A 288358-nucleotide genomic window follows, 5' to 3' on the forward strand; every position below is an offset into this window, starting at 1 on the left:
GGACAGAAATGACCTCTGAGCGAAGAAGGTGACAGCAGTAAAGGATGGATGGTTGAAATGAGGAATGGACGGAGGCTGGCATAGATGGATGGAGAGACTGAATGGTCCGAGGAAAATAAGAAGGGAGGGATGAAATAATGGACGGGGGAGCGCGGAAGTGCTAAAGGCACAGAGGGAGTAAATGCACTGATGGATGGGGGGAGACAAGTGGATGGATGAGTGGCAGGAGAAGTGTTGAGAGGGGAGCGTGAGGACTTGTTGATGGGATAGAGAGGTGGTAGATGAGCGAGTATGTACGGGTAGGCAGAGATGCACGGAGATTCGGGAATAATGGAAAGATTGGGATTTACAGCTCTCCAAGGAAAATTTGTGTCACAATTAAAATGTGCGACTTTCTCCTCGAATGCATTAAGTTAAGACAGATCTATTTCCCTTTTCCTTCTGCTTTCTTTCTCCTCGCGTGAACCAAACCTGAGGCTGCCGAGTGAAAGGACGTCTGTATGCAGACAGACGGAGGTGCAGAGGTCTGCGTGGAGTAGATGGAGGCTATGTCCAGAGGCTTAATGTAGCCTGAAAGCAACAGGACATTACCGACGTGAGCGGCTTGATCCAAATTGCACCCCCCGGGACCACAGGGAGCGCGGCACCCCTGGAAGACCCCGTGGCTCATTGAAAGGGGTCAGAAGCGAGGCGCTCTGCTCCATTTAGCAGCCCGCTGATGATGGATGAATGGAGGGACGAAGTGATGGAGAGGAGAAGCTGAACCCTCCCCCCCCGGAGTGCACCGCGAGAACACGCTGCCACCAGGGACCTCCTCTCAGAGCCGTGAATGGTGGTAATGGGATGTAATGGGAGCGGACACAGGTGGGGTCAAAGGTGATCCCGCTGCTTTAGGTCGGCATTCCCCAAAGCTTTTAGTGGAAGAATGAGAGAAGGCACAGTGCATAGGATTTTAAATAATGTGCTTTTATTTCTGAATATGGTTTAAAGAGAAAAATATCTGTGCATTAAAATATAGAACTGCTCTGAGACTGGAGTTCAGTGGGTTTGTGTCATTTAAAGGAGGTCAACGAATCTGCAGTCTCTGCCTTCGGCGCACAGGTGTAGGCGTGGCCTCGGGGAGATTATCCAATTAATGTTCTAGTTTGGGGAGCCTGACCAAAAGGCAATGATTGAATATGTTTCAGTCAACTCGTCGTGATGCGTGCTCAATCATCCAGGTGAGGAAATCTCAAAACGCTGATCATCTGGATGTCAGTGGGAGAAACATCATCATCATCATCCAGGTGACGTCTTCAGTCTCAGAGGCTGAGAGGAGGTCTGTCTGTCTGTACCACCAGAGTCTGTAGGAACTTTGGTCTTATTTTAAATTATTTAATCATCTCAGCTACAAGGACAGCTAATGGAGCCTGATGGGGCCTGGCAGAAAGCAGTGCCTCCCCTCCTACAGGTAAGCCCAGGTAACACCCAAAGACTGCAGCACCTCCACCCAAAAAGGACTAACCCCACCTAATGATGTACCTGCGCCCAGTGTTGGGGAGTAACGAAATACATGTACCGCCGTTACGTATTTAAAATACAAAATATGAGTAACTGTATTCCGTTACAGTTACTGATTTAAAAGGTGGTATTTAGAATACAGTTACTTTGTTGAAATAAATGGATTACACGGCGGTACTTTCCTGTTTCATATTGTCGCGGGTCAGGACTGTTTGGGTTTCGTTTGTTCTGTTGTTCCAGGCGGCAGCATTACGGTTGCCATGGTTACAGGGTGACGCGCTCTGGGACTGTGTGTTTCCTGGGTGAGAGAGCGCCTTTTTGTTGTTGTTGTTGTTGTTGTGCTAAGCCAGGGGTGCTCACACTTTTTCCGCATGTGAGCTACTTATAAAATGACCAAGTCAACATGATCTACCCACTACAAAAATCCAAAACATATACTCATTTATAAATATATTGAGGATTCTTTATATCTACAATGTATATACATGCATAACCGCAATATCCAATATTTCACAACACAATTAACAATGTAAATTTTTTGTCATTACCTGAGTTTACTCTGATGACTTGCACTGAATTGAATCAGCCAGGGATGCATAGTCCGGACAGTAGCTGCTGACGGCCAGCCTCAAACACACTTCCAAATGTTCATCAGTCATGGTGGAACGGTACTTGGACTTAATGATGTTCATGTGGGAAAATGATGACTCACATAAATAAGTGGAGCCGAATAATGCAGTCAAAGAGGCAGCACATTTCCTCATGTTGGGGTACTTTACTTCTGTGAGTAAGTTCCAGAACTGTCCATGATCTCTGGACTTCAGCTCAATGTCGGCTTGTAGTGTCAAAATCTCATCTTCCACTCCAGAAGAGTTCAGGTGAAATAGTTTTGCAATTTTTGATGCGAGTGAATCGACATCAGCATCTTCCCGAAAAGGATAGCACATGAAGGTAGCGACTGGCTCGAGCAAAGAAAAGTCTTGAAAGCGTTTGTCAAACTCTGACAGACAATTGTCAATCTGCTCTGTGTAGCGTGCACTGTCAAGTTGCAAACAGGCCATCCCCTGCATCTCCAGCTCTGACGCCAGGTTTTGAAAGTTTATCAAATCATGGCGCTGCAGCTTTAAAGAGAGATGTTGCATCTTTCGTTTGAAAGCATTAACTGAGCTGATCATGTTGATCACTGTTTTGTCTTTTCCTTGCAGCTGTAGATTAAGGTCATTCAACATGTTTGTCAGATCGGTTAAAAATGCCAAGTCTAACAGCCACTGACCGTCATTAAGTTGCATGTATTCTGCTTGTCCAGCTACACGGAAAAACTCCTTAATCTCCGGACAGAGCTCTCGAAATCTTTGCAGGAATTTCCCTCGACTAAGCCACCTCACGTCAGTGTGTAGCAACACCTCAGAGTGGTCGCAGTCAGCCTTCTCCAGATGTGCATGAAATAACCGTCTTTGAAGAGATCTGGCGCGAATAGAACAGGCGATCTTCGTTGCAACATTCATGATCTCCTTCATGTTGAGCATTTTAGCGCATAACGCTTGTTGGTGGATTATGCAATGGTAATTTAGGAAGTCCGGGAAAGCATCGTCCTGCCTGCACTTGGCAATAAATCCATTCAAGCGGCCAACCATTGCGGGTGCTCCATCTGTGGTAATAGACACCAATTTGTACACTGGGAGCTGGGTTTTCTCGATAAAGTTTTTGAACGACTGAAATATGTCCTCTCCTCGCGTCTGTTCTTTCATGGGCAGGACTGTTAATAGCTCTTCTTTTGCAGTGATATCAGTAAACACCATACGAATGAAAATGCACACCTGGGCTGTGTCACTCACGTCCGTAGATTCGTCCAACTGCAGTGAGAAACACTGGCAATCTCCGATGTCCTTCCAAAGTTGCTGGGTTAAATCCTCCGCCATGGCTTCACAGCGCCGTGTAACTGTACTTCTTGACAGCTGGAGAGCTTTGATCGAAGATGTTATTTCTGCCTTATTTTTAAAGTCTCGGAACAATGAGTCAGCTGCTTCAACGAATGCCTCTTTTACCATCTCTCCATCTTGAAAAGACTTCTTGTTTTTAACGATGATGTGACTCACCCGGAACGATGCTTCGGTGGCGGCTTTCGCTTTTGAAGTTTGTTGTGTGAAAAATGACTGCTGTCCGGACAACTGGGATTTTAGTTCCTTCACCTTTTTCTTTCTTAGCTCGCTTTTCGGCGGGAATGTAGTGTCGTATTTTCCGTGAACAGTTCGAAAATGCCGCTCCACATTTCCCTTCTTTGGCATTGCGATGGCAGCCTGGCAGATGAGGCAAACGCACTTCGAAAATGACATCGTGAAAAAAAAGTCTTCCTCCCATTCCGTATGAAAGTGATACGTTTTTGTCTTCTTACTTGGTCCAGCTCCCTCACTCATTTTTAACCCTTTCTTAGGTTTAGAAAAAACCGAGAGCTAAAAATTGGAGTTAACTCGCTGACTAGCTTGTCAGTTTTACTACACTTCGCGCCGCTGTTTGCACATGCGCAGCGACCTAAGCGTCAGAAAAAATCCGATGTCATCTGACTGGCTTCCCTGTATCAATCAAGTGACGGGATGGATGATAGGCTGGCATCTATTTTTTTAATGCCATGCGATCTACCAATACTACCTTTGCGATCGACTGGTCGATCGCGATCGACGTATTGAGCACCCCTGTGCTAAGCTAACAGGCAGAATGCTACAAGCATAGCTCTAAAGAATGTAGCCTCATGGGCAGTGTAGTCCGTGTTGCAGGGAGAATGGACTGCCATACCCGTTATGTGTCTGTGAGCGAGGAGGGAGAAAAAGGAAAAGTACGAGCTGTCACTGAGCAGAAACGGGAGCTGGAAGCATGTAAATATAATAATAACCACTGCAGCCAAGAAGAGTGCCTGACGAGCCCAGCTATAAGTAAGCTACTAAGACTCGACTGTACACCGTGTTCGTGTTTTCCTCTGAAACAATAAGCTCCGTTGCAGCAGCCTTTCAACGCCTCTCTCTGTCTCTCTCTAGCAAAGTTGACCCAGACAACAAAGTAAAGCTAATTTTCAGCTACGAGCCCGACACGAACCCGACGTATTAGCCAGAGGTCCCTTTACTACGGTTCGGAGCCGTGGACCTTCAGTAATAGTAATAAATCACATTCATGTAGTTGTAAAAACCATGATAATATATTAAGTAATCCAAAGTATTCAGAATACGTTACTCTCATTAAGTAACGTAACCAAATACGTTACAAAATACATTTTGGGGCATGTAATCTGTAATCTGTAGTAGGTTACATTTTTAAAGTAACCTTCCCAACACTGCCTGTGACCCTCGATTTGTGTTTTAACCCTAACTACATGATCTTAACATGTAATTTTGACCCTGAGAGCTCTGTTATGTATAACAGAAGAAAGGACTCAGGGTGGGAATCTAACTCCAGCCATCACAGACGTCTGGCTCCCTGCAGCCGCTCCTCAGCTCTGATCAATGGTCACCACATTTTGCATAGTAACAGTCATGGAAGTAAACTCTTTGGGTCATTGTGTAAACATACTGTTTATAAGGTTGGAGAAACCAGCATTGAGCCTAGCCAGCCTCGCCTACACTGCTGCACCAGGTTTGAGTCAGCTTTAAACGCTGAACTCGTGAGCTGGCAGCATCGCCAAACAGAACAGATGGAAACAGGAGGTAATTATGGAGATGGAACACAGCTGGAAAATAACAAGACACAGGTGAACTACGTCACTGATGACAGGGAAAACAAAACTGAATGTGACGCAGACAGGAGACTATCAAAATAAAACAGGAAACTAACACTGAGAATGAGACATACAGACAGAAAAACAGACACGACTGGGAAACAAAGAAGACACAGAAAACAAACTTCAAACTTACAAAAACCAAAAATAAGAATACAAAAGAAAGAATATTCTAAACTAAGAATAAGAGATCACAACTCAAACACTGGCTGGAAAACCCAAGGCCAGGGGCCCGTTCTTCGTACCTCGCTAAGTAAGTTAGCTGGATTTGATTGTTGACGATTTCGCGTGATCCTGGATCGTTCGGTTCCCCGAAGCTCATCCGGGACTTGCTGTCATAGCAACAGAGCCGTAAGCGTAAACCTGCTTGGGAGCAGGTTTACTTCATGTAAACAGGATTAGATCGCGGCCACTCAGGTATGTCCGCTTCATTTATACGAAAGCAACAGCGATATTCCACCACTGTTTCACCATAAATAAATAACATCAATGTAACTAAAGATAATGCAGCACTTGATCCTTTTATTGATTTCACACAGATACATACAAGTCATTTCCTAAAAAAGGGAAATGTACTATTAACATTCTATCACATGTATGTGATTATTACAGATGTAATTCATATTTTAGAGTAGTAATTGTAAATTACTTCGTGTAATCAAGATGGGAGACCACGGCTATAAAAGCGAAGGTGGATTTGGGAAGTCTGTCGCAGCCATGTCCTGTCCGTATACGCGAGCCACCCATTGCGGAAGGTGCAAGATTGATAAGGAGAGTTTTCAGAATTCAGCGCATATTGCGGGACAGACAGGATCCTTTAGCTCAGCGCGACAGTGTGCTCATTGAGAGATATCGATATTCCCGTGAGGGTATTATTTACTTAACCAACTTGTGCAGGACCACCACCTGTCTTTTTTTGCTCTGCCCTTTTCTTGGTTGCTGTTATAAACAAACAAACAGATTATTCCAGGGTCTCTTTCCAAGAGACGAAAAGCAATATAAGTGATAAATATTACCATTCTGTAGAATATTCTTATATTTCACTTTTACTTGTTCCCATGTTCTAGTGGGTCCTGTTGTGGCTCTAATGTGAAAGAGGATATAATGTAATATAATAAATCTACCCTACCGCCTACTGGTGTTGGCCAGAGGGGCCGATGGCGCGATATGGCAGCCTGGCTTCTGTCAGTCTGCCCCAGGGCAGCTGTGGCTACAACCGTAGCTGCCTCCACCAGTGTGTGAATGTGAGAGTGACTGAATAGTGGCACTGTAAAGCGCTTTGGGTGCCTTGAAAAGCGCTATGTAAATCCACTCCATTATTATTGTTATTATTAAATTACTTACGAGTTTGATTTGTCAGCAACTTTCTGCCAGCCCTCTCTCCTTGCTTTGCAGCCTTTGCAGTGTTCCCTTGCGTTCTGATTAAACTCCTGAAATCCCTCACTCAAGGGTTCTTGCTCTGCTGCCGAAAAATACCGAGCGCGCTCCTTCGACATTTTCGCCGACCAATCAGAGGGTTGCCGATCAATGTTTCTACTATGGATGCGTAGCCCCTTTTACGACACCCAGTGATCTCACATTACTTCATCCAGCTGTACTAATCATCAACAGCAGGTGTGTTCGGAGAACCGGATTAGCGAGCTCACGGTTAGCGCGATGATTTGGTCTTGGATGTGTCATTTGATCTTGGATGTAGTAAGCGACGTACGAAGAACGGGCCCCTGGACATAATGCTACCATCAGCCAGCCTCTGATGACGTGTCCACAAACTGTCCCAAAGATCCCAGACGAGCCCCCACATATCACAGCAAGGCAGAAGATGAGTTTAGATATAAATTGAGTGTAGAAAATAAATTCTGGTGTGATTTGGAGGCTCCGTGTCCTCATACAGATGGTTTTACAGGGAAAGTGGTTACACAAGAGTTTAAACCTGGCTCATGATAAATAAATGTTTTAAAAAGCGCTGAAAGAATTTAGAGTAGAGAATTTAAAGTACTCATGACCAGTGTTGGGACTAACACGTTATTAAGTAACGCGTTACAGTAACTACATTATTATTGTGGTAACGAGCATGGTAAGTAGTTATTATACCAAAACTAGGAACTCGTTACTGGGATTTAGATTTAGGCTCGTTATTCGTTACTGACCTCGGAAATCAGAACACGGACCTGGGAATGATGTCACACTCGAGTAAACGGCGTTCTGGTTAGCCTCGTCAGAGAAGTTGGGATTCCAATATGACGACGCCCTCGAAAACGGTTGTTTTGCTAGCTCTCTACAAAAAACAATTACTACTAAACACACATGCAGCCATAGCTGGACTCAGTGGGCCGATGGTGATTTTTCGTTTTGATGGGCCAGTGTTTTCTTTTTCTTCTTTTTTCCCGTAACGGTATAAACACTGAGAGGTGGTGGATTAGCCAGATGCTGGCAGATGTGTAAAAATAACTCAGTTGTTTGGTGGTGGCTATGGCGGAGCTTCCGCAAGTGGTGGAGGCCAGCAGGTGGATGAGAGAAAGGGGAGGCAGGAGCAGAGACCCGAGGCGGCCGCCGGTCCGAGTGTCAGGTGGACTGAACTTCAGGTAAGAAGTTATGACCTGCAGTCTATCTGGGTCAGATATAAACCAAGTTTAGGTGGAGTTTATTTTAGCTGTGCTGACTTTTTACAGTCATTTACAATAACTTGTACTGCGTTCTAGCTAGTGAGTAAAGGCTCCCACGCTCTACCCACCTATGTTTTTAAGGATTCTGTTCCTGTTTATGATAGGAAGGAGATTATGAATTGCTTTAACAAGCACTTTATATCTTCTGGCTCTTTGTTTGACTCTCTGAACCCAGTCTCTGTAAAATCTGGCACAAACCTTCCGGTGTACACTGGTCAGCCATTTAACTTTGTTCCTTTCTCTGTGCAGGAGGTCTGTAAAGCTCTTAAACTGTTAGATCCTAGAATATCTCCAGGGCCAGACTTACTACATCCTTACTTCTTGAAACTGGCAGCTGATTTTGTGGCAGAGCCTCTCACAACACTTTTCAACCTCACACTGGATACGAATAAAATTCCCTCAGTATGGAAATCAGCTTTTGTTATTCCACTATTAAAAGGGGGTGACCCAGCAGTGTTAACTAATTACAGACCAATATCTAATCTGTGCTGGCTAAAGTTCTTGAAGCTCTTGTGTGTGAGCAGTTAAAGGAGTTTTTACACACCAATGCCATTTTATCTGAATATCAGTAAGGCTTTAGGAAGAATCACAGTACTATCACAGCTGCAATTAGTGGTAAATGATATTACTATTGCACTTGATAAAAAAACAACACTGTGCATCCCTTTTTATTGATTTGTCAAAAGCATTTGACGCTGTTGATCATTGCATTTTAAAACGTAGACTCTTCCAGTCAGGACTCTCTGAGAGAGCAGTGGCATGGTTCTCAAACTACCTCAGTAACAGGACTCAGTGCATTAAATCTGACGGTCTATGTTCTGACTTTGTTACAGTGCACAACGGAGTGCCACAGGGTTCGGTATTAGGTCCCCTTCTATTTATCATTTACAGTGGGGCAAAAAAGTATTTAGTCAGCCACCGATTGTGCAAGTTCCCCCACTTAAAATGATGACAGAGGTCAGTAATTTGCACCAGAGGTACACTTCAACTGTGAGAGACAGAATGTGAAAAAAAAAATCCATGAATTCACATGGTAGGATTTGTAAAGAATTTATTCGTAAATCAGGGTGGAAAATAAGTATTTGGTCACCTCAAACAAGGAAAATCTCTGGCTCTCACAGACCTGTAACGTCTTCTGTAAGAAGCTTTTCTGTCCCCCACTCGTTACCTGTATGAATGGCACCTGTTTGAACTCATCATCTGTATAAAAGACACCTGTCCACAGCCTCAAACAGTCAGACTCCAAACTCCGCCATGGCCAAGACCAAAGAGCTTTCGAAGGATACCAGGAAAAGTATTGTAGACCTGCACCAGACTGGGAAGAGTGAATCTACAATAGGCAAGCAGCTTGGTGTGAAAAAATCAACTGTGGGAGCAATCATCAGAAAATGGAAGACATACAAGACCACTGATAATCTCCCTCGATCTGGGGCTCCACGCAAGATCTCATCCCGTGGGGTCAAAATGATCATGAGAACGGTGAGCAAAGATCCCAGAACCACACGGGGGGACCTGGTGAATGATCTGCAGAGAGCTGGGACCAAAGTAACAAAGGTCACCATCAGTAACACACTACAACGGCAGGGAATCAAATCCCGCAGTGCCAGACGTGTCCCGCTGCTGAAGCCAGTGCATGTCCAGGCCCGTCTGAAGTTTGCCAGAGAGCACATGGATGATACAGCAGAGGATTGGGAGAATGTCATGTGGTCAGATGAAACCAAAGTAGAACTTTTTGGTATAAACTCAACTCGTCGTGTTTGGAGGAAGAAGAATACTGAGTTGCATCCCAAGAACACCATACCTACTGTGAAGCATGGGGGTGGAAACATCATGCTATGGGGCTGTTTTTCTGCCAAGGGGACAGGACGACTGATCCGTGTTAAGGACAGAATGAATGGGGCCATGTATCGTGAGATTTTGAGCCAAAACCTCCTTCCATCAGTGAGAACTTTGAAGATGAAACGAGGCTGGGTCTTCCAAGTTCCAAGTTCCAAGTTCAACTTTATTGTCACTTCAACCATATACAGTTTAAAAATACACAGTGAGGCGAAACAACGTTCCTCCAGGAACCAAGGTGCTACAAGACAAGTTAGTGCAAAAAAAAATATATATATATAATATATCTAGTAATAATATTGTGCAAAAGAGCATTTACAGGTTGGTGTGTGCAATGGTTTGGTGGTGTAGGTCAGTGTGTTTGCGCTTTGTGTTGGTTAGTCAGTCCAGTCTCAATGTTTTGAGGTATTTGAGTTAAGCTGAGTGATAATGTTAGTGTATGTGTGTGTGTGCGTGTTTATCAGTCAGTCCCTTTTTGCTGAGGAGATGGATGGCTTGTGGAAAAAAGCTGTTGCACAGTCTGGATGTGTGTGCCCGAATGCTTCGGTACCTTTTTCCAGATGGCAGGAGTGTAAAGAGTGTGTGAGAGGGGTGTGTCCGATCAGCCACAATGCTGGTGGCTTTGCGAATGCAGCGTGTGGTGTAGATGTCCTCAATAGAGGGTAGAGAGACCCCGATGATCTTCTCTGCTGTTCCCACTATCCGCTGTAGGGTCTTGCGGTCTGATATGGCACAGCTCCCAAACCAGACAGTGATGCAGCCGCTCAGGATGCTCTCAATAGTTCCTCTATAGAAGGTGGTCAGGATCGGTGGTGGAAGCCGGGCCTTTCTCAGTCTTCTCAGAAAGAAGAGACGCTGTTGGGCTTTCTTGTGCAGGGAGCTGGTGTTGAGGGACCAGCCGAGGTCCTTCTCCAGGTGTACACCCAGGAATTTGGTGCTGTCAACGATCTCCACAGAGGAGCCGTTGATGCTCAGCGGTGAGTGGTCGCCTCGTGTCCTCCTAAAGTCAACAACCATCTCTTTTGTCTTGTCAACATTCAGAGACAGGTTGTTGTCCTTACACCAGTCCGTTAGTCTCTGCACTTCCTCTCTGTACGCTGACTCGTCGTTCTTGCTAATGAGACCCACCACGGTCGTGTCATCAGCGAATTTAATGATGTGATTTGAACTGTGTGTTGCTACACAGTCATGAGTCAGCAGTGTGAACAGCAGAGGACTGAGCACACAGCCTTGTGCGGCCCCAGTGCTCAGTGTGGTGGTGCTGGAGGTGCAGTTCCCGATCCGTACTGACTGAGGCCTTCCGGTCAGAAAGTCCAGGATCCAGTTGCAGAGGGAGGTGTTCAGGCCTAACAGGCTCAGCTTTCCGATCAGTTGTTGGGGGATGATCGTGTTAAATGCTGAGCTGAAATCTATGTACAGCATTCGGACGTGTGAGTCCTTCTTGTCCAAGTGTGTCAGGGCAAGATGGAGTGCAGTGGAGATGGCGTCGTCCGTTGAGCGGTTATGGCGGTATGCAAATTGCATTGGGTCCAGTGAGGGGGGCAGCAGGGTCTTGATGTGTCTCATGACGAGCCGTTCGAAGCACTTCATGATGGTGGGTGTAAGTGCGATAGGGCGGTAGTCATTGAGACAGGACACAGAAGACTTCTTGGGCACGGGGACGATGGTGGTGGCCTTGAAGCACGTGGGGACAACGGCACTGCTCAGAGAGATGTTGAAGATGTCGGTGAGAACATTTGCCAGCTGATCAGCACATTCTCTGAGCACTCTGCCTGGGATGTTGTCTGGTCCAGCAGCTTTACGTGGATTGACTCTGCGTAGAGTTTTCCTCACCTCAGCTGTAGTGAGACACAGGACCTGGTTGTTCGGAGGAGGGGTGGTCTTCCTCGCCGCCACGTCGTTCTGCCTGTCGAACCGAGCATAGAAGTTGTTAAGCACATCTGGGAGGGAGCCGTCACTGTCACAGGCAGGTGGTGTCGTCCTGTAGTTAGCGATGGCTTGTAAGCCTTGCCACATGCGTCGTGTGTCGCCGGTGTCCTTAAAGTGGTTGTGGATTCTCTGGGCGTGTGCGCGCTTCGCCTCTCTGATGGCCCGAGAAAGTTCAGCCCTCGCTCTTCTAAGCGCCACCTTATCTCCCTCTTTGAAGGCAGAGTCTCGGGTCCTTAGAAGTGCACGCACTTCCGCAGTAATCCACGGTTTCTGGTTGGGTCGTGAGATGATGATCTTGGAGACAGTGACGTCATCGGTGCACTTGTTGATATAGCTGGACACTGATGATGTGTACTCCTCCAAGTCAGTGAAGTCGCCGTAAGTTGCAGCCTCTCTAAACATGTTCCAGTCAGTGCTCTCAAAACAGTCCTGAAGAGCAGAGATGGCTCCTGCTGGCCAGGTTTTCACCTGCTTCAGAACCGGTTTTGATCGCCTGACGAGTGGTCTGTATGCTGGAATTAGCATAACAGAGATGTGGTCTGAGTAGCCGAGGTGGGGGCGGGGCTCTGCCCGATATGCGCCGGGGATGTTTGTGTAAACAAGATCCAGCGTGTTTTCTCCCCTCGTTGCAAAGTCCACATACTGATGGAATCTAGGAAGCACTGACTTGAGATTTGCATGGTTGAAGTCCCCAGCAACAATAAACAGTCCATCCGGGTGTGTATTTTGCAGTTCACTGATCTTTGTATACAATTCCCATAGCGCTTCCTTAGCATTAGCGCTAGGTGGAATGTACACTCCGATAATGAAAACAGTGGTGAATTCCCGTGGTAAGTAAAAAGGTCTGCATCTAACAGTCACAAACTCCACCAGCGATGAGCAATAACTAGAGACTAGCACAGAGTTCTTGCACCATTTCTCGTTGATGTAACATGACAATGATCCAAAACACACCGCCCGGGCAACAAAGGAGTGGCTCCATAAGAAGCATTTGAAAGTCCTGGAGTGGCCTAGCCAGTCTCCAGACCTCAACCCCATAGAAAATCTGTGGCGGGAGTTGAAAGTCCGTGTTGCTCGGCGACAGCCCCAAAACATCACTGCTCTCGAGAAGATCTGCATGGAGGAATGGGCCAAAATACCAGCTACTGTGTGTGCAAACCTGGTAAAGACCTATAGAAAACGTTTGACCTCTGTTATTGCCAACAAAGGTTATGTTACAAAGTATTGAGTTGTATTTTTGTTATTGACCAAATACTTATTTTCCACCCTGATTTACAAATAAATTCTTTACAAATCCTACCATGTGGATTCATGGATTTTTTTTTTCACATTCTGTCTCTCACAGTTGAAGTGTACCTCTGGTGCAAATTACTGACCTCTGTCATCATTTTAGGTGGGGGAACTTGCACAATCGGTGGCTGACTAAATACTTTTTTGCCCCACTGTACGTAAACAATCTTAGTCTACATGTGCCAGATGCAAACTTGTACTTCTATGCTGATGATACAGTTATTTACAGCTGTGGTTCAACTCTTGTCCAAGCCATTGACTCCTTGCAGAAAGCCTTTTTTGCTGTCCAGCACTCATTACTTCAGCTTAAACTTGTTCTCAATGCAGACAAAACAAAACTCATGTTGTTTTCTAAATCAAGGAGACGATGTTATGTGTAGGCTGTGTGCAGACAGGAATAGGACCCAAGGTGCAGACTCCGGTGTGTGTCTGCAGATGTGAACTCAAAACAGCTTTAATGTTAAACTCAAATATAACATAACTGGAAAAAATCAAAATAAACTTACACCGGAGGACTGACAGAACACACAGCTAGGTAAACGGTGGATCGCAACACAGCCACAAAGAAACACAGGGCTCAAATACACAGAGGGAGCAATCAGGGAATGGGTAACAGGAGGGAAACACAGCTGGGGCAAATCAGGCCTAACGAGACAAGGGGAAGCAAAACCAGACACATTAACATCAGACATGGACTTTCAAAGTAAAACAGGAAACCCATAACACAGACTGAACAAAAGACACAGACTCACATGCACGCACTACAACAGAGGGAACAGAGACGTAGGACCAGGGCAAACACAGACACTGACTGGACACGGGGATATAGCAACTAAGGATACACAGAGACGGGAACTAGACAAGGGGATACAGCTGACAGGGGAGACAGAGCAACTAGAGAAGACAGAGACATAAACCATAAGACAGAATTCAAAGAAACCAAAGACTAGAAATAATAAATAATAAACTCAAAAACCCTGGGTCAACGAACCAGGCATCCTAACAGACGAGCCCAAACAATCCCATCAGTAACCACTCTTGAAGGTAATGAAATAGAGTTGGTTCACACCTATAAATATCTGGGAATCTTAATTGATGACTCGCTTACCTTCAAACCACATGTAGAGAATCTTGTAAAAAACCTGAAGTTAAAACTGAGATTTTATTTTCAAAATAAGTTGTGTGTTGATACAAAGAAGCAGCTTGTTGCTGCAACATTCTTGCCTGTGCTGGATTATGGTGATATTCTATATATGAATGCTTCTGCTCAGTGTCTTCAAATGGTTGATTCTGTGTATCATGCTTCTCTGAGGTTCATCACTAACTGTAAATTTCAGACTCACCACTGTGAGTTATACTCTCAGGTAGGACGGCCTGCTTTGGTAAGTCGGAGGAACTCTCATCTATACAGTTTTATATATAAGGCGATACTTGGGTTGCTGCCTTCTTATTTATGCTCCCTGCTTGTAATGAAACATGCTGGTCGGTATTCTCTTCGTCCGCATGGCTACTTGTTGCTTTCTGTTCCATTTGCCCGAACTGAACTTGGTAAAAGAGCTTTTGTCCATTTAGCACCCTCGGCTTGGAACAAACTGCAGAAGGAAAATGACTGAATTCATTTCATTAAGTGCTTTTAAATCTAAACTACGGATCCTTGAGGCCAAGTCCATAACATGCAACTGTTTCAATTAGATTGTCATTTTAACTGACCTTTTTATTTATTTATTTATTTTATTAGAATTTTATTGAATTTTATTTTATTTGTATTCTTTCACTTATTGTTGCATGTGTGTTGTTGCTGCCTGTGTTTCAGTAATTTCTGTAACTGTGAGACATCTGCTGCTGCCTATCTTGGCCAGGTCTCCCTTGAAAAAGAGGTTTTTAATCTCAATGGGATCTTCCTGGTTAAATAAAGGTTAATAATAATAATAAATGACGGAGTTTCTATACAGCTGGGTGGGTGCTATGATGTTACTGATAGTGAACTTTATTTTATTCATAAGGTTCGTTAGTAGAGTTGCCAACCATCCTGTAAAAAACGGAATCGTCTGGTATTCAGAGAAAATATTACACGTTTCCTGTTGAGGTGAAAAGAAACACAGTTTGTCCCGGACTTCAGCTACAATGAAAAAGATACAAAGCTGGAGTTATTCTGTGTCTTTGCTGCACAGCTGCCTCTTCTTCTCTCATTCTCTCCCCTCCCTCTCCCGTTTCTACTTCAATCATGAAACTGATCAATGATCAGCTGATCGGCTTTTCTCTCTTGTGTGTTTATCGCTCACTTTGCGCCAGAAAGAGGAAACCAGCGGATGTCGCGCTAAACAACAGCAGCATGTTTAAGCTTGATCAGCTGTTGTTAGAATTTATTTAATATTAATTTCTAGTATCAGCTGATGTTTGCTGGAGCCACAGCTGTAAACCTGCTGGTCATGATATCGGTTTGGTTATGTGGTGAGAGGGAAACATGAAGATGAAACCAGGAGATGTCCTTACTGGATCATCAGAGCTGAGCAGGTGATGGAGAAACAGGTTTACCTTTTAGGTGACATGAATGAGTTGAAGGGAAGTTATGAACTGTTTCTGAGAGACAAATAACACCAGGATCCTTTTTTATGTAGCTGACAGCTGGTAACTGTGCAGGGGCGGGTCTAGCAAAGTGTTGCCAGGGGGCATGTAGGGCATTAACAGGGAGAGGGGGGCACAAAGAAATACTTTCTTATTCTCATTTAAAATGTCTCGCTCTTAATAAATAATTATCTGAGTCTTACAACAAACGATTTATAGATTGATGCATATATACCATCAGAACAGTGTACATCACTGTCACAACAGTGTTTATGTTCATTCAAAGGCTTTATGATTTTTCCTATAATGGCGGCCGGTCTCTAGTCAAAACGCCCGGGACTATTTTTTGTCCCAGTCCAGCCCTGTATGCAGCTCATCTGCAGTCTGGTGTTGCCTACATCTTCCTATTCAGAAGGCAGAATTTCCGAGTTCTGAGTACAATCAAAAGCACCACGACTGCAGTTTTTGTGTTGGATGTAAAAAGCGCACATGACGCTGTGACGTAGGCTAGAATCTTGGCGGTGGTCAGCGACGGTACAGGCGTGGGATTTCTCTCGTGGAAATATGAACATTATCTTTTCCTTTCTGTTGGCAGGTGGCACAGTGCACTGTGGCAAGTAAGCAAGCTAGAAGACTGGCAATCTGGCTGGGTATCCAGTTACAGAAGCAACACATTAACAAGATAATTCTGAGTAAAACCAAAGCTACTTTCCCTAGTAACTAGTTACTTTGAAAGTAACGAGTAACTTGAAGTAACTGAGTTACTTTTGATGGAAGTAACTAGTAATGTAACTAAGTTACTAATTTAAAGTAACTTACCCAACACTGCTCATAACTAGAGATGGCACGATACCACTTTTTTATGTCCGATACCGATTCCGATATCATAAATTTGGATATCTGCCGATACCGATATGAATCCGATATAGTGTTTTTTAATCAACAAAACTGTTTTTTAAAATATCTTGCTGCATTTTGCAAGTCTGCAAGTTCATACTCAAGTTTAAAACAACAACTACACTAAAGCTATTCTGTTATACCTGTATACAAAAAAAAGATTTCATAGTTCAGCAATACTGATCAATCTAATAAACTTAGACCTACACCATCCTCCCTATTCTGGTATTTTAAAGAGTACTTAGCGTAAATATTAAGCAACCTAACTAATAGGGTTCCAACTCCCAGCAACAACAAAAATAAATAAATAAAAAATAGGGAACCACCCCTCACGCTCCACCTCATGATGCTTAATCGACGTAATCAACCTTAATTTGATGCAGTGTGAAAAAAAATGCACAGAAATCAATTATTTTTCAAGAAATATTAAATAGATTCAACATCTTTCTTCAACAAAATTGCAGACTGCACAGATGGTACCTTCCCAAAGGAAAAAGTACTATAGCTTACTAGGGTATATATATTAGACTTAATAGTCACTATGTACAGTAATTGACTTCTATTCATTTTACATCAAATTAAAACTTTGGGTGTCAGATAATTATTTATTAAAAGCTAGACATTTTAAATGAGAATAAGAAAGAAAAGTATGTCTTTGTGCCCCCTTTTCCCAGTTAATGCCCTATCGGCCCCCCTGGCTAAACTTTGCTAGATCCGCCCCTGCACAGTTACCAGCCGTCAGCTATGTAGAAAAAGATCCTGGTGTAGAAATTAATATTAAATAAATTCTAACAACAGCTTATCAAGCTTAAACGTGCTGCTGTTGTTCAGCCGCTGGTTTGCTCTTTCTGGCGCAAAGTGGACCAAAAACAAACAAGAGAGACGGACTCGCGACAGAAAAGCCGATCAGCTGATTTAAGCAGTTTCACGATTGAAGTAGCAGCCGGAGAGCGAGAGGCAGTCGCTTGTTAAGCTTAACGTGGGAATGCTTTACAAACATTCAGAGATGGACTTACACACTTGCTTTACTTCTCTCGGGGATAACTTTGTCGGAGATGAAATGCCAGGTTGCTAGCGAAGCTCCACATGCTATCCAGACCACCGACAGGTCCCGCATGCCACAGCCGCTCTATCACGTGATGCATACGTTCTGAGGTGAGTTACGGCGTGTTGCAAGTTTTGTGAGGTGCTTTCGTGATATTTAATGGATCGGATTACATTTTTTATTTTTCTCCGATATCCGATCCAGTAATTTAGGTCAGTATCGGACCGATACCGATACGTAATATCGGATCGGTCCATCTCTACTCATAACACAATTTATTCTTAATTTATTAGTTACTTTAATGTTGCTGACAGGAATCCATTTAATGACAGATGTAAAATCACAATCGTCTCCACAGCGCCCCCTGCAGGACGCAGTGGGCAGCTCTGGGATGTTCGCTGAGGTGATGGTAGGCTGTTTTTATTCTTATTGACTGCTGTTTTTAAGGTTGTGGCCTTGAAGTTTAAATAGAAGTGGACTTCCTGTTTCTGCAGAGTGTATTAGCTTCGCTCGGGCAATTAAACGTCCGTTTTATTCATCGGCTGTGAATGAGGAAACAAGAGAAGAAGTCCTACTCTGCATAACCGCCAAATGAAGTTCAAACATGGCTCGCGCTCAGTCTCGGTGACACCGCTGCGAGGAACAGCTTGGCTCTCTGCCCAGACTTTCACTACATCCAATTTGTTGCTTCTCATCCAGGTCCCGGTGCCACTCCAACGTCCCCGAAACATATAATTTACTGTCTTCTCCTGCTCCAAGATGCAGCAGAGAGTAATCAGATAAATGGGAATTATCTCAGAGGAGAGCCGGCAACATGGCCGACTGGATCAAAGTCCCATCCTCACCGTGGCGTGACGCTTATCTCGCCTAGCTTCGCCGCCACATAGATTGCTAATTTGTTGAGCCAGTGGCGAATCAGAAGGTGTCTCTTTGCTCGTGTCGTTTGAGGGAAAATCGACTCCAACATCTGTCAGACGCAGAAGAAGCAGTTAATCATGAGAGATGTGACTGCAGCGCGCAGCTAGCAGTTAGCCGTACGTGATAGCAGAGCTAATGGCGCTGCTGCGGCTCGGTTAATGTGAGACACAGAGGAGTGTGTGTGTGTGTGTGAGGCTGAGGAAGAGGGTGGCGGTGTGGGAGGAGGCAGCCATGCGAGCTCCTCAGAGAGGCTGGGAGGGCGAAGGGTCATTATTGACTGAATGAATTTTTAAAGAGGGCCCTCGGTGGGGGGGTAGCGCGCCTCTCCGTGTGACTGTGTAACGCCATACTGAGCACCATCCCACAACACTGCACTCCTGCTTTTCTCTTTCCATCAACAGAAATGCTCCCCACACCTGAGCCTCATTTCCATCATCCTGTCTCCACAGTACGGCTGTCAAACATGTGGCGTGTGGACTAAAAGCTGGCCACCGAAGGGTCCGATCCGGCCTGCTGGATGGCTCTGCTCATAGTGAGAACTGCAGAGAAGGATAGCTTTACTCTCAGACCGTTTACTGCAGTAGGACTGAAGTTTAAATAAGGAAAATATCACATCACAAAATCTTTATTAACACACAGACAGCTAAGAGAGCCGGCGACTCACCTGTCCTTGTTGTCAGTGTGCTTCATTTCATTGATACCATAAATCAGCTCATAAAAACAGGAAAGAAGTGTCTGACTCCCAAAGTGTCCTGGTAGCATCTTTCAGACCCTCCTCCATGCTCAAACCAAATCTACCCCCATGTTTGTGACAGAAAAAGTGAAATGTGACACATCAGAAATCTCCAACTTCAAACTTAAAGCGTCAGAACAGGAACATTTAATCCGTCCATCCTTTTGTGGGTGGGCTGCAGGGGCAGTGCTCGGACTTTCCCTGTTCCACGAGCCTGAAACACCTCGTCCAGGATTCATCCTGGTCACATGCTGAACTACCTCAGCCATGTGGAGAAGTAACAGCTCCTCCCCGTCTCTAAGGGAAAGCCCAGCCTGTTTCAGCCTCTGCGCACAGCTCAAGGTCACGAGTGAGGATGGGAGCTTTGACCTTCAGGCTCAGCTTCCTTTTTACCGAAACAAACCGCTACAGCATCCACATCATTCATCCTCAGGAAAGCTGCACAGGTGAGACCCCGTCATAGAGCCGGAGGGAGTCAGCTGCAACTGCTCACAATCCTTCAACAGGTTCATCTGCAGAACCTTTAGGACTTTTGTTTCTGCTGCAACGACCTCACCAACCAGAGACGGAGCCTCCAGAGAGGGGAGAAGAAACCCTGCGGCAAGGGAGAGGAAGGTGCTGACTTCTAACCCGAGAGAAGAAACGAGATCCAGATCTTGTTTTTTAGAGTTCATGGAAGCCAGACACCTCTGAAAGCACCAAAAATAAACCCATAGCTGCTCATCTCAGATGTGTCATTGTGTTATGGATGTGAGTGTGTTCAGAAGAAAAAAGTGTTTTAAGCAGTGAGATCAAATCTGTGGCCCGGGATCTAAAGTCAGTTTGACCTGGCCCCCGTCTCCGTGCTCACCGAGGCGGCCTCGTTGCCCTTTGACACCTTTAACCAATCAATGATGGACGTGGTTTCAGGGAACTGGAGGAGGCTGATGAGGAAACCATCTCAAGTGAGAAGCTGCTTTTCTCCCCCGGAGGAGGTGAAAGAGGCGGGAGTGACTCAAGGCCACAACCTCTAACTCCTCGGATGTTGGGAGCGAGGCCAGCCGAGCTGCAAGAAGCGCCCAGAGGCAGTGCCTGCTTTGTGGGGAGAGAGATAGCAAGAGATGGGTGGTGGGTTTGGAGAAGCTGTGCATGCACACTGACCCTGGCAGATAGCAGACGAGAGAGGGAGGGGGGCATTCAATCATACTAATGAGCGAGGGGGGGGGGGGGGGGGGTGCAGAAACAAGGATTGAAGTGGTGGAGGTGGTTGGCAGTGCCAGGCTTCTCCACCAACTCCTCCTCCCCACCCTCACAACACACACATGCAGCAGCCACACTCATTAGTGCCGGGCAGACCTGCTGTTGGATGGAGCTGAAACGCCAGCTCAAACAGCCTCTCTCTCTTCCCTTCTCCTCCATTCTCCCCTGGTGTCTCTCGCCCGCCTCTCCTCCTCTCGCCTGTCTCTCCCCGCTCCATCCTTCTCAGCCAAATTGGCCCTCTGTTGTTTTCCCGTTCCTCCTTTCACTTCTCCCCGCTCTCGTCCCTCCATCCTTTATCTTTTCCCTCCACTTCTTCCCATGTTTCATCCTCCCCTCGTTCCTTACTTCCTCTCCCCTTCGCAGTCCTCCCCTCCAATCCTTGCTCGTCTCTGCTCCCGTGGTGGAGGGCTGATTTGGAGGATTAGGCCCGTGGCAGGGTTGTTGCTGTGTCAGTCTAACAGGCAGGGATCTGGACCAGAGCTCATTCCAAATCCCTTCCTCCACGCCTGCCTGCCTGGCCACCGAATTAGCGGCTTCCTCTCCCTCGCTCCCTCTTCCTCCTTTCATCTCGCTCATCCTTTTCTTTTTCCATGCCTGTCTTCCCCTCCTCCTCTATGTTCTTCATCACCGTCTGGTGTCCGCGGCATATTTCCATCCTGCTTTTTCTCATTATTTATGGCTCTCTTCTGTCCTGTATCCTTAAAAAAAGCACTGCGAGCCTGCTTACCGAGAGCATTACATCCTGATATCTCAACCAAGAAATATGATCACATCACCTCACTGTGTTAGCTCTTTTTTTTTTTACCACCAGCTGTCACTTTTTCATTTTAAATCTGGTCCTTTCCTGCCTGCTTACCGTTTAACCTCAAAATCACAACCAGAAATTGTCATTTTTTTATTAAAAAGTCCACGTTTAAACCAGAAAATCGTGCCTGATGCTGTTTGCTCTCTTTGTATGCTGAGAAAACACCTTAAAAAAAACAAAAAACCCTTAGCTGGCTTAAAAAATGTCAGTCTTCCTCATAACCCAATCCTTCTTAAAATATCAGGGGGCCAAATGCTCTTTTTTAATTGCAGCTCAAGGCGAGTATACAGTCAATCTGCTCGGATAAGTGAGTTCTTCCTGCAGCCTCGGGGAGCAAATAGAAGCAGGTTAGCGCCGCTTTACTGAGGTTTTTTACATGCAGGTCACAAAGTAGAAGCTCGGCAGATGTCAGCGATATTTCTGTAAAAAAGAAATTAGAAAGGCACAAGCAGCTGATCGCTAGTTGGACTTACAATCTGCATTATTAGGGGCGTGGCCTCTTTGACTGACAGGTGAATGACACAGGTGGCTGTAGCTGCTAGCTGTGTGCTAAGCTTCACCTGAGCTAATTGTAGCTAACACTGAGGACCAAATATAGGCAGACATGTTGACCCTGTGTGAGCAGCCTTTGAGTTTACAGCCGACCTTTACCTCAGCTGTATGTTTGGTGACATGGTGACTTCCACAGAGCTGAGAATGTGTTCTGCATCAGACCAAAGTACTGCAGAGGAATTTCCTTTGAATGACTGCTGATGCAAAGTGATCTCAAAGGTAAGTCAGTCATGTGACACAAAACAATGTGGAGAAGCAAAATATTCTTTTCATTTATTTGTTGGCGGTCTCCTTTGCTTCTCCTCAGCATGTGGAGAGGTGTGCGTACATATATTGGCACATTTGGCCTTTTGTGCCTCAGTAGTTTCCTCCGACTTCTTAGTGCTCAGGGAACAAACTGGATAAAAGTGGTGACTAAAAACGACTTTAAAGGCTCTGACGGTGGAGCTGGTGTCTGGGCATGTATGCTGCTGTAGCGTGGGGGGAGGGCGCTCTGCAGGTGAGCTACAGGTGGTAGTAACACTGCAGGTGACGGAGAAAAGAAGTCCCATCACCTCTGCAGCTCTTCTCCAAAATCATCTTTGCAAATGATTTATGAGGAAGGACAAGCTGCTTAAGGATGCGCACACATGTTCTGCAGGAACATGCTGCAGAGTGCATCGGTGTGCCAGCACATCCTCAGCAGCATCAATCAGCCTGATGAGAGCCGCTGTCAGAAATCGCTGTCTGAGCAGGTCGCCTCGTCGAGATCAACAGAAAAGCTCCAGAACGACGTTCATAACAGCATCCAGCTCATTTCTAAGATCTTATCTCACGGAGAAGCTGCGCGCTGGTGTCCGCATGTTGGCGTGCCGGCTGTGGAAGAACGGGCTGCAAAGAGATACCGGCGCTACAGCAGGATGCTGAGGGGCGCCAGTCTGCTGTGTTACACCCAGGTTTAGGTGAGGACAGTGGGGAGGGGTAGCAGTAACCCTCGCACGGCGCACAGCTGATGGCGTTGTACGCACAGATAACGCGCCTGATCGGGGATTTCTTAATACATCTGTGAGGTACGGCACAGACTGAGAGTACCGATCTTACTCAAGCCCAACCTGCTCATCAGTTACCATGGCGATGATCCCCAGAAACAGGTGAGGTGACCTGGTTAATCTGTGAAACACAGCTCAGCACTGTAGCTCGACTGCTTGCTGAGGAGGTTAAGAAGATCCAGATAAGTGAAAGTTATCCCGGCGTGTTAAACAGCTTCCCCGACTGAACCCGAGCCGCCGCACTCCCATGAGCCTTTGCTCTTCCTCTAATGAGTACGAGACACATTTCATGTGAATCTTTTTGAGCTTTTTGCAGCTTCCAGGCTGAAAAGCTGCCCTAATATAATGAGTGCAGGCTTTTTGTGTGTTTGTGACCTCCCGCCATGCGAAACCTGAACAGAACCCACTCAATACAAACGTGATCAAACCTTTCTTTAATAACAGATTCAGCACCAAGTTCAGTGGGTTGGTGTTTGTTGGCGGTGCTGCTGTTGCTGAGCCGAGTGTCTCGCTGTGCTCCACAGTGGAAACGCTCTCATTTCATGGTGCTCTGTTACTGTCTTTGCCTGAGCAGGCCGGGCCCAGGGGAGGGGAGCAGGTTACAGCGATGCTGTCTGAAGGACACGAGGACACTGAAACTGTGAGTCACAGAGAGGGATGGAGGAGGTAAACACGGGACGACGGCGAGCTGGGAAAGCTGAGCGCACAGCTCATCTACGAGCCGGCGTGAAGCTGAGGATCAGGATTTCTCACGGCAGCAGTGACTGAACTGGTGCTGCGGACGCATCAACTCAGATTCTCTGTGTTCAGACATTTGTCTCCCCAAAAACCTTTAATAAGAGCAGTTTAACCTCAGTTCCCCATCCTCCTGTGATCGTGTTTCATCAGCACAGTATCAGCGAGGACGTCACCAGCACTCCAAACATTGCTGCTCTTTAGTTTTTGGCTTCATTCACATCTAAACTTCTGGCATTTGAATAATTTTGGAAATTTATTCAAATTCTTCAGATTAATAAAATCCCACCGATGACGCAGAGGTCTCACAAACCTCATGTCAGATATGAAACTCTTAGTGTTAAAGGGTTAAAGCGTCGCTCTCGACTGTGTCTCTGGAAAAGCAGTGAAGCAGCTTCAGTACGGAGCATCTATGTGGTCTGACTCATAGTAGCTGCACACTTCGTTGTGCAGTGAGAGACGCATGCAGTGTGCACAGGTGAGTTTGCAACTTGGGGAACATGAATGTCAAGTTATTCATCAATAACTTTTTCAGGACAAACATGGGCGCAGAAACATGTTCTGGTTTCTCTGGAGAATTTCCCCCTTCATGAAAACTGTTGTTGTTAAAAGTTAAAAGTTTGCATTACTGGGAGCGTGGCCTCTTTGACTGACAGGTGGATGATGTCACAGGTGGCCACAGCAGCTAGCTGACCAATGACATGGCTGCTGTGAGGTCACTGTACTAACAAAGCGTCCAATCGTTGATCTGTGAAGCTAGAAGGAGACTTGTTTTTATTCCTGTACTAGATCAGCTTTGCATGATTCACAGTTCATAATAATCCTTTTGTCCTTGGCAGTTCATCCTGTCTGAAACAAGCCCTCTTAGCTCCGCCCTATTTGATAGGTTTGTAGCTTGAACCTATTCGTTGGAACGTTGAAGGCAATATAATTACACAGCAAGCAAGACCCGAAGTAGGCAAAGTTCTTCATGTTACTCATGCATGAGGGAGTCCTGCCTGGAGCCAAGTGTCGTTCCACCACTTGACCTCCGTCAGACTCTCAGCCAGGTTCCCCATAGCACTCCTTTTATTGTGGTTACATGAATATAGGGTCATTAACATATAACATCTTACATAGGTATACATGTGAACAAAGAATACTGTGTGTGTGTGTGTGTGTGTGTGTGTGTGTGTGTGTGTGTGTGTGTGTGTGTGTGTGTGTGTGTGTGATTTGTGTGAGGTCAAGATGTGACCCTGTGTCTAGCGGGTCCATCTGAACAAAAGGCTCTTATACTTAGACAGATATACGTGTGTTTGCTATGCCATATATCAACAAGAGAAGATACGGATCTATGCCAGAACACTCTGTAGAGGAGTGAACGCACTCCCCTCTTCATGCTACACAGAGTTGTTACAGACCTCCTAGGATGAGACATTCTTTCAATCTTCAAATGATTATACACCTCTAAGCATATATGGTTAAATATTTCTAAGCATAAATTACAATGAACAATACAAAACTTAACACTATTAAACCAATTCTTTTCTGATTGGCTGCTCCTTGTAAACGGGTGGGTGGGGCTTCCACTATGCTTGACATAAAAAAAGAAACGCGTGTTTAGAGCATGGATTTCTGCGCAGACGCTGGGGGCACAGGAACTGCAGAAATGTGACAGGAAGTGAGGAGCGCCAGCCTGCTGACGGACAACCTCATTTCTGTAAATTTGATCTTGAATAATTAGAATTAAGACTGTTTCCTGTGGTCTGGGACGCAGAAGTGAAGTTGAGGAATCGCTGACGTGTGTGGTTGCAGTCCCAGCGGGGTGTTTGTTAAAGGGCGGGGGGCGGCGAGCCTGGCATTTACTCACACGGCCGGCAGCCGTGCTAGATATACAGGAAGAGTCGGCAGATCAGAGGGACGGCGGGCGCAGAGCGGCGTCAAACAGACATGAAAGACGATGTTGACTTTTCTCACACACACACACACACACATACTCGCGTTCCTTTCACCTGCGTGCCAACTGTTGTTTGATCAGAGCTCACTGGCGATGAAATGTGCTCCGGGTGCGTTTGTGCTCCAGCGGAAAGCCAAAAAAACGAACACGGGAGCGTGTCAAAGCCCACGGGCTGCATGAAAGAGAGTGCTGACGGTGACAGAAACGCAGCCCGGCGGTAGCTCGGGTCTACTGGGATCACATGTACAGAATTAGACCTGGAAGTTGCTGGAGGTGAGGAATGATGTCACCATTGCCGGTAACAAGACATCGACATCGCTGCGTGCTTGTTTGCTCGCATGGTACGTCTGCTAAACGAGCGCAGGTCACGAAGCTGCGGCGAGGAGCTCGAGCTGAGCAGAGCTTTCTCCAGATCATTTAACCATCGAGTGTCTGAGAAGATTCAGCATCCACGGTCACCGACAGGCTGCTGCTGTCACTGGAAGCAGCACCAAACATGGACACACATCGTAGCATCACCTGGTAATCAGTGATGAACCCTCAGCATGAGCGTGTTCATGGTCACATAACAGCCACGCCTCCTTTCTCACTCCAGAACTGACCAAAATTTACAAACAGCTTCTTATCTTATTCAGCACGACCTGAAAGCTGCGGCCGAGATCATAAACTCATCAGGAGAGAGTTGGCTGAGGTCACAGAAAAAGGGGAGGGGCCTTTTGTAGCCAGATGTCTTTGTGCAACCTTGAGGATCTCCTCAGTCACACTCGGAAAACCGTGGACTGGACTGGAGACGGGGAGCACTCGCAGTCTGCTGTCTGCAACTGAATGGAGGCGAGTCAGGAGTTAGCTGCAATCTGTTTGTGATAAATCAGTGAAAGGTTGCTTACAGTCAGAGTCCCAGATATGAAACACAAATTGATAAATCACACCAAAAACAGTGACGTAGCTGCTGCAGGACGGCGCTCTGACTGCAAAGTGCTGCTGTGATCTGCATCATGGCTTCTTTTCACTACATTTATATTCTGCACTGTTATTTGAGGATCTCTCTTTCATCCTGCTGTACAGCAATAATTCAGCATAAAACATGGTTTAACTCTCGTGCAGACACTTTCATGAAACACACTGGTCAACCATGGACCTCATAATCAAATCCAGTGTTTCAGCACCAAATCTGTTCCTGATAAAAGCTTTGATTTCCTGCACGCCTCTTTAAACTCCTGAAAACGTCGTGTAGCGACGTGAAGGGAGGCCGAGGGTGAATCAGGACTGCAAAACATTTGAACGTTTTTGCTGCAGTTAGGAGCAAACTGCCCACCAGCTTCATGAAAGATGTACACAGGATCTGAGGGGGAAGTGATTTAAACCACTCAGAGTTTTAACCACAGACCGTCGGCTCACCTTTAGCAGCAACACATCGGGGGCCGGAGTGGAAAAGGTGCAGATGCACTGCTGCAAACTTGCACGAAGACAGAAATGCAAAAGCACGTCTTTGATATGTTGCAGCTGTGTCTGTTAAACTTTTCATATACAACAGTAACTTTATAACTTTATATGTCAAGGACTCTTATTGTGAAAGGAACTGGAGGAAATGGGATTTTGATATGTGACATTGGTGATTTAATCACACCCTTCACAGCAACCTTCCTCTGATTGGCTGCTCTTCATAAACCGAATTTGAACATTAGACAGGTGGGCGGGGCTTCTGTGGTCACGGTGCTGCGTTCATGAGGAGGTCGTGTTAGAGACGTGTGTCCTGGTCTGTGAGCTAAACCTCACTTATCTCTGCCACAGATCACCGTACACACACACACACACACACACGTATTCATGCGTATTTGGTCACGTTTCTGCATGGATGGACTTCAGCTAACACACTCATATAGTGCAGCAGCCTGTTTACATGTCAGTGCGCTGATGCTGTTGCGCTGCATCACAGAGGCAGCTGTGGCTGACGCGACCTCTCATTCCCGTCCATTGGTCTGTAAACAGCTCGTAAACTCTGCATGCAAATGATCCCGTGCTCACGATAACGTTTTCTAAAGGACAACACCTGCAGCTGGGAGGGACGGCGGGTCTCTGCAGCAGACTGTCCAATGCTGCACTGAGACTGGCCTTTGTGGTCCAGCCAGCCCAGTGACGTATTTATTGGATTTTGTTTGATTATAGATATTGAAACAGGTTTTAATCAGGTTTTTACGGTTGTTTGTTGGGTTCGTAGCAGCAATAATTAAATAATTAATGATTAGAATAATTAAAGGCTAAACTTTAGCTGTTAGCAGCGGCTCATGCTCAACGCTGCCATTCATCTGGCCTGAATTTTAATGGCAGTGTACTCCCCAGTGTACGAGGATACCGCCACCTGCTGACTGAGCGAATGAACCCTACTGTAAACTGAATTAGCGTCATTACAAACGTGTGTTAAATGTGATTTAGTGATAGTCGAGTGTGTTTATGCTTGTCTGTGTGGAGAGGATTGTTGGAAAAGTGATGATAATGTCTGCTGTCACTGTCAATTGCCAGTAAACACTTAATCTGGCTGCTGAATCTTCGTGTGACATATTATAAAGTCTGTATTATTAACTCTGTCATTAGGCACCATTCTTCTTATTTTACGGCGCTGTTGTTCAATCGGGGAACGCTCTCTCTTGAGGAGAAAAGCAAAAATTTGTTGCGGATACGGATTATCCATTGTTTAAATGTCCCGGTAGTCGAAAAGGAGGCAGAGCTGTTGAGAAATGCTGGGAGCTAACTGGGCGCTAACCGTATCATTCAAATATATTGAATGTCGCAATGTTGGCAAAGAGAGGAAGTGACGTAAGATTTGCGCATGCAGGGTACGGATCGGGTATTGACAACCCCCTCCCTTCCTGTGTTGAATCGTAAGCGTAAGCAAATCACTCAGGACTCACTAACCCCCTCCCTCCTGGCTCACAGCTTCTTCTTCTTGGTTGGCAATCAATGTTAAGGCGCATTACCGCCCCCGGCTCACAGGTCAGTGGACATTTAGATGAGAAAATATATATTTAACACATTTAAGGAAAATACTAATAAAATAAAAATAAACAAAATAAATGTTTATTAAGCAATTCTGATAGGAAATTGCTTAATTTTAGAAATGTTTTTGCTCTTTTTTGCTCTATAAAATAGTTGGGGGTTTTTAGAATCATTCATCTTAGCAGTGGGATTTACATGAAAAGAGAAACAAATTAAGTTTGAGTGAAAATGTAAACTTTTTGCACTCTCTGGTCAACTGACTCAGTGGATCAAATGACTCAAAAAACCCGATTCACTTTGGTGAGTGACTCATTAAAACTCGATTCAGTAAAAAGAATCAAATTTACCATCACTATTCCACACTAAACCTACGAGCTGCGTGAGAGCATAGCAAAGGTAGGGGAGGGGCCGGTGACATTGAGAGATCTGATTGGACAATCCGGTGTCAGTAATTAATGAGCTGCTGTCAGTGCTTGTGTGTCAGCCCACCGGGAAAATGTCCGCTATGCCAGATTAGCGGTCCAGCCCTACGTAAGTCACTGTCTTGGATCGGGTTAGCTGGTGACATCATTTCCTTTTATTTTTACTGTGATTAATGTCAGTGTGGATTCACACTGACGATGGTAAATAAGATGGTTAATCACCTGCGTTCATTAAAACATCTAAAAAAATATTTATAGGCCCTTTAACAAGATGTTTGGCTAGAAAAGGATCATTAAGGAGAAATAAGTTTGAAAGCTTGCTGTAAACACAGGACTGATCTGCTCAATGTTCTGATCATTAATGAAAGGCTGTGATACGGAGCGGTGTGCGGCTTTACTGAATCAATAAACTTTATAACGTACAGAGCTCACTGAACAAAAGACAAACAGGTCAGATGTTCAAGTTATTTTCTTTTTATTCTACGAGTCTTCTTTTAACAAACAGCTGGTGTTTAGAATACAGCTGAATAAATATTAAAACACATCATTTGTTCATTTCTGGAGATCCGTCAACATGCTGGTTCACATGTTTCTGCATCTTCCTCCCAAATTTAAACTTTAATTCCAGTTCTTAAAACAGCTATAACACGTTTATTTATCAGGGAGTAAAGATTCACTCTGCCTTTAACCTTCACTCAGAGGTCAGAGAAAGTTTGAGAACAGCTGCAGGAGCATCGGGAGCCCCGACCACCCGGTCAGCTGATAGCTGGCGAGCTGTGCTGGTTGTTACGCTGGCAGGATGTTCTGCAAACGGGCAACAGACTGAACAGACAGTTTGGAGTTGGAGATCTGACCCTGACTCAAAGGATGTTCTGCTGATGCTCACCAGAGTTTTGGCTCCTGGCTAATGTTAGCTAATGTTACTTCACCTGCTAATGTGGACGAATTGTTAGCTACAGCTTATAATTTCATCTGGCGCCCCGGAGCGTGGATGTTACTAAATTTCCTTTCTGGTACATCAGGGCTTGCAAAATCGCTAGCCCGACGTCCCGGGGCTAGCGATTTTTCCAGTCGGGCTACCAAAATCTATCTCTGCCCTGCCCGTCGGCCTATCGTAGGAAGGAAAAAATATATGTCAATGCTTTTGCATTCTTTCGGAAATGTAGCTGGGTAATTATGTCATTGGCATCGGTGAACCACTGTCAATATGTGACATATTGAAATCGCGTTTGAATTTGCGCTTGTTTTTTGCTTTCACTTTGCAATCGCACGAACTGTGTATAGAGAGCGACAGCACTGATTGGTGAGTGATGATAATTTGCGCACCAATTCCTCTGACATCGTCTTATCAATCGTTAGCTTACTACGCAAACATGGCAAGTGAAATCTCCCGCAGCAAGCTTAAACATATGAGAGGTTGATCGCGCAGAGAATCGCTGACCGTTATGTGTGTGTGTAAAAGCAGCAGGATATATATTTCAGTTCTGCTGAGCCAAATAAGACAGGTCAGGGTGAAGAAGTGACAGCCAAAGAAAAGCTTACCACAAAACGGAGAAGTTATGACAAATCAGACTATAAGGCAAAAAGAAAGTGCAGCTTTATGGTTTCATGGACAAAAGAATTTCTGTGGCTGCAATATGACGAGCTATATAACCGGGGCTGCACATAAGTGGTCCGCAGGTGCGCATTCGCTGTCAAAATAAAAAAAAAAACGCGCACAAGATATGAAGTTGAAACGCGTGTTTGCATACATAAGATTTTCTGGAGGAGGACAGACATTTGTTTAGAACTCTTAAAGATGTCGAAGAAGCTCCTTTAAGCAATTACTTTGGTCTTCCTCCACCTCCAAACAAATGTCAGAAGGAGTCCGAACCACAAAAGAAGCACGTATTCTCGGAAAAGTGGTTGCAGGAGGTGAGCTGGCTTCAAACAAATGATGAACGCACAGAGATGTGGTGCGGAATGTGCCGTGAAAATCCCACTCTAGCGCACAAAAACAGTGCTTTTTATATGTACGCAAACGCGCGTTGCAACTTCTTATCTGGTGCGCGTCTTTTATTTTGACAGCGAATGCGCACATGCGGACCACTTATGTGCACCCGTGTAAATAACATAATGTTCTGCCGGGTGTGTTGTTGGTTTTCTCTCGATTTCTGAGTCGACAAGCGCCTTTGTTACTGGGACCAGTCATTTTAAGAAAGGCCCCCATTAGAACCCATGAGAAATGCAAGAAATGCATTATTGCTCAGTCTGCAATATCTTTCCCAGAACAAACACCAATTGCAAATAACATACTAAAAATAAACCTGAAAAATCTGTTTAGAACAGCGTACTATGTTGCAAAGAGTGAACTACCACTGGCAAAATTTAGCAGTCTTTGCAAACTTCAAAAAGCAAATGGCCTCGATCTTGGTTCCACTTGTCTCTTACCCGTGACTTCGGTGGAAATTTCAAATTCAGGATCTGACACAGACTGATTCATGTCCTACACAGTTCTTACAAGTTCATAGAAATTTCTGTTCAATTAGAACCAAGTATTTGAGTTGATGATTGTAATTTTTATACAATGTTCTAATTTGTTTTTCAACAATTTTTTGATTAATGTTTTGTTTCCTTTACAATATTATACTTTAATGTATAATATTGTAAAGGAAACAAAACATCAATCAAAAAATTGCTCTCTTTTTTTATTCGGGCTACTTACATTTATTTTGGGCTACCAAAAACTGAAGAGTCCCTGCCCGAAGGGCTACCAGGGATTTTGAAATTTTGAGAGCCCTGTACATATTTGTAGTTTGTGGTCGAGTCTGTATGACATTTGGTTTTTAGTGATAAGCTAACGCTAGCTCAAAAATGGAGTCTCTTCTAATCTGGTGATATCCAGCAGACTGATTTTATTTATGCTAATAGTCCGTTCAAAGACAAATCATCTTCTGTTGAGGAAATGAGAACAATAATGACAGAAACATCTGTGCAGCACTTTGAGTTTACAGAAAGTACTTGTCAAATTTCTGTATTTGTAAAAACGTTTCTTGATTTCTTTCATGAAAGAAACTCAAACTCAAAACAGAAAATCCCTCCCAAATTTTCACTCTAATCAAAGAGAGTGACGCATTTCTTTGTCAAATTTACGCAAAAACCATGAACAGCACAGACTGTTGAATATCACAAACTGAACATCTCCTGTTACCAGTTTTACATTAACTTTTTATTTAAATAAGTCTGTAGCTGTACATGTACACAAACTACATTTTCTGTTATTACTGCAGCACCCCTGCAGTACCTTCATCGCCCACAAGGGGACCCCAGCGTACACTTTGGGAATCATTGCGTTTGATTATTTCAGGCTTTACTTGTTTCACAACTTTTACTTTGAAGGCGAACCTTCTACATTTCTGATTTTTGTCGCTCCTTCTCGAGTTTTACCCCAGCTAGGATAGTAGCTAGCAGTGTTTGCAGACAACAGGGAAAACTAAAAGCAACTAGTAACCAACGTAATCACTAGGGGTGCAACGATACACAAAATTCACGGTTCGGTTCGGTTCGATACTTTGGTGTCACGGTTCGATATTTTTTCGATACAAAAAAATGTTCATGCCTTTTTAATTTGTCATTTATTAAAATTATAAATATATATTTTAACTCAAAAGTTAAAGTTTTTAAATTTAACCCTAACCCTTTGCGTGTTTTTTATTTTGACAGCGAATGCGGACCACTTATGTGCAGCCCTGGTTATTTAGCTCATCATATTGCAGCCACAGAAATTATTTTGTCCATGAAACCATAAAGCTGCACTTTCTTTTTGCCTTATAGTCTGATTTGTCATAACTTCTCCGTTTTGTGGTAAGCTTTTCTTTGGCTGTCACTTCTTCACCCTGACCTGTCTTATTTGGCTCAGCAGAACTAAAATATATATCCTGCTGCTTTTACACACACACTCACATAAGCTCAGCGATTCTCTGCATCCTCTTACATGTTTAAGCTTGCTGCGGGAGATTTCACTCGTCGTGTTTGCGTAGTAAGCTAACGATTGATAAGACGATGTCAGAGGAATTGGTGCGCAAATTATCATCACTCACCAATCAGTGCTGTCGCTCTCTATACACAGTTCGCGCGATTGCAAAGTGAAAGCAAAAAACAAGCGCAAATTCAAACGCGATTGCAATATGTCACATATTGACAGTGGCTCACCGATGCCAATGACATAATTACCCAGCTACATTTCTGAAAGAATGCAAAAGCATTGACATATATTTTTCCTTCCTACAATAGCCCGACGGGCAGGGAAGAGATAGATTTTGGTAGCCCGACTGGAAAAATCGCTAGCCCCGGGACGTCGGGCTAGCGATATTGCGAGCCCTGTATCTGATTGAGGAATCACTCATCTTTGGAAAAGAGAGTTTATTACAGAGAAATGTCTCTTTCCAAAATAAAAAGCTATACTATCCGCTTCTTCTGGGCTATATTCTCAGCAGCATATTAAACATATCAGGTCCCCATAAGGAGAATCATGTGCTAACGGCTGTCTAAATGACTCGGGTAAAGTTTGTAGCATGCATGCTTGTTGTTTTTGTCTGCTTCCACTTGTCTTTGCACTAGGATGATGTAAATGTGCAGTCATATTCGTTGTGTTCCCACTAGTGCTTTCAGGTTAATCTCGTTGAAATGACCTTAACGCCACAACACGGCAAATCTCCGTTAACGAGCTACCCCTGATCGCCCAGTGCATGGGGCTAGACGGCCAACACGTTAACGAGCTAACTGCGCTAACACACTAGTTCCCACCCATGTAATTAAGCATTGCGTGGCACATCCAACATACTGTTTTACTTTAGTCCATGAATCGCTTACCTTCAGGGTCATACGTCACATGAAAACCAAAATAATTCCAAACGCCAGATCTGAATGAGGGTGGGGGAGGTTCAATTTGCCATGTTGCAAATGGAGAGCTTAACTTCTGTCTCGCTAGCTTGCCCTGCGCTCTTCCTTCTGATGATGCTGTCTGTGTTGAGCGCTCAGCGGATCTGCGCTCGACAGTGCAGCCTAGGCGGAGTAGTCGAACGCAGATTCACTGAGCGGTCGACACAGACAGCATCGTCAGAAGGAAAGTTGATAAAATAAATTACAAATTTTGTATTGTTCGATACATATGCGTACCGAACCGAAAGCACTGTATCGAACGGTTCAATATCGATACGAATATCGTTGCACCCCTAGTAATCACTGAGAGGTTTTTGGTGCAGCAGCCACTGCCATCCAGTCAGCTGGTGCAGTTATTACTGTCTGACCTTTAATAATGACAGACGGCTCCCGCGGCTGTCGGTACTCTGACTAAATGTGACGGTAAATCCTGGAAATGCAGATTCAGTGAATGTAAACTTTTCCGTAGAATAACGAGGACACGTTTCTGAACCAGGCTGCAGGCGATGTCCGTGCAGCAGGTTGTGCTGTTGTGAGGACCGTGCTGCATGGTCACTGTGATGTTCTGGGCTGGAGGAGCAGTGGCAGCATCCACCAATCTGAAGTCGGACGTTAAACTAAACGTGAAGAACGAGTTTCCTTTTAGTCTTTAGTTGAAACCCAAAATCCTGCAACTGAAAGTTTGACCTACAGAAATCAGCAGGTCTGCTCTGAGCGCCACGCTCAACCCTCGCTGAGGAGCTGGGCCCGTCTGTGGCATTATGTTTGATGCTCCGCCCTTCAACTCCTGCAGCCCGCACGGCTGATCAAAACCACGGCTCCCACTACACCCACCAGGTCGGCATATATCAGCTTCCCCTCAAGCTCTCAGCACTGACTTCTCGCGGCAAACCGAGTGTGTGGACACGGATTAAAGACGATCTGCAGAACGTTCGGGATGTTTCCTCTTTGAGCGACGATAAACTCACACGTGCTCAGAGGTGAGAGGATGAGCGAGCGGCTCTCGACCTGAGACGGCCCCTTTTGTTACGTCGTCTCAAACACGAGAAAATCGAATCAAACACACACAAGAACACCCGTCATACCCAAGCGGACACACACACACACACACACACAGGCTGCATGGCTCTGCCAAATGAGGGGTCCTGAGAGGCCGTGGCTGTGACCTTGGCTGCCCTTGTATGTGCCTGACTCCAGCTGGGCGTCCATTAGAGGGCTCCACAACAGACGCTGGCATCTGCTGAGAGCCAGGGGTCGAACGCCACACACACACACACACACACACACACACACACACACACACACACACACTGTAGCTTCAGATGGCACGTGTATGTGAGGGCATTTCATAATGCAGCGCTCATGCTGTGGGTGAGCAGCCACGACGTGATCTGATGAATTTGAATCTTTTAAACTTTTTAAATCGCTCTGCCGTCACATGATTGGCTGGCAGCTTTTCACATGTCACAGACTAACAGTCAGCTTCATCTCAGAGGACGTCGCTACGTGTAATTTGACCAAATTTCACAGCGTGGGTTCCTCCGTATGAGATGTTGACAAAATCTGTGCAGAAACACATTTCAGGGTTTATGTGAAGATAACGAGGCTTCTGCAGAGCAGACGTCGCTTTGTGTTTTCCTGGAAAACTGGCGAGGGATGGGAAGGGAAAACCTGTGAATGTGTGTTTGCAGAGAGCAGAGGCTGTGGATTACAGCGGCAGCTCTGCCACGACTGCAAACAGGAGGAGCGATTACCTGTATCAAAGCCCCGCGGCAGGGCTCGGCAACCTTCGCTGTGAAAAGAGACGTTTTCTCAGAAATGTCGCTCCAAAAATCAAAATGTTACCTTCATGCTGTGAATGTTCTTGCACTAAGTACACGAGGTGGGCCCAAACCGAAGCTTCTGGATCCAAATCATTTTCTTTCCTTTACCTCATGACACCACGGCCCTGACCTCTGCAAGCAACGTGCTGGTCTCCTCATTTGGAGTTGAACAAACGGAGCCGTCACACAGCGAACAGCACAATACAAAGTTTAGATGTGAGTTTGTGGTTTAACGTAAGAACACACTGTTAAAAAACAGAGTGGACGTGAAGAGACGATGAGCTGTGAGAAGAAAGACGGAGACAGGAAAGTTTCCTGGTTGATTCCAGAGTCGACGCGTTCGCTCGTACTTCAGGATGTCAGCGGGACGGTCGGAGCTCCACATCTGAGGCAGAGGAATCATATCAGGGAGCAGCAGACAGCCGTGAGTCTGAGGGACGCAGGTCGTTCAGGATCACTGCGCTTGTTGCCAAATGCAACCGTCTGATTGGTCAGATCTGTTTATCCGCATGTGAACAAACAGAAAAATCGAGCTGAAAAAAAAGAATCCTGTGAAATGACGTGGTCGATGTGAACGTCTGCAGCAAGGACGGGCCTCTCCGAGAGGAGGATCTGTGCTCATTGGCTAACAGCTTGCAAGTGACAGGTCGTTAGCCAATGACTGCAGCTTTATAATTTTATTATTATAAATCTTTTGCATACACAGGTCGAATTTTACATTCAGGAGGGACTGCACATAAATAAAAATGAACTTTTAAAATGTTTCTTTTTTTTCTGTCTGATTGTAACAAACAAGCAATCATTGCTAAGATGTTTCTGTCTCAGATGTTCTCACTCGGCCGCTGGTTGCGATGAATGAATGCTGCGTGAGGCGGACTGTGAGTTGCTGAGGTGACCGACCGGCACTCCAGAGGTTGCACGTGCAACAGCCTCAGTCTCAATCACAACCAGCCACAGGTCACCTAGTGGGAGGAGCCAGTTTGACCTGAGTCAGACCTCTGATGGCATCAGTCACAGCTGTTTCACAGACAGCAGCGGACTGTGAGCGGTTGCAGAGCTGCTCCCTGTCCCCGGAGCAACCATTTCAAAGGCAACAAGATTGCCAGGTTATTGCCCCCAGTTGCAGTAATTTTGTCCGTGCTGCGGCCTCCAACCACAGCTTTCCCCGCTGTGACTGTAGCATACAGTAGTGATTACAGTAGGGTTAAACGATCCGATCTTGTTTCTATGCCTTCGTGTGTAAAAGCGTCTCATGAAGGGCAGAATTGTGGAAGTTGGCCGTCAGGATTTCACATTAATACCTCTGCGATGACCTTTGCCCCATGGGCAGATGGGCGTGTGCGGTAATGCGAGGGAGAAACTGCGAGCACTGTAATGGTTTTAATCAGCGAAGCAACAACAGCAACACGCTGCCGTCAGTGATTAGAGGAGCCGCGCTGCCCCTCCAGCTCCTGATTTAGCGGCGCCTGTGTGGCATTAACAACCTTGAATTATCTGCCACCACGTCGGGATAAAAGCAGCGCCAAGGTGACTCGTAGCAACTATTGTCAGATGGTCCTCGCTTTTTCTTCAGCAAAGCGTGAAAGCGAAACGACCCGCCGAATTCTCCCAGTCCCTCAGCGCTAAATGGGAAAATATTACAATGCACACACTTCCACCTCCAAATTAAATGCCGCGAGGAGGAGGAGGAGGAGGAGGACAACTGTGGAATACTTAGAGGAAGCTGTATGTCTGAAACGTTAGGAATAAGAAAACATCCCTTCGGTGGGTAAAGCGCAGCTTTATTGCCCACATTAGAAATCCCTCAGGGCCATCAGTGCTGCTAATGAATGCCTGCTACTTATTGGATGCTAATTTTCCTCTGAATGCCGAGCATGTCGTGTATATCGGGGGCTTCTCTTAAACAAACTGCTCGGGGAGCATTGCTCCACAGTGCCAGGAGAAACCCGTCAAAATAAAAGCAGCGTTGAGGAAAGCCCCTGATCCTCCGACGCTGTTTTACTACACGTCTACTCGTCAGCTCGTGTATTTGCAGGTCAGCCTCGTGCGCGCTTCCTAACATGCTCGGCGTTCCAAGTGAGCTTCCGCTGGGTTTGTTTATATCCTCATTTGTTTGCCTGTTTGTTTGTGCGATCGCTGCGCTCTGCAGCTGAGCTAACAAGGCGCCATTTTGCCCGTGCGGCTGGTACGGTCCAATTAAAGCGTGTGATCAGCCAGAACGCTTTAATGATGGTTGTGGAGCTGGAGTTGACCGGCTCGCACAGAGAGAGGGGTGGCGTGCTGCTGTGAGGTGGTGTCTGCGGCGTGCTGGTGTTGTGGCTCAGTGGCTGCACTGCAGACTGGAGACAGGCTGAAATTAGCCTTCCTCTGCTTCTGTCAGGAGGAAGGCGAGCCAGCTGCACGCGCCGCCTCACGACTCAAGCTGAGGACTGTGTGTGTGTGTGTGTGTGTGTGCGCTCGTTCCTCTTCGGATAGGAAAAACACAGCATCACCCTGCTGACGTTAGAAACTTACCGTCCCAGGTGCGCCATAATGACACCCCCATGATCAGTGACCTTTGACCTTTATCTCCTACTGAAGGTACATTTTTCATTCCTTCTGTTTGATAAGAACATTTAAAGTAATGCTAAGGTGTGTTGTTAATATAACCTCAACATTTCCTGTGTATGTTTCAAATTAAAAGCTCTACAGAATGCCATTTGAGATGTTCCCTTCACTCCTTAAAACAGGACTTTTATTTTGAAACATTTGCAGGATGTTAACCCTTGGAAAAGTGTATATTCATTATAGACTATGGGCACCTTAGCATGTGCTACTTCCGGTGGGGAAACTCCTGTAGGGCTTTGTTTACGGTGTGATATTCGCTCCTTGTTTACAGTCGGGTTTTCCAAAAGAAGTCAACCAAATGGACGAATCAAGTGGCCACTTACATTTCTATGGATGTCCTTTGCATTTACCGAATATATCTGTAGATGATATTCATCGACTTGTCGATATTTTTACCCCCGCGCCTCAGAGCAAAAGCAAGAAAGGATTCAAATTCTATATTTCCCAGTATTTTTGTTTCATTGTTCTTTACTTTTACTTCCTAACATCCAAGCCTGCAGTTCCTCTTATGTCCAACAGAGGTGCCAGCAGTGAGTCAGTAAGCTGTACGCCTCACCTGGTTCAATTGTATTAAGGCTTTGTGTTTGTACTTATAGGGGCGTGGCCTCTTTTATTTGACATACTTTGGATTATTTTTTTGCTCATTAATAAAAAATCTTAAAAATATTTTTTAAATTTAACATTTTTTAAATTTAAAAATTATTAAAAATATTTTTTAGTAATCTGATTACTTGATTAATCGATGGAATAATCGACACAACACTCGATTCTCCCGGGTGCTGGCTCAATTTCCATCTTTTATGTACAGTCTCCTGCCTATCAGTAGAGATTCGTAGATAGAAAAGGCATCAGACGCTTTAATTAGCTGGACGAGTCCTGACAGAGCTCGTTGTGATGCTCTCTGTGCAGTGAGGTAAGTGATGAAACATTGATGTCATATCTGCACCAGCTACAAAAACAAAGAGCCAGGCTGGAAAATAACACTGATCATCCTTTAAGCGCACTCGGTTGTCGAGCGGTGTGTTGTGTTATTGTGCGAGGTGGTGCTCAGGTCTCCGCTGTAGTGCTCTCTCTGCAGTGCACTAAGCAGGACACCTTATTTAGGACAAAGTGGGAGAGGAGAGTGCTCCCCCCTCCCTCCGACTCGCTGACCTTCTGGAAAGAGGTAGAGCTAGCAGAGGGAGGAGAGGCCATTTATCTACTCTCCCCACCCTCTACCCACCAGCACCATCCAAGTGGGGCAGCGAAGCTGAAGGTGAGGGCAGCTCGACCTGCTGCCTGCAAACATCGAGCCTTCCACTGCTCTCCGTCCCTAAAGTAACAGCTGTTCAAACGGGCGACGGCGTCAATCCACGGATTTTTAAACAAATTCAACATGGCCATCCCCCATCGTGCACGCATCCATCACCGCCACGCCGCGCTCCAGCAGACACGGCCGGTCGATCGGCCTCCCTGACGAACTGTCATCACCAATTAGTGCAAATGTTAACAACTGACATCCCATAATGTAGATTCAGCATCACGATCACACGACACGAACTACAGACGGGCGACAAATGAAAGGAAAACTGGTGTTTTATGGTGACTTCATTATTTCTGTGGTTTACATTTTTATTCTTTGACTCTTCTAGAACAGCTTTGCATGATTCACAGTTCATAATAATCCTTTGTCTCATACTGAGCCTCGGTGCAGCCCCTCACTTCAAACTCTCACTGAAACAAGCCCCTCCTCCTGCTTTTAAGCCAACCTTCTTCTGATTGGCTGCCCCTCATACAGTGTAAACCACAAGAGGGCGGGGCTTTTGTGCGACTACGTATGGATATCTCCTCGCTCGGAATAGAGCTGGTGCCTTCTCGGTGACGTGTTTCAGGCACAGCGAGTCCTGGGACACGCTGCAGGGATTATGTCTCTCAGCTCGTTTGGGAATGACAAGGAATGGAAAATGTCTGGATAGATTTTCAAAATAAAAGACCCTGCCAGCTTCTGGTTTGAATAGAGAACGTTGGAGACCAAATATATTCTGTGGAGGAACATGTCGCAGTCATTATTAAAATACCAGAGACGGCAAGTAAAGTTTGGAAGAATGCTGTTTTCCTCTAAAGTGAGCTTCTGCTGTGGACTGAGAGACGTCATCAGAAGGGGCTGGGAAGCTTCTGGAGGCTTCCTCTGAACCTTTCTCCTAGCCACACGTGGACCTTTACACCCATCAGGGATGCTCGCGCTCTGTCACTGACACCCAGAGGTGCTACAAACTATATTCAGTGTAACACATCACCAACACATCGCCGCTCGCTTAATTAGCGAGCAGTTAGAATCCGCCTCGTCCCCCGACAGACACTCACATCTTTCCGTTCTGGACGCCGCCCAAACCTGCCGCTGCTGCTGCTGTGGCTGAGAAGCCCTGACACGTGGTTAAAGGGGGGAACTCGCACTGTTAATGTGTGAAGTGTGTGCGTGGATAACGGGGTGTGTGTGAGGAGAGGAGGGGGGTGCTAGAGAAGACGCCATCAGCATCAGCCAAATATAAATAGCTTTGCCCTGGTTTGGTAGCTGGCACCCTTTAAAACACACACACACACACACACACACACACACACACACACACACACACACACACACACACACACAGAGTATAGCCCTGATCTAGTTGCCACTGTGCAGCCTCTCTGTGTGGTTTGGCTGTCCTTCAAGAAATGAGTGTGTGTGCGCATAATTAGGAATGAGTGTTTGTCGAGCTGTTTGTGTGTGAGTCTGTGTGTGTGTTTGTGAGTCTGTGAGTGTGTGTGCTCTGCAAACAGTGAGACAGAAAGAAAACTGTAAATTACGGGGTTTGCATGTTTGCACCTGTGTTTCTGCCGCAACCAAACACACACAACCAACAATTCTCCCCTGCACAACACACACACACACACACACACACACACACACACACACACACACACACACACACACACACACACACACGTGAAAATGTCAGTTATTTGTCCAAATTTCCACCATTCAAAACTTCATATTTGACTTCTGTTGCTGTGCGTCTCTCCTGAGGAGCGGCAGTGAAACTGAAATCTCCTCTAATCCTCGACACGTTTGCCATTTCTCGGCGTCACCGCCGTATTGTGCTAATCTCAAAGCCTCTAAACGAAGTGCTGGAGTCTCTGTTTGCAGCCCACTCTGGAGGGCCGGTAAACCACTGAGCGCCTGAGAGGATGTGGTGGTTGAGAGCTGGACATGAAATAAACGCTGTGACAGATCACTTCTGAGATGTTTACAGTAAGCGTGCGCGCCGGATCGGCTCCTAATCCCGAACTCACAGCATCATCTGAGCGAGGGAGCGAGGTCGGAGTCAGCTGGTTTCTGCTGAGCAGATTATACCAAGACTGTGAAATAAGTTCAACGAGCTGAAGTTCAAGTTTGAACAAACTGCCAATATTTTTTCTGTTAATGAATTTGAATGAATTCATTCAAATTTTCTACATCGCTTCCTGTTTGCTGGAAGAACCAGCTGCTAGGCTGAAAAGTGCAGTTAAGAGCCCAAAGTTAGAACTTAAAGATGATGGGAACAGAGCTCGAGTCAAACGGCAAACATCTGTGATTGTGTTGATTCGCTTTGCTGTCTCAGACTGATTGCAAACAGCTGCAATCAGATGGTTACCCACAGATTCAAATGTAACATCTTTGACCTCTGGGTGGTCACTTTCCATCACCTGGTGACTGCACCGATCACCTGGTGGGAGGAAACCTGTCTCCAAACAGCTGCAGTCTGAGTCAGACCGTTTGGAGACGTGTTCCTCCCACCAGGTGACCGGCGTAATCTTCCTGTGATTGAAAGCGTCTTCCAGAGGTTGACGGTGTTGCGTGTCCAACCTCCGATTGACCAGGTGGTCTTTGCAACTACTTTCAATTAATCTCCAACAATCACAGCAACGTGATATCACGGCAAAGATGGACACTCCTGTGCACTGTGTCCATGTCACACTTTGACTCTATTTGACTGTATTTTAACTTTATTTTGACTCTAGTGTATTTTACTCTATTTTACTTTATTTGACTCTATTTTACTGTATTCTATTTGGGCTCTATTTTACTGCATTTTACTCTATTTGAATTTAGAGACTTAAATAAATTCTATTTGACTTTATTTGAGTCTGTTTGGACTCTGTTTGACTCTATTTTACCCTATGTGACTCTATTTTGACTCTATTTTACTCTATTTTACCCTATTTGAATTTACAGAGTTAAATAAATTCTATTTGACTTTATTTTGCTCTATTTTACTGCATTTTAACTATATTTTGACTCTATTTTACTCTAGTTGACTAGATATTCCTCTATTTGACTCGATTTGATTGTATTCTATTTGAATCTGTTTTACTGAATTTGACTCTATTTTGATGAATTTTACTCTTTTTTTAACCCAACTTTACTGTATTCTATTTTACTGTATCTGACTCTATTTTACTGTTTTACTATATTTGACTCTATTTTACTGTATTTGACTCTATTTTACTGTATTTGACTCTATTTTGATGAATTTTACTCTTTTTTTTAATCCAACTTTACTGTATTCTATTTTACTGTATCTGACTCTATTTTACTGTTTTACTATATTTGACTCTATTTCGACTCTATCTTACTCTATTTGACTCTGTTTTGATGAATGTTATTCTATTTTGAATCTGTTTTACTGAATTTTACTCTATTTTGACCCAATTTTACTGTATTTTTATTCCATTTTGACTCTACTGTTTGTTTTTTACTCTAATTGAATTTAGAGACTTAAATAATGTCTATTTGAGTTCATTTTACTCTATTTTGACTCTGTTTTACTGTATTTGACTCTATTTTGACTCCACTGCTTCTTGTTTCTTCTGCATGTATGTGTCTGGAATCTTTATGACTTTATCCTCATGCAACCTCGCTCACCCTCCCTCTTCCTATGTACATACATGTGCACACATTATAAAACTGACCCTGCTATACAATCAGCCAAGTGTGTGTGTGTGTGTGTGTGTGTGTGTGTGTGTCAGTCCCTGCAGCCGTCTAGCACCCCTGCCAATGACCTGACCACTGCTGTTGCCAAGATACTGGTTGGTGTGTGTGTGTGTGTGTGTGTGTGTGTGTGTGTGTGTGTGCATGGATACATACGTCTGTTTCCACACCAACATACAGTCCAACCTATTTCTGTGTTGGGCTGAAAGATGAATCTCCACGCACCCGCTGTCAATCAGACGTGCACACCTACGCAGACAAATAAGGTGCTGAAACGCTGCTGATGTGCATCGTGATTCATGCTTTCTGGGGGCGGACCATTTACATCTGGAGTCCAGCGGTCCTCCCCCAGAAATTGTACATTTTGCCGTTTAGAACGATAAAGCAGAACATAAATAATTCAAACAAATGCAGAATGCCACCTGACCTGTGGGGGAGCAGTTCGCTGCGCACAGTGAAACTCGCTGCATGCATAATATCGCAGCAAACACTGGAAACATTACAGGAGCTAATCTGCAGATCTATTCAAAACAGAACCTGAGACGCCACCAATAAACTGATCGGCCAGCAGGTGCTGACCAGGTATGGAGGTGTCTGCACAGCGGGGGGACAGTTGGACGTGGGACAGGATTTATTGTCTGATTGATTTCAGTGGACAGAAAGTGAGGGGAGAAAATGGACTTGGAGGCTGGAGTGGTTGACAAAGACGTGAATCATCCTGCTGGGAACTTTCTGTCCAATGAGGTCTCAGGATGGTGCTGCTCTACACTCTCCAGTCATGAAGCCTTCTTCTGATACCGATGTGTGTATATGTACATATATTTATCTATCCAGGCTAAATTTACTTTGCTTTTATTTCTCACTGTTAGTATGATGTATTTTTAAGGAAGCTGAAGCTATTGAGCGTCATTTTAACTTACATTTTAGGTTTATTTAAAATGTAAGTTAACTACTTGTTTATATTTAAGAAAACTTTCTGTCCTTTCACAACATTCAGTACATTTACATGTGGGGCAAAGGTGAGGTGCAGACGTAATGAGCTGGGAGTGGCAGATTCCTCTGGCTGTTGCTGTTACTCGGTACATCACAATGTTAATGCCATCATCATGATGAAGATAAAAAGGAGAACTTGTCCCCACACACAGGCACGACCTGCTGAAACTCAGGATCAGAGTTGGAGGCGCTCCCACTGGCCTGCTTCGGTTTGTCAGACCTGTCTGGATGGTATTCAACATGAGACGGGCGGTTTTAACAGATCTGAGGAGACCAGCTGATCGGAGCTGAGAATTCATCACGCACTCAGAGCGTGATAATATCCTAAAGGTCCCGTGAAGCGGCTGAGTCAGAGCGTCTCACGCTGCTGCTCTGCAGTCAGTCTGAACACAGCGGTCCTCGGTAACACGAGCAGCTGCAGATGTCCCATCAGGCCTTTTATCTCTTGTAAACATCGGACCGTGTGCTGTAATCCAGCGCGTTCTCTTTCACCCATCCGTTTAGCATCTCTTCTTTGATTCACAATAACGAGTCTCGCTCGCGGCTCGTCACAGCGCAGCGCTGTTCAGGATCTCCTGTCACGTAGTAACTTCGGCAGCTTTTCATGGGAAAACTGAACACAGTGAAGCGAAAAGCACGAAGCTGTCTGTGCACAGACCAGAGTTTCCTGACGAGCATCCTCCCAATGCCTCATTTTTGACTTCTCGTGGCCTCAGTGTTGCTGAGCGCATCAACACACGCCAAAGAGTCTACCTGTGGATCGTTCCGTTACCGACAGCATTATACGTCAATACTTCATTTTTTAACTTCCTCCCTTCCATTTCCTGCCTTTGTCTCATTGTGTTTAAATGTCGTTTAACACACTTCAGTGTGCAATGTTTCTGTGATCTTAACTTGTTATGTACTCTTTGTGTTTCTGTATCTTGTACCTGGTGGTGTTGACTGACTCTACCTGAACCCTAATATTGATTTATTTACTCTTATTTTCATCATCTCGTTTTCCTCCTCTATTCCTTCTTATGGTGTTAACTTGGGATTATTAACCCTTTATTTCCACGTGTCTTGTTTTCCTCTCTTCCTTTACCACCATTGTTATCGTTCTGATTGGTTCACCTGTGTGTTACCATCCCGTGATTTCCTCATGTTGCTTTCACCTGTGTCTCTGTTCTTTCCTTTTCCTCTCTGTTGCTGTTGTATTGGGTTCACCTGTGTCTTATTTCCCCTCTCCCTGGTGTCCACGTCCACATGGTTGTCATCTCTCTGTCCCTGAGTCCTCCCCAGCCGTCCCTGTTGCTTTTGCATGTTGTTGGTGAATTGGGTTTTCCTGCCACACAGTGCAGTGTGTGTTGTTGTGTTCTCACTTTCTCGTTTTTTTCCTTTTCCATTTCAGTCTGAAGATGCTGTAAGAAGAATGAACAGTGAGATAATTATTGTTAATGTTAACTCCCTGAGTCCTTTGAGCTCCTGCTTCCACGCTGAGCATTCATCATTGTTTGGCAGTGACCTCACATGACCCTGCAGTCGCACTGTGCAAAGACATTTTTCCCTGGAACTGATCTCCATCTGTGGAGCGAGATGGATTTGACCTGGAGCAGGACTTCCTGTGGCGTCCTGTAGTAGCATGATGACGATTGGCTGAGAGAGTGCGTGCTCGTACCTGGTTGGGCTGAAACGATCAAATTGAGGAACGCCAAGAGAGCTGACAGAAGTGACGGTGTGATCTGTACGCACGAGCAAAAATCAGCTCGAAGACCAGAAACCTTCCCTGACTCCACTGCCTACTCACGGCTTCACTCCTCAAACCTAAAAAGTCATAAAACTAAACAAAAGCTGAATAAGTCCACCACCCACACACACACACAACTCAGCAACTAAAATCTAAAGTTTCCCCTAAAAATCAACACCACAGAGCCGGAGGTGCCATCCCACACACGCACACTTGACTTTTTAATACAAGCCCACCACATCTCCCAGCATGCACATATTGCAGTTTGAAGCCCCGCCCCAAACCGTCACAGACACAAAATTATTCCTAATTATTCCGTCGTTAAACGAGAAAATTCCGTAAAGTCTTCGATTTGGATTTACAGTGAACAGAAAACAACAACGTCTGCACTTCCAGCTGTAACGAAGCTGTGATAGAGTTTACAAGTTTCTCCAATCTGCAAAGGAAGAGAGCTTCTCTTGTTTCTGGACACAGTGAGAGCTCGATCGCTTCTTTAAATATTGCAGAAATGTGCTCCTGTGCCTCCTTCTCACCTCTCTGAGCAGAGCAGACACTTTGTGACGGGTAAGAATTTCACTCCACGCCATAATTCAAAGCAATTCACGGAACAAATAACCAGAAGAAGTGAAGCATCGATGGTTACGGTGCTGGTGCAAACACATCAGTTCATCCAGCTGCGTCTGTGTTCGTTCAGGTAAATTCTTCAGGTTTGCACAAAAACTCCAAATCTCCAGTCAGACATGGAGGAGGAGCTAAATGATGCTGTTGAGGGCAGCTGAAGCTGAATGACCGGATCTCTGATCTCCTCCCCGTGTGTCCTCCACCTTCAGAGGAAGCTCCTTCCTGCTCCTTCCTCACCCAGAGCAGAAGTGCAACTTTACCAGTAAGACGACAGCTTCTGTCTCTTCAACAGACCAACCAGTACATCCATCCTTTATCCAGATAACTGCAGCTCTAAGTTGGTGCTCCACCCTTTTCCAACCATGGCCTCAGAGCTGCAGGTGCTAATGCCCCGCAGCTGGAGGTCACCGACTGATGAAGCCAGAGGGCAACATGATCTGCAACGAGCAGAGAGGAGGTCCTGAGATGCTCTGAGGTGTTTCCACTGAGGTGACCGCCAATGCCCCGCCCACATCTGCTCCTCGGCCTACCTTCACCTGACACTCCAACATGCAAAGGTAAAGTGGAACAGTCCTGTAGCACGTGTGTTTGTGGGCTTCAGGAGGACGTTAGCAGCTGTAAAATGAACATCTGGATCCTCTCTGTTTCCCAAAACGTTCGGCTCCTTGAAAAAACAGCTTTACTTGTACGTTAGCGTGCTGGAGGACGCGGCGCTGAGTGAAGTGCCGAATGTGCTGCGAGTCAGCAGAGCCGAGATCGATGGCAGAGGTAAACAAGCCCAGAGATGTAAATAACAACAAGCTTCCATTTACAGAGCAGCTGAAAAACTGCAGCTCTGACACTGATTTATGTTCTACCGCACGCGTGTGTGTGTGCGTGTCTGTGTGTGTGTGTTTGACCACATGTGCTGGCGTGTTCTCATTTCTGTGTGTACGTGTCGATGGAAATGAGGTGACCCGCTGTGTGTGAGCGCGCTCAGACAGAATGCCTCGTCAGATGTCTGGGGACAGTTGGCCAATCGGCTCTCGTGTCTGTGGCCCAGACACACACACACACACACACAAACACACACAGACACACACACGCAGAGAGGTGACACACGTTACAGCTGTTAAATAAAAGATGGCCGTTGGGTGGCTGAACAAAGAGTCAGCTTGTAAACAAACAGAGACAGAAACCCTTCCTTGCTTCTTCGCTGCCTGTGGATGAAATCCTGCTCTGCATTTTGGGGTTTTTTCGTGATATCACAAATGCGTACGTGATGTGTACGTGACGTGCTGCGCGCATTGTGTCCAGGTGAAATATCGATGCTTGGGTTTAAGTTTGGTACGTACTCGTGCTCTTGAGCATCTTTGACCTTGCAGTTGGGACCGATCCAATAACTCAATGGATTAAAACCTCAATCGATAAACGGATCAGCGGGGCCCAGGTGCTTCACCTGGACCCCGTCTCATCCCTCACAGGTCACACTGACCCCCAGCTTCATAAAAAATACAGTTTAATCCCCAACTTTCCACAGAGCTCTCAGCACCGCGAGCTCACACACGGCCACGTTCAATAAACTCATTAGCAGTCTCAGTTTGCTGTGCGCGCCCACGCTGGGCTGCAGATCCCCTGATCTGTCCTCGGAGAAATCCCCGCTGCTCATCGTGTCCAACGCCACACAGAGACCTGACGTCTCTAACCTCTGTCGCAGCTGCAAAGAGGAAACTTGCCCTTCGTTTCCTTCAAACTCTGCAGCAGAAAGCGCAGCGGCGTCCGACCCTCCTCCCGCCAGCCTTCTGTCTCAGCTCACGCTCTCGGTGAGAGGGAACAGGAGGCTGCTCTGCTAATGAATAGCTGAGTAGCTCCTGTATGAGGCCGAGCTGCGGGTCTGCCTTCACTTCTGTTTGCTGCAGCACGGCCTCACAATGCACCTCAAACACGCTCACACCTGAGCGCAGCCCGAGCTTCAGCACACAGGTTCATGAAAGTAAGAAGAGTTCAGGTCGAGTCAGAGCTCCTGCGCCGCGTGGCCGTCTTTGAAGCCCATATCTGAAAGCTGTGACCCTGAGCTGAAGAGCCACAGGTCGCTGCTCCCTCCACTCTGGGCAAGGATGGACGCAACCCGCCTCTGTCCCTCGCCATGTCCACGCAGTCGCACCGTTGCGTGTGAAGTAGCATGTTTGTGTTTCTGTATTTAAATCTTTATCTGTTCTTTGAGCTGATTGGTGTTCATGTGCATGCAGGAGGTGGTCCCCCCGCCCCCGAGAGTCCGACCTGGACAAAGGGCAGAAAACAGACGACGGAGGCAACATCCAAATGACCATACACTGTATATAAATGATGGACACCTTATAGACGGTGTATTTTGTTTCCGTGGACGTTAACTCAGATCAGCTGTGAGTATTTTCATTCTTCACTCGAGCTGCTGTGCGGACATTAAACGCAGCAGTGGCTGTAATTAATATTTTGAGAGTGTGTAAAGAGCTGCAGAGCTGAAGGTTTGGTGTGTCTGTGTGTGAGGCGTAGCTACAACTACAACTAAACACACCACCTGAAGCATTCAGCATGTAGTGAGCTCCAATGTGCGATTCTGATTGCACCGACTCATCCCTGCACTGCTTTCTTTGACTTGCTCACACTAACACGCTGCTTTGTCTGCAGGACGGAGTGAGCATCACAGAGCAGCTGCACACATACGTCTCCACACTCGCTGAACCATGCCACGCAGCCCCTGTAGGAGCTACCTGACAGGAGGACTCTGGTAGAGGATGTAATATGATAGACAACATGACAGACTGTGTATAAAATGTTGACCAATCATGCAAACCAAAGGAGAAATTAACCCTTGACCTTTACAGTGAGGAGATGCAGTGGCTCTATAATGTGAGGGGCGTGCTTACCTTTGTTGTGATGGAGGTTGTCTCTCTGCAGCTGAACCCGTACAGGAGATTTGGGACCAATCGGGCCTAAAACATGAAGCTATCACCAAAATCTGCAGTTCCTCTACCGTCCAGCAGGGGCTCCAGCAGCGAGTCAGTTCACATAGACTGCAAACTTTTTGCGGGTCGATACAAAAACCCCTTGTCTCTTATATTGCACCTTTTCTCCATCGCAGACATAAAACGTGCAGAACGGACCTTCACATGATGCACAGGCCTGCAGAGGGCAGCTCTGCACAGATGTGCATACTAATTATTCAGTCTCTGCCGTCCTCAGTGTCTGCAATTTTATGCACCAGAGCAGTAAGTAGACGTCTGATGGCTAAAGTGAATATCTACCTTGATAGCTGCCCAGCAGGCCGCCGTGCTGGAGCTGCACCCCACCTGCACCGGCCCGCTCGGACCCCTCCTGTGAGCGCGACAGTTAGAGAGAGAGGCAGGAAGAGATGTCGGAGGTCTGCATGAGAGGAGGATGGAGGGAGGAAGCACAGGCGAGGAGCAGAGAGGCTATGATTGCCAGCCAGCGTGTAGCCGGTAATTACAACGTTGTGTTCCCTCTCTCGCTCTCAGGCTCGCAGCCATTCACACCTTCCTGCTTTACATGCCCGTGTGCTCAAGGTTAATGCAAGGGAAGGCTAAATAAAGACATTCAGGACACTTGATTTCAGACTGTCACATGCCTCTTTGTGTTTTTGGTTATACATGTTAAAAAAGCAAGTTTCTGCTCTGAGGCTTCAGCTCACTCATCATTCTTGGTCCTGCAGTCAGAACGTGGTGTGAGTCTTTCAATGGAAGCTGATAACTTCCTGCTACATCTAACGCAGCCTCATAAACTCTGTTTTTCATGGATGTTAAACTTTATGGTAACACCTGGAGAAAAGCGATGATCTGACTCTACAGGTACCTGCAACAAATGCGCATTAATAAAAAAGTATTCCAACTTTTTCAGACTCTGGCTTTTATTCATTGGTCAATGCGACTGGCCGTAACCTTTCCTGTACTGCACGATGAAAGTGTCATTCATCGTCACTGCTGCCTTTTACAGCTGAAGAGCCTGATGTTTCTTAGAGTGTTTGGGAGAAACCATCTCAGTGGCCCCCGTCGGGTGACGTAGGTGAGAAAAATGCACGCTTCAAGATCAATAAGTTGTTATATTAGTAGTAATGAGATAATTAAGCGAGTTAATGAGGCAACAATGAGGGAACAAAAGCTGCATGTCAAAGGTGGAAGTAGCTGCATTTGTTCCTGAAGTTTTGAGTCACAGACTTTGGCTTTGTGGCTGCTGCCATGTTGTTTTGGGTTTGTGACCATACTGCGTCGGCCCTGTCAGGGTGGGATAGGCTCCGGTGAAGCATGCAGAGCTGCTGCTGCTCCACATCGAAAGGAGGTAGCTGAGTTGGTTTGGGCAGGTGGAAAGGATGCCTCCCAGGTACCTGTTGGGTGAGGTGTTCCTGTACGTCCTTAGAGGAGGCGGAGGCCCTGGGACAGACCCGGGACACGCTGGAGAGACGACATGTCTCGACGTGCCTGCTCTCACGACGCACAGTGGACGTTAGAGGTACTGCAGCCGCTGGTGCTTTCAGCCGATTGCACGAAAAAGTCCTCCAGCTTTCATCTCTGTGTTGGTCTCTCTGTAAAAACAGTTTCAGCTTTTTTTAATGAAATCTGCTCCGACTCGAAGCCTGAATGAACCTCCTCGGCTTCGTTATCGCAGCCGCCTCGTCTCATTGTTGATGTGGGAAATATTGATGAGGCGGTCTTGGAGGCGCATGAATCTTGGATTAATCACAGCTCGGTTTATGACCTGTCCGCTGCATCGCAGTGCGTTCTGTGTTTGTAATTGTGCTGTCAGGTGATGTTAGCGTGTGTATGTGTGTGTGTGTGTGTGTGTGTGTGTGTGTGTGTGTGTGTGTGTGTGTGTGTGTGTGTGTGTGTGGTCCCCAGGCTGTGGATTTATTGCTTACATGACTGCCTAAACTGACCGATCAGCTCTGGTATCTCCTCGTCTGTCTCCCCCTTCCTGTTTTCTCCTCTCTCGTTTTCTCTCTGCTGCTATCTTGCATCATTTCTTGCCTCCCTCCCTCCCCCCTCTCCTCACCCCCACTGTCTCGCTCATTGACTTATCTTTCTGCTTTGCTTGATTCATCTCCTTCTGCCCCTCGCTCTCTCCATCACACACACTCTGTTCCTGCTGCTCTACATGAGTATGTCCTCTCCTCCCTCCTTCTCTCCTCCCACTCATTCACCCCAGTCTCCCCCTCTCCCCTGCCCCTCACTCATTTTTATGACTGCCACAGGAGCCTTTCTCTCTCTCTCTTTGTCTCTGTGTTTATGAGCAGAGCTATATTGAGAGCGTCTGGCTGGTAGACACAGAGGAAAAGAGGGGGCGAGAGTGCACGATGAAGCCAGAGGAGAGAGGGATGGAGGGCAGGCGCGACCAAGATAGAAAGCGGGTTAGATAATGGAGCTCAAACATACATGCATACATGCGACCGATCAATGCCTTTTACATCTGGCGCAATAAAACGTTTTCTGATCAATCCGAGACAATGAAAAGAGGAGAAATAATCTAAATGTGGCCAAATGCCACCACAGAAGAGAAATTAAACGCTCAGGGGAATCAATGGCTGCTCAAAGTGGCGCAAATCGATATCTGCATATCAGCATCGCAGCTATTGATTTAATATGACTACATTTAACCTGAATCAGGTATCTGACTCTGCAGCTCTGATCACCTCAGAGGAACATTTCATCATCTTTAACTTGTTTTGCTTTAATAGTCCAGAAAGGTTCTCTGATCCACCACAGAGCCGGCCGTTTCATTAGGCACGCTATAAACGTATACGTGTGGGTTTGTGAGACGCATCTTGATCAGCAAGTTGATTGGTCTGTTGAAGTCAGTGACAGTGTTTCAACCAATCACAGTGGCTGATAATCTACTGCTTGGTCTGTGTTCCTGGCCTCATACTTGATCCAGCTGTTTGACCTCATTATAGACTCATTTCAAACATTTTTAAAACAAACAGCTAACAGATCATCTGCAGAGGAATGGCTTATTGAAGAGTTTCAGTCAGGTTTCAGAGCTCATCACAGCACAGAAACACCTTTAGTGAAGGTTACAAATGATCTTCTTATGGCCTCTGACAGTGGACTCATCTCTGTGCTTGTCCTGCTAGACCTCAGTGCAGCGTTCGATACTGTCGACCATAATATCCTATTAGAGCGATTAGAACATGCTGTAGGTATTACAGGTACTGCACTGCAGTGGTTTGTATCATATCTATCTAATAGACTCCAGTTTGTGCATGTAAATGGAGAGTCCTCTTCACACACTGAGGTTAATTATGGAGTTCCACAGGGTTCAGTGCTAGGACCAATTCTGTTTACATTATACATGCTTCCCTTAGGCAGCATCATTAGAAGACATAGCATACCTCTTCAACCTGAGCCTGAGGTTGGGAAGAGTCCCACAGCTCTGGAAAACCTCCTGTGTTGTACCAGTGCCAAAGACTTCATGCCCCAAGGACCTCAACAGCTACAGGCCGGTGGCTCTGACATCCCACCTGATGAAGACCCTGGAGCGGTTGGTCCTGGCTCAGCTTCGGCGCCTAACAAGCTCATCACTGGACCCACTTCAGTTTGCCTACCAGCCTGGCATTGGAGCGGATGATGCCGTCATTCACCTCCTACATCGTTCCCTCGCTCACCTGGAGACCGCTGGAAGCACTGTGAGAATCATGTTCTTTGATTTCTCCAGTGCCTTCAACACTATTCTTCCCTCGGTTCTGAAGGACAAGCTGGAGAACTCTGGAGTGGACCATCACCTCACTACCTGGATTTTGGACTACCTCACCGACCGACCACAGTATGTGAGGACTCAGGGCTGTGTGTCGGACAGGGTCGTCTGCAGTACGGGGGCCCCACAGGGAACGGTTCTGGCTCCGTTCCTCTTCACCATCTACACTGCAGACTTCTCCCACAATTCCACCCAGTGCTTCCTGCAGAAGTTCTCTGATGACTCTGCAATAGTCGGCCTCATCACTGATGGGGACGACAAGGAGTACAGAGGACTGACTCAAGACTTTGTGGACTGGTGCCAGCTGAACTACCTCCAGATCAACGCCAGTAAAACCAAGGAGCTGGTGGTAGACTTCCGCAGGCACAAGCATTCTCCACTGCAACCACTGAACATCCAAGGTATGGACATTGAGGCTGTGGACAGCTACAGGTACCTTGGTGTTCATCTGAACAACAGACTGGACTGGACTCATAACTCAGACGCCCTCTACAGGAAAGGGCAGAGCAGGCTGTACCTGCTGCGGAGACTCAGGTCGTTTGGGGTGGAGGGCCCACTCCTGAAGACCTTCTATGACTCTGTGGTGGCTTCTGCTATCTTTTATGGTGTGGTCTGCTGGGGCGGCAGCATCTCTGCTGGGGACAGGAAGAGACTGAACAGGGTGATCCGAAGGGCCAGCTCTGTTCTAGGATGCCCTCTGGACCCAGTGGAGGTGGTGAGTGACAGGAGAATGGCGGCTAAGCTGTCATCCCTGTTGGACAACGTCTCCCACCCCATGCAGCAGACTGTGACAGCACTGAGCAGCTCCTTCAGTGGGAGACTGCGGCACCCACGGTGTGGGACGGAGAGATTTCGCAGGTCTTTCCTCCCCACTGCTGTCAGACTCCACAACAAAGACTTTAACTGAACAAACACACACATCCACACATGTGCAATAACACTAAGTGCAATAATCCTTTCTGGCATCGTTGTATTTTTACTCAGTTGTATATAGCATTCGTATTCTATTTTTATCTTATTGTATATTTTTATTCTATTTTATTCTACTGTATATAGTATATTATTTTATTCTATTCTGTACAGTTGTGTACTGTATTTATTCTTATTGTATTCTAATTTTTGCGTCATAACTCTTGCACTGTCCACTTCCTGCTGTGACAAAACAAATTTCCCACGTGTGGGACTAATAAAGGTTATCTTATCTTATCTTATACATTTACACTGCTATGCAGATGACACCCAGCTCTATCTGTCCATGAAGCCAGATAACACACACCAATTAGTTAAACTGCAGGAATGTCTTAAAGACATAAAGACTCAGTGACGTGATCCTAAATTGCCGATAGGTGTGAATGTGAGTGCAACAGGATGGCGACCTCTCCAGCATGTGGTAGCTGGAGTAGGCTAATGAATGGATGGATGGGTGAGCACTGACTAAGCAACAGAAGATGAATGAAGAAATTAAATGCTAATAATGTGGTCTATTAAAAATTGGCTCTTTCTTTGTTACAAACTTTACTGTATTATCCATCAGTTAGGATACGACACAAAGTAACTACTATGATTTTACTGTATAACATTTTCAAAATTATAATAATTACATTGGTAGATTGCTCAATTACTTAAAGCTGTAGTGAGGTTTTATTACATATAAATAAATGTTCATAGATGAGTTCCCACATTTAAATGCATTTTATAGTTTCAGAGTTTCAAATGTCGTGTTTGCAGTGACGTTCCCACCCTACTACACTGCCAGAGCTGAAGCAGGACGCAGCCATAGTTTACACCGACGTGAAGAGGAACAGAAAGCAACACTAACTCAGGTTGAAAGGACTCAAATTTCCGGATCATTGCAGGCGTGCTGGTATCAGTTTCAGTTTCCTGCCTTAGCTTTCTGACTCCTGCTTCTGTCTGAAGTCCTACCACTGAGATGTGTAACCAGCTAAAGACCTGCAGCCCCGAGCAAAGACAATCATCTGATGAGTCATGCCGTCTTTCCCCTCCATCCTTGGGTTTATATTTGGAGGAAGACAAAAAGAAGCCTCCAGCTCCGAGTATCTATTAAAGATGGAGGTGGGTGTGTAATGGCAGCAGCTGAAGTGAATCATTAGCTGGAAAGTTTGTGTTTGATTACTGCAAGCGCTCCTCGCCACAGGCAGAATACAACTGAGGCCATATTACAAAACCGGCTTCGTCCTATTGCAGCAAATCCAGCTCTCCTTTCATTTTTCTCTTATTGCTGAGCTCTCCTGAACATCTGCGAACTCAAACAAAAGCCAGAGGAGACCAAAGTCCCGACAGAGAGCCGAAGACTGAGTGTTTCATACGACAGTCACAGATCAAAATGTCCCCAACGCTCTTTGTTTATCTGCCAGCAAAAGTTGTAGGACCACCAGCCGGACTCTCGGATTCTTCAGCCAAACTCTTACAACAGCTGGAAGATGAAAAAACGAGGACGTGCAAAACCAAACTCTCAGACTGGGAACTGGACCAGACCAGAACCTTTAGACATCTTTGAAAACTCTACAATAAAATCTGTATTATCACCTTTATAAGGTCGTAAAGAGTCTGAAAGCACTGCTGGGCCTCAGCACGAGCACAAGGCTTAAGCTTTAAATCACGGTGGGTGTAGTTTAGGGCAGCAGTGAGGCCACTAAATGGTGTAATGTGCATTTGTTTAAAGGCTTCCTGCACACAGCTCAGTTTCACTCGGTAATCTGTGTAAACACAAATCTGTATATGAATGTAAAGAATCTGCAGGAAGGACTGTCTGGCTCCTGTTTGCAGTCAGACTGCAGGCTGTTGGGATGGAGATCCATCCTTGATGATCATTTTAAATGCATCTGCATTCACGAACAATGAACGCATGGATGAAACAGCTGCATATCTGCTGGTTGTTCTGGGTCTCAGACCAACAGCTGTACTTTAACCAGAGAAGGGGGACGTGCACATTACCTGTGCTCCAGGACAGGTGTGGTGCTACAGCAGAGGCTGAGCTGGTGCAGCTCCTGTCCCGGCTCTCGGCCCCCTGTGTAACCTGTGTGATTGCAAACGACAAAAGTAAACTGATGATGCTCGCAGGTGCACAATCAGAATCTCCGACCCTCTCGCCTGCATCAGGAAAGCTAAAGGCTCAAATGTTTGGGCTCTTAAACCCTCACACTGAGCAGCAGGAGGTAAAAAGTTGAGACCAAACTACAAACAGACCTTTTATGAACATGTTGGATGTTTGTCCTGTTACCGTCCACCCTGGACCGCTGACATTCATCAGTAATCTTATCGCTCTTACCCTCCACTGAATTGTTCTGCTTCTGCCTCTGTTTTCCAGTCTTTGTTTTCGGTCCTTTACTCTGATGTGTCCTTCCATCATCAGCTGGGAATCCTCTGAAAAACACATCAAACCTTTAGTTTCTGTCACCGAATGAATCTAGCGTCACTTTGACCTGCAGGCTGCGCTCACCTACTCTGAGTCTCCCGAGCTTTGAATCAAAATCCAGATGTTTTCCGGCTCTTGTCGTCGTGGCTCTGTCACTTACTCAGTGTATGTTCGTGTCGTTGTGACCAGTGCTGATTGAACCGCTGCATATCTCGGCCAGGACAGTCTTGTAAATTAGATTTTTAATCTCAAGAGTCGTTTTCCTCGTTAAATAAAGGTTAAATAATAATTTCTCCGGCAGCACAGCAGAGGCTGGGTTCAGATTAATCAGACAGATGATGCTGGTCTGAATCACACTTGTTGTTTGGTGGTTTTATTACAAAGAGGAGCTCATGCACTGCTTGATAAACATGAGCGTTACAGGATGATGATGGTGATGGTGATGAGCTTGTACCTGGCTTCCATGATGGTCAGCAGCAGAGATGGGCAGTAACGCGTTACTTGTAACGCGTTACTGCAATCTGTAATCTGATTACTTTTTTCAAGTAACGAGTAAAGTAAGGGATTACTATTGCAAAAACGGTAATTAGATTACCGTTACTTTCCCGTAGGAATGCTACGTTACTGCGTTACTAAAACTGTGATTTTTTTTTGCGAGAATGTCTCACGACAGTGACGTAAGCGAGTGCGCCGTTAGTGACAACAGCTGTGTGCAGATCAACAGTGGATCATATATCGATTGTGGGAGAGAGTATGAGCGTGCAGCGTTTAAAGCGTGGAAGTACTGACCTTACTTTGAGTTTGATTCCATAAAAAGTGACAAAAACATTAGCGTCCATCGTGCGTGGGAAGAAAACTTCTTTTTACAGCGAAAAAACCCCTAAACTTCCAAGCAGGCACCGAGTGCGCTACGACGTAATGGGAAACTCACAGAAAAACTCGCGGATTCTTCAACTGACCGCGGCACACCTGCATCAGGGCAAACCTCCGCCTACAGCAGTCCTGCTTTACAGATGAAAATAGAGCAAAAGGACCGCTGAGTCTTTGACTTTATTTATTTTCTGCTGTGTTTTACTTGCATCTATTTGAAAGACTGAGTGTAAACACAAAAAATATTTTATTTTATGTGCTGGAATGTGCAGAAAATAGGTTTAAATGTTAAACTAATTTATTCAAGTCAGAGAATGTTGCATATAATTAAATTTTTGCTTGATGCATAAAGTTAAAAGATTAAAACTGATAAAACAAGTTAAAAAAAAAAGAGAATTTTCCATTTGATTACATTTTGTATGATGGATTATGTAGAAAAAGTAGAATTGGGCTGAAAGATCTATCGCTTTATCACCTCTTCAGGTTGTAAATCATGTTTTTAAAAAGTAACTAAGTAGCTAAGTAATTAATTACTTAATTAAGTAAATAAGTAATTAATTAAATAAGTAATCAGTAAAGTAACGGGATTACTTTTTGGGGAAGTAATCAGTAATTAGTTACTGATTACTTTTTTCAAGTAACTTGACCAACACTGGTCAGCAGATCTAAACATCCTTCAGGCTTCACAGAGTCACATTTCCACCTCCTTCACCCTTCTAAGAGCTGCAGGCTTTTTTTCTTCGACTGAAAAATTCCTCAGAGTTCAGACTGCAGAGTGACATCAGCACAGGAAACTGACCCCACAGCAGCGTGCTGTTCACCAACGAGCGTTAAAAAGGAGACGAGGGAGTGGGTAAGGCGGGGTGAGATTCTAGGGAGAAAAAGCATTTCTAAATTTCACAGATTAACATTTAAAAGTTTGAATAAATATAAAAATGTTAAATTCAGAAGGAAAAAACTGAGAGCTTTACATGAAAAAATGTATGAGAGAAAAACAGTGAAGCAACAGATGAAGTGATGTTTGTAAAGTAAAACTCATTTACCACAAAAAGGCAGCAGTTTAATACGAGTAATGTTACTTTTCACAGTTAGGTCGGAAGTGCTCAACTTATAAGAACATCATCTTCTAACCAGACTGTTAAACAACAAAACACAGAGTTTATTTCTTTAAAATCTGACGTTTTCTCTTGTGAATTTGAGCGTTTGTGGGGGTTTTGCTCCCTGATGCGCCGTCTTAGACGTTAGACGTCGAATGGAGACATCCAGGAGGAGCAGTCCTGCAGCGGTGGGTCATTGGCTGTGTGTGAGGCACACTCGTGTGCAGTGGAGCAGGCGTGTGGTATTTGTGCTTCGAGCAGGTGTTTGCTGAAGTGAGGGGGAGCAGGAGTACTCAACCATATGTGATTGAGCAACTGGTCAATAAAGAAAGATGATGTAGGAAGCAGCCCCCAAGGTCACTTCATGGAAATTCAGAATCACATCGTTTCTGAAGATCCCTGCACCAGTTTTGAACAATTCCCGTCTTTCCCACTTCTCAGGAATGACATTTCCATCCCAGATCCAGTCCCACACTCAGCCATAATCTCTGTTTTCATCGGGAACGCTCAGGCTCGAGTTTTAATAATGGAGCAAATAAATCAGATCTGTAATTAGGCGAGCTGCGATGCAAACGAGAGCCGAGCGCCACGTCTCTCTGCAAACGTACGTGCTGCAAAATGAGATGCTTTTCACAGATTTAATGCCTTTCTTCACGAGATCTCTGCTCCTGCTCAACGGCACAGAAACAGCAGCATTAGTCTGAATTCCATACGTTTAAAGTTAAATAAGCGCTGGCTCTGTCAAACCTGCGTTTCAATTAAAAAGTGGAGCACAAAGCTGCAAAGTGAAGCACGGAGCACAGAAATGCAGAATACTTGAAGAGGATCTGATCTGCTCTAAAGGATAAACGCTGATCTGAGAGCCTTATCGCTCAGATTTTTTAATTTTCACACGAGTGTGTAGCTATTAAGTTTAGTAATGAGAGCTGGGATCAATTCATATTTCAGACATTTACTATAAAAGTCCAAGGCCCAATCTCTGTCGTTCTAATTTCAGCTGATATACACTCAACAAAAATATAAACGCAACACCTTTGTTACTGCTCCCATTCCCCATGGGATGGACGTAGAGACCTAAAATTCATTCCAGATACACAATATAACCATCCCTCCCAAACAGTGGTCACAAATCAGTCCAAATGTGTGGTAGTGGGCACATCTGCTATATTGAGATAATCCATCCCACCTCACAGGTGTGCCACATCAGGATGCTGATCTGACATCATGAGTAGTGCACAGGTGTACCTCAGACTGCCCACAACAAAAGGCCACCCTGGAATGTGCAGTTTTGTCTCACAGCAAAATGCCACAGATGCCACAAGCAATGAGGGAGCGTGCAATTGGCATGCTGACAGCAGGAATGTCAACCAGATCTGTCGCCCGTGCATTGAATGTTCATTTCTCAACCATAAGCCGTCTCCACAGGCGTTTCAGAGAATATGGCAGCACATCCAACCGGCCTCACAACCGCAGACCTCTTGTAACCACACCAGCCCAGGACCTCCACATCCAGCAGGTTCACCTCCAAGATCGTCTGAGACCAGCCACCCAGACAGCTGCTGGAACAATTGGTTTGCACAACCAAACAATTTCTGCACAAACTGTCAGAAACCGTCTCATGGACGCTCAACTGCATGCCCGTCGTCCTCATCGGGGTCTTGACCTGACTCCAGCTCGTCGCCGTAACAGACTTGTGTGGGCAAATGCTCACATTCGATGGCGTCTGGCACGTTGGAGAGGTGTGCGCTTCACGGATGAATCATGGTTCACATTGTTCAGGGCAGATGGCAGCTGAGAATGTCCCAGTTCTTGCATGGCCAGCATACTCACCGGACATGTCACCCATTGAGCATGTTCGGGATGTGCTTGACCGGCGTATACGACAGCGTGTACCAGTTCCCACGAATATCCAACAACCTCGCACAGCCATTGAAGTGGAGTGGACCAACATTCCACAGGCCACAATTGACAATCTGATAGACTCCATGCGACGATGTGTTGCACTGCATGAGGCAAATGGTGGTCACACCAGATACTGACCGGTTCTGGGTCCCCAGACCCCCAATAGCGCAAAAAACTGCACATTCCAGGGTGGCCTTTTGTTGTGGGCAGTCTGAGGTACACCTGTGCACTACTCATGATGTCAGATCAGCATCCTGATGTGGCACACCTGTGAGGTGGGATGGATTATCTCAATATAGCAGATGTGCCCACTACCACACATTTGGACTGATTTGTGACCACTGTTTGGGAGGGATGGTTATATTGTGTATCTGGAATGAATTTTAGGTCTCTACGTCCATCCCATGGGGAATGGGAGCAGTAACAAAGGTGTTGCGTTTATATTTTTGTTGAGTGTATGTCACAAGCAGAGCTGCTGGTTTACGCTCGAATCGCAACAGACAACACACCAACGGCCACCTCTGCCAATCACAGGCAGTGTTCATAGACTTTGTGATGCAGGAAGATGGCACGTCTGTGCAGTCAGGCGAAAGTTTACGAGCACTCGAGGAGCTCTAAAAGCAAAGGTAACGCCTGCTGAAACAGGTGCTTTGTTTGGATTTGAAGCACAGCCTGGCTAGCAGTTTCCCTTTGTTTCAAGTCATTATGCTAAGCTACGCTAATCTGAGGACCTGCTGGCTGCACAGACTCGAGAACTCATGAGCTTTCAGTAAGAAAGCGACGCTCACGTCACCAAAAATGAGTGAATAATAACGGCTTATTACATGTGTGAACCACAGAGATGCTGCACACGTGCTGCTGGAATGTTAGAGAGCTCAGAAATGAAAGAATCAGACACACGGTGACGGCAATGTGGTTTAAACCACCAAAATAAAGTCACAAGTTACAGCCAGGCCTGTGAATTATCATTAGTAATTATAAGTGGCTCAGACTCGTCATGTTTAAGTTCAATAAAGCTCAAATATAACACAGCAGAGGATCTGAGTTACAGCAGCTCCAGAGCAAAAACACGACAGCAAACTCCTCTAAAGTTGGTGTCATAAGCCACCACCCTTGTTCAAAGCTTACGACACCAAGCAGTTTAAAGAAGTCCAGACGCTTTTCTTTCCAAGCTCCTTAGACTATGACAGGGGTAGGCAACTGCAGGCCTCGAGTACCGGTGTCCTGCAGGTTTTAGATCGCACCCTGGGTTAACACACCTGAATCAAATGATTAGTTCATTACCAGGCCTCTGGAGAACTACAAGAAATGCTGAGGAGTCATTTAGCCCTTTAGATCAGCTGTGATGGATCATGGACACATCTAAAACCTCCAGGACACTGGCACTCGAGGCCTGGAGTTGCAGGAACAATCGTGTCTGTAAGGAGAATGATCCAAATATACGTCAACACACAAATAAAGCATAAACGTCCGGGAACAACAGGAAACACCGACAGTGTGGCAAAGACACAAGCAGGACGTGACTCAAACATCATGATGCCAGCAGCGCTAACGTTTGCACGCTCTCTGCAACATCTTAGCTGCTTGATGGTTAAACAGCCGCCTGTTCACTTTATAAATGAACCTTTAATCTGAGTCCAGCCAGAATGAAACTATGACAACCAACCATCAAAGGAAACAGAAACTATGGGAAGGACCGCAGTGAGCCAGGGTTGAGCAGCGGCTGTAAAAGGCTGCGTCTGAATTCAACCCATCATCATCTCCCAACACTAAACAAACTGGTTCTCAACTGGTCATGGATGTGAGCTAAAGTGTTTAAAGCTTTACAAATGCTGCTCCATCTCCATCATCAGGGAGAGGGCTCACAAAAGAGCCGCGGCTCTTATGGAGAGGCTGCGGGAGGTCTCGCTCCTTACTCCTCCTCGTGTCCACGGGAAGCACGCCATGTTTCAGGCCTGCTAGAAACAGTAGCACTGGTATGAAACCAGTTTATGTACCCAGAGTGCACTGCACACAGCGAGATTAAGGATGTGTGCATCTTGCATTTTTAACATACGAGCAAAAGCCAACAAGCTGATATAGTCGGGGTTCCTTTTAACGTGAGCATGGCGGCGGTTCAGCCCGGCCCCCCGCTGCGCCCTATGGAGTCAGCCAAACTTTCTAAGACACTTCACCCCCCCCCACCGTACCCCCTGTAGCCTATCCCATCATGGGAGGTTTTGATTCACAGGACTGACAACCTTATTATGCGGCACACTTATTATTGATATTACGCCGCAGAGGCACGGTTGCCATGGTCACCGAGCGAGAGACATTTAATTTTCTCTCCTCCATCATCATTATCTATGGGGCCATCTGTTGTGGAAAATGAATTCAGCCTCATTTGCATGACTGATAAGCACATTCTTTATCTGTCCCACAGAAGGTCATATGCCACAGATTTGGGGACTGGAGAGAGGGAGTGAGGGGGTGAAATGATGCGTGCTCTTACCTCTGCGAGTGAGGTAAATGGGCTGTGTGTTTGTGCTGGGATGTGTGCATGTGTCTGCATAATGCATGCACATGTAATGTTTATGTATGCCCTCTTGCCACGCTTTTGTTCTCACGCCGATGCTTTTGAATTTCCATCAGCACGTGCCTCTGAGCATGTTTGTGTACGTACCCGTCGTCATGGCTGCGTGTAGTCACTTTGTTTGCAAACTGCTCGTGTGAGTGTGTGTTTTCGTAGGTGTGGGTGTGTGTTTGTGGGATCTGTTGGTATTTTGGGTTTCAGATTTCAGAGTAAAGGCCTGTTTGCACTGCACGAATAAGAGGAACACGAGGAACAGCATCGCTGCCGTTCTAACATACCGGATCTGCAATCCACGCGTCCATCCTTTTTTTCCTATCTGAGGTTGTGGTTTCAGTACACTCGGAAGGTATTCCAGACCTCCTCCTCCTCAGACACCTCGTCCAGCTCTTCCGGGGGAGTCTTGAGGCCATCCTGGATCAGATTAGATGTATTCTCTCCAGCGAGTTCTGGATCTGTCTCAGGCTCTGCTCCCAGGAGATCCACACCCAGGTCCGGCTACAGGAGCAACAGAAACTTCCAGCTTTTTGTTGAGGTTTCCCAGCTCTGACTTGTCCGATTGCTCTCAGTCCGGCCCCCTCTCCTTGGACCAGTTTGTCTCGCAGGACTCAGTCAGGAGCTTTTCCCCAGACACCACAGCTCTATGCAAAGCTGTCTCAACAGGGAGGCTCGTGGAGCAGTAAGAGTCAGAGTGGCCCTGGTCCACGTGCCTGTGTGAAAACACTGAAGGGATTCTCAGTGGGTAAACTTTCAAAATAAGAGTCAGGGATTGTCCAGTACAGGATGACTGTGTTGAACAAATAAAAAATAAAACAGAGAAAAGCTAAAATGAATAACCAAATATAGTTTAGCTGTAAATATACTGTACCTGAGTGTCCTGCCTAGATGAGTGTAGAGGAAAGACTGAATATTATCATCTGGTTTTTTTTTCATTAAAATATACCCACTGTGAGCATCGCTTTATCTTACAGTTTGGTCAAACATGGGAACAATGGTGTAATGTAAAAAGACATATAATTGTCATGTTACTGATGTTTTGATTCTATAGTTTGTAGCATTTATCAATATCACTTCATCTGCTAAAAACCCTGGCTGATATTGTTACTTGGTTGTTTCTTCGATAATTATGTGATATTTTATGCACTGAAAAAAATGAATTCTCCATGAAATGTTTCTGCGTTGGTCTGTAAATGTAATAAAACATTACATTTAATCCAGTCTGGTTATACTTGATGATTAATTTTTTCTATAAATAAACCTTTGATTTCATATATTTCAGTGAACATTTTATTATTAACATTATTTATTATTATTCAGACTTATTGCTTCGTGTTTCTCGGGGACTCATTTTTGGAGTGAGGCTGTACACCTTATGTCCTTGCTAGCGTTGGTTCTCTGCAGCCCAGCTGCTAAGATAATGTGGGCTCATTGTATGCACAGCATGCTAACGCTAAGTAGCTAACTAGCTAAGAGCCCAGAGTGACGTCAAAGCTGAGCATACGCAGACTCCAGCCCCGCAGCCAGAGCATGCACGTCAACAGGTAACAGACTGCTACAGCAGAATCACCATGATTCTGCCTTTGAGGCATCTTTGTGCTGGTTTCATCTTTTCTTTGTGTTCACACCTAAATGCTAAGAGAAGGATCACCTGTATCCTCGTTAGGGTGGGGATGTGTGCGGTGTGTGGGTCTGTAGCAGTGTTGCCAACTCCTCAGTAAGGAAAATCGCTATCTGATTGTTCAGTCTGACGTCACTAGCCGTGTCTGGGCCTAAACTCCGCTGCAGGTCCATATATCAAACGGTCACTATGGCATTACTGAGAGTTAAAACACTGTCTAAAGTCCTTCATCTTTAATAAAATGATCAGCGTTCTTCTCTACCAGGTGTAACAATTGAGTTTAACATCCAGGCATCCATGAAAACGGAATTTATGACATTTAACAGAGTTAGAAGTTAGCAGGGAGTTAGCTCCCTAGCTTCTATCTAAATACAATATAGCATGTCCTGACTGCGGGGTTTTCGAAACAAATTCAAACGTACAGCTCTGCTATCACTTCCAACATAAATGAAGACAGAAAACTAAACAGCAGTGACGTTTGTAGGGTTACTGAAGTTGGGCTAGCTGGTATATAATGATGTGCTACGTGACCGCTAGCGACACAGCAATGTTAGCATAATATAAACAAGCTAACTTTTTTTCCACTCGATAAAAGTTAATGTGAGTGTTCTCGGTGGTCAGGAACAAATGTAATCGCATGGCAGGATGCTGTAAAAGGACCAAACTTCAGCCAGGAGAACAACTGAGATAATCCATCCACAATACGAGGTTAGTCATTCATATACTGCTGCATGGGCTGGGCTGTAGTTACATCGTAAGGTTTTAAAAACTGAGCTTAAATAAATGGTCAACGGTAATCACTGACTTTTTTTAGGAGCTTTTTCAGATTAAATAGAAGAAAATTCAAAGCATTAAACATGTTAACAACACAAAAGCCATATTAAACGCAGACTACTTTAGGCCCGGAAGTAGGATTCCTCACGTCATCACTTAATAATCGGATTGGCTGTCCTAAAAGTCGCTAGAAGTCGCCAAATGACGTCATCGTCTAATTTGCATAATTGGTCATGCTAATGTAATTGTAACCTATCATGGAAGACACATAAAGTGAGTAAAAAACGTCCTAAATGCAGTTAGAATTTAATTAGAACTACAAATTAAATTTCTTTTAGCAATTATTGTTTTTTTAATGTCACAATTCCAATCCTGCTCCTTTATCCGGGCCTGGACCGGCAAAAGTGACCCGAAATTGGCACTCTGGTGGAGTTACTTTGTGTGTGAGAGTGTTTGTTTATAAGTAGTTTTAAACCTTGTGATCCACGAAACAGCATAACAGCAAAAGAACTGACTGCGTTACAGTCATGCGCGATTCATTTGCCGTTTGGTGTGAACGTCTCATGCCCTGATAGCAGCTGGGGGAGGACTATCCTCCGCCTAGGAGTGCTTTGGCACCGGTGAGGTGCCCAAGGCAGCACCGCTGCCTGTTGAGAGTAAGAGCCATACGTGTTTTCACGTCAAAAAGTCGTCATACAGTAAATAAGTCTCCAATAATACCAGAAAAAGTCGCCAGATTTGTCGCTAGTCGCTTTTTAGAAAAAAAGTCGCTAAGGGGGTCTGAAAACTCGCTAAATATAGCGATAAAGTCGCTAAGTTGGCAACACTGGTCTGTAGGCTTAGCTTATATCATTCAATGGTGATTAAGAGACAATAAGTTTCAGGACATTTTACCGAGAAAGTAATGTAACGAGTAATGTAACGAAGGACTTTGTCCAGCTAGCAATTAAGTAACACAAAAGTAAGATGTAACACATTTAGTGATGAAAAATGTGCAATACAATACTGTGTATCCAAATTATTACCCATCGCATATTTACTGAGCTGAAATATAAGGTGCAACAGACATTCTTACAGGATATCATATTTTTATATTTAATTGTAAAAGTGTAAATGTGCAGTGTTTGTGTCGATTTTACTGACAACTTTTTATCGTAAATATGAAAAAATCCCCCCTAAGCTGAGGGGACTTCCTGCTGAATCAGGTGACACATCTCCATGGATTTGTCTCGGTGAGCAGCACGCGTCACCTCACAGGTATGAATCTGATTTCGGTTTGAGGAAATATTGATTAGCAGATTTTTGTCTATGACTGTGGGGAGTAACGAGGGGAGGTGTGATTTTAAAACCCTGTGCTGGTTTAACAATGAGGAGCCGAATCTAGTCTTACAAACACAGCAATACACACTGTGTGTGTGTGTGTGTGTGTGTTTATCCCCTGAAGCTACTGCTGTGTGTGTGTGTGTGTGTGTGTGTGTGTGTGTGTGTGTGTGTGTGTGTGTGTGTGTGTGTGCGTGCGTGCGTGCGCGCGCAGGTAAAGAGGCTCCCTGTGGGTTTGTGTGTGCTCTGGTCTTTCATGTCTGGCACATTTGTCATCCTGTTCCAAAGACCCGAGTATCACACACACACACACACACACACACACACACACACACACACACACACACACACACACACACACACACACACACACACTCTCTGTACTGTACATAAGTAGGCTGAAGCTTGTTATTCCTCCTCTTTCTTACTCCCAGTACACCACCAATACAACCTCTCCTCCCTTATACATTTCTCTCTCTCGGCTCATTCTTTTCTTCTTCCTCCTCCTCTTCACCTCCCCCCCAACCCCACCCGCTCCTCTCCCTCGGTCCCAGCGAACAACAAGCCTTCACCTTCTCCCACGCTATCATCTCAAGTCCCCAAACACACAGATTGTCTTCCTCCCCCTCCTTTGGCTGCCTGGCGCTCACTTGCTTCCACTCTGCAGCAGCTGCACCTCTAACCTCAGCAGCCTCCCTCCATCCCTGCTGCGGTGCCGGGGTTCCCTTCGTTTTCTTTCACTCGGGAAGTTTTTTTCTTTAAAATTTACAGATGTATATGCGCTGCAGTCGGTGAATAAGTGATTTTAAAAAATGGCCTCTAAATAGTTCAAGCGCTTTTCATTTCAGGTGAGGAGATGAATTTAAGACGGTATTTATGTTAAGTAGACTCTTCTTCATTTTCTTCCACGTCTGAGAAGAAAACCTTGAACTTGAAAAATGATTTTCAACATGATGAGTGTGATTATTAACCTTCACTTCTGCTTTTCAAGGCATTTCTGCTGAGCCTCGTATTAAATTCATCATCAGCTGACAGAAAATCAGCCGCATAGCTGAAGCTCCAGCAGTGAGTCAGGACTCACCTGTTTAAATGCATTTGTAGGGGTGTGGCCTGTTTGATTGGCAGGTGCGTGGTGGCACAGGCAGCTGTAGCTGTTAGCTGCTCTGGCCGGGAGGTTATCGTACTAGAAGGCTGACCTCCAGTTTTGGTGCACAGTGAAATTCTGGGATTTTGATTGGATGTCATTGAGCATCATTGTGCGATGCTTCCTGACAGTCCATGAATGAAGGCGATGTGGTTGGACTGAAGGACTGAGGAGCACTCGGTAAGTGTTATGCAGGGATGCAGAAGTGGTGAGGTTGATGTTCTTAGATTTACTTGGTTAGGTTTGTGCACTGAAAGGCTCAGTCTAAGGGTCCTGCTACAAACTAGCATGTGGCTGCTTTACTGCTCTGAAAGACACTTGGTGAGGTTTCACCAGCGGTTGTGGTTTGAGTCCAAATCGCTCTCCACACTGATGAATGACGCTCGTCTGGCGTGTGGACGTGTGACGAGCTGGGAGCTGAAACTGTGCTGTCGCATGTCTTTAAACACAACCTTGTCATAATAACTCTCATTTGTGACAATATTAGATATGATGAGGTGCAGAAAAGTCAACCTGGGAGCCAGAGTGTTCCCGCGAGAGCTCATTAAAGTGACAGTCAGTGAGCATCAGTTATGCTGATGTCCAGTGACAAAGAGATTTATGAAAGTAAAGACACAAACATGAATTACTCAGGGTGCACATTTTTCCCATAAACCTTTGCTCTGAGGCATTACGGTCTGAATTAAATCAGTGACGAGGGAATGAGCTTTGAGAGCGACGAGAGCGGCTCATTAAACAGCTGAAAACAAACACGCTCTGATTTGGTGGATTTTACAGTTTGTGTACCTGCAGCTTCTTTGCACGAGCAAATGTTAGCAGTGGACTGTGGACATCCCACTAAGCCTTTCCTATCACAAACATCTGTCCTGTGTCTGCTTTGCTTCAGCAGCGTCTCTGTCCTTCCAGTGAAGCACGCCACTTCATTATTAGACCCCCAATAATAAATGTGAGCTGTGGTTGGTTTGGGCCGTCAGAGGCACTCAAACAGAAAGCGCTCACCTATTGGTTAATGACTTGTCAATCACAGGTCAGGAACCAATGAGTGCGTCCTATCTGAGCCTTGGCGTGGCCAAACTCCATGTTTTATTCAGCATGAGTTGAAACAAGAGGCCAAGCTCATACAGTCATCGGGACTTTGTCCTCCTCACACGCGTCCACAGACATCGCCCCCTGGTGTTTGTGGGAAGGATTGCTGGTTTAGTGCGTCTGTCTTCAATCCATATTTATGACATCATACAGTCTGTTTCATCAGTGCATATGAAACAGTTAGCAACATGTAGGCCAAAAAAAGCAGGTTTAGGTTAACATCAGGATACACAAGGAGTTTTTAATGCGGGGCCTTCGGGGCAGCCGTTTGTATGATCGTCTCTAATGTGATGAAGTTGAACAGAAGTCAGTCGTTTGTGTTCAGTGTGTGCGTTGTTTGGTGTCTCAGTCGGTCTGGCGTGGATGGCCTTCAAGTGTCTTCGACACATTCTGAAGTGTTCACGTCGTTAATTATGAGTTTCAGTCATTTTCATGCAAAAAGAGTCAAAAAATAAAATAAAGTTGAACTTTTTGTAAGAACAGTTTCAGCTGTTTGTGCTGATGTTTCCTGAGAGCAGGACCTGAATTATAAGACTAACAAACTGGCACTGAAATGAGTTTAACATGGATTACAAATATTTTATATGAAACAGTCACTAAAAATGTATGTAGAATATATTTACATGTAATTTAAACTGATTTGAAGATTTTGAAAATGTTCTTTATTCAATTTTATTTATACAGCGCCAAATCACAACAACAGTCGCCTCAAGGTGCTTTATACTGTAAGGTCGACCCTACAATAATACACACAGAGAAACACCCAACAGTCATGTGACCCCCTATGAGCAAGCACTTTGGCGACAGTGGGAAGGAAAAACTCCCTTTTAACAGGAAGAAACCTCCTACAGAACCAGACTCAGGGAGGGGCGGGGCCATCTGCTGTGATTGGTTGGGGTGAGAGAAGGAAAACAGGATACCCGTCTTCCTTCCTGTACCTGTCTGATTCATGATGTCATCACAGTCAGGCTGGCTCTCCATCTTTATTACCTGACACTGAATCTGAACCAACATCTGGTTTGCAGATGTTTAAGATTCAAAGATCCCGTGAAGATTCACTGCTAACCTGTCACTGACCCCGTGGCTGAGTTATCCCTCGTTATGGAATAATTACCAACAAATTACAATCCAGTCAAAGCCTAAAAGGGAAACGTATCCCGTCACTGCTTCCTGTTTCCGTCTCCTGCTTTCCTTCTCTTATGGCGTCCCTGTTGGGATTTGTTTCGCATGTTTGTTGGTTTATGGAGGGACGTTCTGGGTGAGACTCGCCGTCTTCTCTCCGGTTCAGCGGATTTCTTGTTTGAGTGAAGCGATCCTCGGTGCCGAGGCTCCGTGAGCAGCAGATTCACGGCAGGATTCAAACATCACAGCGCAGCGATGCAGGGCTGCTGGGTCAGCGCGTCGGTCTGCCTGATTGCTGGAGTAATTGTGCCTGATTGGCATTAGCATAGGTAATATGGAGCACCCCGGGGGCAGCGGCGGTCCCAGCCCCCCTGAGTACTTATGGTGCCCTGCTGCGCTGCTGCAGGCAGAGAGCTTGTTGGTTGAGTAAAATGCTGCTGGATGCTTCTGATGTGTTTACTGTTGGAGCTTCATATATGCTCTTAATATTTATGTGCAAACACGAATGTATTTGGAAACGTTATTGCTCGTGTGCAGCGAGAGGCCCGATTCAGCCGCCCCAGCGGGCCGAGCGAATGAATTAGCACCTCTTGTCCAGTAAGAAACGAAGCTAATTTATACTCTAATTATGACGATGTCTCAGGGATCAAATTAACATTGTGTGTGTTTGCATATCTGTGTAAATATGGAAATCAGTGTGTTGTTATTCCCACACATGAATGTCACCCCGGTTATTGTGCACTCCACACGGCTGCAGCTCGCCCGCTTCCACGCTCATTCATCTTCTTCTCCTCTCTTAATTCTGCTGCTCAGCCAGCCTCGGAGCCTGTGATGGGTGGAGGAGGAGGCGGAAGAGGAGGATTAATTAACGGCAAGCCAGCGATGAGGCAGAGACTTCCTTTAAGTTTGCTTCCTGTTTGTGTCTCCAGTCAGACGAGCACTGAACCACGAGTGGAGCTCATTCCAGCGATTTTAGGGCACAAACGTGTATCTGTGCTCCCCCTCCCCTCCTCCTCCTCCTCCCCCTCCCCCTCCCTTCATGTGTGCCCGTGCAGGGCCCGTGGGAAGCACTCGCTCTGGGAGCAGACCGTCTGCAGCCCTGAATAAATGTATGTGGGGGGGGGGCAGAGAGAGTGTTGGAGGACATACATGCAGAGAGACGAGCTTTCAGCTTCCTTCAGTGGTCCCTGCATCTCCTCCGAGCTTCCTCACACGCACACACACGCACACACACGCACACACACACACACACACACTCCTTCAGGGTACACCAGCCGCTCTGGAAGTCCTCTCTCTCCTTTGTTGTTTTTCTGTTGGTTGGTCTCGGCGACGGCGGAGCAGCGTGCGCCTCTATCGCCGCTTCTGTGTGTGTGTGTGTGTGTGTGTGAGTCTGCAAGGCGGTGTGTGAAGGATACCACTAGCAGCGCCCGGGTAAGTCAGCCTCTTCCTTCCATGGTTTTTTTGAGCGTTTCTCTCCATCTCGCCTGGGATCCTCGCCTCTCTCCACCTCATCTCCCTCTCCCGCCCTCCCTCTCTCTCTCTTATTGCTCTGCTCGCTCTCTCTCTCCCTCAGTGTCTCTCTCGGTCTGGGTTACGCCGTTTCCTCCCGACCGCGCTCTTGCCATACCTGCTTCTCTCTCTCTCTCTCTCTCCTCATTGGTGTGTCCTGATTCCTTTTTTCCATCAGGCTCTGGGCCCCATTGGTCGTCTGCCTTCCAACCATTATCTCCACTCCTCCACCCCTCTGTCATCCTTTCTCGCTCTCCGCGCTCTCTCCACCTCCTTCCCTCATTGCCGGTCACATCTCTCAAGTCATAAAAATGATTTGCATGCAGGAGGAGAGCGCAACTTTGCAGTGAGAAAAATAAAGGAGAGGCTGAAACCGGGAGAGCAGGAGGAAAAGTTTACTGAGAAGACTGCAGCTGGAAGGTAACTCCTGCCCATTAACGGCTTCTCGTGTTTCTGCCGTGTCCGTAGACGCGACGGTGTGATGTTGATCGGCTGCCCGGCTCAGTGAGCGTTTCGGCTGAATCGGAGCCTCGCGGTCGCTCCGGTGTCGTATCGTCGGGCTTTGTTTCTGTCATGTTGCTGCAGTCGGGCGGGCTGTTGTTGCGTCAGGTATCGTGAAGAAACTTGCATGGTTCACAAGTTTGTTGTGGAAGTTTGGTGCTGAGTGCTGCTCTGCACATTCGCGCTGTGTTTGCTGGAAACGTGTCTCATCGTTATGCTGCTGAATGCTGGATTATTGCAAGATTTCCTCCATGTTTGTGTTCTCGAGCGCTTTGATTTGCACGCACATGTGCTGTCACTCTGATGTCTTCATGGACGAGGCTGAGCGAGGCAATCTGAAGTTCAGCTCAAACTTCAAGCACATGCTGTCCCTTCGGTCTGCTCTTCCTCCTGATGCAGATGTTGTGCGTGTGTGTCTGCATGCACTCACACAGATGCACTGTAACACGTTTCATTCTGTCATGACAAGCAAAGCTTTGCTGCTTCCACAGTGAGTGTTTGTGAGCGCAGGATGGAGGCGTCGCTCGGACACATCTGGAGAGGAGTCCAGACTGACCCTGCGTCGTCTGACTCATCGGTGTTTTCAAAGTGAAAGTGTGTGCAGGCTGGGATGAATTCATTTATCGGCCGGTGTCAGTAGTTCAGCAGGTTTAACCTTTGTGTTCCTCAAATCTGAGATTTAGTTGAGTAAATCTGTGATTCAGAGATAAAGTGATGCAAACCTGAGAGACTCTAAATGAGTTCAGTGAAGATTTCTTTCTTTGTTTTCTGCACAAAATGGAATAAAAACATAACAAATCAATAAAAGCCCAGAGCAGTCTCTCAGTCCTGACTTTAGTGTGAAGTCATCTCAAACCTGTGAAACTGCTCTCACTGACGCTCTTACAGTTACAGTAAGAAGTGCATCTCTGAGCCGAGCCGCTCGGCGAGCTGAGGTGAAGCCGTGTTCTCCGGGATGTTCCTGAAACGGCGGCAGGAAGGAGACGGCGTGCTTGTTAGAGAGAGAGCGCGTGGCTGATGTGCTTTGCAGAGCGAGCCGAGGACAGCGAGACAGCTGAATGTGATTAAATTATAGAGGGAAAGCATGCTACCTGGTCTGACTGAGACCAACGCTGTGGGAACCCCCTCCTCCTCCCCCTCTCCCATCTCCTCCTCTGTGTGGTGTGAAAGTGAAAGAACCCGGGGAGGCTCGTCAGAGAGAAAGTCAGGTGTTGATGCTGAACGTGGACTCAGTGTAACGAGTCACGGCATCGACGAAGACACGGGTGGGAGTCTTTACTGCTCGGCAGCCTAATGAACGAGCAGGAAAAAGCCTCCCGGGGATCCCCTTCATGCAGCCGCCAGGGTGGGGGTGTGGGGGCAGCTGCGTGCTAATATTAGCTTCCATGTTGAATGGCTGGATCCCACACGAATCAGGCTTAGCAGAACTGCGGCGTGCGGTAACACAGAGCATGACTGTGCGCTGAGGCTGGACTGCCCGTGTGGTCGCACGCTGACGTGCATTTAATGACACGAGTGAGGACGTGCTCGACTCGCCCTCCTTAGGCGTTTGGAAAATATTAACAATTTTTAAAAACCCGTTGCTTTCAGCATGTTATACCACCACTCACCACTAGGAGGCGGCGCCTCTTTCGAGGGGAGTGAGGCGGGAATTAAAGCCACAAAACCTCTAGTACAATCAGAGCTCTGCTCACTTTCTGTTCCACAGGGGGCGCTCTCGAGCTCACTGTTTGGACATTGTTGACAGGAGAGCTCGAGACAGTAGAAAAGATTCTATTTGCAGATGTCTTGCAGGTTTCTATTGTAGTGAAAAACCATTCGTATTCACTCCTGCTCACTGATGTCAGAGCGCCCCCTGTGGACAGTAAACCCTCAATCAGAGCCGCTCGTTAAAGGGAGGGTTAAAACCCGATTATTGGCGGGCGCGATCGATGGATTCAAACGAAACACACTCTGTGGTTGAAGTTTCACGTCAGCTGTTTTTTTAAATTTGTCGGTTCATCTGTGACGCGCATGTTTCTGCAGGCATGTCCTACTGAGATAAATAAAGTTTTTCTCATACAGGAAGCAAGAAAAAATGAAACAGTGACACGTTAACGACGCAGATAATCTCTCTGTTATCATCTCGCACTGTTTCTATGCTCAAACGAAATCGCAGAATAAACAAAGTGAAAGTTTGATGAACGACTCACAATGAGGCAGCGTTTCTGTGTTTGATGCTTTTATTGTTTCAAATTATAAAACGACGTAAAGTGTATTTAAAGGCAGAGATGGATCAGCGGCGAGGGTCAGCTGACGGCTGTGGGAATGTGAAGCGCTCCGTACGAGGCGACTGCAGCACGGGCTGCTGTGAGCGAGAGCGGGAAACGGCGTCCGAAGTTAAAAATGAAAAAATATTTGCTCCCCGAGGCGAAGTTTGGAAAACTAAAGTATCATTTCTGGGAGACGCAGTTTCACGTCGCACGTCTGCAGCACATCTGTTCCTTTAACATGAACCTGATTATGCAACACATGCTAAAGATGACAGAATGATGCCAGGTCTCTCTTGGAAATGAGATTTTTAATCTCATTGAGATTTTTTACCTGGATAAATAAAGGATTAATAAATAAATGATTCCTGTAGAAGAAAATAATCACTGTGACGGCACAGCGGTCAGTGTTCCACTCACTGTGGACCTGTGGACTCCCACACACACTCCTGTTTGTAAAGTTAACAGTTAAAAAATCAGTTTTTTAAATTCAGCTTACCGTGAAAAACGAAACAGCTGATTTATTTCTTATTCAAATGTCGAATTTACGATTTACTTCATCCTGAAGCTGATCGGGAGTGCTCTCATCTTCATCATCATCATCATCATCATCATCATCATCATCATCAGTATTGTTGTTACAGGTGTTTGCGGTGCTGTAGTAGCTGCGTATCGGCGTCCTCAGCGTCCTTTGTTCTTACCTCACATTCTCCAGAGTTCATGTGATGTGTTTGTTTCTTCATAATTGAAATTTTTATGTGCAAACGATGAAATTATGGAACGTCTGCGTCCACACTCTGGGAAAAATCTGGGAGTGGAAACGATGATGTCGACCGTGCATGTGTATGAGTTTACTGATGAAAGAGCGTGTGGACAAATCAGGTGACCCTGGTCTGCACCGCCGGGGCTCTCGTTCCTCGGGATGAGTCGCAGGTTCGGCAGCGGCCGATCTCGGCTCAAACATTTAATCACGATGTGGATTTTTGGTCTCATTCGGGTCATTCCGAGCTCGCTGTGCGTGTCTTTGTGGGAATCAATGCGGTCTTCCAATCAGTCTCCGTGACGGGCTCGGGCAGAGGGGAGATTGATCGATTCGAGCCGACACGTCGTCGATGCCGACATCTACTCGGTGTAGGATGTGGCCGCTCGCGCGTCCTTCGCACACGCACTCCTGCGGCGGCTGATTAATTATGCCGCTCATCAGTCAGAGCACGAGTTGTAGCAGATACTGTAAAATATCAGCAGCATTTCCAGGCTGCTGTATTCAATGTGATGGTGACGGGACGAGGTGACACGGGCCAACAACAATTCATATCGAAGGTTATTATGATCACAAAGTCGCTGCTCCAACACCTGGGATCCTTTCATTCCCTCCTCTGCCCCATTGTTTACATGCAAATCGAACTGTGTGCATATCCAAAGAATCTACAGTTATACAGGAAAGAATGAATGAAACAAGGAGACATACAGAGAACTAAACAGGAAGAACACCGAGGGAAAGAGGAAGTACACAGGAAGGTTACAGAAGACTGAAAAAGAAGGAAGTAACACAGAAAGTGAGGAAAAAAGGATATATCAGGGAAGCGAAGAAAGGAAGCATGCAGGGAACAATGATATAAAGGGAGGAGAAAGAGGAAGGAAAGAAGGAAGAATGCTGTAGAGCAGGAAGGAGGTACGGCATACAGGAAGAACATGGGAAGGAAAAGCATACAAGATGGAAGAAAGCTTATAAGAAGTAAGGTAGGAAAGTATACAGGAAGTTAGGAAGAAAGGACACATAAACAAAGAAAATGGGAGGTAGGGAAGGATACTGGACAGGAAGTAAGGAGGCGTGCAGAAAACGGGAAGAAGGCATGTTTTGGTAAAGGAGGAAATGAGGAAATGGGAGGTTTTGGATGTGTAATTAGAATATCAGGTAGAAGCACTCGTGTAACTGTTAGCTGTCGTGTCAGGACTGAAGTCCGACAGCAAAAGGTTAAACCGCTTGTTAGTGGATAGAAAATTGTATTACACGTGGCGGTTACCACCTGGATGTGGTCGTCCGTCCCCCCGTGTGAAAAAGGTCCACAGAAAACAGAGTACAGGGAGTTTCAGTGTGGGTATCCCTCCAGAGAGACACACACACCTTCGTGCCTTTCCTCGGGGAAAACGCGATCTATCTCCTGGCGGGCAGGCCAATTAAAAACCAATCAGGCTGCTTGGAGTGCGCTGGTAATGGGAAAGCCGAGGCAGTGAAGGAAGTGCGGCTGATTAATGGACATTTTCACCTTGTGGCATAACAGCCTGCCACAGGCATCCATCACCTCGGGGGACGACGCTGGCCCCACACCTATCCCGACCGGCTGACGCGCTGTAAGAGATGTGCGAGCGTGCGACGGCGTGCCTGATGAGGCTGCGGGAGCTCCGCGTTAACCTGCCTGATCAGCAGGCCGCGGCGGCGGCGTCACGGCTACAGCTGCTTGTTTCCGTGTTCACACATCAGAGGACGCGCTGCTTGTGTTAAACGTGCATTTCTCACGTATTAGTTATAATAACGTGAGCCTTCCAGTGCTCGATGCGAGCACGATGAGCAGCTGGAATCACTTCCAGTGTTTTCGTTGCTCCGGTGGGTCAGAACCGGACTTTCCCACAGGCTGCAGACACGCTAACGGGGGGTCGGGACGCTCTTACCCAGCGCAAACACTGTGTTTGTGCCGTTGCACGGCAGCGAGCATTCAAAAGGAAAGTATTAAACGGCGTGAGCCGAGCTGGTTCCATTTCAGGAGCCGCTGTGACCTACTTCACACAGCCCGGCAGCGAGCTGTAAATAAGGATTTTCATAACCTGCTTTGGCCTTTTCCCATTAGAGCCACGACGGTGCCTTGAAGAATATTACAAAGAGGTGAGGAGCAGCTGTTTAGAGCGCTGCTATGATATCATCAAAGCGCTGACCTCCAGACTGCTGGAGTCTTTGTCATGCAATTACAATTAGCTTTAGCACCACGTTTAGCGTCAGCGATAGGACGGGACGGAGGGCGGGGGGAGTAATTGAATTTCTGTGTGCGCGGCTGCAGTTCAAAGTTGATGCCACTCGGTTTGTGTGTCTATCTGCCCGTTTTACCCGCCTCGCCGTGGAAACGCATTTATTTCAGCTCCGGCTTAGTTTGCAGATCTTTTCCAGTCGAATCAGCGGCCACGCTGGCACCTGTTGACATTTAGTTTCTCTCTAAACAATGAAACGATGAATCATTAAAGGAAATGTTTCAATCACAGCAACACCTGCCTCCTCGCTAATGACGCTGCTGCTTCATTACCGAAAAGTCAAGCAAGACGCCAGAGTCTTCGGGTCAGAGCGGTTACATCACTGCTGCGAGGGAGGCCGCATGTCAGGGGAGGGTGGAAGGAACCAAGGAAGGAAGGAGACCAAAAGCACACAAACCAGAATGGAAGGAAGGAAGTGCACATGAAGGCAGGAAACGAGACATATAGGAAGGAAACAAGGAAATAGGAATTATGAAGGAAGAACATATACAAAGAAGGAGAGATAAGCTTAAGGAAAGGAAAGAAGAAAGCATACATAAATAAAGAACGAAGGGAAGGAAGGATGTATGATACAATAACAAAGGAAGGAAATACATAACTAGGGAAGAAAGAAAATATGGATATTGAAGGACATTAAAGGTTTAAAGTATACAAACAAAAAATGAATGGATACAGGAAGGAATGAATTAAGGATACATAGAGAAAAATCTGGAAAAAAGAAGGAAATGAGGAAGGCAGAAAATAAGGAAGGAAGGATGTACAGAGAAAGGACATACAGAAGTAAAAGGAGGCAGGAATTGAAAAAAGGAAGAAAGGAAGGAGGAGAAGCTAAAAAAGGAAGTGTCAGGGCAGTACATGGGAACGTGGCGAGATATTGGAAAATGATTACCAAACAGGCATCCATTATTCAGCAGGGCAATCAGGGCGGGCACGCGCTCCTTATTTATGCCAGCGCTGTAAATCAGATTTGTCGGTTTTGATCACTCTAAAATCTCCCAGTCACACGCGGGCAATATTGGGTGAATATTACACTGTCTAATGGGTAATTGATGACGGCATGTGACACCGGTCGAGACGAATGGACGGCCTGCAGGAGCGAGGAGGAGGAGGTGTCGGGAGAGGAGCTGATTGCTCTGAGTAGCTTTGCAGGAATAATTCGGGTTCACACGCCGCTGTGCTCCTGCTTCCTCCTTTTTTAAGTGTTAATGTAAATCAGCACATGTGCAACTACAGACCAATAACCAATCAGCATCCAGCGCAGGTCACAGACAGCCCGTCTTCATCATCCTCACTTTGTTTTCTACATTTGAGGCACGATGTTGTCTTAACTGAGGATAAGTGATCTGTGGAGGCAGGCGGAGGAAAGGAAATACATCTGTGACTGATTAAGGAAGGAAGGAAGTGAAGAGGGAAGCATCAGGGGAAAGAAGGAAGAAAGGATACATTCAGGAATGATGGATGTTTACAGAAAGGAAGGAAGTATAGAGAAACTGGGAAGGAAGCATGCAAAAGAAGATGTAAAGAAGTAAACAGACAGGGAAATGGAAGGATACAGCATAGGAAGGATAGATACAGAGAGGAAAGAAGGAAATATAAAAGGCTTTCAGGTAGGAAGGAATTGTGGAAGGAGGGAAGCAAGACAGGAAGTGTGGAAGAAGAAAGGAAATATACAGGAAGTAAAGGAGATCCTGGAAGAAAGGAAATAATCACTGAGCAAAGAAATAAACAATCAAAGAAAGAAGAGAAGCTTGTAGGAAGGAAGAACAAAAGTCTGCAAGGAAGGAAGGTATTATTAAGGATTCAGGAGAAAGGAAGCATGTATGCATAATGTTAGGAAGAATAGAAGGATGGACAGCAGAAGACATACAAGATGAAGGAAGAACAGAAAGAAGGAGGGAAGGAACTAATGATGTGAAGTATACAGAGAGGAAGAAGGAAAGGAAGGAAGAAGTATGCATTAAGGGAAGGAAGGAATTAAATATGCAGGAAGGAGGAAGGGAGGATGGATGCATGAAAGAGGAAGGAGAGAAGGAAGCATGAAGGAAGCATGATGCTATTTTGTTGCACAGATAAATGTTTAGTGTGTGTGTGTGTGTGTGTGTGTGTGTGTGTGTGTGTGTGTGTGTGTGTGTGTATGCAAATGTCTTTGTGATTGATTCGTGCGTGCTGATGCCCTGGTGCTGCAGCGCGGCGGGCGGACATGATGTGCTCTGAGTGGCGCGTCTCTGCGAGGGTGGCCTGACCTCTGCCTTCAGCTCCGCTTCACAGGAGCAGCAGCAAATGAGAGGTGTCATGGCGTGACAGCGCCGCGGCCCTCTTTAGGACTGACGGCCCGTCTGACGCGCACAAGCGCTCGCATGAGGACTGAATGTGCAGACCGGCGGCAGGGGAGGGGCACGCGTGCACACACACACATGCAAATATGCAACAGTTGGAACATAAACAGACACGGGTGCATAAATATTGACGGTGTGGTTGAGTCCGGGCAACACGGCGCAGATCAATAGCTGTGTTTCATGAACATGCAGCTTTTGTTTGGGGAAACAATGATTTGGCTTCAGTTGTGACCACTTAGCACTCACGCCTCGCTCCGAAAATCAAACTCCGACGCAGACGGGATTGTGTCAGGCAAACAAACAGAGCTCCGAACTCGTCGGGCTAATCTGGGTTTGTGTCGCGCGCCTTTGAGCTGAATCAATCGCCTCGTTTGGAGTCCTGAAATTGTGTTTTTGTTGCTGGTTTTTGTGACATGTTGTCACAGAGGCTCGGTTATCAATATATGAATCACACAGAAACGCAGAGCAATCTCAGGACCGAGACATCGGGGTAAGAACAGTTAGTCTGCCTCTACTGCTGTAACTAAACTCACATATGTTATATTTAATTTCACTGTTTCAGGAGAATAAGAGAAAAGATCAGAATAAGCCTCAACTGAAACCTGCAGTTCCTCTAATGTCCAGCAGAGCGTCAGTCCCCGTGTTGCAATAAACACGTTAACAGCCTGATACAGAAAATGATCGCTATATATCATTTCCCCTTTCATAACAGCTGTTTACACTGAATTAAGGCTTAAAGTCTACGTTATTAGGGGTGTGGCCTCTTTGACAGGTGCAGACACAGGCGGTTGTAGCTGCTAGCTGTTTGCTAGCTTCACCTGAGCTGGACCTCTGGGACGTGTTTGTGCCGTTGGAGCATTTTTAATGACATCATCTGACCGATACCACGGCTGCTGTGAGGTTACTGTACTAACAAACCACCCAAGAAGGCGGAGCTCCAGTTTGCTGAGTGAGATTTGAGGATTTTAATTGGATGTTATTGAGCACTAATTAGCAGGTACCTGTGTCTGTCTTTCAAACTACAAGCCGGGAGTCGAACTCTGAATGTCCCCATAAAACAAAGTGTTCGTGAGACACACGCTCACTACGATATAATATTTCGTAAAAGTAATTTTATGAATTTTACGAAATACTATACGAGACTTGTAGTGGTGAACGATGTCGTCAGTTGGAGTCTGTGGCATCTGTGGGCACGGCGTTATGACCCCGCTCGCTTCTGGCTCCACAGACACCACACGCCAAAATCAGGTGGTCAAAGGGGTTTGCGGTAGTGTCTGCCATCTTTTATATACAGGCTGTGAGTGAATCAGTGTGTTAGCAGACGAGGTGCTGCTCAAACGAAACTAGGGCATATCCACCTGCCACCTGCAGGCCTCCCCAGACACAACCCCCTGAAACCGCTGACGAGGCACCGCTGGGCCTTCCTCCTGACACACACAGACACACACACACACAGACACACACAGAGTTCCTCCTCATGTCCTTCCTCTGCTCCTTCTGTCATTCCCTTTATCTCTCCCTCTCCCGTCTCTCCGCTCCTCTGGCTGCACTGTATCTCTGCTCATTGTTATCGGTCTCTGTAACAGGATTTTCTCCGTCCTGCCGGATGATTAGTTCAAATATAACTGTGAAGGGGTGTGAGGGGGGAGTTTTGCCTTCATTTCTTCATCTCAGTTCAGTGGTTAACGAGGGGGATGGATCACATATTTACTGCTAACAAGGGGAATGCCATCGTTTCTCATTCTCCCTCACCGAGTGCGCCCCACAGTCCCATGCATAATAAATCAGAGCGTGTGTGCAGGCGCCGGCCTCTGCATGCAGACAGGAGTCACGGTGTGTAGTGTGATCTGCTACAAACGCAGGAGGAATGTGAAGCCGCGGCGCGTTCGGGTCGTTGCCGGGTCTCGGCTAAAACGCTCCCGTTCGCTTTGCCTCTGTCAAGCTCCTGCGTCCCCCCGCCCTGGATAAATACCGCTAGGTGCATCATTCCTTTAGTCTTAACCCCTTGCCACCGCCGCACGAGAAGCCGCTGCCCCGCTCGTGTAAGTGACCTAATTTTCCTGCTCGGCCCAGCGTTTTCCGATGTGAGCCATTCCAAAATAGCTTGGCTACAGCAAAGCGTGGCAAACTCATTTCCATCTTGCATAACAGAGACCAAACATCCCCTCACCCTCCCTCCCTCCTTTCCGGGCTCAGTGGCGAGATGGCACACTCTCTCACAGGCTGCATCTCAGCTTCCCACTTCAGTGCATGAGGATGATGGTGATATTATCATTTTCACTTATTCATCCCAGTGTTTGTGCTTTATGTCCTGACTGTAGGCCCGATTCGGCCCATCACATTATTTAGAGACGCGGTGCAGGTTTAGTCCAGGATATGGAGCGCCGTGCTACAAGCGTCGGGAGGACATATTTCAGGCACAGCTGATTCTGTGACCCGCGCTATGTCTCATCAAAATAACCATTCAGACGCTATTAAAAGCTCTCTGCGCCGCAAACCCGGCGTAATATCACAGCACGGTGGCATTACGGAGCAGTATAACATGCAGCAGGGCCGTATCTCCTCGCTGTCATTGAATCGGCTTTGGATGGAGATAATGAGGAGTGGGGGGGCTGAGAGAGGAATCATTATTTTACCCATGGCTGCGGCGCTTCTTAACAGGGTCTGTAGGGCGCCTTCACAAAGCTAATGTAGAGAAATGGAAACAGATGGAAAGCATGATTATTTGATCTGCCTAGACCGCTCAGAGGCAACAGAGTGGGCTGTATACGTCTGCGTGTGTGTGTGTGTGTGTGTGTGTGTGTGTGTGTGTGTGTGTGTGTGTGTGTGTGTGCAGTGACTGACGTGCATTAATGTGCCCGGGTGTGGGTGGCTATTGTTTGCGTGTGTTTTGCGGTCCATCTGTTGCCGTGTTTTTGAATGCGGCGCGCGTGCTTCTGAGTGCGTTCGCGTACTCATCGAGTAAGAATAAGATTGTTTCACGCTGCAAACATATGGCCTCTAATTAGGAGTGAGCAATGAGCAGTGATACAGGTAGTACTGCACGCAGGTGTCTGTGTTATGTGCTGAAGGCTGTGCGAGGCTGCTTCATACCTGCGGCAGACTTTCTGCATAATGCACCATCTCACCTCCACATCTTTAACACTCATGTTACCTGTAAAAGTGTAACTGAAGCGAGGCTGTGGAGCATTTTTTTTTTTTACTTTGCAAACAGAAGAAAAAGTTAGCATCAACCTTCAGAGCGCAAAAATGAAGCTGCAATTCCTCTGACGTCCAGCAGGGGCTCCAGTTAAAATAAACGTGTTTGAAGCCTGATGCAAAAACTATTTTTTGACCTTCATAACAGCTGTTTGAGTTTGCATTGTTAGGGGCGTGGCCTCTGTGACCGACAGGCGGATGACGACACAGGCGGCTGTGGCTGCTAGCTGGACCTCTGGACGTGTTTGTGCTGTTTCAGAGCATTTTAAGTAATGTAATTACTGACCAATAATATCGCTGCTGATTTGATGTGGATGTTACTGAGCACTAGTTAGCAGGTATGTGCATCTGCGTGACGCTCTCATACAGTCACTTGTGGCTGCACGCGCTGAGGATAGCAGCAGCAGTGAGGCTAAAATGACACCTTTAATGCACAGCCTTTGACAAAAGCCACAGAGTCTGTTTTGGGAGGTGGAGGTGGTGCCAGTAGCATGACTGGGACGTACCTGGGAGAGGGAGGTTGTAGTCTCCTGAGGGATCATTGTTATTGTTATTATTGTTATTATTTTTGGATGTTTCTACTTAATTCTATTTTCAATCAGTTTTTAGTTCCTCGGTGTTCGAGGCTCCAAACTGCTCAGGAAACAGGTCGTGGTTCTGGCTCGAGCTCCAAACCTGCAGCCTTTACCCTAATAATGCTACATTTGTGTAGCCGTGACACATTAAGCTGCAAACGCACTCGGGCTGATCTGTTCCCTCCTGCACGGACGTGCTTCACACCGTTGGTACACACATGTAGCGAGATCATTGTCAGAAAGCCCATCCCCACTGTGAAAAGCACACGGCTCTATATGCGCTGTGCAGCCCACACACGATACAGAGAATTAGCTAGGCTGTGTGTTACTCGATCGATCCGAGCCGTCTCCATGCCTCTCCGCTCTCAATTCAGCTGCAGTAGCATGGCGGCGCGTTAGCGTTGCACCGATTGGCCTTGGCGTGCTTCAGCCTACTGTATGCACGCAGATAAAGCCACGAACACACACGCGACAGGGCGCACACGCTCCCTTTGTCACAGAATGGGGTACATTATCGCATGAGGTTCCCTGTCAGGCGAGGGGTTGGAGGACGAGGCTGGCTCGTGTGTGCGTGCGTGACTGGCGGGCCACACCTGTCAGCAGCGCTCCATAGGCTGGCTGCTGATGCTATCTGACAGCCCGGCCGCCACGAGGATGTGTGTGTGTGTGTGTGTGTGTGTGTGTGTGTGTGTGTGTGTGTGTGTGTGTGTGCCGTGACCGTTTGGATGAGTCACTGTTGTGCCTCTGCTGCTATGTTCCCCAGAGGACCCTCTAGTGTCTGACTGGTGGTTTCTGTGTGTGTGTGTGTGTGTGTGTGTGTGTTTCTCTGGCTGTGTGTTTAGGGCTTATTAACAGCTGGCCTCTTACTCACACAGTAAACAATCACCATCGAAAATTTTTCGCCATCTAGTCTCTCGTAGTGCCGCGACTCTGCAACGTGCCGAAGCTCTCACACTCTCCATCTGCTCCTCGGCTCTGTGGCGTCGCAATCTGCTTTAATTCATCATTTACGTTAAAGAACAACACGCGTGACGCGCCGCCTCGTTGTGATGCAAACTGTGTTGCGGTAAACTTTCAGCCGAGCTGAGGACCGCTCTCTGGATGTGACGCTCAGACGGCGTTCTTCAATGGCGGCCGCTCGCTGCAGACCCAGCTTTGTGAAGCAGCTGTACCCTCCAGTGCCTCTCAGCAGCACATGCATTTGGCTGAAATATTCAGCCCGCTCCCAGCGATACCTTGCATGTATAATTACCGGATATGCTGCCTGCCGCTGATAACTCTCCCAAACAATGTTTGAAGGGGGAAGGCGGCGATGAATTCCCAATGAAGTGTGAAAAAGACTGATTAAAATTGCCGTGGTCAAAAGCCAGTGCACCAGTGTGTTCTGCTCTCACGGACCAGGGGAGATGAGGAGACAGACTGCAGTGGAGATTGCTAGCTCGCGTTTTTCCCATACCGTGCCTCGGACTGATTTGGCTTCTATTTTTGTCCTCGGCCGAATTGGAATATATTTGGTGCACTTCTTAAAGATACAACAGCAAAGCACATTTAGAGGCTCACCTGAGCCTGATTACTGATTCACATACAGCTGAACTGCATGTTTTACCTTTGCGATTTGTGTGAGTCAGTATATCACTGTACTACATGTCGCTGCAGTTGACTTTCAAATGTGGCACTCTTCACATGGTCCCACCGTTAGACAGAATCACATAAACGGTAAAAGCGTTCACGGGAAAATCGTCTTCTGTTTGCAGAATACGTACGAACTCTGAGTCTGAATCGTTGTGTTAAAACGGTAGAAGCTCAAACCAATAAGAGCCTCCAGAGCTGAAACATTACGATAACACTGAAACCTGCAGTTCTTCAGCCATCCACTGCATACTGCTTTTGCCACATCGGTCAGGTTTAGGTGGAAACGAGTCTGAGGTGAGGTCTTCACTGCAGTAAACCTCAACATGTCCTCGGCCGCTCGGAGCCAGAGGACGCCTCGTGTGTAAACGAACCACATCAGTGGCTTTGGCTCTAATTGATGCCCCGGGGACGAGGACAGGCTGCTTTAGGTGTAAGCAGGTGTAGTTTTGAGGGACTTGTTGAGCTCTAACTCTTCATGATCTCTATAAAAAGTGTACAAAAGAGTATTTGTATTTATATGTTCCCTCGTTGTCTGCTTTCATGTCTTTATGTGTTTTTGCATAAATCTGTGTGGGCGAGCTCGTCTCCTGTTGGTAGCTTGATGATACATGTATATGCTGCACATGGAAAATATATATAGGTGTGTGTGTGTGTGTGTGTGTGTGTGTGTGTGTGTGTGTGTGTGTGTGCAGCAGCTTCCAGGCGCCCGGGAGCCTGTTTGCAGAGGCTGAGGGAGGGAGGGGATGGAGAGATGGCGTCTCATTTGAGGCGTGTGGGCGTTGAGCTCTGGGCACCTAATTACAGCCCCAGCCGGCTAACGCAGCCCACCCGCCCGCTTCTCCATCGGCCCCTGTGTTTGGGTGTCAGAGCTGGATGACGCGCTCCCCTCGTCTCCGAAGCTTTGCTCTCAGGAGGACGCCACCTTAGCGCGAAGCACGGCTGTGTCTGATTAGCCGGCTTAAATGAGATCCCTAGCTAGCTGACGACGTTGTCAGTCTCTTTGTTGACAGCTATGAGAAGCGCTGCCAGACTGCCACCCGGCACGTTTAGCTTGTTAGCTTGATCAGGAGGCTCCTATGCATCATGTCTAACAAACATTGGAATTAGAAATCTGCAGGGAGCTCATTTAGGCTACTCCAGGAGAGAGACTAGTTAGCTAGCTAGCTAGCCACATGCCCAGAGGCTAACAAGCCCTGACTAACATAGAGGGCCCTTTTTGTTTTTTCTTTTCTCGTGTACAGCTCAGTAATTGGTGGTTATTAGTAAGCTTGCTGGAAGAGGAGCTCTGCAGCAGGTTAACCCTTTCATCCCCAAAAGCACGGCCGCTGTGTTTCATCTCGTTTCAGAGGATTAAAAGGCAGCGAGAGCAGAGAGAGAGAGACGGATGCCTATAGTGGGGGTTGGTTATTATTATTTTCTGCCAACAGCAGATGCCAGGCGCAGCGGTTTCAACCGGGCACACTTTAAAACACAACACAGCTGCCGTCTCTGCATCTGGGCACCGGATCGAAGGAGGAGGGAGGAGAGGAGCGCGGCAAAAATAATAATAATAAGAGGAGCAGGAGACAGGCTGTGGAGGGAGAAACAGGAGGAGGAGAGGGAGGAAGAAACAAAGGCTGACACAGATAACATCTATCAGTGCTGCAGAAACATGGGCCGGGTTTACCCACTGCACCCTCCCGCCTCATCCCCACGTTCCCCTCCAAAAGCCGGGAACCGCTAACTGGGCCAATCCACAACAGGGATTAGCCATCTCGCTGCAGAGGCATTTAAATGTGCTTCATGTGGGAGTGAGCGTAAACACAAACGGCGAGAGAACAGCAAGACAGGAAACGCTTGTACTCTATTGTTTTTACTTTATTTGTAGCGCACGGGTGGAGACAAAGAGAACGCGGTAAGGCAGAATCAGCCTGAACGCAGTGTAGAAGCGATCTCTCGTGAAATGACACAGAGAGAAGATTACATGCAGGAAAAATTGGAGGTGGATGGGATGTGTGAAGCATCTTGTTGACCCTGCAGTGAATGAACATAATGCACGTGGCTGTGGTTGTGCAGGAGGAGATGCAGTGCTCATTTGAAGCCTCCCGTGGAGCCGTGCGAGATGTAAAGCACGGGCAAACTTGTGTTTCCTTCCCCTGCCCTCCCCACCTGTGGACAGAGGTGCGGGCCAAACGTCGGCGCCACAGACGGGGAATTGCACACCTTTATTATTTTCCACTGATTTCAAAGAGCTCTGCGCCACAGCAGGCTTGTTTCTCTGCTCGCCTCCCTCGCCCCTCTTCTTTTGTTCTACCTCTATTAGACTCGTCCTTGACTGCCGAGCGAGCGCGCGGCGCAGCCTTTGGTCGAGAGGAGCCAGTCAAATGCTCTCTCGCTCTCCCGTTGAGACAAGAATAGAAGAGAGCGAGACGCAGAAAGGATAGCGAGAAAAGACAGGACAGCCTTTTCTGTTTTTTTTAAAACACGGAGCTGTGAATGAGAGCGTGGAGGACTATTAGCAGGAAGTTGGCCTGATGAGCAAGCGTCTGAAGACAGAGGAGCGCTCCGGGCGTCTCGTTTGGAAAGACAGTGAATGAAAAGTCGTCGTCTGCCAAGAAAGAAACCCTCACAAACTGTGGTGCATCAGTCACTGAGATTTACAGTCGACAACAGGAGCAGGAAGGTGCTCGTCTGTGAATATGAGATTAAAGCAGGAAAAGACTGAGCCGAGCACAAAGAGCCCGCTCTCTTAATATTTAATCCCACTGCGCCCCAACCGGCTGAGCTTCATCTAGAGGGCACTCTGATGAACAGCCCAAATGGTTATTTACACTCGTCTCTGAGATAAAGACACCACTTAAAAATAATTGTCTTATATAATATAATACAGATTATAAATGTGAGCTGGAATGAAACAGCTAATGATGGATAATCAATCCTGCAAGCCGCTTTGCAACCCAGTCCGAGTTCATCAGTGTCAGCTGGAGCTCTCCAATCATTTAATAGTTTCATCAAACATTTTTATTTAGGTTCTATAATAAAAGTAAAATAAAAACAAACTTTTTGCATTTTTTTATTAAACAGTGGTATTGTTTATTTCTGTGGTAAACTTCCTGCTAAACATAGAGCACAATAAAAGTTGACTTTATCAGCCAGATGAAAAAGAAATCTGAAACACAGACACACTGATCCCAGGAAACAACAGTTCAGTCATTTCAATCCAACAGCAGCAGAAAAACATTCACTGTAACCTGTAGCGGTGACAGGAAGTTAGAGGATCAAACTATCCTTTCATAATAAAATGTCGTCATCCACCACCATCTTCTTCTACTGCTTATCGGGGTCGTGACCTCTGGTTTGCCACAGAGGTGGAGAGGGTGATTTTCACTCTGGTTAAACTGGTTTCCATCATCGTTCGTAGCCGGCAGCACTGGGAGCAGCATAACGCTGAAACAGCACACAGTTCAACCTGCCTGGGTGGGGTGCAGAGCCAAAGTCACGGCGGCCTGTGTGGATGAAAACATGTTTATAACAATGAGAATATTTCATGTGTTCATGTTTTAACCAGCAATAAACAGAATTCACAGCATCCAGCCAGAAAGATGGAGAGCTGAGACTTCCAAAGGGAATTTGATTAAATCTGGTCCTTCAGATTTCCTCCAGAGTGACATCTCTGATGAAGCTCTCACCTGGTGGTGGGTGGATGGTTTCTGGGCCTGGTGGAGTGCTCGAGGATTATCAGAACCACACTGAGCCCGATCATCAGCCCGACAGATGCTCTGCTTCACCTTCAGACTGCAGATGCTTTGGAGTCTGATGTTTTCCTGTCATTTGTTGTATCCTCTGTTTCTCTTTTTTATGCTTTAGATCAGATTTTTGCAGAATTATTTCACAGGCCGCTACAGAGCGGAGGCAGGGTTTCGTTTCCCTCTTTACCTGGACGCAGACAGCCGTGCAGCGAGACAGACAGCAGACAGATGGAGAGGCAGACAGGTAAACAGGCAGATAGACGAGCGGGCAAACAAACAGAGACACAAACAGATGACGAGTAGACGGGCAGATAGTCGGGCAGATTGGCAGAGCGGCTGACAGCCTGGACGCTTTCCACTGTGGAGGTATTGGCTGGAGAAGGAAGCTGGCAGGCAGACAGGCAGATGGACAGGCAGGCAGACAGGAGGACTGGAGGAATAATAGAAAGACCGGCTGGAAGAGAGACAGACAGAAAGGCGGGCGGAGAGGTTGCCAGACAGACATGCACCGTTGGTAGCAGGACAGGCAGTTGGCGTAGGAAGGAGACACGGGGACAGCGAGTGCCTCTGGCAGAGAGGCAGAGCGAGATAGAAGGAGACAGAAATAGAGGAGAGAGAGGGAGAGGGATGAGGTCAGTGCACGGCTGGCTGGCTGACTGCTGATCTGTGGCACTGGGCTGGCAGAAGAGGCTCCTCGGGGAGCGAGCAGCTCCACACAGCCTCCGTCTACACCAACCCCCCGCCTCCGCCAGCCCTTCATCCCTTCAACCTCCAGCCGGGATGGAAGACGAGCCTGTGAGGGGAGAGACTTTTAGCACACAGTGGCACAAAGAGGTGAAAGAAGGCACGAAACGAGGAGCCGGAGCGACAAACGGCGCCGTGTAAAGGTCGAAAACAGAAAGCCGTGAATGAGGCGCAGGGACACAGGAACGCGGCCTCTCCTTCGGTCGGGTCTTTAATGTTTTAGTCATGTCGCACCGAGCTGCTATTTTCACCCCCTCGACACATTTAGATCACGCCATGTGACTGCGTCGTTAGGACGCTATTTCTGAACACAGATTCAACCCCCAGATCAGAAGGCAGCACAACGATGCTGCAGAGAGGAGCTGCTTTCAGGCCAGCCCAGGTATGACGCTCACTGGCCTGATTGACAGACCGACAGTGACAGCGAGGAGGTTTCCAGGATTGTCGAAGCATAAATAATGTAAACGCTTCTATGCGACACGTAGAGGTCAAACACCTGGCAGGACGCTGCTCTCAGACGCTGATAGTTTGGCTGCTCCGGGTTAAACCTCCTCGTCACACGAGGTCTTTCATGTTGACTTTTGCATGTTCTCCTGCACAGGCTCCTCCCACTATCCAAAGACATGCGTGTCGGGTTAATTAGGGAGTCGCTGGGTAAAAAGAAGCTCCCTCAGCCGCCTCAGGATGTTACAGTACAACTCTGCAGATATCCTGATATGAGTGAAGAGGAACTCACACTGCAGAAACAACAAAAGGACCTACTGGTCCCTGATCATTGGCTGTAACCCGCACAGCTGCAGGCCCAGCTCTCATCACCACTCATGACCTACCACGTGAAATCAGGATAAGCTGGTGTTTGAGGTGGTGAAGTCGCCAGGTGGTGGTGCAGCCCACCTCCTGCCCTGCCCTCCGTCCCATCCTCTGATAGTTTCAGGATCACCTCTGTGCTGCTGCTTTCCCTGCTTCCGAGATCTCAGAGCATCACTGCAAAAGGAAAACTACCATATTATAAAGTCTAAACTTAGCTCCCTCCGTGTGTCATAGTTACGTTTATATATCATATTCTTCTGTTTCACGAGCTTCGTGATCAGCAACAATAAACAAGTCAAATAGAGCCGAATGAAGCACGTTTCTATTTCTGTGGTGATGACAGTGCAGCAGGTTTAATTTCGACTGTATAATATTTCCCGATCATCACGTTTGCAGAGTTAAAATTGCTGAAGGAAACCTCTCTGCGGAGGCATCTTCAGGACGCAGACGAAACGTTAGAATCTGGAGGCCGATTCGACTTTCCTGGTGTTTGGACAGCTGAATTATTGGATCAGCGTGTCGATACGTGATTCGAGGTGCTGAGGAGGGTTTTTATGGCTTTCTCTCGGCTACAGTTACACGAGGTTAATGTTACAGCCGTGCGTGGGAGTGTGAATGTGTGTGTGTGTTTGCTGCAGGGCGCAAAGCTGCTCCAAATGTCCATCTGTGGAGTTCACAATCCACCTGAGCCCACTCACACATGTGCAGCCCTCCTCCTCCCCCCACTCACACACATATGCAGAAATCCACCTCAGAACCTCCAACGCTCGCTGCATACCTGCGCAGCTCGCCGAGTCTTTTTCTGGTTGCAGCTCCGTTCAGGCGCCATTTGCATAAAAACATCCCACCTTTTCTCGAGCTGTCACCTTGATGTCGCTGCGGCACGCAGTGTGATATCAACATAACAAGTTTTCTGACAAGGATCCAGAAACGCACATATACATATTTCACAACAGGTGTTAGGAGACATACGAGGGAAAGAAAAGACGAGCCCCAACACAGCGACGTATACGTGCAGCCATTCATGCGCCGCTCGTGTTTGCAGCTCGCTGTAGTCTCAGTTTGTGTTTCAGTGTGTGCTGGCACGCCGAGCGCCAAGATGATAATTACTGAAACGAGCTCCACGTCGCCGGCGCGACTCTGGGACGATCTCCAATCAGATTCATTCGCAAGCGGCGCGTTAATCGCACGTTTCTTTTCTGAGATTCGGTGTGTTTGCCGGCGACACTCGTCGGGGATCGGTCGCAGCTTTACGGCTGCTGCGTTCACACCGAGCCCGCCGGCATCAGCTCCACGCACAGCTGAGCTTTTATAGGTCGGAGACTCGGAGGCCGCTTTCCTCTGGAGTTGGGGATTTTGTCTCGTTGCTGCTCTTTGATGAAGTCGTTTTATTCTTTGATGGGATTGTGTAACGTCCAAAATCACAGATTATTAATGACGTCATTATGTTGGTCTCTCATTATTAATGAGATTAAAAGTAAACAGTACAGCTTGACAGCGTGCTTCAGGGTTTCTCCTCGCCGTTTGCACGTGCACGTGAGCAGTGCACGTCTATCATGTCTGAGTAAATATCCCCACATTAATACGGAGGATCAGAGCTGTCGCAGTCAAAATAAAGGAAGAATAAAAACATCTAAATATTTAAAACAGACATCAGTCCAAACTGACATAAATCAGTATTTGTGATGTAATTGCTTCCTGTGTGATTTGTATTTAAATTATATTAATTTATTGTATTTGTTGTTACATTTATTTTTTTTCTTTTCCGATTAATTTTGGTTTGAATTATTTTCAGCGTTTCTCATAGTGACACAGGGTAAAAACAGGCTGCAGTTACTGTGTTTTTAATAAGAATATCTGTGCACTGCGTGCTGCGGTGGCTTCTGACAGTCGTTGTGTTGAAAGTGTAACGTGACCACAATGAGGCACATCGTGAGACGTTCTGCTGTTAAATGACTGTAAAGTTGCAGCAGCTACATTTGCTTTGTTACTCCTGTTCATACTGCTGTGATCTACAAACACATATAGTCTTTATAGCGCCATGCAAACCAACAGCTGACCGTCTGTGCTGTTTATTAACCAGTCACACCTTCCATTCTTCTTCTTGATGTTCTGGAACGACGGCATGAGATCAGCTTTGTCGCGATCCTTCTGTTTAATGCGTGCAGCTGTTGCAGGAATGCTACTCGATCAAACGTGTATTTAATGCATGTTTTTCTGTAAACTCTGAAGACGATTAATCGCTGCAGAATTCCTGGTCGAGGAGGCTGAACCTGCAGATTTGTCTCAGTCCCGCAAACATTTTAAAGTAACCGTCACAGCTCTGCTGAATGAGCGATTTCTACTTAATTATTCACAATCCTGTGAGGTTTTTCCGTTTCTGTATGTTAGCGTGCAGTTCTTATATGTGTATAAACTACAGTATATGTTACAGCAGCTTTTCTCCACGTCTGCCAGTAATTAGTATCATCGGGCCCCAATGTGACCAAATATCAAAGAGAAATTAAAAATGCTGCTGTGGAAGAGTTCAGGTCTTAGGAGGTTAAATCAACAAATAAATGAATGCACTCAGTTTTATATGGAAAAATCCGTGACAGCATTTCTTGTGTCTTACAGTAAACACGCAGTAAAAAGAGCAGGTGCAGTAATTTCATGTAATCTAACAGTGAAATTTGACATAATTGGAGGCAGAGGTTCTGCTAACAGGAAATGCATCCAGCTCGTGTATAAAAACAGGAAACATGTGAGTCACTCGCAGGTGTTAGTGACTAATAACGGCGATGAAGCGGCCTTGCTGTCTTATACGTGCAGTGAATCTGGCAGACTTGGGGTGGAGGGCGCAGCCCGCCGCCGTCCCCCTCAGAGGATGCTCTCTGGCTTTGGGGGAGCCGTTTTTAAATTACCGTGTGATTCATTCAAATCGAAACAAATTCTGCTTCGTGTAGCCCGATGCCTTCGAATCCCACACTGGAAATGCGGAGCTGATTTGAGCAGAGAGCGAGGGGACCGTTTCTATCCCGTCCTATTAGGGGCTGCTATTTTTGGTGCCACAGGATACCCAGTGACTGTGTAGAGCCTTGTCAGTGACGAATGTGTTTGTGTGAGAAACAGGGGTGGGGTGCCTTCCCACAGGAGGATGTGTGTGTGTGTGTGGTGTGTGTGTTGGTGGAGATGGATGGAATTGGGGGGATATTCAATGTTTTTCTGTCTCGCCTGCAGTGCTGTGTGTGTGATGGCGAGAGAGGCAGATAGAGAGACGGCATGTGTGAACGGTGACGGGGTGTCCGCTCGCTCTCTCTCTGCCTCTCTCCCCTGCGGTGATTCGGTGTGTGTGTGCCCATTAGCTTGCCCGAGCGAGTGTATAGCTCTGAATATTTTGTGTGTGCTGCCATGCTTCGGTGCCTGTGCTGAGATACAGCACGCCTTACTAGGAGTACCTTTGTGTGGGAGTGTGTGCGTGCACGCGCTACGCCTGCTGTCATCCTGGGGTAAAGCCTCAGGACATATAGGGTCATGTGACAGACAGCCCTATCTATCTGCAGACTGCATCATTGGTATTCTGGGTAGACGCTGGCAGTCAGGCAGGGGGTGGGAGGGCAGAGGAAGGATGGAGAGAGGGTAGAAGATGGGAAAAAACAGAAGAGAACAATAGAGCTCATCAGTGCATTGAGACCAGGGTGCAATCAAACGCGCACAAACACGTTGATTTAGTCCACGTGTTTGTATACCTGCAACGCTGAGGCGAGCGCGCTCATCCTGCTCTCGCACCGCGTCCTTATCAATCAGTTCCGGAGATCCGATACGACTGAGGAGAAGCAGCGAAGGTTGGAAATGCCACACAAAAGGAGCTGCTTCATTAGCCGTGCCGGAGAGCGTCGGCCCGGCATCGGGTTCGCATAGCTTCAGGTTAAATTCCCCTCTGACCAGATAAATGATCGCTAACCTTCAGAGAAATCATTTCACTGCACAATCGTGCAAACGGGGTCTTCACAGTGGTCTTTGTGACCGTGTGCTGAGGGAAGATCATATAAACTGTCCCAGTAAACAAGCATTCAGCCTCCAATGACAGGTGGACACCGCGGCTCAGATTTCTGAGCACAAAGTGCAGCTAGGAAGATGTTCCTATCGATCAATCTGGACCATTGTTGTAGACAATGTGACATTACTAAATAAAAATGGATCACATTTAATGTTCAAGTGTACAGAAGACACAAACCTCAAAGCTGCCGCGCTCCAAATGTGCAGCACCGCTTCATGAACTGATCGGGACGCTTCGTTACACTTTATACTGCAGGTGTTGCTGAGCGTTCATGGAAAACTTATCGCTACAAGTAAAAGCAGATGTTATGTTTGCAGGAAATCAATGATAATTGGTCATAAAATGTAACCAAATAATGCATTTGTGTCCGATGCCACCAACACGCCAGCGTGACGCCGAGGTCTCCTCTGGCCATGTGACTCTTTGTCATCCAGTATTTGACCTCCTGCAGGCAGATACTGTAATAATGTAGCCGATAAAGGCAGGTATGTTTGAGAGTCATCAGTGTAGAAGTGTACGGCAGCATTACAGAAAACTGAGCTTTAAATAGATGCTAAACTACAGCTTTGATGTATAAGTAACACATTTTAATCCCACAGAGTCAAAGAATAATAATGTGCTACTTTTAGCACCAGTGGCTTGATGCATGGCGATATAACTGCCTGTTTAGGACACTGACTGACGGTTATGACTGTAAATCATCTGATGTAGATCTTTGTGTTCATCTTGTTTTCATTAACTGGAGGTTTAGCACTGAAAGCTGCTCCGTTATTGTCAAGCCCTTTCTTTACCCTGCACATGTAATAAATGAAGATTGCAGTCACTGCCCAAGGACACCTGCTGCATAAATTAATGGGCTGAAACATTAGTGATAACGTGTAGTTCTTAAGTCTGAGACAAACCACTGTAAGTCACTGAGCCTTAAGAAGAGACATCACACCTGGACGTTTGGACCTGCTGGTGTCCCGGGCCGATGGCTGCAAACTGCTTAGAAAGACTGAGAAACTGTACACGGGACCTAACAGTGAACACATCAGATGGGAGCCTGCAGACAGCCAGAGCCTGTTCCTTCTTCTTAAGTGGGAGTGGGCTTTGATTGCATTTCATCCAATTTGATATGGAGCCCAATAACAGCATGCATGTTGGCTGATTAAGAAGAAGGAAGGCAGCATGGAAAAGCCAAAGAAACGCTGAAGGTACTCAGAGTCACGTCTGAGTAAAGCTCGTCCTGACTGTGAAACGTGTCACCGAGGAACCAGATAATGGAGCCATCCTGAAAAACGTTTATGGATCTGGAGTTTATCATGAAGTGTTTTGAGGAATGATGTCAGCTGGGTTTCTGGCTGGATGAGACAGCAGCCTGGGCTTTTAGTCAGGCAGACATCTAAATGTAATCTGCTGATTAAGCTCCAATCACACGGGCCTTGGGACCTATCAGGGACCACCAGCCGCTCTGTGGGGTCAAATGCAGATTTGGATTTGCTGTTTGAAGACCAGTGAATGTTTGTGAGGGGTTAGCAAGCAGTTGCTGCTGATGCACAGCGGCTCACGGACGTGTCAACGTCTCGTCGTTGGGTGGGAGCGCTCCATTGTTCTTCGTGCCGCCTGTGATGTGCGGGCGGTTTCATTTTTCCTTTAAGGCCTTTTTGATTTAGTTTGACCCAGGAAAAGACAACCAGCTGCAGTCATCAACTTGTCCCCAATCTCTCAGCAGTTAGTTGGCGAATGAGGTTTTCATGCAATACGTGATTGCACCAGTTTCACCTAGCGACCTGCACCGAGCGCTCCCCAGACGGCCGACTGATCTGTGGTTTGGATCAGAGGGCAGCCGTGTGTCTGCAGACGTTATGGGTCGTTAATGCTTTGTGATTATTTTGCTTTCGCAGGTGTAACAGACGTCGTCGAGCCCTGGGGACGCGGGGAGAGTCTCCGCCTCTCCGCCGGTGTGAACGCTGCTGTTTTCTATAGGCGGAGGCGCCGCTCAGCCTCCTGTTTTCCTGCGGCTGTTTCAAGTCTCCCTCCTCGACCTTGGTGTTCTATAGCTGCCGGGGATGAGAGATGGTGTTAACACTTCTAAAGGCGTAAATCACCTCTCCCTCTCTCCCCTCCATCACTGCTATGTTGTTCTCGCCGCTCGCTGTCTGTGCTGAGAGGTGATTGGAGTCTTCCCAGTCCCATAATAGGCCGCTATACGCGCTCCCTCTCTGCTTTTTTCTAACAGCCACAGAGAAGAAGAGAAAGAGAGGAGACTCATCAAGTAATTAAGGCCCTGGCTCTCCCTTGGAAATTAAAGGAATGGCCCTTTGCTCTCCTCTCTCTCTCCCTCTCTCACTCGTCCTGCTGGGCTGATTGCTGTCTGGCTTCTTTCCTCACCTGAGTATTTCGCTCTCTCTCCCAGGCAGCCAGCCCATATTGCATTGTGCTGGTGATTACCCCACTGTGGGTAATTGCGGCGGCTGTTCGCCCGATGTTATTTCCCCCACTCTGCGAGCTTACAGGGGAGGCGCCTCCCCAAAGAAGGAGGATGGAGGAGTGCACTTTTAGCTGCGTGTGTGCATTTGTGTCTTTTTAGGAGGGGTGCAGCTAATAACGAGCACGGCGTGCGTGTTGCCGCGTTGCCGCGTTGCTTTATTTTCCTCCCAGACTGCCGGCGTGGACACAGCGCGGCTCGCCGCCTGTGTTTGCGAAGCCTCGGCAGGTCAGGCGCGCGGTCAGTTCCATCTCTGGCGTCCTTGAAGAGAAAAGTGGGTCAGAAAACTGCTTTTACCTTGGTGTGCTCTTCCTCTTTGATAGGTGCAGGGAAGTCATAAAGAGCCGGTCCACTTCACTGCCTGACAGCCCCTCTCACCCTTGAACCTCGGAGTCTCCGACGGCACCGCTGAGTCCAAAGATATTTTGTGGGAGAGATTCAGACCAACAGGCAGATTCATTTTCTAGCTGTTGTAGCAGGAGATCAGCCAACAGCTCCAATCAGAGATGTGCTGATTTGATGCAGGTGTGTCTGTTTTCTCTGCCTGTGCGCCCGGTGTGAGAGGCCCGCAGCCTCAATAAGATTAGAGAGGAGAGGGGCGGCGGGGGGAGGAGCTCGCTCCTGCACTCTGCTTTAACAAGGACATTTCTGTAATAGTCCAACAGCCTCTGGAAGGATCCTGGAGGTGTCGGCTATTTCCACAATCATTGTTTTTGCTGCGAGTCAGCTTTAAAAAGGCATTCATATGTAAACGAATATGCTGCGTGATGCTGTTTTAATTTTTTCGGTGTATCCGATGAAGCAGAATTTTACTTTCACGTGAATATAAAATGAACAGTTTCAGCTTCGGGCCCTCACAGTTCGCGAGGCCGTTATTGTCCCGTGCAACGAAAAACTCTCAGGGATGAAAAACATGTTTAAAGATGATCCCGGTACCACTGCTCCGAGCCCACGTGGTGATCCGAACCCCGAGAGTTTACCCAGAATGCACTTCTGCTCCGAGCCCACGTGGTGATCCGAACCCCGAGAGTTTACCCAGAATGCACTTCTGCTCCGAGCCCACGTGGTGATCCGAACCCCGAGAGTTTACCCAGAAGGCACTTCTTTAAGTTTTCTCCATTGAATAATCAGAAATGTGAGTTTGGCTTTAGAGCTTTTAAGCTTAAATGTGTTTCCACAGACTTGAGTGGATTTCTGTGGTTCTCAGTGACAACGGCTCAAAATTCCCCCAAAAACCAAAAATGTGATGCAACACATGAAAATGTCATCTTTTTTATTTTCTATGAGTTTGTAACTTGAACTGAATCTTTGTGCTTTAGTGACGATAAAGACTCATAAAGTCATACAATCAATAAGAGGGCAGATTTCATTGGCTGTCAGGCCAGGCCACACCCCCATTGCTGGATGAAATAGTGAAGTGGTGCTGCTCAGTAAACGACAGTTTTCAGAGCTCGTTTGGAGAAACATGGGTCTGCTCTGTTTGATTGCTCGCCTGTTTTCATGGACTTTGACCAGCTTTTCCCACCTCTGTGTACTCGGAGGGTCTCTGAAAATATTCACATTTTGAAGGTTAAATATCGCATAGCAACAATCAGCTGATTGGTTGATTTTCCGTGGGGTGACTGGATATGAGAAGGTGTGATGAAAAAGTTTGAGACGTGTAACGTGTCGTCCTTGCTCTTCACCTGCAGCAGGATTTGTTGGGGAAACGCTGTAATATTAAAGCAGGCTGGATGCAGGGTCGCAGGATTTGTTGGTTTGTGCTGTATCAATGTTTTGACAGTGTGGTCAGTGTAATGCCTCGCTGGATTTAGAGGGTTTGGGTGGTTTAGTTTGGGGATATAGTGGATCAGGTCTTTTTTTACACCGAGAACCTTTTGAATTACTAACCTCTGTGCTGTCGGGGCATGAGGGGAGGGAGGGGGAGCTCCTGCAGACGCTCCGGAGGTGGATCTGCTCTCTGCACAGCCGCATGAGCAAACGGCGCCGACGTGGCGTTAGAAGGTTCGGGTGCCTTTCAGAGAGGAGATGCGTGCTGCTGGTTTTATCCCCGTGTGTTTGCGGTCCATTGATTTCCAGCGAGCGGTGTGAAGAAGAGAAAAGGCGCCAGCTGGCTTCATTATCAGACCGATCCCATCTCCAATAAACACATATTTGTACGCAGGCATACGTTAATTCCACTTCTCATCACCGAGTTATCTCGCCCTCTGCCTGCACGCCGTCGTCCCCTGTCTCACCTTTCTCTGAAGAAGCTCGTGTCTGCGCTGCTTTTGGGGGGATGTAAATATTTTATTCCTGTGGATCCTCATAAAGTATTGAATTAGATTTTTTTTAAAAGGCAGGTCATAAAATGTTTTAAAGGCTCTTATTTTCACTTGTGAGACATAAAATTCTACATTGTTTTCATTTGTGTGTTACATGTGCGTTTAACCTGCAGGTTAGAGACACGCTGCGGTTTGCCTTCTGCAGTAATGACTAAGGGGTGATCTGTTTTCTAGCTTCACATTTGTATGGTGACACTCTTTTAGAAAGGCTTTGCATGAGTCACAGTTCATAATAAGCCTTCTTTATTTCATAGCCGCTCCCTTCATTCTGTATGAAACAAGCCCGTGTAGCTCCTCCACCTTTAAGCCAGCTTCTTTTGGATTGGCTGTCCTACAGTGGCTCTGAACAGCAGGTGGGTGGGGTTTGTAAGTCTCAGTGACATCACAGAGCTCCAAGAATAGAAAACACGGTGATAAACTGAGTGTTTAGAGCAGGCTGCTGCCTGAGCTTTGGGCTCACAGCGATTACTGAGTTCATTATTAGAAACTATACAAAGAGATAAATCGTCTCTCTGTGACCGAGCTGGACGCCCGGTCACAGCAGCTACGACAGCTCGGTAAAAGAATAAATGCAGAGACAGAAACAGTTAGACTGATGGAGTCGATTAGCTAAACATACAGCGGTGAGCTTACATCTAAAATGAAGGCAGGTAACTGTCCTCATCCTTCATGGCATAAAGCCTACTGAAATGGACACATATGAGGGAATAAGTTAGAGTAGAGTAGAGTAGAAATATCCTTTATTTTCCCTCATTGACAAGACAAGAAGAATATAAAATAAAAAACAAGAACAAGAAGGCAAAAGACAAAAATATTGTAAAGTTATTGAAAATATAAACTCAGACTCAAAGACGCGTGCAGCTCAGTAGCATCATTTCTTCAAAGAAACTGCAGAGATGTAAATAACTTATTGTGTTTAATAAAGATTATCTCTGTTTTTGACTCATAATTTTGGAACATTTCTTCATATCATGGTGATAAAAAGCAGCGTCAGATCCTCCATCACCCACCGCGGGACGTGTGACCAACAGGAGACGGTCTTACCTGTGACTCTGAGGAGCAGAGCTTCTGTTATCTAAAGCAGCAAAGATGAAGAATCAGGACACACATGGCTGAGGATGCATCTGCAGCCTGAGTCCTTCTTCATCTCCTCTGTGCGTGTGTGTGTGTGTGTGTGTCCGAGGCAGTGAGGAGAATAGAGGATACAGAACATAGAGGAAGAAACAGAGAGAGATTTCATCTCCTCTCAGCCTGTATACATATCGAGAATGTAGGTCAGGCAGCCCCAGTCGCTCTCAGAGGCTGTGTGTGTGTGTGTGTGTGTGTGTGTGTGTGTGTGTGTGTGTGTGTGTGTGTGCGTGCGCGTGCTTGCTTACACATCACATGAATAAAGCATGTGTCTCTGCTGTAATATGTGCTTATATGTGTGTGTGTTTCTGTGTGACTGGTGTGATTTCTTTGGGTGTGATGTGTGTAGTTTGTGTCACAGCCCATTTCCCATACTGCAGTGTACATCACCATACAACAGGGTATCATTACAGTGAGTGAGTGAGTGTGTGTGTGTGTGCAGCCAGTCTTCCAGCCTATTTACAGTGTGTACTGTGGCTTTGATAGATAGAGAAGCCCAGAAAAGGGCAGGCATGGTCTCTTCTTTTTCTCTTAGGAATACACACACACACACACACACACACACACACACACACACACACACACACACACACAGTCTAACAGTCCTCGGTCATATATTCTTCCTTTGTAACAAAGGAGGGGAACAAGAATAGCTGTGTGCACATCCCAGTGTGCGACTGTGTAAGAGTGTGTGTGTGTGTGTGTGTGTGTTCCCATTCGAGCTGAAGGCCGATTCCTCCTCCGCTTTGCTGCCTGTCGCTGTCCTTGTGCTGAAACGTGCAGATTAGCAAACCGACTGCATGACCGGAACAACATCGACACCACCAACAGCCACGCTGCATCGCTTTCTGCTGCAGATACACACCTTTTTCGGTCTTCTTTTCTCACACGCACACGCTTCGTGCTGATGAGGAGTCACAGAGCTGTGATTTGTCATCAGCCTCCACATGAAGACCTTGATCAGAGGACAGACCCATCACTTGCACTCTGATTATAAAGACCCAGGAGTGTGTGTGTGTGTGTGTGTGTGTGTTTTTGGGTATTTAATGGGGTAAAAGGAGGAGAAATTTACTTGAAATCATTCGCAAAACTTGATGAATTTGTCCTTAGTTAGGAGACGCTACATAAAACTTGTGCTGATTACTCACGTTAAGCTCGATGAAACTACCTGCAGTTCCTCTGACGTCCACTGGAGGCTCCACCAGCCAGTCCGTGCCCACAGACTCCCATGTTAAACTAAACATGTTTACAGCCTGATACAGAAACTGCTTTTGGTGCCTGTTTACATTTTATTAAAATGTAAAGCTTGCATTATTGGGGGCGTGGCCTCTTTGACTGACAGGTGGATGGTGACACAGGCGGCTGTAGCAGCTAGCTGCCTGCTAACTGTTTGTGCTGTTGGAGCATTTGGGACCATTTTTAATGACATCATCTGAAAATAACTTGGCTGCTGTGAGATTAAGATAAGTTCTGGGATTTTATGTGGATGTTACTGAGCAGTGATTAGCAGGTGTCTGTGTCTGAGCTGGATCCTGCAGGATCTGGATCTGGGTTAGTTTGTGATGTTTGCTTGAGGACTCTGAGAATCTTTCCCAGTATCTATTTATGGACGTATGTCACCAAAGCTCATTGGTAAACATTCCAGGAAGTTGAGCCAAGGTCCAACTTCTTGACCAAACTTGCTAGCCAACAGAGCGACTGAACCAGTCTCATGACTTCCTGTGGAGTGAATTACAAGAAAACTACAGTTTTTTCTTCATGGTTTAGACCTTGATAAATGTTTTGCACGGTGCTGGCTGTGTGGATGTTGGTTATTTGCTGCCCTCTCCAGATGTTTGACTCCAGAGGTTTACTCTAGGGGTGGGGGAAAAAATCGATACTGTGTAGTATCGTGATATTTTGTTTGCTAATAATGTATCGATACAGGGACAGCAGAAATTGATATTTTGTTACAAAAAGGTTTTTGTGCTCTGACTTCAGAGCATGTTGATCCTTTTTCTGAGCAAGAATCCTGACATTCCTTCACTGTCCAAATGTGTTTAACTGTTTTTTGGCAGCGATAAACATGACAGTTTACTTATTTTAATTTAAGACATGTTTTATTTTAATTAAGTTAATTAACTTTTTTATTTAATGTAAAATTATATTTTGTTTTAATTTACTTTCAAATTCTTCAGTTGCTGAATGGGCTGCGTAGTTTTCATAAATTGCATAGTTTAGAAAGCTATAATTGTACCAGATGGTTGCATTCAGTTAAGTTGGACTAGACTGTAATACAAACCGTTCAGTTTGTCACCAATAAAACTGACTGAAATGAGAGAAAGACTGAGTGCGAGACTTTGATATTAGATAAAATGAATATTGATGAAGTTTACCTTTATGTACAGAATCTGAATATCGCAAAATATTTTAAAAAATTGCAATAATATCGTATCGCGCGTTAAGTATTGTGATAATATCGTATCGTGGGATGTATGGTGATTCCCACCTCTAGTTTACTCTGTCCTGTGACTGCTGCTGAACTCAAATACAGGAGCTAACCTGCTGTAGTTATTGATATTATTGCAAGTAAAGATGAACACAGATGAATTTTTCCAAACCCGTTTAACAGAAAGATGCTAAACAGGTAAAAAATAATAAAACATGAAACTTTTGAATGATGATGTGAAGATAATATCAGAATGTTTAAACAGAAATGGAAACTTTGGGTGAGACCTGATTATTACTGATGTTTCTATGCAGCTTTTTCAAACCTGACGCTGTAGATTTACTCCAAACTGTGCAGCAGCAGATTAACGACCTCGTGCTGTGGTTGGATCATCTCAGACCTTCTCTGGGCTCAAGTCACCTCCATTTTTGGCGTCTTCAGTCCATCACTGAGAACACCCTTTAATTTACAGTTAAACATTTGAACTTTTTCTACATTTTCACTGGATGCTACTTTTCTTAGATGAAAACATTTTTGCACAGTCGTCCGACAGACAGACGAGCGTTCGCCTAAAAAGGTGCTCAGAAACAGGAAGCAAACGGCACGATTGATTCTTTTACCTCTCGAGCTGCTGTTTTATCTGCAGGTTTTACATTTCTCGCAGCCACCCACGTCCGAATTCGCTCCGACTTTGTTTTATTCCCACGTTTTCTGAATGAAATGCCCCGGAGGCTGTAATCAAATACGAACCGGCAGCCTCTGACGCGTTTTTTTTTTCATGAAACAAAGGCAGCGGGGCCGCGCTCGTGAAGTGAAAATATAGTTTGAGTGTCCCATTGTTTCACATTAGGGTTTCCTGTTAATAGCCACTTTCAAAGTTGTTTGTGCGATCCCCTTACAGCCCCCACCCACGCTGCCTCCGCACGCACCATTCAAAGTACAAAGAAGAAACGCTGCAAAGAAAATGGAAAGCAGAGGTGTGTGTGTGTGTGTGCGTGCGTGCGTGCGTGCGTGCGTGTGTGTGTGTGTGTGTGTGTGTGTGTGTGGATGGGGGGTAGAAAGAGACCCCCTGCTGGTTCAAAGTAAAGTCCGCTTAAGCACCAGCACTCCTTTTACATAACGCAGACACACTCAGTGTACGGGTGTTAGTCCTCAGGGAGCAGCTATTGTTTGGATTCACTCTGCTTTCAGCGTGTGTGTGTGTGTGTGTGTGTGTGTGTGTGTGTGTGTGCGTCTGTGTGTGTGTGTGTGTGTGTGTGTGTGTGTGTGTGTGTGTGTTACGGCCGTCTGCTGCGCTCCCTATGGGGGCCTTCACTCTATACACCATCGACACCTCATCTGTTCTCGTTCCATACGTTTTCTCAATTAGCTGCAGCGGATGGAGGAGCATTGACAGGCAGAGGGAGGGTTGACATGTTCTCTCACACCTCCGTCTCTTCCGTCTTCTTCCCTTTCTCCATCTCGGGTCATTTTTTTTCCATCGACAGAGCGGGGACCCCCCTCTCTGCCTCCTCTTCCTCGCGCTCAGCAGAGGATGGAGAGCCGAGGAGAGAAATCATGGAGGCAGGCACGGATCATTAGCTATATTTGTCCCCACTTCCTCCAGCAGATGATAGATCTAGCTAATTACCCCATGTTGCCAAGCCTATCGCACACGACAAGCGGCCGTCGTTATGGCGGAAATCAGCGTTGGCTTTGGCGTGCGCCGCATAGCTGACGCTATATGACTATTCATGAGCCCGGAGTCAAAGGAGGAGAGGAAATTTCAGATCCTGTCACGGCTCTGTGTGTGAATGTGATTGTTCTGGGAATGATTTTAATGATGCGTGTTCTCCTTCCTCCCTCTGTGCAGAAAATGAGTTTGGAGGAGACGTGGTGAGCCGCTCCTCCCTCGCCAAACGTCAGAAGGTCACGCTGGAAGCAGAGGTCGGGGCCAACGAGCTGTGTCACGCCCACAACGCTTCAGGTACAGCGCGTCTGCAGGATCATTGCCATTCATGTTGGTTTTCCTCCTGAAATCATGGCAACAATGAGCTTTTATGACTCTTTGTACTGATTTCTGATTTATTTATTTGCTCACACAAAAATGTGTTGGCAAAACCAAACTGCAGGTTCTGGAGCTTCAGCTTCGATCGCTGCCTGGATATAAAAAGCAGATTCAGCGATCCGTCCAATAAAAGCTTCAGCCAAACATTTAGGAACCAGATTTTTTTATTTTAATTTATCAGCTTATCGATCCCCTGCTCTGAATCCTGTCCTGCTTCCTGGGAAAGCACCTGAGACCATGAAGTCATCAGGAAAGTGAGCAGGAAGCTTATTTTCCATACAGTCAGCCAGAGGAGTCGCCCCCTGCAGGACAGTAGAAAGAACTGCACAGGTACATTTTAGTGCTAGTGTTAGCTTATAGCTGCACCCTGTTGCATAGATGTGGTCACCTCTGGCTCCACCAAAGCAGCGGAAAGATCGCACAAACATGTCCTGGTGGCGTGTCCATCCTTTATGGCTAAGTCTGAACTGTGGTGTAGGGTCAGGTGACTATAGAAGCCCAGATGTTTACAGCTGCTTATATGTTTAGTAACGATCAAACGCGAGGCTCAAAGATGGAATGTTTTCCAAGCGTCCCGGATGGCGAGGCTGAATAAAATCAGAGTTTTATGAAGAATAAAACACGAGACCCGCTTAGGCGTTAAAGAAATCAGGTTAGTTTCACATCCATACCGTTACAGCGCGCTGTCATCGGCGGACCAGCTCATAAATTGTTTTATTCTATTGCGATCGCAGCATTTCAGCGCCCTGCACAGCTGCTGTCACCCACCAAAACCATTTTCATTCCTAGTTAGGAATCACTCCCCAGATTTCAGCCTCACACACGCACACACACACGCCGAACGCCCACTCAGATGCTATCTCGGCGGCCCTTCACACTAATTCAGATGCACTTAGCGTCGGTTTGGCACACGTGTTTACTGCCACTGGATGATGCACGGCGTAAATACCTATTTGCAGTGAAATTCGATAATGCCAGCACGGTTTTGGTGGCTCCCCCCTGCTGCTACGCTGCACAGAATATCAATGTGTGTATGTGTGTGAGGGTGGGGTTGGGCGCCATATGCCTGAAACGCATTCTCCCAAAACTTCAAGGGTAAAACAAAGGGAAGCAATGACGATGTGAACTGTTGTGACAGATGTCTGAGCCCCACCCCCTCCCCCCCCTCCCCCATCACCACCTAAATCGTAAACACACACATACAAAATGCTTGTTCTGTGTCTCTGTGCATATTCCAATGCTAACCCCGTTTCTCCTCCCTGAAACCTTTTTTACATTTTTTGATGCATTTTATTTTGGCATTGATCTCGACTCTGATCAGTGCTGCTGCTGTTTCCTATATGTGAGCTGAATTAAGAGTCTCGCTCCCGTTCATGACCTGGCTTCGTGTGTTTGTGCAGCCCAGGCTAATATTCATGGATGCAAATCAGAAAACACGTGAAGAACTTCCGAATAAGGACGCGCTAAAAGGATTGTGCTCAGTTTGGATTCTACCAAACAAACCCACGAGGACGTCATGCGTGAAATGAAGAGTGAATTACTCCGTTAGCTTCATTAACATTAAGGTTGTGCATCAAAACTCTCAGCCTCTCTGAACTGGACTCATTCTGCTGCTTCCAGCTCTGTGGTTTCATCAGTGAGCAGCTTTGCATGATTCTCTCCTCGTAATAATCCTTCTTTAACTGCCTCACCTCATCCTCTGTCTGAAACTGCTTTAGCTCCTCCCCCTTTAAAGCATTTTATTCTGATTGGCACTCTGTGACAAATAAACAGAAGGTAGGTGTGGCTTCTGTGCCTGGGATGACCATGTAAGGGCCAGCTCTGTGACGTCATAAAGATCCCGGAGAATAAAAAACAGTGATAGTCTGAGCTGTGCCTCGCAGCACTGCTGAACACGTGTTTGTCATGTTTGCACGAACACGCGGCGCTCATCAGAGGGTTCATCTAGGCGCCACTGAGTCCTACACCAGTCTGAAACGTGATTGGCTGACTGCAACATTAATGTTCAAACTGAGATTTTGTGTTTCTGTTTTTTTAACTGGCCAACAAACATTTGTGGCTGTTGTCCAACTTCAGACTAAATTCTGCTGAAACTTTTATAATAATTCCTGTAATTTTAGCAGGAAGGATTACTGTTGAGCCTGTGAAAGCTGATGAAGCTGTTTGTTGTTGTCAGTGTAGAAAAATAAAAAACTCTGATCTTTGCTGTTAAACTTTAATGGCCTGTAATAACTTTGTTTTTGAAAAATATCATTTTAGTTTTGATGTTTTGATGCAAACGTCACCAAACACAGTGCATACCATGACTGGGTAACTCTGCAGGTTACTCATATTTTAGATTTAACATATTGTTTTATTATTTTGTAATGGATGAAGCGTACAAACTGTGGGGGGCCGGGGGGAGCACTAACCTTCTTCCAAACAGGACATGCGGTTCCCCGGCGATGCCAGGGACTGATTGCAAGTATCTGAGCAACCTTGGCCAAGGTCACCTGCTGGGATGCAACCTGTCTGCAAACAGTCTCAGTCTGACTGATGGAGGTTTTTCACGGCCTCATTAATAATCACAGACAGGTCGTCAGCAACTATATTCTGGTTTTGTTCTTATATAGAAGCAAAGTTGCTGCGCGTTTCAGGCCTGTGAGCTTCTGGAGTCTGATTGGAAACAGTTGATGTGAGTTTCTGTGGATGTAGAGGGCAACAGATTTGTTTCCTCTTCATCCAGTCACACACTGATGACTGAGAGTCTTATTCCTGTTTCATGGATGTGTTAAAGCACCAAACTGCTTCAACGACAACAGGATCAAACGTTTGTTGGTTACTGTCTCCAGCTGCCATCCCCTCGTGTCCTGCTTTGAATCACAGTTCTTACTTTGAAAACGATGAACGATGAGTTTATGAAAAAAAAAAAGGAAAATTCATTAACTTAAACATTTACCGAAAGTTCAGTGGACAGCTTTCATTTTGACACACAATCAGTTAGTTGGGTTAAATCTGCTTGCTGTGCAGAAATAATCACACATGCAGAGTTTTCTCATTGTTCGAGGTGTTTTCTTAACTAAGCAGTGTGAACTTTTGGAGCAGGGATCAGCGTGACTCAGTGGTCATTCATCTGGGCCTTTAATGCCATTGATCCCAGCTCTAATTGAGACACAGACAGAGAAGGAGTGGGCCTCCAACTAATCCTCAATAAGCAGGCTAACCTTCATTACAGCCGTGACATTTTCCCATGGGGTGCTAAGAGAGAGAAAATGCCAGACGGAATACGCATGACTCGCCAACATATGGCGAGCTGCAGAGGCGTGCGCGCTTCCCAGGTCCAAGTCTCCCGAGGAAGCTCGAGGGAAGTAAACGACGAGGCTTCCCGGATCCGCTCGTGTTCGGCAGCGACTCGGGCCTCGCTTCAAACCCTCAGAGAAAGTCTGACAGCGTCAGATAGGCTCTGTTAGTATGCATGTGTGTGCATTTAAACAAGCCGGGCTCACACTGTAGTCCACAGCTCATATCTCCTCTGCACGCATGGAAAGGCCAGCCGTCGCTTACAAATCAGTTCACAGGATGTTGGAGGCAGCTGAGAGATTTGGAGACATTTTTAAAGGTGCTTTATGTTGCAGGGCCTCCCGACTGAACCGCATGTGCTGACGTATGTCGGACTAACATCCTGCTTCATCTCCGCTGATGAAGTGAAGCGAAAACCGTGAAGAATAATCCAAAGTCCAAAGTTTCAAACTAAATCAAATTCTTGTGGCCACGCAGCAATGTTTGTCCCACCCATGATACCGCTGGGGCTCATGTATGTCAGACCTGCACATCCCTCTGAGGCAGGTTTATCCTCTCAACGAGCCGTCATAAATCCCAACACCTCGGAGCGTCCCTGCTTTATTTCCAGATGTCCCTAAATATTCATGCCTGCCTGGCAGGTTTGGGCTGTGACGGAGGCCCTGTTTGGATGTCTCTTTTTATTAAACGTGATTTATTAACACCACACTTACTTTACTGTAGAGCCCCTCAGCTCTAATGGTGTGTTTCTTTACGAACGCCCATAAATGTTTCGACGGGAGAAAAATAAAATGATGAAAAGCGAGGATACCTCGTAAATCTTATTAGTGCAGTAAGGAGGGACCGGCTGAGCGTGTGTTGTTGGTGTGTGTGAGAGCGGGAGATTAAAATGAGACTAAAATGCCCAGTGCTCTCCTGTTTTATCAAAGCTTCTCTGGAACAACGAGCAGCGGCGATGCTATCGCTCCAACATGTGTAATCCACCTCAGACTGGATGAAAAGTCACCTTGTGGGTTTTTATACCTCATGTCAGCTCTTCCAGGACGGATGCTGCAGTATCTGCGCCTTTCATGGAGACGTAAAAGTCTTTGTTCCTTCGTGTGCTGGCTGTGTGCTCGCATGGCTCATGTTAATAGTTAGATGATTCCCAACAATCACTTCAAATCAGCAGGAGGAGCTTCTAATGGTGCGGACAGGAAGTGCTTTTATTGTGCAGCTCAGTGTTTTGATATTGGTTTCAGTGATCCAAGTAAAATATTCTGTCCTGACAGAAGCGCTAATTCGTCAGCTTTCTCAGCCCCTCCTGGATGGATGAACTCCTCACCCATCTTTGAGGGAGAGGCCGGCCAAAATAAAGAAATAAAACCTACAGTTCCTCTAACGCCCACCAGGGGCTCCAGCAATGATGGGAGTCCTCATGTTAAACTGCCCTGATACACAAAGTGCTTCCTCCTTCAGGACAGCTGTGTGACCAGGAAATACTGTTCTTCAGCCCCACAGCAGGGCTCCATGTGAAAGTAAGGTGGAATATTTATCCCAGTAAATGAAGAGCCATCTGTGTTTGATGAGGTCAATAAATCTGTAACATGACTGATTGAACAGTCACATGTTTATTAGGGGTGCAACGATACACAAAATTCACGGTTCGGTTCGACACTTTGGTGTCACGGTTCGATATTTTTTCGATACAAAAAAAAAAAAGTCTGTGTGACCACATCTGTTGTGGTCAGACTTTGGAAATTAATACGGTTCCCAAAGAGTTTCTGAGGAAAAGCGAAGCACAGCATTGGCGTTACACCCGTGGGTTTGGCTGTTTGCTTTCATGAGGTTTTTAGGTCTCTGTTACCAGTGCAGGGCGACAACTCAAATCTTACTGAAGGATTTTAATCATTTACACAAACGCTGCCGTCAGTCGTCTCGTGAAATGTTCTTTCCAATGTCGGGTGTGAATTGAAATGTTTGACAAGCTGCAGAAAAGTCCCGAGCACCTGAGCGAACATGGATCCAAATGAAAGCTAATTTTGCGACGTGTCTGTTGTGTGTTTAACAGCTTGTTTGTGCCTCTCTGCAGATGGAGGTGGATGCAGATGATAAGCGCCATCGCACACGCTCCAAAGGTATCTGCACACACACACACATGCACACATACACCATTCAGGGTGACCTTCACTCCCCCAACACAAACACACACAGCGCACACACGCTACTGCACAAATCCCAGACTGTCACACTCGAGTTGGCTTTTCTCGCGGCTCTCTGCTCCTCTATCGCTCGTTTTATATCTGACAGAAACAGAAATCCACATTTTAAGAGCTTTGTTCACAATGAAATATCTACCGCAGCGATATCCACTCCTATGAAACCCTGCGAAGTGAAAACAGGTTATTGAACTTTATTTAAACCAAAGAAACGGCAGCTGTCAGCGACTCTCCTTTGGAACATCTCAGTAAAACTGAACCGAGGCTCAGTCCACTCTGTCTGAAACATCTAAGATGCTACATTCATATTTTATCCCCTCCAACTCTGAGTGCCCGACATCTTTGACCAGGCGAGGATGAAAGTGGTGACCGCTGCTCCTCCATCACGAGGATCAAGCAGCTCGTCAGCCGTGTGATTGAAGTTCAGGCGAAACCAAAGATGTGTCACTGAGATCATCGTTCCCTTCATTTAGACAGAATCATTTAAACAGAGAGCATCTGCAGTATAACATGGGACTGACCTTTGACCTTTGTTTGCTAATCCCAGTGATGTTTAAGCCCGTATCCTTCTACAGCTCTCATCTGTGAAACTAGTCCCAGCTGTGTAACGCCCACTCAGGCTGTACGTAGCAGTTAAAGCTGTTAGACAAGCAGCATTTAAAAAAGTTTAGTTTTGGCAATCAGTGACATACAAATCATCTCAAACGGACATCTAACAGTCCTGCAGGTCATACACACACAGCAACGAGTCTGCTGTTTGGGTCAAGGGTCACGTCTGTGCACCAAAGGACAGGTTCAAGGTTTAAGGTTCAAGGTTTTTTATTTGTCACATGCATAGTTATACAAGTATAACACACAGTGAAATGTGACAGGATCCCAAACGTCAGAATAGAATAGAATAGAATAGAATAGCACTTTATTGCCACTGTTCATGTACAAGGAAATTATGGGATCTTGGTGACTTCGAGTTCAGGTTTTTAGACTTGCGTTTTTAGGAATAATCCATTTTATTATTATTATTATTATTATTGTTATTGTTGTTGTTGTTACTTTCAGAGCTTCCATCATCTACATGCTTTTTGTCCCATGAAATTAAAGTGAAATATTCCAACAAACCAAAGACACATTATATCTAAATTATTCTCATTGTGATGGCTCGGATCTCACAACGTTACTTTTTTCCTTTCAACATATTTATTTGTTAATTTATGATCACTCGTGACACTTGAACACTTTGCACTTTTTTAAATCACAGATGTTAAATATAAATAATCGAACCAATTTTGTTTTCATGAAAGTTTAAAGATTATTTCTTATCGTCACACCAAACGTTTCTGCTCCAGCTGCCTTTGAATACAGCAAAATAAACGTGTATCGTGTGCAAACATGACAGCGTTTTACTTTTTACTAGCACAAAACCCAAATGTGTATATATATCATATCATATAAAAATATTATATCAAAATAAAATACTGCCACAGAGAAATTACAAATGAAATTTCGACTCTTATATTATAAAGTATATTGAATTTTTATAATCATATTTGTCACCATGTTGAGATTTTTCCTGCAATAATTCTTTTAATTTTAAATCATAGATTTGAATGAATTTCTTTTCAGTTTCCAAATGTTGTAATATTTAGATTTAGAGACAGTTTATTAACGTTAAACTGTCGTCTGACAGTAGTTTTTAATGTTTATCTTAAAAGCTTTGTTATTATTCGTTTCAGTTTTTTTAATTTATCAAATATGATATAATATTTATCAGTTTTAGAACAGGTGTTAAATTTCAGTGTGAAGTCCACTGACTCACATTCATGTAGTCGTCCTGGTCTTCATACATATATGAAAGTGACAACTTTGTGACACTGCATCGTTTCCATATTGTTGATCCAAACATTCAGACGAGAGTAATAAGCTGCAGACAGATCACACACATGTCCTCAGACACAAGTACAGATGATGAATATACGCCTGCATTCAGTGACGTTCTCTCCAGCTTCGAGTGTTTCCCTGATGATGTCGCAGGAAACTGATGCAGAGTCACAGTCGTGGCCGTTCAGGCGGATTTCACATGTTTCATAATCTCTCTGTGTTTCTCTTCCAGTGCCTGTGGATCCAGCATTAACAGAGCTTTTCAGGTCAGTGGGAATGAACACACACACACACACACACACAAACCTGCCTGTTTTCCATGATGATCCCATACTCGAGATTCTTCCTGTGTGAGTTCCACACTCGCGTCCCTCCCTTTGGACATCCTCTGATAACAGCAGAACAAAAACATGCACCACTTTCTTTTTCCAACTCCACACATGAAATATTAAATAAGAGGATTTCTTGTCTGTTTTTGTCTAATGTTCTCAATGTTATTTCGATGATGGTCGATTATCAATGTATTAAGCATTCAGCACATTTCCTTCTCTCTTTCTACGCCTACAGCCCTAAAAGTTCTCGCTGGGTGAGTGGAGTGGGTGGAAGGTAGAACTTTATTCTCTTTGTCACTGGAAAAGTTTCCTCTCAGAACAGTTTTAGGAAGTGCCGTCATTTCTAAAACCATCCACTGTGTCAGGAGCTACTTCAAGATACTAATTAGCTTAATTTACCTGCTTTAAGTAAGGTAACGTGACTGGAGCCACATTTAAGCTGTTAAAGCTTCGTGCTGGAAAGTGCTGCTAGAAAAAGAAAATGTTGGATAGAATTGTAAAAAACATCTTGTTTGCTTTATATTTACACGATGTATATTACTCACCTGACAGTCTCCAGACTAACATCAGGCATCTTATGAAAGGCTGTGACCCTCCAGGTTTAAACAATTATCACCCTGTTAATCTGAAATAAACTCTTAGCTTATATGTTTGGCTGATATTAATATCTTAGGTGAAACTGACGAAAGTCTGACGTTCGACTGGGTCATGGTACCAACAGCTATGTTGGGAACAAATCACAATATTAATGGACCAGAAGAATAATTGTGTTGTTGTATTTGTCGATCCGAGTCTGGTTTGGTTGTGTCGAGCTGCTGTTAGGCAGACTTGGTGATGCTGCTGGAAGCTTCAGATGTCAGGTTTCCTGAAGAGTTTCAGAGGAGTCCACCATGGTTCAGGTTAATTTGCACTATCATTAATAACATATGTAGCACAGAATATGTTTACAGCTAAAGTGCACCTTTATGCAGATGACACCATACTTTACTCAGCTGGCTGTACAGAGTCAAGCTTCTCATTCAGCCTGACGAGACAGCAGCACAAACCTGTTCCTGTGATTTATGCTAATCACAGTCGGCTCCTTGTTGGGGACCCGGAACTTTCTCTGAACTTTTTCTTATTTTGAACCTTTGCATAACCTTTGAACCTTTCTGGTCACCAATAAGCTCTCTAAAGCTGGAGGCTTTTGTCTGTCAGGGAGAGTTGAGAGCTTTTTATAAAGTATTATGTTATTCATGTTTTATATGATTTAAGGTTGTGCCTTCATGGCCAGATCTTCCTTGAAAAACAGGACTTCCTGGTTTAAATGAGGTTTATGTGCTCATTACAGCAAATTATTTGACTTCCATAAGGTTGTAAGTGACGTTAACTTTAACCTCCTAAGACCTGAACTCTTCCACAGCAGCATTTTTAATTTCTCTTTGATATTTGGGCTGATTGGGGTCCGATGAATGTAAAAACAAAGAATTACCAGATTTTTTTTTTTACCTTATTTTTGTTTTTAAGAAAAATCAGAGCCACATATGAGGATATTCGTTTAAAATTCTGATAGAACAGGAGCAGCATAATGTCCTCATAAGTGAATATCAGGTGCTTGTAGAGCAAAATTGAGTATTTTGGTCTAAATAACCCAAAATGTGATGTCCACATATGTGGACACCAGGTCCTAGGAGGTTAAAGGGCAATTTAAAGGTGTGGGCAACCACGTGTATTGCCCCCTTGTGGCCATTAAAAGTAAGGCACATTTAAGGCACTTCTGCATTGCCAAATAAAATCCTTGAATTTCCCTCAAAACGAGCTCAGACTTCCTGGGCGGTCTGTTAGTAACGTTACGATCAAATCGAATAGGGACCTTGTGAGTTGGAATCGAATCAATACCCAGCGCTAAGTAACACCACAGCAGCCACACTGTTGGTGGATAATGTCATTAAAATGCTCCATACATGGTTCAGAGGTCCAGTTCAGGTGAAGCCTAGCTGTTAGTCAGAGAGGCCACAACCCAGTAATGGCCTGACTCAGTTTTCGAGTGGACATTAGAGGAAGTGCAGGTTTTGGTTGTTTATTTTCCTTCCCCTGAGGAGGGCGACTGGTCAGGACAAGCAGTTACCATTAATGAACTCCAGTTAAAGGCTGCGGCTTCACTCCTCGTCCCCCTGAGACTGTCGACCCGCTGTAACATAAGTCAATAAGCTTATGCGCCTCCATTCGGGCCGTGTCACTCTGTGAAATACCTGAACAGCTCCTAACAAAGCTGTGGATAGCCTGGATTGCACAGTGTATCTCTTAACCAATACGGACTCTTCTGGTTAGACGGTGGAGGCTAAGACAAGGAGGTGCTGACAGTGCGCACAGAGGCTCGAATATACATGTGGCATGCTTGTTTTTCTCTATTAGCCATGTTGTGTCACCTGGTTGAAAGTGTGGATGCTTCAGTGTCCTCTACTCGTCTTTGCGAGTTGTTTCCACCACAGTAATGTGTGAGTTTCACTTTGTCCTTGGCTGTGTGTTCGGGGGGTAAGATAAGGGTTCCTGCCTACCTATATATCAATAAATAATATTCCACCTGGAAGATTACTGCGTAGCCTTTAGCTGATATTCATAGATAGTCCAAGGTGTACTCTCCCTGCTCTCTCCCCCTCTCTTTCAGTCTTTCTCCCCCTTTTCTATCATTCTCACCTCCTCCTCCTCCATCCCTCACTGTGCTGCTGCCTGCAGATAGTAATTAATCAGGGGATCGATGGGAAGCCTATCTCCAGGCTGAGGCGTCTATAATGTCGATAATGCTGCTCGATGGCCTCTCTCCCCGGAGAGCTGATAGTCTTCAGGGCGAACACGCTTGACACGGGCCGTTCGGCTCTGCGTATGTGTGTTTAAAATCCTATTCAGCATGGACACTATATGATCACAGTTACAAATGCAGTGAGAGACAAATATAGTGCTGCGTAAAGAAATTAATATGAAAAACTAATAATTTCTAAGATGAAAACTGTTGATTTATGTGAAAAAATCCCCAAAACCAACACAAACCTTTTTGACCTGATTTTACTGATAATACTTTAAAGGCTGATTTTACATAATTTTCCATTCTTTCTTTTTAAAATATTCATACTTTAATATTTATCTACACATTAGTTTATATCCCGATCTGCTGTCCTTTGTTATTATATCATTGTTAGAGAATTGTTATAAAAAACAGAAACAAACTTGATTTAAAACCATAAAAATCTATGAATTCAATATATTTTAAGAACCGCTCCAGGTTTAATACGGCTGATCCATAAATAAATGTGTTTGGGTAAATGCTTTTATTGGACCAAGATCGAGTGCATTAAGTGTCTAGGTAATGTTATCAATATCAGGCTTGCATATGGTAAATGGACCTGAGTGACATTCACATGGCCCATGTTTCTAATAATCAGCGGATGTGCAGTAATCCCTGAACAGATTGTCACGGTTTTTTCTACTTTTAGATCGAGGTGATGTCATAGACAGGGGATATTCTTAATATGGTCAGCTTGTGCAAAGAAGCCCCACCCACCTTTGTTTAGGAGGGGCAGCCAATCAGAAGAAAGTTGCTAAAACAGCTTGTTTCATACAGAGGACGAGCTGAGGAGCTGCACCGGTGTGACGTACAAAAGGATTATTTTGGACTGTGAATCATGCAAAGCTGCTGTAATGGAGTGACAATAAAGATGTTAAGGTTAAAAGAGAAGAAAAGATCCACTTTGGTGAATAACTGGCATGATAAATACAGCAGCAGCTGTGCTGTAGGGCACATTTCATCCACTCAGATTAACTTTATTTAAGTCGCTTTCATAGATTATACAGAATGTAAATCATTTGAGGCAGTGGGATCTCAGGTCTCAGCCGCAGTACACCAGTGGGGTCTCTGACTTTTCAGTGGCTTTTCAGTCACCATCAACTGGCACAGTAATCATAGATGTGCAGGATGGCTAATTGAAGTCAGAGTGCAGCAGAAAGGCACGCATATAGAGCATAATTCAGATTCATGTGGGAAGAAGCTGTTTAGAGAGGGTGCTTTCAGCATGCGGCCATTGCAGCTGCCTTCATCTGTGCGCAGCTAAAGCAGCAAAGACACTGAAGGAAAAGGCATCCTTTCACGTTTAAAGCTCCAATTACATGGATGAATTTCTTTTATGAAAGAAAAAAGCAAAGGTGGCTTTAAGAGAGGACCCCGTCTCCATAAAGCTCACCGTGAGATAGACGGGGAGGCGAGTTTGTGCAGACGGGAAAGCTCACAGCATAAACATTCGCTCCACATCTCCTCTGTCATTTGCATATTTACAGTCTGCCATGCTAATCATGTTTATTGGGGTGTATAAGAACTGCGCATGGGCTCGACGGCGGAGGACAGCTTTCTGCCGGAGACTGTGAGATATAAAAATTACCCCCAGCCCCCCCATTTTTGAAATAAATGGTTCCTCCTGCGGTAATCCAATTTCAAAAAGACAAAAAGAGCCATCTTACATAACTAGGACAGCACAGGCTTCTGCTAATTATGGTGTTAAGAATTCCCCTGATTTCAAACAAAGGCCAAGATTCGTGCAGATATTTTTATGTTGTGTTCAGTTCTTCATCCAAAAATGGAACTGAAGCTGCAAAATCCTGAGAAACTCAGTGCAAAAAATATAAATACATCAAGGAAATCAAATCCAGATTTGCTCGATTTCACTTTGAACACAGAGATTTCTGCTGTCAGTCCCTCTGTGCTTTATCTCTGAAGTGTTGAGAACAGTTAAGTAAGGAGGATAACGGCTAAAGCTCCTCATTTTTCCCCTGTCAGACTCCTGCTCCCTCACAAAAGAGATGAGGTGGTCACCGCCTGGCCGAGGAAGAGGGCTTTAGATCGTCAGCGTTAGAGCTGAAACGAGGCCAAACAGGAAGCGATTGACACGGCACAGATCCACTCTCCTCTCTTTGTCTCACCCACACGTCTCCCTCGTCCTTATAGCTCCACCATAGGCTGCGTTACACTGACCCACCCTTTTTTGCTCGGGGTCGTCGCTCCGAGCCGCCCACGGGCTCGAGCCCCTGCAGCCATTCTGCACATCGCCGCGGGGCTGACGGGCGCCGCTGCATCGATCCAAGAGCAGCAAGAATGGAAGTCTTTTCTTTCACCGCTCGTGGTTTTATAACACACCAAGGCACGCTGTGCACAGAAGATAATTAAAGACAGCTAAAATAAACATGGAGATATCACTTCATCAGCATGCCCGACTCTCCTTCCTCCTCTTCCCCTTCCTAACACTCTATCCTTTCCTGCCTCCTTCCCTGCCTTCCTTCCTCCCTCCCTTGCCCCCTCCCTTTTCTCTCTGGCAGAGCTAATTCCCTCTTCAGATGGTGCGGCTCTCATTTGCATACTTATCAAAGTGTTTGGACTATCCGACAGAAGCTGTAGGAAGGTGGGGTCATTAATATGTTAATTAGCCCCTTCGCTCCATCCTTTTTCTCCCCCCGCCTTTTAGATGCTGGCGCACCATCCGTATCCTCCACCTCTCTCAGCCTTTGAATGTTTGAATACCCTCAGAGGCCCTGCAAATACCATAAGACTCTGCAGACATGCACACACAGGGTTTAGGTTCACAACGACGTATAGAGAGTGCGTTTGCATGCATGCAGACAAATACACATCTGTGCTGTTGGATTAGCAACGTTTGAGTTTTGCATAGGAAATTTTAGCACCGTGTAATGATGTGGTTACAAAATTGAGCAAATATTATCAATCTTTGCCGTCAAGACAAGTTTGTCTATCTCAGTCACGGTGATGTCTGAATTTTAAGTAAGTGGAAGATGATATGTTTTCTTTTCATTATTATCAAACACAAAATTAAAGACAAATGTAAAATATATGTCTAAAGTAAGACTCTATTATTATTATTAGCACTCTGAGCTAACTATTTCCTAAAGAAAACACTGAGTGTTAATGCTAAGCCAAGCTTAGAAGTAACAATCAAGCCACTGAGTTGACTTGGAGGCGGTTCTGGTTGATATTCCCACCTGACCTGCTCAGAATCAGCTCATTTTAATTTTTAGCATTTTTAACACAATATATGCAAAATCTTACCTTGATACAATGAATAATTTCTGAGGTCCTTGAGTGTTTTTAATTTTTTTAAATCTTTGAAGGTCCCTGTACGGCACTTAATCTGGGATGATTGGGGGCTTGTCCGGGATCTTTGAACCCTGTCTGGTTTGTTGAAATGAAATTGTATTTGTTTTTCTGCGTGCACACTTGAAGTGGCTTTGGTTTTTAGTTTTGTGAATAATATTCTTTGGAGTGTCTTGTAGGTTTTGATCTGTGTTTTAGATTGATTTGCTGTTTGAGAGCTCCTTTGAGTGATTCATAATCAGTATTTCTACTTAGGCATGTTTGAGAACCTGGGCGCACATTGCCTTGGAAGCATTTCACTTGTTGGTTACCTTTTGGTTCTTGTGGAATCGAGTTCCCAGTCCCACCATCTGCTCGGGTTAAGTCTGTAGGTGTATGTTGTGGTGTGTTAATGTTGGTCCTGGTTTATTTCTTATTTCAGACCAGCATAAGCAAACCTGTTCTGGTTGTCATTGCATTTGTGGAAGCCTGTACTCCCAGTTATACTGACTGACATGAATAGACACGGTGTATTAAAAATCCCGAAAGTTCTGAAGTACAGTTTAATAATTGTATTCCCATGGCACTGTCACATTTATTTAAAAAATCACTTCATCAGGGAGCTAAACAGATTTCAAACAAACAACGAATCACCTAACTTGTAGACTGTGAAGGAGGCCAAACTGGTTTCCTATGAGCTCAAAATATTTGTCGTATTGAAATAAAAAACCAAGTCCCATCAGTCCATCTATTTGTATTTATCACGTGTTTGTATAGAAATACAGGCTTATTGGGCTTGTTGCTATCAGGCACCATGACTTTCAACCCGGAGACTGTGCTTTGAGTATCATCTCTGATCAATTTCAACTCAACCGCTCCATAAAGCATCATTTATTCTGGGTCGAGAGTGCCCTCTATGGAGCAGAAAGTCCAGACAGTGGGAGTTCCCCTTTGCAGGTATAGCAGTCATACACTGCGTATGAAATATAGATGAAGCCGCCACAATGTTGCTTCGTAAAATCCTGTTTTGAGTGTTCTGGCTGTTGCCATCTTAGCTTTTTGAAGACCTTCCGGTCCTTTTTGACTGTAATGGGATCATAATTTCCTAAATGAACATCATGTCATATTCAATAAGACTAGAAATAAACCATAAATGCATCAGGAGTCTTTAATGTTTACTGAGCTCACAGATCCATGAGCAGCAGGTTCGTTTTATACAATCTGACGAGTCATCCCTGCTGGACATTGGCTTCAGTTTTCAGACTCTGAAGTGTCACATACCCAAACCCTAACCCGGCTTTTAATTACACTCTGTGGCAGAAATAGGTTGTAATGGTAGCCCACCTCTGAGGCTGAAGCTCGTGTAAAGCTTCACTCTGAGTGCAGTGCCAGCCTTCAGCAGGACGCCGTTAATGAAGAATATGTCCTGTACATAAAGGTTGGAGGTCAGAAGTGGAGTCATTCAGCAGCAGCAGCAGGACACCTTGTTAACTCAGACTTATCTGCTCACGAGCAGAGGTTAACGGGTCTGTTCTAACAAGGTTTCTATGGTTAGTCAACACTGATACAGGTGACTGAAGAAGATGCTGGCAGTAATTAAAAATGACAAGGGGAAGTTATCAGCAAATGTTGGCGCAAGGCATCTTGGGAATTGCTGTCCTTGATGCTATTTAAACTCTGTGGTTTGAGCACTAGAATCCACATAATCGTAGCGTTTATTCAGCCGTACGCTGGCAAACAAAGGCATGTGGTTCCTGAACGCGAGGCTTGGAAATAAATCAACATTTTTGTGTGGAAACAGAAAGGTAAGCAGCAGCAGAGACAGACTGTTACAACATCCTGCTCACCGGATTTGATTTCAGCTTTTCAAGGACTTGAACAAACAGGATTCACTGAACGCACTCACTTTAGGGAGACTTTCTTTCATGCTTTCACCTCTGGCTTCTGCCATTGTTTTCACAGAGATACCTGCAGTAAATTGGGCATAAACATCAAGAAGTGTTGTTTTCCAGCCCTCGTTCTTTTAAACGTTCTCGTAGAACAGGCCGTTTTGATATTGATGAGCGAAGAATGAGGACGGTAGGAAGGGAAAGGCAAAGAGATTAGGCGAAACAAAAGGTGAGATGAGAGAGCGCTCACCTTGTTCTAAGCAGCAATAAAAGCCTCGCTAATCCACCTGGCCTTGCCTCTGAGGACATATTTCTCTGTGTGCCAAACGGAGAGGGTGTTCAATTCAACCCACACAGGGCAGACTTAATAATTACTCTCGCTTTGAACGCAATTTCCTGGCTGTGGGGAATGATTGACAGATTGTATCCATGGTGTCAGGGGGGCCAGCCACGCCCACCCTGACTAAGGTAGAAATTAGAGAGCAGCAGGAGCTAAATTACACCTTAGCAGAGACCTCTGGCAGGAGGACAGGAGGGGAAGCATGATGAATGAGAAAAAGATCAGAACGGAAAGGTAGCGGGTGAGTCGCGTGGGAGCACAGAGATGATTGGAGGAATGGCTCGGAAATACATTTGAGGCACACGCACGCACACACACGGATGCTGGTAGACACACAAAGGCTCGCGCTGAGGTAATGGGTCTGCAGTACTATTGGAGTGCAAAGGGAGAGACACTTAAATGCCATCTCTGCAGTTGGGATGCTATTTACTCCCTCTCCCTTGCACACAGCCGTCTCTGCTCTCTCCACTATGTCATGCTCTCAAAGCACTCAGACTGATATGAGAGCAGCGAGCGGCCGGCAGAGTGGCACAATGAGTCTTCGGGTATCTACAGTGGAGGAGCTCAACAACAGCAGGAAGTGCACAGAAAGAGTGACGGATCGCTGCAAAGCAGAGAATAAATCTGCAGCGTCCCTCTGAAGAACCTCATTTACTCGTAACGTAGAGAAAAGACCCAAAGAATGATCTGCTTCCACAAATATCCTCTTCCTTTGTGATTAAAAACACATCGGTTATCACGAGCACTTCAAAAGTGAGACGTTCCTTCGTTGCCTCCAGCAGTTTGTGGGCTGATTTCTAAGTGAAGGACGAATTGAATGAAGCCTGTTTTCCCACCAGGAATTTGATTTCCAGGTGAAAACCACAGCCAAACATTGAACGTCCAATATTTGAAGGGCGGGGTTAATGACTTTCACTGTCCATTTGCAGGCGCTCTAATACAGGCTCGAGGTCAGCTGTTTCATCCAACCTCCCAAACTGTCCGACCTGATTATTTCATTATGAACTACGACCGTGATGAAAATAAGCAAAGCAAAATGAAATGCTAACCTGATGTGTTACACTAAAGCAGAACAGTACTGACTTTGTCCTGCACTAAATCAATGACTTCTCTGTAGTAATAGTCAGTAGCAGTACAGGCCAATCAGACAGCAAGCTGCAGCTGTTCAACCCCGTCACACCAAAACTGTCCCTGAGTAACATCTGGAAACTACTCAGCCTCATCTTGTCTCACTGTTTGACACATTTTGTTATGTAGGCCGTCTGAAAATAGCCTACAAGCTGCTGAATCTACAATGTGAAATTCTCTAACAGGAAATTCTAAGTTACAAATACCCACCATAACCATAATATTTAGATTCAGCTAATTGGACTTTCTCATGGTTTGTCACGTATCGTGTCACGCTGTCATCTACGTTGGACGCAGTTCAACCAGGAAACTTGAGTTGTGAGTGGTTGATTTCTGCGCTCGCTAGCAGAGTACTGTGGTCGTAGTTTGCTTGGAAGATGCAGACTTGTCTGCAAACACTTGCTGAGTGGCAGCGAAACACCAAAAAGTCACGCAAACTGAAAATGAGACAGTTCGCCTTCAAAATAAAAGCTTTTCAGAGTTTCACTTGAGATCGTTAATTTTTGTGTACAAATTCCATGCAAACTGGTGGTGACCACGGCAACCGTAGCTGCCAAAGGAAAGAGGTTTTTGCCAAATGGGTGGAGAATAGAAACTGGTGACCACTGTTTGGCAGGCAGTTGCAGAGCAGTCTTTGGACAGGTTACATGGTTAGTGACAAGTTCTGGGTTTTGAGCCATAAGTGACCGTATTTGGATCAGAGGGTGGAGTCCTACTTTCAGCTCCATTCACAGATACTAATCTAATCAGTCCGCAGTAACATCCAGACAAAAATTCACTCAGCGAAACTGGAGCTCGGACTTGTTGGACCATCTCTCAGTATAATTAGCTGCACAGCAGCCATGTTAGTCAGATATTATATTGGTCAGATGCTTTAAAAATACTCCAAAAGGAACAAACCAGTGTTTGTATGTAGACCTGTTTATTTCTGCTGTAAGGTTGGACATTTTAACATGGGAGTCTACAGGGACTGATTATATTTGAAAGACAGCTTCAAGTGGCCATTAGAGGAACTGCAGCTTCACTTTTCACCCCCAGAGGTTGCTGCTTTGTGCCAAACCACTTATTCCTCCTGATGGTCTGATGGTCCACTAGGAGTCAGATGGTGTACTGTAGGTTTACCTCTATCTGGGTAAAGTGCTTCCATCCTGGCTTTAAGGACCCTCGACTGGAGCAGAGCCTTCAGAACAGGCTCTTCACCTGAAGAAAGAGAGGGGACAGAGGCGAGGGGCAGCTCACTGACACACATTCGCATCCACATCTACATCGGCGCTCTTAATGCGATCACACACGCACACGCACAACCTACTTCACATGTAGAGCAGCATTCCCAGCTGAGTGCCGCTCTCCAACCTGGCAATTTGAGCGGAAAGAGAATCCAGCTAAAGTACACAGGGCGTCATGCTGATTTCACAACAGGGGGGTTGAATGGCAGAATGGCCTCACTACAGCCCTCGTTACTGATCTGGCAAGATCCGACTCATCTGTTTCAATAGCACTCTATCATTTGCACTTATGTGTGCATGCACAAGTGGAGGCAGATTGCACGAGTCCAAATTGTTCACTGGAAATGCTGCTTCTATGTGACGCAGGACCAATTTCACGCAGTCAAACCTGCACGCCACGAGCGAGCGACGAGCACACGGAAACGCGTACCCACAGCAACATCTGACGGGGATGTTTTTGGGTGACATTTAGTTTCTAGGTTGCACAAGATGCTTGTATAAATGAATCATGAGTGAATCTGTGAGGTGTGAATAATAGATGGGAGGAGAGGTAAAAACAAAGGAGTGCTGTTATTATTTGTTAATAAGACACTCTGGAGCATCACTAACTAGATCTCATTACCTCCGTAGTCACAGGCATGTATACACACACATTTTCCCACACACCACATGCCAAACTCATGCACAAGTCTCTCATCCTGCATGACTATTTTTACCTGTGAAGCCTGCCGTTGCCTAGCGCTCTGTAATTACAGCCCACACTCCACCAATGAGTGATTAGAAGCAATGATGGATGGGTTAACGCTGTCACCTTAGGATGCCATGGTGCTGAGCTAATTATACGAGCGTACACGTGTCACATACCTGATAGCCCTCTCAGCCTTCTGCCATAACTCTGGAACAGGTGCGATAAAGGTGGACGATGTGTCTCCTGTTAATCTGCAGATAAGGCATGATGAAGTAACGCCGCAGCTGATTAATAGATCTCCGTGGCTCCTAAATGAGTTCCTTTGGTGTCACTTGGCACTTTAAATTTGCCTCATCAAACATCTGCTCCTGCGGCGTTACCATTTGTAGGCGGCCACGAGTTTTCCACTTAAAGCCAGCGCCCTGATTTCATCATCATCATCATCATCATCATCCTGTGTGAAAACACTGCCAAAATATATTTGGAGATTTTCACAATTTCAGTTTTTCTTTTCACCGCCTGAAAAGCTATGGATTTCCTGTCATATATGGACTTTCTGTCTCTGCATAGACAATGTCTGTGCAGGATGGAGATGGAGCGCGCGCCTACTTATACATGCAAAGTGTGTGCGTGCAGACGGGGGATGTGAGGGGTTGCGTTTATGATTGCCATGACTGCAGCTGGGGCTGTGGGCTGAGTAATTGCCTGTCTTGGTAGGGGGAGCGTGGTAGCGAGCTAAAAGTCAAGTGCTCTCTTCCTGCTGTAGACCTCATTTGGATTCCACATAGCTAGCTAGCAAGCTAACGCCAGCCTTGGGCCTGTATTATTCATAGCTTGACAGATAGCGCTCACTAAAAGCATTGGAAGTGGGCCAGGTGGTGATGGAGCGACAGGGGAAGCAGCAACACTGCACCTCGCTCTCTGCCTGGCAGGAAGAGAAACAGATATGGAAATTGAAGATACAATGGAGCAGCAGAGAGATGAGCAGCTTTAACAGAAACAGGGAAATGCTAAGTGGGATCGGTACAGAGATGAAGAGAGTGAAGAGGTGAAGAGGGGACGAAAGGAATCAGACAGAATTATCTGAAGGCCGCGTGAAGCTAAAGGACAGTGCAACTACAAGACATTAAAGCAAAGATAGAAGACGAGCGAGCTCACCGCAAAATGGAGAGAAGACAGAAGCAGAGTGACTGTGAAGAGAGAACGAGGCAGCCATCCACCCCCGCCAAGCTCAGGAACCCCTCTGCCTCCATGTGCAGAACCAGATAAGGTCGCATTAATCAAAATCTGCCACTTCCCCTTCCAAAAAAACACCGTCTCTGCCATCAGCCCCCCTCTGTGATGTATCTGTCACCGAAACAGAAATTTCCATATTTAATGGGAAAGCTTTATATCACCAAAAAGACAGTGTGGGCTGAGGGTGAAAGAACAGAGTCGGTCGGATCTGTCAGCTCTGTCATTAGCTTCTACACTTTAGACTTCATGTGGCGCCTCGGGGTTCATTCGGTTTGGCTCCGACGCAATTGTTATCATTCCCGCAGTATGATGACGGAGCCGGTCAGACATCGGTCGCTGTCACGTGCAACCAGAGGAACTATGGTGTAAACAGCGCATTATAAGGTTACTATTTCCTGTTCCTGTGCCTACTGCACGTCAGAGCAGTGAGTCCTTTTTCACTCAGTGAACTCCTTCATGTGAAAATGTGCCCGTTTTAATTCATTTTAAACTAGATTTGATTCAGCTTTACGCTTACTTCACCAGTTAGTATATATTTAGTTTACCACATGTGAACAGTCACAACCCTTTACTGCTCCATTTAACAGCTATTCACTTTGTTAAATCACCATTTTCAAAGGTTCAGTCAATATGTTTTAGCTAACTATTCCACTATTATTAGCTGTTAGCTATTCTTCTAGCAGGCAGTGTTCCAGTCTCTGGAAGCAGGATGAACTCCGCTTGACATCAAGTCACTGAAACAGGTGAACATAGTTGACTGTACAAAGTGTGACCATTATTGTCTTAATCCCCTGTAGATATGAACAGTTAGCCATGTCACAGAGCTCAAAGCCTTTTAACTCTGCTGTGGCTTTATTGCTATTAATATATTTGAAGGAAAACCTCATTAACAGCTGTTTTTATCTTAGCCACAACAAGCATATGACTTTGTGGAATTTGGTGCATCATTGGAAATTAAATACTTTATACACTTTTTAAAATTCGATCAGCCTTAAACATCTGCAGTGGTAATATTGATCCATGTAACACTGGTGTGGGACATTTGTAGAATAATTACTATTATTATAATCATATTATTACTACTACTATTAATAATTGCTTTTACTTTGAATGCGTTATGTGCAGTTTGCCAATAATGCAGTTTTTTTATGCAGGGAGGTGTTTTCATCGTGTTTTATTTGCTCCATATCAGTCTGATATGATTCTTTAATTGTGCAGAAATGTGAGGATGCAGCTGAAAATGATGAGACAGGATTATTAAGTTGTTTTAATTCTGGTCATTTTTATGTTGTTGAAAATTGGAGGAAGATGGGAGGGGCTTAAATCATAATGTTAGCTGGTTGTTTCAGTCATCTAGTGTTGGTCAACAGTTATGACTGATATTAGCAGCACTACTTTTAGCGAGTTCACCATTTCTGTCACTTTTTACATGAGTGCATTTTGGCTGTTTCCACTGTGTATCCTTTACTTTTAGGCAGCTTTCAGCTCTTCATGTTTACTCAGTTGTTAAACTGTAATTTCTCGTTTTGTGAGATAAGTTGAATTTATCAGCCTAGGATACTGCAGACGTACCCCCTGGGGTATTGGTAGGCCTAAATTCCTGTGTGAGAGAATAACTGTGCATTTTTCTGCTGTCTGTTGTTTCCTTGTATGAACCTTTAATGCATTTTAAAAAAGCCTTTGAAAGCATTTCAAAGCCAGGGCTGCTAAATGTACAGTGGCACACACATGCGACTTCCTTTTTGATGACATTTGTTTATTCCCCCTTATTTGCCTCCTGTGCATATTATGACAAGCCTGCAGACTACCTTTCTGACATCACCCGGCGTCAGATAAACAGGTGGTGTTTATGCTTTTTTCATCCTCTTTTTTCTTCTTTTTTAATAACCGCATCCCTGAGGAAAGACATCAAAGGGAATAACAGATCATGTGCGATGAGCGCGGAGCGTGCCAGGGGGACATGATGGGCATGAAGAGGGGAGGCGGGGGGCAGGCAGCTGCTCAGGGCCAGCTTCAGGCCCGGGCACATCCTGACCCCTAACCCCTGAACCCACCACCAGCCCTCCCTTCCCCCCCGCCTGCCTCCTCTGGCCAGCCCTTCCCTTAGAGCAGCTGCCAACTAAATTACATCAATGTCAAAAAGCCCTCCTCCTCCTCCACTGCTGGAGAGACAGGGCTTAGTAAACATGGCACAGAGTGGGAATCACAATGAAACACACAAAGGGCAGACGCTTTATTCTGAACGCCAGTATTCGGTAAAAGATGAGGCTGGTGTTTCTTGTTATTGTCGACAAATCTCACGAAAAGAGCGAAAGCAGCCGTGCGTCGGTGCATCCATACGTTCTCTGTTCTCCAGCTGCTCCGTGGCTCTCAGCAGAAAGTCTGCTGGTTCCTGCTGGAGATGGAAATCTGGAGAAATGGGACATGAAGATGTGCACTTTGCTTTAAAAAGACAGCTTCGTGCTGCAGGTTTTAGCAGTATATCCAGTATAAGGAACAAATCTGCTCATCCGAATAAATGGGCTAACCACGAGAAGGAGCTCCTTTCCAAAATGGCAGATAGGCCAGCAGCTAACTCACCGGCTTCCCTGTGCGCTCCTCTGAGTTGAGGGTGATTGATTGAAGTCATTACGCTTGTGGAGAGACTCCTTACCTGGCTAATCCAGGAGTGATTTTAGCTGCAGCATGACAGATAGCCACATTACACCCCCTGATTCTGCTGCCCGATGAGCTCCCTGCCTCCAGCTCTGCTGGAACATTATGCAGAGTAGCTTGTACGATAAACACAGATCAATAATCGACCAAATCTCCGACCTCGGAGTTAATTCAGGGGCCTCGAAACACAAATACTTCATGATATATGATAAATACTGCATTTGTGCTCAGAGTATTTAGTTATTTACTCACAATGAGGTGCACAGTAAGTGAAAATCACATGTCATTGTAGTTATTTCAGCTTCAGTCCAAAAGACTTTTTAAGCAATTTAAATGTTCACAGCGAGGAAAACCCGACAGTTGTGCTAAAGTCACGGCGCGCTGCAGTCACCTCCATGCTTTGTTGTAGGCTGGTCACAGAGCTGATGTTAGATATTAATTTTCATCTGTTCAGATTTATACAAATGGTCAAAATCACCCACACGAACATCATCGACAACCAACAGGAGCTCTTCTGTTTCCCCACAGAGCTTCTGCAGCATCTTCTTTTTCTTTTCGTTTTTCCAGAACGAACCACAGCAGACACAAAAGCTGCTTCTGCTTCTGAATTTCCACCAGAAGCATGAAGGGAAATCATCTTAAAGGGACTTTAGCTGCAAAAAGTGACCCCGTAAGATCCTATATCTCTGCAAAATCCTCTACTCTCTGATTAAAAACTGACTCTTGGCTGTCTTTAGATGTCTTCCAGTGTGTGGTAGGCATTAGTTTAATGTAACCCAACAGGACAAAGAACAACCATTGCAGCTCTGAAGCTATAAATTTCCTCCTTCGACTCTTTCGGCATTTCATGTGGTACAACGAGAAAAACCCTGGCCCGTCTTGTCCCATCACAGCCCCATAAAAGCTCCATAATAAAGACACGGAGATGCTCCTCGCTCAAGCGTGGTGCTCAGGCTGATAAGACGAAAGGACTCAGTGCACCATCTCCCAGTAGAGAATCATGGCCTTAAACTTGGAGGTGCAAATGTTTGGACCAGCTGCTTCACACTCGACCGCATGCAGATGGACACACCATGATGCAGAAAGCATCTGTCCATGAAGACCACAAACAGGACTGTGGACAAGTAGCAAACACCCACCCAGAGCCAAACAGCCACTGAAAGCATGCTTGACTTTGGGTCAAGGACACAGATTTATGTCACAAACCTGACCAAAGTTGAATCTACATGTAATGCAGTCAGATCAACGCTGCATAGCTATCGACCCAAACTGTATTAGCAGTGTCCAGGAAAAAGAAAAGAAGTCCAGCTGCCTCCGTGACCTGGATGACTGAGCACCGTGCACACACATGTACCAGGAGATGTTAGCGTATGAGACCACGGCAATGACACTGAGCATTTTAGGAATGAGGGCGACTGCAGGGAGATGTTGCTCAGCACACGTGAGGCTGATTTCTCGCCACTGTTGTGCGTCTCAGCCAAGCTGAGCTCCCGGGCTCTCGCCAGGCTCGGGATAAAGGAGGAGACTCGACAGGCAGCGGGGAGTAAGGACACCAGCCAAGGCTCGGATAAAATCAAGAGCAAGAGTTAACGGCAAGAGTCGAGGCAGAGCAAGTGGAGTATTTGACTAAAAGTTGGGTTTAGTAGCTGCAGGCTGCATGTTAGAGCTGCAGCAGCGAGCAGACATGAGCAGAGAGTCTTTGGGGGCCCGCTGCCTCTCAGCCTCTCCACCGCCGCGCCCGCTGTCTGAAATCATTTAAATTACCGGCTGAAGAAACGGGGACTGTGGCATGTTAATGCTTCCTGGAGAAACGAAACACGAAAAGATTACAGTTAAATGATGCTTTCATTATTAACGCGTGTGCGTAAATCCAAGTGGACATGGAACCGCAACACCTACAAACATCATGTAAGTTTCCCTGACAGTGAGGATTATTCCAAGACCGCTGCTCCGAAGTAATTTTTCACGAGCTTTAGGACAGTCTGACAGTTATTCTGCTGAATCTGTGTGTGTGTGTTGGGGTGTGAATGGGTGATAGCAGCTGATATCCAAGCTGGAGCCAGAAAACGCCCCAAATTGCAGCGTCTGCCATGCGCTGAGCCTCCTGCACCGAGACGCTGCCTTTTGTTCTCGGCTGCTCGCGGGAGAAGCCTGACAGCTCTGAAATGATCCTCTCTCCTCTTTCACACTCTCACACACACACACAACTCTTCTTCTCATTTCAACTCTGCTGCCATAGATTCCCCATATTTCTGCACACACACAGAAGACTGGAGGACATGCATGCAAACATGCACAGAAACATACATTCTCCCTCTGCCTCCCTCCTATAGCCTCCCATTTTGCTCCCCCATTTGCTCTGCCTCCCTCTCATTTTTCCTTTCTCCTCGCTGGCTGGCGGTGAGGATGGTGAATCCCTCATGGATTTCTGGAGGGTATCACCATGGAGACAGGGCTCTGCCACACATGTCTATAGATCCTCCTGCTGGATAGGGAGCACAGTTAGAGGTGGTGCATTCCCTCCATCTCTGCTGTGCTCTGTGGAGGCAGACAGAGAGGCTGCGAAGAATGAGAAAATGGGAAAGGAGGTGGAAATATGGGAGGAAATCCACGGAGCTGAGTGTTTCTTTAACGGTTCTCAAACGATACTGAACATCAAGAACATTCTATGCTGCTCTTTAAAGGGCTCTGCGTGACGTTAAGAGAACATCTACATGTTAGTTCCTTTACATTACATTTAGTGTGTTTCAGGTTCCCACGTGGTTCCTCATTGGCCCTTTGGGAACATTTTGTTCAGGACTTCATAAGAATCTTCTTCTAGCTATTGGAAATGCTCAGTGCAGCACTACACACAAGACATGTGGGACCTACAAAGAACGTTCCCTCATGGTTCCCCACTGGTCCAGGTCGGTCCTATGCAGACGTTCCCTGTAGAGTTTAAAAGGGAATTCTGTTTTTCCTGTTTTAAACTACATGGATGACATTTGGGATGTTTAGAGAATATTCCAAGTGGTTCCATGAGAACAATAACGTACTGAGCATGTGCACATATGAGGCTCAGCTGTTCTTATTTAAACTTTCCAGTTGTTTTGTTTGTTAGTCTCAACGTAACATGGATGGTGAATTTGGGATGTTCAGGCGGTGTTCCCACATGGATCCATCATTCCCATGAGAGCGGTCAGGAAAGGGTGTTCAAAAACTTCCATATTAAATTTCTTTATTGGTGACATTACACAGAGGACATCAGCATATGTTTCCACGTTGGACACGTGAGAACATCTCAAACATTCGCATATGGCTCCAAGTCGGTCTCATGAAATCGTTCTTATGTGACATTTGTTTCGATAATGTTCCTGTATGGTTCCCGATGGGTGACGCTGAGAGGTTTCGAGGACTTAATCAGGATGTTCACATATGGATCTAAGCTGCTCGTTTAATGTGCATTTAAGAGGATGTCCAGTTCTGTTTATTCATGGGTCACATGACAGCGTAACACAGAGGACACCTTCAGGATGGACGCCTGTTGGTAAAATAAGAAAATCCCTTTGAGAAGTCAAGAACATTTAATATTGTCTCAGTACAACGCTGCAGTGTCAAAGGTCAGCTATGTGCACATGAAAACAAAAAAGTCCCCACTTTTAGATGACGCTGCATGTGTTTGTTTTTTTTGTGCAGGATTACACAGGAGATATTTGGGAGCATTTAAAAGACCTGATGGGGTCTGAGTTTGTGCTTATTTCATGAACAACGAGGGGACAGTCAAGTTGTTCTCGGGATTTTCAGGGAACCAGTCTTAAAGTTCCCTTTCAGGTTCCCCAGGATGTTTGGAGAACCTTTAGTTCTGCTCACGATGCGGAGGCAGACACTCAGTGGACTTTTGGACGTTCTAGAAATATTTAGGAGACGTTCCCTTTCCACAGAGTGTCTGCATCGAGCAACTTCACAATTTAGACTCCCGGGATGTTTTGGGAATGTTTGCTGGCAGAATGGATGTTGCCTAATGTTCCAGAAAATTCCCAATCACAGTGCTGTGTTCTTTAAAGAACAGTGGGATGACAGACATCAAAAGTGTTCGTCCCTGTAGGTCACGACACTGAAGTTCGGTAACCTTTTTAGAACCTTCTGTGACTCTAAATGAGGATGAAGGATGCTGACCTGTAATGTTATTCTAAAATATGAGCCGAGAAAGGAGCCGGGGTGAAAACAGACAGAGAGATTTGAGGTGGGAATGTTTGGTGACAAGAGGAGATGACGAGGGAGAGAGGGAAAAAGCAGCAGCAGCTGCCTCATCCGTGCGTCACGGAGACAAATAGTGTGTGATGCTAATGACTGGCTAAAGCTTTTGCCCCTGCTGCGAACAGCCGCTAATATGACTGCTAATAAAGGCACCGTGGAACGCTGTCGCATTCCAGCAGTCGCTCAACTGTCACCCAAAATTAGCCAAACAGGAGCTCTCCCTCTCCTGCCGCCACCCTCCACCCCGCCTCACATTAAATCGCAGGGAATGGGGCCCTCTCCGTATCCAAAAGGTTTCTTTTCTGCATTAAAAGGCCACTTGTTCACACTGTAATAGAATTTGTTCCATCTTCTAATGCCAAGGATGCCCACTCCATGAAATATGAAGTGGTCTTTTTGTGATCTGAGGCTCTTTTCTTCTTTGATTACTACCTCTCGTACGGCTCACTCTTCTTGGAGGACTTTGTGATGCTGCCGGGGGGACAAAAGCAAAAGCAAACTCAGGATGGTGCAGTATTTTCTCATCGCCTTCCTTTGTCTGCACAGTGACTGCAGAATTTCTTTTTAATTATTTCTGGAATTTTAATTGCCAAGTGAAGCGAGTGGGATGCAGTGCCTGTGATGACGAACGTCGCAGCCAAGGTCACACAGCGATGGAGCCAGGGAACGTGGGATGGCCGAGCTGCGGAGGCTTCCTGTGGCTTAGTCATCGTAGGGCAAACAAACCTTTCACCGTGTCACAACGAGCTGACGGCTCAGGGACGAGAGGACACCTGAGAGCCGGGCGCTCTGTATGCAGCGCTCCTCAACGGCAGCGTGATTAAAAGTCATTTACATAAGAATCTGTGTGGCTGCTCTCAGCGAGCCGGAGCTCTTTAATGGCATCCAAATGTCTGTTGGACCGTAGGCGGAACTTTCAGCAGCGTCAGGTTTTAAAGCTTGTTCACGCTCTGCTAAAAGGCATCCCTGTTTGTACAAGCCTGACCCGAAATAATGAAGCGCACTCGACTCCTTTTAAAACTACAATGAAAAATACACAAGCCAGCAGTTATTATTTGCTATCCATTAGCTGATGTTGCAGAGCAATTATAGCAATTCAACAGCATTGTTTTGATTCAGGTGTAGTCACATTAATACCTGTCAGCCACTGAGCCGGCGCTGAATGCTTGACAGCAAACACCAAGTCAAACGTGCTCCGTGCAGCATTTTCAGGTATTAAACGCTTTTTTATTGCCAATTTGTGAACACAGGATAACGCAGTCTAAAATACGAGACATTGCCCAACTTTTGTTTGTCTGAAAATCCAGGAGATAAAAGGCTCACGCTCGTTCCCCGAGAGCCTCGCTGCAGTGCTTCCCAACACTGAGCGACGCTGGCTAACGTAAGCTTAGCAATAGAGCCGACTAATCAGGACGTCACCAAACGACCGCAGCAGACTCCACAAAAACCAACACTGGTAGCTTCAGAGGCTTCAGATGAATACAGAGAGCTAGCTAAAGCCTCGGTCACTCAGGCCTGAGCACTGACTGATAGCCGCCACTTGCTAGGGGAAAATGAACCAACTGGCTGCAACTGGTTCCTGGTGGTACCTGTGAAATAGATGGTGAGACTCCGATAATGCAAGCCTAGAGACCAGTCAGTAATCCCATGGTAACCACCAGTCGCTAGGGAAAAATATATATTCCCTGCCTGGTTGCTGGAGGTGAAATAGGCTGCAAATCCTCTGCTGTCGTCGCCTGTAGTTTTCTAAAAAACGCTGTGAAAACATTGATGCAAACTGGAAACAGTGACCATTTACCTTCAAAGTAAAAGATGCACCTATTGAAAATGTTTAGTGTCAGCGGTGACGCTAGACTTTTACTTTGAAGGAGAACATCTCAGTTTCTGGTTTGCGTTGCACTTTTTCGAGCTTCACTTCAACTCAGAGAGCACGAGTCAAGTGTTTGCAGATCAGTCTGCATCTTCCATGCAAAATGTGCATGTCAGCAGCGGCAGTGTGTGAGCAACCAAAGCAATAACATCGAGGGTTTTGGTGCTGCACACTCTTTGCAACCCAGTTCACTTGGCAACAGCCAGCGACCTCAAGCAACCACTCACCAACCACTCACCAACCACTCATCAACCACTCACCAACCATTCACCAACCACTCACCAACCATTCACCAACCACTCACCAACCACTCACCAACCACTCACCAACCATTCACCAACCACTCACCAACCATTCACCAATCAGAGGCGTATGTGACTGAGGCCTCAGCCCATCTGCTGTGTTTTGGGGAGGGGTGGCGCTGCTGTCAGGGGCGCTGCTTTGAGTGGATAAGGTGGGCACTTGTAGTTTCAGCATGTCAAAGGCTGCTTTGTTGTGTCTACACTGACACTTGGGCAAACAGTTTTTATGCTCTCTCAGCTGCAGGACAACATACATGACATAGAGAACACGCAGGCCGACGGTATCCTGCACACGGTGCTGCACTGGTCGCCTGCAGGACTACTTCACTGCTAAAATAAAGGTGGAACTGCAGGACTAGAAGACAGAGGGAGGGAGGAGGGGTGAGGTGTTTATCTGCTTTTCACACCGTTCCCCCACTCCCCCCACTCCTCCCACTCACCTATCCCCCCCTCCTGCCAGCCCGCCTGCCTTGGCAGCCGCTAACCTGCTGGGACCGGCCCTTGATTTATTTGGAGAGGGCGCTGGAACAGAGGGGCTGGGATGAGTGGCATTTTAATGTGCTTTTGAGATGTTTGGTCACAAGCACTATTGATCACTGTGCTGCAGCACGCCACCGCCCCCTCCCTCACTGTCCTGCAGACCTTCTCGCTGCCCTGGGGGAGAGGTTGTCAGGCAGGGAATGAGTTTCCATGTGGGCTTAGATTAATGAAATGAGCCCCCTGGTTGCGGGGGGTGCAGGGGGTCAGACCATTAAGGAATTTCAGGGCTGGGCGAGATTGAGCCTGCCAGCTGACTGACTGATGGGCGAAAGAAAGAAAGAGAGAGCACAAGGGAGAGGATATTGGATGAAGCAGAGGAAGAGAGGAAACAAAAAGGGGTACCTGAGACCGTCTGACCACTGCGATGAGTTTTTCCCAGCACAAAAGTAGCTCACAGTGACTAACAGTTGCCATTTTCTCCCCTCGCGTGCCGCCTGTGCCATTCGTTCACATCAGGTCCCACTCTAAGTAGCGCAGAACCTGGGGAAACATCCAGAGGTTGTAAAAATGGGAGCCAGGGATATTTCACAGCCGAGTGAACATGCCCAAAGCGTGTTTAGCTCTCTCGCACTCGGGCCTGGACAGGGGGTTTATTTGATGGCCAAAACACTCAGCAGAACTCATCATAATTCTGACTGTGTGGTGCTTTTGTTCTAACGTGCCAAATGTGCGTGCGCAGCCACGACACACACAAACGGTCGCACACACGGGCGGCTCGGGGGGCCCGGTAGGAGTCGGGACTCTCCGAGGTTTGATGAATCAAATGGATTAAGCCCCTGTGATCAATAGCCGGGGCAAATACACAGATTATCAGATTATCAGATTAGGATCTGTCCCCCTGCTGCCGGGGGGAGCCGGAGAATACATTAAAACCCGAGGTGCCTCGGCAAGATTCAATTAATCAGGCTACAGGTTGTCTGTTTCCCCTTACAGTCAATTCCAGACAGGCAGATGTGTTTTGCTTCACTTGGGAACAAGGACATATCAGTTTGGAACAAAGTGTTTGCAGGGCATGCACAGTGATTTTCTCCTGCCGGAAGAGCAAACTGATGGTACCTGAATATCAATGAATGTGGAAACTAAACCAGATCTTCTGCTTTTTGTTTCCCTGCACAGATAGAGAGTCGACATCTTTGCGTTTTGTTGTTTATCAGTTAATGAGTGCGTGTCTAATTAAGGCCGTTTGGGCAAAGTTTGATCTTCTGAATATTTCTTTGCTCCTGAGCGATGTACTATATAACCACAGCGTCGCAGCACAGGCCCCGGCACAAACCAGAGTGAACGTTTATGGGCAGGTGGTGCTAACGGCTAACGGCTGCCCTCTTATCTCTCCTCTGCAGTGTGTACGGCTGCCCTCTGGCCAAGAAGAGGAAGAGCATAGACAGACAAACCTTGGAAACATCCCCAAAGAGGAGCACCTACCTTGATGACATGGACAACTCCACAATGGAGGAGTGCTACGAGACGGACGGAACCGAGGAGATGGATGACCGGGAGGAAGAGGAGGAGGAAGGAGCTGTAGAGGATGAGGAGGAGGAGGGGGAAGTGGAGGAGGAGGAAGAGGAGGAGGTAGAAGCCTACATGGACTACAATGTAGAGCAAATGGAGCACGAGGACGGGGAGGTGGAGACAGGGGATGGAGAGGGGGAAGAGGAAGCAGAGGAGGAGGAGGTAGAGGTGGAGCAGGAAGAAGAAGAGGAGGGTGATGAAGGAAGGGTGGTGGAGGCAGAAGAGGAGGAGGAGGAAGGAGTAGAAGAGGTGGATTATGAAGACGGAGAGGAGGAGGAAGGAGAGCAGAATCAAGGGCAAGGTGAGAGCACCGTCATTTCCACCTGTTATTGTTATTGATGATTAATTATTGATATAACGTGTTAGGCATAATGGGTAAGAGTACCTTCAGTGAAGGGTTTAAAGGCACGTTTTAATGCCACTTTCCACTGAAGCAGCGGCTGTGCAGGTCCAGCCGGCCCCACAGGCAGCAGCTTACTGCTGCACAACAACTCCCATCGTTGTGTTTGAGGTGGGAGGTTGTGCCAGTTCTCATTTTCACACACACTGCCTCAGAGGAGGTGAGTCCTCTGATTCCATGGAGAATGACATTTTGGTCTGGTTCTGTGCATTTCCACCCCTAAAACACTGGTGCCAGTACTGCTGTTAGTGGATATGGGAGGGGTGACTGGAAGAAACTCATCAGTGATTCACAGATGCAGCCCACAGACTCTGTCCTCCATGACATAAAGTATCCAAACAGTTATCAAGCCTGTCAAAATGTAGGCTAGTTCGTCTGGTTATAGAAACGTTGTCACAGTGGAAACACACCCTGCAGCAGCGGCCCCCCAGCCTTTTTTGCCCCACAGATGGTTTAATGTCACGCAATATTTTCACGACCGGCCTTTAAGGTGTTGCGGATAAACACAACAAAATAAAACAATATGACCGAGACAAAAACTGTGGTATTTGGTAAATATAATAGTAAACATGAATTCACTGTGTAATTGTGTAGCTTTATTAGCAGCGTCCTTCTGAAATGCACCAACAACACTAACAGTAACATCCTCCTCTCTGCCCCTCCTCTCTTCCCCTGTCAGGTCGCTATGGTAACGCGTAAATATTTATTTCAAAATAAGACGAACAACTACAACACAGGAAACTGAATTAACGATAAAAACCCTGAAAACCATAAATTTCACACCCGTGAGTTGGTACCAAACGACTCAGGGGCCGGTCTGTGGCCCAGGGGGTTGGGGACCACAGAAGCGCACCCAGGTCCAGTGGACACGGTGCCTGATCTAGAACTGGTTCCATGTATTTCTGCCTCAAAAAGACCAGCGCCAGGCCCAAACAGCTGGAACACGTTTGCTCGGCTCAAAGCTGGAACCGAGGTTACGCATGTAACCAAAAGTCAGTGGCGAATGAAAGGGCAGCTAGTAACTTCACCAGTGACTGCCAGATGCAGCTCACGGATGTTAGTCACCATTTCTTCCCATGGAATTTGCAGGAAATTCTGGTGCTAATGCTACAAACCTGTAGCAAAAATAGCCATCAACAGGTGAGACAGGTAACAAAGCATGTGTTTGAATAAATAATGTTTTAGTGTCTCTGCATTAATTGGAAGGTTAAAATTTCACTCAGCACAAAGGCTGATCATGGCAGGAAGATTATAAACGAATGCAGGCACTGTGTTCCCATCATTGCCATGTTGGTTATTTTGAACTATGCCTAATGAGCTATAGGGAGCATAGGCATTAAAGTGACCTGCAGCATACCCACCTTTATTGTTCCTTTTTTCCACTCAGTTAAGACATAAACTACAAAATAAGCATCGTGTTTTACTCAGTAAGACTTTAAACCAGCGACTGAGACCAGAAACGTATCAGAGCAGTGTTTATTGAGCTGAGATGTGAGGCCGGCAGCAGGCTCGCTTTCATGTAGACTTCTATACAGGGAGTGCAGAATTATTAGGCAAATGAGTATTTTGTCCACATCATCCTCTTCATGCATGTTGTCTTACTCCAAGCTGTATAGGCTCGAAAGCCTACTACCAATTAAGCATATTAGGTGATGTGCATCTCTGTAATGAGAAGGGGTGTGGTCTAATAACATCAACACCCTATATCAGGTGTGCATAATTATTAGGCAACGTCCTTTCCTTTGACAAAATGGGTCAAAAGAAGGACTTGACAGGCTCAGAAAAGTCAAAAATAGTGAGATATCTTGCAGAGGGATGCAGCAGTCTCAAAATTGCAAAGCTTCTGAAGCGTGATCATTGAACAATCAAGCGTTTCATTCAAAATAGTCAACAGGGTCGCAAGAAGCGTGTGGAAAAACCAAGGCGCAAAATAACTGCCCATGAACTGATAAAAGTCAAGCGTACAGCTGCCAAGATGCCACTTGCCACCAGTTTGGCCATATTTCAGAGCTGCAACATCACTGGAGTGCCCAAAAGCACAAGGTGTGCAATACTCAGAGGCATGGCCAAGGTAAGAAAGGCTGAAAGACGACCACCACTGAACAAGACACACAAGCTGAAACGTCAAGACTGGGCCAAGAAATATCTCAAGACTGGTTTTTCTAAGGTTTTATGGACTGATGAAATGAGAGTGAGTCTTGATGGGCCAGATGGATGGGCCCGTGGCTGGATTGGTAAAGGGCAGAGAGCTCCAGTCCGACTCAGACGCCAGCAAGGTGGAGGTGGAGTACTGGTTTGGGCTGGTATCATCAAAGATGAGCTTGTGGGGCCTTTTCGGGTCGAGGATGGAGTCAAGCTCAACTCCCAGTCCTACTGCCAGTTTCTGGAAGACACCTTCTTCAAGCAGTGGTACAGGAAGAAGTCTGCATCCTTCAAGAAAAACGTGATTTTCATGCAGGACAATGCTCCATCACACGCGTCCAAGTACTCCACAGTGTGGCTGGCAAGAAAGGGTATAAAAGAAGAAAAACTAATGACATGGCCACCTTGTTCACCTGATCTGAACCCCATTGAGAACCTGTGGTCCATCATCAAATGTGAGATTTACAAGGAGGGAAAACAGTACACCTCTCTGAACAGTGTCTGGGAGGCTGTGGTTGCTGCTGCACACAATGTTGATGGTGAACAGATCAAAACACTGACAGAATCCATGGATGGCAGGCTTTTGAGTGTCCTTGCAAAGAAAGGTGGCTATATTGGTCGCTGATTTATTTTTGTTTTGTTTTTGAATGTCAGAAATGTATATTTGTGAATGTGGAGATGTTATATTGGTTTCACTGGTAAAAATAAATAATTGAAATGGGTATATATTTGTTTTTTGTTAAGTTGCCTAATAATTCTGCACTCCCTGTACAGTCGGACAAGCCGCCCTCTGCTGGCCGTCAGAAAGAATGCAGGTGAAGATGCTGTCTTTGCATTTCAACTCAAAAGCTGAAAAAGCTGTTTAAAATCCAACCAGTGCACAACTGTGTTGAGTTTGTGGAGGATAAATTGTTCCTGAATCATGGTGAACATCTCAAGAAGTGCTGTGAAAGCCAGACTAGCAGCGGTTGCTGTGCTCAGCTAACCAAATTCACTGCCAAACACAGAAATAAGAGTATATTAGTTGGGTAACAGTTTATATTTTCTACTCATAAAAATGGCTCCATTTGCTGTTTCTATTGCTTTTAGTGCAGCACTTGTTCTGTTTGCGGTTTTTAGGGGTGGGCGATATAAACGATATACGATAGAAACTATATAAATTTGGCCAACGATAGAGATTTTGACTATACCGCTCTACCGCGATAGGGCATGTTAATGATGCCATCAAGCTGCGCCTGTTTTGGTCAAAAGCATCGCCAAAAACTGCGCTTCCTCCACTTCCGTAACATTGATTCATTAATGTTGAATTCTCTCGCAGCTGCTCTATTCCCATGTTGTTGCAGTATATTAATAACTAACCTCGTATTGTGGATGAATAATCTCAGTTGTTCTCCTGACTGAAGTTTGGCCCGTGTATAGCATCCTGCTATGCGACTGCATTTGTCCCTGACCACCAGAATCCCTCACGTTAACTTTTATCGAGTGGAAAAAAAGTTGGCGTTCATCCTTCAGCTTCACTGTGCTAATGTTATGCTAACATAGCTGTGTCGCTAGCAATCACGTAGCACAACATTATATACCAGGTAGTCCAACTTCAGTAACCCTGCAAACGCCACTGCTGTTTAGTTTTCTGTCTTCATTTATGTTGGTAGTGGTAGCAGAGCTGTACGTTTTATTAGTTTCAAAAATCTCAGTCAGAACATGCTATGAAATGTTTAGGTGTAAACGAGCGAGCTAACTTCCTGCAAACTTCCTGTTAACTTCTAACTCTGTTAAATTTAATAAATCCTGTTTTCATCGATGCCTGGATGTTAAACTTAATTGTTACACCCGGTAAAGCAGCAACGCTGATGATTTTATTAAAGATTAAAGAATTTAGACCGTTTTTAACTCTCAGTGTTCGTTTGACTTTGGGACCTGAAGCAGACGGAGTTTTGCACCCAGATTACTCCGTGAAGCTCCTCACTACGGCAGCCGTAATGCTCTGACAATCCATCAAGCAGTGCGGCTTACCAAAGTTGTACTAAAACATTTTTTAACAGATTTCTGCAGCCAAAATCGGTTCGAGGTCAGTAAGCACAACCAGAATTCATACATAAGGCACACTCTCGATTTTTGAGAAAATTAAAGGATTTTAAGTGTCCCTTATAGTGTGGAAAATACGTTATACAGAAGAAAAGAATATATCGCGATATATATCGTTACCGCACGTGCTTCAAATTATACCGCGATATGGATTTTAGGCCATATCGCCCAGCCCTAGCTGTGATGTCGTAGTGTTGGCCCGGTACAGGTGAAGGTCCAATGCAGACCTCTGCATTGGAATAAGAGATGTGCACCGACAGGCTGATCCACACAGCCTGTTGTTCCTACAGTGATTAGTTATTTCTCTAATATGCTTTGTTAATGTCATTCATTCATTTGCACATTTTCCTTGCATATTATTTTCAGAGCCTTTACTGCAGCTGCTCTGAGACCAAATTATCTGTTGGTTTATTGATTTTTTTTTTTCAGAGAGCTCCTTTTTAAAAAAAAATAATAATATTAATTGCTTCTTCTAATTATGGATAAATGATCTAAATTGATGGAGTCGCCTTTTTTCAGTTATTCCCCATTGAAATTGTTTGACCTTCATCGTTAGGACAGAGGCTAAAAGGAACTAAATCATGTTAAATTACTCAAACGGCAGCCAGATTATTTTGGAAAACGATTATTTTCTCGTTTGAAAAGCTTCTGAGCTCCAGGTTCAGCTGAATGTTGCCTTTCATTTGGATAAAATACAAAAACAGCGCCCCTGGTTTGGGACTGGGATTTGAGAAACTCCTGCCCCATATGTTATCTCGTCTCCCCCCCGCCTGGCATGCCCAACACCAGATCTGGCAGGTTTCTCTCCAGCAGATTCAGCTTTGCACCCCCGCATCACGATTGGACCTGACAGTGCCTTCAAGTCCAATTAAGAGTGAAGCTCAGAGAGAGGAGTGTGTTAACCCTGCTTGGCGCGCAGCTCTACCCACCCAACGTGTTGATGTGGCATCTCGGCAGCCATGTGAAAACATCTCTGCAGACTGGTGTTCATTAGAGCCCACAGCCAAGGTCTTATCCTTAACAATGAGACTGCGGACTGTTGCCACCACCTCGTCAGCCTGTCAGCAGCCTCTCCCTCGCGCTCTGTGGCTACTGCCTGATTACCATGTATTTTTGATAAGTGCTTTGCATGCTGCCGTGTGCTGTTGTTGCCAAACCCTTCTTTATAATCATCATGATTTTTATTGGCGTGGAAGGACTTCCTGCATTTACGTCTGCAGAAGGAAAGCAGAAACCTCTTTCCGTCGCTGGGCAAATACGGGCGCTGTTCTGGAGCGTCACCCAACACCACTACTCTGTTTCCCGTTTAATCTCTTTAACCCTTTTGTGCACCTTGATTGCTCTTCAGACTGTTTCCATGCAATCAAAAATGAAACCTCTGGTGCAGAATAAGAAGCCTTGCACTGTCAAAGGCTGGTCATTCGTGACTGCTCCCTCTTCTTGCTCCGAAGCGGTGATACTGTGCTGCTCTCGTTAGCTCGTAAGTGTGTTTGCGCAGGGAAAGCAGTGTATGTGTAGAAAGTCATGGTTACCTCTCACCTTTACTTGACATCTAAAATCCAGAATGAACCAGTCACCATTTTGTGGCTGTGATTGCAGTCACCGGGTTTTAGGCTGTTGGTCTGAAACGAGGTGAGCAAAGACGTTTGGACATAAATCCATCAGCTAAAAACATCCAGCATCATCACGCCAAACGCAGGATCTCAGTGATGGAGATATCAACGTCATGCAACCATTGTAGAAGTTGTTTACAGCTGATTTCACGTAGTCTTCATAAAAACTGTTAGTAGGTTCTTCAAGTTGCACAGTTGATGCATAATGTTTTCCTTTTGACCCCCCAATGTATGAAAATGTAGATCTCATCCTTTGTAGCTCCTTGGAAAAAAAAACTAAATTCATATCATTGTTTTGATTACAATTAAGTCTTTGAACCCAGCAGTAGTATTTCATCACTAATGAAACAGTCTGCATCACTAATTACATGCTTTTTCCATTATGTTATATTGTTTTCTATAATTATTGTTATTATTATTAATATTATTTTTTTGCCTTGCTCCTTTGCACCAAAAGTGATGAAATCTCTCATTAGATATGTGTCTGTGTGAGCCTGTGGGTTCATTTTCTCTGCAGGAATGTAAGTGGCAAATGTGACGCCAATGTGAGCGATGTGCTCTTGGCGGCTCGGGGCGGAAATGTGAAAGGAGAGATTGGAAGTGCTCCAGGAGTGAGTGCTTGAAATTACTGACAGAAGAGGTTCAGTAACCTTTCGCAGTCTGTCAGAATCAATTAGGCACTGAAAGGAATTCTAAAGATGTTGTTGATTGAATGAAAAAAGGAACTTTACAGGCGCGTGATGAATAGCTGCTGTTTGGGGTTTATGGTAGTGCACAGGGAACATTTTATCTCTTAGATTTTAGACTGTCCTGTGAGAAATGTTCACAGTAATGCAATGATTTTAGTTTCACTTTCGGTTTTCACACTACAGACTGACAATTTATAGAATTATCAAGCGATATCATCACCCTGTTAATACTCTGAGGTCTAAGTCGTCACTGATGGAAACCCCCAGGCCGCCAACCGTAACCCTGTATGGGAAAAGGTTGGTAGGTTGGTATATGTCATTTTTGAGCCAAATAACAAAGAAAATAATCATTATAACAGATACATATTTAAAAAAAAGTCTTCCCACCTGTGAAGGGCTAACTTTCACCAGGGAATCATTTGGAGTGAGAGTTGGACAGCTGAGTTAATGCTTAGTAAGCACAGTTTGAAAAAGTAGTCAACGCCACCTTTGAAACAAGGTGTCTTCTTCTAATAACGTTTCCATTTGGGCTAACAGATGAAAAAAACAGATAAAGGCATAGATGAAAACCCAACCTTAACCCTAAGCAGCTCACTGGTGATGTGGTGGGTGTTAAAGGATAACCAGAGGACCTGTAAATTAAGAGGTAGGGAAAGGGGTAACCTAGAACTTGTTTGATAGAGTCTCATTTAGCAGAGCATCTTTCTCTGGAATTTTCCCAAACCACTGCATTTAACTTCCTGTGCTGATTCACAATTCAGAACACAAGCTGCTGTTAAGGCTCTCAAAGTAAATTATTAGGGGAAGCAAAGAGTTCCTTATCCAATTTAGATGGACCAAGCCCAGAAATCTGATTTAGCAGTAAAATAGAATGACGGAAATGAAATTACAAGACGCTTGTTCTTTCTTTCCAACAGAGGACGATCAGATGAGCAGCGGTGAGGGGGCCGAGGGCAATGGCGGTGGAGGCGGAGGCAGCAGCACTTCCAAATCGGGCCCGACGGCGGAGAAAGACGACAACAACAACGATGAGTACGAAAACTACGACGAACTTGTGGCCAAGTCGCTCCTGAACCTGGGCAAGATCGCAGAAGACGCTGCAAACCGTGCCATGACGGAGTCTGAGATGAACAGCAACTCCTCTAACAGTGCTGAGGATGAAGAGGAGGAGGAAGAGGAGGAAGAGGAGGAGGAGGATGAAGAGGAAGAGGAGGAGGAAGAAGAAGAGGAGGAGGAAGAGGAGGAAGAAGAAGAAGGGGATGAACCTCAGAGGGGCGATCTGAGTTTGGACGTCGACAGCGACGTGGTTCGGGAAACGGTGGACTCCCTCAAACTGCTGGCACAGGGTCACGGCGCCGTGCTGTCCGACAACTTGGACGGACAGGAGTTCGAGGACGGCACGGCCAACAACGGGGATGCGATTGACTGCACGAACAATGGGGTAAATGCGCACAACGGTGGTAATGGACAAATTAAGACCACCAGTAATGGACAAATAGAAAACAGCGATGAGGAGGTGTGTTTGAGCAGTCTGGAGTGTCTACGGAACCAGTGCTTCGACCTCGCTCGGAAACTCAGCGAAACAAAGTCCATTGACCGAAACGCACCGTCCCAGCAAAATCACTTCTCATGTGAGGATCCCAATCAACAGCCCCAGCATCACGGCTATGGGGACTTCCACAACAGCCAGGACGACAGGCGAATGCTCGATAGGAACTATTCCGACATGGACAATCTCATGAAGCTCGAGGAGCAGCTGAGCCCACGCTCCAAGGCCTTCTCCAGTTGTGCACACGATGACCGGTACCACACTCACCACCGGGACTTCGATGAGGACACGGCCTCTGTGACCTCAGACCGATCAGAAGAAGTGTTTGACATGACAAAGGGGAATCTGTCCCTGCTGGAGAAGGCTATTGCACTAGAGTCCGAACGCGCCAAGGCAATGAGGGATAAAATGGCTGCCGAGGCTGCAAGAAGAGACGGGGTGAGGTATGGCCATGAAGATCACGGCCCGCGGCACGGCTACGGCGTTGAGCGTAAAGCCCGTCTTCCCGATGGTATGAAGAAGCCTTTCTACCATAAAGGTGAGCCATTCTCTCAAACACGGATGCACACCATACGACAACAGCAGCATTTAAGCTGGTTCAGTGTGGTTTCTGATTTTGTAAAAGAAATCCGAGCGTTTGAACAGTTTTCAGTATGAACTGTTCGATCGGTAAGTTCCTCCACATTTTCACAGTGTAGCTCATTTTAGAGAATTAGGACAGTTAATCAGCTCGACCAGCTTGGTAAACAAAAAGTATCATGGAAATGGGAGAATCGCACCATGTTCCACCAGGTCATCGGGAACCCAACCAAAGTTTGGATTGGCATTGGGCTTTGTGCAACACCTTAATGGAACATCTTTAGCTTCAGAAATTTTAGCATGTGGCTATAATAAAACCCAACCTGAACCCTAACCCTGGACCGGTCCCCGGCGACGTGGCGGATGTTAAGACCTTAACAAGCTCAGGTAAAATGTTTTCCTGACAACTCTGTATTTTATCTATCCTGTGCTGGAGGCCAGGCAGCCCACATGCATTCTGGGAACCTCGCTGTAACCCCAGGACAAGCTTTTTCAGCCAATTTGGAAATTCGCATCTCGGTAGCAGCGGGAACGGCAGCAGCAGCTTATGTTGTTAAAATAGGCCAGCATGGAAACATCAGAGGGTAGGCTTGTCAGGCATAAGTAATGGCAATCTGCACGGCCTGTTAGGACTGAAAATCTCATCCCTGTGATGCAGCTTGGGGTAAAGCTGCCTATTTTTAAACCTGTGCAAACACTTGGGAGGAGAAACCACAAAATAGAGGCCTTCTGTCTGCAGAAAGGATTCATTCTGCAGGGAACTCTTTAAATTTGTTGAGAGTAGCTATGAGCTACCATTCAGATTGATACCGACAAATATCAAGCTAATCCTGCAGTACAAACACTACAGAACACCCTCGGTCACAGAAAAATTACATTGGCATTCACGCAGCGGTCTGATTGCAAATTCCTTTGTTTAACTCTTAATTATTCTTCTTATCATATCCTTTACAACAACAATATACAGGCCTAACAAGGTTAAATTGCTCCCTCCCATAAGGAAGATATCAGATGAGAGCAACAAATAAGAGCATGCTAATTCACAGCAGGATGGTATCACACCTTAAATGCCACACATCTCACAGCAGGTTTATATTGCGACTTAAATGCCACACAAATGCTAATTTCAAGGGCCTTCTGTGGCCTCTGTGTCTGGCTAATGTTGGAATAATGAGAGGACGCAAGACGGCTGCGTCACGATAGCATCTTCCCTCAGGCGAGATGGTAGCAGACACTCGTTGACCAGGGTTCTTGTGCGTGATTTATAAAGTAGAGCATGGCGAGGAAGAGGGCGGGACGGGGAAGAGAGAAGCATGAGGTTGAGATGAAAATTGAACAGTATCAGAATGACCGATAACGAACGACGGGCCTACTGACTGCACATTAATTATCCAGAGATGGTATGGTAATGGGGGCCATTTGCTATGCAAAGCGCAGACCGTCCCCAGCCACAATCAATATCCACTGCTTTCTAATATGCCTTCCACTTGGCTGCCTCCACTCCCTGCAAGAGGAGTGGAGGCAGGCACGAGCATCATGTCTGTGTGCACGTGCGGTCAGGCGTATGGAAGTAGGGAATTTTTTCCAACATACAAACATTAACAGCCAATGTAATAAGAGGCCATTAAAAAGAAGCCTCGGTGTTATCAACGTGATATTACCCTGGTGCCAGACACGAGAGCCAGACATGACGGAGCAGTATGTGCCGTATTCATGGGCCTCTGTAATGTGACATAGATGGACGACGGCCACCGAGGATAACGAGGAGCTTTGTTCTGATGAATGAGAGACGAGATTTGGTTTGGTGACTCATTAGTAAATGAATGAGTAGGTGTGCCTTCATGTCCCCTCTTCATTTTGCCTTTTATGAACTCTTTCCACTTTACCACATCCACACATCCATCCATCCATCCATCCATCCAACCATCCCTTCCTTTCATCCATCCAACCAGGCACCCATCCTTTTCAGCCATCCCTCCATCCATCCATCCAACCATCCCTTCCTTTCATCCATCCAACCAGGCACCCATCCTTTTCAGCCATCCCTCCATCCATCCATCCATCCATCCATCCATCCATCGAACCATCCCTCCTTTCATCCATTCAACCAGGTACCCATCCTTTTCAGCCATCCCTCCCTCCCTCCCTCCATCCATCCATCCATCCATCCATCCATCCATCCATCCATCCATCCATCCAGCCATCCCTTCCTCTCATCCATCCAACCAGGCACCCATCCTTTTCAGCCATCCCTCCCTCCCTCCCTCCCTCCCTCCCTCCATCCATCCATCCATCCATCCATCCATCCATCCATCCATCCATCCATCCATCCATCCATCCATCCATCCATCCATCCAGATCTAGTTCCTGGGGTCTAGCTCCTATCTCAGGATCTCCTACTGGTTGGAAACCTCACCTCATGAGGCACAATGGGCCTCCAGTTATTACAGGCATAAAATCAATCTTGAGAAGAGCAAAAGTTCAGGGAATTCAGGTTTCTAAAGATGTTTTTAGACTTAAACTTCAACCACTGAGCTTGCTAATGTGTGTTATTACCTACTGTTGCAGCCTGGAAGAGTTAGTCAGCCAGGTAAATGTTCAGACTCAGGAGTATTTACCTTCAGTGGTTCAGCTGATCTCCATCCACTTACAGGAGCCCGTTCACTGCACTCTCTGCACCAGCAGCATTATTTCTGAATCTCGCAGCTGCACCAGACAGTCGTTCCGACTTTGCCACACAGTTTGCTCCGTTAACCCCCAGCAGCTCCGGGTCTAACTTCTTTTCTGGTGTCAACCCAACATGCATTCGAGGCCTCTCGGGAGACAGACAGCTGCTGGTAGCACTGCTATTTTCCCACAATTTTCACAATCAGATGTCTATTCTTTATGGTGAATGGTAATTGGACTGGTATTTATATAGAGTTTTTCTGCTCTCAGTGAGCACTCAAAGTGCTTTTACGCTGCAAGCCACATGGATGCATCGGAAGCAATTTGGGGTTCTGTATCTGGACACTTTGGTGTCAGGATCGAGATGAATCAGTCAACCTTCCGATTACTGGAAGGCCTTTTCTACCTCTTGAGCCACAGCCGCCCCCCAAATTATATAACCGTGTATAAAATATTCTTTTACAGCCATAACTCCGAGTCCTGGTCTCCATTTGAGGCTGAGGCCTGACACTTTTCAGTCAAAGCTCATTTCTATAGATTGTATCCTTTATTTTATTCTTCCGGTCATTACCCACATCTGCTGGTGATGGGTGAGGATAGGAATGTAGACTGGCCAATGAATCGGAAGCTCACCTTCACGCTCTGCTCTCTCCTCACCACAACAGTGTAGCAGTCCTCCCCCACTCATATACAGAACCCCAACCTTCTCTTACTCTGCAACTCAGGGCTTTATTTTGGTTCATCGCTCCGTGTTTTAGTCGGAGCTTCTGAGTTACATGGGCCTTTGAAACTTTAATCAGTGGTCTCTCTTTCTGTGCTGTGAGATAATTACCCCTCCACTGCCTACTCTTCTAAAACATGCTCCTGATAAAGGTTTCTGTCAATCCAACGACTCCAAATTCATTCTGCAATCTGACACGGCTCCAAAACTCTGCCATGAAAATGCACAAACCTGTTTTCACTTTCGAATATCGCATATTTACTGCACTTCAGCTTGACTTTGCACACGGGGGTCAGAGGATTTTAAAGCTGGATGGTTGAATTTCCAGAAACAATGCCAGTTGGCACAACTTGGCATTGCTGCTTTTTGGTGGTAACCTGAGTTTGAAGGAAAGAAGAGATCCAGGTTTTGGAAAGGGAAACACAATCTTCTCCGCTGTGTGTGTTTGAGGACACGTGCGTGCACCCAGCAAACTGTCACGTGCAGCTGTGAGCTGGTTTTAATGAAGAAAAGCATGATGCAGCTTTAAAGGAGCCTAAGTTCTTTCTGTTGAAGGTCAAACATGTAAAAGTTCTAATATTTCACAATTCCTTCAGTTTTAAACAAACAGTAAACAAACTCAATCAGAATCTCTGCTTCTTCATACAAACACAGCCTGGAAATTCAGAAAGTGTCTGTCAGTTTCACTTTATCATTATAAATGAATATTCATACATATAAAATTGAGCTTCAAATGTACATTCATTCATGTTTACATAATTGTGGTGAATATTCACAGAGAGCTTGTGATAAATAAATGTTAGTGGTCCTGGTCCATGGCCGTCCCTGCATCCCTGCACCAAAGGCCAAATGGTCTCTCCCAAAAGGGGAGAGGGAGAACAACATCACAAATGTTTGATGAACAGAAACTTTTCCTTTCAGAAAAAGTTCGTTTGGATTTGGTGCATGCTGTCATACTTCATCTGACCACAACGTATAATATGTGTGAAGGTATTCAGCTGATATGAGCCTCGTATATGAGAACATGCAAACAAAATCTCTGTTGCTGACCTGTAAAACAGTTTCTATGGTCGGTCAGAGATCACACATCCAAAATTTCAGCCTCCATCCGTCTGCGTTAACCTGAGAGTCCATACTCACAGATACTTACCCTGAAATATTTGAAGGACTGAACTGTCTGTGGTTAGCTTACAAAGAACGTCTGAAACGCGGTGAACGTGATGTCGTGCGACTCCATATAAATAGTCCTTTACTTTGGATTTTAAGATTTAAACTTTAAGCTGTATTGTTTAACTTCATAATCACCTCATTCAACCATCAGGGTCAGACAGCTGGCCGATGGGTAAAGGTGAATAAAGGTGATAAGGTGCCATTTATCCCAAAGTTAGTGAAGAATACACGATGTGAAACCAAAAAACAGATGTGTTAGCATGAAGTTGTTCTGACCTCATTTCATGACATCAGAAAAAACACGTGCAATCGTAAAAGTACCGTTAACGTTACTAAATCGCAACACGAGGCAGAAGCTGCTCTTCATCTCAGAATAGTGTCATTCGTTTCTTTGCTGTTAATTTAATGTCACTGTTTCCATGGAAGCAGTCAACAGGGATGTCCTCAGTAGAGGTTTCATCAATGGCAGGAGACGGGGAAGGCCGACACATGTAGAATCTAAATACCATCGCTGTTATACTCTGTCATATATGACGTGTTCCAGCGGCAGGTGTTCATATTAAATATAACCAAAGTTTCTAATAATAAGCTCAGAACCTGTGCAGTAAACTCAAGCTGCCGACTGATGTAAACAGTCAGTCAATCACAGTTTTTTTCTATTCTTGGCTCAATATGAGGTCACAAAGATGTAATAGAAGCCCCACCCATCTGCCCTTTATAGGGGCAGCCAATCAGAAGAAAGCCGTGTTAAAGAGGGAGGAGCTAAATAGCTTGTTTCAAACAGAGGATGAACCACAGGGGGATTATTTTGAAGCGTGAATCATGCAAAGCAGCCCTGCAGGAGTCCAGAGAGGAGTTGTAACGTACAGTCAGCTGCCGCTTGGGTGCTAATAACCTCTACATCTTTCCCCTCACAGACGCTTCACGTGTGGACAAGAAGGAGAGCCGGTGTCCGACGCCGGGCTGCGACGGCACGGGTCACGTGACGGGCCTGTACCCGCACCACCGGAGCCTTTCGGGCTGCCCGCACAAAGACCGGGTGCCACCTGAAAGTAAGCGCTCAGCAGCAATGTTGTTGCTCAGGCATGCTCGTGCGTGCGGTGCTGTGAGTGTCTGATGCCTCGGGGATTACATGGGTCACGGCAGCACTTCTTTTGTGACCTTTTGCACGGGGCCGTGGGTTTGCTTGCCGATTGCCTGCCTAATGTGCCGTGGTGATGAGGTGGAAATGAGGCTGTGATAATGCACTAATCGCTGCAATGCAGCGACTGGAGTCAGCTGCATTGACTGACAGCGATCGAGATGTGGGTTGCATGCTTCATCAGTGTATATGTGGCTGAAAGAAAAGGTCTTTCCTTTATTTGTGTACCTTTTTAATTATTTTTTGAGTTCTTCAGTTTTCTCTAAAGTCTGAAAAGCTCACAGACCTTGGTGCGCGCTGCAGCCGTCCACGCCACAAACCCTCTTCATTTATTTGTATTCCTTGCTCAATTAAGTTTCACTGAATAGAAAGGCAGTGTCATATCTCCGAGCCACAGATCAAGTGAAGTGGCAATAAACATTAGCCTTGAATGAATAGTGACGTTTCCCTTTAGAGAACTCACCCCGGCTATTTAGTCTCATTCACCTTGTGCAAACTTCTCAATAAAAGCCCCTTTACACGTTTCATTAAATGCAGCATGAAAATCAAGTTATGATCCGCTGTGACCTGGACTGCAATCAAAATAAAAGAGGAGAAATTAGTTACCATTAAGGGCAGGCTTGTAAAGACCAGCACAGTGTCACAGATGTCTCTTGTTCCGTGGAGTGCCGCCCGCACAAGGTCTCCAACCTGAGATGTAATCATCTCCCAGAAATGTGAAGTCGCTCAGGGCAGCTGACCTTGAGTGGGATCAAGAGCCCCAAAATGGAATTTGGAAAGGTCTTGAATTGATTGTCACTGGAGATGTGGGGATATGATATCCGTGTTCCTCCTCCTCCTTCTTTCTCACGTCCGGCTAACTTTTGGAGAAGACGATACCACGGATGATTCAGACGTTCGGGGAGCCGTCCCACTTCCTGTTTTTGTACCGAAACTGGCCGCGCATCAGCCAGGAGTGCAGCAGGTGGCGCTCATGAGTGCTTTCACCTGCTTCGAGACAAAACCATGAGATTGTATTTAATTTGCCATCAATCCTGAAATGAAACAGGATGCAACAAACAGCTCGGGCTCGAGCTAAGTGTCTTTTTGCGCAGCACCTGCTGTCTAGCATGTTGGAGAAGCCTGATTTTGGTGTGCTGGTTACAAATATACCCAGTACGGGTGTGAAACAAGCTTTAGGGCATTAGGGCGTGCTACCTGTGTGCCCGTGCACCTGAGCAAACAGATGTCATTCCATCAGGACCGTTGCTGTGCAGAGACGTTATCAGGAGCTTTCAGTGTTATCGGTCGTGTCATGGCTGACGTGTAAGCGGCCGTGCACAGAGACTCCTGTAAAGACAAATACATGCCACACATGTGACTGCCTGCAGGGCGGATTCAGCGGCGGGCGAGCCTCTCCCCCCTGTTAACACATTTGCTGTACTGAATGGACGATGTATTATTAATGCAGTGGCTTCATTTAATTGGGAAATCACACAGTGTAGCCACACTCTTCCTTTCCTTGTGAAAAATGACGATTAAATTAGATCTCAAATTCATTAATTCCCGTTGCTGCTTGCCCATTGTAGCTCCGTTCTTGTGGAATATTAAAATATTTCATCAGGGAGTCGTGTTTTGGTCTTTAAAGTGATTTACCTTTGGTGCACGCGACGCTAGCGCAGCCACATCCTGCTGTGGTTAATATCTGCGCTCACCGATTCTGCCTTTAATTCCTCGGCATTGTGCGTGCGTCCTCGCAGAGGGCAGGAAAAACCTGGGAAATGCATAATGTATTGGCTTTTGGCGAGCTGAGGCGGCAGGCTTTGTCCAATTACCTGCACCCAACACCAATTAGTATGTAAGGGAAGGAGGATGATGAGGGGTTAAAGTTTAAGGGGGTGATAATGATGAAGCTGGTGCCGATGGGGTTTGGCCCCGCACGTCAGCGGTGTCATGCCGACCCCTTCCTCGCGCCCCCGCCCGCGGTGCTCTGGCGCTCCTCTTGGACATCCATAGATCATTAATCTAAATGGCCGGTTGCCGAGGGGATGCGAGGCAGTTATGGACTGTTTTAATGGTAAACGGTATTGAAGACTGCACTCTTACTCTAACGACGAGCACGTGATAACAGAGCGCACTCCATCACGGCGCTGCGCCCCTCTGTCTGCTTCTTCATTGATTTTAAGGCGGCATGTGTTGTTGTGCATGATTGCTGGCTGTTGGTCGCTCTGCTCTTTGCATGTCCAGAAATTTCCCTCCATTTCTTGCTGGCTTTGTCCTGCTAAACTCAAATGACATCTTTTTATTCATGACTGCCCCGTTCCATGAATACTAATTTGAAAGAGCTGGATAAGTGGAAGCAATATGGTGGGAAACCTCGCCTGCCCTTTCAAACTAGTGTTCATTAAAATGAAGAAGAGGTCATTTGGGTTCACTCAGGCTCATTTCTTAATGATGTTTATAATGCCAAGCTCCTCACACTCTAATAGAGCTCATGGCTGATTGTAAGGGGCTCCTAACCTTCCCTGTCTTTCACTCCTATCTCCTGTCTGTGCGAAGTTGTGGCAATGTATGAGAATGTTCTTAAGTGTCCTACGCCTGGCTGCACGGGACGTGGCCATGTCAATAGCAACAGAAACTCCCACCGAAGGTAAGAGCTCAGCCCGGACCCAGCGCCTGCACCCCTCCTTATTTCGGTTATGTTACTGTTGGACTTGCTTCATGTTTTTTACTATGGGACGTATTTTGTTTTTGTTTTTTTTACTGTGGGACTTATTTCAGTTATTTTACTTTGGAACTTATTTCAGTTATTTTGCTGTGGGACTTATTTCGGTTATTTTGCTGTGGGACTTATTTTGGTTATTTTGCTGTGGGACTTATTTCGGTTATTTTACTGTGGGACTTATTTTGGTTATTTTACTGTTGGACTTATTTCGGCTATTTTACTGTGGGACTTATTTTGGTTATTTTACTTTGGGACTTATTTTGGTTATTTTACTTTGGGACTTATTTCGGTTATTTTACTGTGGGACTTATTTTGGTTATTTTACTGTGGGACTTATTTTGGTTATTTTACTGTGGGACTTCTTTCGGTTATTTTACTGTGGGACTTATTTCGGTTATTTTACTGTGGGACTTATTTTGGTTATTTTACTGTGGGACTTATTTCGGTTATTTTACTGTGGGACTTATTTTGGTTATTTTACTGTGGGACTTCTTTCGGGGATTTTACTGTGGGACTTATTTTGGTTATTTTGCTGTGGGACTTATTTTGGTTATTTTACTGTGGGACTTATTTTGGTTATTTTACTGTGGGACTTATTTCGGTTATTTTACTGTGGGACTTATTTTGGTTATTTTACTGTGGGACTTATTTTGGTTATTTTACTTTGGGACTTATTTCGGTTATTTTACTGTGGGACTTATTTCGGTTATTTTACTGTGGGACTTATTTCGGTTATTTTACTGTGGGACTTATTTTGGTTATTTTACTGTGGGACTTCTTTCGGGGATTTTACTGTGGGACTTATTTCGGTTATTTTGCTGTGGGACTTATTTCGGTTCATGCATGTTCGATGGATTCTGTTTTCACCCTTCGTGTCCTTTTCACTTGATTGAATTATCCTTAAACTCGTTATTTTTGCTGTCCTCTCACATTATGTTTATGTGAAAAACATATGGAGGACCAACACTGCCATATTTAAAAATAAATGAGTTAATCAAAAGAGCTGATATGTCTTTAAATACGTAAAACTTAGTCTGATGTGGTTTTTTTGCTGGCTACTTGTAGTCGCACTACAGTGAAAATTGCACAGCAACTTAATTGCAATCAGTTAAAATTGGTCGTTGCCTGGTGTTTGTGTTCAATCTTTTTGACCAATGAGACACACAGGCCTTACCATGCAACACCCTCAGCCTCTGCTGGGAGGCAGCCTGCCTCCAAACAACAGCAGCCCGACTCAAAGAGACTGGCGAAGGTTTTACTTACAAACACAGACGGGTTGCAGACATGCTGCACTCACCTGAGTCAGTCTGCAAGCATCAATTCCTGTTTCACATCTGTGAAGTTCTGACTGGACGGTGAATTTAAGCAGTTACATGACAACATGACAACAGTTTCACCACTTTATCACAGTTAATAGGTGCATTATAAGAGCTATGAACCTTTAAAATTTACCCAGAATGCACTTTTTGAAATTTCCTGCAGTGAAACGTTGGTTTCTGCTCGTCTGCGTCACAGACATCCCATCATACCAATGCTGTTAGAGAAAAAACCCTTCAGACTTTAGACTATAAAATGTTGCTGTGGTATCATTAATTATAATAATGCTGATTGTGATGGGGCCACGACAGGGCGCTGACTGAAGGGCCTCAAAAATATTCAAGTTGCACAATGAAAACCTCAGAGGCTCTTTGAGTCGTTACTTAGTTATTTTTGATTATAGCAGTTTGGTCTTCCACAGATAGCCCTGCCTGGATCGCAGGACGTAATTAAAGTAGTCCAGCTGCCATATTTTAGTCGAGCCTGCTCCGAATGCAGCGGCTCGGCAGCATAAATCATTTATCAGCTCGTGGCGGGAAAAAATGGCATTTGTCAGGTGCAGGTTTGGAGGGAGAAACCAAAATAGCAGGGCGCTCGTGCCTGTCAGACGGGGCGAGGTGACAGTGAAAGAGGAGTGTCACCCACAGCAGATGCTCAGGGAGTCGGGCGTAGCAACAGCCATTAGCACCTCTCTGCCACTCAGCCGGGGTGACGGGAGAGGTGCAGACCTGGGAGGACCAGAACGCCTCCCCGCCGCGCTCGGTGACACGGCGGCAGCGCAAAACAGGCGCACGCTGCAGACGTGGAGCAGAAAGAGCTGATAGAAGCCTCCATCGTGTGCTCCTTCACACTTCCCCATCTGATGCACCCTGATGGCAGGTGCTCCACGCTGGCTCCGGGCCATTGTCACAGATCATTTTTCCAGCGCTGCAGCTAACAGCCTGGATGGAGAATAATCGGGGTTAAGGATAACAACATGAACTTTTGTCACATTTGGTCAGTTATTTGTCAGGAGGAAGTTGCGCTGCGTTTCCTGTCAGCAGGTGTTTGAAGGAAACGAGCACGTTTGTCCATATGGGAATATCTATTCTGAGAATGATTTTAAGCTGTTCAACCAGAAACACACAAGCTGTTACTGACTGTGTTGTTACTTAAAATGCAAATTCATTAATTTTCCTCACTTTTTAACACTTTGTGAACTACGGTAGACGCCGCAATCGACTGTCTGACAGGCAGATGTGCTCGAGCTGTTTTCAGCCCGGCTGACGCTCTGACAGGCGCTCTAACGAGCCCGACGCTTCGCGGCGTGTGCGTTCGTTGTAACACTTTCACCTATCAAAACGCGTCCTCCACCACCCGCTCTCTCTTTGCAGTCTGTCAGGGTGTCCCATCGCTGCCGCCGAGAAGCTGGCCAAAGCCAAGGAGAAGCACCAGAGCTGCGACGGACCCAAGTCCAACCAGGCGTCCGACCGAGTCCTAAGGTAGTATTCACTCCACACCCCCAGAATTCAGCACAGTGTGTTGTGAATGCAGTGCAGCGGCAGGCGGGACGTGGCTTTGTTCTGGTTTAAGCAGAATAAAATGCTCTTGTCATGTTGGAACGTTATGTTCTTTCTTCACGTGCATCCTGTAATTGAGACTTGACGTCTTCCCCTTTTTTGTTTCATGCTCGTGTTCTCCCGTCCCCTGAGAACACATCCAAGAGACCGCATGTTCATCGCTCTGCTCGTCATGGACGCTTTATAACATTTAACAAAATTGGCCTCATTTATCAGAGCGAAGGCAGAGCTTTTTGAACGAGCGCCTCTGTGATAGTCATGAAAATGCTGTGATGAAAAAGTCACAAGTAATTGTGCGTTTTATATTTATATCTAACTGAACATCAGCAGTTTAAGATCTTGCATTTCATTTCTTCTCGGTCTCCGATTGAGGCCATAAACACATATCAGATGATGAAAGCGTATCAGAAGTATGCAAGTGAAATAAAAGCTTAAATTTAATTTAGCTGTTTTTATTGTCTACGCTTGAAAAATACTTGTAGCGGGATTATGTTTTTGAGAGAAGAGCAGAAACATCCATGCTGTGGCACATAAAGGGACACGTCTCCATCATCCAGCCCCACCCTCCACCCTCTAAACCTCCGGTATTCCCATCTTCCCCTCAGTCTGCCCATTTTTAGCCGAACCCCAAGTTTCCTCTCCTCCCCCCGTGGGCAATGTTGAATGCCTCGGTCCAACTTCCACCCCCTCGTCATTTATTTTCCAGGCCAATGTGCTTTGTCAAACAACTGGACTATCCACAGTATGGTTACAAGAACAATGTTTCCACCAGCACGCCCCGCTCCAACCTGGCCAAGGAGCTGGAGAAGTACTCCAAGACCAGCTTTGACTACAGCGCCTTCGACGGCGGCAACAACCACCACGTGTACGGGAAACGGGCCATCGCTCCCAAAGTGCATGGACAGAGGGACACGTCGCCCAAAGGCTACGACGGTACGACAAACTCGAGACGTTTGTGTGACGCGTTTTCTAACACGCCGATGTTCCTTAGGGAGAGACATCGGGACCATGTTAAACATAATAAGTAAAGACGAATTTTAAAAGTCACTGAAATGAGTTTTCAAAGAGAAAAAGATTCAAAATAGACAGAAATTCATTTTCTGTTTGTTTGGTTCAGTTTGTTAGTAAAAACACTGAAAACCAGTAAAAACTGCACGTTTTTCAATAATACACTCTTCACTGTTACAGTGTAGCAACTAGGGGTGTTTAACTTCACTGTTAAAATTTAAACCTTTGTAGGGCTGGGTTTTTATAATCGATTTACCGATTAAAATCGATGCTGGCCTGGATAATGTGATATCGATTCATTAAAATCCTGAATCGATTTTTTATATAAATTTATTTTGTCCGAAACGCCAGAATCTCAGGTGAAAACCTCACAAAATTTCAGCTAAGACAGTAAATGAGAGCAGGAACACGGATTCTGCACAAAGACGTAAACACAAAGGACCCGCGGATCAGAATCAGTGAGATGTGCTGAAAGCTGAAAGCCGACAGCTCGCTGATTCTGATGTTTCGGCGGGGTGAGCTTTGTGTTTACGCCCTTTTTGCGCTGATTCTAAAGCTGTTAGTTTATCTCTCTCCAAACAATATTGACCGAACCAGCAGCAAAAGAAGATCCAAACTACGCTTCACATAAACATCGTCATGAATTCACTCTGACTTTTGCTGTTTTGCTTCCACCACGATAAAATCACACTTCATGCACAGCTCTCTCTCTCTCTCTCTCTCTCGCTCTCTCTGTACTTCAACAACAGTTTCCCGTCTAAAAATCTGTTTTCTTCATTATTCGCTTGTTTGTTACGCACAAGTCTACCGTTGTTTACAAAAAAATGCTGTTTTTTTCCTTTTACTTACTTCCAAAAAGAAAACCTGATTTCTGCTGTTCAACAGGCGTCTGAACAAATTTAAACTTTTTAAAATTATGCAAAATGCAAAACGCTGTGTCTGTAATAAAACCGCTGTAACGTCAGAGGTAACATTCATATGTTGATTAATGGTTTTCTTTCGTTTTTGATCTACTGCAGAATATTTTTATAAAGTCCAGGCCAGGAAAATCACCTTCATGTGTTTCTGTGTTTTATCTTCAGCTACTTTGACACAAAGGCATCTGCTGTGACGCTCACACCTTTGATAAAGTCACGCGAGTGTCAGCTTCCTTTTTATAGATACAAAAATATGTAAATGTACTGATCTGAATTATAATATTTCTGACTGTCTGAGGTAAAATTTCCCAGATTCAAATCGAATTGAATCGAATCGAATTGAATCGTGGATCGAATCGATTCTAGAAATCAGTGACAATGCCCAGCCCTAGTAACAACCTTGAGACTCAGTGTAGCCCCGCCTTCTCCTGCTTCCTGCTCAGACTCTAGCAGCAGAATGACCTTCATGTTTTATTCAAACCTCAGAGCAGCGACCGAGACACAAACTCATCAGGCAACAGTTCACCGAGCTCAGAGGTCAGCTGACCTGGAGGCTCCAATCACATCCTGCCCCCTGCTGCTAATTAGCAAGAATGCAGCACATGGGAAAATTTGCCAAAGTGAAGATTAGTGAAATAAAAATCAGTAATTTTAAGCATTCAGCAAAGTTTCACTTTATATTTTTGAGAATTTGTGAAATGTGAACGCTGCTGAAACCTTCAGAGCGACTAACTCTGACATGCACAAACTTCTCAGTAACTTCTTTGCTCTGCTGAGAAAGAAACTGTAAGATAAGAAACAGTGAACCCTGTGAGTTTGTGACACATCTGCAGCATCTGCATGGAGCACGTCTAACCCGGCGTTAGTCAGTGATGTGCTGAACTAAAAGGTTTTGGGCTTCGACTCGCTGTTTCAGGCCTGACGTGTCAATCTGACGCTTTTGCTCGTATTTCTGGAAAAACTTCTGCTTCTTCTTCTCGTGTTGAATTTCTCGTATGCATCCGCAGCCAAACGTTACTGCAAGAACTCCAGCTCGGCCAGCAGCACCACCAGCACCTACGCCCCCAGCAGCAGTGGCAGCAGCCTGAGCTGTGGCGGCGGTGGCGGAAGAGGGGGCGCGGGAGGCGGCGGCGGGGGCAGCAGCGCCAGCAGCACCTGCAGCAAGAGCAGCTTCGACTACAGCCACGACATGGAGGCCGCCCACATGGCCGCCACCGCCATCCTCAACCTGTCCACGCGCTGCCGGGAGATGCCCCACGACATGGCGGGGAAGCCGCAGGACCTGTGCTCGCAGGTAGGGCGCCGCCACGATGTCCTTTAAATGCACCTGTTGTAAAGTGAGGTCAGCAGTCTTACTCAGTCTCACACTGCCGCGCATGGAAGTAGAAGATGAAGGCAGGAAGTCAGACACAGGAACAGCTTAGAGAATCAGTTCAATTTTCAAAATAAAAGACCCCTAAGCGCTGCTCCTAACATGCTCCCGGAGTGATGCGAACTTCTGCGACGGCTCGAGACCGACGTGCACCCGCGGGGTTACACAGGCGCAGCACTGATCCACCGCAAAATTATCTCTGTGCGTCAGTCATACCAACGCTGACAAGGAGCGCGCACACACACACACAGATCCAGCCTGTGTCTCACACTCACAGCTCAGCGGGCAGTTTTTTATTTTCCGTCTGGGGATCAGATAGGAGCAGGACGAGGCCCCGTTTGACACGGCGTGAGTCCAGTGTGTCATTTCTGAGGAGATAAGGTGACGGTGTTCCTGTATTATCTGTGCCCGGACGCTGAGCCGGAAAATGGAGGCCGGAGACGGAGCGCACAGCGGCGGGCTAATGCTGGCTTAATGCTAATGTTGACAGCAGAGAGCACAGCGGCGAAGGACAGAAGTGAGAATAAAGGAAAGGTGGCAGATTTGTAAATGTCACAGAGGAGAGGAGGTGTATCGCGCAGGACTCGGGGTGTGGACGGTTTCTTTATGAAGCTTTGCACAAACACACCACCTGTTTCTCAGTCAGTCCCTCCTCCTCCTCCTCCTCCTCCTCTGCCTGCTGGTTGAAGGATCGGTCTGTGCCACGTCGTACAGCACTGAGGTCCAGTCTGACCGAGGCACCTCCACACTGTGTTCAGCCGAGTCAGAGGCGGAGCTTTCGGCCCCTTTTACAGCTCATTATTACACAAGCTGAGGTTTTACAAAAGGTCACTGCTAACCATTTATGCAGGTCACAGGGCAGTGCTGTAAACAGAGATACCTGGACCTCCCTGCGAGCGGCCACCTCCTCCAGCTCCTCGGAGGCATGCCCGTGTCCTGGGTCTGCTTTGCCAGTACAACATCCGACACATCTCAGAACGAAGCCACCCGGAGGTTTCCTGGTCAAATGAACCCCCTCGGCCGACTGTTTTCTACTCCGAGTTCCTCCTGAGTGACCCTGCTGCTTCTGTCCTCCATCTATCACATGGCTGTAGGAACATAAGTGTACCAAGAAATCTTCACCACAACAGACCAGTACAGCGCTCCTCTCTCCCAACTTATTAATAAGAACCAGAGAAGTTGAATTCCTTTATTTGGGGCAGCAACTCCTCCCCAACCCAGAGTGGGCGGTCCTCTGTTTCCTGGTTGAACAGCAATCTTGAACTTGGAGATCTGCATCTGCCAATCACTCTCTCCTGGTAGCACCTCGCACCTTCGTCTCTGTGCCAGCCCTTTGGCTCAGGCAGAAGTCTTCCTCAGGTGGAAAAGCACGATTGTGCACGTATGCATGTAGAAGGATGTGGACCACACTCGTGTTACTGACTGAGATTGCATCTATAACACTTCTGCTTCTATCCTGTCATGTTCGTGCTCATCCTGTGGTCGACATGACAGCTCTGTGGGCCAGAGGCTTGGGCTGCAGACTTCCTTTGGCTCTCTGTGATGTCATAGAGATCTGCTATTCAGATCTGTTGATGAGGGGCAGCCAATCACAGGAACGTTGAAATCAGCTGGAAACGTGTCACGTTATTATTGTACGTAATAATCGTCGTTTGACATTCGCAGAGGTCTGAGAGCGGCACCGAGAGCAGGAGTCACGGCGACGGGAAAGAGCAGTCGCAGGAACCAGAGAGCAGAGCGAGCAGCGAAGCTGGTTTTATTTTAAGAACTGGAATTAGAAGGCGGAAATAATGTGGCCAGAACTAGTCAGCGACCTGGCCCCTTTACACCCAGCATTGCCATGGCAACAGAGGCCAGGGGTCACCACAGGGGGTTGGGCGGATCAGGAAGGCGGCTCTCTCTACATCTCATCCTCGTTAACTCGATATGAAGGGGTGGGTCACGTTAATTGGGCAGTGACACACAGTACAACAGCTGACAAGGAGAGGGCGATGTGCTGAGCACGCTCACGAGGGCAACAAGTCAGCGGCACACACGGCGAGCCACGTGGCGCCACGGCCGTGCCTCGCACACTTTGTTTATCACTGTGCTCTGTTTGTAACCACAGCAGCACAAAGGCGCAACCAGTAAAACCAGTAAACTATCACTCGTACTTACAATCCACAAGACTTTCATCCAGGACACTGGGGCTCTGCTCAGCGAGGTTTGCACAAGATCCGGTTCTAGTTTAAAAAGCCTTTGTCCCGGGCTGCTCCGTATCCTGGGATCACAGCAAAGACGGGAGAAGCAGCCCGATGGGTGACGACGTTCAGTTACGAAGCCTCGGACACGAGCGAGTTTGTGTGGAGCCCCCTGTGGAGGGCGGAGGAGACTGCAGCTGTAGGGCTGGGTGAAACCTGCACAGAGCCTACATGTTTTATCTGACAGGTTTTACTCCCAACAAAACACAAAATATAATTCATGAAACAGACTGAGTCAGTCGGGGAAGCTGGGATGTGGTGTGTGTATAATCCAGAGGACTTTAATCCCAGAGAACGAGCTTCAGGTTCCCTGTGGGGACTGTGTTTGTTCCCTTGTTGGATTATTCTTGTTACACTTGTTTTTCCTGTTTGTGGAACAGACACAGTGCTGTGGAAAAGTCCTCTTTCACGATTTCTTAGTGTTTTGCATATTTGTTTCAGAATTAGCTTTGATATCAGACAAAGACAACCCGAGTAAATACGGGGATGATTTAAAGCACCAAACTTTATAAATGATGAATAAACTGTAAACACGTCTTTACTGAGTTGAGCTCCACACCAGCCTGATCGCTGTGAGACGAAGTGAAGCAGGCTGGAGATCAGTTCATGTCCTGAATTCAACGAGGATCCAGAACACACGGCGTGACCTCAAACACAGCGTCTGGATTCAGACTGTGGTGCACAGAGTGGGTCCTCCACAGTGACGTCATCACAAACACTGACTGCAGTCATTACAATGGTGAAGTTCAGGGGGCAGTTACTTTTGCACACAGGTGTGGATCACTTTGTCTCTGCATCATTTCCTCAGGTTATCTTTGTAAGCTGATAAATCTGCAGAAACTAAGAAATCATATTTTCCACACGACCCACAGAGACAAACATGAGCTGCTCAGACGCGTCCTGCAGGGAGAAGCCAGGCTTGTATTTCAGCTGTTTGGGGATTTTTAGGAGACGGGACTCGTGCATGATTTACTTTATGTTGTTCCTCATGTGATGTTTTCCTCCTTGGATAAACGAGCCTGCAGCCGGGACGTTTGTTGGCTCCTTGTTGCTGAAGCCTCGGTTGTTGAAGTCTTCAGGTCCCGAGTCTCGGCCCACTTCGTTACAGTCCAGTTCTGTCTCTATTTTTGGGCGTTGTTTCAACCGCCGCTGCTCATCAGCCCTCCCTAACCCTCAGCCTCTGCCCCCCCCGCGATGTCCGCTCACATTAGACTCACACACCGACACACAAACACACACTGCAGAGCGGTGGGATGGAAGGAAAGAGAGACGGAGACAGAAAGGAAGAGGAGGGTTCGCAGAGGGATGCGCTGACGACCTCTTCGGGTTTTTGACCCTCTCCTGGATCTGTTACTGTGCTCTGCTAATGTTTCTTCCTACGCAGACTTGGGCAAAAACACCAAACAGAATTGGAGCGCTGTTTCAGATGTTTGAACTGCAGCTGCAAACTTTTTTTCCTCCTCAGTGTTTTGCCATCTCTGACCGTAGAGCCTGAAAATGTTTGACTGCTGTTAATCAGACGCTCTCTCTCTCTCTCTTTTATCCCTTTCTCTCCATCCCCGCCTCTTCATCCTCCCGACTTTAAACACACGCGCACGCCGACCCCGACCCCGCGCACCCTCCAGAGTCCCGGTCTAGATGTCGATGAGAACGGTACGTTGGACCTGAGCGTGAGCAAGCGTCTTTGCAGCGGCGGCGTAGGCGACTCGGTGCTAACGCCCCTTGAGCCCATGTCCCCCCAGAGGCAGGCCGCCCTGCTGGGCTCCCGCTGCTACGGCATGGGGGACGCGGCAGACTGCTGGGACCTGCCCGTAGACTACACCAAGATCAAACACATAGATGAGGACGAGAAAGAGGTAAAGGGGTCACGGCCTAAAGGTCGCCGAGATCACGTCTGTCTCCATCTTTGAATGTTCGTGACGGATGAGTGACGCGCAGGAGGGTGAGGGAGGGGAGCGGCGGACCACAGGCGGCCGTGATGCTGCCGGTGATAATTACAAAGCAGGAGTGTGTCTCTGGAAGCTGATAGACCATACAGTTGGCATGCGTCACTTACGCTGTCTGCTCAGCGAAGCTCAGCCCAAATTATCTCCCTCCAAGCCATTGATTCAACACTCTGTCTCCAAGTCAAACATTTGCACTGCCGTCTGATCGTCTTCGAGGTTTCTTACCTCGCCGTCTGACTCGCTGTTATATTTGGAATCATTAGAAAGTCATATGAGGGGGATTTTTGAGGGAAACCTAATGAATCTGCATGTTAATTGATGTCAGCGCCGCCGTGCGTGGAGTTACCGTCTCTGTTTGCGTCGTGCTCGCTGCATGCTGGCTTTCTGTTTTTACATTTTGCTCCTCTCCAAAAATGAATTATGCAAAGTAGCACCTTGGGAGGGAATCGGAATAGCTCATCTCATCAAAGAACTGCAGGAAATCAATGCACCACTGCTGCGACGGGCGCATGCATGTACAGTACATGTGCCTCTTTTGCTGTGTGTGAATATTCATAAGAGTGTGTGTGTCTCTTTGGAAGTGTGTAGATGCTAGCCTACTTTCTGCATCTCCGAGTATGCCTGCGTCGTTCCCCCGCGTGGCCGCCTCGCAGCCTGCGCTCCCTTTAATTGGCGAAACTGGCTGGCCCGACCCAGCGTCGCGCACCCTGAGACAGCTTGAGTGCTGGATAATTTGGGCTGTATCTGGACCTGTCTCTTTATGGGCATTACTGTACATACTCTGCAAGCACTGAGGGAAGGAAAAGAGGATTTGCATCCACGGCACTGCAGACAAAGGCCCACAGAACGCAGGCTGCAGCGTGCTGGCGCTTCACCGCAGTGCCATCTAGTGGCCGAAAGCTGCATCATGAGGGGGCCGACTCCCTGAGTGTTCTCACCATGAATGTGTGCAAATGCATGAGGGAGGCAGTGCTTCCTCTCAGGGCTTACTTCCTGTCAGACTGACAGCGATGATCGTTCGACCCACACGTGACCACATCGAGCTCGTCCTACACTCACTTTGGTTTATTGTGTTTTATCAGACGTCTCCTACATTTTAAGATTTCACGCCCGCTGAGAGACGATCACGAGTTTATGAGAAGAGAGACGCTCGCGAGAACGAGTGCTTCAAAATGAATTCATATATTTGAAACTGCTCACGAAGGCTGTGATCACAAGTTTGTGCGAGAGTCTGTGAAGCTCAGAGCAAGTACGGAGGATCGAAACTGCCAAAACAAAGGAATAAAAAGACTTTTACATAAAAAATTATCCAAAATAAATACAGGAATTAAATAATTTATAAATATATAATTTATTGATATCTGTGTTTTTATTTGCTTCTTTAATTGTTTCCAGTTTATTTTCCAAGCACACAAAAAATTATAAAAACAATTTTGGCAGTTTGTGCCTCGAGGCTACGGAGGACAGGAACGGCCAAAATGAAAGAAATGCAATAAATATATTCATAATGTCAGTGAATATTTTATCAAATGTGAAAATCATTACCTTTGTTTTAATGTTCCTGTTTATTTAAAAGCACATGCATAAAGAAATGTAACAGCAAATAAATCCATAACTAAATATATAAAAACAGCACAGACACAAATAACAATGAAACATCATTAACTCTATTTAAATTATTCCATAATTATTGTACTTGTTTATTTACTTTATTTCTTATATTTAATTTCTTTTATGTGGCTTTAAATTATTTGTTTTGTCATGTTTCATTTATTTCTACGCAGATGTATTTAATGTTTTGGCTGCTGGATAAATGAAGTTTATCTAAAAATGTCTCGCATATTTATTATCGGAGCCGTTTATTTATTTCTGTATCTGTTTAAATTTCCGTACAGAAGTTTGTTCCATCATATTTGAAAATATGCAGCTGGAAAAGATGTCGATGTGATTTGAGGTGAACTGTTCCTTTAATGGAAAGATTGGATTTATTGAAAAGTGTAAAACCACTAAAAATCTTTTTTCCCCCCGTGTCTTCCTGCTCCACGCCCCCGTCCCACAGCCGGACGACCTCGACCCCTTCCACGACCTCCTGGACGACCGCTCCTACACCACAGACGTCAACATGCCGAGCCCCAAGCCCAAATTCCTCCAGTGCAAGGAGACGAAGAAGGACCTGATAACGTAAGCGCCCTCCCCCTCTTCCTCCTCCCACCTGACCCCACCTGCCTCTCCCCACTCGTGCTCTGCTTCCCCTCCACCTTGTTTCTTCCTCCATCCTCCTCTCGGCCTACCACCTCCCTTCCTCCTCCCCCCGTGCGGCGCTGCTGGCAGTGGCTTTGCTCTATGACTTTTATTTCCCAGCGTTGTCCGTGTGTCCACGCTGATCTCAGACCTGGTAAATCCTGCGCTGTGGTAGACGCTTTATGGACGCGGCAGCCGTCAGTGTGGAGATGTCAGGAGTGTGAAGCAGAGACAGTGAAGCTAAACTGGAAACAATGAAAACCGAACACACCAGAAACGACCCCCCTCCCCCGCTTTTTCTCTAATTTTCACTTTTCCTTCTCCTTCCCTTTGGGCTTATAAATCTGTCTATTTTTCCGGTGGCAGATGTCCCACACCGGGGTGTGATGGAAGTGGTCACTTGACGAGCAATTTCGCCTCACATCGAAGGTGTGACTTCCTTTTCTCCTGGTGGATTCTAAGTCTATTTCTCTTTATTGTTTTCAGCTTACCTCGACTATGCTGTCAGACACCTGTAGGCTCTCTCTCTCCCTCTCTCTCTCTGATCTGTTAGCCCTTTGACTATTTGACCGGTCACGCTGAAGCGGGGCTGAAATACGGAATAAGAAGAGACTAGAAATTAATTAAAGATCGGCTACATTTTCCTAAGCTAAACCCCGGGATGAAGCCATCCCTCGATGGGCCGTGCGTAAAGCCGTCTAAGCTGGTGTTATTCGGTTCTCCAGGCCTTTCCCACAGCGTGATGCAGACTAAGCATTCAGAGACGGCAGGTGGAAGCAGAAATGCTGAGTGTGGGACGTGTGTGCACGGAGCGAGCGAAGGCTCACGCTTTTGGATTCCCCACATCGAAACTCACGGCAAAGTTTCCGGAAACGCCCTTCAGCCCCGTTTGAGCCGAGCGCCGCACCCAACCTTTGGCCACGGGCGCAAATACTCAGAGGGTTAACGTTAAAGCTCAGCTCCCTGCACGTGCATCATGGCTTTATTACATTTCCTGGTTGATATCGTGTGTTTTCTGTGCATGCTTTGGAGCGGAGTGTGAGTGCAGGCTGCTTGTGTTGTGTTTCAGTAGTGGGAGTGTTGGAGTTTTCCCTCCCTGATCCTTGTGTGACTAACGCTCCACTGCTGTATTTTCCAGTCTCTCAGGTTGTCCTTTAGCTGACAAAAGCATTCGAAGCATGCTGGCCAACAACGCGCAAGAGCTCAAGTAAGGCGTGACATGATTCACTCACACGTTTGATTTGTATGTCGAGCTCACACAAATGTACGCGCTGCTGACGGAGAGGTTTGCAGGCAGGGCCTGAGTGAAAGAGATGAGGGGACTGAAGAGGTCCGAGTGGGAAAGACGTGCATGTGATTTAAATGTGAGGCCGTAACGACAGCAGCAGGAGCTCGGCGCATATTTTAGAGATTTTATGGCAAAAAAAGACGTAAATATTGTTAAAGAAGCCTCCGGATTAAGATCAGTAACGTCCTCACATCTGCACGCGGATCTGCTCTAACCCTCAAGGGATGATATTATATATGATATATCACCGGACGGTGAGCTGATCAGTGCTGAGTAACATCCCAGAATTTCACCTAAACTGCAGCTCGGACTTGTTGGCGGCTCAGTTACTACGGTAACCTCTCGGCAGCTGTGTTATCGGTCAGATGATGTGATTTAAAAAGCTGAGCACGGCCGTTATGAAAGGATGGGGATTGGCTGGCTCTTAGAGCCTCCGGTGGACGTTAGAGGAACTGCAGTTTCTGACACTGAAGCGCACGATCTGATAACCTCGTGTCGCTGTTGTTCCCACATCATCATAATAAATGTTGTTCCAGGTTCAACATCGCAAGTGACCAATCACATTGTTGTGACGTCATACTTTTGCAACTTTGGAAAAAATGCCTTAAAAAACAAAATCGGCTTGACTTGCGAGAAACCGCCTCTGTCCACCAATCCAGCAGTTAGAGTTCGTTGCATTTCAGGATACTGTTCTTTAATAAACGGTAAACATTGTACATATTGTCCTTGCAACACTGGAATTTCATAAATGAATGAATGAATCAGATCATCCGTCTTAAGCAGACCTTGCAGCTCTTTCCTTTAGATGAATGTGGCGCGTTGCAGCTGAGATGCCGTAGGCCCTGAGCCCTTTTTGTGTTTTGTGCCCCAGGTGCCCGACACCAGGGTGCGACGGTTCGGGACATATCACTGGCAACTACGCCTCACACAGAAGGTAAAGCACCGCCGCGCCGTGCACGTATTAATCCTGCAGATCGCTCTCCTCTCTGTAACGCTGTCATTTATCTACAGTCTTTCAGGGTGTCCGCGTGCCAGGAAAAGTGGGATAAAGATCATCCACAGCAAAGAGAACAAGGAGGACCAGGAGCCTATCAGGTGCAGTACAGACACTCATCATCTGTCTTCTGTCTCCCTGAAACGCCGTGATAACTCCTCCTCCTGGACCAGCTCTGCTCGCCACATATTTCCCGCGTGACACGTGATGTGATGAATGACTTTTAAATGATGCAAAGGAGCCGTGCACAGCTGTGCCGCTGCTCGCCTCCTGTAAGCAGGAGTCAGTATGAGCTCTGACAGGACGAATGTCCTCGGAGGGCAAAGTTTGTGCCGGAGTGTGAAGGAGAAAGTCGGAGAGCGCGGGTTGTGTGAGTTCACAGGAGGCTGGGGGAGGTTCTGCAGTCTCCTGCAGACACACACAGGTAGGAAAGACAAAGAGACGGAGGCAGAGAGATTGATTGACTTTAGCCGAATCCCGCGATGTGCTTCTCTGGCCTCAGCTCTGCAGCTGCATTGATTTCTCTGGTGGTGCAGAGCACAAACAATACTCCGACGCTCCTCATTCTGCCGGATTGCGAGGACAGTCGGCTCACGCTGACCGTGTTAGGATGCTCCGTGGTTACAGGGCGTGCCGAAAGAGGAAGACAAGCTGCTGCAAACAAGAGCGTCTTCCTGATTTATGCACACTTATCGGTGAGGCTCACTGAGACGGCATGATGGAGAGTTTATGTGAGGAATGAATGAAGGGGCGGGGAAACGAGATATGCCCCAGATTGGGGGGGTGCTGTAGATCTAATCAGATATTTCTCCTCAGAAAGAAACTAGTAAAGCAGCTCAGTCTGACAAGTTCAGACTGTCCTGCATGTGTGAGAGGACTGTCCCATCACTTCAGGGGAAGCTTTGGGCAGAACAGACAAAGATGAATGAAATAAATTCCTGTCAGTGCAGAAAGCCGGTGAACCTCCCTCTATCTGTTTTCCATGAGGCTGAACTAAAAGCAGACAGAACTGATACGTCCACGGCTTTAGCCGTAATCCGTTGTGCGTGCTTTGACATTTGGAATAATTTACTGCCTCGATGCATCTGATTAGCGCGGGTGTTGATGCACTGACACTGTTCCCCCCCCCGCGATAAGAGCCGCCACTGGGACAGCTTTAAAATAAGATGATCGTATCTTTGTTTAAATCAGAGCGAAAGCAAAGACGCAAAACAGAAAAATAACATCAGCTGTTCAGCAATTCACCGCTGAGGAAGCACGAGCTCCGGCTCACAGGTCACAGAGAGGACGTTATCTCCTGTATGATGAAAATGTGCTTTTTTCCCCCCCTCAGGTGTCCGGTCCCGGGATGTGACGGTCAGGGTCATGTGACAGGGAAGTACGCGTCCCACAGAAGCGCGTCCGGATGCCCCATCGCAGCCAAGAGGCAAAAGGACGGATACCTGAATGGCATTCAGTTCACGTGGAAGTCCGGGAAGACGGAGGGCATGTCCTGCCCGACGCCGGGCTGCGACGGCTCGGGTCACGTCAGCGGAAGCTTCCTGACGCATCGGAGGTGAGTCAGGGGTGTGTGGGCGGAGCTTTAAGGAGAAGAACGTGCATGAAAGTCCCTACATAAATGGATAAACACAGGCAGCACTGTGATGTGTTATTAGGCCGGTGCTGTCTGCAGGTCTGCAGTGTGGATGGAAACACAGTAAGCAGGCAGACAGGCGGGTCAGGCAGGGCTGCGTCCTACAGACAAAACATTAGGAGAACAGGACCAGATGGAGGCTTCAGACGATGGAAGAGCTGCACAGTCTGCAAACACAAAGCCCATTGAGCTGATTCAGGATGAACCGGACAGAAGGGGGACGGCCGAGCAACCTGTGGGAACTTCTGCCACAGACGAACACAGTTTCATCTCCACCGTAGGAAAAACAGCTCGACTGCTGAATGAGTCAAAAACTCAGCGGTCGAGCTTCCATGTGTGCAGAAAGAGCTCGCAGTGAATAAGCAAACATGTGTCAGGAGACAAGCGTAGATGGAGAGCTTATAGCCTGAGCGTCACTCACGGGGTTACATGTCTGACTGCAGGACGTTTTTAGCACTTCCTTTAGCTTTTGCATGGAAACCAATTACACTTATATGACATATACAGACAGCGCTGGAAGCTCTATGTCCAAACTCAGCTTCTGTTCGGTTCCAGTTCCAGTAGCTTTGTTTAAAGCGTATTGCACACCGCTACATGCTGCTCCCTTGTGGACATCTTACAGACAGTGCAGAAACTGCACGTTGCATATAATGATGCAATGAGCATCCTTGGTAGGACACCTACAGGGGGTCGTGTCAGTCAGATGTTTGTAGCTGTGGGTGTTTGGACGTTTGCACGGCTCTGCTAACAGGTTAGCAGCTCACAGATCGACAGTCTGAGGAAGCACCAGTTTGTGTATTTATTGATTTCTTTTATGTAATTGTGTATTTTATGTATATTATGGTTTTATGTCTTTAAAAATATTTTATCATTTTTTAAGGTTTATATGTTGTGTTGTTTTTTTTAACTATGGACGTAAATTCTGCCAATAAAGATTGATTGATTGATCGATTGATTGATTGACAGTATATTAAATATGTGCCGGGCTTCAGATGACAGCACTGTGGGCTGTAAACATGTTTATTTCTGGAGCCTCTGCTGGACGCTGCAGGAACTGCAGGCTGCTGCTTGGTTGAAGTTTGCCACACCAGCACGAGCGTCTCTTCTTTAGGAAGAACACACTGGGTCGGGGGAGGGGGGGGGGTTTGTGTTTTCCATCTGTGGAGAGCGTTGGCTCGCTCTGTGTGTGTCTGTGGCGCCCATCATATACTGAAACAATGCTTCCTGTTCTTGTCGCTGCCTCCAGTCTGTCAGGTTGTCCGCGTGCCACCTCCGCCATGAGGAAAGCCAGGCTCTCCGGAGTGGAAATGCTAACAATAAAGCAGCAGCGTGCCAGCAACGGTAACGGCAGCTACCACTCACACACACAATACAGCCAATCAGGAACACGGCCATGGAGCGATTTACTGAAGAGACTTCCAATTCCACATAATGGACCAATCAGGAGTGTGTGTGTGTGAGAGTGGGTGTGAATAATGAGGGGAGCCGAGGAACAGGGCTGGGTTTGCTGTAATGTGTCTGTGAGGTTGTTGAGTCTTAATTAGCTTAAACGAGCTGACGCGGTGTAGGTGGAGGCGGTCGCACGCCGAGCGTCCGGCACACTTTTTAATTATTCCACACAGAAGGTGCTCGTGTGATTGAGAGTCCCTCCTTGTGTGCAGGGCTGGAGCACGACGAGGAGATCAAACAGCTGGATGAAGAAATCAAAGACTTAAGTGAATCGAATTCACAAGTGGAAGCAGACATGATCAAACTCAGAACACAGGTGAGTCGCTTCCTGTCTGTACCGGGTGTGATTGTAAAGTTCTGCAGCTCCGCCCCTCAGAGCTCAAAAGCCAAACGTTGTTATGGAGATTATGAGGTCACGAGGCGGAGCTAAAAAGGTTCTGGGGAAGTGGATCAGCTCCTTGAGCACCTCCTCCTGTAATGCTGCCTCCAACTAAAGGTGTAATTTGAAGTGACAATCTAATAAGATTTACCTGCAAATACTTAGAGGTGGGTATGCTAGAATAAGGGGTGGCGATCATCTTGAAGTGAGGGGAACACATGTCAAAGTGGACATACGTCTCACGTAGCTCCTCCCCCTGCGTGTGCAGATATCAGTCAGCAAACCACTGAACTGGAGGCCAAATTAAAGAGAAGCAAAAGGCTCCCTCAGGCTGGACTGTTTAGGTGTCCTCACCAAATCCCGGCTTAACACCAACATTACACGCCTGATTAACGTTTAGCCTTCCCTTCAAGGTCGTCTCCTTGTGCACCCCTGGGCCTCCTACCTGTAGATCCTTCGCTGCAGCTTGAGCCTCAAACGTGCAGAAAGTAGCATGAATGCGTAAATGGTACTACGCCTCCTGTGGACATTGGGGGAATTGCGGCTTGTTTTTCAGCCCTGGAGGCTGTCGAGGTGGATTTGCAGAACTTTCTGGTCACACCTCGTATGAGCCGATCCTGCAGTGGTGCGTAGCTGCCCGTGACGCTGTGCACTAACTCTGCACCGTCCCTCTCTGCAGATCACAACAATGGAGTCCAACTTGAAGTCCATAGAAGAGGAAAACAAGGTGATTGAACAGCAAAATGAATCTCTCCTGCATGAGCTGGCCAACCTCAGCCAGTCACTGATTAACAGTTTAGCTAATGTCCAGCTCCCTCATATGGTAAGGGCCACCAGGAACGGCAAGCCAGCAAGTTGCAGATTAAAGCTGACCGTAGCATTATCTGTGTATTTAAGCTCAGCCCAATGTGCATGCTGCTTAGCCTGAAGTGTGGGACGCTGCTTGTCTCTCCAAACAGCGAAGGGGAGTGGTAGTTTCTCTCAGCGTCTCCATGAACTGAAATATTGAGGTTTTTGTCTTTTATTGTTAGTTTAATTGTTTAGGAGGAATTAAAGTGTACGTTTATATACATGTTCATCTGTTTGCTCTCAGTGATTAAAAAAGTGTTTCATGGTAATCACACTGCTCTCATATCCTTTTATTTAACGAACACGTTTCGCTGACAGAGGAACGAGTGAAACTGGAGCATTTTATAAAATCAACTTTTACATTTAAACATTTCCTCTGGTGAAAAATGTCCACAGCACTGCAGCAGAATCACCAATGAAAACCAGCTCGTGTTGTTTCTCAGTTAAATACTGCCATCTAGTGTTTGATTGTGAGACTGGTTTCTCAAAGGGATTTTAAAGGAGATTGTCCCTCTTTTCCTTCCAGAAACCACTGACGCACAAAGAGCCGCCTCTGAGGACTAACAGCTGCTTACAGATGCACCAGCAAGTAAGTGAGCAGCGATTCATGCACTCTGCTGCACTCTGCTGCACTCTGCTTCGTGTCTGACGCACTTCTGTTGTTATGGAAGCAAAGAAAAGTGATTAAACACCTTAATGTGACTCTTTATCAGCACTAAATCCTTAATGTTGGTTTCAGAAACATTTGGCTGCCGAGTTTGAACTGGTTGATTTGTCAGATATATGAACTCTAGCTTCCGGTGTCCGACTGAGATGCGCCGATGCGGCCGAACTGTTCTGGGGAAGAAACTCAATGATGAGTCACAGGTTGTGTCTGCCGGCACAGATTTTACTCCAAACCTGTCAGAGCACCGCGTCTCAGAGTTTAGGAAGTCTGAAACAGTCTGTCTCTCAGCCATGTGAGCTACAACAATGGACGAGTCTCCCGAACAGCTTTTTCCATCATGAAAGAAACATCTGAAAGGACTCACAAAGTCTCCCGCTAATCTTTGAGCTGTTCATTTATTAAACCACAGAGCTTTCATTCTCATGTGACGGACTTACAGGAAAAGTTCCTGCAGAGACCGGTCCCGAGTTTCTCTGAATTCTCACTGGACACAGACTTTGGAGGAACCAGTGTTGGACTCCACCATCATCAACAGCCCGCAGGAGGATTTGGGACCTCTGCCACCTCTCGACCTCAGCGTCACCTGATCCTCGTGATGCTGACGCGAGGAGATGATGTCATTAAAGCATGAGTGCAGACGCTAAACTGACTGAGAGCTTCATCCAGTGATGTGTCCTGCAACGCAACGATGACAAGGTTGACGTCTTCATGCTGTCATGCTTTACAAAGAACAGGAAGTTACAGCACTGTGCAAAAGTCTTGGGCCACCACTTATTGTTTATGAGAGCAGGACTCTTGTCATTTTTGAAGTGCTCATGAGCAACAGTTCTGCTTTCTGAAGCGTTTTCTTTGAGTTCAGTCCTTCTGCCCAATCATCATCATTAACTAACACTGACCTAACTTTGTTACCAGCAGCCTGTCACACAAACACTTGTTCCTGTTTCTTTAGCCGACTCTAAAACAGTATTTTTGTACCAACAAGGTGATTCCTAAAGAGCAGTTAGCTGATGATCCGTCTTTAAGAACGAGAGGAACAAGCAGAAACCTGACAGAGGGCCTGAGAGATGATCTGGATTGATCAGACATGATCTCAGTGAGAAACGACTGTCAGGAAGCCAGTCTGAATGAAGGGAAAGGCTAAGGTATGAACATGACATAAGAACTGGACCGAAGAGCAGAGGAACAGGTCTGACGGAGAGCTGGATCCACATCCTGGTCCGTATGTACGAGGAGGTCCAGCAGTGAGCGTGTGCAGCTGTCTGTGATGCGTTGAGTGGTTTTGGCATTTCTTTGCTTCCGTACTTCACGTGTCCGTGTTCCTTCTGTTTGTGCTCATGTACCAGTGATGCTTTAGCACAGGGGTGGGGAGCTCCAGGTTCTGTAGGTTTTAGATGTGTCCTGGTTTAAATGGATAAAGGACCTCCTCAGCATGTCCTGAAGTTCTCCAGAGGCCTGGTGATGGTGTGCTGACCCAGGGTGAGATTAAAACCTGCAGGACTCCGGCCCTTGAGTTAACAGCGTTTTACTCTAACATGGAGTTTGTAGTGATTGATGATTTTTTGCCTCTGACGGTGTCCATGTGGTGCTTTTTGTTTTCCTGCAGGAGCCAATCAGCGAGCAGAACTTTGACGCCTACGTCACCACTCTGACGGACATGTACACAAACCAGGAGCAGTACCAGAGCCCCGAGAACAAAGCACTGTTGGAAAACATCAAGCAAGCCGTCCAAGGGATCCAGGTGTAATCAACCAATCAGCAAAGGGAGACTTTTTGTTCCCGCCGCAGGTGTGGGCGGCGAATCAGAATCCACGTACAAACAGGCAGCGATGGTTTGATCTCCTCGGTCCGGCGCACTAAAGTGTTATATATTCTAAATTCTGTTCTCTGAAAAAATTGCGAGGCTCTAAGTGTAGGAAGAGCTTTTCGTTCTCTCTTTTCTTTCTGGGTCTCGCTGTGAGGGAGAGAATCGGTTTTTGAGGACATTCACATTTTGTACGTTTTCATATGAGCTCACATAGTGTCATGTATGTTTCTAGCTGCTCATGTATGCACATTTTTAGTGTATATTTCTGAACAGTAAGCTAACGCTAACGGAACGTGAGCTCTTTTTAACGCGTGGCCACGAAGCATTCGAGATGGAAAAAAAGGTGGACGGTGGAAGCGAAACGCAGCGATGGAGGAGGATTTTTCTCCTGTGGATGATTCTGGACTTTTCAATGTTTTTTTCTTCCTCCTTCTTCTTCTTCGTCTTCTTCTTCTTCTTGCGTGTAGATTGTTCCAGAACAAGAACTGGCTTTGCGGATCGCTTTATTTTCTGCCAATGCTCGAGAAAAGTTTGTGCTTTGTTTTAAAGAAAAGACGTGCAGCTGCAGGTGGGGGCATTTTTAAAATCGGTGCTGTAAACGAACCCGGAGAGGAAACTGACCTGATGTTTGTATGAATGTATGTATGAACAGTTCTATTGGAAACATCATTACACGGAAACCCGATGGTGGAAATCCCGTTACCTAGGAGAGCCAATTGAGTCCTAGGGGAACGCGTCATGTTCACATGCTCATCGTTAATTAGTAGAAAAGACCTACAGAGAGCTCTCTGCTATCAAATCTGCTCAATTTGGAGACTCGTGTGGGAAACGTCTCTGCAATATCAGAACTATGGTTTCTAGCAGGGAGGCGATGCAATCTGCAAAGGAAAAACGTTGGTTGGGTATATGCAATCTCTTGTTTATAAGCATAGCGGGGTAACAGGAATCTTTTTAATATAGCCTGTAATGTAAAATATTGATTTTTATACAAATCTTTTAATACAAAAAGTCTTTTTAAAAAAGGAGGAGGGAACCTGGACGTGGAGTTTTAGGAGCAGAAGTATATGAGTTCCACTTTTTTTCTGTACGACTTTGCACAGGGACACCTTCGTTTCCATGTTTTGATGTTCTTACAGAAGCTAAAAGCAGTACCCGAGAGCCTGAAGCGAGGGTTTCCGAGGGTTTTGTAAAGAGTATTTATAGAGTATGACAGCGGGACTTACAGGGTCACTGTCCCCACTTATGTGCCAGTAGACTATTTGCACTTGTCCTTGAAGATATTATCCTTACGTACGGCGGCGTGCAATTTCCCAGGTGACCTCTCTGGCACACGATCGGATTTCGTACCACTGAGAGAGGAAGAACAGGGACTTGGTTCAAACCATAGCAGTTAGCTGTAGGCTACTATCGAGTGTAAAAACATTCAGCCATTTTTGCTCTGTTTTAGGAAGATGAAGTTATCCCCCGCAGCACTTTATATCTAATCACTGTACAAATGGTTAAATAGTCAATCAGTTCGAGGTTTGAATAAAAAATAATGGGGCCACGCCGCTGTGCGCGCCCCTCCCTTCTCCTAGTCGTCCTAGTCGTTAGCGCTCACGTTCAGGATTTGCCTTCTCGAGAGCGAATGCCAACGGTGCTCGTCGTCGTTCACCTGACCGAATCTCATCTATTGTACTTTACCGTCCTCTCTCGGGACTCTGCTTCCCATCATCCATGACTGCGTACGCCTTTTTCCACAGCATCGTGTCTGCAGCTTTTTGCCAATATAGTAACGCTTCAGTAGAGTAATAGCTAGTACCAGTTTTTGAATTAATTCTCATTACCAGTGAACATGGAGGAGGGACTTTAAAGCACAAACCGGCTGCTCATCTGACGTTGGGACATAAATAACAAGCCTGAAAAAGAGTATCTGTGACTATCTATAGGGAACGCAAAGAGGTCGTCGCATATTTAGAACCTTTCATAGAAACTATTGTGAATTCATCAGAGTTTATTATTTAGTCGGAGCCAGCTGATTTAGTTGGAGGTTGAGTTCAGTGACCATCAACAAAGACAGGATTTTGTATAAACTATTGTGCTCTCTGTGGAACTGAAGTTTGATTTATTTTTGTACTACACAGCATGGATTTGTTGACATTTTAATTTTGCTATAAATGTGTGAGATCACAAGTTGCTGTGATATTTCATTTATAAATTGTGAACTTTGTACAATTTTTGTCATGCTGGATGTTGACACATCTTAAACTCAGAATAAAGACAAATGTGTTGCCAGAGACCTGGAAACTATTTCTTTGTGTTCTTCGTGTGACGCTGCAGCACTTCGACGGGTTACAGCTCGCGACGGGCGTCAGGAAATGATGTCGTAAACTTTATGAATAAAGTTGAATCATCTCCTGTGTGTTTTCACCACAGGTTGTTGTTTTTGTTTCTAGACCATATCTGGACACGCTAGCTTCACACAGACACACATACCTGCTAATCAGTGCTCAGTAACATCCATCCATCCATCTTCATCCGCTTTATCTGGGGCCGGGTCGCGGAGGCAGCAGCCCAAGCAGAGAAGCCCAGACCGTCCTACTCCCCAGCCACCTCCTCCAGTTTATCCAGGGGAACACCAAGGCGTTCCCAGACCAGCCGAGAGATATAATCTCTCCAGCGTGTCCTGGGTCTGCCCCGGGGCCTGGAACACCTCACCTAGGAGGCATCCTTGTCAGATGCCCGAACCACCTCAGCTGGCTCCTTTCGATGTGGAGCAGCAGCAGCTCTACTCTGAGCCCTTCCCGGATGGCTGAACTTCTCACCCTATCCCTAAGGGAGAGGCCAGCCACCCTTTGGAGGAAGCTCATTTCTGCCGCTCGTTCTTTCACTACCCACAGCTCGTGGCCATAGGTGAGGGTAGGGATGTAGATCAACCGGTAAATTGAGAGCTTCGCTTTTACGCTCAGCTCCCTCTTCTCCACGACGGACCGGTGCAGCGTCCGTTTGGAGGTGCTGATCTTCATTCCCGCTGCTTCACACTCTGCTGCAAACCGTTCCAGTGTGAGCTGGAGGCCCTCACCCAATGAAGCCAACAGAACCACATCATCCGCGAAAAGCAGAGAAGAGATTCTGAGGCCACCTAAGTGAAAGCCCTCCGCAACTTGGCTGGGTACTCTGAACTGCCACTCGGCGCATAAGCGCAGATGACAGTCAGGACCCGTTCCCCGACCCTAAGGCGCAGGGAACAAACCCTCTCATTCACCGGGAAGAACCCCAACGTACCGGCAGCAAGCCGAGGGGATATTAGAATACCCACCCCAGCCCGCCGCCTCTCACCAGGGGCAACTCCAGACTGAGACAGAGTCCAGCCCCTCTCCAGGAGACTGGTTCCAGAGCCCAAGCCATGCGTAGAGGTGAGCCCGACTGTATCTAGCCGGAACCTCTCAACCTCACGCACTAACTCAGGCTCCTTCCCCACCAGAGAGGTGACATTCCATGGTCAGTAACATCCAATTAAAATCCAAGAATGTCACCAAAGCTGAAACTGAGACCTCATGAATGGTCTGTTAGTACAGTGACCTCACAGCAGCCGTGTTATTGGTCAGATGATGTCATTAAAAATGCGCTGAAAGGCTCCAACAACACAAACACGTTCAAGAGGTCCAGTTCAGGGACTCCAGTTAGCTCAGGTGAAACCTAACAGAGAGCTGCTTGTTTCTCTGTCCACCTGTCAGTCAGAAGCCACACCCCTAATAATGCAAACAGGTAGGTTATAACAGTCTCCCCCCCATACAGGTGTTATGAAGTGGAAATTATCTGTAGGTACCAAAGCAATGTGTTTAAGTTTTAACATGGGAGTCTGTGTGGACCGACTCACTGTCGGCTTCGTTGTTCAGGTTTATTTCAGCTGTGTTTTATTGATATAACACCGGCTCATATCAGCTATCGTCTGAGAATGCTTTATCTTGTGAGATGACCCCAACAATCTGAGCAGCACTTGGCAACAGTGGGAAAGAAGAACTCCCTTTTAACAGGAAGTGACTTCCGACAGAAGCAGACGTATGCTTTGGTGTGTAACCACAGTGAAAAGATGTGAGACAGGTGCATCATGGGAAGTCCCCAGCAGCCTGAGCTTGTAGCATCGCAGCTAGTTCAAACGTATTTCCAGTACAAACTAGAAGGTGGTTCCACAGAAGAGGGGCCTGAAAACTGAAGGCTCTGCCTCCCATTCTACTTTTAAATACTCTAGGAACAACAAGTAGGCCTGCAGTGTGAGAGCGAAGTGCTCCAATAGGGTGATATGGTACTACAAGGTCATTAAGATAAGGCGACCCCTCCTCTGAGGGGGCAGTCCAACCAGCTAAATATAGTGTTTACTCTATTATTTTATACTTTATGCTCTACCTCATGAATCTCCATTTTTTACCTACCCTAACTTTCATGCTTGTTTTTTTTTCTTATTTATCTTATGTCTAAATTTTATTTATGTATTTTTATATTGTACTGTTTCTACTGTTCTGTGCTATTGTAAGGTGACCTTGAGGGTCTTAAAGGTGCTATAAATAAAATGGATTAATATTATTATTTAGCGTAAATAATCATAACGTTTATCTTTGAATTTTAACATTTGTTTAGTAATATGTATGTTTGTTTTTGAACAGTCCCCTTTTTACTACACTGTAATGTGTAAATATTGCATTGATTTATTGCTAAATTTCAGCTGCTGGCCACACCCACCTGTCTGGGGTGTACCTCACCTGTTGCCCTATGATAGCTAAGACAGGCCCCCATGACTCTGAGCTGGGGCAGAAGAAGTGATGGATGGATGATATCCATACTACGGGCTACTTTAGGACCTTGATTTGATAGTTTGAGGTAGCATGATCACATGACAGTTATTACTGTTAGACATACTTTTAGGAAACTATCTCTTTTTTTTGTTGTTGTTTTTTGACCATCACGTATCCAGGTGAATCATTCATGCAGTAATTTTGCCTTTTATTACTACTTACCTGCTGAGGAGCCAGCTGAGTTGGGTCAGGTGTTCTGGTGTGACCCACCAGGAGGAGGACCCGGGGTCGACCCAGGACAGACACCTGACTGTTCCCCCCGATAAGTTTGGTTGGGAGAGGGAGGTCTGGGCTTCTGCGCTTCATCTGCTTCCCAAAGACTTGACCCTGGATAAGTGGAGATGGGTGGATGGATAATTTGGCTCCTGTGCTCCTGTCAGCCTGCAGCTGACAGTGAGGGCTGTTTCAAACTGTCACAGTAAATTGAGTTTCATTGTTTCACATTAGCTGCAGGCTAATAGCTCCACCTGACAGTTCGGACTGGATAAGACTGGCTGCCCCTCAGAAACATAAAGTGTGATTGTCAGGCTGGTGGGGCTTCTTTACTGGAGATAAACATGTTAGCAGAAAGGATCAGAAGTCTGATGTGGAACTCAGCTGTCTTCAGTGTTTCATCTTTGCAGTTGAAACCTGATCAGTGTTTCTGGACTCACAGACACGTTTGTTTTAATGTTTGATGGGAAGTTCACGGAGCCCGGAGAAACCATGCTCCTGCTGCGAGGTTATTCTAGAGACTGAAACTGGACTGGAACTAAACCGAGGCGTTTCACTTCAAGGGAAATAAAAAGCAAAGGAAACTTTTGAAACAAAAAAGAGGAAATTCAAACGCAAGCTATCGATTTTCTAGAAATAAAGGTCTGATGTTGCTGTGAAGTCGTGCCACCACATCCTTCATGGCTCGTGTCTCCGAGTCTCTGAACTCTGGGAGCGACGGCCCTGCGGTTTGTTGCTGCTGTAAGTGAAGCTGGTCTGGGAGTTCTTCTCCAGCTCCTTGGCCAGGTTGGAGCTGGTGGCGACACTGTGCTTGTAACCAAACTGTGGAAATAATGATTGGTCATGTTTTAGCCAAACTCTGGGTTTAGTTAAAAAGTGGGCAGACAGAAGGCATGATGGGACGAGTCAAGGAAAAAATGATACTGTAGGTACATTTACGAGGTGCATGAGCAATTCTAAGTTACCCTTAACTTCAGGTGTTTTACAGGAAAAGAGACACAAATTCTTCTGTAACAGGTTTTAGGTACTCTGTAATTTCCTGGTAATTTAACCAAAAAAACAACAACATATCATATGTATGCTGTACTTTTTTCATCACAGGGCTTATTATGAAGCATCTGAACCTTGTCTAACTTCTGGGTATTTTACAGGTAAGGAGACGCAAAGCAGTAAAATTACTTACACTATAATTTGTGTCTCCTTGGCTGGAAACCACAGAAAAGATAGTACTACATAAAATTACTTATACACTTAAATCACAGTATTTCTTTGTTTCCTGTACAAACCTGAACTATACCTCCTTTTTCTAGTGCACACTTGTTAAAGTATTTGTTGGTAAATATAATTATACTGTCATTTCAGATGAAATAAGTTGACGTTTTAATTACAGGGGAAGTACGCCCTCAGTCGCAGGCTTTAAGGTCCTGAAGGACCCTCCACGTCGTCTTCTTACTGTGGAATTTTGTTTGAGTTGCCACTAAATAAGAAACGAAGAATGAAGGACAGTAAAACTGAAACTAATAAAAACGGAACAGAAAAAACACTGATTAGAAAGAAAAGTAATAAAGCTGTTCGGCTGTAGGAGCACAGAGATCACTGCACAGACACTGAGCTCATTATTAGGAACTTTAGTCACGTTTAATATGAACATGCATAATTTGGAAGAGCGGATTTATGAGTGGAAATCAGAAAATAATTAATATTAGCTCAATAAAAACACATTTAAAACACCCGTAATAATAACTGAAGATAGTGACGTCATTACTTGCTGGTATGTGCTGTAATTCGTGAATTTTCCAGCAGATGTCAACAAAGCCAAACGTTTAACCTGTGGCTGCTTCACTGTGCCGATAACACAAAGATGAATAGAAATAATGGAAATGACATGAATGTGTCGTTTATGGTTGACAGAGCGGGTGTCCACTAACTGTGGACAGATTCAACGCCATATTTTCAATCATAACTATAATTAATATCATAAAATAAAATGTTCCTTTACCATCATCATCATTTCAGCCTCGGGAGTGGACGTCCCAGTTCAAACCAGGAAGAAAAACCCTGAGAGCCCGTCTGACTCTACAGGCCTCAGTCAGCAGGTTAAAGGTCAAAGTTCATGACAGCACAATGAGAAAAACTGACCCTGCAGGAGAACGCCTTTTCCTTTAATAAGAACATGGCAGCACAGCCTGGGTTTGCAAAGCTGCACCAGAACAACATCCTTTGGACTGATGAGACCCGAGTGGAGACTTTTGTCCAGAAGATCAGCAGCAGAGAAGTGTAGACAACACCTGACCTGCTGCCTTGTTGTTCGTGTTTCCTCTGCAGCTCTGTGTGTGCATGTTGTACAAATACAGTTATGATTATGAATGACTGTCTCCACATGCTGAAGTCTTTTCGTGCACACAGTGTTGGTTTAAAAAGTTACTACAATATAAAAGTTGCTGGAACATAAAAGTTACTACAAAAGAAAAGTTACTACAAAATAAAAGTTGCTGGAACATAAAAGTTGCTACAATATAAAAGTTGCTACAACAGAAGTTGCAGGGATGTTGGAGCTGTGAGCTCGCTGAGCGATGGTACTGCTGCATATGATCTCCTTTAGAAGAAAGCGGGAGGACTGTGTGTGTATCCGGCTGTAAACATGTTTGTTTCTGCTGTGAAGTTCTAACATGCGAGTGCACGGGGCGGACTCCCTGCTGCCCCTGCCGGTGGGCAGAGAAACTGCAGCTTTGTCCTGCTCAGAATCATTGGTCGGTGAAACTTCAGAAAGTTTCCTTCATTGTTTCAGGAGCTCCGCTCAGAGAAGGACAGCCGGGCTGCGAGCTTCCAGCCTGCGTGTGTGTGTGTGCTGCCTCTCCTCCTCCTCTCTGAGTGTGTGTCTGTGTGTGTGAGGGGGCAGCTGGTCGCTCGGCTCTGCTCGGTTAGAAATGGCGCTGCGGGCTGCGCTGCTCTCCTCTCTGCTGCTGCTCTGCGCGGTTCGGCGGTTCGGCCTGTGCTGTCCGAGCCGCTGCCTGTGTTTCCGGACCACGGTGAGATGTATGCATCTGAACCTGGAGACGGTGCCGGCGGTCTCTCCGCAGACCACCATCCTGTGAGTACTTTCTCCCGGCGGAGAGCGGCTCGATCCGCAAGCCTGCGGAGGGGGAGGCCCGAGACACGGTCCGAGTTAGTGTTAGTGAGGGTGGAGGGGGACGTGTGCACACCGAGCCGTGCTGCTGCAGGTTCTGGGGATCAGAGAGTGCAGGAGAGGCGCTTTTAGGGTCTCCGAGCTGGAGAAGAGGAAATCTTTCAGGACACCGCAGGCTGAGCTCAGGAGGAATCCGATGGATCCACCTTAAAAGTCGATCTGTGAGGTCACAGGAAGCCTGCAGGTCTTTGAAAGAGGTCCAACCAAGCTGGTATGAAGCTGAAGTTAGATTCTGGGGCTTGTGTCCCCCTAAACTGTCCCAGCTGGTGTTTTAGGGACACATCAGCAGATCCTGGTGTTGCTTTTTGCTTCTTGTGTGTTTGCATTTGTACACCGGAGCCAATCAGGGGTCTCGCACCGTTTGTGTTCTTCATATTTGTCCCAGCGACGTTTCCAAAAACTGCAGTTATGTGATTTATAGTTTTTCTGAGTAGAACAGCTCTGACGCTTTGTTCACTGTAAATATAAAATAAATATGAGAAAGATAAACACAGTGAGGGTGGGGGTCAGCTGATGTCCGGGTGGGTGTGGTCGTTTTCTAGCTGTGACGTCAAAGATCTTTGCTTCAGTTTTTTATTGAAAATGTAAATATGTGAGTTATAGATGTGATTATTCTGCTGTGCTTTCATTCTGGGCTTTGTTGAGGCCTGAGCTCGTATCTGACGCTGAGCCCGACCTTCAGGCCGGGTAGGAAGGTTTGGGTCAGAGTATTGGGCTAAAAAGTCCTCTGGGGGGGGCGTTCCCTCCCCAGCTGTTCCCTGCCCAGCTGTTCCCTGCCCAGCTGTTCTGTGACAGTTCAGTTCTTCCTTGTTTATTGTTTATTGATTGTTTATTTATTTGTTTATAATCATGGTCTCTGCATGCACCTGAATCAGACGTTTTGCCATACCGAGCAGCTCCTCGCTGTTCGGTTGAGGACAGCCGTCCCTCAGCCCGAGTGTGGAGAAGAAGAGCCACGCTGGAAGCAGACTGCACATCGGGAGCACGGACGTTTTTCCACGCTCTGACGGCCATTGTGACCGGGCATCAGGAAACAGGTGGTCTCAGAATCTCTGCATCAAGCACGACTGTCTTACAGCCTCAGCAAGGAGCACAACATCTGATGGAGCGTCCGAGGAGAAGAAACCACAGAAGAAGGATGGAGAGGGCGGAGAGACAAAGACTTGAGAGAGTTTCAGCGAGCGAGGGGGCGCAAACTCTCCCTCTGCTTTTAAAACGGAAGCCTCGCCTCGCACATCTGGATCTGCTCGCTTTGGCGTGTTTGGAGGAGAACCACTGATGCTGTCACGATGCTGCGTCTGCGTGCGGCGCCTCGTGGCGTTTCAGAGACACGTTAGAGCGGCGAGGATGAGTAAAAGAAAGATGAAGACGATTGTGAGCGGCAGCGCTGCTGCCCTTCCTCGTGTTGGCTCGTTTCTCCACAGTGAGCTCTGACCCTGTGGCGGGCCTCGTCAGCACCGACTCCCAGCCTGGGTCAGCTGACCTCTCCCAAACCGAGGCCCTCACGCCCACAGCGTCCTCGCCGTGGCGTAGTGCGTCTCAGTGACCTCCCCTTCCTTCTCTGATTGTCTTTGGAACTTTTTGTTGTTCATGTTTTTCTTCCTCTGCCATGAAAGGACGGAAATTCTCCGGCATGCGCTGGTCAGCATGTCATAGCGGCTCGGCTCAGCGGGAGAACACACAGCTCCACATCTGTCCGTCCCAAACATGTGGCCCCTTTGTCTTTAAGCGGGCACGTCATACGCCGCACTATAAATAGCTTCATCCAGGACAAAGGGGGCAACTCAGCCAGGCGTGCCAGAATTAGCCGTTCCCTGCCCGTCAGCCCTCGGCGGCGGCGCTGCCCACATACCCCAGAGGAGGATGGAGGAGGATGTGTGTGGCCACAGATGAAAGGCCTGTTCAAGCGCTGATCTCAGCCTGCTGGTCGAGGTGTAAATGCATCTTCAATGCTCAGCACCGGTCATCGTCACCGCTGCGTGTGAGGCGACGAGCCCTTCATCTGAAACTCTTTCACAGTTTCTACCGTGAGCTGTGAGGTGGTTTCAGGACGAGCTCGCAGCTGCTGCAGATTCTTTCTGACCTCCGTCTGTGGCTCCACAGGAACGGCCCCCGAGTCCAGCTGGCGGCGTGCCGTGGGAGGAATTTAAAGTGATAATATCACAGAGGTGGGAGATGATGCTTCACGTCAGCCCGTGTCTGTCCTGCTAAACCTTTACTACCTTGGTATTACAGCTCTGTTCAGATATTTGTGATTAGTCGAAACAGCACACGTGCTGTTCACGTGTTTATGTGAGTGACTGTTAGAGATGATGTCGCTCTCCACGAGCTCCTCCCAGCACCGATTGGTCTGCTTGGTGTGAAGGTGTGGGCTCAGCTGGAGGATGATGATGTTAGAGTCACAGAAGCTGAAGTTGATGATGTCATGTAAATATCAGGCAGAGCTGACTTTGTTTGTTTAGGCCCGCCTGATTCGATGATGTCACAGCCACGTCAGAGCGTGCAGCGCTGTTTTTTGCATACTTGTCACATTTAAATGTTAATATTAGACAAAGATAACTGAGATAAATACAAAGTGCTGATTTCCTTTATGAAGAGGAAAGATGATCTCTGTGTGAAATGTCTTGTTGAATCTGGGTCACGACACAAAGACCGTCCTGGTTTTGTGCCCGCAGCGTTCCTGTTTGGCTCTCGGGCCTCCACACATGGAGGTTTGTGTGTATTTGTCAGCTGTGTCCTCTGTGGACGCCTGTTTGAGACTCACGGTCTCTGCACATCTTCTCAGGGATTTGCAGCAGTGGGACAAATGGTCCTGTTTTGCCAACATGGGGTATAAACTGGTTGTTTTCGGTATTAGTGGCTCACACAGGGATGTGCGCTGTGAGTCAGCTCGGCGTGCATTCGTGTCACGGGGCTGAGACACTGGTAGTGTCCTCTCCCCAAACGGCCCGATATCTGCCTGCGTGACGGGCAGCGGCGCGGCCGCTGGAATGTGCTGTAGTCAGGGTTTGTGGGGCTCGGTGTCGGCAGCACAGTGGAATGCAGAGCCAGAAATCCCCACAGCTTTGCTCGCTCAGGCCGACCGGCCGAGATACAAACCAACTCCTTGGGTCTCGTGTCGGGGCACAAACCTGCAGTCGCTGAGGGTTTAACCTCGCCTCTCACCGCGCTGCAGGACTCCGCCCTTAAACTTAGAAAGCAGTTTTGAACTTCCTGTTATTATTGGAGTTTGTTTTTACTGGATTTTTGGTTAATTTGAACAAACATTTGCACAGCCGGGCTCTCCGCTGGGCCCCCACCTGCAGCCACGCGATTCATCAGTGGGTCCGTATGGTGCACGTCTGTGATTGGCTGTTTTGGAACACGCAGGCTGATTGTGGATTGTGTGGGGAGCGTGTCGGTCAGTGCACGTGTGCCCAGACGCCTCGTCAGGCTGAAGGATGTGTTTTACTCCCAGCTTTAGTTCTCTGCAGGGAGCTGTAACTGTAATCACATTACATCTTTTTGTAACTACACAAACCAACATGCCAAACATGGCAGCTCACATGTTGTGACAGGTCACATTCTTGTTTTTGTGACTGGAGTCTGAAGGCTGCAGTGATTCTTTCAGGTATTTAAAATCATGGGGGCGTGGCCTCCTGCTACAGGTAACGCATGCATAGAGGCTGAACTCAACATCCAGCCTTACGCGGGATGTTTTCCAGATAAATGTCACGGCCATGTTTGGAGCTCCTGCTCTGCGAGGAGGCCGTTATGTACTCGTTTAACTCTGTGATTCGTACAGGCCCGGCAGCCGCTGGCAGCTCGGCATGCAAAGCCGAAGAGCCCGTCGAGCATGGTGAGGCGCACACGTGGCCCTCAGATGCTGGAGGAGCTGGGAGGCAGCCAGCTCCGCTCGCCGTCCGGCTCACGCCACATTCATAGAAACCTGAAATCCTCCCAGCTCAGCGTCAGAGCTTTAAAGAGGCGAACAGAAAATAAAAAGCCAGCAGGTCTGCGAGTCGGTGCCAGACGAGCTGCAGGTTCCTTGAGTGACCTGATCTGGGGTCAGATTACAGGTGCGTGCAGCAGCTGCGGGGCAGACGCCGCACTTTCACACAGGACCGGTTGCTTTTGTCTGGGTTTGTGTGCCCACCAAGTCCTGCATGATAATTGGCTTTGCCTCGTGTTTGTGATCTGGACGCCGGCCACGTCGGCCCCGTTCACACCGCTCGGCTTCTGCTCCTGCAGCTGATGTGCAGCCAGACGGGCGAGAACGTCGGAGGCTCACATTTACTCACCTGTGTGGCTCAGCGGCTTCACCTGGCTGCAGTGCCAGACCTCCACCTGCTGCAGGCCCTGGTCTCATGTGTTCATGGTCTTTGTGAAGCTGTGAACTGATTTCCTTTCTTCGCAGGAACACCGTGCTTCACTTCCTGCGTGTCTTTGACTGTTTACATGTCAAACGGATCACAGCAAACACAATGACTTCCTGTTACTGTGGGAGAGAACTGTGAGTCGCATTATCGTGGAAATGATTCACAAATCTCAAAGAAAAATTCTGATTAGTCCATGAAACTGGCTCGGTTTCCATACCAACCCATCCAGGGTCACCACAGACCTGCTGGAGGTCATCCCAGCATCTCCTCTGATTACTGAGCGCGCTCAGAATGAACCGAGCAGAGCCGACGATGGTCAGGGTCAGAGGAGCGACTTTCAGAGACTTGTCAGAGGACGGGTGGCTGGATGAACATATCAGCTGCAGTGATTGGCCGAGTCGGTGTTTCTGCCTCGTTCCTGCTGTTTTGCTCGTTAGTCGTTCCCTCAGAGTTGGTGTGATGTGAGGGGACAGGCTGTGTGCAGTGTAGCATACATGGATCTGTTTGAGTGTTTCAGGTCGTTTGATGGGAGCAAACTTAGAAGTTCAGCAGTGGATGAGATCAGGATTTGCCTCCCTGCACTTGTGTTTGTGTACCTGAGTGTCTGAGTGAGCCTCTGTGTGGGAAATGCCGATCTTTTTCCACGCCTCCCTGCCTTTGCTCCCATTGTTGTTCATTTCCCTTTATCTGTGACCTGGGACGCCGTTCTCAGACTTGCTGTTGTGTGGGAGTTAGCCTTGCTGTCTGCCGGTTCCTCGAGGCGTGGGACCGTAATGGCTGTTATCTGACTCATTAAATCAGCTCTGCCACAAATAGCATTAAAATGCTGCGTGTGGATTTTGGGCCGGCCTGCAGCGCATGTCTACAAACACTGTTTACTGAGCGTGCTCCGCACTGTAATTTCCCCCTTTATGGACTGACTCACTCGCCTCCCCTGCTTTTCTCCGGTTTCTCCTCTTTCTAAACTATCGAGCGGCTCCAGAGACCGCCGTGCTCCTCGGGCGAGTTATTACATCCTGTTTGATTGTGTTGAGACAATTGAGGTTTTTGCTTTCGTGCTTGCAGAAGCAAGGCAAGGCAAGGCAAGTTTATTTGTATAGCACAATTCAACAACAAGGTGATTCAAAGTGCTTTACAGAGACATTAGAAACAAGAACAAATAAAAAGCATGATTTAAAATTGAATAAAACAAGCAAATAAACTAACTAACTAGTTAACAAACAAACAAACAAACAAACAACAGTATATAAAATCAAAACAGATAAAATCAGAAGCAGCGTCGACGTGCACGTTGCAAAGCTGCCTCCTCTCTCCGAGTGGGGATTAGACGTGGTTGTGGTTATGATGGATGGGCAGCGTCGGGCTTTGGCGCTCACGAGGGTTTCATTAACAGATCTGCAGACAGAACGAGCTCTGACACAAACACACGATCCAGCTGTAGGACAGCCAGCTTTCAGTCTGTCTCCTCCCGCTGCATTGGAGCGCTTGTCGGGGCCTCGGGGCTGATTTCACCGCCTCCCGTCCTTCCAGGACATTCTGGTCAGCTGAGCCTCGACAGCTGATGCTTTAAACACACCCGCAGACAAAGCTCTGCTGACCTTATTTAGCCTTCTCCACAAAGAGCCGCAGTCATGCCAGCCATGAAAGCGGCACACACTCGCACTGAGCCAGAATAACACAGCCACCGAGCAGGACGCGTTAAATCCGGTCCAGTTAACGACCTCACAGCCATCGGCAGCTCTGAGGGCGGGGTCGCATGTACGATATGAGCTTTTCAGACCTCCTAACAGAAGTTCATTATAAGGAGAGCTGCCTGATCCAGCACGTAGCCCCCCCTCCTCCTCGTCCTCACAGCTGGGGGCGGTGTAGGCGCGACGGCCTCGGCGTGTCTGGACAGAGCGCTCTGTGGGTACCGTACCTGCTCTTTCCTCGTGGACCCTCACGGCTCTGTCTTTGAGCTGCAGAGCAAACCTTTGGTTTGAGACTATGCCTGTCCTCAAGTCTCCGTTACATTTACTCTCACATGCATCACAGCACAACAGCAGCAGGTGTTTGATTAGACTAGAGGTGATGGTCTAATATTCACACATTAACTATAAAAGAATAATTTCTGGGATTATTAGACGTGGTATATTTCCTCATGTCTGCCCTGGTAGGATGTAAAGCAGCGCTCAGCCCTCATTAAACAGAATGCACCCTGTGTAGATTTCTTCAGTGGAACTGATCAGATTTCAGGTGTAAGCTTTTGGATTTTCAAGTTTTTGGATTTCATAGGATGAGTCTTTAGAGTTGGGGGGGCTGTCGGGCTCTCAGCAGCCGGATGTCTGTCAGTTTGGGTCTGAATGACCCAGATGACTTCCTCTGCCAGGTCGGCGGATACGAAGAATGCTGGGAGCTCTGCCGGGGGAGGAGTTCTTCTAGAGGAGGAGGAGCGTTGATATTTTCCTGTCTCGACTCTCAGCTCCGTGACGATTCGGCCTCGTGGATCCGTCCTGACGCTCGTGTCTCTGTGGCGCTGAAAGAACATCACGGCTCAGATGTCTCAGAGCCAAAGACACAACGTTCAGATTTCACCAAGCTGGAGGAGCGGCGTGTTTTCAGCTCGTCGCACCGACGGCACGCTCGCTCTTATTAAGGCTGATTAGTGCCTGAGCTCATTACGAAGCCTTCTGCTTGTTATCTTTGGGGCTGATGTGCTTTAAATCGGTCCTCGTGATTAAAGCTCGATAAGAGCATTCCTGCCACATGAGTAAGACGCCCAGACATGCCTCAGGATGAGAGCGTGGCGGCTCTGCGCTGGACTTTATGGTCCCTGTTCAGCTTTTATCCAGTACTTACATCCTGCTCTCCTGCATGTTTTATTAATGAAGCACAGCTTTGCATTCATAGGTTTGCTGATTTTGAGCCTTCATAGAAGTGCTGCTTATTCATTTAGCTTTTTATTGATCGATTGATTTTCCTCCTGCATTTTCTCTGATCGTCATTTGGCAAAACTCATTATTAAAAGCAGCATTTAAAACAAAGATAAAGGTCGTTATTATTATTGATCTTTATTCATGCCAGTGCATTATTATTTATTCAATTATTCAGTGAAATAAATGAATGAATAAAGTCCAAGCAGACAAAATAATTAATAATAATAATAATTAATAAAGCAGGAAATAATTATTTCCATTTTATTTGTTTCTGTATTTATTAACTTATTTTACACAGATGCATAAAAAGAAAAATAAATGACACACAAATAAATGAAATGAGTGATATTATGTAATTTCTGGATCAGTTTCGTGCTATGCACATGAATTAACAGACGTTTACACTCAGGTCCATAAACACTTGGACAGACTTGGTTCTGTCTCAGTGAATTTGAATGAAACAGCTCAGATTCAGCTTTAATTCATTTGTTTACAAATGTGAGGATCACATGTTTAACAGTTCCTTCATCTCAGGGGCTCAAAAGTAATCTGACAACTTAAATAAGTAAAAATGTCCACGTCATACTTGGTTAAAAAGCCTCTGCTGGCACTGACAGCCGAGTCTTGAACTCGTGGGCATCAGCAGGTTTCCTGTCTGTCTGAACTCAAGTCAAGTGGCTTTATTGTCATTCAGCCATGTGCAGGTGTACAGTGAGACCATGGTGCTACATATGACAGACAGTCAACACGGGACTACATAACCTGCAAAAATGGCAAAAAAACGAAACGAAGACGGCGCAACAGAAATGTGCAAAATGTGCTGTTTAGATGTTTTATGGTCCAGTCTTGTCTTTTTAATAGAAATCTCCCAGAACAAACTGGTCTGAATGGATAAATAAATGTTATGCTCGGCTCGTGTTCCTGATTATGAACATGCTTTCTTCTATTTTCAGAGACCTGAGGTTCAACAAAATCAAGGATTTACAGCCGGGTTCCTTCAGGCGACTAAAGAACCTCAACACCCTGTAAGTGTTCTCCAGCCAGACGCACGAGCTCAGCGTGACGACGGAGCTGAAAGGTTCATGCTGACAGTCATGCCTCGTTCTGCTGCTTTCGCACGCGTGCAGGTCGGCTCGAGGAATTGAACGTCTCACCTGAGCTCGCTTTGCACCTCTGACCTGCTGCGGCTCTTTGCTAAGCTAACACAGTACAGGCACTGACACTGAAGCAGTTTGTTTGTTTCCCCTCAGCCTTCTCAACAACAATCACATCCGGAGGATCCCCAGGGGGGCGTTCGAAGACCTGGAAAACCTCAAATATCTGTGAGTTCAGCCGTCACTTCCTGTGTTTGCTGTGTCAGACTGTTCTCAGAAGCTTTTCGCTCAGTCAGCAGAAAGGCGCTCGTGCTGGAACAAGCCTCGCCGGGCGCTTCAGAAGCCGTGGACGGCTGAGGCTGCGTTGCGGAAATTGTGCGAATGAAAGGCCTCCTTTTGTCTGATCCTCTGTACTTATGTGTCTGGACGCGGTGACCTGCAGGCGTGTGAAGCCTCGGGCTTGGCTTTGTGAGTCACGCGCGCGATCATCCCGCGGCCTCAGCTGAGCTCGCAGTCGAGAGCTCAACTCGACTGTCAGCGCCAAACATCGGAAACTTAACGCCATCTTTAGTTCCCCTGCTCTGATCCCAGATCAGCCCCGCTGACCGCTCTTTAGTCATGGAGATGATGGAGCCCAAGTGACCTGAAACATGTAGAAACCAAACGTCCCTGATCCCCCCCCACCCCCACCCCACAGCCGTTTCTACTCAGTAAGCCAGAGAGCAAACATACACATTCCTGAAATACATGCCCCCCTCCACACACACACACAGACACAGACACACGCTCACACACACACACACACACAGACACACGCTCACACACACACACACACACACACACACACACACACACACGCTCACACACACACACACACAGACACACGCTCACACACACACAAACACTCACACACGCACACACACACTTTCATGTTGTAATGAAATCCTCAGCTGCTTTGATTACAGAGCTCACTTTAAAGCACAGTGGAGGTGAAGAACTGACCCTTTGAAGATGCCCCCCCCCCCCCACACACACACACACTCTTCTCACCTCTTCACTTCCTTACAACCGTACAGCACCTCCCCCCAGCACTCCTCTTTATTTAGTCCTTCTTCAGCTCCGTCCTGTAAGCTCTCTCTTTAGTGCTTCATTTTGTTTTCTTTATTATGCATATGTGGAGAACCTTTGGAGAACCTGTGGAGTCCGGTCCCGACTCAGCAGCTTGTAGCTCCTCCTTCAGCAGCAGTAACCTGCAGTGATCGGTCTGTGTCATCACTGTGGGCGGGCTTTGGGCCGCTCTTCTTCAGGTCGTGCAACCCTACGCTGCCATGTTGTTTTAGAGAGAGTCTGAGGTCTGACCTCAGGGTGAATTTTTATGGGACGTCCACTCCTGAGAGGATTGTGAGTTAACACAGCAAGACCTGCAAACTGCCAAAACCTGTGCTTTCATAGAGGAGCTCATGCTGATGATGATGATGACTGTAGAGGTTGGTGCGCACCTCGATAGTTGGCTGTGTCAGTAGGTAGCGAGGTGCTTGGAGGGGGAGGTAGTGTGTTGTCCACTTTAGTGTTTAGGAGGCGTTTTACTGCTTCGTGCAGCAGAGCAAAGCTGAGTGCAGAGAACAGAGGGGGGGCAGCAGGGTGGGCCCTCATTCTTCCCCACAATCATGTTGTGCTATTAAACTCATGAGGCAACCGCGCACGCTCCCACCGCCGCCGCACTGCCAGCGGTCGTTACACAGCGATGTAACACGTGCTCATTAGCTGTTAGCATAACCAGGACTGTGAGTCTGACAGGCTACTGGTCCTCCCCTCTGTCCTCCACACTGTGTCTTCCTCTCTGTGTCCTCCCCTCTGTGTCCTCCTCTCTGTGTCCTCCACACTGTGTCTTCCTCTCTGTGTCCTCCCCTCTGTGTCTTCCTCTCTGTGTCCTCCTCTCTGTGTCCTCCCCTCTGTGTCCTTTCTTCTGTGTCCTCCACACTGTGTCCTCCCCTCTGTATCCTCCCTTCTGTCCTCCTCTGGCCCCTCCCCCTGGCCCCTCCCCCCTGTGTGGGCGTGAGCAGCTCTGATTGGGACAGAAAGCAGATCTGAGTTCTGACGAAGTCCTCACCGAGATTATGGGCTGAGATGGCGTTCCCACGAATCCTCCCGTAAATTCCAGTGAAGATTGAAGGTTTTCCTGCGGGAGAAAAAATTCTTCCTGATTTTATTACTGTGATAAACTCAGCTGTCGAGCTAAAGGGAGCAGCCGGGCTGTGGTTCTGCTTCATTTCCATGAAAACGATCACTACAACAACAAAGTCCAATGAACGCAGCTCGGGGAGACGTCACTGCCGAGCGGTGGCGTGAAGCCCGACCGACACCGTGAGTCAGGCAGACGTGCAAAGAACAGCTCGTCACGAGTGGACTGAGGAGGGAGGTGAAAGGTCAGGCAGTCATTAGCTCTTATTTTTTGTCGCATTTCTTTCACATGTGCCACGGAGAAAAAACATGCACATGTCAAAGGTCGTGCAGCACAGGAACAGGAGACCTGAGAGCTGTGAGAACCAGCACAGCTCCACTTCCCCTGCCTGTAAAAAGTTCATGTTTTTAAGTTTTCAGGTGAAAAGTTGTAATGCTGTCATCAACGCTCATCTGTCACTTTGTTCCCGTTACACGCACACAGGCCACACCCCCCACCTCTGCAGTAGTAGATGTTTAGGATCAGGATCAACCGTGTCGTAAAACATCTCAGAGAGTTTAAGAAAGCTCGCGTTGCCGGGCGGTGCTCGCAGAGATCGTCTCACCTGAAGCTTGAACCGTTTGCTGCCCCAAACACTCACCTGCTGACCACACCTGTCCATGTGAAGCAGGACGGGCTCCGCCCCCGAGACACGTCTGAATACTTCTACAGACAGCAAACGTTTATCCTTTCTGTGTGTGTGTGTGTGTGTGTGTGTGTGTGTGTGTTACTAATGATGCTGATTATCTCTCCTTCCAGCTATTTGTACAAGAATGAAATCCAATCAATTGACAGACAAGCATTTAAGGGGCTTGTCTCTCTTGAGCAACTGTAAGTGACCTACTTCCTCTTCCACCTTTTCCTTCTGCTCGCAGCACCACTCCTCCTCCTTCTCTTCTCCAGCTGTAAATGCCTCCACCCCCTCCCCCCTTCCTGAAAAACAAACACTCCATAAAGCCTGGCAAAGTCTCCGTCATGTGACGTGTTATCTGCGAGCATGTTCTTGTGGCATGACTGCAGACTTTGCAGGTGTCATGTTTCCCCCACAGTGTGCTACGCCCACCCTTCCTGCCACCGTGCATGCCGTGACTGCAGCCCCCTCGCAGCTGCGCTTGCCTCCCGTGACCCTTTCTGCATGAGTCACCAGTGTTTCCTCCACAGCTGCCCCCCCCCCTCTAACACAAACCGAAGGATGGACTCCGCCTGTTTCACGTGCACTCGTCACAGTTCCTCCGTTGGCCCTCAAGGGTGAACGTCGTTAGGTTTACTGAAGCCAGATCACAAACTCAGATCCCGACTCAGTGTGCGTTCTTCAGATCAGCTGATCTGAGCATTAACAACCACATGTACTGTGAAACCTGGACATGAGTGGGGGAAACACTGGCTTCATGCCGTGCGGTCAGGATGGCGGCGACGTTGCGCCCCTCCCTCCTGTGAAGCTTGCAGCATGAATTCACCTGCGCTGCTGGGACGTCCAGCACGGCTGCTGTGGAGCAGCGTGTCTGCACGCCACAGCCTGACTCGCTTCTGTCCCGCTGCAGAAACAGCTCCTGCTCTGATTCGCTGTAAATTTGCTGTTTCTTTGTGTGAAATCTGCATCGTGTGTGTTTAATCTGTGTGATGCAAATCCTGCCTGTCAGAAACACGTCGAGCTCCGTAAACCTGCATGTCCGACAGACGTATGTGTGGCTGTACACGAGGTCGTAAATGTGCCGATGGTCTGCTGTTAGGCTTCTGCTGCTCTTTCTGCTGCGTCTGCTGAGAAACTCAGGCTCAGTAATCTGTGAGGAGCCTGTGACTCACTGTTCTTCGCTGCAACAGAGAACAAACGGCCAATTCACCAAGTGCACTCCAACATCTGTTTTGAGTTTACGTATATGTGGGTTTTGAGTTTTAATGGTCCTGCATCATCGGGCGACGCATGCCAAAGGCTGAAGAGTAGCCCAACAGCGTGCGCCGTTCGAGTTTATCAGCGTGCCTGCGGTTTGTCAGGGAATCGGACCTGTGACGACACCGGAGCGAAGAAACCTCAGGGCTGAACGCGTCACAGCCCAGAGAGCCGCGGATTCATGAGTTATCAGCTGATCACCGATGACATCAGCCTGTCGGCAGACGTGATGGGAGTCACGTATCGGTGACAGTTTTTCAGTCAAATCTAGAAAAATGAAATTTTAAAACGCCCAGAACATCATCGGTAACTCCACCGTTTTATGTCATCGCTGTAACTGAGCGTGCTCAGACGGAGAGTTACTGATGTCCCCGTGTACGCGAGGGTGCCTGGATCGTCATCGTAATGTTGGAAATAACGCTGTAGTGATGTCATAGTTTTGCATCATCACCCCCCACCCACCGAACTTCCAACCCTGACCCCGACTCGGACCTTGAGCGCCCAATTTTTTAAAATTTTTTGCTGAGTGGACGTAAGCAGTTGCACAACTATGACATCACAGCAGTGTGACTGTTAGGGCTGCCACGATTAGTCGACTATCACAATCGTCGACGACTAATTTAATAGTCGACGCTCGTTTGAAGCTTTGTAAGATCACAAAAGACACAGGAATAAGTAGTAGGATTTAAGAGTGTAATAACGGACTGAAACAGAAGATGGCAGCACTGCATGTACAAGGATGCCAGCTGCCGTTAAACCCCGAAGAAGAAGAAGCTGTGTCCCAGAATTCATAGCGCGGCCCAGCTTAGTTTCCAACAATGGCAGCAGCTAGTTAGTTTTAATATTACTCTTATTATTCTTTCTGGGTCACAAAATAAACGTTTAATATATTTTCAGGCGAGAATGTAGCTGTGTAAACCTCAAATATCTGCTCAGTTTATCAGGACACCACATATTTTCAAAAGCGCTCCGACGTTTTCGGAGACGTCTGTTACCCACTAGCTCGATAGCGAGCCGGGGTCAAGGCTCACTAGAGCCGTGAGAACACCGGACTCCCGGCTTCAAACCCACCGCCGTCTTTCACTACTCAGGTTAAACATGATATATAAGGCACTTAGATAACTTAAAATGTTATTGTTTGGCTTTTTTTTAGTATTTTATTTGTTCCTGAATAAATCGGTTTGGCTGAGATTAACGTTTTTACACAGCTGAATAAATGTCAAGCAGACAGCTGATTATCAGAAGTGTGAGATGCTGGAAAATTTACTCCGGTGTCCCGTTATATTTTAGATAGCAAGGAGTTTATTAAACTTCACCGAAACAATCTGCACATTTCATTAAAATTTAATAAACTATCATCTTGTCTTTATTTTTAGTTAGCACATACCTTAAACACTTAAAGCTGTAAGCTAATGATGGTTATATAAGAGCAGGTGCTGCTGGTGCAATAAGCTGTACGTTTTACATCCAATGAATGATGATCTGATTAGTCGACTAATCGCAAAAATAATCGGTGACTAGTCGACTATCAAAATAATCGTTTGTGGCAGCCCTAGTGACTGTGCACTTGAAACCTCGACAAACATGAATTGTGATGATCCACAAACCAACACTGGGACATCAGGTGCCTCGGACGCCCGCTGCTTCCTTCCTTCAGTACAAGGAAAGCTTGAATGAGCAGTGATAACCTGCTTTCAGCACTGACCTGTGTCTGAGTTTCTCCTGGTTCTGCGTTTTGTTCTTTGTATAAAAGTGAAACGAGTCGCGCCTCAGACAGCGACAGTAAGCTCCTCCCTCTCTGAGTGTTGGAGGCTTCGGCAGAGCTGACAGGCTTTCGCGACACGTTCGAGGAAACGTTTCACCGAGTTAAATATTTCCAGCTCGTCTGCGTTTGTTTGGTTCCCGTAGCAGCCACACTGGGATGGTTCTGAAAGTGTGACGATACGATCGGTGCGCTCGTCTGGAGGTGTTTCTGTTCTAAACTCAAAGGTGTGGTGTACATGACGTCTGCTCTGCTGCTCTGACCCTCACCCGGCTGAACCTCACAGCTGTTGGATTTGTTTACCCCAATCTTGTATATGAGCTTCATTCTGTTTGCTCTCCAGTAAACAATCAGCGTCCCTGCTTTTCACTCAGAATCAATGATAGAGAGTCACACAGACAAACACAAGGGGGTGTCCAACTGCAGGCCTCGAGGGTGTCCTGCAGGTTTCAGACGTGTCCTCGATCCAACACAGCTCAGTTAACCTCGTCTCTAGAGGCTGGTAATGAACTGATCATGTGACTCTGGTGTGCTGACCCAGGCTGAGAACTAAAACCTGCAGGACCCCGGCCCTCGAGGCCCCTGCTGTAGACAAAGAGCCAGATTTACTAAAGACTGCTTCAGCTTTAAAAAGTACTTTTGTGATTTACAAACGAGTGTCGGTGGCGTTTGTTACACAAAGGTCTGGGTACAGTTAATTAATTGTTCCACTTGATTTAGAGCATTTAAACCACACAAAGGTGCCTTGTGAAGGTTTCCATCAGGCTGCACCATCGCAGCGTCACGGCGTGCTGTGCTGGCTGTAATCTGTGATTTTTCAGTCTGTTTGTTGGCCACAGTTGGCTGTGAGTCAGATTCCTTCCTCTGACTTTAATAAATCCCTGCGGCCTCATGCAGCACGGAGAGAACAATGACAGCGTGCACGCTCATGCACGTAGCGCTCTAACGTCATTAACACACGTGGGTCTGACAGTAATGCTCAGTGTTCTTCTTCTGCACATCCTGCGGGATGGCTGCCTGCTGCCCAGCCTCAGAGACCCCACCAGTTTCCATCAGTTTGCCCTGATGATAAAATCATTGATTCTCTCAGAGCTGCCTCCATGATCCTAACAGGCGGCGGTTTCCAAAGAGGCAGAGACGAGTTAACGCTGCCCTGTGTTTGTGTGACCTCATCAGACCTTCTTCATATTACAACCCAAACCTTTGCTCTCCCTCTGTAGCATCTTCATGGTTGCAGCCTGCGCGAAGTAAATCTGGCCCTGTAGCTTTAAGATAAGAGCCGGTGAAGCTCATCAGGACACTAAGATCACATAATCCAGTTTTACTCTGCTTTATCTACATTCTGCTCTCTTCTGCAGGTACCTGCACTTCAACAACATCGAGTCCTTGGAACCAGAGTCCTTCACTCATCTACCAAAGCTGGAGCGACTGTAAGTTCATCCTGCCTGAGCGTTCACCAAAAGCTTTTCCGAACGGTAATTTTAAGATCCGTGGAATAATAGAGCCACCGGTGCGACTGGATTTACTGTGACAGTTGATAGAAACCAGAAAGCAATAACTAGCATGATGTAGTTGGCGGGGAATGGAAGGAATGGCTTGGAAAGAAAGAACGGAGAGGCTCGCGGAGCCCAGATCTGAATTTGAAGCAGACGGTACATGCCAGGAAGCGCTCGAACATCCTTCAGCTGAAGGAATGTGGACTGGAAGAGCGCTCAGACATTTCACTGATGTCAGAGGCTGCAGGACGGTTTCTGAGGAACGGCTGCAGGAAATCGTGCAGGGTTGGTAGCACCGTCGCTCCCTGCATGTGTGTGCTGCAGGGTGTGCAGGGCTGTGTGCTAAGCCCCTCCCCCTCCACACACACACGGTTTCAGGACCTCGACTTTGGCTTTCACTATTTCTTCAGCAGTTTTGAGACAAATCAAGTGTGATTATTTTTGCCTGACCAGTTTTGACCATCAGTATTATGGGATACATCCCAGTTTAACTATCCTGCAGCAGTGCACTGCCTGTGCTGTGCACACTGTAAGCACCTCCTTACAGTGTAAACGCGGCGCGCACAGACGTGTGCCGACTTTCAGGCGTGACGAGCGATCGGCAGCAGGTGTCCTGATCTCTTTCACTGTTTATGAGCCAGCAGGGTTTCCACTCCTCCCAGTCTCCTGAGTAAAGGAGAGGAAGGACACCTGCTGCACGGGGAAAACACCTGAGGGTGGAATTCCCAGGCGCACACTCCGGTCATGGTTGGGAAATTTCTCTGCGGTCAAAGCATCGAGAGAGAGATGGAGAGCAGGATGGCGTTCCTGAGGGCGGGATGGAAAATTAATGTCATTTTGTAGTATTAAAAATGTGTTTGGCCCGAGACTCGTGTACACAGGAAAATGTTTTCATGCCTGCGTTTTAGCCAGCGTGAGTCATCATCTGGGAAAACGATCATATTTCTTCTCCCATCCCAAAAGATGCTATTAAAGGCAAATATGTCCTGTTATTAGTCGAGCAGATCGATTTTGGGACTGTGTGAGCCCTCAGAGTGTTTCCTCACTGAAACGACAGATTCCTGCTTGACGACTGTGATGTTTTTCTGCCTCTCTCAGGTTTCTGCACAACAACAGGATCACCCAGCTGGTGCCGGGAACTTTCTCTCATCTTCAGGCCATGAAGCGACTGTAAGTGGAAAAGACAAGCTCACAAACACATGCGAGACTCTGTGCTCACTATCAGACAGGCGTGTTTATCGGTTAGATGCCATGAAACCGCAGCGCGCTGTTCTCACGCTCGCCTGCAGCGCGCTGTTCTCACGCTCGCCTGCAGCGCTCGGCCCTCCCACAGCTTTTCCTCCCGTTGAGCTGCAGCAGATCTGAGTCCATCTGAGACGTCGCTCATATAAATGACTCCATTTAAGAGAATACGAAGTCTTTAGAGTTTGTGCTTTTCTTTATTTTCTGTCGTGTCTCTCCGGCTCACGAGTAAGTGTTCATAATAAACACGTTTCTGTGAATCCTCCTGAGCCACAGGATCTACATGATGTCATTAGGAACAGACATGCTTACATGGTCGCACAGCCCCGCCTACCGCTCTGCATATTTTCCTGGGTAATAACGATGTCATCACAGCATGTTTGTGTGTCTCAGAGGACTCTGATTACCAAACAGAGACTTCCTGTTTGCTTTAGTTACCAAACAGCCTGCAGCTCTTTGATTCCAGACGTCACGTTGTGCCGCACGCCGTTTACAGCGCTGCCGCCATGTTGCTTTTGTGGAGCCAGAGGTGACCAGATGATGCAAGCAGACATGTATCTGTGTCCAAACAGTGAAACTGGAGCTGCTGTTAGTACAGCAGCGATGTTATTGGTCACATGACATCGTTAAAATGCTCCAACAGCACAGACACTGCTCAGAGGTCCTGTTAGCAGACAGCGAGCTGCTGCCACCTGTGTCACCAACCACCTGTCAGTCAAAGAGGCCACGCCCCCAGTTTGCAAACTTTAAGCCTTATTAAAATTTAAGCAGACTGACTCACTGCTGGAGCCCCTGCTGGATGCTAGAGGTACTGCAGCTGGCTCAGACATGAGCGGAGGAGTTTGGGTCTCAGTAATCATGATGCTGATGTAGAGCAAATAAACATACAGAGCTATGAGCAGGTGGAGGAGGCTCCACAACAATAACCAGGTTTCCTTTATTACTTATAAATGAGCCTCGGTCATTTGTGAAGTTTTAGATTCAAATAAATATTCGAGAGCCTCGTCCCTGAAAAACCTGTGCTCACGTCAGGAAGGGGGCGTGTCCAGTGTGAGGGAGGGTTTACTGCTTATCCAGACTGCGGGCTCCATCTATCCACACATGCCCACTTGTCTCTGTGTTTCTGTGTGTGCAGGCGACTGGATTCCAACTCCTTGAACTGTGACTGCGAGCTGCTTTGGCTGGCCGACCTGCTGAAGCAGTACGCCGAGTCGGGCAACGCTCAGGCTGCTGCCACCTGCGACTACCCGAGCCGCCTGCAGGGCAGATCGGTGGCGACGCTCACCGCTGAGGAGCTCAACTGCGGTACTGAGAACAGTTACAGAATGAGTTATAGAAACAGTCTCCCCCCATCACTGGCTATAAAGTGGAGAAGTTACAGCTGTTTAACAGCAGCTGGATGTGCAGCTTGCATTCCTGGTTTCCTGAACGTCTCCTCTCATCTCTGCTGGACAAAGGAAGCAGAAAGCTTCAAGACTTTGGAGCCTAACAGGAAGCACGTCGGAAGTCATGCGTTACACACATCCACTTATTTTTATAGCCAAACTCTGCAAACTCTCAGACAGCCCCCCCAGCCCCCCTCCCTGCAGGTAAGCTGAGACACACACAGGTGTATCCTCTCTTTGTGTCTGCAGCCCCCACTTCCATCCTTCACACACCACAAACAGTCTGAGGGCGAAGGGAGCTCAACGTGTCTGTGGGCCCTGCGTCAGACCACCAGCAGCTGCTGAGATGGGCTGGCTGATAGCTGTGTGTGTGTGTGTGTGTGTGTGTGTGTGTGTGTGTGTGTGTGTGAGGATGGAGGCCCACAGGAGGCCTTTGTCCTCATTGTGAGACACTTTAGTTTGAGAAGTGTTTAGTCTGGTGTGAAACCGTCATGTTAGTATTTTGCTTGTTTTTCTCATCAGTCGACACAAAAATTCATATTTTATTTAAAGTTGTTTCATCAGTTAACAAGTGAACTCTGTAAAGTTTCATTTCTGTGCAGCTGAGTGCCGTAAAACAAAAGAGAAGAAGAAAATCTGTTGAGCTCTGTCACAGAGAGGCTGCTTCAGCTCAGGTTGAACTGCTTTTCCTCGCTCGTCTGTGTCCTGATGTTCACCCGGTTTTATGAGCAGCTGTAAATCCCGCCGTCTCAGTTCTGCATTTCCTGCGGCCATGGCTGCACGCTGAGCCGGCTGGCAGCTGCTTGTGTCTCCGCCACATTTAAACCTCAGCAGCTAATTCGATGGCCCCCAAACGTGCCCGGGCCTGCTTGGCGTGGCCCTGTCTGGAATGTCTGCCTGAAAACGCGGTGGAAGCCTTTCCACGCCCTCCTCCCCCCCTGCACGGTGGGTGGAGGAGCTGTCAAAACAAAGCAGTGGCTGGAGGTGAAGTGCCATCTCCTCACACGAGCTGTTTCTGGTGGGGACACTCGCCTCCTGTTGGTGGAGATAAACAGGAGGGCGGTGTGAAGTGTGTGGAGGAGGGTTTCCAAAATAGTCTCCTTTATGACTTAAATAATGACCAAAATTGACGAAATGAATCCCCAAAACCAGCATATCTGTAACCATGAGGGTCGCCCCCTGGTGGTCTGTAAATAAAGTGCAGCTTTAAGGAACCTGGCTTCACTTTTCAGATCTGGACGTTCATATATCATCCCGCTTGTGTTTGGGAGCTTTGTGTCTGTTTGTGCTTCAAACTCAGCAGAAAGTCTCCTACCAACCAAAAAACAGGAAAAAATGAGGCCCTAATATTGAACCCTGGGGGACTCCTCCACTGGTCTCCATGTGCAGCTGCTGAACGAGTCATTCTCCGCTCTGTGGGTCAGAATGACGATGATCTTTGAACAAAAAGCCTCATGAAGTTTGCATCGTCCCTGTCCGACCTCCCTCTGGATCTGGATTTTAGCCCTGATATTATTGAGCAGGTTCAAAAAGACGAGACAGACTCAGCAGAAGCTCGATTCAGTAGGCTAAGAAATACATATGAAGAGATGTGTGATGCTGTGTGCTTGCTTATACATTACATCGGTTTTCTGTCTGATCTTCTCCTGCAGAGGTTCCCAGGATCACGTCGGAGCCTCACGATGTGGACGTGACGTCGGGAAACACCGTCTACTTCACCTGTAGAGCCGAAGGCAACCCTAAACCACAGATTATCTGGCTCAGGAACAAGTAAGGCTAACGGGTGGGTGGGTTAACATCGAAACGCATCGCACGCATTTACGAGCTCTGGTTTTTATCGGTGCGTCTTCCTCGTAGCAATGCGCTAAACATGCGCGACGACAGCCGTCTGAACCTGCTGGAGGACGGGACGCTGATGATCCAGAACACCAGGGAGACGGATCAGGGAGTGTACCAGTGCATGGCCAAAAATGTGGCCGGAGAGGTCAAAACGTCCGAGGTCACGCTGCGATACTTCGGAGCTCCGTGTAAGTGTGCGCTCCCGAGCCCGTTCACTGTGACAGCCTTAAAATACACGACATCCCACTGAGACGTTTAAAGACGGTGTTTGCACCAAGAGTTCCGAGGTCAGCAGGTCAGGTGTTACAGAAACATTCACAGCTACAAACTCTCAGCCACACATACAGTCTGATTTCATTAAGTTTCATTACTTATTACTAGTTACTTCCTGTCAACGCTCCAGACTAATTAAAGTTACTGTGGTTACCTGTTTGCGTATCATCTTCACACTGATGTCAGTGAAATGTAGGTGCCATGTTTTTTATGCACTCTATGCAGCTAAAGCTGTGGATGCAATGCATTATGGGATGCAGTCCTGTTTGCCTTTTTTCATTTCTGTTTATTCTTTCATGCATTTTATGGTCATGATTGATGTTGAGGCTGGTTTCTAAACGCTTTATGAAACATCAGTGAGTTTCACATCTTGTTACCAGAAGAATCAAAGATATCGTTTCACTTTTATCCCAGAACCAGTGTGAAAAACTTCAGTGCACTTCTGTATATGTGAGGGGCTTTTATTGTGAAAAGAAGCAAAAGGAAGAAGCCGTGTGTAGAATAACCAGGTTTCCTGTATGGATGTGGCAGCAACAGCAAGTCTGGAGTTCATGGCTGACTTATTTAACCTGCATCAGATTATCTGTCATGTTTCCATGACAACTGAAACTACAGCTAGCTAAACTGGTATTAAAGTTGCAAAGCTTTGGGAAAAGGCTGAAACCACATGAATGAGCTAAAATCTGAGCTGAAGGTCACGGCCAGCCTCTGGGAGCAGATGTTGTGCATTTCCTGTCTCTGTGTGGCTGTAAACCTCAGGTCCCCGGCTGTGTACACACTGCTCTGACTCCACTGTAATCACTGCCAAATAAGGACAGGGCACAGCTGCGTGCCGTGACAAACGGGGATGGTTTCAGAGTGGCATCATCGATCCCAGCACGAGCTGCCGCTTCACATCTTCAGATCTTTATTTTTGAAAAAGTGAGGTCACCACCGTTCCCATGTCTGCTCCTCCAGCACGGCCCAGTTTTGTGATCCAGCCCCAGAACACGGAGGTCCTGGTGGGGGAGAGCGTGACCCTGGAGTGCAGCGCCACGGGCCAGCCGCAGCCTCGAGTGTCCTGGACGAAGGGTGACCGGACGCCCCTGCCCAACGACGCCCGCATCACCATCACCCCCTCCGGAGGGCTCTACATCCAGAACGTGGAGCAGGCTGATGGAGGACAGTACACGTGCTTCGCCTCCAATAATGTTGATACCATACACGCTACGGCGCACATCATCGTACAAGGTAAATCAGAAGATCGATGAAAGGTGTGGGTGCTGTGTGCCTTTGTTGACCAATTAAAACATCATTTCCTGCTCTGCCTGTAGCGATCCCTCAGTTCACCGTCACGCCGCAGGACCAGCTAGCCCTGGAAGGCCACACGGTGGATTTCCCCTGCGAGGCGACCGGCTATCCTCAGCCGGTGATCGCCTGGACTCGAGGGGGCAGCCCGTTACCCTCGGACCGCCGTCACGTGACCCTGCCCTCCGGCACGCTGCGCATCACTCGGGTGGCAGCCCACGATGAGGGCCAGTACGAGTGCCAGGCAGTCAGCCCCGTGGGCACCACGCGCACCGCCGTGCAGCTCAGCATCCAGCAGAGAGGTGAGGAGGGGGGCGGAGCTTTAGGCTCTAAGAGCAGGTGGTGCATAGATGAAATATGGCTGCCAATCACAGGCTGTTTGTTTGTGTAGGTGGAGGGGAGGGTGGGAGTGGTGTGCAGCGTTTAAGTCACAGCTCATTGGAAGGTGTGTGTGTGTGTGTTCGTGTGCGTGTGTTTGTGTGTGTGCGTGTTCTGCAATGACAGGCCTGGCGTGGCACAGGAAAACACGGCAGCCTGTAATCCTGAGGTGACGCCATGTTTTTCCATGTTGTAATGCCTGTTAACACGCTGCAAAGTACTAGTTGCGTAATGGTTGCACACTGGAGCACTGTGTGAGCCCACAGCTGTTTCATGGAGAAGCCGACGTAGAGAGCGTGAAGTGACACGAGCGCGAATCATGAAAGCAACGGGAAAGTCCCAAGTTTATCCCGTAGGATCAAGCCGTGTACAGTTTTTAAACACGTTTTAAAACACATTCATGTTTTATTAGAATTAAGAATTAAGAATATCTGTTTGCAAAAATATATATTATAAATATAAAACATGAATATTGGAAAAGACCTGCAGTACTGTCAACGACCACCGGGGGAATGCCTGCAGAGGTGACCTGTAAAAATTAGACAACCTCAAATTCAGCCGTTAGCAGCACGCCGGCGAGTGTGGGTCGGGTGAACACGCACAGAGAGAGTTCTTCATTCTCAGGCACAAAGACTTTCAGGTGTTTAGATGTCGATGAGTCTTTGTGTTCGTGCTGCTTGCTCTGCACAGGAACCGCAGGGGGCGGGGTCAAGACTCTGACAGTGACGCAAGGGTTCAATCAGAAATCTGTTTGTATTTATGTAATATGACTGTCTGTGTGTGTGTGTGTGTGTGTGTGTGTGTGTGTGTGTGTGTGTGTGTGTGTGTGTGTTCTGTCTTGCTCTGAGCTTCACATTAAGCTGATTGATGCTCCTGTGTGTGAGCAGAGGGAAGCAGCAGCTCTGGTGAAGCACAAACACTGCGACAGTAAAATGTTTGATGTCGGCTGTGATTGATTACAAAATGCACTTCACATGTGGACCCTTTGCTGCCCGCTCATTAACTTGTGTGTGTGTGTGTGTTACTCATTCAGTGACGCCTGTTTTCACGAATGCCCCGAGGGACCTGACGGTGGAGTCCGGGCAGGACGTGCAGATTCCCTGCAGCGCTCAGGGCCAGCCGCAGCCGGTCCTCACCTGGAACAAGGTGAGCGGGTAAAGAGGCGACCTCAGTGCAGGTGCAGAGGTCAGGAGGTCAGGTCAATCAGACCGAGAGGGTCCTAACGCTCAAACCAGACGCTGAGAGCCTTTGTAAAACTCAGACGTCTGTGTCCTTACACAAGCATGCACCGAGGGCTTAGTTCAGGCACCAGCTCTCAGCACCGTGACCTCTGACCTCTGTCTGTCTCTCAGGATGGCGTTCAGGTGACAGAAAGTGGAAAGTTCCACATCAGCCCCGATGGTTACCTGGAAGTGAAGGACGTGGGCACGGCTGATGCTGGACGCTACGAGTGTGTCGCACGCAACCCCATCGGCTACCAGGTGGCTAGCATGGTGCTAACTGTGACAGGTAAGCAGTGATATCAGAGCGCCGCCGGGACCAAAGGTCTGTGGCGCTGCTCGGTGTGTGTGATCTGCTGCTCAGCCGATGTAGCCGCGCTGTCGGGTCTCGGAGTGTGTTGCTGTTTCTTGCTGAGACTTTTGGAGGTCAGCGCTCTGCAACCGAACCTTAAACTGCATCAGCTGCTGGATGTTTTCAGTGGCACACGAAGACGAAGGAGCGCCAGAAATCACTCAGGAGGGAAGAGCTCACAGGATTTCAGTGAACTAAAGAACACCGGTGAACTGGAGCTGCTTACGGCCGTTACTTAAATGTATGAAAGATGGACACGACTTCCTGTTGGGTTTAGACCGCAGTCTGCCTCACGGCCTTACTCGGATATACCTCCGTACTTTTATTTTGTGGCTCTACTGGAGCAGCTCTGCACGATTCATTGTTTTTATCTCATAACAGGCCTTTGTGCAACTTTGTGCATCACTGTGGGGGAGGTGGGCGGGGCTTGTGTTAGGGATGACACCAACCTCTTTATTGAAAACTCTGGTTCTGTTTGAGATGTAAACCCTGGCCGAGCTCTGCTCGTGCTTGCTGATGTTCCACCTGTGTGTCTCTACAGTGCCCGCCATCAGCAGGGAGGGCGACACCTTCGTCAGCACGTCCATAGAGCAGGCCATCCGTACTGTGGACAGCGCCATCGAGTCGACGAGGAGGCGTCTCTTTGACGGGTAGGATATGACAAACACGCGATATGAGACTCTGACCCTCACGACGGCCTCGAGGATAAAAACCTGGAAGGCTCTGAAGTGTCTCCATTTTCCTACGCCACCACGTGTGTCCCTCTTCCCTGAGCCTGATCTTCATCTTGTCGTTATTGCTGCAGTGCATCATGGGATTGAGTGTAATGGTGAGACGTATGATGGGTCAGGATGAGAACATGTGTACCGGTGAGGTGTCCTGGGGTCATGTGACCAGGTTAGGAAGTCCTGCTCGCCAACAGCGCTGGCGTTGACGGCGGCGGTGTGATCGTGGCTGCAGCACCTCGCTGAGTTTCAACAGCCCGAGGCTCAGTGCAAGTTTAGAATAGCTGTGCTGAAAACCACCGAGCTGATGTTTGGGAGGAAGCAGGAACGACAAAGAGTGAAATGATGGCGGCGACTCAGCTGCGCAGTGACTCAGACGCTGCTGCGTGTTTAAACTCTCCGACCTGCACTGGAGAAATTCCCGCCTGATGTTCTAGTCCTCGAGCTCTAACGGAAAATCCCCAAAGACCGGAGCAATCTTTCCTCCTGCTTTTGTTTAACCTGTCTTTGTCTCTTACTTCCACACTTACTGTCTCTGTGATCTGTCATATTTATTGTTCCCTCTCCTCCCTCGCCCTGCAGTCAGCCTCGCACCCCCGGGGAGTTGCTGGCTCTCTTCCGGTATCCGCGGGACCCCTACACCGTGGAGCAGGCGCGGGCCGGAGAGATCTTCGAGCAGACGCTGCTGCTCATCCAGAACCACGTCAACCAGGGTCTCATGGTGGACACCAACGGCACCGGTGAGCAGATTCAGACTCGACACGCTGCTGAAAATGCAAAACCACACCCTCGTGAACACTGAGCGCGCTCGCTGATCGGTTTAAACTGATCGGTCATCTCTGCTGTGCTGATATTTTGGGCACATATGCAGTTTCAGACTTTGCAGAATGAAGCTGCTGTTCAGCTTTCCTGAGTGGAGTCTTGTGGTGCCAATAATTTAATTCTGTCTATGAATCTCTCGTTGCTGTGCACGCCTCCATCCGTGCGCCATTTTCTCCTCAGCGACATCCGAGGGACGGACACGTGACCACGGCCCGCTGACGAGGAGCCGTAAACACTTTTATTAGTCCTCGGTTGGCCGCAGCGCCTCACCTACGTGGTTTGTGTTCACACTGGGTCAATTATACCTGTGCGTGGGGGGAGCACGGGGGGATTTTGATGTTTATGTGCAAAAGCATGTGGGGGGGTTGTTTTAGTTTCTGGCTCATGAAGCAGTCGTTGTTCTGGGGGTTTAATTTTAACAGCACGAAGGTCAGCTGATCTACATTTCACCATCAGTGTGACGGGAAATTGAGTTTTTCTTAGTTTTGAAATTAAATTTCTGGCTTTAATTCTCCTGAATCTGCAAGTTCTTCTAAAAAGTTTTGTTCATTTTTTTGTCATATTGAAATGTGTCATAAATCTGCAGTTTTCTCTTTGCAAGATTTTTATTTTAGTTAATTTTTTCACCATTTTTTCACTTCCTGTTTTTGCTCTTTGGGATATTTTCATCCTTGAAATGATAACAAAGGCTGAGTGTAGTTGACGCCTCATGTGGTGTAAATGTAGTGAGACCAATAGTGACAGTTTCAGGTTCACGGGGAAACGCAGGAACAGCGATGAACACAACAGACGGCGAGTTTGAACAAACGTTCGTGGAGGGAAACGCCGGCTCCCACGTTCTCCTTTTAACTCCCCAGTAAACAAACACGCAGCAGTGATGTGTGGGAACGTTCACACAGGAAGTCTCACCTCACACACGCTTGACACTTGCTGTCATGCATAAGTGCAACGCTGCACTGCTAACACACCTGAATGTGCTGTGCTCTCATTTCAAAGCTGATGGAGGGCGCCCTGTGGCCTCTGTGGGAGGGGCTCCAGGGCCTGATCCTGTGGATTACCTGATGAATGTGAGCAGGTCTCTAACCCGCGGCGTCTCCAGGAGGCGCTGTGGGCTGAAGCTGGGAGTGATAGACTGTATATAAAAGATGGCCATATCCACCGTGACATCTTAGGCTTTGGTTTGGGAGGTGTTGGCGTTAACAGAGGGTGCGGGGCCGAGTGTAGTAGCCGGGCTGCTATGATTACTCTGTGATGGACGTCTAAGCGTGTGTTTCCTTTCCGCAGCGTTTCGCTACAACGACCTGGTGTCCCCCCGCTTCCTGGACATGATCGCCAACCTGTCCGGCTGCACGGCCCACCGCCGCATCAACAACTGCTCGGACATTTGTTTCCACCAGAAGTACCGCAGCCACGACGGCACCTGCAACAACCTGCAGCACCCGATGTGGGGCGCCTCGCTCACCGCCTTCGAGCGGCTGCTGAAGTCCGTCTACGATAACGGTTTCAACCTTCCGCGAGGCGCCACCGACCGCGTCCATAACGGCTACAAGCTGCCGCTGCCGAGGCTGGTGTCCACCACCATGATCGGATCGGAGACCATCACCCCCGACGACCGCTACACACACATGCTGATGCAGTGGGGTCAGTTCCTGGACCACGACCTGGACTCCACGGTGGTGGCTCTGAGCCAGTCCCGGTTCTCCGACGGCCAGCTGTGCGCTCAGGTGTGCACCAACGACCCGCCCTGCTTCCCCATCCAGTTCCCGCCCAACGACCAGCGGCAGCTGCGGAGCGGCGCCCGCTGCATGTTCTTCGTCCGGTCCAGCCCGGTGTGCGGCAGCGGGATGACGTCTCTGCTGATGAACAGCGTTTACCCGAGAGAGCAAATCAACCAGCTGACCTCCTACATCGACGCCTCCAACGTCTACGGCAGCTCGCGGCACGAATCGGAGGAAGTCCGCGACTTGGCGAGCCAGAGGGGTCTCCTGCGGCAGGGCATCATACAGCGGACGGGCAAGCCGCTCCTGCCGTTCGCCAGCGGGCCGCCAACCGAGTGCATGAGGGACGAGAACGAGAGTCCCATTCCGTGCTTCCTCGCCGGAGACCACCGAGCCAACGAGCAGCTGGGTTTGACCGCCATGCACACTGCGTGGTTCAGGGAGCACAACCGCATCGCTACAGAGCTGCTGAGGCTGAACCCCCACTGGGACGGGGACACCATCTACCACGAGGCCCGGAAGATCGTCGGCGCCCAGATGCAGCACATCACCTACAGCCACTGGCTGCCCAAGGTAACGGCTCCGAGCTGATGGCGCCCGCGCTGCTCAGCTGATCATCAGGTGAGCTCAGGGTTAGCATGAGTGTGACAGCCCGGGACACAGAGAGAGGGAGGGGCTCACTTCATTCAGCTGTTTAATGTAAAAGTTGCAGCCAATGAAACGCTTCTCTGATGATGTCACAGCAGGCAGACTAACCCTCCTCTTCTCTCAGATCTTAGGTGAGGTTGGCATGAAGATGATGGGGCCGTACGGGGGCTACGACCCCAACGTGAACGCCGGCGTCTTCAACGCGTTTGCCACCGCCGCGTTCCGCTTTGGCCACACCCTCATCAACCCGATCCTGTACAGGTTAGATGAGGACTTCCAGCCGATCCCGCAGGGCCACATCTCGCTGCACCGGGCCTTCTTCTCGCCATTCCGCATCGTGAACGAGGGCGGCATCGACCCGCTGCTTCGCGGGCTCTTCGGCGTCGCCGGTAAAATGCGTGTCACCACGCAGCTTCTGAACACCGAGCTGACGGAGCGGTTGTTCTCCATGGCCCACGCCGTGGCTCTGGACCTGGCCGCCATGAATATACAGCGAGGGAGGGACCACGGCATCCCGCCGTATAACGACTACAGGACCTTCTGTAACCTGACGTCTGCTCGGACCTTTGATGACCTAAAGAACGAGATTAAGAATCCGTCGGTCAGAGAGAAGCTGCAGAGGTGGGCGTGGCCTCAGACAGGCTCAGTGTGACTCGCCAGAGTTATGGTATGAGCTCAGCGTGTTTCTATTTCCTCGTGTTGCAGGCTGTACGGCACGCCTCTGAACATCGACCTGTTCCCCGCCCTCATGGCTGAAGATCTGGTCCCCGGCAGCAGGCTGGGCCCCACCCTCATGTGTCTCCTCACCACTCAGTTCAAACGCGTGCGTGACGGCGACAGGTAGGTCAACCTTTCAGTACCGAACTGTCGCCGAGAGTCACGTGACCGCAACAGATGAATCCTATTTCTCTCCTTCCTGCCGTGTTCAGGTTCTGGTACGAGAACCCCGGCGTGTTCACGCCTGCCCAGCTGACCCAGCTGAAGCAGGCGTCCCTCGCCCGGGTGCTGTGCGATAACGGCGACAACATCACGCGCGTACAGCGCGACGTGTTCAGGGTGGCCGAGCTGCCTCACGGCTACATCAGCTGTGACGACGTCCCTCAGATCGACCTGCGCATGTGGCAGGACTGCTGCGAAGGTAAGAGTCAGCAAACGCTCGCTTTATTCTTCAGTTTACTCGACAGCTCAGATCACGACGACCAGGATACCTTAGCAGACGTTTGTTGTTTTCAAAACACAAACATTTATTTTAAGCTTGAATAAATTAAACTCCACTGAATAAATCACTGGTTGAATATTAGCATTCGAGTGTATCCCAGATGTGTTGAACAGCTGCAGCCCTGAGCAAGCGCAGAACAACAAATAGAACAGCCTGCAGACCCGTGAGGGCGAGAGGAGCTTTCAGGACGTTGTTTGGTTTTGGTTGTTTTTCTGATCTTAGCTGAGACAAAGTGGCTCTGTGGTCACAGAGGTCGCTGTCTCTGCTTCAACCTTTTAAAGTTTATTTTTGGCCCGTAGTGTGAATTTGTTGCACAAATCTGATCCCAGTTTTATTATTTTATACTGGTGCATGAAAACAAACCTCCATTATTAAAAAGAGGTTTTTATTGTGGTTGGAGTGATCTCAGTGTTTGATGTAAAGGTTTAGTCAGGAGTTTAATCACAGGATGGAAACATGTTTTCTTCTTTAAAGAGGAAGCAGACGCTGGTGATGAGTCTGCTCTCTGACTGCAGCCTCTTACATACTGCACATATTCACTGTATGAGGAGAGCAGAAACAATAAACAGAGAATATAGCTGCGTTTGCTAACAGTGACACGTGTGTGTTCGCTTTTATGTGTCGGCACAAGAGAGGAAGTGTTGTTGTTCTCGTCTTCTACACGCAGTCTGTGAATCAACCGCAGCTGAGATTTGAGCGTTTACATAAAGACCACAGCTTCCAGGCTCGTAAACCTGGAAGCTGCGTCACTGTGACAGTGGAGAAGGATTTGTCAGTTTTTTCATCCTCCAGGATGACAAAAGCGGGATCGTTAGGGGGGTCGCGGTCGTCTCCCTCACAGCTCGATAAATGGGTGAGTCGTCTGCATAGCAGAGAGTCTAAAGGAGCCGATACAGTGCAAGACGAAGCACGTCAGAGAAGATTTAAACAACTCGTGCTAAGAGATGAGGGTACCGTGTGCTCCTGTGATTCATTCCAGCACTTCAGCCTAAAAGCACTGCAGTCAGGTCATAAACGGTCCTTCTGTTGGCCTCAGCGACTCTGTTTTCTTCTTCTACTGATTTTCAGTGTGTTGTGTTTAACCCACCAGACTGCAGAACTAAGGGCCAGTTCAACGCCCTGTCGTACCACTTCAGGGGACGCCGGTCAGCTGAGCACAGCTACAAAGAGTACAAACCTGCCAGCAGCTCCCAGGAGAACAGGTAACAACACCTGTAAACTTAAACTGCTCCAACAGCACAGACGTTGTCCAGAGGTCCAGTTCAGGGACTCTGGTTACCCGAGTCCAGCAGATAGCTAGCAGGCCACGCCCCTAATCATGCAAACCTTCAGGAAGTATCCATGGAGACCAACCAGTTTGTGTATCAGGCTGTAAACATGTTTATATGTGCTGTAAAGTTTGAACATGGCTGACTCACTGCTGCCTCCTGTGTAATCTTACAGCGTTCCCTCGGTGTCAGCGGTCCTGGAGCGTGGGAAAGTCTGGCATCAGTTTTTAGGCCAGAAAATTCTTGTTTTACAGCAAAAATAAAAACACTTGTAGGCCTCAGAAACCTGCGACATACACTTACAGATGTGTGAGTCAGGTGACCTGCGATGTGGCGAGGAATGCTGTCCTGACAATACCTCGATAACAGATATTTGAGGTGTAGAATAAGTAAAACACTCATTTGTGCATCTTTGTCCTGTAAACTGTTAACTGTGAACATCTTCAGTCATTTGGTTTGTGTGTGTGTGCAGCTCAGTGGAGGAGACCCCGGGCAGTCTGGGAAATGTCTCTGCGACTTCCAGGAAGAGCACTGAGCCCTCCATCAACGACTTCCAGGATTTTGTCTCCGACATGCAGAAGACCATCACCAGCTTACGAAAGCAGGTGTGTCTGCATCCACAGACAGATGTTTGCAGCTGTTCTTTATCCTTTAAATCCAGATGGTGACGTTTGTGATCAAAGTGTCTGAAACTTCTAACCATCTTAAAAACGTTGCCATGTCTCACTGCTCAGAGCACAGTTAATTCCTCAAGAAGGGGTCGGCGTGCCGAGGTCGGTGTGCTGGCTCCGCCCTCTGGTCAGCTGCAGGTGTCAGTGTGTTTGGGGAGGTGAGGTGTGTGTTCTGACTTTTAAAATGTGTTGTTCTCATGTTTCTGCAGATTAAAAGACTTGAAGCCCGTTTGAGCACCACTGACTGCACTGACAGCGAAGGCCGCGAGCGAGCGGACGGCGAGCGGTGGAAAAAGGACCCGTGCGCCACATGTGAATGCAGAGTGAGTGTAGCGGGCAGGGCTGTGGGTTAACACGTGAACACGTCCTCTGTCAGACGCCGTTTAAATGTTTCTGTGAGTCTGGAAGCGTCTCGTCTCTTCGAGCAGATCTTGGCATCATGTTCAGTTTTCGTGTCTGACTGTGTTGCTGCTGGCAATGGCGCTCCGGTGTCAGACCTTCCCACCTCCTGCAGGCCTGGCCTCCACGCCGCTGTGTTGCCATCTTTCGCTCTCCTCTTCCACACCTCTCTGCATTCAGAGGGATGTTTGCAGTAATTGAGCTTGGCAGGCAGAAGCAGACGAGGAAGACAGTCTGCGAGCAAACAGAGCAGTCTGTGGTCGTCACGCACGACGACACAGCGAGCATGACGGGCAGGTCAGTCCCAGGTCAGGTGGTCCTGGTGGCAGGAGGCGGAGTGACCGGCTGAGGGTCACATGGTGTTATTGTCACAAGCAAACAAACAGAACCCAAAATCAAACCTGGGTTTGAACGCGATCATGTCTACCTGCCTTGGTTTGCAGCCGTGTGATTGGCTGTTGATCACGTGAGCTAAATGATGTCAGTTCTTATTGAACAGTTTAAGTTTTCTTTCCCGTTTTGGTGTTTTTGGCGTCTTTTCTGTCAGTTTCGCCTCAGATCTCACACGTAACGACGTCATGACTTGTCGCCCTTGTTGTGTTTTCCCGCCCCGACAGGACGCCCAGGTGACCTGCTTCGTGGAGTCCTGCCCAGCGACCGAGTGCAAACGGCCCGTCAAGCTAAAAGGCAGCTGCTGCCCGGTGTGCCTCGAGCAGCTGACGGCGCCCGCCCGCCGCCCGTAACGACCCTCAGGACCCCCGCAAACACGCCCTCTGGCGTCTGAACGTCACACGCTCGCAATCAGACGCACGGAGAGGACATGAGACTCGTGAAATCGCGCGGCTCCACCGCCGCCAACAACCTCGACAGACCCAACAGCCTCGTCTCAGTTTTTCGTTTTCTTGACCCAGGGAGGGATTTTATTTTGTTTCCTGTTTGTTGCACCCAGCGGCGCGAGGCTCGCTTCGAAATCCTCCGGCGACGAGCCGCTGTCACTACGTGGATTTATTTCTGACCCGCTGGATGGACGAGCGGGCGTGAGACGGGCCGGCCTCTCCTTCCTCCCTGCGCCGAGGCTCCCGAAGAGCCGCGACCAGCCGCCGTTTGCCGTCCTGCTCCTCCCGCTCGACGATAAATCACAGGACAGGGAAGTAGATGGAAAGGCGGTCGCCATTTTCTTGTCTCACACAATATTCTCAGGTTAGAGATGCCGAAAACTGGTGCTATCCCCCGATTTTATCACAGTTTAATCACTAAACCTTCAAAGTATTTTGTTGTATATGCAAAGCAGCCTATATACACTCAGTATGTCCTTAATGCTACATCACAGTTGAGACGACTGTTGTACTTATGAGTAGAGTTACTGCATCTTTAACCCGCGGTGCTTTTTATCATGTTATTCTCTTCTTTTCCCTTTTTGTATAAATTGTTGCATATGAAGAAAATGTGAAGCCCTACAAAAATGTTTGTAATGCAAAAGAAATGTCTACTGATCTCTGCTCGTCGGTCCACTGACGACTCCCTCGCTGTGTGTGCCGGACGCTCAGCCGGCTCTCGCTCCGGCGCCTTTGAAAGAAACCCTGTTTGTACCACTGTGTTCACGTGCCGCGGACTTTATTCCAGTATTTTCCTCAGTGTTTTAAAGCCAAAAGTATGATTTTATGAGTTTATGTTTGAATGTTGTCCTGGTTCAGTATTCTCACTTTGACCTGCTCATGTTCGGACCGGTGCTTCTGCAGTCGTGGGAAGATGAGCTCAGTAATTTCAATGAAACAAATATTTGACTGGATCTGAACAAGTTTTAGCACAAAGGCTTAAAGCCAAACAAACCAGCGTCTGTTTATTAAGTAGCTGAAACGATGCTTACCTGCCAGAAACACTCAGCCACAGTCGTGTGCGCTAATATCAAATATAAACAATTCGATTCTCATCAGGTGTCTGAATGAGGTTAACACAACCTGTTATCATCTATCCTGCAGACGCTAATGCAAAATGCAGAAACAACGTGATAAACCGAGTCCACTCTTAATGCTTCTGCAGGAGTCAGCGTCAGCGTGGAGCTGCCAATCAGATGCATTGATTAATTAATCATCATCATCGTCATCATCACCAGCGCATCTATAAAAGCAGGAGCTGTGTCAGTTTGCAGGTCTGGATCTTCACAGCAGTGGACGTCCTAGAAAATTCACCGTGAGGTCAGACCCAAGAGTTCCGGCTCAAACTCAGCTAGCATGTGAAAGGTTAAAGGTCACGACAAGCAGAAGAAGACAGAACAAGCATGGGTCGTTTGGAAGCGGAACAGAGGGCAGATGTTTGTCCACCAACCTAACAGCTGGACCATGAACTCCAAAGATGCTGAAACCTCACAGTGGAGAGACCGACTGAGGCGGTCACACAGGAAACTTCCAGTGCTCCTCCATGAATCACAGGCTGGACTCGCATACACGCCGTCTGCATGAATAATGAATTAATGTGTCGCTTATTCCAGGTCGTATTTACCTAATTTTACAGACTTTATTTTGCCCTGATATGTAAAACAGAGAAACTTTTCTTTCTCTTGATTACAGTTATAAAGCTGCACATTTAAAGGTCAGCGTGACAAACAATGAACAGCTGAAATATAACAGAAATGGCTGCTGTCCATAACAGACTTAATGCTCTAATAAGTAGCAGAATATTGCTGCCAGTTTGTGCATTTATGGACAGTTTGGCTAAAAGTTGTTTAGATCCAGTTTAAAAGAATAAAGTGAGAGGTGCTGGGGGGGCGGGGTCACAGCCTGCGGCTCCGCTGGCGCCGACGACACCGTTGGAGGACTGCGAGCAGCTCTGCTCTGCAGCTCTCTCGGTCCAAGGACACGCTTGCATTCCTTTGTCCAGCCCCCCCCCCCCGTTGGGTGTTTATATAGGTTAGGAATGCTCTGAGATATGGAGGATGACGCCATGTAGCCGAGCATGTGTGGCGCGGGCCTCTGACCCTCATTCCTTCATAATTGAAGCCATATGAGAGAGGAAGTGATGTTGGGGGAGGGGCGCTCAGGGTCGGGGGGGCTGTTTGTCAGACCGATTTACCGCCTTTCACACGTACTGTACTCCTCGTACTCTCCGTGCACTGACTCGCTCCGTGCGACACAATTCCCGATCTCGTCTTCCTGTTTTCCTCCGATTGTGTCGGAGCGTGTGCAGTTTTCCTTTCCTGTGTTTTCTTCTTCAGTGGTAACATCCTGCGAGCTGAGGGGCTGATCGGTGACAGTAAAGATGTCAGAGCACCAACAGTCACACTGGTAAACAGTATCACCTCATACTGGACGAACTGTGTTTACAGTGGTGTCTCCTTCTCCTGCAGCACCATGTTACTGTGTGTTCGTGTCCCCGTGTCTCGGTCACAGCTACTAGCTTTGGCTTGCGCCCCGAAGCTCTGTGAGCTCTTTGTGTTACCCGTCTGTGTGTGTTGATAGATGTGTGTATTTGTGAGTCCCTCTTTTTTTATTTCCCCTTGAAAAGGTTCCCAGTGTCAGTGGAGCGCACTGCCCTGCAGTACTGAACGTGTGTTACCTACACTGTCCTAACCAGTGGTCATTGTGGACAACCTAGTGCCTGTCATGACAGTTGTATTGTACCTTTGCCAAAGAATGGTTTGCACTGTAATGTATGCCTCTCAACAGTAATAATAAATAAAAAAGCCACATTTGAATTACAGTCACATGTTGGTGCCTGTTCTTTGTCAGCTCATCATTAATGAGAGGACTTTTTTATTTGCTCATCACAAAATGACTTTTGTTTCACTGAACATGACTCGTCTGATTTAGTGTTCTGGTTTAAAGCAGATACTTGATCAGGTCCAAACTACAGAGCCTACAAGTTTGCATTTGACTCTGATTACTCTCAAGTTCCTGCACTTCCTGTTTGGTTTGTTAGTTGGTCTGTCAGTCATGACTGGATGGGTCCCATTACAGTTTTAGACCCATCTATCCCACTTATCCTTGGGGGGGGGGGGCTGAAACCTATCTCAGGACGAGACGATGTGTCCGCAGACATCGACTATCAGTACGGTGAGTCCACCTCCATCCATACCTGTGAATATTTAGCCTTTTAGGAACTTTTTGAAATTCATCTTGACCACGACTCTCACGTGCAACAGGAACTCTGCAGATCTGTCCTCACATAAACTTCCTGCTGAGGTTAAACTGTCATCTGCATATAAAATGAAACCCACCCATAGATTTGGGGCTAACAGTAGTTAACCCTTTAGTGTAGTACCCACCTGGTCTAATCTCAGAATCATCGATGACCATCAGTTTTTCATTTGTCCTCTTCTAACTGCTGAAGTGCATTTCACTCTTTGAAATCAATCTGCTTTTGGAAACTGACCAGCAGACAAAACAGGAAGTCTTGGCTGAGATATCTGCTGCTACAGCAGACGCTCCAGAGTGGACCCAGCAATTCTTTGCCCCAACAGCCACATGAAAAACTGGGACTGTTGTGGAGGGTCGCACCAATAAGCTCATAAAGGGCTGAAAGTGGAGCTGAGCTGAGTTCAGTTTATTGGTGTGACTCTCCAAATGTGAACATCATCTCCTACCCAGGCTCCAGAGTCAACGGCCAATTCATGCAGCAGATGGAAGAGGACGTCTCGGCCCGAACATCTGATCGTCTCTGAAAACTCGTCTGCAGGTTAAAAGGCCTCAGTCACGCAGGCCTGCATGTTTCATGCAAACATGGAAACTGCAGTAATCTGCAAACATCCTAAAACCTCACAGGAGCTGTTCTGCTCTTTGCTACCTTCAGGCTCCGGTTCAGTAAATAACCTTCTAACCTGTGCTCCACTGTGTCAGGTTAATCAGACCCATCCTTTGCTGCAGTCGCTCACCTCAGCAGGGACACCGCCTACTCTGTGTTGCTAACAGTTGCTCCACCTGTTGCTACCGTTCACCGTGTCACTGACCTTCAGTGATCGCTGGTCACTCTGGCAGCTCTGTGGATGAGAGCAAATCAGTAACACACCTGCAAACATGAAGGCGACAAGACTGAGCATGCTGTGCCTTTAAACATTAGCATGTTAGCACACTAACTGCCAGCTTTTGCCAAGAGCAACAACAGCATCTAAACTATGTGCAGACAAGCAGAAAGCAGCTGTGAGGGATGTTTGCAAGGTGAGTAATATTAGCAGCTTCAGACTGCTGGCCACATGTGGGTTGAAGTAAATGAACTCTGCTCTGGGAGTTGTCTCGTTGAACTCTACGCCTGGTCTTCACGCTTCTCCCCACAGACTCGGCTCTGGCAGCCGGACCGGAGTGGACAGAGCCTCTGGAAGGAAAACCGGACAGGGAAATGAGGTTTCCAGTGCTGCACAGATAAAAGAGCCTCAATCTTTGGCAGGAAAACACATTATCGCCCTGACAACAAGGGACCTGGCTCACTTGGAGATCCAAACAGGAATACACACATGGACTGTGTCTGGTTGTTTCCTTGTCTGCTGCAGAGTTTAACATGAAAGCCAAAGGTCCAGACTGAGCGATTCAGAGAGAGGTGGAAAATCTGATTATGTAAGTGTTGTGGACGGGCTAGATTAGACCAGCACGTCTCACACACACACTCAGCAAAGCAATGCAGACCTACAAAATCTAAAGCAACCCTGAGATCTGGATCTCCATGCAGTGTGTGTCAGAGTTTGAGGCAGAGCACTGGAGCTAAACTTCAGGGTTTGGAAAGGACACGAGTCTGCAGCTGCACAGTCCTGGCTACACGGCGAGCCGCCTGCTTCCCACTCATCACATACTGGAATTTCATTTAGGCAATTGGCCCTCAGCGATGCACCTCTCGCTCGCCAAGGTGGGGGATTCTTTCCCCTCGCTAATAGAACGTCATTCTCATTTCCAGAGCGGGGCGGATGAAAGCCAGAGAAGTGGTGTCCTGCTGAGGGAAAATGGGTTTTGCATCCCAGCACTCAAAGGACTGCGGTGATGGCTTGTGACCCCCGGTGGGTAGGAAGTGTCATGAGATGGATTCCCGCTAGCGTTTTTGGCTCTGACACATGAGGCAGAGAGTTTACAGGGCAGGTGTTTGCATAAAGCAACTGCTGAAATCACAAGAGATGCAGTTTAATGTGCTTCACCGAGTTATTAAGAATTACAGGCGCTTTATTTCATGCAGACGTAATCTTAGTCCTGCTGGAGGCACGGGGGGGATCTTTTTGAGAGCTCGTGGACTTGCAGCTTCCTGTGAGCGTCCTGCCAGAGTCCAGACAAGCAAACTGTAAGCAGGTCTGTGCTGATGGACTGCAGCTGAGTGTTTATCTTTTCAACAGCTTTTCAAAAGCTCCACACTCTCAGCTCTCGTCTCTCCCCTTGTTGACATGAGCGACCCGCCCATTTCCTGCCTGTATGTTCACTTTATTCTGGTTTATTACTTTTAGTCTATTGATGTCATAATGTCATTAGTTATACGACAGCTTTGTTGGAGTTTGCTTCTGCTGCCTTGAAGTAGATCAAACGTTTATTTCAGGTTTACAAAAATACATGAAAATCATCACGATACCATGTGTATGAAGTGTAATCACAAAACTGTGAAAATACGTCTATAAAAGTCAAAAACCTGAAACCTGACCATGAGGTGCTGGCCTGTCACTGGAGCATGCTCAGTTAGAGACTGAGGCTACCCATAATGCACCAGTAAAAAAAACAAAGGAAAGCAAGCAACCAACACAATCACTCCCCACATGAATCACTCATCACATCTCTCGGCCTGTGACCTGTCCCACTTCCTGAAAACGAAACTCAAACTGGAGGATCAACGGTTTGACTCGCGGGAGGCGGTCGAGCATCCGTCACAGAGAGAAGAGTACAAGAATACACAGCAGGACTGCAGGAAACAGTTCACACTGCGAGGACGCGCTGATGTGCAGCGTAGTCTTCCTGCACACGGAGTGAACCTGGATGAAACTGGTGGTTGGGTTCAGACTCGCGCTGTGATTCTTGTCCTGAGAATTCTAGCTGCAGACGCCATGAGTGGGCGTGTGCTCCGGTCCTATCTGCCCGCCTGACTCGTCTCTGTGGTCACAACAAACTGGACATATCTTTAGGTGCTGGTTCAGAGCCAGGTGCCTTAGTGCCTTAGTGAACAGATTATAATCACGAGCAGATGTTGGAATCTAAAGGCTGCATCTGCTGTGTATTGGTTCCTGTGGGAGCCCGTCCCGTAGCCACTCACATGAGTCAGACTCTGTGTACAGGCTTTTTACAGGTTCCAGGTTCCAGGTTTAAAACCAAGAACCCATCAGTCAGGGAGCAAATCTGCTGTGAGCCCCACAGAAAAGTTCTCATCCTTCCTGTAAATGTTCAGATGTTCTGACTTCAGTGCACAGATTATTAGTCACCTGTGCTGCAGTGCTGAATGCAGGATTGGGCAGATTTTACTAAGACTGCATGTAAAGTTCACAAGCAAGCTTCACTCTAAATGCTTGCGTGCTTATCTGCCAGCGTTAACGATGGCAATCCAGAGCTATCGTAATGGGAGACAGTGACGAGGAAATGTTTGCATGCTCAGTGGAAAAGTTGTGCTCATCAAACCTGGCAGAGAGCTTATTGGCCTCATTTGCAGTAACTGCCTCTCAGGAGGTCTCTGTGGAGCTTCAGCCTGATGTCCTCAACGTTTCTGTTTGTATCACATCTACTGTGATGTTAGCATCAGCAGCTAACTGCTAACAAAGCATCTTTTCATTCAGCATGATTACTTCCTGTTCTTTGTGTCCAGTGTGCTTTGGACTGGACTTAATTCATTCAGTGGCAGTGATACTCAGAAAACACGAGGCATGTTTGACTCATTTATTCCTTCCAGCTGCTCGATGATCTTCGATATGTTTGTGAAATTCGTGTTTTTGTCCTGAACGCTCGCCTCGAGCACTTTAAAAAAGTGAAGCAAGCACCTCCTTATGTCAAACGGCAGCCTTCCATATTTAGACTCGTGAATCTGAGAGGATGCTCACGTTGATAAGTATGGCTGCTTTACACGCACAAAGACCTCAGTTTTATTTATAACTGGTAACAGATGGGACCACCACAAATATGCATCTTGCACAGAGGCGCCATCAGCAGCAGAAAAGGTAATCCTAACAAGCTACTGCAGATGTGTTCAGGCATCGTATCCTCAAATAAAAGTGTCGTCTTAACACTGGAAGCATCGTGCATACATGACATAATGATTCCTGTGCACTGGAGGGGATGGGATGGCAAACAATGTTATTTATGTACAGTCACAGCCGAAATAATCAGCACCCCTGAAATCTTTCCAGAAAAAGCACCATTTCTCCCAGAATATTGTTACAGTTACAAATGTTTTGGTTTACACTTTATTTCGTTTATTTGCATTTGATCAAAAAACCCCAAAAGAACAAAAGTCACATTTGAAGCGTTTCACACAGAACTCGGGCTGGACAAAATTATTGGCATCTTTTCAATATTGTTGGTGAATTGTCTTATGTCAAGCGTATGACGCTTGTTTGAAATCACCTGTGGCAGGAAACAGGTGCTGGCAATGAAGCAATCACACCTGAAGCCAGTAGTAGCGTGAGTGTGCTGCACGGAGGACAGAAAGGAGAGCAGAGAGCTGTCTGAGGACTTGAGAACAAAATATGATTTTTTTTTTTTAAACTTTTGCTCACTTTAGGTTCAGGAACATTTCATCACTTGGTGTAAAAAGATTTCCTTACAGGCAGTAAACTGCTCATTGGGCCATGATGAGCTGAGAGTGACAGATTTGTCTCTGTTGCACATGCTAAAGCACACGGCAGCACTACCTGCTGCCCCGCTGGCTGGTGCTGCTCTCAGTCCCTGAACTCGGACCCACTTTCATCACATCTCCTGCAGACACGAGTGGCTCCGGATGAACTCCACCACACTGCCCTGCATGTTGAAAACAGATGCTGAAAGGGTTGAAGCCTGTGTGGCGTTGCTGCATTAGTCTGTGTGAAAGTGAAGGCTGGGTTGTTTGTTCCTCTTTCCTCCTCAGTCTCTGATTTCATTCTCAGCTTTGCTCTTTTCAGCTTCCAGCGTTTAAGTTACACAAATTAGATTTACAGCTGTAACTCGACGCCAAATAGAGTGCTACATATGACCCCCCTCCCACCAGGGGGAGTCTTTCCCCCCTTATGAAAATACCAAACTGCTTTCCCAGGTCTGTAAAGTGTGATTGCCTAAGCAGAGTGTCTCCTGTGGCTGAAACGCAGACACAGATAAGAGGAGGTTTGATCGTCAGTGTTCTCCAGGTTAGATACGATTATTTCAGGCGTGTGAGTGCTGGGCAGAGTAACGGTTGCTGATAGAGAGCCAAGCATGTGAGGACTGGCCGAGTGCCTTGCTGGCAGATGACTGACTGGCAGATGGGATGACTCGGTGCGTGACTGACTGATCGGCCCGCTGGTTGATTTGCCCGCATTCCTCGGTGGACGCCAGCGGGGTACAGTCTGACCCAGCGTGATAATCCTCTCCTCGCCTCCAGGACCCCCTAATCGGCCCTCCTTCAGGCATAAAATGGGCCAAGCACACACTGGAGGAATGTATGTTCACAGGCACACAAACACAGACTGTGACGCCAAAAAGAACCATCTGTCTGCATCTCTTAAAAAAGAAAGATAAATGACCTGTCTGCAGCTTTCTTCACAGAGCCTGGGAGAAAATAAAACTCTAAATCAGCAAAACCACTGAGAGACACTTGGATGCACGAGGAATCAAAACGAATGCATGTTGGTTTTCATCGATGGAGTTCATCTGCGACCGTATCTCTGAGGCCTGTCGGCGCTGACGGGCTGATGTCAGGTGCTCAGTGAGGGGGGGGGGGTGTCTGCAGCTCAGGGTGTTGCCCCTCGGTTGCCTACATGACAGCGTGTTAGCATACAAAGACTTGGACATGTCTCCTGGTCCTGGTCTCAGGGTTTGAGTTCTGCACTCCTGATTGATGCGATTGAGTTTCTGTTTGGATTTCTTGGCTGTTTCAGTGCTCGCGGCTGTTTGTTCACTTGGCTTTTCACGTCTTGTTTGAGGTTTTTCTTCATACTTTGTGTTTCTGTGCCCAGCCGTGCTGCTCTTGGCCCTCACCTGTGTCTAGTCTTCAGTCAGTTCTCTGCATGTTCTCCATATTTCGCCCCGTTTCTTCAGCTCTTTGTCAAAACTTCAGTTTGTTTCGCTGAAGTCGTGCCCTGTTTGTGTGTGATATTCTGTTTCCTTTGGTACTTTGTTGGTGGATATTTGTCTTTGTCTCGTCTTCACACACCTTTGTGTGACACCACGGTGGAGGCTCAAAGAGTTTGGGGTCTTTTACTAATCTGTTGAAATCGCTCTCAGAGATCTAAAAGTGAAAAAATATTCATACGCAGATGATAAGACACTTTTTTTGTTTTTACTTTCTTAAAGATTTGACACCATGACAGCCTCCGCTGTGGTGTACACACAGCAGACCTCAAACATAAGGATCAGGGTGTGGATCCATCTCTCCGTCAGACCTGTTCCTCGGATCTTCAGTTCAGTTCTTGTGTCATTTTCATACATCAGCCTTTGCTCCTGTTTCCCTTCATTAAGATTGACTTGCTGACAGCCGTCCTTCACTGAGAGAGTTTCTGATGAAGCTAGGGTCAGGGGTTAGGGTTCACTAACCCAGGCTTCAATGAACAGAAGATGATCGGCTGAAGGTCCAGATCATCTCTCAGGGCCTCCGTCAGATTTCTGCTGGATCTTTTGCTCTTTTCTAAAGAACGTACTTTCAGATTCGTCAGCTGTAGATAATTGTTCTCAGGCCTTTTCTCCACAAGTTTTCAGTTCTTCAGGAATCACCCTGTTGGTGCAAAAAATATGCTGTTTCACTGTGTTATCTTTGGGATTTTTAAAAAAAATGCAACTAAAGAACGGTGAATAAATGTGTTTGTGTGACAGGCTGCTGATGACAAAGAGGCCAAAGATGCAGCTCTAAGCTAAGCTGTGACAACACAACACTGGAATGATTCATAGCTCAAAAACACTCCTCTGAAAACGTTCAGATACAAGTGAACAACATCTGGAAATGAGTGAAAAACAGCCAATGTCCAAAAACACCATTGAAAGACTTCAAAAATTGCATTTTTGTTTACAGCACAGTCGCCCCCTGCTGGACATGAGAGAAAAATACAGGTTTAAGGTACTATGGCACTGGCTTCACTTTTGTAATCCGTGTAAGAAATGTTGCACGTCTCCAAATTTAACTTCTAATCAACCAGCAAAGGAACTCAAAGTGTTATTAGCTGTGATTTGTCTCATTTAACCAGGTGTAGATTTGCTAACTAGGACCAGTGCAGCCAGGGCCGGCCCGTGGCATAGGCCGTATAGGCAAATGCTAAGGGCGCCGTCCATCAGTGCCACAAATGTTGAAAAAAAAAAAAAAAAAGTTGGTACTATTATTTCTAAATACAAAAAATAATCCCACGTTAATTAAAATGCAAAGTAAAGCTTATTTAATAGAAATATTATTTGTTACAACATTACACTACACTGCTGATGTAGGGGGGCGCCACCTAAAATCTTGCCTAGGGCGCCAGATTGGTTAGGGCCGTTTCTGAGTGCAGCTCCAGTTAAAGCTCACAGATAACCAAATGAGCCCCCACGATGCGTCAGTGACGACTCCTGAGAGAATCACTCAGCTGTAAGAGAGAAACCAGTGCTTTCGTTATCAGGTACCAGATGTTTTGACGTTCCTCATGAAAAGGCCGCACAGGAGAGACCTCTCTGAGGCCCTGAGGTATCTATCTATCTCAGCTCATCCATAATAACTGAAAAACATAAAACGAGTCATCTGGAATGAGCCCGGGGCTGATGGGCTCTCTCAGTCAACACGCTAACGTTTTACAAGCTGCCATTTCTGTGACGAGAGGTGGATACTCATAAATCAGCTGATGCTGTGAGTCCTGACCGCAGAGACCGCTGCCGTTCCCTGCGTAGACGCTCCTCACATCCATGAAACTACCAACAAAGCTAGGCATGCAGTAATGATCCTATCCTGCCCCCTGGTGGTCGTATGTATGTATGCATGTAAGCGGACAGCCCGCAGTGGCTGCAGCTGCGTTTTTCTACAATGCATGTGTCTGCTTGTTAGAAGCAAAGCAGTGGAAAAAGAAAAAGGAGCCGTCAATTCTACATGTGCTCCAGTCATGTATTTCTCTGCAATTACAGACTCTGTGTAAACATCTTGGTATCAAAGTAAAGCGAACGCTTGTGAGATTTCTTTAGAGGTGTAAATATTACAGCAGAAGTTACTGTGTCAAAGTTACCGAGGCTGGAGCAAAAAGAAGTAAGAATATTTTTATCACCTAATTTGTTTGTATTATATTGGTTATAAACTCTTTGAAAATATGCACAGTGGACAATAAACTCCAGGAAACCACATATGAGCATCATCTGTGCAAACACAGAAATTACACAGTGGGTTTAATGAGGACACAGGCCGGCGTTTGGCACATTGTGACACATCTGTGAGTAGAAATTTCTGTTGAACAGCAGAAATGATTGAACTTTATTTACAGGCCTAAAAAATGTTTGTTGTTTGAATATTTTTTGAAGAATTACCAACACTCTCAGTATGATGGGATGGTTGACGTTGTGCCCCAGAGTTGATTAAATAGGCTGAACTTCGGCTTCTATTGGCTGATTTGCATGGCTGACAGCAGAATCACAGTAACGTCACTACATTTACATCAGTCCCACAAGTCAAAAGTTGCAAGGTGAGAAAAACGTGCTGTAAAATTTACAACAATTTACGACTCTCTAACTGGGCTGGAAATGGCGATTTGATGTGAACGGCTCTGTGTTGGTGTCCAAGGTGGAGGCCTCACAGAAGGGTCGTAGCAGTTTTGTGGAATCGCTTCATGTTGTAGTTTATCGAACGTGAAACGTCTGCGGTTCGGAGCGTAATGAAAGCGTCGTCTGATTTGTGACGTTCGCTCCAGTAAATCTGAGCTTCGGTTGTTTTTTGTTTCCATACAGTTGGTGAAATGATGCTCTTTTAATTGTTTGTTATTTTACCTGTTTGATGGTCGTAGAAATATTTTTATGAGCTTTTATTTGAGATTCAGGGTTTTTGTGGCTCCCACACGACTGTATTTACATAACAGGTCACACAGACGCAGTCACCTTTGTCTGGATCGAACAAACAAAGCCTGGATGTAGTTATGTGACCGTGTAAGGATTGAGAAGCTATGGGTAAAACTTTAACAGTAATAATTCAACAGTGTTACTAGTGCACATTTGCCTGTACTGTAGTAATGTGTTCACAGTTCATGCTGATGCAGCAGCTTCCAGCAGAGCGCTGCCATTGTTCAAGCGTGGACTGATCTTGTTGTTATAGAGGTTTCTGGAGCAGTGACTGACACAGTTTGGAGTTTCAGTTTTAGGTCAGCCAGCGTTTGATAAAGTGCTTTATGTCTGAGGTACAGCTGTTCAAACACACAGTCTAACACTTTGTGATACTTTTTAAAGGTTTTACACATTTTTCTGGTCAGTACGGCAGCTTTGTCCTCAGTGTTTTTTATCTCTATGGAAACTTTGCAGAGGAACTACAAACGCCAGCACAGATTTTGACTGAAACTAATTTAGTGTATTAGAGACACAGTTTCCTGCTCCAGTGATCATAATTTCTCCATTAATGACAGTTTCATGTGTCATTTCCTGTCCTGAGGCCTTTACGTGGCACAAACAATGACATGTGAGGTACAACATGAACTCACACATCAGTGCTCAATAAAATGTTTTATGTGTGCTTTCAAAAGTCTGACCTGCGCAGAGGTCCCTGTCCTCCACAGCAGGCTGCAGGAGCATGAAACAGCTGGATTATTGAGCACACTATCTGTGCTCGTGTCTGTAGCCTGTGAAACCTCTGCTTATCAGCACATCTGAGAAAGTCATTGTTGGAAACTGCACACGGTGTCACAATCTGCTGCCACACTTCTCTTTTCACTGTTAATCTGATCTACATCTAGTTTTCCCATCTTCCTGTTTCTCCAAAGCCCAGTTTAGCTGTGGTGTTCCCCAGAGCCCCGTGCTCGGCCCACTGCTCTGCTCGGGTTACCCACTTCCTCTCAGACATGATACTCAGAACTGTACGATGATATCTATCCACAGAGAAACCACGCACACAATATCTTAAAAATACATTTTAGTCTGCAAACTTTTGGCACATCCAGTTAAATTAATAATTAATATTGATTAAAACCCTGATATTTTCATACAGTTTTATTCAGATAATGCAAAAACAAAACAAAACACAGGTCTACAAAATGCCAAATATTAAAAACAGCAGGGCAGGTGTACAGCATGCTTCAAGAAAAGAAGATGAGGTTCAAGTGACAGTTATGGGAAGATCCAGAAAATGAAGAAGTTTAGCTTCTTATCTTTAAAAACAGCAGATTTAATCATCATACACAAAAAAGAAGCTCCTGCTGGTGACACGAGAACAGGAATAAACGCCTCGACTGTAATACCAAATTATTCCAACAGGGCGCTTCATTCTCAGATTGCAGGATTATGTGTTTACATGTTCATGTCACAGAAAACCGACCTCGATGTCCCAAACATCCAAACCTGCCCGTTAAAAAAAGTACATTATGTTTAGTTCAGTTAGAGATGCAGTTTATAGCATCAAACTTCATTAGCAAAGAGTACAGTTGCAACCTGCACGACACAGTTACTTCTAAATCACAAGAACAATACGTGAAGTCAAAGCGTGAGATTCTGCTGCTGTGTTTTTAGTTTGATGGATAATAAGCTGCTGTGGTCACCTGTGTTTCTGAGGACAGCTGTTGGACTTGATGTCGAGTTTTGTGTCATATAAACTGGATGCAGTAGATGAGAACATCTCACAGTCTCTATGATTAAAGCACAGTTTCATAGCAAAGCTTGAGAGCGATGAGCGCCAGACTGATTTCCCTTTATAGCTGAAGTGTTAAGCGCTGAATGACGACATGTTGTTGGAGCCTTCCGACAACTTCAGCCCTGACACGCAGATCTCGGACGTGCCACGTGACGAGCGAGCGGTGTAGATGTACCTTTTGCTGAAGCACCAGAGGTCCAGCATGATCTGGCGGAAGTGGTTCCTGAACTTGACCCCGACGAAGGCGTAGAGGAAGGGATTGAGACAGCAGTGCAGGTAAGCGACGGTCCTGCAGATGTTGAGAAATTTGAGTTTAAGGTTCTCGGCGTCGCAGCTCCTCTGCTTGAACAGAGACAGCATGTGGATCAGCAGGGTCACGTTGTACGGAAGATGGCAGACGATGAAGACAGCAACGACCGCCAACACCACCCGGACGGCCTTGTGCCGCTGGTTGCTCTGCGCCCTCAGCAGCGTGTAGATGATGCAGGAGTAGCAGAACGCCATCATGCACAGTGGCAGCAGGAAGCCAACAGCCATCTGGAGGCTGGGTACCAGCAGCTTCACGAGCGCCGCAGTTTCAGTCTGGTTGAAAGACATCTGACACATCACGGTGACGCGGTCAGACCCCGGGGAGTTATCTTCAGAGGGTTCAGTGTAGATGAGCGTGGGGAGAGTTAACGCCACTGCAAACACCCAAACCGCCAAGCAGATCAGGCGGCTGTAGACGAGGGCACGGGAGCGCGTCCCAAAGGAGCGCGTCGCCCGAACAATCGCGATGTACCGATCGCAGCTGATACAGGCGAGCAGCAGCATGCCGCTGTAGAGGTTAATGCTGTAGGACGACCGGAGCACCTTACAGGCCACCCTGCCCATCGACCAATCGTGCTGCTCGTTGTATATGACGAACGGAAGTGTAGCCACGAAGATCAGGTCGGCCACGGCCATGTTGAAGAGGTAGACGTCCGTCATGGTCTTGGTTCTCTTGTAGAAGCTGTAAGTCACCATCACCAGGACGTTGCCAATCAGGCCGAATCCGCAGATGATGGAGTGGATCAAAGTCTGGGTGATGACCTCACTGGCGTCAGGATCCATGATGCAGAAGCCGTCGTCATCGATATATGTCTCAGTACCGTTGTCATAGTCACCGAATGTCGCGTTTGCAGGACTCTCCGTCATGTTTGCGACCTGGAGAAGAAAAGAAACATGATGAGTGAAGCACTGACTGGAGACATTTGCAGAAGGACCTGAAACACGCTGTCAGTGAAGCTTTGATCATGTGATGTTGTTCAGGTTGAGCAATGAGAAAAGAGACTTCAGAGAGGATCTCCGGCCTCCATTGTTCCCAGTAGATCTGACGTGTTATTTAATGCTCCACCGCTCACAGAAACCAGACGTTGTACATTGTAAAAAACGCTTGTTTATAAAGAATTAAAACACATAAATTGTGAATGTTTCCTGAAAGCTGTCCAGCTGCTGCGCTGCCTGGGTTCGCCGTCCTGGAGCCGACCTTTCTCGTGTCTTTGGGTCAGTCATGTTGACATCAAGGATCCCTCCAGCGTGAAGTGTCTGACGTGCTACATGAGCTGAAGCCGCGGCGTCTGCTTCCACCAGTCAGTGAAGGTCTCGCAGTCACATGTGGGTGTTTTGGTCTGTGCCTCTAATAGCTTCCTGTTTCTGCCACGTATCCACGTAAAGCCGCCACAGCAGCTCCGACCTTAAACTTCAGCACAGTGTCTTTGGTGGTTTTTGTGTTCCTGTCTGCTCTGTGCCACATAACGATCTCTTCTCCAGATGAGTCTGTCTCATCCATTTAACAGCAAACTCAGCAGAACGAGTCTGAGACGCAGATGCAAAAGTTTCAGGACACTGAAGTTGTAAAAGTTTACACACCGCCTGATTTCTAAATGTATGATCGTGTGACGAATAATATTGTAATAATAATTTTTAACATTGAACCAATTTTAATTTGAATCAGATCCTTTGATTTGAAGGAAAACTTTGTAACATCAGTTGTGTTGGGTAGTTTGTGATGTGATTCTCACAAACAGCTGAATTACTGTGATTTCTGTCCTGATCTAAAGCTGCAGTTTTACTTCCAGATGTAGAAATCTGTGGTGCTAAATCTGTGGTGCCAAAAAAAAAAGCCAAAATTAATCATCTGTGTGATGACACCAAAGGAAAGCCCTGTGCCATCATTAGAAAGCAGGTTTGACCTCTGACAGACCACTGCGCTGTCTGATGAAAGAAGATATGAAGAGTTCAGCACCAACAATACAAATCAATCCAGCACAGCGTGCACCCTGCACACACCGGGGGTTGAGACTCCTCACACCTTTTCTGGTGGTTTCAGAAAATAAACCATCGTTCTGTGTCAGCTGTTCCTCTGGTTATGAATGACCCACTTTCAGCCCGAGGCGACGCCTGCACAGGTACGCCGTGCTTTGTGCTTCGCTTAGAAAATGATCCGATTGTTATCAGAGGGCATCTCAGATGTAATGAGGTCAAAAAACAAACACTAAGAGCCAAACTGAAGTGAGAAAATCACAAAAAAGGGAGTGCAGAGGCTTTGTGTCTGCAGAACTGCACTTTTTTGCATTGTTCAAACACAAACGAAGATTCTCTGAATCAGATTCTGATTTCTGAAGAAGCCGGCGAGCTCTAACCTCCAGTCCGGATAACATTTCATTCACTCGTTAATTTATTTATTTGTCAATAAAACTATGCTGTCGGATGAGAAGTTAAAATCGGTCTAGATGCAGACAAACCAAATATAATGATGTCAAATCCAAACAGTCAGAATCTTCACAGACTGGCTTTTACTGCTGAGTTTAACTGTTTAGTATTTAGTATTTATTTATTTATTGTCATTGTCAGAGAACAATGAAATTGTTGGGTCAATTTTAGAGTTTTTATGCTTCATTTCAGTTTGTGGCTGTGAGGTCGTCACATCTGTGGCTGTAAAACTGTTTCAGAGCTCGTTTGAATCATTACTAACATAAAAAACAAGATCAGATTTATTATTGTTATTGTTGAGAATCAGAGGAACTAACGTGATGAGCTAAACGTGTGGATAAAATGTAACAGTTTCAGATTCACTGAATCTAGATTTTATCACCTCGCTGTTAAATTTTGTGCTTTTTCCAGGAGAAATCTTTAAACTATTTTTAGTAAAAAAAATAAATTTTGAAGTTTTTTTTTTTAATAAAGCATTTTTACTTGAGATCAAACCAGGCCACACGTGGGCCGTGACCTACAGACAGTGTGTCACCTTGATGAGATTAAAGTACCTCATTTGACCTTCTTTGAAATCCTTTCGCAGAATTAAATCATCTAAGACTTCAAACGTCACTTCTTAAACACGACGACTCAGAACTGTTCACAGTTTTTCTGATCTGAGCTGATATAAAGCAGCGAGGGTGGGAGAGTGTGAGAGGCAGAGGAGGATGAAGGGAGGAAGATGGAGGGCAGCGCGTACAGACAGTCCTAACCCATATAAAAAGCAGAGGACATGCAAAGTGTGAGATTTAAATGTCTCACTTTTGATGCATTCATGAACGTGGGTCTGTGCAAGGATCCGTCTGCAGGCTTTGAAGCTGTTTCCCACATGAGCTCGTTCATTGTGTCTTTGAACAACGTGTGATTACAAAGCTGCTAAAATACAGATAATTAAACAGGAAAAGTTTCATTTTTAGTTCCTCTCCACCAACAGTAGTGTTTGAGTTAAACATGCCTGTAACAACAACAACAACAACAACAACAACAACAACAACAACAACAACAATTATTATTATTAATCCCAGAAATTACATGAAATGAAAACTAAAACTTATAAAGCAACTAAATCAAAAAAATCTGTTTAAATTTAACTAAAAAAATCCAACATGATAATAATTCTGCTTGTTCAGCTGTTTATAATGAAAACAGCAGGAAACGGAGAGAGCTGACCTTCAAAGTAAAAACTTTTAAGCAGCATTAATAATTAATATTATGTGTTGTTTCTTTGTTAAATTTTAATTCATTGATCTGAGGAGACTCCTGTGCGTCCTGAGGTCAGGGCCCAGCAGTCACTGGGACGCCGGCTCACATATTTCACACCTTTTCACGCTTCCCACCAAATTAAAATGCTATGTTTAACACATGAAGCTTTACATGGACATGATAATAATAATATTTAAGTGTGGGCTGAGTGTGCCGGTGCTCTGGTTTCCTCCTGCAGGCCACAGACTTGCATGTAGGGTTAATTAGTGGCTGTAAATTAGCTGCAGGTGTGACTCGTCTGTAATCTGAGGTCCAGCTCTGCTTTTACTTCACGTGTTTGTAGAATTGCTGTAACACGTTTCTGTAGCTGCGTTAACAATGAAGCCTCTGCAGCGCCGTCATTAGTCTGACTGACTGTGTCTGTCTCCTAATGTGTGGTTTGCCAATAAGACAGTTTTGGTGCATTGGTGAGGTTTGAAAGTTGAGTTTGGGGTTTAGAGATTTGAGTCACAGCAGTTGTGGAAAAACCATCAAAGCAGATAGAAACGAGGGATGGAAAGAGTTTGGGCGAGCGAGAAGGCGTCAGTTATTTCACATGAAATCAGAGCGCGATGGATCCGTACGAGAGGAGGAAGCATCAGGACAACTTAATGTTCCAGTCACTTGTCCTCGTTTGCTTTTCCCTCACACAGCATTCGTGCTTCTTATAATTATGATAGATGACACAAAAAAACAAGGTCATGGCTCCTCCCACCCGAACGCCTCAGAATCTTTTTTTTTAGGTACATTAACTCGTTTTTTTAATGAAGCATTATTATTATTGTTTTAATGAAACATTGCTACACTTTACTTTCATACTGTGGATGTTTTCTGAGTTCCAGGCCCTGAAATCCACAGCCAGTGGGTTCAGATTTAAGCATTGAAAAAAAATTCCAGCATTTTTTAACAATGTCACAAATCCATCAGATGTTCACATGAAATGTTCAAAGCTGAGAAACACATTGAAGCTCTGTTTAAAAACCAAAGTGTTGGAGCCACAAGAGTCCAGAGCTACAGATGGTTTTCGCTGACAGGCTGTGAGCATCGGTATAAATAAACTGCAGCGGTTTGATATCTGTGACACAGAGGAGCAGAAACCAACCTCAGTGTCCTGATGTTTGATCTGTTTCTGATAAATCACAGTGCATTCTGGGTAAACCTTCGAGGCTCGTATTAGCATGTGGAGCAGGTAGCAGTCAGATTAATCTGTATTTGACCCCACGATCGTCTTAATTACGTGATTACCTGATATGTATCGTTCTGTTTCTGGAATGAGGAGGCAGGACATGGATGCTGTTTTCACAGCTTTGAGGAAACACATTTAAGTTCTGAGTAAATGGACCCTGCAGCGCCGCGATAAAGACACAAACAAGAACTTGAACTTCTTTAAAAACCTGCCGTGAGGAACAAATGTGACAGGCTGATATTGCTCTCACTTTACCTCTTTCAGTTCTCACTACCCTCAGTGAGGCTGTTATTAATGAGAAAGGCAGTAAAGAAAAGACAACACCTTTCTAAAAATGCAAACTGGGAACAAACAGGGTTTCATGTTTTTGCAGAACTGGCAGTTCTCCAAATATGAAATAATATCTGTGAAAGGCATTTTATCCTTTAAAGTCTGATCATTTCTTTAAAACTTTAAAATTAATTCTGTGTTGCATCTAAACAAACGTTTCTTTAGATGCAGCACAGTGAAAACAGACACACTAAAATCACAATGCAGTGAGACAGTAAAGTGTAGAGCATGCATACCTTGCAGAGCGTTCTCCCTGAGCCGATATTTTTCTGACTCCTGACAGAGCGGCGGCTCTTTAACAGCTCCTCGCTCTGTGTGGGTAAGAAGACGGTGATGGCACCACAAAGAACAAAACCTCAAAGCAGGCGCAGTCAAAGCCACGTTCTCTCGGGCTCGATGACTGTGAAAAGCTCCTCTGATCTTCGCACTCACACGGAGCTTCCTTATCTGATGGTTTGATCAGCAAAGCCGTCACCAGCCGCGTGGGGACGTTCTCCCTACGCGATTTACCCGCCCCCACAAAGGTCACGTCTGACACGAAGGATTTCTCTTTTTTGTGGGAAACTGTAACATTTGATTTGCTGGCTTTATTTAAAAATGCTAATCTGTTGCCTTAGAACAAACAAACAACAACTTTAGAGTTATGAGATACATTAGTTAAATAAACCCGGCCTAGATTTGGAAGGAGAACCCACAATATTTGCATTGTGTGTCATCCGTGTGCTCCATACACCGCACTGTTACAGTAACATCAGTGACAGTGGTTTGTTACAGTAATAGTAAAAATAAAGTACACCTTTCCTCTATTCTGAGGTCTTTACATATCAGGGAATCATGAAATTCATCCTTTATCAAACACAGCAAGAACGATCTTCTTTGGACAGACGAGACCAGCGTGCAGATGTTTGCAGCACCAGGCCTGATGTGAGTCATAAATCCTGTGTACATCAAAGTAGTATTTACTCATCTGTGAGGTCGTCTGTTCCACAGCTACAACTGGGACCAAACTGGGACCAAACAATCAACAGAACAATGATCCCACACAGAGGAAATCTAAAAAGCATTTCTGGGATTTTTATTAGTTATTTATTAACAGCATTATCAGTGGAAAACAGGTAAATGTACAAATAAATACTGGATACCAAATCAAACATCCAGAAGAATCCAAGTTTCTTTCTTTCTGTATTTTTAATACAGTTTTACATAATATAACATGTTATACTTTATTTAATAAAATAAATTCCATTCAAAATAACAGTTAATAAGTAAATAAACTTCAAAACATTTGAGGTTTTTGCAGGAAGTTTGCCTCCATCTCTGTTGTTTTCTAACTTTGAACAGAAACTGATGATGTCAGACGTCAGCTGCAGGTTTTCTGGGAGTTTGAGAGCAAAGCTGAACTTTATTTCTCTGTATTTACGGGATAATATCTGAGACAACAATCAGAGATTGCTCCACAAAGCACCAAGTTCACCAAACTCTAACTTTTAACTCAGAGTTTCCAGTTTCACAGAAACGCATGTAGGTGACAGGACAGATTCACTGTGGCAACGGGTAAACAACGAGCAGAGCTTCAGGGAACTGAGGAAGATGAAGACGATCAATGTGGGGCATCATCATCACTCAGTCACCATCTGGCCAACTTGTAGATTATAGATAAAACTGCAGTTCTGCCAAATTTCACATCTGAGTTTTAAATCCAAAGATTCAGCTTCACAGGGATGAAGAGCAGGTGGAAAAAACTGGAGATAATAATACGAATCAAACAGATGAGGCCGAGTTTACTGACAGACCTGTGATATTAATGTCAGTCAGATATTCACAACATCACCTGTGATTATTTTCCATCCCTGTAACTGATCACAACCCAGTAAACGATTGATCACTGATCAGCGTGTGCTCCGTGTTTAGATTTAGATTTCTCTGTGTGAATGTTCACTGCAGTGCGTCTCCGGTTTCCTCTCCTGCTGCTGTTTGTGGCTCCAAAACAAACTGACAGTATTTGGTAGTGAAATGGCGCCACCTCGTGTCTATGCGATGCATTTCACTGACGTCACAGCCAGTTCAAGTTCATCCTTCCTGTCTTTGTTACAGGTGATGAGGCTGTCATCGAAGGACTCAGGATACATCTGATGGCTGCAGTCTGTTCTGTTATTTCCTAGATGCGTTAGTATTCTCCACCATTAATCCTCATTCTGTTTTGTGCATAACGTAAATCTACACCACAGAGTCAAGGTATCTAATATTGCGTCCACCCTGCACCCTGTACATGCACACAGGTGGACGACGTCTTATGCAGAAGGTGCACTCTGAAACAGACAGGAGACTGTAAGGTGGAGTCAGGTGGAAGCTGAAGAAGGAGGAGACAGCCTCTGGGTGGTGTAGAAGAGTATCAGATGACTGAAGTGCTGAGGTAAGTTATAAATGATATAGTGGCTGACCTACACACTAACACTGATGTTTATTTATCAATAACATTTTATTAATAATAAACAGGTGTGATGGTGATAAGTAATATAATTCATATCGTTATTATTTGTGTTGTAGTTTCTCACTTTGGCCACCAGAGGGCAGTGAACACTCATCACAATCCACAGTCAACAGCAAGTAAAAACATCAAAACAACCCCTGATTCTCACATTACATCAAACAGTCTGTTTAACTCTGGAAGCTATGATGTGAAAATATAATACAGCAAAACAACCAGTTTCATCACAATTTATTCAAACAACAAGACATGTTTGAGTAAAGGTAGAAACAGCTCAGATAAATTAAGTTCAGTGAAGTCCCTACAAATCAGAGAAAACCCCAACAATCAGACATCACTCTATGACGAAAGACCTGGTGACAGAGGGAAGGAAAAACTGCCTTTAACAGGAAGGAGACCCAGGAAGTTCAGCCATCTGCCGCAACTAGTTGAAGCTGGGTCATCGTATCTCCTGATGTCCTGAGGAAGCACTTACACAAAGGAAAAAACATGACAATGACTCAGACTTCTACACTTTACACAGTTCATATCTGAATAATATGATGATGTTTGTTTCTGTATGTATGTGATGATGAGAAAAGTTTGAGTGTGTGAAGCTGACCAGCTGTACAAGGAGACTGGTTTACTGAGTTTCATGAGTGAATCCCAGTTTCACTGAGTTTCATTGCCTTTTCCTTTCACGCTCAGACCAGAGCCTTATTTAACACCTTCTGAGCGTCTTCAGCGAGCTGGTTGAGGATAAAGTTCAGAACTCTGTAGGTTGTGACGAAGGAGAGGCTCATGGCTACCGGGATTCCCACTATCGGAATGAATCTGGATACTTCCTCTGCTCCAATTAATCCAGCTGCTCCTCCAAGTTGGGCGAACACCTTCAGGAAGAGCTCTTTAGTAATTTCCTTCGCAGCCACTGGTGAAATGATGACATCACGCAGCTCAGTGTATGACACAGCTGTTCTGATAGCGAGTCTCTTCAGAGATTGGACATCGAGACCAAACGCATGTACAAAATGTGTGACAGCACCAATGAGCACAGCAACATCAACAGCAACAGAAAGCCCAGGAACGGGAACAGCTGCAGCAGCTGCAGACAGAGTGGCCAAGAGGTATAAGTGTACCTTTAAAGCCTTTTTCTTCTTGCTGATGACGTCGGGGTTGACGTTGGGCATGACATACAGCAGAGTGTCTCTCTTATCTTTGGGAAGCTCTGTCTCTAAGGTCTCTTGTAAGAGAGAGAAGTCGTACTTGTGGAGCTGAAAACTCGACATTAGGAAGACTCGTGGAGACTCGATGCCCAAGTCTTTGAGTCCTGCGTTACAGAGGAAACATGTCAACACCATCAGATTCATACAAATAAAAAACGATTAAAAACGAGATTTAAATGATTTTGAAAACTCGACCTCACTCACGTTGAACGCAGTCGTCTCTGATTTTTGTGAGAGTTTTCTCTTTGCTGGAGTCGGAAACACTTTCCTCGGCTCGGATATCGTTGTCAATCTTTGAGCGAACAAAGTAGAAATTTTTCTTCATCTTCTGAATCTTCTGAGCGAGTTTCACGTCATTTTCTCTGAAGCGAGTGTCTGAGATGATGAGGAAGAAGTCATACTTGTCAAACCCAACAAGCTTCAGGTATTTCCTTGCTGGGAAGTCTTTGGTTCCGATTCCAGGAAGATCCCATAAAGTGACGTTGGGATTATCTGGATGGGGGTACGGTGTGACCTCCGACGTCGTTTCTGTGACACCAGTAGGAGCAGCTCCCTCGTCTCTGTTCTTTATCCCCCTGAAGGCATTAATAAAGGTGGATTTACCTGCACCACTTTCTCCTGTGATGGCGATATTTAACGAGACATTGGTTTGCTTTTCTAAATATTCTTTAATCCTTTTTGCTGCTCCGGCCGTGTCGTTGTTCTTCAGGGCTTCTTTAACTCCAGGAATTTGTTCTGGGCACGAATCATCTGGATCCTCCATGCTCATCCTGACAGAAAGAAAAAACATAAAGACTTTTATTTTGGAATGCAGAAATATACTATTGATAATCAGTAATGTTACTGACGGCACACGGACACAGCACATGTGGGCAGTAAGTGATTAAAGGTAAAACGTTAAATGTCGGTAAAAGACGTGTTTATATGAGAAAACACTGAGGCCACCAAAGTCTCTTCCTGGGGTTTGTTGAGTATTTTTACATCCAACATTAACATTAATTTACAAATAATATCTTTCTATAAACCTGAAACTTTTCCTTTTCCTTGACTTGAAAAAATAATTTGTGCTTATTCTCATTCTTGTTCTGATAGGACAGCAAACCTGTCACTTAACTAAGTTTAAGGTAACAGCAGGTACTCACTGGATTCTTCGTACTGTTGACACACACACAGCTGGATCAGCAACAACAGCGATCGGTGCTTCAGTTTGTTCTCACCTGGGCCCTGTTTCAGGAAGCCGGTTTAGAAAACTCAGAGTGAAAAACGATACGCAGGGTTGAGTAACCCCGAACTGTCCAACTCGGAATATTCGGTTTCAGAAAGGCTGATAACAAGTAGTTCAATCAACGCGGAGTTGCTTTAACCCCAAGTGAAGCGCGCGGACGAGGATACATAAAGCCCTGATCAGTGGAGCACAGATTAAGTGAGTCACCATGGAGACGGAGGGAAAGAAGGCGCGGTCAATGTATTTCACAGCGCTTGAGGCCGAAATTCTGATGGCAGCATATGCCGATAACATGCAAATTCCGCGGAAAAAAGTAACACAGCGACAGCTGCAAAAGAAAGTGAGCATGCATGGCAAAACATAGCCGACAGAGTCAATGCGTGAGTGTTAATTTAAACATTGATCTAGGGATTTCCACCCATTTAACACGTTATTTTATCATATGTTATTTTATTTGTTATTTTATACATTTTATTTTGTGACGTGATGTGAGCGCAGGTGCAACCCAACAGGCCCCAAACGTGCCTGGCAGCAAGTAAAAATGAAATATAAAAATATAGTCCAAACAGGTAAGGTGTAATTGTATTATGAGCCATAGTGCTTGGTCTGTTTGTCCCATGTAAATCAATTGCAGTTAGAGGCTACATTAATTTTCTGTCTGTAAGCACTTATTGAAATTATCTGAGCACATTACAAGTACATATTTGCTTACTCTGTATGCTCAAATGTGGCCCGTTATAGCCAACAGAAAAAAAGCGGAGGCCCGAAAAACAGGTGGGGGTCCTCCACCACCACCACCACTCACAGAGGCTGAGCAGTTGGCCCTCAGCCAAAACAGTGGGCGCCCTGTGGCCGAAGGCATCTCTGCGGGGACATCCTCTGAGGCAATAAGCCCGCAAGACACAAGTGCCTACATAGGGGGTAAATTCAAAATAATACATGATGTGCATACATCCTTTCTTCCCAGTCACCTTTGCAGTGCTACTCATTCATTTGATAAACTCTTTACCATAATGGATTATTTTGTAGTGAAGTTATTTTCCTACTGATTTTGCCTTCCCTCAGTCTTGGTTGTCTTTGAGAGCATAATGACAATGAAGTGTAAGGTGCTTGGTATGTTTGTTAATTGCCATTTGGTCCCTTGTAAGTTATAAGTGACCTGTATAAACCTCATATTCTATCAGTTGATGGTGATGGTGTACTGCATCTGGTGCAGCCTCCTGTTGAGCCAGACCAACATGCAGTTGTGAGTAATACTCCACAGATTATATGAGTTTACAGTAGAACAGCAATGTTGTTTATTTCTTTACTACAGGAAAATAATGAAGAAACATTGACAGCTGTTACAGAGGAGGAAGCAACAGAGACACTTTATGAGGTTTACATCTTTTAATACTTTGTGTACAGGAAACACAGGTGACCAATAAAGCCAGTTGAACAGAAAATCTGTTTATTCTTCTTTCAACATGTTGAGGTGATGGGTCAAAAGAAATGATTGTGACATATGGTGTCTCTGACTGCACTTCCATCTTGTATGTCCGTGGGAGGGTCAGGATGTTCATGGTTTGGATCACTGCTGTTTGGTTCAGAAGGACAGTGTTCTCCTCTAATTGTGGCAATGTTGTGAAGAATCACACATGCCACAATAATGTCACATGCCCTTTCTGGGGTGACCCTGAGCCTTTGCAGGCACTGGAACCGGGCCTTAAGCATTCCGATAGTCATTTCAACTCTGGCTCTTGTCCTGCAATGAGCCAGATTATATCGCTGCTGTGGGCCCGGTTCAGGGTCAGAGTAAGGGGTAAGCAAATAGGGTAAACATGGATACCCCCTATCACCAAGCAAGTAGCCAGTGAACTCTCCTAAGACAGAAGGGTACACTTCAGTTCAAATGTCCCTGAAGCAATTGGTCTTTATATATTTTAAAGTATTCTCAACTCACCATGTCCAAATTTTGTGCTCAGTGTACATTCACGGAATATTTGTGAGTCATGGACAGAGCCTGGCCACTTGGCTTCCACATTTGTGATAATGTTGGCAGCATCACATATGATCTTCACAGTGCAGAGAACACAAATTAGCATCCATTACTATAATGAAATAATTTGTTAGTTTGACATGCTACAGGGAACTATGTACCTGTACATTAATGCTGTGGAAAGACTTCCTGTTCACATAGTCTCCTTCATTTACTGAAGGAGCAATAATTGGAATGTGAGTGCCATCTATACAGCCAATCACGCCTGGGAACCCTGAAAATAAATGTAAAATTTAAGTAGTAGTTCAAGTATCACCACATCATAAATTAAGTTTTGGTCATCCTGATACCTGCAATTTTGTGGCATCCCTCTTTGATAAATCTTGTGGGTCTGTGACCGGGGAACACCACAAACGAGTGCAGGAGACGTTTCAGTGCAACTGTAACATTCCTGACTGCCCGACAGACGGTAGCCTTGGAAACGTGCTCAGCGTCACCAATATTATACAGAAAGCTCCCGTTTGCAAAAAACCGAAGTGCAATACAAATAATATGCAATGAACTGAGAGCATGTCCGCGATGTGTCACATGCGTAATATATGGCCTGAGGATGTTATCCAAATAAATTATAGATTGTGCTGAGAAACGGTAACGTTCGCACAGAAAATCATCAGGAAATGATAAAATGTCCAAACGCGCTCTGATCACTCTCTCCCGGCGGAGAGCTCTGCGGAGAATTTGGGCTTCACGATCTACTGGCTCTTCAAGGAAGTGGCACGCCATGTCCGACACTTCCTACTGTCAGGTTTCCGACAAAGGGGCGGAGACAGTCAGGGTTAGTTGTAGTAAACCTGCTAGGGGGCAGGTTAGCTTCACGGCGTGTGTCGTCATAGTGACTCACTCAGGCTGCAGCTGAACTCGCTTTGTGAAACCGAAAACCCAGAGTTTTCGTTAACTCACGGTATACTTACTCAGTTTTTCCACTAAACCGGCTTCCTGAAACAGGGCCCTGGTTGTTATAGAGGTGCAGAACAGGTGAGGGCAGATCCACAGAGAGCGACCAATGAAAATGCTGCAAACTGAACCAACCAGTTTGTTTTTACTCTTTTTTTAACTGCAGGGCCCTATTTCAGGAAGCCGGTGTAGTGCAAACTCTGAGTAAGTATACCCTGAGTTAACGAAAACTCTGGGTTTTCGGTTTCACAAAGCGAGTTTAGATTAATTCTGAGTGAGTTACTATGACGACACACTCCGTGAAGCTAACCTGCCCCCTAGCAGGTTAGCTTCAACTAACCCTGACTTTCTCCGCCTCTTTGTCGGAAACCTGACTGTAGGAAGTGTCAGACATGGCGTGCCCCTTCCTTGAATAGCCAGTAGATGTTGAAGCCCAAATTCTCCGCAGAGCTCTCCGCCGGGAGAGAGTGATTAGAGCGCGTTTGGACATTTTATCATTTCCTGATGATTTTCTGTGTGAACGTTACCGTTTTTCAGCACAATCTATAATTTCTTTGAATAACATCCTCAGGCCTAATATTGCTCATGTGACACATCGCCGACATTCTCTCAGTTCTGTACATATTATTTGTATTGCACTTCGTTTTTTGCAAACGGGAGCTTTCTGTATAATATTGGTGACGCTGAGCACGTTTCCAAGGCTACCGTCTGTCGGGCAGTCAGGAATGTTACAGTTGCACTGAAACGTCTCCTGCACTCGTTTGTGGTGTTCCCCGGTCATAGACCCACAAGATTTATCAAAGAGGGATGCCACAAAATTGCAGGTATCAGGATGAAGAAAACTTAATTCATTATATGGTGATACTTGAACTACTACTTAAATTTTACATTTATTCTCACGGTTCCCAGGCGTGATTGGCTGTATAGATGGCAATCACATTCCAATCATTGCTCCTTCAGTAAATGAAGGAGACTATGTGAACAGGAAGTCTTTCCACAGCATTAATGTGCAGGTACATAGTTCCCTGTAGCATTTCAAACTAACAAATTATTTCATTATAGTAATGGATGCTAATTTGTGTTCTCTGCACTGTGAAGATCATATGTGATGCTGCCAACATTATCACAAATGTGGAAGCTAACTGCTCAGCCTCTGTGAGTGGTGGTGGTGGAGGACCCCCACCTGTTTTTCGGGCCTCCGCTTTTTTTCTGTTGGCTATAACGGGTCACATTTGAGCATACAGAGTAAGCAAATATGTACTTGTAATGTGCTCAGATAATTTCAATAAGTGCTTACAGAGGGGAAATTAATGTAGCCTCTAACTGCAATCGATTTACATCGGACAAACAGACCAAGCACTATGGCTCATAATACAATTACACCTTACCTGTTTGGACTATATTTTTATATTTCATTTTTACTTGCTGCCAGGAACGTTTGGGGCCTGTTGGGTTGCACCTGCGCTCACATCACATCACAAAATAAAATGTATAACATAAAAAATAAAATAAAATATAATAAAATAACGTGTTAAATGGGTGGAAATCCCTAGATCAATGTTTAAATTAACACTCACGCATTGACTCTGTCGGCTATGTTTTGCCATGCATGCTCCCTTTCTTTTGCAGCTGAGGCTGTGTTACTTTTTTTCTGCAAAATTTGCATGTTATCGGCATATACTGCCATCAGAATTTCGGCCTCAAGCGCTGTAAAATACATTGACCGCGCCTTCTTTCCCTCCGTCTCCATGGTGACTCACTTAATCTGTGCTCCACTAATCAGGGCTTTATGTATCCTCGTGCGCGCGTTTAACTTGGGGTTAAAGCAACTCCGCGTTGATTGAACTAATTGTTATCAGCCTTTCTGAAACCGAATATTCCGAGTTGGACAGTTCGGGGTTACTCAACCCCGAGTATCGTTTTTCACTCTGAGTTTTCCAAACCGGCTTCCTGAAATAGGGCCCAGGTGTTGTTGGAAACAGAGAGGAAGGCTGTGTGTTGATAACAGAGCTGCACCTGCAAGAGCAGCAAACATCATGGTTAATGAAGTGAACCACAGACACTGTTTGGACAATTAGAGTCTAATACTTAAAATCCACGAGCACCGCCTACAGCAGAGCTCAGCCAATAAGATCACTGTGTTTGCTGCTGTGATGGGCGATGAGTCAAAACCAAAGAATGTTCGTTTTGTTGTGTTTTAAGTTCGACTGGTTGTACCTGAGTTTGGGCGGAAGTTACACACACACACACGAAGCACAGGCTGAGGAGTGGCAGCATTCTTACACTCATCAATCACCCAAAAATGTAGACGTAGTTTTAATTCACTTGAAAGCCAGAAAACTAAAAAAAAACAGTTTTATTTGTTGTTATCGATCGTCCATCTGGGCCTTAGAGTTTCTGATTGTCATACTTTTATCTCATTTAGTGCTCAGTTCTGATAAAAATATTAATTGTAGATGATTTTAACATCCAGATGTTGAAAATCAGTTACAGTAGCCTTTACATTTAGAATAATGGATTACACATGACTGTCATCACAGTAGGTGTCTTTCTGAAAGTGCTGTAACTAAGTTTAAGGATCTGCTTTTAACAAAAGTCTCAAATGAGAAGTGGTCATGGGCCGGCTGAGTTATCTGGATTTTTCCATGGTGTCCCTGTGTTCCCGCCTCTGGGCGGAGCCCTCGTCACTACACCTGTTATACTCACCTGTGGGAGATCCAGGCCAATCTGCAGGCAGTATTTAAGACTAGAAGAGGAATCAATCTGTGTCACCGTCCCCAATTGCAGCTTCTCCATACCTCCATTAACCAACCTCTCCCTCTGTTCATCGAGCCCCCACTCCAAACATTCACTGCTGTGCCTTAGTTTTACTGTCACTGTTACACACTGAAGGAGGACGAGGTTCATCCAGGTGCACACTGAGGCTTATTGCTCTGAAACACAGCAAAACAGCAGTTCTGTGTTACTGACGGCTTTTGTTACCATAACTGTCCTGTGTTACTTTTGTAAGGGATTACTTGGCCAGTCACTTATTTGTCAGAGTGACTGTCTGCCACCTACTGGTTACTGAGTTAAAGCAGATGACTCGTAAGCTGGAGAGGAAATGGCGTGTCACAAATTTAGAGGATCATCATTTAGCCTGGAGAAATAGTTTGTTGCTTTATAAGAAAGCCCTCCGCAAAGCCAGAACATCTTACTACAACCCTAAGAACTCTAATAAATATACAGTTGGGGTATTTGTTGATTTAAAAAAAGCTTTTGATACGTTACAACATCATATTTTGATTTCTAAATTGTATAATTATGGTGTGAGATGAGTGGCATTGAAATGGTTAAGGAGTTATTTACAAAATAGGTCGCAATATGTACATTTTCTCAGTAACACCTCTGAAAGATTGAAGATTGTATGTTGCGTTCTTCAAGGTTCTGTTTTGGGACCTAAACTTTTTAATTTATATATTAATGATATCTGTGACGTGTCAAAAAGGTTAAATTCTATTTTATTTGCAGATGACACAAATTTTTATTGCTCTGGAGAGAATTTGAAAGATTTGGTTGAAATTATGACTTCTGAGATGTTAAGATTAAAAATATGGTTTGATGTAAATAAATTATCCTTGAATTTGACAAAAATGAAATTCATGATATTTGGCAATCGTGTAAAGGAGGATAAAGTTATTATGTCCATTGATGGAGAATTGATTGATAGAGTTACTGAATTTCGCTTTGTGGGTGTAATAGTAGATGAAAATTTTACGTGGAAATCACATATTGAGTATATTAGAAAGAAGATGGTTAAAAACATTTATATTTTGGGAAATGTTAGAGATTTATTAGACTATAAAACAATGCGCATTTTATATTTTTCATTGTTTTTCTCATATTTTAGTTACTGTGTGGAAGTTTGGGGGAATACATATGAGAAAACTATAAAATCTATAAACTTATTACAGAAGAAAGTGATACGAATGATTCATAATGTTAAATATAGAGAACATACAAATAAATTATTTATAAAATCGAAATTATTAAAATTAGGAGATTATGCGCTTACCTGCTGCTTCTTGGCAGGTAGCTCCATGCTCTCCTGGGTTTTAATTGCACCTTAGAACACACATGCATCAACACTACAATGAGCGGGTGGAGGGAGGTTTGGAGTCTTCTCTCACCCCCATTCCCTGCGGCCTGCTGGAGCGGGAGGGCTAGGAGGAGTTGGCCGTCCGACTGCGGTCTGGAGTGTGGGGCCTCCCTGCTGCTACGGAGTCGGGGTGGTCTGCCTCTCCCCACCGCAGGGAAAAGGGTAACACCACCTGGGTCTGGGTGCAGTTCCCCCCTCCAGGGGCAAGGGTACCTAGACCCGGTTTGTAGAGTACGCTTGGGGAGTGTGATCGTGTGTACAGCGTCTCTTTATGTCTGTCTCCACGTTGGTTGAGTGTGGAGTGAGTGCACATGAGAGCATGAGGGGGGGAATGGATGTTTGTGTCTGTATGTGCCTGTATGTCTGTGTCTATATGTCAGGTTGGGTATCAGACACCACCTCTCTGGGGACACCTCAGGCCCTCCAAGGTTTGGAGGCCTATCTCCACCTACCACCACTTCCCCTGCCGGTGGCGGACTCCCTCAGGTGTCGGTGCGTTGGTGGTTCTTTGTGTCTGGGGGTGGGCGTCCAGGTACACACCGGCTCACTCCTTGGCGGCCGCTTATCGGGGCCTGGAACCTGGGGCTCGCTCGGACCACTTCGGAGGTGGGGTGCCCCCGGCCTCTCGGCCTGGGGCTCGGTCACTCAGGCACAGCTGGCTGCCGGCGGAGCTCACGGGCGCGTCACTGCAACTCCCCCTGGCTTCTGCTCCGCGGCTGCTGAGTGAACCCTCATCTGGGACTCTCCTCAGCTCTTGCTGGGACAGTGGCGCGGCTGCCCCTCTGTTGGTTTTCCATGGTCTCTTGTGTTCTGGGGGCCTCTGGATGTCTGGAGTTTTGATCTCCTCCATACCTGCTTCATACCCTGGAGGATGGGGCTGTGGCCCCCCCCCACACTCCCTAGCAGATCGTTACATGGAGAAACCTTTGGAATACAAGCACGCTGATCCACACAGGTATGCACACATGGGTATTCACTGCTCGTAGACTTAAATTACACCTTTCTTGGCTACTACTTCGAAGCACATCTGTCCTGCGTGCTGCACAACAACATTGAATATTTAGTATTTACTGCTGTTTACACTTAGCTAGATTAATGCGATGGTGTTGTGTTTAGTATGTTGCTTTGTTTTTTTGTTTTTTTTGTCTTCTATTCTTCTCTCAACAGGTGATCCAGGAGATTTTTATTTTTTCTCTCCCCCCCTTTCTCACTGTCCCTCTCCCCTTCTGTTTTTCCTTTCCTTCCTCTTTCTTTCTCCCTTTCCTATCCCTCACTGATGTCTGTCCCGTCTGTAACATCTGAAAATAAAATATAATAAATAATAAAAACAAAGATCGACCAAATGGACCAATACGGCAATGCCACGAAGATCCATTTGGCAAAGTAAATCCATTGGGTATCCTTGTTGGTCTTCAGACAACAATTCTGATGGCTAAAGAACCAAATGGGACAGGCAAAAAAAAAAAAAAAATAAAATAAAATAAAATAAAATTAGGAGATTTAGTGAAACTACGGACACTATTTATTATGTTTAAGGCTAAAAATAATATTTTGCCCTTTAAATTACAAAGAGTATTTTTAATGTGTTCAGGGGTAGAAGATAGCAGAAGGAAATTTTATTTTAAGCATCAGCTAGCTAGGACAACACAAAGATTAATGAGTCCAACGGTTAGGGGTATACGACTGTGGAACTCTCTTCATTATAGTTTAAAGAATTGTATAAGTTTACTTTGTTTTAAAAAGTGTTACATGCTTAAAACGATAACTCAATATGAATGAAATTGGAGTTCATTGAAAAAGGATCCTTTATAATTTTTTGTTTTATTTGTTTTAATTTTATTTTTCTCCTTGTTACTATGTGGAGTGGTATATTCTGATTGTAAATTTGTTGTTTGGTTTGGGTTAGGACCGGAGATAAATGTTAATGTTAGTTTGTTCCCTGATTTTTGGTGCCCACTTGTAATATAAGTTGGATTGTAGATAGCGGGCAGGGTTTAATAAGAATATTTTCTTCTTCCTGCTCCTTTTACCATATGGTTGTAGTGCTTTTTGATAGAAAGTGTGGTTGGTTTGTTTGAATTGTTGTACCAAGTGTGAAATAAATAAATAAATAAATGAAAATGAAAGGACAACCCCAGGTTCAGGTACAGGTTCAGCTCTGTAACCAGGCTGACAAACAGTCAGAGCTCTGTTGAGCCAACCGTCCCTTTAAAACAGAGGTGGGGGAACTCCAGACCTCAGGTCCCGAAGGTTTTAGATGTGTCCTTGATCCAACACAGCTGATTTAAATGGCTAAATTACCTCCTCAACATGTCTTAAAGTTCTCCAGAGGCCTGGTAATGAACTAATCATTTGATTCAGGTGTGCTGACCCAGGGCGTGTTATCTAAAACCTGCAGCACACCGGGCCTTGGTACCTGGAGTTCCCCACCCCTGCTTTGACTAGTAATGATTTCATGAACTTCTTTACAAATAAAATGTAACCATTACTGAAATAAAAAAGCCAAATTTGATAACTGCTGATATTTTACTCTTTCTTTCATCTTTCTGAGTTAACTTCAATAATTACTTCCTCCAAACCATCAACGTGTCTTTTAGACCCCATTCCTACAAAACTGCTCAATGAAGTCCTGCCATTAATTAATGCTTTAATCTTAAATATGATCAACCTATGTCTAATAATCAGCTATGTACCACAGGCCTTCAAGCTGGCTGTAGTTAAACCTTTACTCAAAAAGCCATCTCTAGACCCAGCTGTCTTAGCTAATTATAGGCCAATCTCCAACCTTCCTTTCATATCAAAAATCCTTGAAAGAGTAGTTGTCAAACAGCTAACAGATCATCTGCAGAGGAATGGTTTATTTGAAGAGTTTCAGTCAGGTTTCAGAGCTCATCACAGCACAGAAACAGCTTTAGTGAAGGTTACAAATGATCTTCTTATGGCCTCTGACAGTGGACTCATCTCTGTGCTTGTCCTGCTAGACCTCAGTGCAGCATTCGATACTGTCGACCATAATATCCTATTAGAGCGATTAGAACATGCTGTAGGTATTACAGGTACTGCACTGCAGTGGTTTGTATCATATCTGTCTAATAGACTCCAGTTTGTGCATGTAAATGGAGAGTCCTCTTAACACACTGAGGTTAATTATGGAGTTCCACAGGGTTCAGTGCTAGGACCAATTCTGTTTACATTATACATGCTTCCCCTAGGCAGTATCATTAGAAAACATAGCATACATTTACACTGCTATGCAGATGACACCCAGCTCTATCTACCCATGAAGCCAGATAACACACACCAATTAGTTAAACTGCAGGAATGTCTTAAAGACATAAAGACCTGGATGGCCGCTAACTTCCTGCTTCTTAATTCAGATAAAACTGAGGTTATTGTACTCGGCCCTGAAAATCTTAGAAATATGGTATCTAAGCAGATTCTTACTCTGGATGGCATTACCTTGGCCTCCAGTAACGCTGTGAGGAACCTTGGAGTCATTTTTGACCAAGATATTTTGCTCCACTCACTTCAGACTTCAGGCCAACATAATGTGACTTTGTTATTTTGAGCAGTGGGGGTTTTTTCTCAATCTGACTTTTTAATTTAGTTCATATGCATCTATCAATATACTTCTTAGTCAGCAAGGTGCTGCTGATGTCCTGATGACAGCTTCATCAGCTGCATGATTGATCCAGTCTGTGCATCAAGTCCTCTCCTGCACGTTCTGCTGAATATTTATTATTCACCATGAATGACATGGAGCATCTGAATGTTTTAAGACAAACTCATAAAAAATATGTGAACCAATAAAATGTTATCAACAATGATGTAGATAAAAATTATAAATCATACATACCGGTATATCATTTGTGTTGCAGTTCCTCACTGTGATCACTGGAGGGCAGTGACCACTCCTCACAATCTAGTCTCTGTACTACACACTTCTACATGTTACATTACCCCATACAGTCTGCATCAAGAGGTTATTATGCTGAAAGCTACAAATGATAACATAGAAACTCCACCAGCTGATTCAGCCCAAAGTGCTGAAGTTAACAAAGAATTAGAAAACAGCATCACATCAATTCTGTAGTTCTACATTTGTCACAGTCTGGCGAGGGCAGACTGTATGAATTGAAAAAGGACCCAAAATGCAGACTCCAAGGAACAGGGAACAAAACTTGAATGTTAACAAAAAGCGAGCCGTTTAATATGGCTGGAAAAAAAGGTACAAACAAAGGGCAAGGCAAACTGAAGCAAAATTAACACAAACCTAAACTGGGAAATCTAAACAAACAATAAGAAAAACCTAGACAAGAAACTTGGAAGCATGGCATAGGAAACATGGCGTGGACAACAGACAACCTGACAATCACACACTGAAAACAGAGGACTTAAATACACAGGAGGTGATTAGGGGAAGTGGAGACACATGAGGAAACAGCTGGCACACATGAACATAATGACGTCACAGTGGGAGAGTAAAACTGAACATGATGAACACAGAACACCAGACCTCTTCACAATAAAACAGGAAACATAATGAGACATAGACATGACAACCCGAACTTGACAACGTAAGACACAGACATGAAACGCATGAAGAGCAGGGGAGATTTAACATGGTTGGAAACACGAGGGGAAAATAATAACTAGAAACACTTAGGCATAATAATACAAACTTGATAACATAAGACACGCAGCATGAAACACGAAGGGTGAGGGGAAGCTTAAATACAGGGGAAGAAAACACAAGGAGTCTAATAACCAAATGAACTTAGATAACCTAATGAACAAAATAAACTCAAACTTAAAACGCTGGGTCAAAAGACCCAGGACCATGACAACATTATATTTTGTCTAAATTAGGGGTGTCAAACTAATTTTACATCACAGGCCACATACGGTCCACTTTGACCTTACAGTTTTTTCTGAATGCTTAAACCCTAACTGTGATTATTGTAGCACAATTTCTAAAACTATTCATACTTATAGCAAAACCACTCACTGAGTTTGCAAAACTAAAAGCACAAAAACTGCTTTGCACTCAGTTTGCAATTTTGTAACACACACTTTGCACAACTGTTGGCACAATTCACTGCACAACACTCAATTACCAAATTTCCAACACACTCCTAGCAAAATTATACACATGTATGGCTATCATTAACACTATTTTGCCAACTGTCTGGCACACTTTCACATGCGAAAACTGTTTTAGATAATTAGTCCACTTTGCAATCAGCCTAAGCACTATAAACAGGCCACAGGTAAGCTGTCTATGTGGAGTACAATGGAGGGAGCAGTAAGAGTGAGAAGTAGAGGAGGCCGAGGAAGAGGACGTGGAGGTGAAGAAGTAGGATGAAGAGGACGACAAGGACAAGGAGGACCAAGAGGAGGACGAGGAGGGGGGAGAGAAGGATGAGGAGGGGGGATAGGAAGGGTAAGAAGAGTAAGAAATAGAATTGCTGATGACATCAGAGCTACAATAGTGGACCATGTAATCAACCGTGGAGTGACCCTGAGGGGAGCTGGCCAACGGGTCCAGCCTAACTCGAGCCGCTACACTGTAGCAAGCACCATAAGGACATCTTGAAATGAGAATCGGTTAGTACAGTCACTTTGCACAAAGATTTGTAGCACTGCCATATGCCAATGAGAAACACACCAATACCATTGATGTAAAAATACTGAAATTGTTACTTTACAGAATTGCTAGATGACCAGATGCTGGGGGCAGAGGCAGCATGTTCACTGCAGACCAAGTAACCCATATAGTCATTATGGCGATTGCAAATAATCCTATACTTGGAAATAAACACTTGTGTTTGTTTTGATGTGTGTGAATAAACACCAGTACTTGAAGTTTGGATCCCTCTATGCTTATGGATCTATGACAGAAGTATGAGCTCAAACTGACATAGCCTACCTTGTGCACAGAGAAAGCAAAAGCCAGATGTGTTTTGTATTCATACCATCAGTGTGCAGTTGGCGCATTGTGTGCTTAGTAGATGATGGCTTGTGTGTACTGTTTGATACGGAAACACCATTTTTACGAAGGTGTGAAGAGTTAATCTAGCTGTGTTTGCTTTTGCAAGGGAACTACAATGTTTTGATGATTGGGTGACAGGTTCTCTTATTTGTGTGAAGAGTTTTGCAAAATTAGCCAATAGTTACAAAAAATGTGCTTAAGCAATCAGAAAAAACTGTAAGTGGGCCGGACCAGTGAAACGTTCTGTCAGTGTGAAGAAGTCACAGACTGAACTGTTTTTCTACAAGATGAAGAAAAATGAAATCTGTCAGCACGACTCTCTGGACTGAAACTGTAAGAAACAAAACTACAGAAAGCTCTGCTCACTGCCCACACTATCCTTTTTATGTTTCTTGTTTGAAGTCTGCAAAAAATTGAATTGTTTATTGCTTAATTACTGTGCATAGTATGAATGGGTGGCATGGTGGTTAGCACTGTTGCCGCACAGCAAGAAGGTCCTGAGTTCAATTCCAACATCAGGCCGGGGTCTTTCTGTGTGGAGTTTGCATGTTCTCCCCGTGTTTGCGTGGGTTCCCTCCGGGTACTCCGGCTTCCTCCCACCGTCCAAAGACATGCAGCTTGTGGGGATAGGCTAATTGGATAATCCAAATTGTCACTAGGTGTGAATGTGCGAATGAATGTGAGTGTGAATGGTTGTCTGTCCCTATGTGTTGGCCCTGCGACAGACTGGCGACCTGTCCGGGGTGTACCCCGCCTCTCGCCCTATGACAGCTGGGATGGGCTCCAGCGCCCCCTGCGACCCTGAAAAGGATAAGCGGAAGTGAATGGATGGATGGAGTACGAATGGCCATAAGGGAGGGTTTTGTTTTATTTTCTTTATCAGTAGAAAAAGCTGTAAAACTTGTGAAAATATAGTTAAGTCCAAAATATCTGTGTGTGCTTGTTTGTGGTGAGCAGCAGATCAGAGAATTATAATAATTATAATTTATAATTATTATAAACAGCTTCACGCTCACATCCAGCCCAGTGAGACTCATTCAGTCACTGACCGTGACTCTTGGTTACATGCACACATTTCTGTATCTCTGCCTTTCAAAAACACTTACATATAGTTTATCTAATATTCACTGAACTGTACATTTGGTCTTTTTCAAGAAAACAATTTTTATTCAGTGTTTTCATAAAAGTCTTGTTTTTATGGATTTACTGCTACCAGTGAAGTTTGCCACATTTTGTCTTCCACAGTGGGAAATGGCTGAAATTAAAACTGGGATCACTTTATCCTCCTAATATTATACTTTTTTTTTAAATGCACTCAGCTTTTCACTGAAGCACAGACAGATGCTCATTTTACGTTTTTACTTGTTTCTTCGTGTTTTCCTGACACACTTTAAATTATTTAAATCTGACTTCTGTCTCTCTGTGTACCTGGCCTGTACCACTACACTCGCTGTCTTGAAATTTATTTATTTATTTAATTTATTTATTTATTAAATAAATGTATTTATTTACTGACACTAAGATCACATTTGTTGCTGTATTGACGCGATGAAGAGGAAAGATTGAGTGTGTGAAGCTGGGAGAGGTTGCTGTTGTTTCTGCTCTGATCAGAGGAAATGAACAATACTACAAAGCTCTTTTGTATACAGCAGCTTTAAATGCATCACTGAGTCACACTGTCGGTCACTTACTGCTTCACATCCAAAGCCTTTCAAACACTTTCTTTATGTTTTTGTGCTTGTTGATGCTGGAAGTGGCAAACAGCAGAGCATCTCTCTGGACCTCAGGAAGTTCTCTCTCTAGGTTCTCATGTAGGAGAGAGAAGTCGTTGGATGGAAATCTCTGAGTGCTGTGTTATAAAAGAGACACAACATGATTCAGAGTTTAACTTTATCATCAAGAAGCAGCAGTTAAAAAATGTTAATATAAAGTTTGTTGCATGTGTGTAATGAAACATAAAGACTACAAATGATCCCGCACACATCACTGCAGCTCAAAGATCAGACGTTACCCAGAATCTGTAGTTTGCATGTAGATCACTCTGAAACCAATCGAGCAGTGGGACTTGTGTTGTTTCTAGGAGTGAAAGTGCAATAAGGAAATGACACTTGTCACAATATAAATAATGATCTGTTTGCTTTCTTCCACTTATCCAGTTCAGGGTCTCAGGCTGGCTGGTGTGTCGAGGGGGTGTTGGAGCCTATTCCTGTCGTAGGGTGAAAGGTGGGGTGCACCCCAGGCAGGCTAGTCTACCACAGAGCTACCACAGAAAGACTCAGTCTCTGGACTGCAGGAAGAAGACATGGAAAAACCAACCACACACACCAGACCTGTGGTTAGCCAAGTGCAAGCCTCCTGCTGTGATGGAAAGATTGGCAGTCTACAGAGACTCCCTGCAAGGATGATCAGCATCCTCAAAGAGCTTAGTGAGGACAGGAATATTTAGATTTTCACCTGACCATTTCCATTTTTTCCTAAAGAATATGAACGTTTCATTTGAGATTAATGTGCCTTTAACCTGACCCCGTCAGAATGCAGTATTATTAAAATTGTTATTTATCTGTACATTAAATAAATAATGTTGCATAGCAGGCAGATGAGCTGAGACCTCCATACTGATAAAAGGTTACAGGCCCTCAGAGCACACAGGGATGTTTCTGCTGATTCTTCTCTCGTACTCCCTGTTATTGTCCTCTGAAGTTTGAAGTAACCACGTTACTATATGGTCCATTTTACTGGGCCATACCTGTAATTATGCAGTGATGCTGGGACCTGGAAGAAAGGAGGACATGTGTACACAGCAGGAAACTGTCAGGCCAAGAAACCGAGAAACTAAAAAAAAATGAACATTTTGTAAATAAAACCTCATTACAAGCACACTGAGTGTCTCAGGTCCTTAATGGGGTCACAATAACAAATTATGTTTTTTACTTTAATATTTGAGAGACACAATAGTTTTAAGTAAAAACAGACTGGAAGGCATTATAGCATATGTACATTTTATTTGAATGATTTTGAGGATTTCAGCTTTTGAAGTTTTTACAATGAATATTAAATCAGTGATAGTGCACTTTTTCATTTAGATTATTATGATTATTATTATGATTATTATTACTACTATTATTATTACTATTATTACTACTACTGTCACAGTGTATGCTTTTAGGAAGAATGTCAGTTTGTTATGAATGTTGGAAATGTTATTCAGGGAGGGCAGATTGTGTTTTTTTTTGTTGGTGTTGTGATCCTGTTTTATGAAAAACAAGGACGGTAAAATGAAGACATGTTTGTGCTTCAACAAACAAGAACGTAATGAATCTAATCTGACTCTGTGGATCGCATGTAAAGAACCCCTCATAACTAATTAATAGATTTTTTTTTTTTTTTAAATTTCATCAGGGTGTGAATAATGACTTTTCCCCACATGGTGGTCAATACAAGTGCTACATTTCTCATCTGTTCCTCTGACATGTTACTGTCCACATTGTTGTCCTGACACCTCCATCCATGACTGCATCAGGTATGTTTACTATCACTCTCCACTTTCTGTGTTTGATATCAGCAGGGAGTGATGAGCTCACAGCCAACAGCTGCTGTAATGAATTAATCCAAACATCAGTCTGGCTGAAAGGTAAAGATGATGTGAAAAACTGCTATTGGAGTTGTTATTTGAAGTAAACAGTGAAAGTTAGCTGTCAGGTTAAATAAACACTAAGTGAACACTACAGTTTTCTCCAGCAGAGGGCGCAGTGTGTTAAGAGATTTAGCTCTGCTCTTCACTCTGCACTTCTTGTAAATCAGCTGCTTTACACACACTGCTGCCCACACAAAGACGCTGACTGGTTTTCATTTGGATCATGTCTTTCTGTTATATAATCTATTCAATTCAATTCAATTTTATTTATATATCGCCAAATCACAACAAAAGTCGCCTCAAGGCGCTTCATAGATTCATAATCTAAAATATGAAAAGCATCTAAACTGTCTTCATACATCAGGCTGTAGAAACAGGATGTCAGGATTTCACGGAGCTCCTGCTGCACCTCAAACTCACAAAATAAATTTATATTAAAAAAATCGATTCAGGATTTTAATGAATCGATTTTACGTTATCCAAGCCAGAATCGATTTTAATCGATAAATCAATTGTAAAAAAACCCACCCCTAGGCAGAACGCCAGTCTGTTAGTTTTATGTCACCAGTTTAAACAGTTTCACTTGCTGTGTTCAGGGGGAGGGGCTAAAGACAACAAACAGGTAAAGAAAGAAAGTTTGAGCCAGCACAAGGATCCAGTCCGTGCAGACCGCGTCATCAGAATTACTGCTGAATAAAGTATTCATCATCTTTCCAGGACCAACACGCAGGTAAACTTCCATCGTTTGGTGAAATGATCTATGACCTGTTTCTTCTTATTTGTTCTTAATCTCGACAGAACCAAGTAAGTGGGTCGATTTGTCTGTGCGTGTCACTAAAGCAGCTACAGCCGCAGTAAAAGGAAACGGGAAGGGGGAAGCATGGGGGATGGGGATTCCCGTGATGGAAAAGAGGAAACATCGAAATAAGAGAGAGAGAAACGATTATTGTCTTGCACTGCAAAATGTAACCGCCCGCCACTGAAGGTAATAGAATCACTTCCTTACATTCAGTTACTGCACTTTCAGAGATCTACCTATCTTGCCTTTTGCTGGGAGTTGGCAACCCTATTAGTTAGGTTGTTTAATAGATCTACTAAGTTCTGTTTAGAATACCAGAATAGGGAGGATGTGGTAGGTTTAAGTTTATTAGTTTGATACATCTCCAACAAGACAGTGTACATCACTCTGACAACGGCGTTTCTTTTCATTCAAAGGCTTTATGGCTTTTCCTGTAATACCCGGTGGGCTGGTCTCTAGTCAAAATGCCCAGGCCGATTTATTTGTCCAAGTCCAGCCATGATGTAGATTTAAGTTTATCAGATTGATCAGTGTTGCTGAACTATGAAATATTTTGGGTGCTATGTATTTTTTGCATACAGGTGTAACAGAACAGCTTTAGTGTTTTGTTTTTTAAAACTTGAGTATCAACTTATACAAAATGCAGCACGATATTAAAAAACAAACAGTTTTACTGACTATAAAATACACTATATTGGAGTCATATCGGCAGATATCCAAATTTATGATATCAGTCATATCGGACATAAAGTGGTATCGCGCTCCCACACAGGTGGTTGGTTGTTACACTCTGCAGAGGAGGCTACCCCCCCCCCCCCCCCCTCTGTCCCCTTCTGGCTGCCTCTGCCTCAATTTTATCCCACAACTTAGACATTCACATTACTCACACCCTCATTACACATACATATAGGATTTTGGGGGTGGGCACGATACACGGAGTCCAAATTACCATCAGGGTGTACACCTCACCCCTGGCATCGTTGCCCACCTCTCAATTTTAAATACACGTAGACATTGAGGGCTAGCAGGAGGGACTATGCGCTTACCTGCTGCTCGCTGGCAGGTAGCTCCATGCCCTCCTGGGTTTTAATTGCACCTTAGAACACACATGCATCAACACTACAATGAGCGGGTGGAGGGAGGTTTGGAGTCTTCTCTCACCCCCATTCTCTGCGGCAAGATGAATGGTGAGTATATTATTGAGTATATTATTGAGTATATTATAATATAGTATATTATAGTATAGTGAGTATATTATTGGTGAGACTTATTGGTGAAATAACTTATGTCCTGTTAATTTAATAATTTACTGTTTTAAAGGAAAAACCTTGGTCACTTGGACAAATATTACTTTGGTTGTAATTATTTTCCTCTATAAAATGTAATTGACTTCTACAGTGGCCTGCTTTTGTTACTGGTAACATGAGTAACATCAAAAATTTTCTCCCCTTTAGCATTTACCATTTTCCCCACAATATAATGTACTACCATAATCTACACCCAGTCAATAACACAAAATTTGCTTAAAGGAAACATCAGCAACCCAAAAAAGTCTGCAGCTCCAAACTTATGTAAACCTCCAGTCTCCTTTTCTCCCCTACGTGGTGAATTGTTTGTTAACCTTTATTCATCCTAACCTTGGTCCAGTCTCAGTGTCAAGTCAGTCTAACCTTTAGTCCACGTCGTCAGTCCATCGCAGTTCAGTCACCCACATCACTCGCATTCACACCATATATTGCTGATAGTGGAGACTCCCGCGCAAATAATCAGATTCTCCACCCTCAGCAACATGAGCTCATTCATTTGTTTTATTTTCTAGAAAAAAGTTCTTTATAATCTTTAACTGGATTGACTCGCTGCAATCCTTTTAAACAGGAACTCAAATGCTCATCAGTTCCCACAGATGGCTTCTCCTCGGCCCATTATAATCTGGAAAAGCTCACCTTATATTTACTCTCCCGAAAATTTTTACAGCACTGTTAAATCAATCTTGCAGGCCTGCTTAAAACAAAAATGAGACAAAGAGAGCTGATTATTAGCTCATCAAAACACAATCCTGACAGGATTTCTCTAAGTGCACTGTTACAATTTTAAAGGGCCCAGTTCTAAACATGTCCATGATTAATAAAACTCTATTAACATAAGAAAACAACCCAAACCTAACTGTCAAAATCCATCACTAAAACAACAGCCCCAAAAATCTTAATCACAGAAAAGTTTTGCTCACTAATCAATATGTTATGGAGATTAGAACTTCAGGGCCACAAAGGTTTTGCCCTACTCTTGGTTAAATTAATACTTACATAGTCTGAACTCAGACTTAAAATCACTCCCTCTGTTTATTTTCCCCACATCATATTTCAGTGGCCTCAGGTTCTTCAGCGTCCTGACAATCTGAGGTCAAATGACATAATTTCACCTGCTAAATACACAGAAAATCTTGTTAAAAGCCGCACAGTTTGCACACCATTGATATTCTCATTAAGCCCTTTCTAAAGATGTTATAACAATGTGTCATCACTAAATTCTAAATGTATTTTCCAAATCTGCACTACTGCACTTAGTCACAGACCTGACCACTTTATTTAATTATCCTGTATGTTACCAAGCCTTTCTTCTCACAGTCACAGTGTCTCTTTCAGTGCAAGCTTCACTCATCTGGTCAGACAGGAAACCCAAGTTCTCCTTTTTCTTTTCATATCTCAAGAAGTTGCCGTGACAAGAGAAATGCATATTTAAACATTACCACATTATTAAATTATTTTATTTTCTTCCTAGAGTAATCACTTGTTTAGCTCAATCGACACAAAAGCACTTCCAATTCACTATTTTAAAACTACTTTATGCTTTTAATCACTTTTCATTTTCGCCAAAGTCACTCTATTGTCGTGGAACTTTCCTGAGTTATTCCTCACTTCAAGCTTTAAGTATGTTGAATCTACCATTTCTGTCATGTATTCACATTCATGAATGTAAGCATGTCTTCATTGCGTTGTTGTTATGTGTTCATATTAATATTGAGTGTAAGCTGATTCTTCATTGCATATGTGTTTTATAATCAGGTTTAATTCATGCATCTTTGCACTGAGCTGTGGATTCAAACTGTCTCACTTCTGATTCTCTCCAAATATAATTTCACATGTAACAATTTGTATATGTGTGTTTTCTATTCATTAATGTAATTGTTAGTTAGTTTATTTATTTTTTTATCTCTCTATTTTTCTTTTTTTCTTCTTTTTTTTTCTTTTTCTTTTTTCTTTTTTTTACCTCTTTGTTGTGATGTGGTGGACATTCCTGAACCTCCATGAGTTCAGTCTCAATTTTCGATCAAATTTTCCCACATGCTTTCACTATGTTATGTCTAGGTTCACCTCTCACTACTGATCCTCGTCCCTGTTCCCACAGTTTCCGGTGTGGGCTCTCAGATCAACACAGGCCCAAATCAGCTGTTTCTTCTCTACGACTTATTTTTCAGTCGTGCGACCGTTTTGGGGATCAGCCTGAGTTTCGCCTTCATCGCTTCGTGTACATGGGGTAACGAGAAGCGATTAACACCTCACTACCAGCTCCCGATCATTAATCATTTGGTCGTAAGATAATCAAACCTGTTTGAAATCCTGTCGGCCGTCGTGAGGGCATCACTGCAGCCTCTCACATTGCGCACACACAAACACAGAAATGAAAGTGAAAAGACGGAGCAGCACGGCAATGCAGCGTGTGATCTGGACACAAGCGATGGAGGCACAACTTGTAGAACTTTGGCTCATCCGAGCCTTTTCGATGTGGCCTCACAAAATTATCACGACCACAACAACCGTGAAAAGAGTTGGATGGACACTGATGCTCAATCTCAGCTGCCCGGTCAATGTTTTTCATTAGCAATTTAGAAAGGTTGATGGTGGTGGTCTGTGTGTGAGTGAAAGACAGAGAGGGAGAGACCAATTTTGTATGATGCGTCCATATCATTTTATGGACACACAGTGTGAGCACTCAGGTCGCATCGTGATCTATGAACTTCTAACCCCTGCGAGTCAATCGTGCAGTTTGAGCAGGAGCTGAATAATGGGCCTGAAAAAAAAGCGCAAAGTGTATGCCCAGCTTAATTTGGCAACACTGCTGCTTTGAGCGCAACTCTCTGTACGCTGTTATAAATGTCAAGGAGCCAGAAACAAAAAAAAGTGCAAACAAGGGAGCCCGGAAAGCAACATAACAAAACACAGGCTCACGACAGGCGCAGGCGGCCAGGAAAAACAGTTCACACAAAGTTCAGGGGGCCGGCCCGGAGGCTGACAGCACGATAGTCCAAACCCGGGCAGTTCAGGGGGGCGGCCCGGAGGCTGACGGCCCAAGAGCCCAGAAAACAGTTCAGGGGGCCGGGCAGGCAGGAGACACCGGCGGCGACGGAGTAAATGGTAAATGGTAAATGGCCTGTATTTATATAGCGCTTTTCTAGTCCCTAAGGACCCCAAAGCGCTTTACATATCCAGTCATCCACCCATTCACACACACATTCACACACTGGTGATGGCAAGCTACATTGTAGCCACAGCCACCCTGGGGCGCACTGACAGAGGCGAGGCTGCCGGACACTGGCGCCACCAGGCCCTCTGACCACCACCAGTAGGCAACAGGTGAAGTGTCTTGCCCAAGGACACAACGACCGAGACTGTCCAAGCTGGGGCTCGAACCGGCAACCTTCCGATTACAAGGCGAACTCCCAACTCTTGAGCCACGAGTAGGTCAGGAGGCCAGCCGGGCGGGAGGCACTGGCAGCGGCGTAGTTCATGGGGCCGTCCATGACGGCGGCATAGTTCAGGGGGCTGTCCATGATGGCAACGACGCCCAGTCATCGGCCGGACAGGACGTGCAGGACGTGCAGGCCGGACAAGACGTGCAGGCCGGACGGGACGTGCAGGACGAGCAGGCCGGACAAGATGTGCAGGAACAGACACCATGGAGACCTCAGGAGCAGACGAAGCTGAACACTCGGAGGCTGGACCAGGCGGAGCTGCAGAGGCTGAGGCGGAGCTGCGGACTCGGAGGCCGGACCAGACGGAGCTGCGGACTCGGAGGCCGGACCAGGCGGAGCTGCAGACTCGGAGGCCGGACCAGGCGGAGCAGCAGAGGCAGGACCAGGCGGAGCTGCAGACTCGGAGGCCGGACCAGGCGGTGGAGCCGGTGGTGGCTGAACGGCCTCGCCAGAACCATCAGCAGACACTGGGACGTGCTGGCTGGGTCCTCCCGGACCCCCAGCTGACGAGGCAAGAGGCTGAACGGGCCCCTCGGACCCTCCAGCGGAGACAGGTGGCTGAACGGGCCCCTCGGACCCTCCAGCGGAGACGGGTGGCTGAACGGGCCCCTCGGACCCTCCAGCAGAGACAGGAGGCTGAATCGGTTCCTCGGACCCCCCAGCAGGAAGAGACGGCTGAAGCGGTTCTCCAGAACCCCCAGCGGGAACAGACGGTGGAGTGAATGACTGAGGTGAGAACTGAGCAGGTGACTGAGCTGACAGGTGAGCTAATGTTTGAGCTATGGAGAGAAGTTTAAGTTGTATTTACTGTTGTAACGATGGTAGTAATGGTGGGTGAGGTGGTGGATGAGCACAAAGCTGAGCTATGTCTTCCGAGCCTACGGAAAACTGCTGGACGGGCTCACCTGAGCCTCCAGCGAGGACAGAAACTGGTGCAGGGGCCTGCTGGGCAGTAGCCGCTCCCACCCGCGGAATAGGCACGGGCACAGAGACTAGCGGAGCCTCAGCCAGCCTGGAAACTGGAGCAGGGACAAACTGGGCCCTAGCCCCCCTCACCCGAGGAACTGATACAGGTGCAGGAGACGGCTGGACCGCAGCTGCCCTGGGCGGAGGAGCACCGGAAGGCAAAGGCGCAGGCTCACTGAAAACTGGTTCATCAAAAATAGGTGACGACCCTTTCCCACCACGTTTAACAGTCCGTACAGTCTTAGGTTTAGCAGTGTTCACAGTCTCAGAAAAAACAGACTCGGCAAACTTGGGTTTTAGCTTGTTCCCACTCCAACGAGCAGACCTCGAACTAAAAATCCCAGACGAATGCTTATTGTGATGAACTAGCGCGGGAGGATTCAAACCAAAACTGGCCTCCCAATCCAAATCCTTGTCGAGAAAAGAAATCCCAAAAGTGTCTGAGGTGAGTTCATAGTCTTTACCGTTTAACGGCTCAGGTGGAGTTTGGAAAGTGTAGTCCTTTTGACTCACCACCGGAGGTTGCTCAGACGTGTCCATATGACGGCGACGTGAGCGCCGTTTCCTTTGGGCAGAGGTAGCTGGCGGTGTGAGCAACTGAGCCTCCGGTGCACAGAACGGTGACGCTGAGGATGGAGCGTGAGCGCCTGAAGCCACACGGAGGACTCCCAACTGAAGCGGCCGCATCTTGAGTGCCAGCGAAGCAACAGGACGAGACTTCTGACAGCTCCGGGGACCACCGAGAGCCAGCTGAGTGCCATGGAAAATGCGCCCGACGTCAGGGGTGAGCCATGGCTTCCAGCGGAGTTCCTCCTCCAGCTGGGCAAAGGCTGCTCGGCGTCGTTCAATGTCTGCTGGGTCCATAGTATGGTCGCGATCTTCTGTTAGGTGACGGCTGTGTGCGGACAGGGATAGGACCCAAGATGCAGACTCCAGAGAGAAACTTAAACCAAAACAGCTTTAATGCTGAACTCAAACATAACATAACTGGAAAAAGGTCAAAAATAAACTAGCACCGGCGGAATGACAAAACACACAGCAAAATAAACGGTAGATCGCGACACAGACACAGAGAAACACAGGGCTTAAATACACAGAGGGAGCAATCAGGGAATGAGTAACAGGAGGGAAACACAGCTGGGACAAATCAGAACTGACGAGAGCAAAGAAGCATAAACTGAACACACTGAGATAAGACAGAAACCTTCAAAGTAAAACAGGAAACACATAACACAGACTGAACAAAGACACAGACTCACATGCAGGCACTACAGAGGGAACAGAGACGTGGGACCAGGGCAGACACAAACACTGACTGGACACAGGGATATAGGAACTAAGGATACACAGAGACGCGAACTAGACAAGGGGATACAGGTGACAGGGGAGACAGAACAACTAGAGAAGACAGACATAAACCATAAGACAGAACTCAAAGAAACCAAAGACTAGAAAGTATAAATAATACAATAAACTCAAAACCCCTTGGTCAACGACCCAGGCATCCTAACAGAATTATAATATTTCTGACTGTCTGAGGCTAAATTTCCCCGATTCAAATCGAATCGAATCATTGATTGAATCGATTCTAGAAACTAGTTCGACAATCTCTCCGGCATTGGAACCATCATCTGTTTTCTCTTCGGTAACCTTCGGTCATGCTCTCGGTTGATTTTTCTCTAGTCGGCACACTCATTTCCTCCATTACCGGGCGGCACGGCGGCTGGCTGCTTCCCAAACAAATACACATGTGCGGCTTGGCACTTGTGTTGTACGTAACAAGTCACGTGACGTGACGCTGCGGCTGTGATTGGTTCGGCTCTGCGCTAGTTAATTTGGATTGGCTGTTCTTTTTCTTTTTTTTTAAGAGAGGAAGAGAGAGATGAGGTCTATCACAATAGTTTCATTTTTCTGTCAAGAAAAAGTTATTTCGCAATACATATCGTTATCGTTCTATCGCCCAGCTCTACTCCTCAGATATTATGGCAGTAGACCTGCCAGGAAATTTTAAGAACTTTAAATTTTCAGTGCCTTGAAATGTATCTTGACATCATACAGTTTTGTATGTTAACTGAAAAATGTATTATTATTATTTTTCCAATTGTGTGATAACTTTCAACATCTCTCTTACTGCAGTTATCGAGGATCAGGATGGCTGACTTTAAATTAGTTAGAAAACAAATTAAAGCTCTACAACTCCATGACAAACCATCAGCTGTTGGATTAGTTAAGGAGCCACTGGGGATGGATGACATCACACTAAATATCGCCATCACAGGAGAATCTGGCTCTGGGAAATCCACCTTTGTTAACGCTCTCAGAGACCTGTCCGATGGTGACGAGGGAGCTGCTCCTACTGGTGTTACAGAAACCACCTCAGAGGTCGCACTGTACCCCCATCCAAACTATCCCAATGTTACTTTTTGGGATCTCCCTGGAATCGGCACCACCAAGTTTCCAGCTGAAGAGTACCTGGAGCTTGTTGGATTTGAGAAGTTTGACTTCTTCATCATCATCTCAGCCGTTCGCTTCAGAGAAAATGACGTGAAACTGGCTCAGGAGATTCAGAGGATGGAGAAGAAGTTCTACTTTGTTCGCTCAAAGATTGACAACGATTTACGAGCTGAAGAAAGAAGTCAGAGAGAGTTTAAGGTGGAGAAGACTCTTTCACAAATCAGACAAGACTGCATTCAAGGTGAGTGTCACATGAGATCATTTATATGAGTGAGACCAGTTTCTGGATTTAATGATGGTGATGCAGTTGTTGGAGTGTTCAGGCCACAGTTGGACAGTTCATCTCTGTTAGTTTTATTACTGTGTGGCTGCAGGATGCTTCTTTAGTTCATCCTCTGTTAATCTCCTTCCTTTAGGCCAACTTTCTGCTGATTGGCTGCCCCTCCCTGACACGCATGTGCACGTTTCTTTCCTTCTCTGACGCAGGACTCACAGGATTAGGCATCAAGACTCCGCAGGTCTTCCTGGTGTCCAGCTTTCAGCTCCACCAGTATGACTTCTCCCTCTTACACAAAGCCTTAGAGAGCGGCCTTCCTGAAGTCAAGAGAGATGCTCTGGTTTTGGCCATGCCCAGTATCAGCAGCGAGATCATCAACAAGAAGAAAGAAGCTTTCAAGGTATGATTGTACTGTCAGCCACTCTGTCTACAGCTTTACTGGAGTCTTATCAGCATACTCAAGGCTTTTTTTCGGCTTTTTTTCTTAATCTGCCCTCACTCATCATAACATCAACATTCACTCGAACAAAGGAGGTTATCAGCCAAGGTTTATCAGTCTAAGAGCAAATTCATATAAGAGAGGCCATGGTGACACCATGCAACAGACCTGAACGCGTTTGATTCTACAAATACAGAGAAAACTATGATGTTAGAAACATAAAAAGAGACAGAAGAAGAGATGAAGCAGAAGCAGATAATCTCAGTGAGATGACCCATGTGACGAGTCTGAGGTTCACATTGAGGCTTATACAGTTTATGGGTGAAAATATTTACCTCTGTTGTGGGGACATCACCGTTTATAAATCTGATATAACTGTGTCTACATGAAGACACTGATTGTCTTTCAGCAGAATCATAATAAACATCTCAATTTTCTTAAAGCCCCAAAACCACAACATACGATGTAAGACGCGCTAATGTTGTTTGTTTTTGTGCAAAATTACCATGAAATCTTCCATCCATCCATCTTCATCCGCTTTATCCGAGGCCGGGTCGCGGGGGCAGCAGCCTAAGCAAAGAGGCCCAGACCTCCCTCTCCCCAGCCACCTCCTCCAGCTTATCCGGGGGAATACCAAGGCGTTCCCAGGCCAGCCGAGAGATATAATCTCTCCAGCGTGTCCTGGGTCTGCCCCGGGGCCTCCTCCCGGTGGGACATGCCTGGAACACCTCACCCAGGAGGCGCCCAGGGGGCATCCTTGTCAGATGCCCGAACCACCTCAGCTGGCTCCTTTCGATGTGGAGCAGCAGCTGCTCTACTCTGAGCCCCTCCCGGATGGCCGAACTTCTCACCCTATCTCTAAGGGAGAGGCCAGCCACCCTTCGGAGGAAGCTCATTTCTGCCACTTGTATCCGCGATCTCGTTCTTTCGGTCACTACCCACAGCTCGTGGCCATAGGTGAGGGTAGGGACGTAGATCGACCGGTAAATTGAGAGCTTCGCTTTTACACTCAGCTCCCTCTTCACCACGACGGACCGGTGCAGCGTCCGCATTACTGCAGCTGCAGCCCCAATCCGTCTGTTGATCTCCGGCTCCCTTCTCCCATCACTCGCGAACAAGACCCCGAGATACTTGAACTCCTCCACTTGGGGCAGGAACTCATCCCCGACCCGGAGTGGGCACTCCACCCTTTTCCGGCTGAGAACCATGGCCTCAGATTTGGAGGTGCTGATCCTCATTCCCGCTGCTTCACACTCGGCTGCGAACCATTCCAGTGCGAGCTGGAGGCCCTCACCCGATGAAGCCAACAGAACCACATCATCCGCAAAAATCAGAGATGAGATTCTGAGGCCACCAAAGCGAAACCCCTCCGCCACTTGGCTGCGCCTAGAAATCCTGTCCATAAAAATTATGAACAGAACCGGAGACAAAGGGCAGCCCTGGCGGAGCCCATCACCCACCGGGAACGAGTCCGACTTATTGCCGGCAATGCGAACCAAGCTCTTGCAACGGTTGTATAGGGATCGAATGGCCCGTAGCAATGGGCCAGACACCCCATACTCCCGCAACACCTCCCACAGGACACCCCGAGGGACACGGTCGAATGCCTTCTCCAAGTCCACAAAACACATGTAGACTGGTTGGGCAAACTCCCATGCACCCTCAAGTATCCTGGAGAGGATAAAGAGCTGGTCCAGTGTTCCGCGACCAGGACGAAAACCGCATTGTTCCTCCTGTATCCGAGGTTCGACTAGCGGACGAACTCTCCTTTCCAGCACCCTGGCATAGACTTTCCCCGGGAGGCTGAGGAGTGTGATCCCCCTGTAGTTGGAACACACCCTCCGGTCCCCCTTCTTAAAGATGGGAACCACCACCCCGGTCTGCCAGTCCACAGGTACTGCCCCTGATCTCCACGCAACATTGCAGAGGCGTGTCAACCAGGACAGCCCTACAACGTCCAGAGCCTTCAGGAACTCGGGGCGGACCTCATCAACACCAGGGGCTCTGCCACCAAGGAGTTGTTTAACTGCCTCAGTGACCTCGCCCCCAGAAATTGGCGGGTCATTCCCCTCATCCCCAGACTCTGCTTCCTCCTCGGAAGACGTGTCAGTGGGATTAAGGAGGTCCTCGAAGTATTCCTTCCACCGCCTGACAATTTTCTCAGTCGACGTCAGCAGCGCTCCGCCAGCACTATACACAGTGCAGGTAGAGCACCGCTTTCCCCTCCTGAGACGCCTGACGGTTTGCCAGAATCTCTTCGAGGCAGTCCGAAAGTCTTTTTCCATGGCCTCTCCGAACTCCTCCCACACCCGAGTTTTTGCTTCAGCCACTGCCTGAGCCGCATTCCGCTTGGCCTGTCGATACCTGTCGGCTGCCTCCGGAGTCCCACAGGCTAACCAAGCCCGATAGGACTCCTTCTTCAGCCTGGTGGCTCCCTTCACCTCTGGTGTCCACCATTTGGTTCGGGGATTCCCACCACAGCAGGCACCAACCACCTTGCGGCCGCAGCTCAATGCAGCAGCTTCGGCAATGGAGACGCTGAACATGGTCCATTCGGACTCAATGTCCCCAGTCTCCCTCGGAATGCTGTTGAAGCTCTGCCGGAGGTGTGCGTTGAAGATCTCGCGGACTGGGGCCTCTGCTAGACGTTCCCAGCACACCCTCACTACGCGTTTAGGTGCACCAGGTCTGTCCAGACAAAGAGCGATTCAGAAGACCCTTATGAAAAGGATATCGAGGGAACAGTTTACCCTGCCCGGGATAGGGTTACCGGGGCCCCGCCCTGGAGCCAGGCCCGGGGAGGGTGCCCGAGGGCGAGCGTCTGGTGGCTGGGCCATGAAATCTTACATAATTAAAATTACTAAAATATCAATAATATGCCACAATTATTATATAATTATTATTACTCACTGCCTTTTATTATAGTGTGCCTTCTTTAAGTATTTGTAAGTAATAACACTGTAAATTCGATTTAATTACAGAGAACTTTTTCTTTCGATTGGGGAAATTTTTATAAACAGTTATTGAAATTTGTTTTTAGAATAAATTTAAATATTTCGGTGCTTTAAAACTGAAAAAGTGTAAGTTGATTTTGTATCAACATAATTAGCTCAAAAATATAATAACAGTAAACACAGACAGACGTAAAGGTGTGTGATGCACATGAATATAATAAAATACAATAAAGTGGCTCAGTTCACAGCATGCTAAGATATTGTAGTCAATTCTCTGTGGAATATTAAGAGGAGTGTGTCATGTTTTGTGTGATGATGATCTAAGATTAAATAAAGCAAAAGAACTCGAAAAAAAGCCCCAAAGTTTAAAGTTTATCCTCTTTTTTTCATTCCAGGTATCAGAGACAAGCACAGACAACCAATTTGAAATTGAAACTGTGAGAGAAGAAATCAAAGAAGCTCTGCTGAACAATGACAAATCGCTGGCTATCACAAAGATCAAGGAGTTACTGGACAAGGAGAGGAACACTCCACTGAATATCGCCATCACAGGAGAATCTGGCTCTGGGAAATCCACCTTTGTTAATGCCTTCAGGGGCATGGACAACAGAGAGGAGGGAGCGGCCCTGACCGGTGTTGTAGAAACCACCTCAGAGGTCACACCGTACCCCCATCCAAACTATCCCAAGGTTACTTTATGGGATCTCCCTGGAATCGGCACCACCAAGTTCCCAGCTGATAAATATTTGGAGCTTGTTGGATTTGAGAAGTTTGACTTCTTCATCATCGTCTCAGCCGATCGCTTCAGAGAAAATGACGTGAAACTGGCTCAGGAGATTCAGAGGATGGAGAAGAAGTTCTACTTTGTTCGCTCAAAGATTGACAACGATTTACGAGCCGAGAGAAGAAAGAGAAACTTCAGCGAAGAGGAGACTCTTAGGAAAATGAGGGAAAACTGCATTCAAGGTGAGACTGATTTGTGTGTTCATCATCTCATACCAAAAACGTTTGTTCACCAAAGCTTACTGAGAGAAAGCTGCTTGAACATCACCATCCAGGGTGATAGACGAGGTACAGCCCAGACAGGAGGAGGATGATTGTCCTGATGATGGTGACACAGCTGCTGAAGAAGTCAGGCAGATGCTGGATAGATGAACTTTGTTATAAGGAAACTTTATTATACTTATTATAGTGTTTGGGAGGAGCTTGCAGTCTGATATCATCAGGTGATTTTGTGTTAAGATAGTTCTCGATGAGTCACAGACGTCAAAATCATTTTTGTTGCAGTCGGTAGCTTAAATGTTACACATAAAGTGGCACAGTGTATTTTAAAATATAACTATATAATAAGCTTAATAAGGAATATATAGCAACAGTAAGCTATAAAATCACCAATATGAAAACACGACCCCAGTCTGTATGTGGTGGCTTACAAGTTACACTATGAGTTCAAATCCTTTACACATCTATAAAGTCAGTCGGCTCACTGAATCTGCTGAAAGATAAAATGCAGTTTTAGATGTTTTTATTATTTTGTATCTTATCATCATACTGTTTGTTTTTTCTGTGCCAGGACTCAGAGATTTAGGCGTCGAGGCTCCGCAGGTGTTCCTGGTGTCCAGCTTTGAGCTCCACCTGTACGACTTCTCTCTCTTACATGAGACCTTAGACAGAGACCTTCCTGAACACAAAAGACATGCTCTGCTGCGCGCCATGCCCAACATCAGCCTGGAGATCATCGACAAGAAGAAAAAAACTTTCAAGCGCCGATTGTATTGGTTGTCCACTCTGTCTGCAGCTGTAGCTGCTGTTCCAGTTCCTGGGCTTTCTATTGCTGTTGACATAGCGGTGCTAGTTGGTGCTGTCACAAATTACGTCTTTGGGTTTGGTCTTGATATCAAGTCTCTGCAGAGATTGTCTGCCAGCACAGGCGTGCCATACGCCGATCTGCATGCCGTCATCGTTTCTCCGCTGGCTGCGGTGAAAATATCGAAAGAGCTCCTCCTGAAGGTGTTGAGCCAAATTGCAGGAGCAGCTACATTTATGGCACTGGAGGAAGTTTCCAGATTCATTCCAATAGTTGGAATCCCGCTGGCAATGGTGTTCTCTTTTACTACAACTTACAGACTTTTGAATTTCATCCTCAACCAGCTTGCTGAAGACGCCCAGAAGGTGTTCAAAAAAGCTCTGGGTCTGAACACCTCAGTGTGATTTAAATAGTTAAAGGCGATACAGTGACACGTTTAAAACTGAAGGGTATGAAATAAAATTCCTAAATCATTGAATATGCAGTGAATCCAGCTGTAAACCAGCATCCTTACAGCTGATCAGTGCATCAGAGGCCTCAGCAGGTCTCATGTCCTCAGAAACAACAGAGGAACCTCTCCCACCTTTACACAGCAACACAATAATGTGGCCTTTATATCCATCCATCCATCCACCCATCCATCCACCCTGCATCCATCCATCCATCCATCCATCCATCCTGCCTCCATCCATCCATCCATCCTGCATCCATCCATCCATCCATCCATCCTGCATCCATCCATTCTGCATCCATCCTGCATCCATCCAGCATCCATCCATCCTGCATCCATCCATCCATCCTGCATCCATCCTGCATCCATCCATCCATCCATCCATCCATTGTGGAGCAGGGAAATTATTTTACTGCTATTGTTAAATAATCATCATTATTACCATTGCATTAATAATATAATCTGCAGTATGATCATTGCTTTGACAATGTAACAGATAGCTTTAAGATGGCCTTAAGATGTTTATGATGATGTTAATTTTGTATTTCAGATGCAGTTATAACTATTGTGTACACAATGCATATCTGTGCTTATTTGAGTTGATGTTCAGGTTCTTTAAAGGTCTTAAGCTTCACTGACGTGACTGTTCAGGTGATACATGCTGAGGGAAAACTAGAACATAGAAGGAATTGCAATACATGCTTACAAAACACTTATATATCAGGTCATTTTATATTAAGGTTTTAAGTAGAGGTTCTTGGTTAAAACATTTATTTAGTAGAAGACATACATATAGTCTCAGTGAGCCTCTGGTCTGGTGAAAGGTCAGAAGTGCAACAGGTGAATTGAGAAAGAGCATTTGAGGACGAGACACAGACAGTTAGTAGGTGAAGAGGTGACACAAAGAGCATGTGAGGTCAACACACACACACACACACATGAGTTAGATTTATTTAGAGGAGAGATTAGTCATGTCTCGGTAAAAGAGGAACCGTCCTTGTTGTCTCGGCAAGAAAGAGGAACAATTCACTATAAGATAAGAACGGAAAGTACCAGCCATGAAAATAGAAGATGATCTTCTGGGTTAAAAGTCATTGTGGTGTTGATCTGATCTATGTATAAAATGTATCTGTGACGCATGAAGGGGCGTCAGTAAATCAAACCCTGATGCTATAAAATATCTGTTCATGCTTTGATTAAGTTGAAGACTACTTGCTGTCTGCGTACAGAGTTGTCTTCCCACACGTGTGTATTCATTAAAAATCATTGTTTGACCAAGAGCTTCTGGACCCAGGGTGGTTTGTACTCTCCCTCCTCAATTTTGAACCTTAACACCATCCATCCTACATCCATCCATCAAGACCACCATATAACACATCATAACCCCAGCTGAGTTAGTGTCTATAATTACTGAATGTGGTGTGGACAGGATTTTACAAACTGTTTATTCACGTGTTATGTTGAACTTTCGTCTGTACCTAACTTATTGGTTACAAAATGTTTCATCTGCGATGGAATTTGGTTCGAGTCACCACTAAATATGAAATGAAGATCTTGAAAACACCCACAGGCCTGGCAAAAAATCTCCTGTATGCTGTGTTTTTGCTTGTTGCTGCCAAAGGTGATTCATAATGGTGACATATCTATAAAATTTTTAAAACTTCAAAGAATCTCTTTAAAGTTTTCTGCTCATAATAGAATAGGGAGTGTAGAATTATGAGCAGAAAAATAAATTTGAGCAATTGTAGTACGTTGCAGCAACATAATAAAGCTGAAAAAAGTGAATGTCTAACTAATTTCTGAACCCACCGCATGTATGTATGCATTTCTCTCTGATTTATTATCACATGTTGGGTTTGCTTTTGTTGAATAAATTTAACTGCCTGTGTAAGGCAAGGTAAGTTTATTTGTATAGCACAATTCAACAACAAGGTGATTCAAAGTGCTTTACAGAGACATTAGACACAAAAACAAATAAAAAGCATGATTTAAAATTGATTAAAACAAGCAAACAAACAATCTAACTAATTAACAAACAAACAAACAAAACAGTATATAAAATCAAAACAGATAAAATCAGAAGAGTAGATAAAATCAGTAGTTAAAATGTAAGTTTTGAAATTTAAGCTTAAGTGCGGATTTGGTGCTTTATTCAAATGCATATATATATATATATATATATATATATATATATATATATATATATATATATATATATATATATATATATATATATAAGGAGCATAAAAGCTGAATGCAGCTTCTCCGTGTTTGGTTCTGACTCTGGGAGCTGATAAAAGACCGGATCCAGATGACCTGAGGGATCTGGAAGGTTCGTACTGGGTCAGGAGGCCACTGATGTATTTTGGTCCTAAACCATTCAGAGCTTTATAGACCAGCATCAGAACTTTAAAGTCTATCCTCTGACGGACAGGCAGCCAGTGTAAAGACCTCAGAGCTGGACTGATGTGGTCCACTTTTTTGGTCTTAGTGAGGACTCGAGCAGCAGAGTTCTGAATGAGCTGTAGTTGTCTGACTGATTTTTTAGGTAGACCTGTAAAGATGCTGTTACAGTAATCAAGCCTACAAAAGATGAATGCATGGACTAGTTTTTCCAGGTCCTGTTGAGACATCAGATCTTTTATCCTTGAAATATTCTTGAGGTGATAGTAAGCTGATTTTGTTATTGTCTTAATGTGTTTTTCTAAGTTTAGGTCTGCATCCATCCACCCAAATTTCTCGCCTGGTTTGTGGTTTTTAGGTGTATAGATTGAAATTCTCTGGTGACCTGTAATCGTTTTTCTTTGGCTCCAAAGACTATTAACTCAATTTTGTTTTTGTTTAGCTGGACAAAATTGCGGCACAAGCAGTCATTAATTTCCTCAATGCATTTACCAAGAGCCTGTACAGGGCCTCGGTCTCCTGGTGACATTGTGATATATATTTGTGTGTCATCTGCATAGCTGTGGATCAGATGTCATCATCAAGGATTTTTGATATGAAAGGAAGGTTGGAGATTGGCCTATAATTAGCTAAGACTGCTGGGTCTAGAGATGGCTTTTTGAGTAAAGGTTTAACTACAGCCAGCTTGAAGGCCAGTGGTACATAGCCGATTATTAGAGATAGGTTGATCATATTTAAGATCGAAGAATTAATTAATGGCAGGACTTCTTTGAGCAGTTTTGTAGGAATGGGGTCTAAAAGACACGTTGATGGTTTGGAGGAAGTAATTATTGAAGTTAACTCAGAAAGATCAATTGGAGAAAAAGAGTAACTTAACATCAATGGTACTAAGAGTAGCTGTAGATAATATTACATCTGTGGGATGATTATTGGTAATTTTTTCTCTAATGATAAAAATTTTATTTGTGAAGAAGTTCATGAAGTCATTACTAGTTAACGTTAAAGGGATGGTTGGCTCAAAAGAGCTCTGACTTTTTGTCAGCCTGGCTACAGTGCTGAAGAGAAACCTGGGGTTGTTCTTATTTTCTTCAATCAGTGATGAATAGTAAGATGTTCTGGTTTTGCGGAGGGCTTTCTTATAAAGCAGCAAACTATTTCTCCAGACTAAATGATGATCCTCTAGATTTGTGACACGCCATTTCCTCTCCAGATTATGAGTCATCTGCTTTAGGGTACGTGTTTGAGAATTATACCACGGAGTCAGGTACTTCTGATTTGAGGCCTTAGTTTTCACAGGAGCTACAGTATCCAGAGTCGTATGTAGTGAGGAGGTGAAATTATTACAGTTTTTTCTGAATGCTTAAACCCTAACTGTGATTATTGTAGCACAATCTCTAAAACTATTCATACTTATAGCAAAACCACTCACTGAGTTTGCAAAACTAAAAGCACAAAAACTGCTTTGCACTCAGTTTGCAATTTTGTAACACACACTTTGCAAAACTGTTGGCACAATTCACTGCACAGCACTCAATTACCAAAATTCCAACACACTCCTAGCAAAAGTATACACATGTATGGCTATCATTAACACTAATTTGCCAACTGTCTGGCACACTTTCACATGTGAAAACTTTTTTAGATAATTAGTTCAGCCTAAGCACTATAATACAGGTAAGCTGTGTGTGCGGAGTACAATGGAGGGAGCAGAAAGAGTGAGAAGTAGAGGAGGCCGAGGAAGAGGACGTGGAGGTGAAGAAGTAGGATGAAGAGGACGACAAGGACAAGGAGGAGCAAGAGGAAGACGAGGAGGGGGGAGAGGAAGATGAGGAGGGGGGAGAGGAAGGGTAGGAAGAGTAAGAAATAGAATTGCTGATGACATCAGAGCTACAATAGTGGACCATGTAATCAACCGTGGAGTGACCCTGAGGGGAGCTGGCCAATGGGTCCAGCCTAACTCGAGCCGCTACACTGTAGCAAGTACCATAAGGACATTTTGAAATGAGAATCGGTTAGTACAGTCACTTCGCACAAAGATTTGTAGCACTGCCATATGCCAATGAGAAACACACCAATACCATTGATGTAAAAATACTGAAATTGTTACTTTACAGAATTGCTAGATGACCAGATGCTGGGGGCAGAGGAAGCATGTTCACTGCAGACCAAGTAACCCATATAGTCATTATGGCGATTGCAAATAATCCTATACTTGGAAATAAACACTTGTGTTTGTTTTGATGTGTTTGAATAAACACCAGTACTTGAAGTTTGGATCCCTCTATGCTTATGGATCTATGACAGAAGTATGAGCTCAAACTGACATAGCCTACCTTGTGCACAGAGAAAGCAAAAGCCAGATGTGTTTTGTATTCATACCATCAGTGTGCAGTTGGCGCATTGTGTGCTTAGTAGATGATGACTTGTGTGTACTGTTTGATACGGAAACACCATTTTTACGAAGGTGTGAAGAGTTAATCCAGCTGTGTTTGCTTTTGCAAGAGAACTACAATGTTTTGATGATTGGGTGACAGGTTTTCTTATTTGTGTGAAGAGTTTTGCAAAATTAGCCAATAGTTACAAAAAATGTGCTTAAGCAATCAGAAAAAACTGTAACAAGATGATCGACCTCTGTTGGAGTAGCGTTCAGATAGCTGCTCTGCTCTGTGTTGGTAAAGGGCATTGGAGATGATAACAGTGGGTGGATTATATTCTTAAACTTAGTTACAGCACTTTCAGAAAGACATCTACTTTGATAAAGTCTACTCTTCACCGCTGTGTAATCAATTATTGTAAATGTAAATGTTATCAGGAAATGATCAGACAGGAGAGGGTTTTCAGGAAACACTGTTAAATGTTCAGTTTCTATGCCATATGTTAAAACAAGATCTAGAGTGTGATTAAAGTGGTGGGTGGGTTCTTTTACATTTTGAGAGAAACCAATTGAGTCTAATAACAGATTAAATGCCATGTTGAGGCTGTCATTTTTAGCATCTACATGGATGTTAAAATCACCCACAATAATTATTTTATCTGAGCTCAGAACTAAATTAGATATAAAGTCTGAGAAATCAGACAGAAACTCTGTGTAAGGCCCAGGTGGACGATAGATGATAACAAGTAAGACTGGTTTCTGAGTTTTACAGCTGGGGTGGACAATGTTAAGCATCAGGCTTTCAAATGAATTAAAAGTCTGTCTTGGTCTTTCATTAATTAATAGGCTGGTGTGAAAAATTGCTGCCACACCGCCCCCTCGGCCTGTGCTTCGAGATTTCTGGTAGTCCGAATGACTCGGGGGTGTTGATTCATTTAAACTAACATAATCATCCTGCTGCAACCAGGTTTCTGTAAGGCAGAGTAAATCGATTTGTTGATCAATTATTAAGTCATGTACTAACAGAGACTTGGAGGAGAGAGACCTAATATTTAATAATCCACATTTCACTGTTTTACTCTTTGGTTCAGATGTGGATACTGTATTGTTCTTTCTTTGTAATTGTTTAAGTTGTTTGTTGACACAGTCTCTATGGAGATGGGTTTTTGGGGGGGGTAGCAGGAGGAGAGAAGCTGCAGAGAGGCGTGTAAGACTGCAACTCTGCTTCCTGGTCCCAACTCTGGATAGTCATATTTTGGGGGGTTTAATAAATTTGTCCATATTTCTAGAAATGAGAGCTGCTCCATCCAAAGTGGGATGGATGCCGTCTCTCCTAACAAGACCAGGTTTCCTCCAGAAGGTTTGCCAATTATCTATGAAGCCCACATCGTTTCTGGGACACCACTCAGACACCCAGCAATTTAAGGAGAACATGCGGCTAAACATGTCACTCCTGGTCTGATTGGGGAGGGGACCAGAGAAAACTACAGAGTCCGACATTGTTTTTACAAAATACCACAGTTTTTGTTTTGGTCGTATCATTTTATTTGGTTGTATTTATCCACGACAATATTGTCTGACATTAAACCGGTCCATGGCACAAAAAAGGTCGGGGACCGCTGATTTAGAGAGTTGAAAAAAATGTTTGGAGAAGTGCAGCTGGCTAAAACTCTCATGGATGGAAATTTGTTGATAGCCGTTAGGACAGAAGAACAGAAAATGTTAAATGTTGAAAGCATGTGTGAGAAGACTGTGGGAGAGAAAAGATGTATTAAAGGATGTATTAATATCAAGTGGTGTATTGATGATGGTGAGGTCAGCAAAGTAAAAAGACTATTAAAAACAATTAATGGGGAGAGGGTTGATAGCTTATTGGTACTCCTGGATTTTCAGGAGGCTGTCCTGCAGGATAAAGTCAAAATAGGATGCATAGGATTCCTCATAGGCATCTGATGGAGCACAACACGCTGCTCAGTAGAACATTTTATACCTATATTCTCTTACAAAATTACTTCTAGAAGGGAGATGCGTCCTGCATGACACTCCGCCATGGATCTCGAAATGGCGGTATGTGCTCAACAGTTTTATTACAGGCTGTCCCACTCTACACTGTTCCAAAAAATAGTAATGTCAAATTATTTTACTGTGTATTTTACAGATGTGTACTGTTTTTCTAGAATATCATTACATTTATGTAAAATAACATAACATCACTGTAAATGTAATAAAACACAATTTACTTGTTTGTTAAATATATTTTGTTGTACATATGCATATTTAGATCGTAAAAATACATCCAGAAATGTCTCCCATCATGCCTTGGGACATGTGCTGCTGTTTAGATGTTCTTGTTTTATTGTTTATGGTTACGTTACTTTTAACTGTTATCTTGAATGTTGTGTTTACGCCGTGGTGCAGCGTCACTGACAGTTGTTGTTTTGTAGAGAGAGTGTTGTACCATGAGTGACTTCTGTTGTGCTGTTGTTGAACCTTGAGGCACATTGTAGCACCACAAGTGTTTTAATAAGGAGCTCCCACTACCAGCTTGGGGTTAAATAACAAGCTCAATCTCTCTCTCTCATGTTTGAGGACAGTAGTGCGAGACGGAGTATCAGCAAACAGAGATGGGTAAGTATTGATCAGAGAACACACATCGGTCTGGGCAGCCTCATCTAAATGTTTTAGGTGGGATTTCAAATTATCCAATATTTCAGAGTTTCTGAGTCGGGAGCAACCCTCAGCACAAACGAAAGCTAAGCCATCACTTTCTGGGCTATACTGAGACGGGGATGCTGGCACAACTACCGGCACGGCAGACAGCGCAGCGGGGGATGAGGAGGAGTTTACACCTGCATCATGAACAAAATAAGGCTTCATCAGATTAACATGACACACACGACGCTTTCTCCTACGGTCTGGGGTACCTATAACATAATCTGTGTCACTCAGTTTCTCTTGGACAGTATAGGGCCCACAGAACTTTGCCTGGAGAGAGGATCCAGGAACGGGTAGGAGAGTCAACACTTTGTCACCCACTTCAAATTTTCTCTGCACGGACTTTTTATCAAATTTCCTTTTCATTTTTTCCTGAGACACGGAAAGAGCCTCGCGTGCAATTTCGCATGCTTTATGCAGACGCTCCCTAAAACAACTTACGTAGTCTAATACGTTCTGCTCGGGGGTAGCTGTGTCGGACAGATCTCTCTCTTTAAGCAGCCGCAGGGGACCACGCACTGTGTGTCCAAACACCAGCTCTGCGGGACTGAAACCTGTGGAGTCCTGCACACTCTCCCTCACCGCTAGAAGGAGAAGTGGCAGACCTTCGTCCCACTCTCTTCCTGACTCGAGGCAGAACTTCCTCATCATGGCTTTTAAAGTCTGGTGGAAACGCTCAAGCGCACCCTGTGATTCGGGGTGATATGCACTGGATTTTTGATGCTTGATGGATAGCGATTTTAAGACCTGAGCGAATATCTTGGACATGAAGTTAGACCCTTGGTCCGTTTGAACTGATTTAGGCAAACCAAAAGTGGAGAAAAAGTTTATTAATGCTCTGATGATGGCTTTGACTTTGATAGTGCGTAACGGAATAGCCTCGGGGAAGCGTGTGGCGGCGCACATCAAAGTCAAGAGGTACTGATGTCCTGACTTTGTTTTTGGAAGCGGACCTACACAATCGATGATTATGTGCTCAAATGGTTCACCTAAAGCCGGGATTGGGTGCAATGGAGCGGGAGGAATAACCTGGTTGGGTTTTCCACTGACCTGGCAAATGTGGCAAAAACGACAATACTTGGTCACATCAGACTTCAAACCTGGCCAGAAAAAGTGACACAGAATAAGATGGTAAGTTTTCCTAATTCCTAAATGTCCAGAGAAACTGTCATGTGCGAGGCTGAGTACTTGGGGTCGGAAATTTTGCGGTACAACCACTTGTTGAAATACGTTCCAGCCAAGATCACTAGAGGAGGGAGGATGCCATTTGCGCATTAACACATCATTTTCAATGCTGTAGACACGGGGATTCTGATCGCTGGAATTTGCGGCAAGTAAACATTTGGCCAAAGTCGGGTCATTCTGTTGCGCATGAATAAAATCTGTTTTGTTTACCTCAAAAGACAGGTCAGGTGTAGCGGGTAGCATTTTATCAGACACACATTTTTCGGCTTTTTCCACAGGCAGTTCAGCTTTCTCAGGAACAGCTTCAGAACATAGAAAAGAGTCAGACAAATCAACATCACCATATTTGCGCTTGTGGGCGCGTGTGACAACACAGGCAGGAAAAACAGAGGGCAGACTGTCAGCAGCAGGCTCAGAAACAAAAACAAAATCATCGACGGGGTTTTCAATTACTTCAGGGATCGGGAAAACTTTCACATTGGCTAGATCATTCCCCAGAATCATAGTAACCCCCTGCACGGGCAAGCGAGTGCGCACCCCAACTGTTACCGGGCCCGAAACGAGAGGTGACTGTAGGAAGACTCTGTGCAGCGGAGCTCGTAACACACTCATTTTCACTCCCCACACGAGAGCATCAGCACCACAAAACGAGTTACTTGAAAAAGGCAACGCGCTTTCCAAAATGAGAGACTGGGCAGCCCCAGTGTCGCGCAAAATTACAATCGGCACGCGATCCTCCTCTATTCCAGTCAGTGAGGCGAACCCTTGTGAAATGAAAGGTCGGTAACCGCTGTCAAGACTGTCATTTCCTGGTTCATCACTGACGGGATTAGGAGTAGAAACCGACTGAACAAAACCAATGCTTTTTGGCTTTATCCATGTGTGAGTTTGCTCTTTGCGACGGAGCGACCGACAATTGGCAATGAGATGGCCAGTATCATGGCAATAAAAGCATTCTCGGACAGTCATGGGGACCTGATCAGGGCGCGTTTGATGCTTAGGAGAAACCCTCAAACTCCTCTCAGGTTTAGACAACCGGGCACATTCACGGCGCACAGCTGAAAACGTAACGCGATGGGTCAACACAAACTCATCTGCGAGAACAGCAGCTTTAGACAACGAATCCACCTTTTGCTCATTGATATATACAACAACATTCTCTGGAAGACACGTTTTGAATTCTTCCAGCAGGACCAATTCTCTTAGCTGAGCAAAGTCCTTCACTTTACTTGCAGCTAACCACTTATCAAACAAGACAGTCTTCTCCCTGGCAAACTCTACATGTGTTTGGTTGGCAGATTTTTCACATGACCGAAACTTCTGGCGATATGCCTCTGGAACTAGCTCATAAGCCCTTAAAATAGTGGATTTCACAATATCATAATCCAGGCTGTCATCAATAGACAAGCTCGCACACACTTCCTGTGCCTTCCCCACCAATTTACACTGCAGCAACAAACTCCACACATCCTTGGGCCATTTCAAAGTGGTTGCGATGCGTTCAAAGGCATTAAAGTAAGAGTCAACCTCACTTTCTCTGAAAGGTGGCACTAAAGCAATTTACTTGCTTGCATCAAATTGGTCAGAGGAGAACGAATCAGAAGATCTACTCACAATTTTACTCATTGGGGTAGAGGTAACATTGGGTTGTCGGGAAGGATCCAGCTCCATAGCCCTTATGCGGAGATGCATAAGCTCAACTTCTTTGGCTTTAGCCGCAAGCTCCACCTCTTTCAGGCGAAGGGCGAGCCTAAGATCCTCCGTAACCAATCCTGTTGATTGTCCGGCTGGGCTAACGTTTGGGATCCGAATGGCAGCAGGAGCCTCCGCCCCTGGCGACACCCGTCCACTGGCAGCTTGTGGGGTGGTTGCAGCAGCTTCTGCCCCCGCATCCACCACCAAACTTCAGGCTTTCTTTTTTGCTCTCAGCGAAGGCGGTCGCACTTTTCTCCTCACCTCCTCACCCTTATCTTCCCTGCTTAGCCTCTATGTCCTTGTCTTGTCTGGTGTGCATTACTTTCCCTGGAACAGTCTCTCTGTCATGGTCCTGGGTCGTGCGACCCAGTGTTTTGTGTTTAGTCTATTTTGATGTTTATTGATTGTTTAGGTTCATTAAGTTAGTCCAGCCATCTGTATATATCACCCTTGCATTACGTCTCCCTTGCCCTTCGTGTGTTTATGTCTGTGTGTCTTGTACTGTTAAGTTCATGCTGTCAGTTATGTCACCTCCCCCTGTACTACGTCTCCCCGGTTCATGTCTCATGTTTCCTGTTTTACTTTGAAGGCCTGCATTCACTGTCAGTGTATTCAGTTTCACTCCTCCTGTCCTGTCGTTAAGTTCATGTGTGTCAGCTGCGTTCCCATGTGTGGCCACTTCCCCTGATCATCCCTCATGTGTATTTAGTCTCTGTGTTTCATGTAGTCTGCGTCGCGTCGTCTGTGTTCCCACCCCCTGTGTTCCGTATCTCCAGCCATAGCCTTTCCTTAGTTTGTCCAGTTTAGGTTTCTGTTGAGCTACTACTCATATGCTGCCTTCACTCTGTTTTGTTCCTTTCATCAGCCATAATAAAAGGCTCGCTTTTGTTTAAATCCACTCCTGCATCCTCGCTTGTGTTCGCACCTGGGTCCACCACACACATTTCCGCACGGTCTGCCTCCGCAGACCGTGACACGCTCACTGTCGTTCTCTAAAACCTAAAAGAGAATTATGGATTTGATCAACTGGTCTCTGACTGCTATTGACACCCTTTTCTCAACGAGAAGTCGGGGCTCGGGAGAGCCTGAGTGCCTTTCCCTGGGACTTTCCCTGCCGGTTACACGATGGACGGGTGGCAGAACTGGAGGATCATGTGCCTGGCGGGACTGTCGATCGAGGACGCTGAAGATATCTACCTATTCGGAACCATGATAACAGGGTTCATGCTGATCGCCGTTGGCTTAGCCCTGGTTTATCAGAGAAATAAGAGAGCGGAACTGGCTGTTCAAACCCCCACAAGGCTGCCCGCTGGAATTGAAGCGACGGGACGAGGCGCGACCTCTCACAACGAACGTAATATGGTCAACACCTTGGAGACGCTTACAGCTGCTGTGAAGGCTCAAAACAACACCATTGAGCGTATGGGAGGACACATCAGAGAAAGGCCTGCTCAAAATGAGACCCTTGAGCGACAGTTGGAAAACATCGCGGAACGGATCACTGCAGTTGTGAAGTCTCAGAATCAAAAGACTGACAACACCATGGAACAGAAGTTTGATACCATCATGGGGAGGCTCGCGACTCTCCAACGGGAGATTGAGAGACCAGTGTCGGAGTGTTAGGGCAGCCTGAAAATTCTCCTGGGCTGCTCGCATGGAAATTTACACAATCAACATGAACATTGCGGATCCCCATCACGGCGCCAGCTGCAGGCCCAAGGCTGGAGCCGACCAATCACTCCCTGATAACGACTGTGTTACGGCTATTCTTCCCATCCCCTGCAAGGACACCTGGCTGGCTGGAGGACTGTTTACTTAGCCTGATAGAGCGAAGGACACTGTCTCAGCTGAACTATGGACACGCACACACATACACTTACACTGATAAGCACGCACTCATCCCCCTCCCTTTCCAAACGCCTTCGATGCTTGTTTCCTGCGGGGGAAGACGTGCCGCGCTGTAATGGTAGCGCTGTGCAGGACGACTGCTGTGTTCCTTCGGATTACCCCCCACCCCCCTATCCAACCCCTGTGGCTTGTCACGTGCTCTAATGTTGTGATGTGGACGTTAATGTGCTCTCTGTGCAGAGGAGTTTTTTTTGTTTCCTGTTCTCTTGCTGTCCTCCCATAGGTGCCCAGCGTGAGAAGAGGTCTCTTTTTTTCCTCTTGTACTTCCCCATTGTTGTGTAATTTTTCAGTGTTATTCTCTGCAACGCTGCCGATCTCCGACTGTATTCCCATGTGATGTCTTTGTTGTGTGTGTAAGTCGGGGGGGTCCTATTCCTCTGCGGGGCAACCTGCATATGGCCAATAAAGCATTCAATTCAATTCAATTCAATTCAATTCAAACCTCCAGTCGCCTCAACCGGCCGAGGTTTCTACTTCGCAAATACCCCCATATCTACCAGCTGAGCTGTCAGGCACTGCTTAATTTCTGCCTTTTTAGCATGTAAAGACACACTAACATTAAACAAATCTGCCACCAACAACAAATCCGCCTTTGTGCATCGATCCAACTTATCCACGGTGGGTTGCAGTGCAAAATCATCCACGTCAAAAGTCATCGTGACTAGATCACCCCCAACACTACAAGAAAACTGCCAACCAAAAACTGCAGACAACCCACAAAACACAATGAGCAAAAAGAATGGCAAAAGAAAAAAAAAAGGACAAGCCCCCACTTTATGTTACGCCCCAGTCTAGGGGTACAGGAACGCAACATAAATTTGAAAAGACTACCCCGCCCTGGTCCCCAAAACCATACACAGAGGGAAACCAATTTCTTAGTGAATCGTGTTTTATTATCTACACTGCAAAAATGAAGCTCCGGGGTGAACAAAGGCCAAAATAACAAACAAAACAAGCTAAGTCAGGAGGAGGTGCTATCTAAAACCCTATGTGAAATCAAACATCAAACCGAAGACAAGCGCTACACCTAACTCCCTAACTGAAATAAACAGGAGAAAACAGTGCAAGGAAAAACAATAAGGCAGCTCACCCCTTCTGTTGCAGTGCTATTTACAATGTGCTATTTACAATGTGCTATTTATAATGAAAACTAATGTACACACTATATACAAAACTCAGAAAAACCGCAAAAATCACGAGCACAAAAGTCTCAGGTTTTTGGAGGTGTTAGATTATAATATTATTTTATGCCATGTTAGACCCCTAATTAAAGATTGGGAATTATTATGTAGTTTTAGTTTGCATTATTCTCCTGAATTAGAAGAAGCCGATAACTATTGCATTAGTTAAACTGATTTGCATTACATTAGACTGCTGATTTATTGTGGATGAATGATATTGTTTTATGATGCATTATACTGCTGAGTTATGAGAAATACTGTTTGCAGAAAGTCATTGCCTTATTTGTCTGATTAGAAGAGAACAGAATATACTGGAGTTTTCTGCCCCATCTCAGCAGGAGCAGATAGACGGGGAGCCAAGGTCGTAGCTTAGGCGCTGTGTGAGAGAAAGCATGTGAATGTTTAGGCTTTTTATGATAAGGTGGAGGCACCAGAGGCTATAAGAGTTTGAGCAATGCTCCACCATTTTGAGATCCGAGGCTGTCTGCATACAGTGTCCATCTCCCACGCGTGTGTTCATTAAAATCATCGTTTGACTTAACCCGGCCGGACCAGTGTTGTTATTGTGGTTTTTTCTCTTGTCTCCATCCCCAATTTTGAACTCGTAACAGTTTGGGGGCTCGTCCTGTGGTATTGGGGTGGAAGTTAGAGGTTTGGACGGTCCGAGGTTGTCGAACGGACAGGCACAAGCCAGTGGTCTGACGTGAGTGGGCATAAGCCGGCTTATCTAAAGGTAAGGCACTACCTGTTGAATTATTTCCAAAGTGTGCCAAATTGGATATGACTAAATTAAAGTCTACTCACTGAAATTACTGGTAGAGGGTCTGTTTTGATTTTGATGAGAATCACCGTGTGTGTTATGCAGTTAAAGTCGGTTAATGGTTAATTAATGGTTTAATGAGTGTTTAATGCAGTCGGAAACTGCTAAGAAGTGTTTAATGCAGTCGGAAACTGCTAGGAAGAAATATTGGGTTTGAGTCCCAGGATATTGAGTTAAAGTCTCAAGTAGTTTGGTAGGGAATTGGCTATGTGTTGTTCTAGAAATTAGGCCAGAGACTGTGGAAACAGATACTGGTTAATTGATTACAAAAAAGTTAACTTTCTTCGGTCAGACCCGTTATGATAAATTTGTCAAAATCGGTTAGGTGAAAATTATTATAGGACGGCAGTCGGAAACTGCTAAGAAGCGCATAGCCCGGGGGTTACGCCCCCTCCTGGCAGTGGACGCGTGGCTTTGACCTGTCGTCGAACAGGGTTAGTTCAGTTTGGCTTATCTGTGGGGTACAGGGCATCCTGAAATAAGCTAGGAGTTACCGAGTCTCCTCATCGTTGGAAACGGTGTCATGTGCTTTTTTGGACAAAGTTAAATTGAGTTAGGGACTTTAGAATTTAGGCCAGAGACTGTGGAAACAGATACTGGTTAATTGATTACAAAAAAGTTAACTTTCTTCGGTTGGACCCGTTATGATAAATTTGTCAAAATTGTTAGGCGCTGAATCTGTCAGGCCTGTCAGTGGTTGTAAATATAAGACGTCTTTGTAATATAAAATAATAGAGTTTTGTCTGAGCTTTGTGTGACCCTGTGTGTGACGACAGCGCACTGCAGCGCTGCGAGCTATTTTTAGACTGTGTGAGCATGCAAATGAGCTGTGACGCGCACAGAGGACTTTTGTTGCTGTTTAGCGTGTTTTTGAGTTTTATAATTATGATTTGCAAATAATGATACATGCCTGTAATTAAAACGCTGATTTTGCTGATTATAGTATTACCAATAAGGTTATGAATGACTAGGGTGAATGTTTGATGTTTGGCTGGGTTTTGATATAGAAGAGATAAATCGAGCATGATTAAGACCGGCACGTCAGCCGGCAGAGTAAGATTGTGATGAAAATGATATTAAATAAATCTCTCAGTGTGTTGATACAGGTGGCTACGGGCCTGGACCAACTGCCCCCACAAGCACAGCGGCCGAAGCAAATTATAGTAATGGAAACCACACTCAGCAAGAATCAGCAGCTGTGGAAAAGACAGCAGCTAGCAGAGAATTAAAGGAGAAATTAAGAGAAGCTTTTACACATAAAATTGGGGCCAACAGACTTGTGGAGGTTGGGAAGGCGTCCGGAGCATCACAACAAAAGGTGAAACAAAACACACAAGCAGAGAAATGTGAGAGAGAGGCACATGTTAGAGAAATGCCTTGTTTGAGAAAAAATGTTAAATTAGCCCACCTACAAACGCACATACACGCAATGAAGAAACAGCTTACATCCATGAACACGTGAAGATTTTCCAGCAAGTTTCAAGCAGTGAAACTTAACATACACCCGCCGTTAAATAATAAAGGTTATCCATTACTAACAAATAAACTCTCTGGGTTGCAGGACAACAACTTAACTTCAAAAAAAGGCACTGGTCTGACCAACCAGTGATAACACAACAAATTTAGTGGTTAGAAAAGTCAAATTGTGACATGTTTTCTGCTGATTGATTAATACAAGTGATTACCAGATGAAAGAAAATTCCAATTTTTGTGCTTTTAAACACGATCTTAAGAATTTTAACATGTACCTGTGATGTCCTGTCAGCTTGGTGGGTCATGAGTGGATTATATGGTGAGAAAAAACAAAAAAGGGGGAGAGAAGGCTGACACAGGGCCTGGTCCTGTTGTTTCTCCCCTCTCTGAATAGCGCAGCCAAAATAACATCATTTTCCTGTTCGTTTGTTTTTGTTTTGTGTTTGTTTTGTTTTTTCTCTTTATGCTTGATTACAGGCTGCTTTGCCGGAAAGCCGAGGCTGACCCTGGACTCCTGCTCTCCCCTACCATCTTTGCTCTCTCCTCTACCATCTTTGATGTGACCCTGACCAAATGCTAAAGCAGCTGGACCCACAACAACAACTTGAAAATGTCAACAGTGCTGCAGGAAAATGATCTCATGCAGCAGAGACGGAGAGAGTTAAATCCAAGGCCCGTTTCACTACACGGGGAGATTTCCGTCAGCGTCTCTTCTTTCTGAGAAGACTGAGAAAGGCTTCGGGAACAGCACCATGCCGGACAGACGAGCTCTACAGAGGGTTGTGCGATCAGCTGAGCGCACCATCCGCTCCGAGCACCTTGACCTGCACTCAATCTACAGCAGGCGGTGCTGGACCAAGGCCAGGAAG

General features: G+C 46.0%; 5 protein-coding genes and 1 long non-coding RNA gene across 18 annotated transcripts; 3 read left to right on the top strand and 3 right to left on the bottom strand.

The window, feature by feature from the left end:
- Positions 1-71353: 71353 nt before the first annotated feature.
- myt1lb (myelin transcription factor 1-like, b) lies at positions 71354-177680 on the top strand. Of its 9 annotated transcripts, none has more exons than XM_086275955.1 (23): positions 71354-71559; positions 104673-104786; positions 110218-110263; positions 112452-112485; positions 136111-136580; positions 144126-145295; positions 150812-150946; positions 153574-153664; positions 156430-156537; positions 157322-157548; positions 159548-159834; positions 163778-164008; positions 166158-166279; positions 166706-166768; positions 167478-167546; positions 168499-168561; positions 168639-168722; positions 169955-170176; positions 171501-171595; positions 171916-172019; positions 172762-172905; positions 173458-173520; positions 175202-177680. In XM_086275955.1, the coding sequence occupies exons 3-23, from the start codon at positions 110218-110220 to the stop codon at positions 175340-175342; spliced, it is 3969 nt and encodes a 1322-aa protein (XP_086132081.1). In that variant the 5' UTR covers positions 71354-71559; positions 104673-104786; the 3' UTR covers positions 175343-177680. The 9 variants fall into 9 exon arrangements, with proteins under 9 accessions (XP_086132081.1, XP_086132079.1, XP_086132086.1 ...); XM_086275953.1 differs by lacking the exon at positions 71354-71559 and adding an exon at positions 71704-72057; XM_086275958.1 differs by lacking the exon at positions 71354-71559 and adding an exon at positions 71705-72057 and having other exon boundaries at positions 172762-172809.
- Positions 177681-183157: 5477 nt separating this feature from the next.
- On the top strand, positions 183158-218510 carry pxdn (peroxidasin). Of its 3 annotated transcripts, XM_086273698.1 has the most exons (23): positions 183158-183538; positions 191861-191932; positions 192158-192229; positions 194982-195053; positions 199231-199302; positions 200467-200538; positions 201746-201915; positions 203648-203765; positions 203853-204022; positions 205065-205337; positions 205421-205696; positions 206806-206918; positions 207125-207281; positions 207886-207994; positions 208652-208809; positions 210176-211182; positions 211382-211878; positions 211963-212097; positions 212187-212395; positions 213567-213678; positions 214217-214349; positions 214625-214738; positions 215432-218510. In XM_086273698.1, the coding sequence occupies exons 1-23, from the start codon at positions 183375-183377 to the stop codon at positions 215555-215557; spliced, it is 4401 nt and encodes a 1466-aa protein (XP_086129824.1). In that variant the 5' UTR covers positions 183158-183374; the 3' UTR covers positions 215558-218510. The 3 variants fall into 3 exon arrangements, with proteins under 3 accessions (XP_086129824.1, XP_086129825.1, XP_086129826.1); XM_086273699.1 differs by lacking the exon at positions 194982-195053; XM_086273700.1 differs by lacking the exons at positions 183158-183538; positions 191861-191932; positions 192158-192229; positions 194982-195053 and adding an exon at positions 193433-193488.
- A 10540-nt stretch (positions 218511-229050) lies between these two features.
- Positions 229051-235571, bottom strand: ccr6b (chemokine (C-C motif) receptor 6b). Its single transcript, XM_086274779.1, has 2 exons — positions 235464-235571; positions 229051-230879 (listed from the first exon to the last, which is right to left on the bottom strand). Exon 2 carries the CDS (start codon positions 230868-230870, stop codon positions 229767-229769), a length of 1104 nt encoding a protein of 367 aa, XP_086130905.1. The 5' UTR covers positions 230871-230879; positions 235464-235571; the 3' UTR covers positions 229051-229766.
- Positions 235572-237735: 2164 nt separating this feature from the next.
- LOC147306576 (interferon-inducible GTPase 5-like) lies at positions 237736-240122 on the bottom strand. The gene is made up of 3 exons (XM_086274607.1): positions 240060-240122; positions 239122-239687; positions 237736-239021 (listed from the first exon to the last, which is right to left on the bottom strand). Exons 2-3 carry the CDS (start codon positions 239684-239686, stop codon positions 238399-238401), a joined length of 1188 nt encoding a protein of 395 aa, XP_086130733.1. The 5' UTR covers position 239687; positions 240060-240122; the 3' UTR covers positions 237736-238398.
- A 1471-nt stretch (positions 240123-241593) lies between these two features.
- Positions 241594-243082, bottom strand: LOC147306577 (uncharacterized). Its single transcript, XR_015126436.1, has 3 exons — positions 242282-243082; positions 242085-242196; positions 241594-242004 (listed from the first exon to the last, which is right to left on the bottom strand). It is a non-coding gene; the product is annotated as an uncharacterized LOC147306577 (long non-coding RNA).
- Positions 243083-257450: 14368 nt separating this feature from the next.
- Positions 257451-273445, top strand: LOC147306578 (interferon-inducible GTPase 5-like). 3 transcript variants are annotated; one of them, XM_086274126.1, is made up of 5 exons: positions 257451-257568; positions 265490-266048; positions 266294-266484; positions 269873-270443; positions 271051-273445. In XM_086274126.1, exons 2-5 carry the CDS (start codon positions 265505-265507, stop codon positions 271686-271688), a joined length of 1944 nt encoding a protein of 647 aa, XP_086130252.1. In that variant the 5' UTR covers positions 257451-257568; positions 265490-265504; the 3' UTR covers positions 271689-273445. The 3 variants fall into 3 exon arrangements, with proteins under 3 accessions (XP_086130252.1, XP_086130253.1, XP_086130250.1); XM_086274127.1 differs by lacking the exon at positions 257451-257568 and adding an exon at positions 257749-257823; XM_086274124.1 differs by lacking the exon at positions 257451-257568 and adding an exon at positions 262603-263118.
- Positions 273446-288358: the final 14913 nt, after the last annotated feature.

The sequence above is a fragment of the Aulonocara sp. 'chitande type north' Nkhata Bay genome, linkage group LG19 (assembly GCF_057382095.1).
Source record: "Aulonocara sp. 'chitande type north' Nkhata Bay isolate Kocher_YH1m ecotype deep benthic linkage group LG19, A_spYH_male_GT1.1, whole genome shotgun sequence".
Taxonomy (NCBI): domain Eukaryota; kingdom Metazoa; phylum Chordata; class Actinopteri; order Cichliformes; family Cichlidae; genus Aulonocara; species Aulonocara sp. 'chitande type north' Nkhata Bay.

What these genes read in the sequence shown, in the direction of transcription:
- LOC147306578 (XM_086274124.1), top strand. An exon ending in CAGACAAGACTGCATTCAAG is followed by an intron (nt 266,049 to 266,293) that starts GTGAGTGTCACA and finishes TCTCTGACGCAG; the next exon opens with GACTCACAGGATTAGGCATC. An exon ending in AGAAGAAAGAAGCTTTCAAG is followed by an intron (nt 266,485 to 269,872) that starts GTATGATTGTAC and finishes TTTTCATTCCAG; the next exon opens with GTATCAGAGACAAGCACAGA.
- ccr6b (XM_086274779.1), bottom strand. Translation starts at nt 230,870, where the DNA reads ATGACGGAGAGTCCTGCAAACGCGACATTCGGTGACTATGACAACGGT.
- pxdn (XM_086273698.1), top strand. Translation starts at nt 183,375, where the DNA reads ATGGCGCTGCGGGCTGCGCTGCTCTCCTCTCTGCTGCTGCTCTGCGCG. An exon ending in CTTGTCTCTCTTGAGCAACT is followed by an intron (nt 195,054 to 199,230) that starts GTAAGTGACCTA and finishes TCTCTTCTGCAG; the next exon opens with GTACCTGCACTTCAACAACA. An exon ending in CGGTCCTCACCTGGAACAAG is followed by an intron (nt 206,919 to 207,124) that starts GTGAGCGGGTAA and finishes TCTGTCTCTCAG; the next exon opens with GATGGCGTTCAGGTGACAGA.
- myt1lb (XM_086275955.1), top strand. Translation starts at nt 110,218, where the DNA reads ATGGAGGTGGATGCAGATGATAAGCGCCATCGCACACGCTCCAAAG. An exon ending in GCGTCCGACCGAGTCCTAAG is followed by an intron (nt 156,538 to 157,321) that starts GTAGTATTCACT and finishes TTTATTTTCCAG; the next exon opens with GCCAATGTGCTTTGTCAAAC. An exon ending in GTCGCCCAAAGGCTACGACG is followed by an intron (nt 157,549 to 159,547) that starts GTACGACAAACT and finishes ATGCATCCGCAG; the next exon opens with CCAAACGTTACTGCAAGAAC.
- LOC147306576 (XM_086274607.1), bottom strand. Translation starts at nt 239,686, where the DNA reads ATGAGCATGGAGGATCCAGATGATTCGTGCCCAGAACAAATTCCTGGA. An exon ending in CAGAGACGACTGCGTTCAAC is followed by an intron (nt 239,022 to 239,121) that starts GTGAGTGAGGTC and finishes TCTGTAACGCAG; the next exon opens with GACTCAAAGACTTGGGCATC.